Source organism: Toxotes jaculatrix, chromosome 2 (genome assembly GCF_017976425.1).
Source record: "Toxotes jaculatrix isolate fToxJac2 chromosome 2, fToxJac2.pri, whole genome shotgun sequence".
In the NCBI taxonomy this organism is placed as follows: Eukaryota; Metazoa; Chordata; class Actinopteri; family Toxotidae; genus Toxotes; species Toxotes jaculatrix.
Genome location: NC_054395.1, coordinates 15575012 through 15815556, shown reverse-complemented (window position 1 = coordinate 15815556; position 240545 = coordinate 15575012). Strand labels below are relative to the sequence as shown.

At 43.1% G+C, this 240545-nt stretch overlaps 6 protein-coding genes across 14 annotated transcripts; 4 read left to right on the top strand and 2 right to left on the bottom strand.

Annotated features, from left to right (window-relative positions):
- Positions 1 to 2342: 2342 nt before the first annotated feature.
- spsb1 (splA/ryanodine receptor domain and SOCS box containing 1) lies at positions 2343 to 10787 on the bottom strand. Of its 3 annotated transcripts, none has more exons than XM_041060837.1 (3): positions 10612 to 10787; positions 5775 to 6677; positions 2343 to 3967 (listed from the first exon to the last, which is right to left on the bottom strand). In XM_041060837.1, exons 2-3 carry the CDS (start codon positions 6466 to 6468, stop codon positions 3840 to 3842), a joined length of 822 nt encoding a protein of 273 aa, XP_040916771.1. In that variant the 5' UTR covers positions 6469 to 6677; positions 10612 to 10787; the 3' UTR covers positions 2343 to 3839. The 3 variants fall into 3 exon arrangements, with proteins under 3 accessions (XP_040916771.1, XP_040916779.1, XP_040916789.1); XM_041060845.1 differs by having other exon boundaries at positions 5775 to 6673; XM_041060855.1 differs by having other exon boundaries at positions 10676 to 10776.
- Positions 10788 to 30067: 19280 nt separating this feature from the next.
- LOC121190569 (solute carrier family 2, facilitated glucose transporter member 5-like) lies at positions 30068 to 51553 on the top strand. Of its 2 annotated transcripts, XM_041051407.1 has the most exons (13): positions 30068 to 30302; positions 45198 to 45324; positions 45454 to 45552; positions 45660 to 45820; positions 45940 to 46064; positions 46151 to 46303; positions 46449 to 46574; positions 46662 to 46849; positions 47099 to 47209; positions 47347 to 47448; positions 49270 to 49345; positions 49564 to 49691; positions 51080 to 51553. In XM_041051407.1, the coding sequence occupies exons 2-13, from the start codon at positions 45280 to 45282 to the stop codon at positions 51302 to 51304; spliced, it is 1539 nt and encodes a 512-aa protein (XP_040907341.1). In that variant the 5' UTR covers positions 30068 to 30302; positions 45198 to 45279; the 3' UTR covers positions 51305 to 51553. The 2 variants fall into 2 exon arrangements, with proteins under 2 accessions (XP_040907341.1, XP_040907350.1); XM_041051416.1 differs by lacking the exons at positions 30068 to 30302; positions 45198 to 45324; positions 45454 to 45552 and having other exon boundaries at positions 45708 to 45832.
- Positions 32962 to 38405, top strand: gpr157 (G protein-coupled receptor 157). Its single transcript, XM_041051430.1, has 4 exons — positions 32962 to 33555; positions 36240 to 36453; positions 36743 to 36937; positions 37364 to 38405. Exons 1-4 carry the CDS (start codon positions 33185 to 33187, stop codon positions 37580 to 37582), a joined length of 999 nt encoding a protein of 332 aa, XP_040907364.1. The 5' UTR covers positions 32962 to 33184; the 3' UTR covers positions 37583 to 38405.
- A 13-nt stretch (positions 51554 to 51566) lies between the features above and the next one.
- On the bottom strand, positions 51567 to 56617 carry ca6 (carbonic anhydrase VI). Its single transcript, XM_041051395.1, has 10 exons — positions 56464 to 56617; positions 55612 to 55791; positions 54900 to 55048; positions 54237 to 54332; positions 53404 to 53470; positions 53121 to 53278; positions 52858 to 52984; positions 52637 to 52720; positions 52497 to 52529; positions 51567 to 52408 (listed from the first exon to the last, which is right to left on the bottom strand). The coding sequence occupies exons 1-10, from the start codon at positions 56552 to 56554 to the stop codon at positions 51774 to 51776; spliced, it is 1620 nt and encodes a 539-aa protein (XP_040907329.1). The 5' UTR covers positions 56555 to 56617; the 3' UTR covers positions 51567 to 51773.
- A 7306-nt stretch (positions 56618 to 63923) lies between these two features.
- Positions 63924 to 73174, top strand: eno1a (enolase 1a, (alpha)). Of its 2 annotated transcripts, none has more exons than XM_041053798.1 (12): positions 63924 to 64040; positions 66571 to 66665; positions 68702 to 68797; positions 69339 to 69397; positions 69734 to 69803; positions 70293 to 70426; positions 70599 to 70821; positions 71244 to 71441; positions 71856 to 72057; positions 72155 to 72263; positions 72409 to 72467; positions 72658 to 73174. In XM_041053798.1, the coding sequence occupies exons 2-12, from the start codon at positions 66581 to 66583 to the stop codon at positions 72719 to 72721; spliced, it is 1299 nt and encodes a 432-aa protein (XP_040909732.1). In that variant the 5' UTR covers positions 63924 to 64040; positions 66571 to 66580; the 3' UTR covers positions 72722 to 73174. The 2 variants fall into 2 exon arrangements, with proteins under 2 accessions (XP_040909732.1, XP_040909741.1); XM_041053807.1 differs by lacking the exon at positions 69339 to 69397 and adding an exon at positions 68955 to 69013.
- A 2738-nt stretch (positions 73175 to 75912) lies between these two features.
- Positions 75913 to 197794, top strand: rerea (arginine-glutamic acid dipeptide (RE) repeats a). 5 transcript variants are annotated; one of them, XM_041048748.1, is made up of 23 exons: positions 75913 to 76061; positions 101048 to 101128; positions 125553 to 126063; positions 134212 to 134282; positions 158639 to 158744; positions 160311 to 160407; positions 162276 to 162380; positions 167403 to 167451; positions 168188 to 168312; positions 169262 to 169361; positions 170047 to 170145; positions 178082 to 178162; positions 188614 to 188776; positions 188892 to 188984; positions 189447 to 189646; positions 189947 to 190108; positions 190202 to 190315; positions 190418 to 191796; positions 192498 to 192720; positions 192805 to 193525; positions 194962 to 195135; positions 195240 to 195420; positions 195527 to 197794. In XM_041048748.1, exons 3-23 carry the CDS (start codon positions 125697 to 125699, stop codon positions 195558 to 195560), a joined length of 4644 nt encoding a protein of 1547 aa, XP_040904682.1. In that variant the 5' UTR covers positions 75913 to 76061; positions 101048 to 101128; positions 125553 to 125696; the 3' UTR covers positions 195561 to 197794. The 5 variants fall into 5 exon arrangements, with proteins under 5 accessions (XP_040904682.1, XP_040904673.1, XP_040904690.1 ...); XM_041048739.1 differs by lacking the exons at positions 75913 to 76061; positions 101048 to 101128 and adding an exon at positions 108458 to 108979; XM_041048756.1 differs by lacking the exons at positions 75913 to 76061; positions 101048 to 101128 and adding an exon at positions 108465 to 108979 and having other exon boundaries at positions 194992 to 195135.
- Positions 197795 to 240545: the final 42751 nt, after the last annotated feature.

Sequence of the window (240545 nt, the reverse complement as noted above, 5' to 3'; positions counted from 1 at the left end):
TTACTGGCCTTGTTAAGTTGCAGGTGCAGTTTAGATCTCGTAGTTTGTGTGCGTGTGTGTGTGTGTGTGTGTGTGTGTGGGCGCACATATAAACTTAACTGAACCCATTCTTGTGACTTAGAGGTTAAACCATTACACGGACTAAATTGTTTCAGTCTCTGTATCAGTGAAACTGTCCGTAGAACAGTTGGAGACTGATGCAGCAGTGGCAGAAGCTCAAATCCCCCACATGCCCATCCCATGTTTCACTGCCCCCTTTTAATACTAAAACTTGTTTTCCTTATTGTCAGTAGGATGTCAGCGTAAACCCTCTTGAATATTCACTCTGTGCCCATATGTAATGTATGCTAGTTTAAAGTGTGACTCAAGTATAATTTTATTTCAGTGCAATTTGGCATAACTCAATGTTCATTAAATACTTTGCAAGTTAGTAACAGCCTTTAAATAGCTCATAATCCAGACATTGATTATTGAACTCTGTGGCTGCTTGAGACAACTACAATCATTGTTCTTCATCTTTAGTTTTGTAACATTTTCACCGTATGTTGAATACATGTATAGAAATCTACAAATGAATCACATGATGTGGCACAGAGCTGTACATTCAACAAATTAGAATGTGGATGTGAGTGCTGTGTGTGAGTCCAGTGGCGGCCTTTGGCACCGGCGAACCGGACAGCCGGAAAAAAAAAATCATCTGCGCCGCTAAGCGGTTTTCTATTATCTATCATATTACTGTGTGGGGATTTGGCAAATTGGCGCCCCCTGCAGGTGCTCTTGTTTGCTGAGAAGGTGCCGTGCTCAGAAGCTGTGTGAGGAGGGGAAAGGAAGGGGGGGGGGGGCGGCAGTTCACCTCTGGGTCTCTCCCAAACGGAACAGACAAGGGGGTGGGGGGTCCACTACTCTAATGGAATTAGTGGGCTAAAGTCACCTCGACTTTCTTCCAAATAATGCACATTTCATTCATATTATAAATACAGGCCTATAATTCCTGCACGGTTTTGTTTTTCTGATAATCCTGCTCTCAGGATTGCACTTGCTCTGCCAGTCACTGTGGCTCAAGCAGAGAGGAGCTTTTCAAAGCTAAAGTTGATCAAATCTTACCTGAGATCAACCATGTGTCAGGAATGGCTCACTGGCCTTGCTGTCATCAGTATCAATCACTCAATAGGGGAGAAAGTTTCATATGATGACATTATTGATGATTTTGCATCAAGGAAGACCAGAAAGGTCAGGTTTTAGTCTTAGTTTTTGTTAGTTAGTTAGTTAGTTTGTTAGAGAGTAATTCAATGCAGAACCGCCACTGTGTGAGTTACTGCTCTCACTTATATGTTCCAAGCTTTATTTCTTACCATTTTTGGGAGCATGACATTTCCCAGCACCCTGAAAGTGTACCCCCCACCATCTCACTGACTTTCAGAAGGGGAAACATTAAAAGGGGGGCCCAGTACTATTTATGGACAGTAAGTTCAGGATCAAACGATTCAGTTTCTGGAAACTATTGTTCCCCATAGTCTCCTTATGTTGTAGCTAACATTGAACTTTGGTGGTAAACACTTTGTGTTTAGCCAATGTGTCTACATATGTGCAAATCCACTGCCACACAGTTTCTGTAGGCACGGAAACTGATACAACAGTTGGACACAGATGCAACACCCTCACCCTGACTCTCTGGTACATTCCTGTTTCACCACTTAGGTGATAAAGGCCCTGCACATCCATGGTGTTTTCAACTATTCTGGCTGATTAGACCTCTGATCAGGTTGAGTGATGTCAGCAAACTCCATGTACTGATTTATCCTAAAGGCATTTTTCTTCAATGTCTGCTACATTTTGTCATTGGGAGAAAAGCACAGGTGTTACTAAAGACACCAACAGTGGCTCTGCACTATTTAAGTTTCCCAAAAAGTCATGACAGTGTGACAGTGAGCTGGCACGCACAGCAGCTGCTTCACTTTGAGGGTCCAGTTAAACGAAATTCAGCCATAATTAATTTTTATTATTTACACCTGTGATCATCCTACTGTGTCCAAAATGTCTTCTGTGAAAAAGGCTTATGGGTGGTTTAAAACTAACAGGAGAGTGAGAGGACACCCAGGATGGATTTAGAGTCATCAAATACCATTGCATTAACAACATCTAAAGTGATTTCTCTTCAAGTTATACACAGCCAATAATTAGTTTATGGGCTTCAGGTGTTGATTCTACTCTATAGCAGCTTTTGAGGCCACAGTTTGCAGCATTTCAAATTTTGTCCATCCCCCACAGCCTGAGGTTTGGTGTTTGTTTTTTTACTTTTTACAATAAACGATGTAATGCACAATACACAGCAGATAATTCGAAATAATCTTTAATAGATACTTACAAACAAATCTACAACAAAGAATACAAATAAAATGGATGCTGCAAGCAAGGAAAAGTAAGGTGTGGCACAGCGTGTCCACATCCAGCTGTGTGCTGAATGCAAACCACATCTGCACATTAAAAAAAAAATACTAGAGTCAACAGGTCTATGATATGGCATTTGACAATATGTTGGCAGTCTGACCTTCTTTTATTACATTTGTGCAGCACTTGGTGGATTGTCTTTTTCTGTCATTACATTGCCTTAAATCTGAAGTTTGCTGATGCAGGCACAATGCCATTCACCTACATAGTCTGTTTCCACCCCACCCCCCTCCCCTCCCCTCCCCAAACACCCTTGCATCTCATAAAACACAAACACTACATCAATGGTTCTCAGCTAGGTGGCAGTGACACCCAAGAGTAACAGGTTTTTACTACAACCGTTACACTACCGAAGCTGTTTTGCTGGCTGATTCCCATCCCCTGGTTTAAAATGTGCAAACCAGTGAATTCAGCCGATGAGAGCGGTTGAATTAATAAAAACGGCACTCTTGGGCCTCATCAACATGTGGTTGAAAACTAGTGAACTACAAAAAGCAGGAGTGAGAAAAGATTAAAAAAAAAAAAAGACACTGATTGTATTGAGGAAAAATTCCTGCAGATGCATGCTACAAGTAATCACAGTGACATTATCCTCCTGTTAAAACTTCTGCTGATGATGTTCCTGTCAGATGCCTGATGTTACGCAATGGGGCACATCCATATCGCAGCAGAAAGCTGATGCAGTGCAGTGAGTGGTCGGAGCTGCTCTTCAGCTGCTTCACAGTGCATTCATCCACATTGCCCGACTAACTCACAACGGAATGGTCAGCTTTTCCTTTCTGTGTTGTTTGAACAGCAATTTTTATTTGTTGTCCATTTAAAAACCAAGTTTTTCTAAAAGCAATTAGGATTTCATGTTGCGTTTCTCAATTTGAGAGGATGTACAAGTTGACGTGTATGTGGTGCCACCTTGTGGTCAGATACTGACAGCACACCTCTGCACCAAATTCCAATTTCCACCACACAATTTTGTTTTTAGCACAACAGCATTTAAATTTTAAAGTCTACGACATAGAAATAATCATTAAGTTTGGAGGTCACAGCAGAGGTACTGACTACATATGCCACATCAACTTACACACTGGAGGAGGTACACCAATATGGTGACTGTCATGGCATCGTCTGGATCAGCATGTGCATAGTGCTCAGTGATTCCTGATTTTATAAAGTTAGAGAATACATTTGCAAAGAGTCATAAAAACAGGATAAGAAAACTCAAAAACGAGTCCAGCCACTGACACAGAAGCATACTTGTTAAATCATTCATGAGGCTTAGTCAGTCCTGGAGGTTTGAGCAATGCTGTCAAACGGGTTCAACCCAAGACGGATCCCAGAGAAACATGAGAGAGAGAGACGAAGGTGCGCTGTGTGTGTGGTGACTGTCAGCGCCGTCATTGGTAGAGCAGGTAGTTCTTGAGAGAGGCCGGCAGGGGCAATCTATGGATTTCACTCAGACGGTCTCTTCCTAATGCCACCCTCACCGAACGCCTACACAGGTCCATCAGAGAGAGGGGTTCAGCTGGAGGGAGACAACAGGAAGAGGATTTATGTATTTGCAATGGCAGAATGTCATTTCAGGAGTGTGTAGGCTTGTGGTCTTTACTGAAATCGGACAGGCTGTGTGTATAATGTGTCATGTCCATTAAATGGACAGGTACTCACATTAAATAACTGTGCACAGGGGAGTGACCTGCTCTATAACCCTTATCTTTTGTTACCATAGAGAGAACAATTCAAGAGTTTTTGTAGAATATAAAATTAATGCCATCAGTTGATATGACACACAAAATTTGAGCTGTTTTGTACTTTTAAAAACAGAAAATACAAAGATGTTAGCCCCAGTCTATGCAGACTCCATCACGTGGAGGATATTCAAGGAGGAGGTTCACAAATTTTTCTGACCACTTGTCAGAAAGCAGCCAAAAAACCTACCAAGTCTTTACTGATACCATACTTTTTGAAAGCTTTCTTAAAAGGAAAGGAATGTTAGCATTTTTCTACAAACCCCATTTAATTTAACAAGAAGCCAAAAACTTCAAATACAAGTCTTAACTTTAAACAGCCATACAACAATTTAAAATGTCTGAAATAAAATGTTGTGATTTAAATAAGGAAATAGCTGATCAAAGAATAAACAAATGAGAATGAGAATGTGACCAAATATTCAGTGCGAAATTTTGATATTTGAGAGTTTAATATGTGCTACAGAAAGATTTTCTTCTGCCTTCCAAAAGTATTGACGTTCAATATACGTCCCTTAGTTTTGACTTTTTGTAAAAAAAAAAAAAAAGTATAAATTTAAATTATAAAATATACATTTTTCTATTTTTTTAGCTGCAGTACCAACACTGTGTACTGGACCCAAACAGCCACAACATACTGTGAGATTAACTGATTTTTAGTATCAGTGTATAAAATCAGGGACTTCCCTGCTCCACATCCAACAGTAAGAGCAGTGTCATATCAAACTGAAACTGGCTTTTATGCATATCACTGCATCTGTAGTGCCTCTTTTTCAAAGATCTAAACTAGGTCGAGGATCTGAGCTGAACATAAAAATCTAATGAGCACAGAGCACTTGGGACATGTGGGTAGTACAACATGTTTTGATAAGCACCTAGGCTTCCTCATTGAAAGCTCATGACCCTTTTGCCATGGAATAATTGGGATTAATCTAATTGGAATAATTTGTCTGGGGGGGAAAAAAACAAGCAGCTTGTTTTGTTGACCATTAAGTAACATTGGATGTTTCAAAGTGATAAGCACTAAGCTCTATGAAGGAGACGCCACAGCCTAATTTAAAAATAAAGGCAAGGTACAGTTAAGGAGGAATGCTATGGCAGGTTACAGTGAGATCATATCTTTACTGTGCTCACCCCGTACTAAGAGCAGGACACAGTGACATCATTCTCACATGAGAAATAGTGAGTCAGGGATGTGCCCATCATTTTTCCAGTTTACATGAAACCATGCCCTCCATCCATACGACAAAAGTCTTGACAGAACGACTGAAGCCTCCACTCTCACCCCAAAAGGGGAATGGGCAGCGTGTCACCTAAACTGCTTTACATAACAGCTGAGAGGCAGCTGTGATGATTCAAGTCAGACACGATAACGCTGCTCTACAGTAACCCCGTCTGCAGTAATGTCCTGTTTAATATGACAGACTCTTAACTGTCACACCTTTGTTTATTGCATCAATAAATACTGTCTCCGGTTATGCAAGAGCTGTATACAAGACATCATCACAGATCAAAAAACACTGTTGCTCATGAGAGAAGACATCAACCAAGAAAGATTCTAAGTGCTTATAAGTCTGTACTTACGATCGAGACCATTTATGTACCGGATTCGTATTTCACAGTGTCCCCACACGGCGCTCACCACCGGGTACAGCTTCCTGCCCTTAAGTCCTCTAAATGCCACCCCTAGATAATGTCCATCCACTATGTAACCCAGAGTCCCTTCGTCCATGTCCAAGACTACTAAGAGGGAGTCTGGTATTATGAAGGTGTCATCTGGCTCGAGGAAGGCTGGGTAGGTTTTTCCTGGGTGGTTCTTGCCATCGTGGTAGAGTTTACTCCTGCACAGGTCCCAGCCCCAGGACTCAGCGTTGCTTCCTACCAAAGCCGTGTAGCCCACTGAGTGTAGTGGGGCGTCACTTGTAGCCACTCCAACCACAGCGTGCGTGCCCCTTTGACGCATGGCCCAGCTGATCTCCCACACATGCAATCCCCTTGTGTAGCCAACACGGCCCCGGATGGCGTCCGTGCTCTGCGCCACAGGGTGCCTGTGAAACACCAGCTTGTTGTCGTCCTTAACGAAGATGTTGAGGGAGCGGTCATCGTTGTTCCACGAGTGCTGGACCTGGACATCCAGGCTGGCAGGTGGCATGTCCAGCAGCAGATCCAGTCGAGACGGCTTAGTGTGACTCAGGGCCTGTAGCTCCAGCTTCAGGGGGCTGAACGCCGGATCCCGCATATCAATGGTTTTGATGCCACCTGGGACTTTTTGCCCCATGCTCGGGGTCTTTATAGCAGCTCCTTCTTCTTCCTCCTCCTCCTCCTCCACCTCCTCCTCCTCCCCCCCTCCTCAAAGACTATTGGGGGGAGTAATCAGCCTCAGACCTTCACCTCCACTGTGCTCCTAGAACCCAAGGAACAAGTTTGTGCCCCTCTGCCACTAGATGCACACAGCCAAGGTCAGACCAGGTGTAGTTTGAAGCCTACCTGGAGAGATGAAAGGAGATGAAAGATAAAAAAGACAAACAAGTCCATTATTTACTAATCTAATTAGCCATCTTTCTGTTTGTATCAGGAAACGTTAGCATCAGATCCACCGAAACAACAACAGGCTAAACATGAGGCACATTTGAAGTCGAACCTTATCATGCCACCATGCCCTCTGATGACAACAAAATGGTGCATTTTCTGTAATTACATCAAAGAGCATTTGTTGTAAATGTTACAGTGCATATTTACATTTAACACGAAATTCACTCATTTGGTAATCAGTGCACAACAACTGATTTAGGCTGCAGGGCTGTTAAGTGGCCTCAAAAGTGACTCATGTGATGCTTTGTGCATAAAAACATATAGAAAACAGTGTCCCATGACACTGAGGTGTAAAGTTAAATACCGACTTACTCTGATAACATTATCATTACACAACAGCAGGAAGCCTGTATCTACTGACCATGGCCTCATTTCCTACAGCCTTAGTAAAGATGTACTATCATTGTGATGCATTTATCAACAATCATCTCAACTTAATCTAAGCCTAGAGCAGTGAGCTTCGTTTTTCCTCCCTACCAGTTCACCATGATGTCACGTCAACCAAGACAGACAAGACAAACAAGTTTCTGCCACTCAAAAGTTAGTAACATATTTTCTAGATTGAAAAGATTATGTGTAATGGATTTGACTTTTAACTGTGAATAGACTGGCTTAGTTACAATGTCAGTATATACAATGAGACAATATAAATTTGTCAGCTGTCATAGATTTTACCATACCATTAACACCATGGTAACTATCACTTTAATACGCCTGGTCATACTGGTCAATTCTAGGCAATGCTGGAAATCAATGAGCAGGACTGACTGATTTTTTACCTACAGCAAAAACAATATACATTATGCAACAGAGGACATTTTTTTTTAAATAAAGCTTTTAGGTTGTGCTTCAAGGCATTATGTTTGGTTTAATTTTGTTTTTGATCAATTCGCATGATTAGAATTTCACAGAGACACCATATTATCAAGAAACCGATACATTTTGATATTAATCCTAATGTACCTGATCCACAGAAGATCAACATTCAATCTTGATCCTCAGCAGTTTATAAAAATTGAGATCCATACAGTGTACAGAAATATAATCGTTTAACTGGCAAATACCAATGTTATTATGTGCTCCTTTCGCTAAGTGACTGATTTAGGATTATGCTGCACAAACAACATGGAAAAAAAAAAAATTGAAACCTTATTTGATTAGCTGACCTCAATTTTATGCATTACCTCTCCAGCTTTTCTTGATAAAGCTGAGTCAATCCGAGAATCTGTGATGCCATGATGTTGCCAAGTTTGACCACTTCACTAATACATATACCAGAAAGCACTTGATATCCTGACAGAGAGGACATTTCTGGGCTTCTCAGAAAATCCAAACCACAGCTTCAAAAATCATGCAATTTTACTGATGTGTAACCACATAATCAGAATTAATCTCATTTGGTCATGTGATAAAACCTAAGGTGAAAAATATTATGGAGAACACAAAAAAAACAGGATATTTAGTATTTTGATATTTTATGTAGGGAAAAGCTAACCAACATGAAAAGCAGCAAAAAAGTAGATCCCTTACCCTCAATGAGCTGAAACGTTACTCAGCTATTCTGAAAGTGAAATATTCCCACAAACTCTAAAAATAGGGGAAAAAAATGAGGGGAAAAACTCCAGCCATTTCCTATTATATGGCTGTCTAGTCAAAGGGCAACAGGAAAAGCAGTAATAAAATGTCTGGCTCAAAAAAATAAAAAGACGTTCTGTTGTGTTTGAGGGACACACATCTCTTTTGGGGCAGAAACAGTATCAGGAACACAGAAACTTGACAGTAAAAGCCTGACGACTACCTGCTGTGCTTCGCTTCACCAACTAAATTACAACAGGCCACAGCTGTGATGGGGTACTTACACAGTTTATTAATGAGAGGCCTGAATATGTTTAACAACAGCTTATACCTAATTTTTATATTCTTCACTTCATTTGAACTTAAAAGGCAACTGAACGCCAACTGGACTACTTTAGGTCAACAGTCAGGCCATTATTTTATAGTGAAAACTCTATTTGGCCTGATACTCCACATTCCACATTAAGGAGCAATATCTCAAAGACATGATGTGACTTTTGTGGGTGCAGGTGTGACTACTGCTGCTCTTTGGTCTCTGTATTTTGGCTTGTGTTGCTGTGAGGCTGTAGAGAGCATTGTGTAATGTGGAAAACTGTGCTGCTGGGAAGGCCACTCTAATTGAATTGTAGACAAGAGTTCATTGAGAAGTGCTTTGGCTCTTCTTCTAATGCAAGTAAACAACCATTTAAATGGGTCATGTCTCTTCAGTCATTGGAAAACAGGAGGGAAGAAAAAGCAAGCAGCGGGTGGCCAGCATCTGAATGTAAACAATCTCTTTTTCAATGCCTGTCCAGCATTCAGGGAGAGTGAAACATGTTAATTTGCACACTCTTTGAGCCAGGAGTTTACCATTAGCTCTCCCTGTGGCAAAGCGCCACTTTACAACACGCTCAAGTAAATCAAAACTAACAGAACAATAAAAGGTCTTCCCACATTTACCTTGGACTTCAAAACAAACTTAGCCATTAGTGGCATAAAAGAAGGCTTGTGGAGGTATATATTTGAGCTGGGATCCTGGCCTGGGCTATTTGGGGTTCCTGGGCCCCTGGGTTGGTTTGGTGCTGATTAAAATGCAAGAGGAAGGGCTCACTGGATTTGCTGGGCCAAGGAAACACTTGTCTGTATTGAGGCCCAATTTAGACTGGGCCCACCTGAACTTAAGTCCTAGCCTGTTTGTTGACCTACTGAGTACATAAAGCTCAAGATTTACCAAAGACAAAGTCATCCATTGTATGGATACAATGCTTGCATGTGTTATGTATTCTAGGGTTGCTGAGCATAATGCAGCCTGTCACTTCTCTATGACTTTTCCTATGATTGAATTTAAACTGAACAGTGTTTTAGTTTTGGAACATGTTATGTGTTTTTCCCTTTACTTTGTTCTGTGCTTTTCTTTGGTAGAATTCTGTTTCAGATCATGATCAGTTTTTGTTGACTCAATTGTCATTTTGGAGGTTGTAGGTTGTGATGCTGTTTAACTACAATGTGTAAGACAGAAGTGTTTCTGATATTTGGCCTACACTCACCAGCATACATATCAATTAGGATAGACCAAATATTCATAGCACCTCTCAGTATAGGTAGTGGTCCACTAACTACAGATTGACCATAGAGCTGAATCAACTCCTCTCTTCAGCAATTTTAAGAAAAGTGGACCTTATTGTTACCTTTATTAAAGTAAAATGTATTGGCTGATCCTTTAGAGTACATTAATTTAGAGTAAATATCCCTAATAAAGTGGTATGCAGGCCTTCTGGACAGTTAAACCACAATAGCTTGTCATGCTAGCTAATGTAAAAGCTGCCTAATCTTCAAATAAGCTCTCGTGGGCTAGGCAGCCGTGTGCTCCTGGCTCGAGGAACGTCCACGCGCGACCACAGACCCTAGCAGCGCGTAAATCGAACGTTACGAACCGTTGATTGGCAACATTGTTTCTGTTTACCTGAAGCTCGACCGCGTTCGAAACGTTTGTTACACAACAAGCAGCACAAACCGTCGGTGTTAGCATAAACAGCAACAAGACACGGCTCATGTTAACGAGGGGCGAAGACAAAAACAAAAACAACTCAATGCTCCTTTTTTTAAACTGGACGTTCCGGAGGGTGACAGCCCTTTACGGGTGTCGTTTTCGATATCAAACATGTAAATGTGATGTAAAGAGGAACACTGAAACCGAAACAAGCGCTTCGGCAGCCACCATATGAGCAGAAAACAGGGGCAGAAGGGAAGGAAAAGCACACAGCAAACAACAGACCTTTGAGAGGCAGTGAGACAGCAGAGTGGATGACACCGGGTAAGGCTTCAGAGTCTTCACTTACTCCATCGCAGTGTTCTGTTTCCTTGTCGTCTAAGGTTTTACCATTTCAGGCTGGACATGAATTAGGTGAAATGATGATGGCTGCTCTCTAACATCTCTCGCATCACGTGGTAAAATGCTCCCAGCTGCTATGCTAGATTAGGACCTCCCCGTACTGACGGCCAGCAGTTACAGCAAAGCGAGTTTCATATTGGTATTGCAGTTTATGCGGCTGTTTGTGGTCTTAAATTTATTCATGAAACATGCACCGTGTGCATGTGTGCAACGATGCACACGTTTGAGATTAACTGAAGATGAAAAACACTGATGACACGAGTTCTACTACAGCAATAATTAGTTTATTATTATATATATTATATAATAATATTTGATTTTTTTTTACGTTTCCCATTTTGCTACTTTTATTTGTCACACATGACAGTGAATTGAACATCTTTTGGACTGTTGGTCAGAAAAAATAAGACATTTGAAGACCTTAGTCTCTGAGAGACTCTAATGGACACTTTTCACTGTTTAATGTTCTATAGACCAAACAATTAATGTGTTCATTTAAAAAAAATCTAGAGATTAATGAAAATTAAAGATAATGAAAATAGTTAGTTGTAGCCCACCTGCTTGTATTCTGTAACTCTTTAACAAATCTTCAATTTTCATTGTCACATTCGTATACATTCATTCACACGTTCTTACACTATAATTAATATATTGTACATTCTAGTACATCTGATTTGTCAAATGTTCTTGTAGGATGGTTGTAGCAGCTAAGTTGTATTATTAATAACACTAACAATAATAACAGTAAGAATGTTAGAAAATGCAGTCAGAATGTAAAAAGTGTTTGTTGTGATACAATAATACAAAAACTACTGAATTTTTAAATTGACAATGTACATTTATGTTACGCAAGTGTGCACAGACAAATTAGAGGGAGGAACATGAAAAATTTGGTTCCACAGTTGTAATTCATAGGGAAAACTAGTTATAACATTTTAAATAAGTGGTTGTAGATACATAAAAATATCCAGTCACACACTGAAATATCAAAATTATTACACAGATAAACTGATTAATTTAACAAAACTGTAGGTTAATACAATATTGCATAAACACACAGTCTTGACATTTTCAAAATTTAAAAAAATGAAAAAAAAAAAAAAAAACTGGCTCAAATTAAACATGCTCACAGAAGATGGAAAATATCCAATCAGCAACCACTCTCCAATAGAAAACTAACTTCAGCCGATCACCTCCACAGGACATATCACTGTGTAACCTGAACTGCAGACACCGCACTACACTACATTACACTGGGCGCACATGCTGTAAAGGACAGGTAGGACATCACACAGCCCCTGTCCATTCACATCTTTGTCATTTTTACATTAAGGCAGGAAGTTTTACATTAATTAATAGTGAAACTTTTAAAAGCTGCTTTGGGATTAAATTCATCGTGAGTTCTCGGGATCTTCATCACAGCTGTGCTGAAAAACAGTTAAATATTTCTGTTTTGCTGTGCACGTATATTCTCCTATTATGTATTCTTGTATTCTTATCTTCAGGATTATGCTTTTTTGGTTTGCCCTGGGGGGTAAGGGAACCATAATTGATAATTCACACTCCAGTCTGTCAAACACACACACACACACACACACACACACACACACACACACACATACATACATACACACCGCACACTCCATATGACCAACCACAGTAGGAGCATGACATTATCGACAGCACCAGTGAACCATGATTGCTCACACATGGAAACACTGGTGCACTTTGTTGTGAACATGACCTTCAGCCCTTCACCACAGACGCGGTTTAAAAAAGCAAAAAAGTAGAGAGTGAAGTTAAGGAGAATGGAGATCCTCGACATCAGTGACTGCTGCTCAGTAAGTCAGAATCATACTCACTGAGTGACACACTGACCCTTGGGGTATTAGATTAGACTACATTAGATTCAACTTTATTGTTGTCACGGAATCTATCTATCTGTCTGTCTGTCTGTCTGTCTGTATCTGTCTATCTGTCTATACACACACACACATTTGGCAATATATCATTGACTGACATGGATGATGATGATGCACATGACCTTCATGCGCCGGACAACTGATGCAGTCACTTCTAATCTTTCAAACACATATCTTCAGGAACAGGAACAGGAGCTCATTTACAACAAAAAGGTCCATTCATAAAGAGAATGGAAACAAGCACAGTCACTTGTTCTATAGTATAAACCCCTATTTTGTTTCATTTACTGTACCTGGCACTCTGGCACTGTGAAAGCTTCCTCAGAATTTCCTCCAAATCTGCAGCCTTTTGTGAGTCAGAGTGTACACATGCACCTGAGTGTTTTAAATTACCAGGACACTGTTGCCATCTAGTGGTTTCTCTGGAACAGACACCTCCTAGTTGAGGTTGAGAGCCTTGCACTCAGTCTGCACAAAACTCACACACTTCATTAATTTATCACTTATTCAGAATTGCATTTAGAGTCACACAATACAAGTTGCACATGGTGGAACATTCTGAACGAGTGCTAAAGGCTGCAAAGCTGAGTGGTTGAATGCTCAGTGAACATCCTCCTTCTCTTCACTTCCTTCAGCACTTGTGCATACATTCACATTTGGCATATGATTTCTCTGTGACAAGGACCGGAATTAATAGAACATTAAAAATGACCTTATTTGTCCACTGTGTGAGGCGTCTGAAGGTAATGTGGCTCATTTTACATCCTTGGTGGGGAACATAGCTTGGCGACTTGAATTACCTTCCCCTCAGCTCATCTCCGAGTGAAAATCCCATTTTCCCATGCCGTGATGGCGCAATGTGCTGAGCTTGGTGATATCTCAGGGCCCCTCCACAGTGGAGGAGGGGAGTGCAGACATGCTTACTGCCTCCCTTTTAGAAACCATCATTTCAGCAGGATCGATAGTACGTCCCACTCCATGGCTGGCAGAGTGCACTGCCTTTATGGGGGTGGGTGGTGGTGGTACGTGTGGACGGCTGCACCAAGGCAAGCAAGCAAGTCCGAGCAGCACACGCAGCCAAGGTGAATGATTGCATGCTGCGTCAGGCACTCGGCTCCTCACTTGTACTGAGATGCAGTTTCTGAGGAGGACCAGTGGGTGGATGCTGTCCTCATGTGGTGGTTGCAGCAGGCTACATAACGCTTGTGATAACGCTTGTGAACTAGTTCAGCCGTCAGGTGCTTCATGTTCTGAGTTTTTCATCTCTTTGCTGACTCACAAACGTGCCTTGAGATGAGTAAAGATCTGCACCTGATGCAGCTTGCACAAAACCCTACTGATGCCTTTTTTTTTTTAACCGCCCTACACCTCTTTGATTGTATTGGAGGTTGAGCACTCAAATAGATGCAGGCTGTAGGTGAGAAGACATCTCATGTTTCAGTGGATGGCTTGCAATATAAGACCTGTACACTCTAGCTTTGTAAAGCAGAAATCCTTAGACAGCAGTAAAAATAATCTTTACCAGTTATCAGAGTTGTGTGCATGGACAGTGAGGTTTAGAAAATCATGCACCCTGGGAATACTGACCTCTGCTTAGTTATTTATAAGAACATAGTGCTGTATATTGTGCAAGAGGCTCAGTGAGAAAACATTTCACACCGTTCTTTTAATTTACTGTTGCAGCCCTGTTTCATTTTTGTAATATTTAACTCTTTAACTCAGGTGGAGAATTCTACCTGACAGTTACGTTACAAAAAAAGTAATCACAATATTTTTGATAGACATTAACACACTAAATTCACAAATAGGGCTGCAACTAGTGATTGTTTTGATCAATTAATTGATTAAATCGATTAAATTATCATCAATATTATTGATTAAACTAATTTCTCCATTTATCAATTAATTGTTTAGTCTATAAAATGTCTCAGTTTCTCAGAACCGAGGGTGAATAATTACAGATTCTTTATTTGTCAAATCAGAATCCTAAAACTAGAAGATATTCAATTTACAAAACCAGCAAATCCTCATATTGAAAAAGCTAAAACAAACAGACTAATCAATCAACTAACTGATTAATTTAAGTTTATTGACATGCACTTAAAATCATTTAGGATATTCCCAAATAAAACCTGAAACACTCCCAATAATTACTGATTATTTTACACATTAAAACAATATAGTATAGTAATTTGAGAAACTTTGTATAAATGTACACTAAAGATCAATATTTCTATAAAGATTCAGGACCAGAAATGTACACTCATTCCCTCCTTTAGGTGTGTCAGCAAGCATGTATTTAGCGTGTACTGTACTTGTGTGACTTTGAGAAGAGTGCCTGCTGGTCTAGAGTGAGGAAAGGGCGTCAGTTAAGAGAGGTGCACCACTGCGGGACAGGGGGATGTGGATGGGACAGGGTGTGTGGTGCAGTACGAGCATCCCCTCTGCTCAGATCGCTGCTCATTTGTCAAGTTGCCTGCAGACTTGAATGGTGCATTGCTGCTAAAACACAGAGAGGTAATCAGCAGTGGAACAGCACACCTCCAGGGAGGGGTCCCAGGTGGGTGAGAGCCTCCTTGGATGATCTGCAGATTAAGGGGCCTTTTCCTCCAGAAAAGCTGCTCAGCATACGGCAGAGGAATAAAGTGAAAACAGATTTGGATTGTCCTCATAGAATTATTTCATATCGTTTTTCTTACAAAGAACAGAAAGGAGGAACATGGTTGCCAAATTCATCAAATCCACCCAAAAACTACAGAGAATGTTATTTTGAGTTTCTTCTACTTTAAGTTTGCTGTCACAAATTGACTAAACTGTCTAAAGAGCAGCGTCCCTTGTGTACTGTAGGGAAACAGAAATCATGGAACAAGGAGAGAAAATACATTTTCCACTCTTACAATAAAACATCAGTTTTCCAGTGTGGTTTCAGTCATCTGACAGACTTTATTGTCATTAGTTTGGCTGACTCAAACTCAGACTCTGTCCTTGCATATGAGCAGCACTGAGATCTTCTCCATACTGGGACATGCAGAGAAGCCGAGTGAGGTCACAGCGTTAATGGCGGCCTGGTTGTGCTGGCTGACGTGGCAGTAGACGGGCAGACCCACAGAGCTCATCCTGCGGATCAGAGACAGAGCCAGGAGGTGACCGGCTCGTCTGTACTCTGGTAGGGTGAAGGCCATCCTCAGCTCACACAGCTCATCAGAGAGCATCCAGGACACGGGCCGGCCCTTCTCATCTGTCACACAGTGGTTTGGCAGATGGCGGATACAGGCTTTCATGTAGTTGAGGCTCTCCTGGTTGCCTCCATAAGGCAAGTGTGCGTCCACAAGCTCAGCGTGGGACTCATCCAGAAGTGAAATTGGTAGCGGCAATGCCTTCCTGGTCTGCAGAGAAGAATGTGAACAGAAATTATGAACATAAATCAGTGAAATGTACATCATATTTTCTAATCTCACTCAATGACTTCAAAAAGTAATGGAGCTGTCTTGAATTGAGGTCATGAATTAATTTCAAAAACTCACTCTTGCCAGTCCATATTCTCTGGGCTGTGGTGGATGAAGGCGTTATAACCCACACAGTGATTACTGTGGCATTAAAGGCTGAGTCGGTGGCCCTCCATGGCTGACAGAATGTATCTGATCACAGACACACAAATTTGTTATAAAGGCACTGACATAGATGTTGTATTTATGTTTAGATCAGTCATGTTGTGCCCACAATCTGCTTCATATGGTCAGTATCAGAGCTGATATCGTTCCAGCAAATCCAGTTGGTGCATTCCTAATCTTGGCATAGGCAAACAAAATTATATGTTAAGGAACCAAATGATTGGGGGAAAAATGACAGTTGTTTAAAACTATAGACAATAATTGCTTTGGAAATATATCAATGTATTGGCACATTAACTAACACATTTACTACTTTGAAGCACAACACGACACTGTCAAACACAAATATGTTTGAAAAAAAAATCGGCCAAATAGGATGACATATTAATGTGTTCTTCATTTAAATTTACAGAATGGGTCTAATGATGTTTTCTACTGTCAACAAATTCCTCGAAAAGACAAAAATGTACATTGCATTGATCGTACTAACAAGTACCATCTGTGTGTCTTAGTAAAATCCAGTGGCTTATTCCTCTGTGCTATAGACCTCCATTGTTATCTAAAGACCATTAAAACACATCACTGAACCACATTGTTGCACTGGGTGATATGTTCCTTCATTAAAATGAACACACACACTGTAGTTTATTTTGAGTTGATCCCTCACACACTGTCTTGCTGCCAGAAATACTCACTATATCACACCAAATGTGTTTTAATCTGCAGGTGAAAATACTTCCAAACAAATCCAGTGCACTATTTACTCCAGTTTAAGTAACGTGACAGTGTCCAGCTGTTTAAAAACAATGGGTTATATATTATTGGCATCTCAAAATTATTTTAATACATTAAAGAAATGATATGCCTTCATTTTTTCACACTACCTCTGAATATGAGTCCGCTCCTCCAGTTTATGACCCTCTCATTAAGCAGCAGACATCTCAGAGTTTCTGGGTTTTTGGTGAAGAAGGTGCATATGTCAGGAATCACCCCAGAGCTGCTGCTGCTGCTGCTGAAATGCTTCACAGGTGGGTACAGACATCAACAAGCCGCTCCGGAGGAGCCTATAGGTTATCTATCTTTGTCCCTGTGTGCTATACCTGTTTTCGACGGTAACAAATAGCAGTAGTGAATGTAGGCCAGCAGTCAACACACAACTCCAGATGACACGAGTTGTTGTGGAGGATATGCAATACTCCTCCAAGAACCTGGAATGCAGAACACAATGCAGCTGGGAAAAAAAGACCAAAATAACAAGTGGCTTGCCATCTCTGCAGATGACAAAGGCACAGAAATAACACAGGAGACTATATTCAGTCGAGTGGAGTTTGTTTTAGAATCATATCAACTGATATTCACTTTTTCTATTACACACACGGTTGTTTTCTGCCATATTACCATACAAATATTAATATTTCATTTAAAAAAAACAGCAGCATTACAGTGATAGACTGTGGCAGTTCCCTGTAAAGGATATTTTTCACCAAAGTGAGGTCTCTGACTGCTTTCAAGATGATCATTTTTTGTAGTTTTTTTTTTCCAGTAAACTGGCCACTGTCTTGAAATTGTTCAGAATAAAGGCATGCAATTTGGCTGTGAAACTTAATATTTACAGGTGTAATTTAGCTGGTTTACAGCTTAATGGGCGTCTACACACTACTGCCACCAGATAAGATAAACACACAGTCCAAAGTCTTTATTCTTGGTTGAAGAAATATTTACCTGCCCATGAAAGTACACATTTAACTGCAGTCATCTTAACTGCACAAAATACCTGAAAAGGAATCCAGAAAAAACATTACTTTACAGGTCTATTTTATTCTGTTTATCTTAGAATATTACATTCAGGTCTGCTAAAGCCTAATCAAGACTTCCCTGCTGCAGTCTCCCTCAGTTAAGGCTGATCTGTGTGTTACGCTTTGCTACAACACCACTGTAGAGAGCAGACCGGCTGCTGCTGACACTGACAGCTGACAGAGCCGCAGCTCATTCACCACAACAGAGCAGCCAGCTGTCAGAAGTTCAGCCACTCACCATAATGTTAATCCATCATAGACCTCTTAGTAGTATCTCTCTCTCATATTGAGGGAGAAACTGATGACTCCTCGCTCTTCATATGTTTCGCGTATCCAGCTCTGCCTTTCAGAAAAGGATCTTTAATGTCACGGTGAGTAATGTCGTAAGTGCCTCTTTGACAAAATAGAAAATAGAATTTTTTTGGAATAAAAGATATCTGGACGACCTCATCCGTTGTGAATTCACAGTGTTGAACTGTTTGTACTTCTGTGTGCTTACAGTCATTCCTGCACAACCACATTTGACCTGTTTTGTAGTTGACAGTGTGTCTTTTTCACTCCACTTGGCCTTGGGAGGAATCTGCTCAGCTTTACAAAACGAGGTCAGCAAAGAAGCCTTGGCGCAGTGAAACACACCACGCACCTTCTTCTACAAAGTCAGGAGCCCGCCATTCAGTCTACCTCCATGCCAGACTGATTGAACTGAGCAGAGAGAGGAAGGATTTTTATTTTAAGTTAATTCATTGCTTGCTAGCCTCAATTACCTCCTTTTTGACTCTATTTTTTATTGGCAATGTTAGGTTTCCCTTGAGATTATACCTTATAACCACCTAATCACTTATGCTCAATGAAATCTTTTATTTAATTTTTTTTTTTTTGTCTTGTCAGATGTTCAGGAATAAAGTCTGCAATGCTGCATGCCCAAAAGACACAGCTTTTTAAAGCTACAGCTTCAAAGACCAAGGAGTCAGTCACCAGTCAAGGCAATTCTTCTCCTCGACTAAGGACTACTGAGAATTAGTCTGAATTGATGTGTAAACCAAGCAAGCTGCTGAGCTTGTGAATCAATGTGTCTATTATCTTTTCCGGACAGATCAATGGAGTTGAGGAATGGGCTGTGAATGGCAAAAAAAAACAAAAAACCCAAAAAACATGCAAACTCACCTGTCAATGGTTAGACTCGACTCCATTATCTGCGTGTGTCAAGACTGTCCATACTTGACAGATAACCTTTTTTACCCTCAGATGAGCATTACCTCAGTTTTGTTTCAGCTCATGCCTGATAAGACGTAAGTCAGAGACGGTGCCCTGTTCTGACACCAGGCACAAAAATAAAACACCTATTTAGTTAAACATTTCAACAGCAAAATCACTAACAGTGATGCCGTTTGCCCAGACCTTGGTGCAGATCATAAACACGAGTGAGAGCCGCGTATGTACGCACTCATCTGAACTGCACAGACGACTCAACTCCGAATCTCTACGCTCATATGATCTATGAGCTTCAACATACGTTTACACATTCTGCCCTTGGCTGGGCTAACAAGAGAGAATATTAATAAGAATGGAGAGCCACAGGCGATGAGGTGACAGTAGCCAGGTAAAGCATAGGGAGGTAATCTAATAGGACATGTAAAAGGGCCCCTACTCATGGCTTATTCATCACAGGGGATGCCATTACTGAGAATGGTGTGGGCTATGTGAGGGATATGCTGGCGGGGGCATTTTCCCCGGTGTCACCGAGTACAGAGGAGAGGACAGATGCTGCGAGGCTGATGCAGTAGCAGCGCTGCATGCAGATCTTTCATGCAGGGAGTGATGCGTCACTCTCAGCTGATTCCACTTTTTGCATGATACATAACTATGATTCATACTGACACTGACTGATATGGACAGCCTCATGTGGCTGGTCCTCAATAGCCAGAGGTGCTGATTCAGTAATTTGTACCAGCAGTATCTTATAAGAGCAGAGACACAAGCTAATTACGGAAAAGCCTTCATATAATACACAAACTCCAATTTGCCTGGAACAGGTAAACATAAACCTTGACTGGATGCATTCGGGGTTAATGTGAGATGCATGCAGCTCTGAATTTTGTAGCAGAGGACGAAGGATCACAGGGTTCAACTGGGGGCTCAGGCAGAATAAAGTCATGTAAAAAAAAAAAAAAAAAAATCCTCGCTCCTGCAGAGAGAAGCAGAGAGCGCTGCACTGCTGCAGAGAGCAGCCAAGACGCTGATACCTCAAACGCACAGAATTTATAATGGAGAAACCATTATCCCCACACAGCCCATGCAGGGCACTGCAAACGTCATCACTGGAAGCTGGGAATCGTAGCTCCAAGTGCATTTTTGAGAAGTAAAGCCATTGCAGAAAGAGAAGTTCAAGCTCATTGGCTGACTAAATGATGGATGATCTCACTCTTGCAGAGTTGTGCAGCCCGCAAAAGACAAATTTGGTTGGTCAAGATATTTCTATATTTTAGCGCACTGCAGAATAGCACCAGAAAAGCAGTGCATCTTGGGTAGTGAAAGGTAGGCAGATTAAGGACATTTTACTTTAGGAATGAGTTTTAAGATGACAGCTTTTAGACAGTGACATTCGCTTACTGATTGCATGATTATTGCTCATTTGTCACAATGTGTGGTGACACTGTGCAATAATCCGGTGTGTTGTCTTGTATTTTGTGCTCTGTTGATGCACTTGGTTGAAATATGGTTCCTAACAACAGCTTAACAGTATCATAAATCAACCAGAATTGTTTTTTTTCAACATCACCTGATGACAAAGAATTATTTAGAAGTGGTGATCATGTCTTGACACAGTGTCACATTTTCAAATTAAATGGGCTCAAACGCATGTTTTTGTAACTCATTCCTGGAAAAATCCATCCAGGCATTTTCAGAGGAAATTAGATTTCAGAGATATTGTGACAAGTTTCAAAGCACACCGGAGGAGATGGCCTCTCAGAGGAGCAAACTATTCCTCATTGAGGTTTGAGCACCCTCATTCCTCAAAGCAGCTTTTGCTGTAGTGTGAAAATGAATAAAAGGGGGATGGAGAGTTATTTGTGCATGGAGGGGGTCTCTCTTGTGAGGAGTCCTTTACACTGATGATTCTCGGGGGTGTTAGGAGAGCGAGGGAGGGGGAGGTGGGGTGGATGGGGGTGGGGGTTTGCTGAGGAGGACAGGAGGGAGAGGAAGGCGGACTGAGGATGTGCACACACACTGACCCTGGAGGTTGCGTTCCCCTTTAAAAGTCCCATCCCACTCAGATACGCAGAGCTCATGCAGGATCTGCTGCGGCAGTGGGGGAACACTGCTGAGCTGTGCAGTTTATGCTGCCAGCAAGCGTGCAAAGAAGAGGAGGGGGAACGAGAGCGCACAGGAGGAGGAGGAGTAAGGGAGAGAGAGGGAGAGAGAGAGTGCAAACAATGTCATTCTGTTCAGGAGGCAATGCTGCAGTCAACTTTGCCGCGCCATGAAAGCACATCACCAGCAACCAAGAGGCTCAGAGTGAGCGCAGAGAAGTTTTCCTCCTCTCCTCCCGGTGTGCGATGCAGTCCGAGACTCATCTGTAGGTATACATTTTTTTTCCCTCTCTAATCTTATTTACCTTGAATGTTGTCTCCTTACATGTCTACCTCTTTGCAAAGGACAGTGTACTTCTTAAATTAGCCTTACAGGAGTTGATATACGTATGTCGGTGTGCATGCCTGCAGTGTTGAAGCTCCCGGCTCCTTCCGTCTCATCAGTTTCAGCCTCCTCTGCACCAGCAATAACCAGGCAGCAGCCAGCCAGACAGCCAGTCAGTCAGTTAGCAGTCAGGCTCCACTGCTCCCTCATCCATGTTTAACACATGGTACAGGCTGGAAATAGCAGCCGGCGTGTCAGATAGCGGCTGGTTGAGAGGACTCGCCATTTGACACAAGGACAAAAAAAAAACACTAACCAGGATGCAAAGAGTTCCCTCCACTAGAGGAGACTTTTATCTGCTGACTTTGCTTTTAGGAGAGTACAGATAGTCCCAGCTCTCTACTTTTTATCTATTGTATCAGTGGACCTGTGCTGTCAGTGTCTGAGTGCTGAAATGGGGGAAATGAGAATGAGGCTACAGTGGCCTGCACGGGACAGGGGAGCTGTGGTGCAGTCATGAAGTTATGCTCTAGCTACTGGGACTTTTCTGCTGTCCTATAAGTGGATACCAGGGCAGAGTGCAGCTCTGTAAGATCCTTTTTGGGGGATTTGGCACAAACAGTGTGAGAGAAAGAATATTGTTGGTGTATGCATTTGAAGATTTATTTTTCTCTTGGATAAAAGCAGAAAGGAAAAGGTCTCCCAGAGCACAGCCACTCTTACACTGTGTAATATCTCTGCAGCAGCGGTGGCAGTATGTCAGAAGCTGTCTGCTCTAAAAGTCAATGTTTCTACTTTTGTCTTTTTATGCTATATTGCACTGTCTATGCTCAACTCTGAGCCTTTTCAAAGGCCATGCAACATTAGTTTCACAAAGCTTCATTTAAAAGTGAGCGAGTATTCAAAATGTGCTCCGAAACCAGTCTGGGAGGTTTGGATGTTAAATCCAGCCAGGTCAATTCGCCTCTGTGTGCAGGCTCGGTCAGCTCTGAGTTCACCTCAGGTAACTGTGCTAAGACCTTGAAAAAGCCGGCTCTGCGTCGTCAGCTGGCTCTTTGTGAGGCACAAGTCCAGAGCATCTCTCTGGCCTTTGCAATTCCTCCCCACTGCAGGCAGGCGAGTGCGAGGGAACAGAGTGATAGCAAACTGCACTAAAGGTCCGCACCACATCCGGAGCCTGACATCATCTCCGAACATCTGCAGTTCTCCTGCTTACACTCTCACTGAGGGTGGGTGCTGCACTGGCAGCAAAGGAAATTGCCGCACTCACCTGATGTTCCTTGCACCTCACTTCTGCCCTCCCCCACCTCCTACCTTCTCTCCTCTTCTTCCCTCCTCCTCCTTCCTCGTCTCCAATTTCTCTACTGTAGTCTCTCTCAGAGGTACAGTTGCCCAGCACAGCGCCTCACCGGCATGCTTTGCACCTCTGTGAACCCCCCCCCCCCCCACACTCCCCTTTCTCCTCCACTCACCCCTCCTCTCCCCTGCTGAAAAAGTATGCAGCACATGCTCTCACCATCCTCCTTGAGCAATTTGCCTGAGTGAACAGAGAGAGGGGAGAGAGAAAGAAAAAAAAAAGGAAAGAGCCAGTGAGCCAGCAGCAGAGCAGCAATCCTGCAGTGTCCTGCAGCAGCTGAGCTCCTGCAGTGCTGGCCTGCAATAGCACACATGCACAAGTACACACACACACACACTGGTGCGTGCAGACACACACACACAGATACATGGGGATGCACGTCGAGACTATCATTCTCTCTCAGACACAGACAGTCCTTCAGTCACGTGACACAGTCGTGGTAAATGTGAGGGAGAGCAGGCTGTCTCACTCTGGACAGGACTAAGCTGAGTTTAGAGACAGTGAAAGAGAAAGAGAAAGACACACACACTCACACACACTTACTGTGCTCATGGAGCTCCACAGGGAGGCAATGGTGAGATTAGCCGTTTGCCCCCCCCCCCCCCCCACCCCGATGGTGCATTGTCCCATTCCAGCACTCCAGTTCCGATGATGTAATCAATGCAGCAAGCTTTGAACTTGCTGGGCTCGGGGTTCCTTCCCCCCTAATTCCCCGCCCCCCTCAACTGACACAGATGCAAGTGTGAGGCCTCAGATGCAGTTTGTGTCTCAGGTAGGAAGACAAATAAATTACAGTTTTATGGGACGATTTAGCCATTAAAGTGCAGAAAATAATTTCCTCTGAGTGGGCTAAGCTCACCGGCTGTCCATATTTCACTCTTGTGCAAACAGATAGTTCATGCTTCCATAAATTAAGAACCAACTCAGTTGGCGAAACTACTGTTGGCTCTTCGTCAAAACGCTGCTGTGCTGTGCAGTGCAGTGCAGTGCAGTGCCGCATCACCACTTCCAATAAATTAAAGCAACTATCTGCGGGCAAATACGCCTCTTCTGCTCTTTTACAAAGTTGTTCTGCTTTTCTGCTCACTGTCAGCGGGGAAAAGACGATCCTCCAAACAGAGCCAAAAGTGCTTTGAGTTCTTTCTGGGCGTAACATCATAGTGACTTTGCTCTTTCATTGATAAGGTCATCAGTGTGTTGACAGGCTGCAGTGGAGAGCAGCACCAGTGATGTACAGTACGGTGCTTCAGAGATGCTCAGGGAGCCAGACTCAGACCATATTGTAGCAGGTGAGTTTTGCTGAGCTGGTTCCTGCTGCTGCACCTAGAATCTGCCTAGTGATCAACTTCCACTACAGCAGTGATGAACTGGCATCAACCCCTCCTCTAGTAAGAAAAAAAAACCAGCAAGCATCAGAACAGCTCTGCATAATTAGCTCTCATGGATGGTGATGATTCTGCACATTTGATGCAGTTTAGTGTGTCTAGCTAAACGGTAAGCAGTGCACATTTACACATACATGTCTGATCCGTCAGATAGAGGATTCTTTCTCTGCTGTATTGATAAACTGCTTTTGAATTCAGATTTCATATTAAATGTCATTGCTCCAGGAATTTTTTAAATATTTCACAAGTTTTCCTTATCTTTGACCATGCAATCCTTAAGATGTGCATAGCTGTATAATTCATACTGAAGGGCTTCATTTGTAATTGATGTGACCTACTGTTGGTAATGTGCAGGACAATTTGATGAATCAGCAGCTTGCATTAGTATGATGTGCTGGTGCCCGGTTACAGCTTCTATAAACTATTCATTCTGCTGTGTTAAAGATTAAGTGGGACTACTTCCTAATAAGCGTATGAATGAATAGCAATGCTGCAGCTGAATTTAAGATTTTAAATTTACTTTAATCCATTCAGCTTCAGAGTTTTTCAGCATTTGCCGAGAAAGGCAGGCAACACAATGAACTGCTTCCACCCGCTGGACAGAGAGGGTGAAAAGGGAAAGAAGTCACTGAGTCAGAGGGATTCAAAAATACTCTTTAACACCATTTCAGTCAGTTGCCATCGGCCCTCACATCATCTCATCAACTCTGCTTTTAAAAAGAAATCCACTTAACCATGTCACGCAGAGAGCCAATCTTAATGTACCTGCTGAACAATAAATCCTTCGTGTGTTAAAGTGTTCAAAGTAAAAGCTGTGCATGCTAACCGACTGAAGCAGGCTGAGTCATGCTGGGTCTTTTCTGGGTTTCCCCCCTCTCTGATCCTCTGCTCCTCCCCCTCTCTTCTAGGAGCAGGCTCATACACCAGGTCCGGCTGTTGGTGGCGTGTTGGAACATGCCTTGACTTGTTGTGCTGCCTGAGTGAAACAGAGAGAGACATCCACACAGAGAGAGAGAGAGAGAGAGAGAGAGAGAGAGAGGGAAGAGACTCTTGATCAACAGTCTGCCAGAGTGAAGTGACCCACAGACATGGGAGAGCCCTGCAGCACCCGTGGACAAACTCCTGTTGATGTCAACACTCGCTGGAGACGAGTGTGGATGGAGGAGCACCACTGCTGCCTTGCTGCTTGGTGAGTCTCAAAACTGTGTGTGTGAATAAAAGCCTCTGACATGTAATACTGCAACCGAGCACATCTGTGAATGTCTAGGTTAATTGTCACAAAGAGGAGCTCAGCACACCTCTGCTTTGGGTAAAACTTGAGAAACACTAATTAGTGTGGGGAAATCAAAAGATGCTAAAACGAGGCCTTCAGATCAGCTTAATAAGGACTTTAAGTTGATTGAAGTATAAATGGGAAAATGTTAATTTGAAGTGTACAGCTCTCAGTGTTGTGAAAGCGTCCAAGCTGAGTCTTGATGCTCGCACGATGCCATGGAGACTATACAAAAGGTTACTGAATGCAGAGAACTCTGATACACTCAAACACACAGTGGCACAGTAACCTCCGCACAGACAGAGCACCACCAGTGACCCTTTCACAAGTCCGCGGGGACTCGACGCTCATTGTCCGCCCCGAGTGTGATCCTCAAAGAGAAGGACAGCTGATTTTTGTTATTGTTTACAGAATGAAAGCTGGTTTCCATCAGGAGACCCTGCAGACCCCCATCTCCTGCCTGAAAAGCTGAGACCAGAGAGATAAAGAGTTCAGAGTTTCTCATTTCTTATAACTGATTTGCATCTGGTTAAATACAGGCAAGAGGTGGAGCTGATTTGAGCTCCCGCTTATAAAGCCACAAGCAGTCACGACTGATGGTGTGACAGAAGATTCAAATGGGTCTCAATCTCCAAAGAGAAGCGTCACCAGTGTTTGAGACAGGAAGCCTCATTAGATTGCACACACTGTGCATAGAAAAGCAGATAAAGACAACCTGAACTGTACCAGACTGTCCACGTTGTGACACATGATCGCAGCATGTTACTGATTAGCTCTACCGCTGAAAACTCATGCGGGTCTGTCAAAACTCAAATACATTAATCACTCAAGTGAGTCAAATGATAATCAATTAGTGTCCTGTGTACTATGATCTGTGTGTTTTACCTGTGTGTGGCCAAGCAAGCAGATAGTTACTGGGGCAACTCTGTTTTCTGGTAACCAGGGGTAGTGCACAGTGTGTGTAAAACTCAAAACCGCTGAATTATTAACACACAGCAGTTTGACACACAATACTGATCACTGTTCACACTCCAAAAAATGTTTTAAAAAGTAAAAAAAAAAAAAAAAAAAAGGTGGAGGATAAATGTCATGACCTAATTTTTACAACTTGTAATCATTTTATATTAAGTTAAAATGCTTCCAGTGTTTGTTTTAAAAGGCTGATTTGAAATGAAAACATCTAAAAAACAAAATCATTGTACATAATTGTGGTACACAAACCTCTCAAAGGGCTGAACTCCAGCGCCAGGCATGCCATCAGTGTGCGTGTCGTGTGTAGTGTTGTTCAGAAACATGGCTCTACGGTAAATACTAATGTGATTGTTGGCCATAAGATGATTAGGTCTGTGGATTGGGACGGGAGCAGGAAAGCATGACTTGTTTGAGCGTTGTTAGCTGACACCAGAACAACCAAGAAATGCACAGCGGAGAGGAGCGAGGAGGGGGCGAGGATGTAAAGTGTGCAGGGTTGGAGATGTTGGGGAGCAGGGTGAGTTTGTTTTTTATCATCTGAGGCCTGACAGCAGAGGGATCCAGCATATTCAGGAAGTGTATACATATATATATATATATATATGTGTGTGTGTGTGTGTGTGTGTGTGTGTGTGTGCGTGTGCGTGAGAGATTGATAGGTTGAGCATGTCGTGAACTGTAGACATATGAAGGAGGAAGCGTTGTTGTAACCCCTGATAGCTTAAACAAATCACACTACATGCATTATATGAATCCCATTTCACACTGCAAATGTTTAACCTCTAATACAGTAATAAATTTAAAATTATGTAGAGCTGAAACAATTAGTTGATTAACCCATTAGTCGACCTGCACAAATAATCAACAACTATTTTGATGATTGATTAATTGTTTCCATTATTTTTTAAGCAAAAGAAGTGGAGGGAAAAACAAGCCAACCACTCTCTGATTCCTTTCCCACGTCTCTTTTTTTATAAATCACTGTAAACTACATATTTGTGGGTATTTGAACTTTTGAATGAACAAAGCAAAACGCATGACATCACATTTGGTTATGACATTTTTTGACCATTTTCACAGACTAAACTATTAAACAAAGAAATAATCTGTGGATTACTGAATAGTTAAAATAATTGTTAGTTACATTCCTACAAAGTAAACAAATTTTTTTTGTCTTATTAATTCAGAATCTGTAAAGTATAACTTAAAATATTAAAAAAATACTGTCACTTTGATCACGGTTAGAGTGGAAATGGTTGATTATTTAATTTGCTGATCAACAGAAATTTAATTTTTAATTGCTTTTAAAAGTTAATTTTCAAACCAGGATACAAAGCATTTCCTTGATCCAGCTTCATAATCGTGAGAACTGTCCTTTGTATTATGTGACGGTAAATTAAATTATTTTTTGTTTTGGACTTTCTGGACACCATAGACCACTGAAGACCATGTTTCACCATTTTCTTAAGATATCTTAAGCCAAAAAAAATTGGCAGATCAGTCAGTAATTAAAATAATTGTTAGTTACGGCCATAATTATGTTGTTTCCTCTAGATATCTCTCTAGCTCTTAACCATTTGTGTCAGTAATCCAATGCAAGATACTTTCATAGTAATATCTATGATTTTATCCTATATTTATGTCATATTAGTAAACCTAAAAAGAACTGTATAAATGAAGGTGTATTTAACATGCAAACCTTAGATATATTCTTCTGGGGCTCCCACTAAAATTAATGGTGTAATATTCATCCACACCTTACACTAATATTTATAAACTAATTTCCCACATCTTTTTTTTTTTTTTGCCAATTGTACATAAATAGGAAGACAAAAATCAGTCCATGAAGCGGAACCCAGCATGAGGCCTGAGACATATTTGTGTAGAGGTTTGTGAGTCGAGGCTCGTTGCTGCTCCGCTGCTGCTGTTTGCCGTGTGAAGCAGGGAGGCAGCCGCTCATTCATTTAGCAAACTGGGTGTTGTTTTCACTGGCATTCCTCAATCCTGTATTAGGGATTACATCAAGCCCTGAGCAGGAAGGAATTCCTGTCATCATGTGCTCGGTGAAGGCAGTGTCTGGCTCGCCACACAGACACGAAGAGACACGGACACAGCTGTTTGGCAACTCAAAGAAGGTCAAGAGGCGTCTCTTTGTTTGTGTGTGGACATCACTTGTATTTGTGTGTGTGTGCGCGCGCGTAAGACAGGGGCAGACAAATAAACATCTAGTGTTAGTATCAGCGGGGCGTGTTGTGTGAAAACTTGCATCAGAGTATCACAAACATATTTCTTAGAAATATTTCAGGTTTTTTTTTTTCTGTGACATCAGATAAGGTCAAAATGCTCCAACCACCAATCAAGCGAAGATTTTCCAGTTATACAACCAAAGAATGCGTCATAAAATACAGCAAAAGCAGACATGGAGGGCCACAAATAACCTCGCTGCGGATTTCGGCAGTAAAGCTACACCAGACAGAGGACGTTCAGCCAACTCTGTGTTCCCCAAACATCCCTCCTGACACCTCTCTCTATCTCCTTCATAATTCCTACTCTTCCCTCATTTGCCAGTGACTGCAGATCGTTCTTTAGTATCCATGTTGTCTTGTCAGCAAAGCAGAGTCCACAGGGAGAGGACAGTATGGAATGGTCAGCCGGCTCAAAATAGCACTGCAGCGAGCGAACGCGAAGTGATGGCAAGGGGATTTTAGTTGTCGTCCCTTAGGAACATAAACACACACAGGGACCTGCATTATATGGCGGTCATGAGAAGAGAGGGACACACACACACACAAATAGATGAGAGCTAAATCAATCTGAGCTTTTTGTTGCAAAATCATGAGTCACGGCAAGTCTATTCTTAGTTTGGGGGTGTTTGTGTTTGCCCAAGTTGTGTGCACTTAAAGTGATGCTGCACAAAAGGCTAGAAGAGTATCAAGGATCTGTATGGGAACAAGCTTTGGGTCACTCTGGGCAGCGGAGCGTACAGTCATCAATGCATCACAGTTATATAAAGCTGAGAAAGGCGGGGCAGAGTGCCTCCTGAAATCTTAATTTAAGATTTCTAAGATTTCTTTTTAAGTTTACAGAGAAATATATCTGGCCAGATGAGGTTTCTGATTCCATGAACCAGCTGCTACTTAATCATTATTTCCTGCTTCTCTTATAGAGCTTCTGGCTGTTGGCATGGGACCACACCACCCCTGGGGGGGGCTTTCAGTGCGAGGCCATTGCCTTTCAACAACCACCACCACCACCACCACCACAGAGCTGGGCATGAAAAGCGTGAGCGTCTGTAACGCCAGACTCACAGGTGGAAGTGCACGTCAAAGACCAGTCCAGTCAGGATCCTGCCGGGGGGGGGGTTGCAGGGGGTGGAGAGAGAGAGAGAGGCAGATGGAGCGACGGATCTGTCCAATGCGGGTGCTGTGGGTGTTTCTCTGGCAGTGTCTTAGCTGGTTGTTGTGAGGAGTGAGAACGAAGCAATCAGCAAGTATACTGCCGCAGAAATTCTTCGCAATAAGAGGCCCTGGGATCACAGCTGTTACAGGGAGAGAAAAAAAAAACGAGAGCGGAGGAAAAAACGCAAATCAGCATTGTGGCAAACGAGGATCCTGCTGCTACTGTAAGTTTTTACATGTGTGCTGGCACTGTAGAAATTAACAAGAGCTGAGGAGCCGATGCATAGATCGACTGAGAGCATGGCCTTTTTGTTTACAGCCTCTTCAATATTTGCATTTGGATCAAAACATCAAACTTCTACACTTTGTTTATGTACTTTTATGATCCTCTGCTGCCATCTTGTGACTGAAAGCAACCTCCCAGCATGCTTTTGTTCATCAAACACTGCAGCGATTTGTAAAACCTACATTGTACCCCCCCCCCCCCCCATTGAGACGACCTAAAATCCCTTTCATTCACAAAATATGGCTTGGCTTACTATGATTTTAGATTTCTTATTTTTCAGTTGCAAATGCATGTTTTTTTGTGTACAAATTTATTTTTGCTTTAAGCCTCTTCCCTGGTAAATAGTGAATATGGTCAATTTCTAATTTATCAGTTATTTCTTCATGTAATAAATTAAAACTAAGAAAAAAAGGAAGGGGGTAAATAACAGTTACATAAGGACTGATTTATTAATTTGCCTTGTTTGTTTTCACAGTACATGTGCATTTTGTAATTATGGAAAACTTGTGTTGTATAAACCACTTTGCACTGTGTAAAAGCTCTTTGAGACCCTCGAAAAAATGATGTTGCCATGTGAACACATTAGACCTAATGAGTGCAGATGAGCCAGAAGGGCCTGAATGCCAGGTGCACACTAATTTAGGTTTTTCACACATACACATACACACACACACACACACACACACTCACACACACACACACACACACACACACACACACACACACAAACGTATTGCAAACACAGATGCAGCTAAATGTATGGTGTGTTTCTGATGTAACATATTTTTGACTACAGAATCACCAAATCTTTTGTTGATTTATTGTAATGACACTTCTGGTGCAAGCTTTGTGTATTGTAAAACTGATTGTCGGTCATGGGCTGATTCTGGTGATAAACACAGACGTGTCTGCAGCAGACTGCAGGAAAAAGACCAGTGTGCCACTGCATTGCTGTAAACACAAAAAGGGGGTTTGCCGTTTTTCTGGGCTGCAGCAATGCAGAAGCAGTAAAGTCCTGCTCTCACACAAGGTCACGGCTTTATGGCTTGAAATCTTTCTACACTTCGGCTCATCGGCGAACCACAATTACAAGGCCACAGAGGAATTAACAGCCGCTCGACACAAAGAGCTCTGCAGACATTCCTCATTACTCAAAAATGTCACAAATGTTTACTTTGCTATGGGGGGGGGGGGGGGGCTGTGAGCCCAGTGAAGTGTTTGATAACAAGGAAATTTAGTTTGAAGCAAAATGTAACCATCAGCTGAAAATTTTAATTAAACGTGTGTTTTTCCATTTAAAAATTCCTTTACCATCCCAGAACGCTGAGACATGGCCCCCGTTCAAGGAAAGTGACTGTCTCAGTCCTGCAATGCAAAACTAACACAATGGACAGGAAACGCAGTGTGTTACTGTGAGCTGCCTTTTAAATCAAAATCTGTGCTTTTGTTTTCCACTTGGTTAAATCTGATGCTTCAGTATGTTCGAATACAGCACAGGGCTGGGGAACATATGTTCAGCTGAAGACCTTAACACTGATAATACAGTCAATTAGTTGGTGCAGTTAATTGATACTTGATTAATCGTTCCCATCACTCACTGCTTTCAGAACTGGGAAAGATCTGCCGCTTTCTCTGTTTTTATATAATTGTGAATTTTATATATTGGTTGGACAAAACAAGCAGATCTCACCTTGGGCTCTTAGAAATGTTTAAAGGCTGCCTTTCACTGATTTTGAGCAAGCAATTATTCCATTAATCAAAAAGAATGACATTACATTTTAAAAAAAAATAATAATGAAAATATTTGTTTGCTGCAGTCCTGAGGTGATAATGATAATATTTTGGCAATGACTACTCTATAGCTTACAGTATAAGCAAACAAAAAATCTTTCCAGTCCACAACTCAGATTTCTACTGTTAGGATTTTGGACCCTTGTGTCTCTACGCTGGTTTACAATTACCTTTAGATATCACTTTAAATTTTTATTGATAAGGTCAAGCTCTAATGGGCCTTGTGCAAATGTAATTGTGATTACTTTTATCATATTGCTATATTTAATTTTTTTTGCACTCTCTGATTCTCTTAGTCATGTGATTATTTCTTTTACCTCACTATTTGATAAATTTGCATTTTGTAAAGCACTTTGTGACCCTGTGCTGAAAACTACAACATAAATAAAATGTATTATTACGCAGCTTATATATTGCCAAGCTTTAAGATGGAGTGGGCCTTTTTTTTAATATAAAAGCTGCAATATTTTTACCTGAAGTAATCAAATAAAAAAAAAATATATATATATACATTATAATATATATAGAATTTTATACTACACTGCTGAATGACTTGATTGATGCCTGAAATGACAGGTAGCATAACAGGATCATTTCTTGTATATACATCATGTCTGGAATGGGGAAAATGCTGTCATGTGTTCTTATGTGACAAACCCTGATGCAATAGCTTTACCAGGGTCACATCAGTAAAGATCATTAGAGCCAAAAATAGACCTGCCCCCATTACCAGCTGACTCCGACTTCTGCTTTGGGTTCCGGGTTGGTGCAGAGAGGGAGAAGTGAAGGCGGGAGGGGAGGGGTTAAATCCTGAGAGAAAAGTTTTGCTCAGCTGCCTTAAAGGCTGTGGAGTGAGTTTGTTTAGTCATATGGCTCGACTCAGTGTTTCACATGTCACCAACCGTGCGGACAGACTGTGGTGATATGTCCAAAACGCACACCACTCTGCTCGTCGAGGAGGAGTGTTTGCAAACATCGTCTGACAGGAGATGAGGTGACAGTGGCTCAAATCTAATCAACGCGCAAACGATGGCAAACCAGACTGATGTTTACTTATCCGAGCAGGTCGTCGTGTTGTTTACCTGCGCGCTGTCCTTCCTGGGCTCGTCTCTCATCATCCTCACCTACATTATCTGGTCAGATTTGAGGACGACTCCGAGAAAACTCCTGGTTTTCCTCTCGGTGTCGGACTGGCTGTCCGCCGTCTCCTACGCCTTCGGAGTCTGGAGAGTTTTTCGCACCGACTCGCTGGAGTGCGTCGTTCAAGGGGCCATATCCACTTTCGCGAACACCAGCTCTTTTTTCTGGACCGTGGCCATCGCCATTTACCTGTATTTTCTCATCGTGAGGTCCAGCCAGAGGTTCGCCGACAGCCTGGTGCTGTTTTTCCACCTTGTCAGGTGAGTTGCGTGCGTTGGTCGTACTTTCCCTTATGGCTGCACCATCCAGACGGGTTGAGAAGTTAAGTGTCAGTAACTTTTGAATGAGATCAATAATCCCCGCAAGATTAGTTCTGCATTACATAATAAAAGTGTATTGAAGCTGCACAGGTGATTTTTTTGTCTCTCCAATCGGTGTTGAAGCGTAGTGATTTGAAAACATTGGAGCCGACAGGTCATTTGGGAAAATGAGAAACTGAAGTTAGGGACCGTCTCTAAAGTAAATGCAGCACCTCTCTCATGTTTTTTTTTTTTTTTTTTACATTTTTCACACCATGTTCGTCTTAGAGTCCACCCCGTTCATAAACATTGCCTGTATTTAAATCAAAATGATGCAATATGGACTAATAAGCTGTTACAGCTTTTGTTTTGTTTTGTTTTGTTTTGTTTTGTTTTGTTTTGCTTTTGTTTTTCCCATTAGCTTCCTCATATTTTGTCTGAGCCACTTCAAGGCAGTTTTGTTTTCATCTGTGCCTCCTACCGATACTTGCTCAACTTCCAGTTTTCTCCAGGGCTCACCAGACACTGTAGTACTTGAAGTTTTGTTTCATCAGAACACACAATGTGTTTCCTCAGGCGCTCAGAGTAATTTAAAGGACCAGTGCGTAAGATTTAGGGGCTCTATTTGCAACATTGGAATATAATATTCAGAATTATGTTTTCATCAGTGTGCAATAATCCAAAACTAAGAATCATTGTGTTTTTGATAGAAGAAAAATACTTATCCAACAGTGGAGAGATCAGCTAGAGATTGAGTGGAGCTTATGTCTTTAGCTAAAGTTATTTTGTTGATCTGGCATCAGTAAACACAAAAGCGTGGTAGGGTAATGACAAAAATGTCCCATGAGCCCTGACTGATTATAAAATAATTATATAGATCCATTTCCCCTTTTCAGCTGTTGACATTCACAATTATTGAAAAAGTGATATCAACAAGCTCACATTATCTGGGTAGAATGTGTGTGTGTGTGTGTACAAAGGCCTATTCATGCTTACTTTTAATGCATGACCTTATGTTATAAGAGCATTTTTATGCCAACATTTGCATCCAGGACATTAGGATATATGAGAGAGATACTTATTGGAAATTGAACGAGGATGGTAGTTATTACTGGTACTTTTTATTACTGATCAGATTTGGTTTGACTTCTCCTTTCCTGAACATCAGAAAACACCCACCCTCCTGTGAAAATAATACAGACATTGAAAGTGATGTTACAACAGAGACCAGAACAATCAAAATGTAAACAAAAAGGTGTTTCTCTAATGTTTTCAGACGCTTAAAATGACTGAGTGAATCTGAGCCTGTCAGTGGCAAAAAAAAGCATGTTTAGTGGACCTACTTTGATGCGAACAAATGCCCCCTTTTTTTTTTTTACAGTACAGCCATTCTGGTTGCTGGCTGTAGGGTTCACGCTCAATATTAGACCAATTCCAAACATTTTTGTCCCTGTTAATCATTTCGCCGCCCCAGAAATATGAGAAAATATGGCCCAAGTTTAAAAATCCTGGAATTTTCCTTTAACATCACATTAGCATTTTCATCGTGTTTGCTCTGGTATTTGTTCCACAGCAGGTGGATTCTGGAGAACATCCCATTAAGATGCTGTTACACTCATTGCCTCAAGGGAAAAAAGGTGATGATATACGCTCATCTTTAGTTTTAATTTGTCACATTTAAGGAGATTGGGTGGTCAGAATAATTTGTTTTCCATCACTGAAATTATGCCTGATGTGCCACACAGTATTAGGCAGAATGTTACTGGTCCCAAAGTGATGACATATATCATTATTTTTAAAATTTTTAAGTAATTTTCACCTAACACTGATGAGTACTCTAACTACAAAAACAATTACACAACTCAAAACTTCATCAAACACGGTTCAAACACGGTTCAAAAATATATATGAGGTTATTAAAAGGTGTAGCAAGCCACTTGTTTTGTTGTTTGCTAGACTTTACTTCACTTTGCTCTGAATCGGCACATACGTTTCATCCTTTGTGTCAGTTTCCCTCCTGCACATTTAATGAGCCGTCTGTGTTGATTGTGAAGATGTAAGGAGGGAGTCGATTCACTGTGGTGTGGCACCGTATAATTGATCTATTTTTGGACACAGGAACATTTTCACCCCTGGGTATGCCTCACCGCAGTGTCTGTTGTTGTCATTCTAATTTTGTTTCTGTGAATTCTCGAGCGCTCCACTGAATTGAAGATCACACAGCAGAGCCATTCATTGAGGCTTGTATACAAAACACACACACACACACAACCAGGCATAAAGCATATGGGTATTTATAGTGATGTCGTGTATATCATGTGTTCCATTGAAAATATTGTATTATTTTAAACTGGTGTTTTAAGAAGAGAGGTGCTGCTTCAGGGGGGAAACACAGTGAACGCTGCTTCTTAAAGCACTGAGATCACTTTGTTGTGTTTATAACAGACTCCATGGTGCACACTATGTAACACACAAAAGCCTTAAGCGCAAGATAATCTATCACATGGTGTCATGTGTTTTTGTGATATTTGTGGGTGTTGAACTCGCCAAATGTTTATATGCATGGTGTGTGGAGATGTTTAAAGATAGGAAGTTGAACTATGGGGAAGTTATGTTTAATCCTCTAAACCCTTTGTTTTGTCTAGCTGGGGTGTTCCTCTGATCATCACTGTTGCAGCCGTGTGCTTACACAAGATTGGCTACGATGCATCAGAGGTGTCTGTGGGCTGGTGCTGGGTCAGGATCAGCGCCCCTGACCATGTCCTGTGGATGCTGCTGACGGGAAAGATCTGGGAGTTCCTGGCTTACCTCACCCTCCCTGTCCTCTACATCCTGATCAAGAGACACATCCACATAGCGGTGAGGGACCAAACCGGGTTTTGGCCTACATGTTGGTTTTCATGTTTCCATTCACAGTGAGCTTTTATGACACAAGTTACATTCTACAGCCACAGCAGAATCATGTACAAATTTTATTTTCCTCCCTCCACGTTTATTTTTTTTCTCATGTACATAATTTGTTTCTCCACCAACAAAACACCTCTCCAGGATTTAATATATTCATATTTAATTCTCTATATGTATGTTTCTGCCTCATGTTCTTATCTTTTAAAATATCATGTATATTTTTTGTGTACTTTCTGTGCAGCATGCTGCCCTGTCCGAGTACCGTCCCATTTTGCCCAACAGGCCTCAGTCCCAATCCTTCTCCTCCATGGCTGATAGGAAGCTCACACTTATTCCTGTTATCTTCATCGTCCTGCGCATTTGGAGCACAGTGCGTTTCATACTGCTGCTAGCCAAGTCTCCGGTCAGACAGAGCCCAGTGCTGGTCACTCTACATGTGAGTGTACACAAAGGGTTTTTTAAAGCAATGATGTACAGTTTTGAGGACATTTGCTATTTCGTAGTAGTTGTTCTACAGTTCACTTTTCCTCAATTCTGATTCTTCCTTTAGATTTTGCTTGTTTGTGAGTCATTTTGTGTGTATAACCACACATTTGTGTGGGTGTGCATGTGTGCTATCATGGATTGCTAAAATACTAATATAATGTGTGACTACATGCTGTCGAGCCTGTGAATCATCACACATTCATCATGGAAAGTTCCTTTGTTTACTGATCTTTCTGAACATCTGAGAAGTATCACTACTACTTTTTAAGATGGATAAACCGTCCCTCTAAATGGGTTAAAAATATAATTAAGGGACATTTTATTCCAGTGTATTCATCCATCACTGCTCACAAGTACTTATGTTTGGACCCAACAGGGTATTGGCAACACCTCGCAGGGAGCAGCCAACTGCATTATGTTCGTATTGTTTACTCAGCCCATCCGCACTCGCCTGTGCACCGCTCTCTTCTGCTGCTCCAAATGTCGAACAGAGGTGCAGCACTCAGATGACGCCCCTCACAGGGTGCCGCCAGGACGGGACACCTCCGCACAGAGAGAAGAAGACAACACCGACCAAGCTGGAACTGATAGATGATACTTGATTCTGTGCATGAGAAGATGGTTGACATAAAGGGAGCAGCGTATGGCCTTCACACTGAACCTCATTACAGCAAGTGCCTGCAGAAAGGGTTTTAGATTATTCAGGTTCATACACTTAGGGTGATGATGACAATTAATGCTGCCTGTCTATACACTGGCATTTGGTGAAGCTTTTTGAATATGACATAAATTTTGCACATGCAGATTTTTTTTTTTTTTACTTTAGTTTCATAAATGTGCTGTACATCAAACTTTAAAGTGCTGTTTCACTTTAAGTTGCTCTCTATACATGTTTTCTGGTTGTTGTTTTTTTTTAATGGTACACTCCACAGAAGACAGCTCTGTAGCTTTATTCTTGATGCACTGTGTGGACTCACTTACATTCTGAGTTTATCACTGTGAAATGAATGTTCAGTTTTCATCTTGCTCCACTGAGTATTCAAGTACTGTATTTATGGGGAAAACTACCTGTATTTTAGTGTTAAGTAAAAAAAAAAAAAAAAAAAAACTCTTTTTCCTCGCTGATTGAATTTTTGCTGAAACATGGCTAAATACACTGATATTGGCAGAGCTTCTGAGCTTTGAAGAGGGTGATAGCACAACATGAAAGCAGTGCATTTAGGCGTATTTTTGCCAAAACAATGAGTGTTTGAAAGATTCAATTTTGAGATGGACAGTATTTTCCAAAGTGAAAATCTGAATCCATTATGACTGACTGACATTAAGCCGAACACAGCTGCAGTTCTGTTAGTTTTTACAGTCATCTTTCAAGCAAGATATTCAAAATATGTTACATGCATTTTGGGATAGATTATCACTTTGATATATTCTGTGATGTAACTTGCTTACATCTGACCATCTCTTTACAAGGTAGTAAACGAAATGGCGATGAAAATACATACACAGGAGTTACATTAAAACATAACATATTCTCTATAATGCACATATGTAAGTATGAATTAACTTGAGACTTTTGTCTTATTTTTCTCCAGACCTATTCATTCTTGCCTAACCTGGTAGTTGCCACATTTTTCAGTAGTTGCAAAAATCCATCAGCATTTGACGAGTCACCAAAATTAACTCCACGTCATCACTGTCATTGTGGTCAGGAGGTTGCATGAACTATCATCACATGCCATCCTTCCTCCTTGAAACCCGAGCCTTTCTCATGAGCTTCACTTCTCCTTTGACCCCTGCTGTTGTTGACTCCTGTTTGCCAGACTTAGCTACAGGCCGAATGCGTACCAACAAGGAGCGTAAGAACCCGCTGAACTCTACGGGGCTCGTGGGTGGCCTTAAAACCACAGCTCCGCTTCCTATAGTTTCCTCACCTCTTTTTAGTTTTGTCTCAGGATCCATTGAGTTTTAATGAGCCTGTCCCTGAGATGATGAGCAACACTCAAATAAGATTCATTACTGTGGTGAGTGTAGGCAAAGGTGAAGAAGGAGAAATTCCACCATGTTGACAGTCAATTTTCTCTTATCCTCAAGTGATTATTGTTTGTTTGACTCACAGAGGGCAAATGCTTATTTAGGAAGCTGTGTGTAGGTGGAATTATGGTAAGTGGATTTATGGATATTGTATGCTTTTTCTGTGGCTCTGATGAATTAGTCAATGCGAAAGTGGATGATGTAACAGTCCTTTGTATCAGGTCAGCCAGACTTTTCATTAGACTGCAACAAAACTGCGGAAGGATTACTAAACGTGTCTACAGGGCCCAGTGGCCCAAGCGGTCAAGGAGCCCCTGGACTGGACTAGAGCCTGTGTTTGAAGTGATTGTTATTACTTGCAGGAATTTCAGTCAAACAACTAAAAACCTATAAAGTTAAGAAAAATGACTACAAAGTGATGCGAAACAACTATAAAGAGATGCAGTATAACCATAAGGAGAGACAAAACAGCCACAGACAGATGCAGGGCAACTCCAAAGAGGAACAAAGCAAGTAGAAAGAGACAGAAAACGACTGTCATTGTGTGTCTCTTTGAGTCTGGGTGGCTTACCTTTATGTAAGAGGGATGGAGGGACATTTTATATTTCTGTGACCAGAGGCCCATTAACTCACAGTCTGTCCATGAATAACACTGTACTCTTATGGGGGCAGTTAGTTCCCTTATAGGCTATCTTTCCCAGAACATGGGGATTTTATACTGTTTATACTGAAAATATTAAAACCATAAGTACACAGTTTTCTTTGAGATAAAGAGTTTTCCTTTAGTCTAAATTTACTTCTGCTCTAAAGTAATGGGACACAGTGCAGAGTTCATTCTCTCAGAACCATCAGTAGCAGTGACAGAACACCAGATGCTGTGTCTGGGAAAGTGGAGTTAGTGTGTGGTGTTTGTGCTGATGCTGATAAAACAGCCTGTGAACGTTTTTTTTTTTTTTGTCCTTGAGGACGACAGAGGTCTCACATAGGAATGACACTTACTGTATTTCCTGGAGGAATTAATCCACTGTGTGGGTTCTGAGATTTGGCTGACATTGAAGTAACCGGAGCCCATAGAAACTCCTAAGGAAGGGATTTCTGTTCTTTCCTCTGCTGGCTCTCTGCCCACTTAATTCATTAAGTTAGAAGAGAACCACAGAGCTGAGGCACGCGGTGACCATGCACCAGATCAGTCAATGGTTATCTTTTTTTTTTATATAGCACTTTACAGCATTACAGCACTTAATTCATTAAGTTAGAAGAGAACTACAGAACTCCGGCACGCGGTGACCATGCACCAGTTCAGTCAATGGTCATCTTTTTTTCTTTTTTTTTTTTTTTTTTTTTTTTTACTGCACCGGCTGTTCATTTGGCTGCGTCTTTGGTTCTAGAAGCCAATTCTCAAACACATTAACCACCAAGGCTAATGGGCAATAGGTCAGAGCAGCAACAGGACATTTAGATGTTAGATTTAGAAGTGACAGAGCATTTTTTATACGTGTAACAGAAAACGTCACCAACACTGCAAGCAATAGTAAGGGAGTGGTTCTGGTTGGTTTGCAGAGTTTGTGAGAAAGTAGGCATTTACATTCAGAGTGAAACTGCACTTTACACTTTAAATGTTTTTTGGAGTTCTTCTCCTTCTTTGAATGGTGATATGCTGCCAACCACAACAATTAACACCAGTTACTTCCTTAGATTATATTTAAAGATACTATCACACAAACTAATAACAGGGAGAAATGTGTTCTGTTGAGATAAATGGAGATCACCAGGCAAAAAAACAAGCCAGAATTTAAATTGCTGTGCCCCAGTTCACACTGTAATAATATCTGTCTCTGAATGAGTATCATCTTTTGAATGGTGAGATCCTACCAACCACAACATTAGCACCACCGGCTGTTTGCTGGCAATATTGCTACCGCTGCACTACGTCAGCTAAGGAAATGAAAATACATATATTTTTTAAACTGAATCACCTGAGTGACATTTCCATATCCTTCTTGTGATGGCAAAAGTCACACATTTACTTTCCAATTAGATGCAACAAAAAAATCAGTTTTGCTTAAATCAGCTTCATTTTATGAATCTGCTTCTTTTTAACCATGCTAGTAGCATGGTGGTAATGTTGGTCTGCTGCTCACTCTGTCAGCCTGTTCACCACTTTGATCCAGACTGAAATTTCTATTTCCAATTTCTATTGGATAGATGTCCTTGAAATTTTGTACTCCCATGAAAGGGCGCTTCACAGGTTTTACTCATCAAGGTCTGTGTAAAGGCCTTGGGCAATTCCACTGTATGTGTGAAAAAAAGTTGCCTGTTGGCAGTTAAGTGGCATTGTTGGAAGATAAAGGCACCAGATTTGGCCAAGGAACAAGTATGTGGGCAATAAAAAAAAGACAGTATCTAAGATAAGATAGTCGTTGAGCAATGCTAAATTGGTGGAGAACTCTTTTGATGTCCCTCTCAGGATGGGTGTGGTGATGCGTTCAGTTTTCCTTTAGCGCCACCATCAAGTCAAGTTTTTTTAATTTTTGCAATCCTGTTGTTTATGACCAAATATCTTCACAACTAATGAAATTTCCATCAGCCTCAGTTGTACTTTGTGTTTAGTGTCAATTAACAAAGGTTAGCATGCTAAAATGCTAAACTATGACTGTAAAGATGGTAAACGTTAGCATGTTGATGTTAGCATTTAGCTTAAAGCTTTGCTGTGTCTAAGCACAGCCTGATAAAGACTTTGAGTCTTTACATAATTAAAGTCACACTGAAACGGCATTTGTACACTTTAAATGTGAGATGCTTTTCTCCATGTTTGAATGGTGACTCGCTACCAACCACAACATTAACACCCCCAGCTATATCCCTAGATTTTATTTAAAGATGCCATCACATGAAGGGATTCTGTAGAGATAATGGAGAAGGTTACCAGGTGAAAACAAGTCAGAATTTAAATTCCTGTGCCCCAGTTCACACTGTAATAATATCTGTCTCTGAATGAATATCATCCGTTGATGGCAGAAGTCCCAGCTCCTTTTTTTGGATGCTTTCCCATGAGATGCAACACTGAATTCAATTTAGTATAACCCCATCTCAGTCTTGGTTTACTAATCAATTTCTTTTCTCAAAGGTACTGTGGGTGTATGGTGTGACCAAGTGTGCAAAAAAGGAAATAATGTGATAATCTCAATGTGACTTGCATTATCCAAATGAAGGATTCTGCAAATTGGCTCCGTCATTTGGATCAAAATTCACTTTATATGGTTTCACTCCTGAGAATAGCTGACATTAATTCTAGTGAAAACAGCCCCTGCAAATTATTCAACAGAACACTGCCAGACTGAATTTCACTGTCTTTCAACTGCATTAAAGACACTATTTTGCCTCTTTAAATCTAAAACTACACTTCTACGGTTCAGGTTTAATCATGGACAATGTTAGCAGTGGCGGTTTTTGGCAGGGGTGAACCTGACATCCGCCCGGGGCGGCATCACACGGGGGGCGGCACAACCACGTGAAAAGAAAATCATCTGCGCCGCTAAGCTGTTTTCTATTATCTATCATATTACTGTGTGGGAAATTGGCCAATTGGTGCCGTCCCCATCTCCCAGCATGCACCACCAGCATATGCATGTAGAAACGGCACCCTGAGTCAGGGTGGTGGCTAGGTTGGAAGAGTGTGGGAGTCGTCCCTAGTGATGGTCCTCTAACACTCGAGGCTCCGACACATGCACGGTAGCTCATGAGGCAGTTGTATTGAACCACTGTGCCGAGGTGTGGTTTGGTCACTGACGTTTGAAGAACTTGAGTGACGTTCGAAGCAGGTGAGTGCTTCAAACGTCATACGAATCACTTGACTGGTTCGGTTTGTCATGTGAATCACGTGGTGGGATCGAGTTCAGAGATAGAATAGCTCTGTATAGTGGCGGTCATTTGAATTTTTCTTTGCAGAGTACGTTGGTTTGTTGCGTTTGTTAGGTGTTTTGAGAGTTAGTAGTGTTGATAGTGTATTTTTGGAGAATCTGTGTATATAGAGCAATAGATATATAATATATAAATTAGATAGATATAGATAAAGAGTTATATAGATAGGTATATAGATATATAATCCTAAAAAACATTAGATATAGATAAGACATATTGATTCATTACATATAAATATATACACACACACACACACACACACACACACACACACACACACACACACACACACACACACACACACACACACAAACACACCCCAGCCTCATCTGTGCCATCTGAACGGGTTTTTTCCAAGGCTGGGGAAATAGTTTGTAAAAGAAGAAACCAACTGAGTCCAAAAACTGTTATTTATTAATAAAAACTCATAAACAGTTACACAAGCACACCCACTGCCTTGTTCTTCAAGCACACTCTCTTTACCCACGTACACATAAACCTCTTTACCAACGAAGCCCAAAACATACCATGATTTGCACCAGTACCATGTGAAAATGACATCAGTCTGTATTTGTAGAGCACATCTCATGAATGTACCAGCACCATTTCAATGTTTCACAACACAAAATATAAGTGAAGATTATGTAGGGTTACAATCAACCAAGCAAAATAACAAACATGGTCTTCTATTATTATTATTATTATTATTATTATTATTATTATTATTATTATTATTATTCCACTTGAAACCACATTATCATCTGGTGCAGTCAAACAGAAAAGTACTATTCTACTATAGTACTATCTAGCTCCATGACAGTCAGTCTCCCCATCTCCCAGCATATGCATGTATAGACGGCACCCTAACTCAGGGTGGTGGCTGTCTTTATGGAGAGTGTGGGAGCCATCCCCATCTCCCAGCATGCCCCAGCCGCATATGCATGTATAGACAGCACCCTGAGAGATGAGAGTGCACAGGCTCTCAGGTCTGCTCAGGGGGCGTCGCACGAGAGAGGAGCATGAGAGCGCCCGGAGGATATGTGTTGTCAACCAGAGTACTCATTGTTGCATCACCTATTAACCTGTCCATAATTGTTGGCTGTGTGCATTGTTCTGTTTGAGAGTCAACCACCATGGGGAAGTCCTTTCCAAAAACTCCATCGATGGTTGGAGTAGGCTACTGTTATATTTGCAGTTTTTCCTGACAGTAATAAATGCCTCCCCCCAAAAGTGGCCAAGCCCCCCCCCCGTTTCCAAATCCTAGTGATGTCCCTGGGTTTAATGACAACACTCCAGTATATTTTAAAATGCCACATATCAGATAAGTCTTTGACTTTATAGGGGTTGACCAATAAAGTCAGAGGCTTATTTCCATTGTTGTGTTTTCATTCCAACAACCTTTGTACCAGATGGACACAGGAGTTCACTGTCTCTCATGAACAAATATATTACAAAATAAGACCCAAATGCTGACAACTGAATCAAGAACAAGTCAACTAAATATATAACATCCGATCATGTATATAATTAAGATAAATAATTTTATAAAAAATAACATTGATGGAAAGAAAGTGGCCTCCCAAAAACTTAACACTGCATGTTTTGTGATATTTTGCGCTGAGCATACACAATATGCGTCTGAATTCTAATCATTTCATTTTACCACCAGCATTATCGACTCACAGACATATGTGTTAGCCTTGTGTTTGCAGTGAGTTGACCCCAAAGCCAATAACATTCAGTTTTAAAAGCAAACAGCTTGAGACCTCTTTAGAGATAAGAGGCAATGCAGCACATGACAAATTGAGGTCAAAGAAAACATAAGAAGACTTTAACAGTTGTTTCTCCAGAAAATGTATCTTTTCTCTAATCAGTGTGAGATGACTTCAGTGTGAAGTGTCCTGCGAAGTGTACAAGGATCAACACTGAAGGTGTTGCCAGCTGTTTATGATTTCAGCATTGTGTTGTTGTCTCTTAATAAAGCCTCTTCTGTAATCCAGCTCTGCCAGCAGGTAAGCAATAAAGATGCTCACCTGACCTTATCATACAGATCTCATCAATTGAACCAATTGAGCTGAAGGTGCAATCCAATAAAAGCACCACATATCAATATTCAGCCCTGGGGTAGCATTTTATAACTAGAGTGTATTACACACAAAACTTCCTCAACCTTAGAGCAGCACAGTCAGCAACATGTAAACGATAACTACAGCCAAGCTGTAAAATCACGGCCACGCTTTGTGATCTCTTGTTCAAAGGGCAGGCAGAATGCAGTGGAGCGGGTAAAAACAGAGTGCGCTGTTATTATTTCTGAAAGTGACAACAAGCCCAATCGCAGCCATGGCAGAGAATGAGGAATGGGGAAAGCCCGTGGAGAGGAGAGGGGTGAGTTACGGTTCGGGCGTGCTTGTCACCGCCATCACATTTCAAGTCTTGTTTTTGTCTGTTCTGTGACAGTGTGCAAACAGCTGAGAAGAGGTTTCACAGAATGTGCTGATTTCTCCCCCCCGACAGAGATTAACTGCAGTCCTGGCACTGGCAACACTCATATCTGCATTTGGTTCATCCTTCCAGTATGGATATAATGTTGCTGCGGTCAACTCTCCGTCACTGGTAACTTCAGCAAAGATATAAAAACTTTACTGTAACATGCAGTGACTAACTATTAAGGCTGGTGTCAGTGATGTGATGTTCTATCAGTATTTTTCTGCTCTCTTTAGTTCATGCAGCAGTTCTATAACACCACCTACATGGAGCGTAATGGTAGGCCGATGGAGGAAAACGTCCTGACTCTGCTCTGGTCACTGTCTGTGTCCATGTACCCGCTAGGAGGCTTCTTTGGGTCTCTCATGGTGGCTCCTCTGGTCAACAAACTAGGGAGGTAATACAGCAGGTTATTGCCCCCATCTAAGAGCAGATATGTCACATTTACCATGCACAATAAAAAAAACATAATCTTGTTTGTCTAACATAACTTTAAAAGCTCTGATCCTGCAACAGGAAGGGCACCCTCCTCTTCAACAACATCTTCTCCATTGTCCCTGCTGTGATGATGGGAGTCAGTGAGATTGCCAAGTCCTACGAGATCATCATTGTGGCTAGGTTTATAGTGGGCATCTGTGCAGGTCTGATACTGTTTTTTCAGCTATGCAAGTCTGTTATAAATGGGTTAGTTGTTTGATTTCATTCATCCTTCTTTTCTTGTCTTCAGGTCTGTCATCCAACGTGGTGCCCATGTATCTGGGCGAACTCTCTCCCAAAAACCTGAGGGGAGCCATTGGCATCGTACCACAGCTCTTCATCACCGTTGGCATCCTCAGTGCACAAGTGCTGGGCATCAGAAACATACTGGGCAACAGCACAGGTACTGACTGCCTTAGCAGTAAATGTTACTCATCCCTCATTGGTTAGACCTTGCAGAAGTGCATCCTTAAAAGCTAATTTAGGAGACTCAGCTTTTGGTTTGGTCCACTGGGTTAAATAAGTGTCTCTGTTCCCTCTGACTCCAGGTTGGCCTATAATGCTGGGTTTGACTGGCGTTCCTGCCCTGATAGAGCTCCTGCTGCTGCCCTTCTTCCCAGAGAGCCCCAGGTACCTGCTCATCCAGAGGGGTGATGAGAAGACAGCAAGGAAAGGTGAGAAACTGAAAATGTTGCCTTACATGTTTAAGAATAAGCTGAAACTGTATGTTATGGTGTTCAGCGTGTCTTGTCGGGCCTTAGCACTAAAGCGTCTGCGTGGCTGGGACGACGTGGATGAAGAGGTGATGGAGATGCATCTGGAGGACCAGTCGGAGAAGGCAGAGGGCCGCATGTCTGTGCTGTCCCTGCTGTCACAGCGCTCTCTTCGCTGGCAGCTGGTGTCCATCATCATCATGAACATGGGCCAGCAGCTGTCAGGGGTCAATGCGGTGAGATGTGCCTGTCCTTGTCCTTGTCCCTTACCCACTGATGTCCATGCTGCCTGTGTTACAGATTTAAGACCAGATCAGTGTGTTGTTTAAATAACCTGTTCTGTTCCAGACGCAGATCAAATGATCTTTCAGTGCTTTGAATTCAATCCTTTTCAGCCACAGTATTCTTGCATCCTCCTCCCCATGTTTTCATTCAGCTCTACAACTCTTGGCTAATTCTTAATACATTTCTCTCTCCCTCCTCAGATTTACTACTATGCAGACAGCATATATGCCAGTGCAGGAGTCAACGAGAATCACATCCAATATGTCACTGTGGGAACAGGAGCAGTGAATGTCTTCATGACCGTATCTGCTGTAGGTACCTGGTTCATTAAAAGTTTGAAAAGCTTTAAAAGTGAAACATCAGACGGGGGGGAGGTGACCTGTAAAGTCTGTTGTTTGATCATATAAGCCGGAGCCAGTAGTTATTAACAGGGAATGTGTTACTCCAGGTCTTCATTGTGGAGGCCTCAGGACGACGGCTGCTCCTCCTCTGTGGTTTTGCGATCTGCTGTGGGGCCTGCGTGCTGCTCACTGTCGCTCTCAGCCTTCAGGTACCACTACAGTGTCAGCTTCAATGTCACTCACTCTCTCAACATGTTACTCTGCTGCCCTCTAGTGGTTCAGCACGCAAAAAATTAATCTGTTGAATGTCAGAGTCTCTCAACCTTGAGGACAGGTGATTTGTTGTGTTGTGGAGACTGAGGACAGTGCTTGGTACTCTGGCACGTTGTATTTTAAATGAAACAATGCCTGTGAGGTTAAAGCAGTGACTCTGAATTGAATTTCTTTACATCCACAATAGATGAAAAGTGGACAATATGTTTTTCATGCATGATCACACAATTTTAGGGGACCAAAATGTAGGCCAAATGACAAACACACTTCAAACAATTATTATTCAATATAAGGTCTGCAGCCCGTCTGTATTTTCCCTGGTGATGTTCTTTCAGGCCTTTACAGTAGCCATCCTCACTTTTGCTTGTCTTAAGGTGGTTCTATCTTCAGTCCTCAGTCTTCAAAGCACCCATCAACATGATTAGCTGTATTGAGTTATAAGACTCAAGACTGATTTGGAGAGTCCAGGCCCCAGAACTCCTTAGTTGTCATGTTTGTATTTTTAGGATCATTGTTCTGCTGCATTCAGGGTGAGGCTCTATAAAGACCTCCATTAGTCCTGTAGTGTTCACTCAATATGGATGAAACACCCTCAAACACATTGAAAAGGTTTTTTTCTTTGTATTTTTTAAACTTTTTCTATCCTCTGATTACTTTTTGTAATTTGGGTGTGTAACAGTTTGGGCGTGGACTCAAAAGCATGATTCACAGGAAAAACAGGTAAAGTTAAACATCAAAAGGCAAAGTCAAGAAACATTTGTCAAAAAACAAGGAAGAAGAAGTCCAAAAAGACACAAGCAAAGAGGCAATGCTCCAAGGCAGGCGGCGGAACAGGACAAGGAGGGTGTGATATTATGACATTGATGGTGCAATAGACAATACAGAGCACTACTATGACTAATGCTGCATTCACACAGTGGATGGTAGAGATTGGAAACCTATGTTTCGGTTTGATTACATTTAAGGACGGTCTTTGGCTGATTTTCAGGCACAAGCATTTTATTAAGTTAAGTTATTAAGTAATTAGATCTTCCAGATCATAATTACACCAATATTTGCAAAATAACATGAATGCAGCATAAAGGGTAGGTATATATACTGGGGAGCTGGAGAGGGAATTGGGGAAGCAGGTCCACATGTATGTGGAGATCAGGTGATGGTGAAAGGCGAGAGCACACTGAGGACTGTGCAGTACCAGTAAAAGCAAGATCTGAAATAAGGAGATCAGGAAATGGCAAAAAAAAGGGGTCATGAGCTGGCTGTCACCATGACAGAGAGAACCCACCCTTTCAAACTGAAAGTCAGCACTTTAACTTTTCAGGGAACCGGAGCACAAAGCCAAAACAACAGAAGACGTGTCACTGCGCTACAACTTACTTCTCTATCATTTTTATATATTATACACTTTGAGCTTCGTCTGGAAAATAAAATGATGACTTGACATGTCATGAGAACTGTGAGCGAATGAGGTGTGAGCGACACTGACCATTAGACAGAACCACAACCACCCTTCTGAAACCCTGTAATCTCACCTGCATCCAACATTTTCAGTCAGGCATCGCTCTCAACAGCAGTAAAGGCACAATTTAAAGAAAAGGATTGAGAGCAGGCCCTTCAACCGTTCACTCACTGAAGCCTGTAACATGGACTCCCACACAGGGCAGCTATTAAGGAGATTTTGTCACACATTTGTTCCTGTTTGAAAGCATCAACAAGACTGGCTGATGATAACCGCAGCTGCTGGTTTGTGTTGACAGGAGAGCATAACGTGGATGCCGTATCTCAGCATCGCCTGTGTCATCATCTACGTCACGGGACATGCCATAGGACCCAGTGAGTCTGACCCCGCCAGTGGTTATTTACACCCACACTGATTACAGCAGGGACCTCCATTAGTTGAAGTGTTGTTTGGATGTGACCAGACATGTAATGACACATGATGTAAATCTGCACTCAGTTGTTTGAGACATGAGCATCCTCGCAGTGACCCTGAGGAGCGGTGGCGTGTCTCCAGTGTTTTGGTTGTGGTTGACCACATCTGTGCTCTGCAGGTCCCATTCCCAATGTGATGACCACTGAGATGTTCAGGCAGTCTGCCAGGCCGGCTGCCTTCATGGTCGGAGGATCTGTCCACTGGCTGTCCAATTTCACTGTGGGCCTCATCTTCCCCTTCCTAGAGGTCAGTTACACAACTTCTGAGAACTCTTAAATTGCGGAAACAAAGGTTTATTGTTTCAAAATGTCATTAGCCACAGATGTTTTATGCATAACAAGTAAGGCAATTTGCTAAAGTACTCCACATCCTTACTGCAGTGTGATCATTTATACTTTATTATGAATTGCTTCACTTCAGTATGAGCTTTATGTCTGTCTTTGGCTTTGCATACAAACTCTTAAATTAGCCCAACAAAAGTAAGTCTGAATTCCATAACACTGTTGGCACTAAGCTGGTTGAAAGTGCAACATTTTTGGTCACAGACCTTTGTCAGGCATCAAACTCGCAACATGAAACAACATATTATGACATACAGGCTGCAACAACCAATGAAAAAGGACAAATACATCATCAATGATTGATGATTAATGAGAAAAAAATAATGTAGCTTAAAGCAAGACTTCAACATTTCATCAGCAAGACACTCATTTGGTGGTTTTTTAAATTTTTTTTACCAAGACTTAGGCTGTTTACCACCACCAGCGATGCTTCTTGTTTCGTCTTGTCTTGTTGTCACTGCTTCCATCCAAGACCCCGTAAAACCACACGCTGTTGTTTTTACATGATACACAAAACAACACGTGTATGTAAAGAAAAATGAAACTACACATATTAATTAGGTGCCATTTTTGCTAACACATTAGAAAGGTTGTAAAGATGTACTTTACAGTTCAAGTTCAAGTCTCAGTACACTCAGAAATGTGTTTCAGTTATTGTCACTGTGATGAATGATGTCTGTCTGACACTAGAGGACTGTTTTAACATAGAGGGAAAGTTTCTCTGAGCTCACCTTAAACCTTTCTTCAAGCAGGAATCAATCCCTGTTTGCTTGGAGCAGTTCTGTCATTGTGTCTTCTCCAATGGACTAAGTGACGTCACCTTAGAGATAAACATAAACACAATGCTTGTCTCTTGTTTACTTCCTCTGAAGTCTTCATCTTCAGACCCAAATGCAAACAAGGGAGGAATGTGTCTGAAGAACAGAAACCAAAACAGAGCATTCCAGTAAAAGTAGCCTGAAAATCACCCCACCTCTCCTCACGTCTCCTCACCTCTCCTCACCTCACCTCACCTCACCTCACCTCTGCTGTTCATGTCCAACCTGCTGTTTCTGGTCAACCTACAGTCAGTTGCAGTTTATTATGTACACGTAGATAAAACAACACCTCTCTGAACCTATTTCAGTAAAAACTGATCATTATAACCTTCATGAAGGTAGGATTTGATGCAGGACTTTTGTATTAGACTGCATTAGGTTTAGCTTGGTGTACTTAATAAACTGCTAAGTGTATTTCCAATGTCTCATCTTTATGACACACACAGAGATGACATTTTCCTCCTTCTCCCTCCAGAGAGGCCTGGGCCCTTACAGCTTTATCATTTTTTCCGTCATCTGCTTGGTTACTCTAATCTACATCTGGCTGGTGGTCCCAGAAACCAAGAAGAAGACCTTCCTGGAAGTCTGCCAGATGTTCGCCAAGAGGAACAAAGTAGAGATTAAACTGGGTGACGGGGATCTGCCACTGAAAGAGAGCAAAGAAAGCCCGGAGGATGCGGTGAGGGTCACAACCTTTTGAAGAAAAATGAGAGCATTCAGAGAAGAGGAAGTCTTTGCTCCGGGGGGGATGGTAATACACTGGAAATGTTTTAATTTTAGCCTGTTTTTTTTTCTTACAAAGAATCTTTACACAGTCTCTTTTTGTATTGTTTGTCTGTGCCTGCTGTGAAAAGAAAACAGATCTTTGTATGTTCCAGTGCAGGATGTTAATTAATGCTTGCACTATACGCAGCCTTATAGACCTGTGAATGGGTGTTTGAGTGATTAAACAAACCAACGAGTCACTTGTAAGCCTTTATTTATGACACAGAGATATGAATACAATACAAGGGCTGAAGCTATGAAATACAGTTTGCATTAAAAATGGACTTACAGGTGCCTGAAAAACATTTTATCCCTCATCACATTTGTCGTGTTAAATCCCACCATCAGCAATGATATTTTGGTTTATTGCAAAATCTCATACAAACAAAAGCAGCTGAGACTTTTCAGGAGCATCTGTACTGACTGTCCAGCTGCACCCCCCCATACAGACTGAGTGAGGTGGTTCCCCAGCTGAACACATTTCCCACCATGGTGCCGTTCCTCTCACATAACATCTGGTTCCGGATATCTGCTGTGGTCAGCACATAGTCCCACACGTTGACATCAGTCATCTTACCCACAAAGGCATCTGCGTTAGAGATGCCCAGATATCCGTCCTGGTCTTTGCCCAGGATGAACACGCCACCAGGGCTGACTGTGTAACCACTTTTCAAGTATCGCTGCTCTCCCACCATGCCGTTGATCCACAGCTCTGCGCCACCGGTGTGGGAGGACCAGGTCATGCAGTAGTTGGACCATTCGTGGGACCTGAAGTTGTGCGGCAGGTTGACGAACTCGTTGCCAATCCAGAGGCCCACTTCTGTCGCATCTCTGTCTTGACCGATGGAGATCATGAGCTCGTTGTCATTGCCATTACTGGAGTAGGAGAGGACAGTGTGGATGCCCTCGCCCTGAGGCTGGACGTGCATGCAGACAGTGAAGGAGTCCAGGTCCATAGGATGGCTGAGGCGAGCCAGAGCATAACTACCAGCATTTTTCTCCTGGAAGTTGAGCACCAGAGGAAACAGAGCGCGAGATTCTGAGGAAGACAGAAGAGACACAAATCAGACTGGAAACAAACAACAGTTAAATCTCAAATTCAGTCAGAATGAAAACAAAGCACTCACCATATCGGGAAGGTCTTGAGATGTGGTGTCCACCTATGGGGAATAAGTAAGAAAAAGACAAACGCTGGAAAATAAATATGAGATCTTTCATTTCACATTTGGCCATCTCTAGCAGTCTTTATGACCGACCGCTCACTTACCTGAATGCACGTGCTTTCCAAGAGAAGTTATCAGACCCTCGATCTTCTGGAGCTTGGATTCAATTTCATCTTGCCGACAGAATGCTAAACAACAACAACAAAAAAATCTGGTTGAAAGTGACAAGGATTGGACTCAGGCCTTGGTAATGCCTCACATAATTTTCAAGGAATCAATGATATATCCCTTTTGTGTAATCACTCCGTTAAAAACAGCTACATACTTCCTTTCCCAAGGCGTGGGAAGAAAGAAGACTCCACCACACGGTGGTTGAGAGGCTGGGCGATGCGGTAGTCATTCCACAGGGTCTTGTTGTCCATGTCCATCAGAGTGCTCTCCAGTTTCCTGATCTGAGGACAACAGAGAAGAAGAGACACTTATGACATAGCAAGACATAATTTTGTAAATGTGCCTGTTTCTTTCTTTTTTCTTTTTTTTTTTTTTAATTTCTCATTTCTAAAGCAAAGCACCTTCTGTCTGCCGTACCTGGTTATGTGAGAGAGTGATAGGTGTATCAAACACAGTCCAGAGGATGCTCTCGTAGCAGGGTGGAGTAGTGAGGGAGCCCTGATATCTGAAGAAATGGTTGAGGTTCTCGGGGAGCATGGAGCGCACGTCGAGGCTCGATATGTTCATGGACTGACCTGTCAGTGTCACACGAGAGTCACATTTGGTGAGTAGCACTGACTATAAATATAACTTTTCTTTTTTATTATAAGAGAACTCCACAGGGCCCTTTAAATTCCTGTGTGGTGCAGCAGTAACTCACCTGCATACTTGATTTTGGCCAGGTTGGAGATGAAATCACTGTAGTAAGTGTTCTCAAAATGGCCGTCCTGGAAAGAAACAAAAAAATGAGTCAAACTTGAAACTTAAAGGTTCGTCGAAAACAAATTTTTTTTTAACTTGAACCCTGAACTCAGTTTTTTGCTTTAAAAGATGACGCTGTATTCACCACCGTAATTTGTAAGATCTGAGAACACTGAGACGCTGCTACAACAAGGTCAGACGGGCAGAAACATGAGTAGCCAGATGATCAGACAGGTTTTAAACAGTCAAAAGTTCAGCCTGATTATCTGAACCACTTCAGTTGGAAGCAACAATGGGAGCAATATATGGCATCCACCCAAAGAATTTCCCTTCAAAGTTCCACGTCAGTGAATCTGAATCATTTGCTATTAAATGAGTTTGCCCAGATGGCTCTAATTCTGTGTCACAGTCACAGCAGCTGCCAGCAGTGGCATTGCTGCAGCGATGACCTCTCACAGCTGAGAGCCCCTGACTGCCTGAGATCCAGAGCATTCCTCTGGAAACAAGCACTCACTCAATATGTTGGCACGCATCTGAATGCTCGATAGAGCCTTTAACCCAGCAGGATGACCGAAACAAAGTGTCACACACACTTCAAAGGGCACTGGGCCGTTTGGCAGATGTTCATTTTTCATTACACAGACTTTTTCCTCTTTGTAAAGTTCCTATAGAGGAACTGATGGTCATTTACTTGAAATAATGTTGCCATCCTGTGTAGATGTTGATCAACTTGGCGGTCAGACAAAGAAGAACATAGAGGAAGGGGAACAAAAGTTTTTGTGGCTTACGTACATCATAGATAAAGGCAAGTACTGCCAGCCCGTCTGGCTTATCTCTGGCTTCAGTAAAGCTCTTGTACTTGTCAGAATTGTAATGGACAACATGGAGCTGGAAGACAATGCATAACAGGTTAGACGCCAAAATATACCCAATGACCTACTAAATGTAAAACTCTTTTCAATGAAGCATCTAACAACAATACAAATGCTGATCAACTTTATATTATGTCAAAGCATTAGTAGAAAAATATTTCATTGAAAACAAAATAAAATGCTCAGAAATGGAATCACAGGAGAGGGTCAGGATTGATTTCCAAATTAAAAGATGTATAAAAGGCAGATCTGGTTTCCTTATTAACAAAATACAGTCCATGCAACATATACTTATGAATTACACTGTGGGAGTGAACTGAGGCAGTGTAATCATTTCTTTACAAATGCAGTTTTCCTGATAAGTTCTAAATTATGTTTACTGTAACATTTAATAGCTGCAGGCTTTAATGTAAGAAGGATGTTTGCATTGTGCATTAAAGGCCTGTCATCAGTGCAGTGATGCACCAGCTTGTGTTGCAAAGCCGGTTTAGACACTGTCGTTGTTTATTAAGGAGAACCTTCACTAAAACACTAACTAAACTAAACTAAAACACCAAAACTCCAAATCTTTTCTAAAGCCAACCTCTGCCATGTAACGGATGCCGTCTATGGTGTGCTCTGATCCGCTGGCCTCCAGGTCCCAGCCGCCCCAGTGCAAGTGCATCTGGACAGCTGTGTATGTTCCTGGGAGCCCTTTGGTGATCATCATAGTTGGAGGCAGGTCGATTTGAACTGATGGAAACATAAAGATGTTGAGATTTTTAAGTGGTTTAATCAAAGAAAACACAAATCAGGCACCACAAAAGTCACTAATAGTTTACTTAAATATATTTTACCGCATTCCAGGCAGCCCTTGATTTCCGTTTGTTTCCATATAACATGAACATCAAGTGGCAGACTCCTTGAACTTGTTTGATTTGTGTGATCCACCACAGTGAACAAGCATATTCATCGTGGTGGATTGTGTAATCAGCCACAATGAACATGGTATCTTTTAGTTATCTTTTATCTTAAAAGTTCTTTTTGATGTGAAGTAGTGCAGTGTTGACCTATCAAATCAGATCAGCAGCATGCAACAATGATGAAAAGCGAAAATTGTGCAAATTTGATGTTCACTGAGATGCATTACTTCAGAAACTTTTAAGAATGTACTAATTGTGGCTCCTTGATGGGCAGGAAAGAAACCTTGAAAAATATAGTTCAACGGCTTGCATTAAAAACTCCTGGTCCTTTTAAACAAAGTTAATACTAAGGTCGAGAAATTTGTGCATTTTCATTCTGCTGGCTTCTCTTACCCGTGTGCCCGTTGTTGGACATGAGGAAGTTCCCTTTCTGGGCATCATATCCGCTGAGCTCCAGCTGTAACATGTCTGGGTTGTGTCTCACGTTGCGCCGCTGGATATCAATCGGTGACTGCTTCTTACCACCACATGCAGGGTACTTGGTTGGCCAGTGCATCTGGTCCAAAGCTCCCTCTGTGGCGAGAAAATTAGAAAACGAAAACTATTATCACATTGTAACAAAAAAAAAAAAAAAAAAATCACCTGCTTAGTAAAAATGGCACTGGACTGTGATAAATTTACGCAGGGGATGACCCTGTTCCGACCATTGCTACTGTATATATTGGCCCTTGTTTGTGGAGGATTAAAAACTGCTCACAGGTTGTTGGTTATACTGGCACGCACAGGACTTGCTCAACTGGATACTGATGCAGCTGCTGTGTATTTTCCTGTAGTATTAAATCCCAAATATTAAATCTAGCCGCGCTGTAAACACCTTATAATTTGCTGCGCTGACTGTCTTCACAAGCTCTCGCTGTAACCATAGTCTGACAGCGGTTATCCCAAGTATTTGGCAAATATCTGTGCCAGAAGACTCAGCAACCAAATGGCTCTGTTGAATGTCGACAAACAATAATGATAATATCCTCAAATAAATCTTTAAACAACTTGGGAAAATGCATTTCAATTGCTACGTCTTTGTCTGTTATATACCAAAAGAAATGCTCATTGGACAGGTCGTCACGCAAGTTTTACGCATCCAACACCTTGAAAATCAGTCCAGTTTTCTCACTTTTCGCGTTTCTTTGGATGAAACTAAATTTATGTAAGAGAAAATATGTGATATTACGAACTCAAATAGCCTACCCGTGTATGTCCAGTGTATCCCATCATGAGGAATCCCAGCACTGACAGCACAGACCAAAACGGCGGAGACGAACGCAGAGAAAAACTCCATCGCTGCGCCTCTGTTCCCTCGCACAGGGCACTGACACCTCTCAGAGGGTTTCTTTCTGAATTTAAACTGCGAGAGAAGGGAGGTGTTGAAACCTCGCCTGAAAACGCCCAGAGCTCTTCTCAGAAGCCCCAAAGTGACAGGAACACAGCTCTTACTGATCGATGTGACACTCTAATCTGAAATTTATTTTTAAAATAAGGCTTGAGTTTAAAATTTATCTCAGCTTAAAAAAAAAAAAAAAAAAAAAAAAAAAACATTCTCAGGCTGTAGGTAATGTCAGGTAAATACGCAAAGGAAATCCTTTATTTTCCACCTGGAGGACAAAAGTTGCAGTCTCTTATTTGACTTTGGAATATCTTAAAGGACAGTGTGTGTGTGTAGACATGAATACAACCTGTCTTGTTGCCTTTCTGTGGTAGAGCAAGCCTGTCCCTCTGCATCTAACATCTGGTAACATTGTTGTTTCTGCCCAGCACTTTCTTACAGCTTTTACAGACAATTGCTGACTAACTTAGGAAGTTTAAGAGAATTTAGCAGTTTCCTTCACAGGAAACCGTGATACATCATCACTTTGCTGGTGAAGCTGTGAGTCATTCTGATAAAATCCGGATGCCTGCTGATGAAAAAAGCAAAAACAAAAAACAAACAAACATGAGAGCCAATGATAGTAAATAATAGGATAATATGATATGTATCACCTGCTCGGGCTCACTAGTTGTAACATGCCCAACACCTCAACTCCAAATGCCAGAGCTGTCAAACTCAGGAGTGCGTGAGTGTGTGATTAACCTGTTTGCCTAAAAGAGCACATGTCTTCCTATGAACATAAAAATTAGAGAAAGTGAAAAAAGGTTCGCTGGTCTTTAAGTGAGTATATATTTAGGACGAAATGATGGTCAGCTGATTTTGATTTTGTCACCTTTGGACAGAGCTTGGTTAGCTATTTCCCCCCTGTTCCTAGTCTACATGCCAAGCTAAGCTAACTAGCTTCCTGGCTGTAGACTTATCTTAGTGGGACAGACACAAGAGTGAATAAGCATATTTCCCAAAATGTTGAATTACTCTTTTAATGTAGGGTTAAATTTGGAATTAAGGTTAAGTTTGAGTGGAATTGAGGAGTGGAATTTGACTTGTTCACTATTGTTAAAATCAAAGTCTAAGGTGAGTTGAGTTTGCAATGAAGACACAAATCTAGTCAGAGAGAGTCTTTGTAAATATAGTGATACAAACCTGTGTGTGTGCTTGAGTGTGTGCGCAGACCTGATTAAATTACAGAGAGATCAAAGGACTCATCTTGATTTAAGACTCTCATTGTTCCTTCCTCTCTGGACTGGAGTTTATGGCCTCATTATGACCCACACTTGATGGATACCAGTTGTTTTTGTGTTTGGGTATCAATGCCTAGAGGCTGATATATCCTGTGTTAAACAAATCCAGGTGGAGAAAACAGAGCTGCTCTCAATGGGTGAAGTGATGGGACAGCGTTTTCTATAGCCACAAAATCTGAGATCATCGAGGGGCCTCAGGTTTGATAACCTGCATACACCAGCACTTAGAAATTACCCAAAGCCCTCTTTTTCTTTCGTAAATCACCAGGTTCATCTTTGCCTTGAGGACAATAATAGTTTTTAAGGTCTTGGGAACTTAAGCAATGTAATTGTACCAGCTAAGAACAAGCCTAGTAATTTAAAGGCCACATATGATGAGCTTGACATGTACAGTTCAGCTACAGTTTGTATGTACACTCCTGTGATGCCCTCCGAAAAGAGGAAACAAGGGAGTATAGCAAATTAAAAAACAAAAAGCTGGATTCTGTCATCATAGCGCAAAGAAACTTAGCTTTATCTTGGTTACAACAGCTCAAATATAGGACAATATTAACAACAGGTGACTGCCCAAGTTCCCCAGATAGGACACTATCATCACAGAGATCCTAAATTTGACCTTTACAGTGGCCTCTTGTATTTTCAAGAGTCAGATGAGAATTTATCAACAAAGTTCTCTTCTTGCAATTTTTTGAAGTGTGTCGTCAGAATAAAAGCCCCAAGAACCTACTGGTTAAGCTAGTTTTGATTATGTGTGTTGACAGCGCAGTTAAAAAGTCATTTCAAACCATATGGTTGCTGGTACTTTGACTTTTCATCCAGTATATACAGTAGCCTCTACCACCCATGAGAATAAGTGATTTGATCTTCTATATAGGGATTGTGAAGGTCTGTTGGACGTGAAAATAAAAGCAGTGAGGAAATCAAATCAAAAGCGCACAAAACAACTATATCACTTAAATTAAAGTGTCAATTAAAAAAAAAAATCTAGAAAACTGTGAAAGTGTGAACAGTCATACCTGTTTATGTGCCTTTATACGCACAATCATTTTCATACACGACATGTAGTGTGTACACTGAATAAACACATGCATAAATACACATAAACAAATACTGGCAATGGTGAAGAGGTTCATACAGTGTGTAGTTTCTAAGTGTTCACACTTAGTAGAGCAAATAATAAACTGCTGAGTGTGTGTGTTGCTTTACATCCTTTCAAAGGCAACACATCTTCCACTATCAGCTGAGAATGTTTTCGAGACTGTTTCCAACGGTCTTGACACCCACAATCTGCCCTTATTCAGTGCAATATTTGTTTGTTTGCTTTTTTTTTTTGTTAACATTGAAGCATGTTTATATATTTTTTTTTTTTTTGTTTCAAAAATTGGTGGTGGGATGGGCCAGTTTAATTTTGGGGCAGATCTGGATCATTTCCTATGAATTTAAATTTTTTTCCCTGAAGTCTGGTGTCTGTTATTTGACATTGGCCTTTGTGGAGGTCTGCGCTCCCTGGATGCCCTTCTGGTGATCAGGTGGTGGTACGTTTAAACATAAATGGACTGACAGAGTTGGGGTACTTATTAATCTTTTAAACTACTTTCAGTATGTGCATGCATGTCAGTGTAGCTTCTTTTTCTGCACCTGCATGAAAAAGGTCCTGGAGTGAACAGGATGCAAAAACCACATGTTTTTTTCTCTTTGTGACAGTCAAATGGCTTTCATGGTGCCATTGAACTGTTTGTATAGACTGGTTTAATGTGTTGTGCAAGTAAGTCAAAGTGATAAATGATTAACATTGTCATCTTTCATCTGTCTGTGATGATAATACAAATTTCCAGGTATTAACACATTACACAAAGCATGCAGACTCAGACAACTGAGGAAGTTGTGTTATTCAGAAGCAAGTTGATGTGTTGAAAAATTGTTATCTGTTTGTTCACACTGACCCAAATTATTTTGCATGTGTGGGGACATAGAGGTTGTTGGTTTAGTCCTCTGGATAAAGGGAAAGCCACTGTACAGAAAAAACTGTTGGATTTTAAGTCCTCATTTACCTTTTTGACCACGGTCCATTGAGCATGAAGGATCTTTCCAGGAACACCCTGCTCACACAGTTGCACACGTTCACACCTGGAAGCTGCCCATTAAAACCACAGTCTGAGTCACTGAAGCAGCTCCACTGGAGCAAATAGGTCTTATGTTTAGAGCAGCTCAGCAGAGGCAACAAGACGGGGATATTTTTTTAATGGACATAGTGCATTAAAAGGCTGTCTAAACTGTGCATGGTCTGAATACTGAACATTTACGTTTGTCGTCATCATCATAGCAATGAAAATGATTATTTAAATCAGTTATTTTCTCCTTAACAGGCGATAGATTTTCAGTGCCAAAGGGCTTAGAGGGAGGAGCTCATATTTTGCCAGTTCCTCAAAAATTTGCAGCGAGGTGAGACCAATAAATCAGCAAACAAGATTTCATTCACTCTGACTCACACCAACGGCACCCAGGCTGCCTCATGTTATAAAGTAACGTCAGCAAGGGCTCTTTTTTTTTTTTTTATTGAGGGAAGTTTCTCTGAGAGGAAGCCTCTCTTTAGCAGGAACGCTGCACAGTTAAACTCTTTCACATGTGGATGCTGCCCAGTGCAACCACGGTCTGATCTGCTGGCCACTGAGCAGCTTCACTGGAACAGTTTAGGTAGGAGAACCTCAGTGATGGTAATGACGGAGGGTCAAGCTCTGGTTTTCCACTTTCCACACCCACATTTCTCCATCCACTGGCCTCCTCTCTAACCTTTAGGCCACCTCTACCCTTGGTTATGGGGAAAATATTTCAAACTGGCTGACAGCAGCATGCTATAGATCACCAACTCTCTCAGCTCTCCAATGGATACAGCTGCCTCCAACTATTTCACCTGTATGGTTGATGGCAGGTGTAGGACCAGAAAGAGCCTGTCACACAGGGTGGTACTCTCTGGTTTCCAGAAGGTGACAGACTTGGGGATAATTCAGTAAACGTTTAGACATTTAGGGAAATACTCTTATACGCTTGGGAAATACTCATCTTGGGAAATATATTTGCCACTTTGTAGTAACTAGGCAACCACCAGAGACCAGAGGAAGTTACTGTCCCCGGTCAAGAAAAAGTCCTTCACATAACCCCACCCACCCCATTGAACAGAGGGTTGTTAGTTTTATGCTACAGGTTTTATATGGATTAAGCAAACAAGATATAAGTGTTAATTGATGGCCTTTAGAGGTGCTGCTAGTCTGATTTTGTTTTCTCTGGACACATCCAGTCTTTGTGTTAAGGTAAGCTAACTGGCAGCTGGCTCCAGCTTCATCTTTACCTTACAGACAATAGAGTGGTATCAGCCTTCTCATCTAACACAACAAAGTGGGCCGTGTTTTCCCCAAAATGTCAGCCTTTTCCTTTTCTTCCTTTTCCTTTGTTGTGGCTTACTGGGATATTTGAATAGCACAGTCCCATCATTGACATCCTATGAATCCTGTGCATTTCCCACAATGACAATTCAAAATATCTGCTGTGCAAAAAAAACATAGCTTAAAGTCATATTCTAGTCTGACAGATACTGAAAAGACCCAAGTATTTAATGCAGACTTTTCTCAAGGCCATTCATTAGTGACTCAAACATTGTTTATTAAATTTCAGGCCACTGTTTTATTCCTAAACTAGTGGCAAAAAGTACCTAAGTACATTTACTCAAGTACTATACTTAGGTACAATTTGAGCTCTTCTACTTTACTTTCAATTTTATGCCTCTTTATACTTCAACTCCACTACATTTCAGAGTAAAATGTTGTACTCTTTGGAACATTATATTACATTTCATTTATATGAAAGCTGGAGTTTCTAGTTACTTTTCACATTGGACATTTATATGAAAAACAAGCGACTGGTTTATAAAATACAGTGTATTGCTCTTAAATCCTAGTTTCTTCGAGAATCATCTGAGCACAGAGTAGACAATTTAATGTTTTGCTTACTTAATGTTTGTGGCATTCATCCATTGTTGCCAGTGTACCCATGCTTTAATCATAGACTGTGTGGCTCAGTCAGGGGATGCATTTACTGCTGACGTTTACATGTTTAATCATGGGAACATACTCACTGCAAAAACATTAGAGTTTTTTTTTTAAAAACACATAAACCCATAGTGGCGATGATGAAGAAATTCAGTATACAGTGTGTTTGCTCCTAAGTGTTCACACTTAGTAGAGCTTATAAACTGTTAAGTGCTTGTGTTGCTTTACATCCTTCCAAATGCAACACATCTTTCACATCTTTCACTGTCAGCTGTGAATTTTTTTTTGTGTCACTCTCTTGACACCCATGACAGCAGTGCAATATTTGTATTTTTTATACACAGAATCATGTTTATATTATTATTGTTCTTTCAGTTTCTTACAGTTTGTATTTACTGCACGTACATTTTACATTGTGCCTGTTTTCTGCCTCAGATTGTCTATATAATTTAACCGTGTTATTTTATTTATTGACTTTGCCAAAGAGGTTGTGTTTTCACCCTGCTGTATTTATTGGTTTGCATTTGCTGTTGAAATTTACAGGGTTAATCATGGGAGTATGCTTATTGCAAAACATATTATTCCATATTCCTCTGTCCTCATGTTGATAATGAACTCCGTCCTTACTTGGAAATATCAGCTGCAGGCACTTCTTGTTGTGACTTTTTTACTGAGAGCATCTGGGCAGCAGATGGCGCCGTCCGGCGTAACACTGACAGAGTCTCAAGGTCACTGCAGCAGGCTTTCATCACACTGTAGCTCCAGCAGCTCTGATCTCTCATGGATGCTTAACTTCACTGCGCAGCTGCGTGAAACCCATGTCCCGTACTGACAGAGCTGTCAGACGTCTGGGGGAAACCCACTTCTCACTAATGCGTTGATTCACTGCAGTCTCCAAATGAATTACTGGTGCAGCCCCTCTTTTTAATACGTAACTGTTGCACCTACTCATGCAAATTCAAGTAGTGATTTTTAGAGTGTAAAGAATATTGGGGAATAATGAAACACTTCCATACTTCATGTATGTATACTCCTACACAAACAATGGCTTAAGGAAAAATAATGTGTTGATATTATAGATGTCTAGGTTACATATATACAGCATTTAGAAGACTGTATAAAGCTACAACTACTAATTCCAGCTACTTAGTTTAGTAAAAGTATTAATATCACAGTTTAAAAATAACCCATAACATGTAAAAGTAAGCAAATAAGTAAATATGTAAGCTGTACTTTAGTGTTGTAGTTGGTGGTGGGTCCAGTTTTAACTGCTTCTTATACTGTTGTGTACTTTAACTTATAATGATGCATATAATCTTAAGTTTTGCATTTCAGTATGAAAAGTGACAAACTGTTTTCTGTTGCAGAGGCGCAGGTAAAGCACAAGTTACTCAGTTCATAAGTAGATGCACTCAGTTACTGTCCGTCAGTGATGTTCATATGTCATTTCGGAAATCTGTTGAAAGAGCGTTTCTTTTCATTCACCTTTTTTTTTTAAACTCCAGACGACTAGTCATCTTCTGGTCTGCAAACCACGCTGCGGGTTTGATCTAATGAGAAAAACGCACACGTCTTCCTCTGCTCATTCATTTTGTGAAATCCGCGATGGGAAAATAAAAGTCAGGACCAAATAAAAAAACAAAAACGTGACCAACCAAGTGACATGTGACCAACCACGAAACACTGCATCAGAGATCCCTGCCTGCCTCTCTGCACGTCCTCATCTCTGCGTCATCTTTCCGCATTCTGCCTCTCTCATCCTCTCACCAAGAGAAAAAATACATTTACCAAAATCCACTTAAAATAATAAAAAATGAAACACCATTGTTCTCTGCACATTTTAAATGCTGTCTTTATTAGCGGTGATGCTCAAAACCTTCCTGCTCTTCGTCCGAACGTGGGATGTCTGACTCCTCACGATGGTGAACGTGCTTCCCTCCTCGCACTCGTCTTCCTCGTGAGTCAGCCCCCGGCCAATGAAATTGCTCCGTTGCCCTGGTCCTTCCTGATTACGTTCACTTAACATCGACACCGGAGCGTCACGAGCGCCTTCTCTGCCTGCCCGCACGAGAGAGACACAGCAGCACCGTCCTTGCACACAGTTAGGCCGGAAAGGTAACTCTAACTCCCTTATTTCTGCTTTTTATCGCAAAAGTTTGGCAAGGACAAGAACAGTTAAGATTTAAAGCGTCTATTCTAAGACATTTCATGTTAATATAAACTATTTTTGCTCTTGTATAAATATGTACATGGTGTACTTCATGCTCGACGGTAACCTCAAAGTCTTGTCCTTGTGTTAGCTGATGATACTTTGTTCATTTCCATTTTTCTCGAGCGTCTGTTTAAATGGATTGATTTTAAATTGATGGTTGTGTGGCTTGCAGGATGGAGTAGTTTGTAGCCCACCGTCTATTTTTAAACCAGGCCGTCAGCTGGCGAGATGTCACTCCATTTAGAGCTGCAGTGTGTGTGTGTGGGAAAAGGGCGTCAAGTTGCAACTTCCAACTTCCAGCAGACCGCCTTTTCCATTTGTTGAAGAACCACTATTAGGCCTAAAAGGATGTAATGGGATGTCAGATACTGTCAGAGGCTACACATGCTGGGTCCGGCAGTGATTCAGCTACCAGTTGCTTGCACCAGACATGGGGGGTGTGTCCATAGGAAAGGAAAGGAAAATTACTGCATATAGCGAGATTACACAACGTTCAGGGTTTTTTTTCTTTCCCCCCAGTGATGGTTAGTCATTTCTCTACCTAACAGACCACAAGAAGATACATGTGCTTTAACCAAGTCACTCAGTTAGTAGATTGTAAGTTTATTACTGGAGTTTTAAAGGTGTGAATGTTCTTATGAATAAGTATTAAACTGGTTATTAATATACAGTAATGACTTGCTGGTATACTTTAACGCAGCCCAACATGGGATTAATCCTAATTTACATGTTTTCTGCGTACAAAACATATCAGGTGTCAATCTTTAATTATTTATTTATCTGTGGGTGCCATTTTGTGCTGCCAGGTTACCTCCTTGGATTCCTGTGTTTGCAATAATCTGGCAGCAAAAACCTTTAAATGGAACAGAAATTTACTGTAGTGTGGGTGCGAGACATCCACGGCAGAAATATAATGTGTAGTATATTCAAGGACTACATGTAATAATTATTTTTTATCATCGATTAGTCTTCTCCATGACTCATGAGTCGTTTCTATAAAATGTCAGAAAATAGTGAGAAACACACACAACAGTTTCCCAAAGTCTTCTTCAAATATCTCTGTGTCTCTAGATATTAGATATATTATAAATAGTTGCCAGGTAATGGGTTAATTAAGAAATCTGTCTGTTTACCTAAGTTCAGTAGAGGTGGTTATCAGTTTTAATTTTGGAGTTATGGTTCCAATACCAGAATGGTACCATTTCGTTGACAAATACTAACATGTTTTTCTATAAAACACTCCATGTTATTTTAACCAAAGAAGCCGAAATTCTTAAATATCTCATAAACTCAAACAGCCTTACAAAATATTAGATAAAACAGCCTTAACATGGAAACATTTTTCATTTAGTTTAAGACGTTTCTGATCATAGAATAACTGAATGAGACTGGGATTCTTGCCACACATTCAGTACAAACTTTGCCAGCTTGGCAGTTTTACATTCTCTGTGCCAGAGACACATTTCGGTCGGTATCAGAAATGTATTGATGTTCGATACCCAGCCCCCAACTGTAAAATATTTCCATTTAGCTAAAGAAGAACAGGGTTTGTTTGTGTTTTACTGATTTTGCCTCGTGGCTGCAGCCAGTGGCAAGTTTCCACAGAGACCTTTAAAGACATTTTCCATTGGTTCTGCTGTATTTGCACTCTAGCTTAGCTGTGGAAGAGGTACTCAGAGTTCACTCATGCTTTCAGAGTGGGTAGATGAGCAAGTTAGTCCATGGATTCAGGGAAAGTTAGATACAAACAATGAAAATCAATAGCACAGTAGGCGTCATGACCAGACAGTCTGGCTTAAGACCTTCTCTGACCTCCACTATTGAAATTTGGAGAGATAACGGAGGCTTCGTGAGATTAGACCACTGCTGAGTCCTGTAACTCTTAACAGTTCAGTGATACTTGGACAAAAAGAAGCCAAACATGCACTGTGCTGAAACACTCACTTATTGTTTCTTATGCTGACTTTTCACTGTTGTTATCAAGAGTTCTTACTTAACTGTTTGACAGTAGTGCTCTCAACACGGTTTTGCAAGCATGTAGCAATGATGTGTGTAATCTGATAAGTAAACTGAAGGGGACCTGCAGAGATTTTTTTTTTTTTTTGCTGCATAAGCCACGCCTTTCTGTGACTAATATCTCTGCAATCCTGGCCAGCCCACATCAGTTGGTTCAGGTGGTGTGCATGGCCAGTATATATAAGTTTAATTAGACAATCCATGAGATGGTTTATTGCTCTGTCTCCAAACTCCGGCTATAAATTAGATTACACTTTGTCCCGAGTTTGTCATTGAGCATTTGAATTTTTTGCCCACTCACTGTTTTGACTGGAAGCTTTAATTCAGTAAGTCACAGCACAAGGTAACCGGCGTCTGTCTGCTTGTCCTGTGAAACAGCACTATACCGATGTCTCTTTCCTGTCGTTTCATCTGCAGATCCAGAACCATGTCGATCCTGAAGATCCACGCTCGTGAGATTTTTGACTCCCGTGGCAACCCCACCGTGGAAGTTGATCTGTACACCAAGAAAGGTACGGCATGGCTTATATATGTTATTATGTACCATGTAAGTTTCTAAATTGTGGTGAAGGATGTCACAACTAACTAGCCGACAACAGAAGACCTTACAAATCACACTTTACTGTATGCACAATCTTTACACATTGTTTAAAAGGTCATTTGAAGTCATCTGTAACTTAGTATTAAGGCATAAACCTTGCAATTATTTCCCAGTGTATGCAATTCTGCAGTAAGAACATACCTGACCCAAAGTTTCATGGTATTATAATTATTTTTTAAGTGTCTTGCCAAATTATATAGCTATTGAAAACTACTTAAGTTGTAAATCAGGATGGTCAAGCCAGTGTGGCCACTCTGTTGCCAGCTCCAGACCCAGAGTAGATCAGATCAGATGGTGAAAGTGTGAAAATAGCTCCTGTAATATCACACTGCCTCTACAGCATTCTGCTACTGTAATGGTTCCTGTTTGGCAGCACATACGGCTTATACAGTAGGAACTTCTAGCAAACCTGTGAGTTGAGGTGTTGCATGCAAGGTGCAGGTGTCAGGTAGATTAAATCTGTGTGCTTCCATCACTAAAGTGTAAGCTAGATTACATAATGAAGCTGCAGGGCCTAAAACATCTAAACCCTACACTGTTTGACACGTATTCCTAAGGCTGAGATCAGTTTATTCAATTTACTAATGGCCAGACTGTGAAGTTTTTCCTTAAGCTCTTCTGTTCTGAGAGCTGAAACAAAGGAACAGTTCAACCCAATGAAATGTCCTGAGAATGTTAATGAAGTAACCTGAATGACCATTGACATGGAAGTGAGTGGGACAGGCCACACTGCCGTTAATACACTGGCTGGAAATCGACTGCTCTGTTCTGCAGCCCTGGTTTGGGATGGTGACTGAGTGCTCCAGTTTACTGTAAATAGCACCTTTATTCCTTTTTTTTTCGACAAGATTCCATTTTAAGTCCGCCAGGCATGTTTTGGCATCATTAACAGCACAGACCAAAGCGAGTGTGCTGCACCCGGAGACTGTCTGTCATAGTAACTGTAATGTGTTTAGCGGTGTTATGTAACCAGCCTGCCTCACGATCACAGACATACTAGAAAACCCTCCTGTGCTTGTGGCTAGAACGATGTAATTAGAAGTAACTCTAGTAATCTAGAGATACATTTATTCTCATTGCTATTGTGATATCCTCTGCATGGTGGGGTTATTAGCACAAAAGAGAAATGTATTAAACTATGTGTTTGTAAATTTGCTGATGCATTATGTCTATGCAAGGACCATCTTAGTAAAGTCAGTAAATTCATGCTACTGATGACTCTTTTGATTGTATTTGGCCAGGTAAAATATAAAGCAGATATAATGCGATAACTCTACATGCCAGTTTATAGCCTGAGGGATTGTTGCCAGCGTCCCCCCCAGCTGCATTTCTTGATGCAGATGATTTATTAAGCCAGAGCTCATGGCCTAGACAGAAGCTCTGTCCTCCTGTCCTAAGCCCTAAATCCCTCCAGACTTATACCATCCCCTGCCGGTCCACTGAGCAAACTGAACAGATTTGTGCTCATCCCCAATTTCTCTTCACTTGGGTGAATTCAAAATGGTTGTACTCTCTTATGAATGGGCGTGGCTTGGCATCCTTCCGCAGATGCACTGCACATGCTCAGTTGGCAGCCTGTCTTCCCCTGTTACATCACAGTCTTCTGCAGCACAGCCACTTCCTCCACACATGCTTTATTTCTACTCTGGACAGCGAAAGAACGGACAACATTACAGGGAAGGCCTTTAGCTGAGCCTCTAGGTCTGTGTTAGTGCTCCTTGAATACCAAGCAACCCTCCTGCACTCAGTGTCCTAACAAACATGTTCTTGTATGCAGAGTCTGTGCTGTATGAATACCACATAGTAATCACAATCATGGTAATGGCTCATGTAGTAAAATTACAATGAAACATTTATCAAACTGCACTCAGTCCTTTGCTTACTCTCTCGGACATGACACAGCACTTTGGCAAATGACATTTGCAAAATGTCCTCTGTGTCTTCAAGGTCTTTTCAGAGCTGCAGTGCCCAGTGGTGCTTCCACAGGCATCTATGAGGCTCTGGAGCTCCGTGACAATGACAAAACACGCTACATGGGCAAGGGTAAGGCATCTTCCCTGATTCCCCCTCTGAACTACCTGGTTGCTGCTCTTCTGCTCGTATCTTTAATGTCATTTCAACACAATTCTACATTCTTTTGTCTGTCCTCATCTCTTTACTTCTTCATTTCCGGTTCCTCCATCTCTCTTCCTCTTGTTAGGAGTCAAAAGAGCAGTTAAATATATAAATGAATTCTTGGCCCCTGCATTGTGTAACCAGGTAAATAAAGTGTGGAATAACAGGATGGCTCGTTTACATATCCCTGTGCACAGCAGCATGAAGAATGGGTTTGCCTTTGGAAACTAACCTTAGCAGGCGTTAACAGATGTTCACAGGCCCAAAAAGAAAAAAAAAAAAACAAAACAAAAAACGAATAAATAGCACAATCACAGTCCTCAGTCCTCGTGATTCCAAAATAATATATTATTTTTCGAAAACAACATCCTCGTAAGATTGGATGGGGCGCTCTGTGGTCATCTGTCCCACCTGTGATGCATGGTCTTTTTCTGTCTGGGTCAGTCATGGTCTGCTTGTCCCCTTGCAGGTGTCTCAAAAGCTGTTGAGCATATCAATAAAACAATTGCACCTGCACTGGTTAGCAAGGTAGGACCATTTATTGTTTGACTAATATTACTGTTAAATTTCTAACTGTACAGTTTTGGAACAAGTGGCAAAACATTGCATAAAACGGACATGTTGAGCAGCTGTTTGTTGTTCCTTTTTCTGAGTATTTTACATGTCTTAATCTTTGCACTTTTAAACATGATATACCATAGGTGTCTATAAACGTTTGTATTAACAGATGATATCAATTCTGAGATGCTGCTGTGATTAACACTGTTGGAGTGTGTTCTTCTAAACTAATGAGTTAGAATTAAACCTAGTTAGTCTTTTGTTTCCACATATGTGGTATAACTTGTCGTATTATGTCTAATCCAGGATGTGAGTGTTGTGGAGCAGGAGAAGATCGACAAGCTGATGCTGGACATGGATGGCACAGAAAACAAGTGTAAGATGCATCTCTATGTTCCGTAACTTGCTTGACAATTTGGTCTACTGACAACATACAATAAATTATGGGACAATATCAATTTGTTAACCTTAAAGAGTTTTGTCCTACATTTATTCATAGACACTAGTGTTAGCGTTAGTTTGAAACATTTGCCCAATGTTTGCTCTCTACCATTTCATTTAATCATCTGAATGAAGTGTGAAATTTATCGAATATGAAGTGCCCTAAAATAATTGTGTCCACTTTATGTACACTACACCTTCTACTAACAATCGCACAATGTAGTACTCCAGAAACTTTAAATCTTACAACTCAACAAATGTTGTTACAAAATGCAATGATCAGCAAGAGTCAGAAATCTGAGAAAATACTCTCTTCAGAAAATAATGAATAATATAAACATCAGAAGACAGTAATATTTCATAAATGTAGTCTTGAAAGAACTACAGACAGTATATTGAAATATTTGTGTGTGTCCTCCTTCAGCTAAGTTTGGTGCTAATGCCATCCTGGGCGTCTCCCTGGCTGTGTGCAAGGCTGGTGCAGCAGAGAAAGGCGTTCCCCTTTACCGCCACATTGCTGACCTGGCTGGCAACCCTGAAGTCATCCTCCCAGTCCCTGTGAGCATAATAATGCAATTACTCAAGTCATGTACCACAGGCTTTTTGAAAGACTCTTAATACTAATAGGCCTAACAGACATGTACCATTAACGTTTGATCTCTCAAACCAATCATTAACTTCAGTTGTGATTCCATTGAGCTGAAAGAGGATCCTCTCTGCTTCCCTCCAGGCTTTCAACGTCATCAACGGCGGCTCCCACGCTGGCAACAAGCTGGCAATGCAGGAGTTCATGATCCTGCCTGTGGGAGCCAGCAGCTTCAAGGAGGCCATGCGCGTCGGTGCTGAGGTGTACCACAACCTGAAGAATGTCATCAAGGAGAAATATGGCAAGGACGCCACCAATGTGGGAGACGAGGGAGGCTTCGCCCCCAACATCCTGGAGAACAAGGAAGGTGAGAGGAAACTGTCAGAAAGCCATAAAAACTATTTAATAGTGAGAGTTTCATTACAGGTCGATCCAGCTGAACAAATTACTTGTTATTTTATGAAACATTTAGGGGGTGAACATTGAAGGTCGTTACTGTGTGCTTTGACTAGTCCAAAGGGAGTGTTGGAAGCAGTGCATTCTTAGACCTTCCCAGGGAAGTACTTTACTTATCATCTCAGTCTTGGGCTGACATATGGTTTCTAAATTAAGGCCTCAGCACTGACTGCCAGGCTCAGACTCCAGTGTCAGGTCAAGGTGCTGATATGGCAAATGCCCCAGTGGAGCAGAGTCTTCAGTGGTGACTCATTTGTATAAACAGAATGTTTTGATTTTTAGCAGCAAGATCTCTGGTCACATTTTTACAGTAGTGTGTTGTTTTTGTTTCAGCTCTGGAGCTGCTGAAGAATGCCATCGCCAAGGCCGGCTACACTGACAAGATTGTCATTGGCATGGACGTTGCTGCCTCAGAATTCTACAAGGGTGGGAAGTACGACCTGGACTTCAAGTCACCTGACGACCCTAACCGCTACATTTCCTCTGACAAGCTGGCTGATCTCTACAGGAGCTTTGTCAAAGATTACCCCGGTGGGTTGTTTAACATGTAGTCTCTGATGTACGGCCTGAAAACTCTCTGTCAGTCCAGTAGTTGCTGCTCTGCAAGATGCAAAGATTTCAAGACATCATATACATCTGTTAAGTATAGTAGGAAAAAGGCTGAGCAAATGTAATGCACCCACACTAAGCTCATAAGTATTATTGCTGCTGTAGTAAGAAGCTTTAGCAAAAAAAAAAACCCTCTAAAAATCCACAGTTAGCAGCTAACTGGTGAACATAGTTGAGCACTTAGCAGCTTGTTTCTGCTGCCCCCAAGTGGCCAGAAAAGTCAGTTATTAGAGATTTAAGGTTCCTGTAAATAATGAATGTAATATGACCATAATGACTAATTTAGATACATAATTATATAATGACATCGCTCTTTTCTTCTGTCTATACCAACAGTTGTGTCCATTGAGGACCCCTTTGACCAGGATGACTGGGAGGCGTGGTCCAAATTCACAGCCAGCACTGACATCCAGGTGGTGGGCGATGACCTCACTGTCACCAACCCCAAACGCATTGCCAAGGGTGTGGCCGAAAAGGCCTGCAACTGCCTGCTGCTCAAAGTCAACCAGATCGGCTCCGTCACTGAGTCCCTGCAGGCGTGAGTGTCCACAACAGAGCGGTGTGATCACACTTGTTGCCAAAATCTAAAAACGTAAATAAAGTGTCAGCTGGCTTACACACGTCTTTTCTTTTAGTTGCAAGATGGCGCAGAGCAACGGCTGGGGTGTGATGGTCAGCCATCGCTCTGGAGAGACAGAGGATACCTTCATTGCTGACCTGGTGGTCGGTCTCTGCACTGGACAGGTAAAACCTTAACGGACAAGTCATTTTAAAAAGCTCATTGGCTTGGTGTCAGTAATGTTGAGATTTTTAAAGCTGACGACACAAACTGTATCCCAGCTTTTACATGACAGGTTTGGTCTCATGTGTCATTTATTGTCTTCTCCAGATCAAGACAGGTGCACCTTGCCGATCTGAGCGCTTGGCCAAGTACAACCAGCTGCTCAGGTAAGTTCAGTCCGAAAACATACGTATACTTACAATAGCTAAATAAAAGCTTGGTCAAATCTTCATAGTCACACAGAAGTTTATTAATGCTATGAGTTGTGTGTTCATTACACCTTAAAAGCACATTATGGCAGATTTTCTTAGGCTGCAGATCCATCCACATTGACAAACTGTTATCACTCTCACTCAGGATTGAAGAGGAGCTTGGTGACAAGGCCCGTTTTGCTGGCCAGAAGTTCAGGCACCCCATCTGAGCAGGTCTTCCTCTGTGGGCCTGTGTGTGTTCATTGCTGATAAATAACCCCCCCACACATAAACGCCACGCTAGGTCGCCCGCCCTGTCTGGAGAGAAGATGGAGAGAACACCGCTGAAATCCAAGGTCCAAGTCTGTGGTCTGTGGCGTAGAGAAGCTACAGTACGTCCTAGTACAACCACAGTTCAGCTCATCCTCAAACTATGCTTTAGCTCCTGATTAGTGTTGGTCTCTGTTTGTGTCTCTGTAACTGTGTGAGAGATTTTCGTTTAGCTTACTGTGAGTTGTCGTGATTCTTGGTCCTCTACTGAGTATTTGAGCTACTGTAACTTTTAGTATGGCTCTGCCTCGAGCAGTGGTAAGAGTACTATATGTGCAATGTGTCACATCTGACAAGGTCTCGTGTTGCTGTAAGCGTTGGCAGAAATATATAATAAACAATATAGTTTGAAATGTTTCGTGATTTCTTTTTATCCTCATGAAGCTTCAGTTGTGTGTCTTATATTATTCTTATGATGTTTCAATTCCCATATCAAGTGAAAGGTTTTTAATTTCAGCAGTAACAAGACCCAAGGGGCAAAACAAAGAAACAATAAAGTTTTAAAATCTCTAATTTAATGCTATTATTTTCTTACTGCAGCTCATAAATATTACTATTAAATTTAACAAGGTTATATTCACAAATCATTAAAAGCTTTCATTCAGTGCTTGCTTGCAGATAAAGTGAGACTATCTGCAGTAAACGGTGTCCTCCTCAGTAACTGCTCCTGTCTGTTTGAAGTGTGTGATGTAATCTGAGTGCCACCGAGAGGCAGAAACATGAGATCTGTGCTCTGGGACGCCATTTCTGTCCCCCCACCCAGGGTAAAAGAATGCAGAAGCTCTATTCGAGCTCTTTTTGTACCAAGCCTTGCCAAAATAAATGAGGGTCTATTCACCAGTGGTATGGTACCACAGGGAATTGCCAGCTGGATCCGTGCCACACCAATTCACTTTGTGTGAGCCATGTCTGAACCTGCCCCCATTGTTTAGCCATCACCAAGGAGATGTATTACAAATCACTGGTACAAAGGCACTACCTATTGCATATTACAGAATCTGTAAAGGCCTCTATCAGTTGTTGCAGACTTCAGTGCACAACAGTTGGGTAAGCTGCATCTCTCTTACACTTAAATGACTTCAAATTGTTTGCACATAAAGTTCATTCACTCAGAGAGTAAATCTGTGAGACTTGTATCAGCATGGATTATAATACATGGATTTCTCTTAGACTGCAACGATAAATTTCTTTCCTTAGAGTTCTGCGCCATCTAGTGGTCAGATGTATGCAGCAAACTTCTATGTCGTGCTCCTCGTAGACAGGAAAATAGCAGCATGAGGAGGTTTTGCCCCCCAACCAAGGACATGACATCTGAAAGTTTACCTAACTAGGCTTCATCAAAACATTTGGGCAACTTTATTGTAGTAACAGTAAAAATATATAGTCCGTGAAAGTGACACGACCTTGCAACTTTAAATCAGCAGCAAACTGATAATTATTTGACTATTGAACAGGCTATAACAAGGACAGGACTCCTGCTGAGACAAGGCCTAAACGTACCCGATGAACAAAAGGTGAAAAATTAAGTATTTTAAATGTAATTAAACAATACATTTTGGTGTATTTTACCATGTCAGAAGCGCCGCTGTCTTTAATTACAGATTAGTTTAACGGAAGAACCCGGTCATCGATCATACAGATAATGCGCAATCCCATGTGCGCCTCTCATTACAGAGGCTCAAGGTCTAAGTCGACTTACTACGCCGGGCGTGACTTACTCTGCATGACAAGAATTATTTAAACATGAACAGTTATATATATATTTATATAATGAAAAACACATTAATAACATACAGGCCAGTGGTTTCACAGCACCTGTGCGTCCCTTCCCAGTCAACAGCGCTGAAAGAAAAGGTGAGACTCAACCACCTCATGCGCCATTAAGCAAACAGCACTCAAATGTCAGTAACGGCGATAAATGTTTCTGCTGCTGTAAAACATCTGTTTATATGTCTCCAAAGTAGGCTGCCGCTGCTTTCTCATAAAACGTCTATTCTATTCTGAACTGAAATAACGTTTTGTCATATTGGGTTTTTCTAATTCTGTTGTTCTTTTACATTATAACTTTACTTTCTATTTCATTCAGTTCTGCATTCTGTTCTGTTCGGTGTTCAGGTGTATGCAATTCTGTAGGAAGGAATTCTGTCGTATTCTGTGATGACGTTCAGATTTGCAATAATTACTATCCTCTCATTCTATTAAATTGCATCGATGGTTGAGGTGTGTTTGGATCTCCAGGAAGGAATTCTGTTCTCCTCTATCCAATCCTCTATCTGAGCTGTAAACAAACATTCTCCAGTTGTGTCATTTATTTTACGGTATGTTTATTGTGTAAGATATATATGTATTACGTTTTCAAGGTTTGTGCAGCTACACCAGACTTGCTCTAGTGTACAATGTATTGTAAAATATTACATTGCCACCAGTTTCTTAATATTTCCTTTTTTGTACGTTATTTAAATGTATTTATTTATTTAGCCTTTAACTGCATTGTTTGTTTCCTATTTGACATGTATTTTACACACACACACACACACACACACACACACACACACACACACACACACACACACACACACACACACACACACACATATGCGTGTATATATACATACTGTATATATATATGTATAGAGAGAGAGAGAGAGCGAGAGAGATATTATGTAGAGTTGTTCACTCAGTAGATAATAGAGTTGTTCACTCAGTAGTCCCATAAGGAATTCTTTTCTAATTCAGTTTTTTTTCTGGGCTCACTGACAGTCCAAATATAGTCTTGCAGTGTCACAGGTTTTTAAGGATGAAGATAGACCAAGTGTTGCTACAGAGCAGACACCCTGAGGACTCTCTTGGTGGATGTTCCCAGGTTTGACCAGTGGGTGACGATATTTTACCGGTTGAACTTTGAGAACCCCCCAACTGTTCTCACCCCAAGATGAAGAAGGATGCTGTCATGCTGAGTGCCTCTCACACACACTAGTCTGAGCATCCCGGCAGCGATTACTCCCTCTTTATTCTCAAGTCCATCATTTATGACAGCATTATATCAAACGTGGTCCGATCCGTTATAGCTACATAAGAAAAGATATACAGGTGGCATTGCAGCTGCTGTGCTACTCTCTGTAGTGGCGACACTTGGCTAACTAACGTTGGCTAATTGCCCCTTCTGCTGCTGCTGCTATTGTTTGTTGTTGCAGTCTCTCATCAAACAAATCACAGATGTTGTAGATCAAGCTCTTTAAGGTAAGTGTTGTGAGCTTCAACCATCCGTCTTCTTTGCTTTTGACGTTCATCAGCAAACGAGGGAGAATTGTCAAATATATGAGGGTATACTTTGTAAACGCTGGAATGTTAACGTACACTTTTGCTTGCTAGCTATTTGGCTAATTCGCCTATTAGCATCAGCTAGGTCGTTAGCTGATGGACTTTTTTCCCCCTTGCTGTTGCTGGTTACCATGGACTAACGTTAGCGGCTAGCGGCCAGTGACTAGCACTGATTGGGAATGCCAGCTAGGAGCAGTGTAATGTCTGGATACACACAGTTCGTTGACACCGGTTAGCGCAGAGCACATGCAGCACACACGGCATGACTTCATTTTATTAAACGCTTTGTGGTTTTAATGTGCACGTAACCTTGCAGTGCCTCATAGCAATCGGTTTCCCATTTTGAATCACCCAGTGTGGTGCCTCTGTTGCAGGGAGTAGCCTGAGCCTATTCAGCTATTGTCATTAGCTCGAGGAAACGTTAGCTGTCGAAGCTAACCTGCTGTCTTTGTGTGCTTGACTTGTGCTCAATTATTGTTATCTAGCTCATAGTTTGCGACTATTTACCAGTTTGAGCTGGGCTGTTTTTAAAGAAGGTGAACATTGGTTAAGGGCACACTCGTGTTGACTTTTGAAAACAAAGATGCAAGCCTTGTAAAACCCTCTCAAGAGAAATTTGTCAACAAACAGAACCAGCAGAATTGGCATTTACACTTTTCACCTCTGGCAGGCTGAGCAGTTCAAAACATTTGAGAACCAGTGAAGTAGTGACTGTTGAAGGTACTGTTATGGCAGTATTTGCTGGGTTTGTGCTTTTAGCAGTGAAGTGGCATTTTGGCATGAGCTTGGTCAAAGTTATCATTAATTGTAAGTTTGAAAATAGTAAACAAAAGAGGATTCACTGACTTTCTTTGGCCCCAAATCAAATGCATTAAAGAATGAGCTTCCAACGATGGTCCATGTCCATTTTTATATCTATAACTTAAAAAAGGCAAAGCCATTACAGGCTAGTGATTTATTTTTTATTCAGGGCTTATGAGTCATTCCTGACTTGTTCGTTTTCTTGTGCCTTACAGACTACATATGCCTGCACAGTTGTGGAATTCACCTTGACTTAAGAATATACACTATACTCAGTGAGCAGATGAGTGAGAAACATTTGTTTCCATAAATGCCAAGTTATTTACAGTCCACTGAAAGAATGTAAACACTGACAACAGAAAGCCTGTATTTCCTTACTCATAAAAGTGCGGCAATATTAAGTTGAGTGTAAGGAAATATTTGATAAATTGTTTTGTAAAACGGGGGTATGCTCAGCACCACATGATGTTTAATTTGTCTAAAAAGCACAACCTGGACAGGTTTTGGTACTTTGTTTGTCTTATCATTACCACCTGTACAAGCTTCCTGATGATGACGTGACAAAGTAGAGAGCAGTCATTGAACTGAAAAACAAAGTTCATATACGCATTATCCACGTCTGTAATGTCTGTTACACTCCAGGGTTTAGTAACAGAAGGTTAGGTAAGAACACACACACACACACACATATACTCACACACATATACTGCCATATGGTTAGCAATATTTTGTGTGGAATACTGTGGCATTGTTTTTGCCTCTTTAAACTGTGGGAAAAATACAAACTGTTAAACCACAACCTGTACAATCAGACTTTAGATTTCACTGGACATATCATGTATCAATTCGATGTGCTTCTGACTGAAACAGCACCTTGATAAAACTTTTGAGCTCCATACATCTTACATATAGCACATCTGATGTTTTAGTGGCTTTTATGTCTGCCAGCAGCTTTGTGGTTGCAATTCAGAATTTCTTTAATTGCCGCTTAGACTGTAAACTTGCTAGGTTAGGTTACAGAGGTCTGCCATTACAGGCTATATGTTGATTACTACTTTAGCACAGCTCTGACAGAAAAGCACCTTATTGTTTGGTTTATGGTTTTTGTAGAAGGAGAATTCTTTAGGTTTAGCCAAGAGGATAATTTAAAATAGCTTGAAACAGAACATTGTGGTGTTCATCTTTTTTCATTTGTTTCTTTCATGCTATTCTGAGTTCCTTTATGTGGCTTTTTTTGTATAAATGTGCAAAGTCCTTTTTAATCCACATTAACTGGTTAGTTCAGAGGAGGTCAGGATGTTTTATAGTGCTTCAATTTGAATCTCAAGAGCAGCAGTGGGTAAAATTACTTTGAGTCACATATCCAATGACACACCCCCATCTATCAAATGTTAATCTAGCTCAGTGGCTGTAGTAACAGCAGAGTAATGATAAGAGAAGTGTAATAACCCGGCTATTTTCCTTTAATGACTAATGTGTATTTGAGCAATGGCAGCTCCCTGTGAGTAATATGTGGCAAATGGAAGACTAGACAAAATCCCTTTTCACCATGCCCTGACACCTCTTTGTTGGAGGATTTGTCAATACACATGCTCAGGAATTCAATGTTTACATGCTGCGCTTGAATGGCATCTCGCTGTTTTTCACCTAGATGCCGTCACTACATTTTTTCTTTCACCATGAATTGTCATGAAAGATGATTCCCCATTATAGTGCCTGGGTCTAGTCCCAGAGCTACTTCTCATGCTGTATTCTAAGGCACTGTGTTGCCACAGTGTACGAGATGGTGCTTTACTCTGTCATCGGTGAGGTTAGCCTGTGTTTTTTAAAAAAGACACTTTACCTTCAGCAAGGCTATTGTTTTTCAAAGACAGGTGATTAGGCTGATTTATTGTTTTGTCTGAGACCGTTTTGCTCAGGGATTTCATATACAGTATGAAATTATGTTGGCAGGAGAGGTGGGTAAGCAGTTAAAGTCAGGTTTCCAGGACCTGCACAGGAAATGATGTGAAATCAGGTACGTTTAGACATCAGGTTTGTAATCAAGAAATCGTGTTGCCTTGTATTTATACTGTAGTGACCATGCTTAGTTGCTGCAAAGAGGAGGCAGAGGACAACAAGGCAGCAAGTGGATAAACTGATTTAGCTTTCTCCTTCACAGTGCTAGATATCAATTTCATTGCAAGATATCTGGGTGTTACATAGAAAATTAATGCTCTGAACAAAGGAGCAATGTTCGCTCAAAGACCTCTTGATGGGCCATTCAAGTGCTGTATATTCATTAAAAATAACAATCTGTCAGCACTTACTGACAGCACGCACAGTGAGCCAAGCCCTCTTTATTGTTCTCCAAAGATGTTTTTCAGTTCCTGTGCCAAGAGCTGGGTAATTGGCTGTAGCAAAGCCTTGCATGTGTTGTTTTAAGATATTGGACTGACACGCACAGGGCACACTGGCAGAAATGAGGCAAGCAACCCCCCCCCCCCCCCCCCCCCCCCCCCCCTCCTTCCTCTTCCTGGCTTATCCCAGCAAGGCAGAGGAGGCAAGATGCTGGATGTGTTTTGTGTTGTTCTGTGACAGCTTCCCTTCACCTCTCATAAGAGGAGATCCAAGCATGCTGCATCATATCTCATCTTTGTTTGATTCGGGCCTAGCTCCGCAGCTCCACAATTGTGCCAAGGAGATAGTATCGGCAAATGCTATCCGCGTTAACAATTGTGAGCTGTCTTGCTACATATTGCTGGTGGTATTTGATGTACTAGATGTGATCAAATCTGCTCTCTCTGTGATCTCAGCCATGGTGAAGCCAGTCTCACTTCATCCTGCATATGTCGTCAGTGTCTTGTTGGGCTGGCTTGGCATAGATTCACATCTTCACTAATCAGACACATTGCGTATTGTGTTGTTGCCAGCCTCTCGGCAGGTCCTCAGCAGGTACAGCAAAAAAGCAAAACAAAAAAAGTTCTTTCCATATTTTCCATATTTGCCTTCTTCAATTCTGTATGTGGGTTTGAGGCTATGAGACTGCAAAGTGTTGCAACTCACCACATTTCAGCGTCCTCTGTGATTTATGTACGTGAGAGATTGTACAATGGAGTGTGGAAACTGGAAATGGATGCTTGGCTAACATTTCTGAGAGTTGTGAAGCAACAACAAATACATTAAGTAGCTGTGATGATAGCAATTGCACGGCTGATTCCTATCCTTTTTTTTTTTTTATCATTTTTTATCACCTATATTTTTTCTGTAACCAGCATCTTTCACATTCTTAGATTGATCATGCATCTCATTAATTATTAGTTAAAACACACCTTAGTGTGGAGACAATTCGTGAAAGATTTTTTTCCAGTATTTGGGCATGATGGGCTAATAATAGCGCTTAGTCAGTTACAGTGCCAAAAAGCATGAATTGAAAGTGTTCAAAAATAACAGTCAGCCATTTGCCATCTCAGTAAAAGAGGAAAATGAAATGGTGTAGGATCAACTGGCTGGCCCCTGAGGAGAGGGAGAGAAAAGGGGGAGAGAGATGAGGAGGAGGAGTGCTTTGCTGCTGTGTGTGTCAGTGCTGATTAGGTAAGAGATTGCCTCATGTAATGACACGGCATGGCGCTAGTGGTGCAGAAACACAAACAATGCATGCCAGTGTTTTACTGCGCGCACCCCCTGCAGCTGCCTGCCTGAAGATGTTTATATAGACATATACAATCTCCCTAGAACATTTCAGCATCTTTAGATGGTGCCCTTTTTTTTTTTTCAACGACACACAAATTTACTTCATCCGGAAGCCAATAGCCCCTGTCTCCGTGCGCTCTTTTTCTTCTGTAGCACAGATGAAAGATGGAGGTGATTAAAGGAGAGGAGCACAATAGAGTCTGTGCAGTTTTCTTTCAGCACTCATTGTTGCTATTGACAGCAGTGTTTTTCAGCACAAATATATATTGTTAAATAGGCTGTGTAACCTGCCAATCCCTCTGCTCTGTTTGCTGAACCTTAAGCGTAAGTGAACATGTCATATTCTGCTCCTGCTTGTGCCAGTTAAGGTTTCCATCGATGTATTGGACCCATTATGCACAGCAATGGTGACTGAGTTTTCACTCATTAGCTTGGCTAATAATAGACCTGTTTCAGCCTAAGCTCCATAGTGTTGGGTCTTAGGGAAGTGTAAAGATCTACTGTGTTTCCTGACGCAGTGATTAAGGTATATAGTCAGTGTGTTATAATTATCAGGAAGCCACCTTGATTAGCAAGTCTAAATCAGTTGCAGTTGATTTAATTGATTGTTTTATAGAGAGATGTGTCAATAACAGATGTCTATTATCCAGACAAACATGTCTTTGTCATTAATGAAAGTGGCTGTAATGGCTTGTTATGTTGTGTTTTTTTTTCCCTGTACAATATTGGGTATGCAGGGCATTGATTTTTAACACTGTGGATGAGACAAATCATTCATACATCTTTTTACAATGTGCTGGTTGTGCTCTGTGGCCTCTGTGACTAATACCAGTATTGCACTGACGTTGTGACTCTGCACATGAGGCACAGTTTGTGTGCAGAGCCCAGACCTGTGACTGATGTTTTAATGGAGACGGCACGCAAGCCAGTGGCGAGCTCAGGGTTCATGCAGCCGTAAGGAAGTGACCCCAGTGACACTGTGGCTCTTTCCACTCTCCTGTTTGCGAGGTGCCTCCGGTAAACTGTGTCCTTGCTCGCCCTTGCAGGTTAGGCGCACCTATTGAGCCTGCTGAGCCTTCAGTTTAGGCGCTGGGACTTAGAGCTGGATCGACTAGGTTTAAGGATGGACATCTTGTCTCTGTACCCCTGTTCCAGCAGCCAGCACAGAGAAAATGAGTTCTGAGGATTGGGTTTAGATTTGCCACTGTAGCACTTCCACTCTGATACACTGTAGCTACCATCAGGGGAAGGCTGTCAGAGAGAGGGAGAGAGGGAGAGAGGGAGAGAGAGAGAGAGAGGGAGAGAGGGTGGGGGGGGGGGGGGGGGGGGGGGAGAGAGAAAACAGCGAAGCACAGCAGTGCTATCTAATAGATCAATTTGTAATAAATCTGTTGCCTCAAGCTGTTGTTGTTCGCTTCTACTCAGTAAAAGGTGTCTGCGTTTCTCAGGCAAGAAAATGCTTGTCAGGCCGGGCATACAGGGCTATCAGTGAATGAGACGCGTCTAAAGCACAGTAAATCATTTTCTCTGTGCTCACTTTACATAGGTCGAACACGTTGCTCTCTTATCAGCACATTCCATTGGTCAAAAAGGGAGGTTATAACCAATCGATAGGGCTCAGCGCTGAAATGAGGAAGTAACGCTCCCCTCACATTAAATTTCCCCATTATCCAATATGAGCCATTAATCACGATGAAGGAGCTATTGATTAGGCTATCAGCCAAGGCTGGTCAATTTATTTGCCAAGAGCCTTTCCACAATGTGAGGATCTGTTGAAGTAGCGCTGCTTTACGAAAACCGAGCGGCGAGAATTGAAATGGCCCCATTATTATGACAACAGTTTGATCTTTAAGGTAACAAAAGAGCGGGCCTCTATAAAGACCACATGGGACCTCTCCTGCTCCTCCTCCACTAGCAGCCATATGGACCGTACTAATTGTGTTTTACGCCAACCATTTTCACCGATCCATTGGGGACTTGTGGAAGTGCTGTAGCTATAATGTCACCAGCAGTGGGCTGGCTCATGAAAGAAACATTAGCAAGCGAGATGAGAAGACAGGAAGGCAATACACTGCAAGTCAACACAATTATTGATTTTATTCAAACGAAATCTGTGGTTCTCTGTTCTGAATCTGATGTTGGTTGCCTTTAAAGAATGATTTCTTTTATTTCCCAGTTGTAGCTGGTTGTCTGAGACCAGCATTCAGTTCAGTCTCATGCATGTAACTTGTCAACCCGTAAAATCTAATTCCAGGCATGATGCCAGTGTTTAAAGATATAGCTAATAAGAGGACTTATTCTTATAATCCTGTATATCTCCAAAGATGTTTTATCCTATTGATTCATGCAAGGATTTTTTTTTCAGGGAAATACTGTTTATTCTGATTCTGACTGACGCCGCGGTTAGCCAGCCGTAAATCGTCTTTCATCCGTTTTGTTTTGTGACAACACAAATTCTGAGGTTTGAATGTTGAATGTAAATGTGACATTCACAGCATTTGCTTTGCCCTTCAGGCCAGGGATTAGTCGTAAAGTGTTTGAAGTGCTAAGTGTGACTGAGGCAAATCAATGCATGTTTTAATGTGTTTATAATATACAATCATGAAAAGGGCACATCTATGGAAATTAGATCCTGTGAAGGAGGGGAGGGATATTGGAGTGGTGACGATGGAGAGAGGAGAAGAAAAAAAAGTGTCTGTGTGTATTTCATTGTGTCCCCGCTAACAGTTTTCTTGTAATTATTGAAACTGATGTTTGCTGCGGAGCTGTAAATCTGCACGATCTCCTGTTAATAAAGCGGCAGAGGCAGCCGAGCCGCTAGACTGGGAAATAAAAGGCAATCAAGCCTCCAACATCCTGTCCCTCGCCCCAAAATGAAGCAGCAGAAATCCTAATTAACTGAGAGGATGAGCAGCTCTTACTACAGTGCTTGGGCTAGTCGGCTCCAGAACTAGCTGCTATACTCTAATGAAGACGCTCTGCTAGCTGCCTTCAACCCCTCTCTCTCTCTTTCTCTCTCTTCCTCCCTTCCTTCCAGCCCTCTCTATCTGGCTCGGGCTTGCCTGAGGTATTTTCTCCCCCTCAGCTACCCTCCTTTTCTACCTCCTCCTCCTCATTCCATGTGTGTGAAGTTGTGCATGTGGCCGTTGCACTGATGGAGTGAGAGAAGCTTTGTTGCCTTGAGGTGTCTGGGAGTCCTGCACAGGAAATCGGTGAGCTACATGATGGCCTGTGTGATGGTTATTGCCGCTTATGTAAAGTGCTATGAGAGAGAGAGAGGGAGAGAGGGAGAGACAGCATTGATCTCTTTCCATTGATTTCATAGATCCTCTTTAAGATGACAATAAAGTTTTCTTTCTGTGTCATCTTCAAGTGCTCCTTTTCAAATCAGCGACGTGGCAAATTACTCCTGTCATCAGCTGCCCATGTACACAGAGCATTGTGTGATCATTTGTGGAGTTGAAAGTCAGGTTAAATCTTGCTTTGCACACTTGATATTTATTTGTGTGGGTGTCTGTGCAGCAACAGCGCCAGTCTTTGAACATGGCATTCAGTAATACATTGGTTGTGTATCTAAAAGCCGTATAGGCCTGCAAAATAATATATGCTCCGTGAAGCGAATGCTGTGCTATAAGTCGCATCTTTGTTGATGTGCAGGAGTCAGCGAGCGTCAGTCATGATTGATTTTTTTTTGGAAACACGAGCTCGCCTCAGCTCCCAGCCAGCTGCTTCTCACTATTTACCTGTAAACTTGTCCTATCTGCTTTTGCTTTGTCTGTGGATGGCCGCAGAACTCTTTCTCTGTCGCCACCCCCCCCCCTTTTGTTGTACCATGCAGCCCAGAAGCCTCCAGGGATGAACAGACAAATAGAAGACAGCGAGAGGTGAGGCTCGGTCCCCACATTCTCCCATCTATCTTCCTCCCTTGCGAGCACTCTGCCAGACAGGTTTCCGGGCACTCAAAAGCAGCAAATCGACTCACTGTAGGATTCACTGTCACTTAGCCGAGCTGGGGCATAGCAGCGCACTAGGAGGCCAAATCCTCCTCACCCCCCCCCCATCTCCTCCTCCTCTCCCCGTTTCACCGCCTTCTCATATGAGGAAAATGCTATTTGGCATGGCATCGCTGAGGCCTGCTTCTCTGTAAAGATGAGCTTATTCCAGTCTAACCCCCAAAAGCTCTTTCTCTGCCTCTTCAGTTATAAATTAAGACTTGATTAAGTGCTTGTCACATTTTAAACCATTCCAACCGGATGGGTCCAGCGAACAGTGTTCCATGTTGATTTTGCTCTGGTTAATTTTAACCAACGCGATTGGCAGGCGAGATTGTGCGGCGCTATCGCATGAATCTCTCATCAAGGTTGGGGATGTTTTTGTTTGTGCACAGATTTCATGATTGTGATTGAGCGCGTGGAGAACGCTGTCAGACTTTTCAGTCTCTTCTTTTATTCTTGGCACAAAGCAAACGATCCGCTCGGCACAAAGCCAGCACTCGCTCACAAACACCGAATGTAGTAAGCAGAAGAAGGTGGTGCCTGGCTTCACATCACACTCGTGCACATGCACAAGTGCATAGACAACATGCGCTCGGTGTAATGAAAGCCAAAAAATTCTCCTGACAGCGGGAGTTTAAATTTCACTCCTCAGTGCGACAGCTCTGTCACAGGGAAGAGATTCACCACCACCTCTGGCAGCCCTCAGAGACCCTTCTTTGGAGAACCAGCAGTCCTCCCTGTCTTCTCCCTGTTTCCCTCTGTATTTAGCACTCAGTCTTTTCCTCTAATCAACGACAGGCTTGTGTAAATCTCTACATAAAACAATGCACAATGCTGCTTTATTTCTTTTTTTTCTCTTTCCCTCTGCCTGACTCTTCCCCAGAGTTTTTTGTCTTGCCTGTGCAGCTGCTGCTGTGAAGAGGATGACAACAGGCAGAGAAAACTAAAAGGACACGTCGTCTTTACCCCCAACCCACACTCGTTCTTCTCTTCCTTCTCTATCACTCTACCTTCCTAATGTAGCTGCTTACATTACACAGGGCTTGTCCACCTTGTATTTGCTGCCGCGGAGAGATAAAGACGATGAAAGTGAGAAATATGTGTGACATTCTCTGGGAATTTTAGTTTGGGATTGTGGGTGTACACGTGGGTGTATGGGGGGAGGATGGAGGTCGCATGAGAGGATTTTTTTTTTTTTTTTAGATTTGTGTACATTTTGTTTGTGAGCAGACAGAGAATAAGGGAGCTCACGGGGCGCAGAAATCGACTGCCGTGTTTTAATTGTTTGTGTCACGTGAAATGAGAAACAATAATGTGTGACTAGTGGGCCCAGGAGATTACAATCTGGTCGGCCGCTTAAAGGAGCGTCAGAGAGATGCATTACCACATCTCTGTCTCCCTCTCTGCCCCTCTGAGCCATAAACCACTCACGAGCATTTAGCCAGCAGTGATTTCTCCTCTGTTCACCTCCTCGCCCTGTGCGTGATCCTGTGGAGCCATTGGTGGAAAACCTCCCAGGCTTCTTGAAAGAATCCTCTAATGTGTGTGTGTGTGTGTGTGTGTCTGTGTCTCCACTTGCAGCTCTGGTTCTCGGCAAATCTCTGCAGCACCACCTGATTTGACTTGGTAATGGGGCATTGATGAGTCTTGGGGGAAATCGGCAAAGAAGCACAAAACTGTACAGCAAAAACCCACTACTGTGAGGCGGCAGTAATGACAACACATCAGGCTTCTCAATAGCAATTGACAAAAGAGGGAAAAAAGACAGAGTGAATTAAAAATGGAGGACTGTAGAGATATAGCTGTCAACTGTTGATGCCTTACAGCCTCCTGGTTTTCCTACTTGGGGGGGGGGGGCTAAGAGGTTGAGATAGGCTTCAGTACCCATGCTTCAACTCGGCTTGTAATTTTTTTTTTTTTTTTACTCCACTGTACTGAGAAAGCAAGGTCTTTCCCCAGGACAGCAGATTATTTACATCTTCAGCAAAGCTCATTGCTCACAGAATATTGAGTTCAGTGTGGAGGACATAAAAGGTAGCCAAGCCAGGAGTAGTAGGAGAGATAAAAGCAGGATCGCTTAAGCACTCTGTGTTATTTGGAGCACATTTCTACTGCTGTTGATGTAGCCACTACCCTAATAATTCATCTTGCCTAGTTTTTATCACTCGGTACACACACACACACACACACACACACAGTTACTGCTCACAAACACAAATTCCCCACGCCAGCAAGGGTAGACCCCTTCGAATATAAAACAAGCGATTCAAAGATGAAATGCTCATCATTCTGCCGTCTCACCATGGCCATCCAACAGATGAGTAGTGCTGCTAACACAAAACAGGGGCTGCCTGCTCCCGGCTCCCTCACAGGGGCATCTTGTCTGTGTTATCACTCCAGCTAGTGCAATTAATATTAATGGGCTTTAAAGCACGCTCCAGCAGCCCTGCTTTCCTCTCTCTCTCTCTCTCTCTCTCTCTCTCTCTCTCTCTCTCTCTCTCTCTCTCTCTCTCTCTCTCTCTCTCTCACTCTCTCTCGCTCGCTCGCTCTTTGTGTATATATGTGTGTGTGTGTGCTTGTGACTCAGGAGGAAGAGAGCAATAAAGCCAGCGGGGGATAAGAATCTAGGCAGGATATGACAGCCCTCATGTCAGCTGTCTTAGAGCTGGAGGGACATGTGGATAAAGACAAGGGATGAAGCTGAATCCCAACCAGCCAGACAGACAGGTAGTACGGCGTGTAGGTAGGGACTTCCAGCATCCACAGCAGCTTGGCTAGGGGCTGCGTGCAGCCTGTTTATTTAGTCATGTTGTAATAATGCTTGACCTTTTCTTTCAAGTCCACGGCCTGACCTTTAGCACCTTACTCCTGTGCAAATCAATGTGTGTGTGTGCATGTAGGCACACATGCAGAGAGAGAAAGGAGCACCTCCTTTGCAGGGAGCTTCATGGTCTGCCAACTCCAGGAGTGGATTGTTCCAAATTAGTATGCATTAGGTGGTTAGTGCAAAGCATTTAATTATGCGAGATGGCACTAAACTGTCTATGTTATGATTAGCCCAACACGTTACAACCTTAATCTCTTCATTTTTTTCCTCACTCTCTTTCCATGGGTGAGGAGAAGGTGCAGGGTGGGGTGGGGGTGATAGGATGGTGAAGGAGGCTTTAGAATGCTACCATATTCCCATTAGATGTTACAAGTATCGCCAGTATCTCTTCAGGCAGTGTTTTCTCCTTAGAAGGATTTTGATATTTTCTTGTCTTCCATCCTTCACTCTCCCTCTGCATGTCCCTAGATACTTTGTCAGACGATATTGAATCAAGTCGCTTCCTTTCATGTGTGTATGTGCACATCCCCGCTCTCTGTTTTCACTGAGCTGCTTTTTGTGGTAGGCAAGGCTTTCTTTTTTTTTTTTTTTTTAATCTTGGGCAGCAGGCAGCGGTGGCAAAAGCAGCCTGGGCAGAGTCAGAGTGAGCCAGGCAGCCATCCAGCCATCCAGGCAGGCAGTCAGTCGCTGCAGTGGAGCCCCAGCAACTCCCTGGAGGAGCCCATTATACAGGAGAGATATCAAACCATGAATCATTTACGGCAGTCCTCCCCTCCCCTCCCTTCACCTACCCTCGCACGCACCCCTGACGCCCGGCCGGCCGCCTGCTTGCCGCTGTCTGCATCTTTAATGAATGATTATTGCATTTCATAAACATGGGCTACAGTAATTAAAGTATTATTGATCCTTTCCATATTGGTGGAACAAAATTTTTTTTTTTTGCCCTCCTCCTCACACAACATCTTTTTTTGTCACTACACTGGTTAGAAAAACTCCCTCTAGGAACAGCAGAAGGTGATTTATTTGGCCTGACGTTGTGAGGTTTTTTTTTTTTTTTTCCTCCTGTTTAGGCATTTCAAGAATAGGCTTCATTCAGGGAGGGCGGTGATAATACAGTAGGGTGGGGTTTGTGGGTCGTTCTAATTGTGCAGTGTGTCCATTGTGTTGGATCGTTTCCCTATGTTGGTGTTTTGTGTTTTGCGTTAAAGGTGCAGGGGCACGGGGGTTAATGTGCTGGAAAAGAGTGATTTAGGTCAGTGGTCGTGTCTACATCTGTCACTCTTGACAAGCCGGCGCTCTAGGAGGCTGTGCAGCGTTGAATAAAGGAGAGAGTGAGAGACAAGTGAGGAGAGAGCTGGCTCTTTCAAATGGAAAAAAAGGAAAACCTGACTTGACTGTGATTTGTGCTCTCAGCGACAGGCACCGTGTTACAAGCAGCCGTTTGATATAAACCTAATCAGTTTCACCTCTTTATTGAGGATCAAGACAGTTAAAGCCTCTGCAAATAAGTGCATGTCTCCCTGCCTTCTTCCATCTGTTTTTCCTTCTCCCCCACACCCTCCTCCTCAGCTCTCCCTGCTGTCATTTCTCCTGGTCATTTTTCCTTCTCTTCTCACTTTCACCACGCTTGTCTTTCTTTCTCTCTCTCGACATCTTTCCCTGTGTTTCCTCATCCGCCCTCTACCCGGTTTCAATCAGGAGCGCACTTCAGTTTCTGTGTAAATATCACAATCGCTGATGAGGATAAAGTGCTGGCATTTCCTCAAGGGGATCAAGGGGAGCCATTTTGTGTATCATTTATTAACGTCTCTCTCTTTTTTGCCTTATCTTCCCAGGAATTGTACGGATTGTTTCCTGTCATACAAGCAAAGTTTAGCTGTAAAAAATTCCCCATAGTTATAAATGTCTACACTGATTCATTTCTACCCTGTAATGATTTTTTTTTTTTTGTTTTGTATTATGTTACAACGTTTGGTCAAAACTAATTATATTTATTCACAGCTGTTGTTTGTCTTCACAAAAACTGCTCAGTAATATCAGCACAAAAACAATGTTGCTCAACACGACATAGAAATGTGACCGTCAGATTGATCCAGCCACTAAAAGTGTGAGACAGCCTGTTTCAACTAGCCTGTGCTGATTACTAGCTTTCTCTCCCTGCCCTATGGCTTGTCCCTTTTGTTAGTGAGCCACATGGCTCTTTACAGGGCTTAGTCTAATCAGTGCTAAATATTCAGCGGTAGCCCATAGCCTAATCAGCCAGAGCATAATCATTGTCAACCAACTGCATTCCTCTTGACCTCCCAGATGGAGGTAAACTGCACAGCCTCTCCATAGCGCCGCCTCAATTACTGCAGCAGTAATGGTGATAAAGAAGACCACAGGCTCAAATGAAAATGGCTGATTGATGTGGACACACATGGCTCATAATTGGATTTAAAGGAAGGATGTTAATGGTGTTAGGAGCGGCGTGGTGGAGCGGGGTTCTAAACACTGACCAGGTATTTAGTGATTTATCCCCTCAGCCTCCTCGTCTAATGCAGTTGTGCGTCAGAACAGTATCCTCAGGGGTCTTGGCACCTAAAGCACAACCCTCTTGTCCCACCCCTGCTGCAATGTCGAAGTGTGTGTGTGTGTGTACTTGTACATCTATGTTTGTGAGGATGAAAAAAGCAGAAGCCTTGTGGAGTGAGGACATTTTGGGAAAGTGAGGACATTTTGGTCAGTCCTCATTTTCTGACACACCTTAAAATGGCTGTTTGAGGGTTAAGACTTGGTTTTAGGATCAGGGTTAGAATTGGGTTTTGGTTAGAGTTAGGTATTCAGTTTGGATGGTTAAGGTTAAGGGAAGGGGCTAGGGATGCATTATATCAGTGAGTGTCCTGACAGAGATATAAGTGCATGTGTTTATGTGTGTGTGTGTGTGTGTGTGTGTGTTTCTGTGTGTCTGTGTAAGTAAAATGCTTATGTGTGCTGCCAGTGACTGGCTCTCTTATGCTAGTGACAGCTGTGGGGTCAGAACAAAAAGCTGTCTATTTCCAAAGCAGCAGCCCTCCTCATCCTCCTATCCAACACACACACACACACACACACACACACACACACACACACACACACACACACACACACACACACACACACACACACACACACACACACACACACACACAGAATGAGTCAGTGGGAGAATCTGGGGAGATGTGATCTGTCTGTCCTAGCTGCTGTGCCGAACAAGGCTGCGACTGAAGCTTATTTTCATTATTGATTAACCTACTGATGTTTCCCAATGAATCAGTTAATCTCTTGTCTCCCCTTCACACAGCTCAAAGTGATACATTTATTTGAAATTTATAAATATTGCAAATCCCCACATTTGAGAAGCTGTGACTGGGAAATGCTCAGTATTTTTATTTGATGCAAATCATATGATTCATCTTTTATAAAACAGTCCGGTCTGTAAATTGACTAATTGATTTATCAGCAGAGGGAGGAGCGGGTCAGTCGTGTTGCTGGGGGGCATTTTAGAGCTCTCCTTGTTGTCAGACCACTCTTCTTCATTTATTTCTGTTTATCCTAATAGAGAGCGTTAAGCGAGGGATGTAATTAATTGACCCTGGCAGCTCAAAGGGGCCGTGGATGAGTCCGGGAGCAGGTGCTGACTGGGCTGCCCACCGTCTCTTACTCTAGTCCTCATGTCGGTGTGCATATCTCTGCCGAGTGCCCAGCACTCCCCGCTGACCGATTGGCTCAGACGTCTCTTGGTAAGTGCAATGATGCTGGATGCCTGAGCCTGTGTGAGCAGCATAATACAGACTAATGCCTGAAGGAGCGCTCTCTCCCCCCATTTCTGTCTCTCCTCTCCCCTCAGCTGCTGCTTAGCGAAGCCTGGCCAGCGCAGAGCAGAGCTGAGTGCCTCCTTTTCTACTCTCACTCTGCTCTGCCTGGCAGTTTATTAAAGGGAATACTAGCTTTTTCCTCACGCCTGGGCGTTTGATTTCGACAGCAGCAGAGGCTGTCATGGCAGATAAAAGGCAGCGGGCCCCAGAATTACGGTGCACACAGCATCTGTATTTACTGCGTCATTCTCCCTGCCTCTGACAAGGGAGGAGGAGGAGAGGAGGAGAAAATGGAGGACAGGCTGCTGCATTCATGTGTCTTTACATTGACATGTCTCATCAGGGAGAGAGGTGGACAGACAGTCTACAGTGAAGCCATCAATCAGCCCTTTTCAGTACGCCGGTCCAGTACACTCTAATACTCACACATAAAGACAGACAAAAGAAGGCATTATTGCCACTGTTGACATATTGTTTATAAACCCTCTTTTCGTTTGGCTTTGTCAGATGGATTAAAATAGTAGGGTGATTGTGGTGTGCTGGCTAAAATATGTCAAAAAAATGCAGATCTTGTTTTTGAACTGAGACAAAATAGATTGATGTGATTTTTTTGTCTTGCAACTTATCAAGCAAGAAACAAGTGATACAGTCGTCATGTGATATAATATGATTCTAAAAATATATTTGTTTTCTTCGTCAGTGTAATTGATTTCTCAGATGTTGGCCACTTTTAGCTAATCAGATAATTGGTTAAAATGATTTATTTTGATTCCAATTTTCTAAAAAGTGTTTTCTCTCTGAGCCTCGTCTTGAAAACGACTTAACAGAGAGACCCATTTTCCTGGCAGTATCCCTCACTGAGGCTGTGGGTCATGCTAATTTTTCATCGGCATCATTTCATTGAGCTTTAATTAACACAACAAGGATTCGGTGTCCTCCAGTGTCATCCGCTCAGACAGCTAATACAAACTCATTAGCCTAACTCCGAGCAACTCTAAAACAAAATGATATTACACTGTTTACTCTTCTGGTATATATTAGAATTGATTATATTGATGTATTCATCCGCATGAAGGTTTTCAGATCATATTCTGTAGGCCATTTCATCTGCTTGGTATCAAAGGTGGAACAAGCCTTTGTTTAATACAGTGCAATCGTGGTGCTAGTTTGTTTAACGTGCTCCACTTGCGTTTGAGGCGACCAGCTGTCTGTCTCCTTTGTGCATCTCCATACTCTAGCCCGTGGTGACAGCAAGACTAATGTATTCATGGCGCTGCCACGGTGAGAAGCATTACTTTACCTTTGCTTAATTGAGGGGAAACTCCCCCGACGCCTGCTTAGCACAGCACTCGGCTAGCAGAGCGGCCAAACTCAACCCTAGGAGCTGAGGCCACTGAACCCTGACTGAGAAATAACACAGCCCGAGACCACCCAGGGACTGCCGAGGGGAGAAATGATTTAATAATGTTGATGAGATATTACACCAACCCTTCCTCCACTGTCTCCCTCTTTCTCTCTCGTTACTTCTTACCTGGGGAGGTAGACAGCTCTGACTCAGTGCCTGAAGGCGTATTTAGATGGGGCTGCTAAATATTTCATACCCTAAAGACAGAGACTCTGAGTAAAAGAAGGAGAAGCAAGAAGGGGAGCAAGAGGGGCAGAAAAATCAGTGCATAGGGGTTTTGACATGGATTGCGGAGGGAGGTTAGGGAGTGTAGTCAAGGGCAGTCAGGGCAGGCTTGTAATTGGCTGACACCAGGATGTGGCAGTGGGATTGTGTGTGTGTGTGTAAGCGTGCATGCAGTAAGGCAGTGTCTGAATACTGTAAGGCCAAATATATTGCTCCATCCAGGCTGCATTGCTTTCAGGGTGTTGATATGCTGCCATCCCCTTGCACTAGAGTGAATGTTGATCTCAATTACAGCAGACGTAGTATATTATTTTCCTTGGGTTCCAATCCTAAACTCCCCCCTCTACCTTTGCTGTGGTGCAGGTAGGGTCCCACCTGAGACTCGGCGTGACAGCTCGACTGAGCTCCTACCTCGCTTTTAATTGTCCCGTGCCCCAGAGGCTGCTGGGAGCTAGCGGGGCGGGGCTTAATATTTTCTCCAGGGGGATGAGGAGAGGTGGGTGACAGAACACTCGCAATGTCAGGTGCAGGTGTGGAGAAAAGAGATGGAGAGGGGGCTGACAAGCTAACCACGGGGAGCTGAGTAGTGGGAATCCATTCACTCAGATGGGAGAGGAGAGAGCTTTATGTAAGAGGAGAGCACACAGGAGGCATCCATCTACCCCCTCCAGCACCACTGCACTCACTGATAGATATTATGCATCTGTTATCAGCCAGTCTATTAACAGACGCCACAGCTATAAGTGTATGCAAAGAGCAAAATGTGGCATGAGTGGTACAACAGCGATAGATTATTGCACTGTGACTGATAGTAGTCTCTGTCTTTTAATCAGAGGAAGTTTTGTCATTGAAGAGTCTGTTGTTTTCCCTTTGTCTAGTTAATTCATGGCCCAACACATCCTCTAATGATATGTCTGCTGGATAAAAAAAAAAAAGCCTTGTCACATTTTAAATCTGCTCCCCACTTGGTCTTAAGTTATTTAATTTTTCAAGTTTCCATCAAGTGATCTAAACATATATATTATAAACTGAATATCTTTGGGTTTTTGAGTGGGGGGGCAATTTGAACAGTGATTATTATTTTTTCACAGATAACTGATTGAGAAAGCAATCAGCACCTAAATCAATAATGAAAATAATCGGTAGTTGCAGTCCTAGATGTGATTGTGTTATGATTGTGTTTGCGTGGACTGCAGCACTCTCACAACTGACCTTATTCTGCATATGTGTTTTTATTAGCTGTTTATGCGGGTTACCACATCCCATTTTTAAGCTACACAGCATAGCCCAGTTAATATCTTTAGCCGCCTACTCCATATTATGTTACAGTGTCAGTTTCCTTCCAGTATTCAGCCTCATACCGTATCTCTCTCTGTCATGTTGCTCCTGTGTTCTAACCTTTGTACAGATTCTACAGTAACACTGTGCTTTGTACTATACATCTTGCAGCTACATGAAAACTGAGTCAGATGGTTGAGCCTGCAAAAGCTTATCAAAGCTCTGACTGTGATTCATCATTCCACTAAGGTGTACACGTACCTAAAATGCTGTTGAATCAGTCAATTGGAATACATGTCTAATATAATTACACTGTTTCTGTCTATGACCGGATTCAGGTTAGGATAACTGGAGATAGAAATAGAAAGTATTTTTATATGGCAATCTATTATTCAGAATATTGTCTCAGTTGGATAAATTATTGAGAAATTGCTGTCCTTGTAAACATAGTCATTGAACCATCGAGTCCTTTTTTTTTTTCAGTAAAACATTGAACAATAGCAGAGCAGCTCTGGGCTGCTGGAATGAAACCTCGTGCAGCCGAGGGGAAGCAGCAGTGTGGTTTTGGGTCTTGCTCTTCCAGTGTTGCTGGCACAGAGACGCCATCCAGCTAGTCATGCAGGGGTCAGAGGCTCTGAAAATAGCCCTAAGGGGATTGGGGCGGCACTGATACCATACCTGCTGTTACCCTGAGATGTTATCCAACAGCAAGCCAGCCCAGGCTCCCTCCCAGCTGCTGTGCTCTGCTTTGGATTGTTCTGCAATACCTCACACAAAGATGGAGTGGGGCCATTATACCTCTGGCTCTGTAACACTCCCTGCAGACACACAAGCATGCTCACTTGTGCTTACTTACACCTGCACAAACATGCATGCACCTACCTGCAGCCGTGCACATCGTCCCTGCATCTAGGTCTGTATATGTTTATCTTTGCACGTGCAGATCATCACACACATACCCATGTGAGACCACACACACACACGCGCATACACACACATCAAACCAGATTGCGCTGTCACCACAAAAAGCTTGTAAGTAGCGGCAGCACAGCCTGGCTGGCTTTTCGTAAAGGGTCAGAGTTGACTGCAAATTACAGCTGGTGGCCGACTGAGGCCAGTGATGGATCTCAATGCACTCAGTGTTTACCCACACACCTGCACCGCCACGGATGGGAGAGACGGCAGCACAGCCGAGAGCACACAGCCATTTTGTAACACCTCAAGGAACTCTCCCTCTTCTCTCCCTCCTCGCCTGGTATGAGGAATAGATGAGGTGGTGCCATTAAGTGAATTTGCTGTTATTTCCCCAGGCTCTTAGCTGAAGATGTCAAACCTCAGCCAGTGAGGCAGCCAAGGATGACTGCCGACTCAGTCAGAGTCAAACACACATGCACCGCACTCTCTGCTACGCACATGATCAGCTTTCATGCTCCTGTGTAATTTATCAAATTGCTTGGGCATGTGATGAATGGGCCCAGATCTCAAAAGGAACAAAGACATTAGGTTTGCATTAGGTCGCTGTTATGCCCATGGAACAGCTTAGAATTTAATTAGAGTAAATGGTAAACATCGCATTCACATTTTCTGAAACAATAATTCAGTAGGCCTAATTGCTTTGTAGTTTCACAGACTACACTTGAGCAATTACACAAGTGGAATCGGCTTGTTAAACAGAAACTGTTCAATCCCATTACTTACACTGCAGACTACCATATTCTCTTAGTGTGTGAAATGAGGAAGTACGCTTAATATTCTCTACAGTTTCTCACAAATGCCCCGCACTCGCACATCCTTACTGTAGAAGAGGCTGGCTCTCTCCTGGTGGTTTGTCACAGTTCCCCATTGTATTACACACTGCCTCTCCTTCACACTCCAAATCCCCCCCCCCCCCCCCCCCTTTTCTTTCTCTCCCTCCCTCCCCTCACGGGCTTCCTAAATCATTTCTTTACATGTGTGTGGGTGCCCCCTCTCGCTGTGATTCTGATACTTCATAACGGCAGGAGGAAATTGAGCTGACCTTGAGGCTGCCGAGCTCCTTTATAATGCTGATGTATGGGGCTGTGGGCGCAGGCAGCCAGTAAGTGAGAGGCATGTTTTTATTTGCAGGGGAGCAGGGCCCAGTGTCAGGACACATAACAAGGTTCATTTCTCGCCCACTCATGGTAGCTAGTATGCCTGGGAAGCTTAGTGTCAAGCATTCAAGCCCACTAGGTGTGATTTACCTGCATTAGCCTTTGTACACTGGAGTAAGTTGCATCATTGTGCCTAAAGGATGATGACGGGGCAAAGCCACAGACAGGGTTAACCCTGTGGGTAGAGTGGGCTCACTAAAATGTGATTTAGACAGTGGCACTGCATTTCGAAAGTGTTATTTTTTTTTGCAAGGCCCTTAGCTCAAGGTTGTACCAGAGATGAATTCATACAGGATTGTTTCTGGCCAGTTTGCATTTTGCAGAGCATGGGTGACAGGGCTGTCATTTTAAAAACGATACAGTCTCTTTGACAGGCTTATATCACCCTGGCTGTTATTGGTGTCATTATTTGTTCAGTGTAGATGGCCCACTTTCTTCTCCTCAGCAGCTCTCTGCTCATCAGAGCAATCAGCTACCTCCTAACACAATCAGGATGCTCTCAAATTACAGTCATGATTGAGACCAAGTCGGTGGCAGGAAAAGACGAGAGGGCTCGTGATTCGAGCATGAAACGCGGTTCAGGACGTTGACACGATGAATTAATATCTGTAAGATATAACGCAATCGAACACAATAACCCTGAAATAAATGGCACCTTTGTGACGCTTTCTGTAAGAGATGTGTAGATTCAACTCTGTGACACTTTTGTGTCTCTGTTCTCTATGTTTTGTCATATTGATTTGCAGGACATTGCCTTGTGTTTTTGTTATTTTGTCCACTAACAGTAACAACAATGGAGTTTAACATCTGTACCACAGCCAAAATTAAACTAAGGAAGAAAGATTGTTTTCATTATCTATTATGGAAGTGCTTGGTGCGCTGTAGTTGCGTTGCGGATTCATCTTCTGCCCGTAACCTTTGTCAGATACCTCAAGATTCAGACTGTTGATTTAAATGTCACAGTTAATAAGCATTTACTCAAAATTTTAGATCATACAGTGTCCCACAATACTAATGCAGGATTAATGCAATACTACTGGAGTCCAGCTTACTATGATTATGCTTTTCTATCTTCCACATGAGGAAGTTCTGTCTTCAAATGTTTAATCGTGCATGTAGAACAAAACCAATCTGCCTTTGGACAGAATTGAACTTAGAACACATTCTCTCAAATGGACACTTGCAGGCTCACTGCTGGTTGCAATGGAGTGACTGTTCCCAATGACAAAGGGACAATGAAAATCATTATACAAGTATTCATTTGTTTTGACTTTGTCAGGAATGTTAAATAGCAATTTAAGCCCTAATTTGGAGCTTTGTTTGTAATGGTTGCGCCGTGGTTGACATTAAGATGAGCCGAGGAAGCTCATCAGCCCTGCCAATTCGGCTCACTTTTCATATGGCACAGATCCACTTGCCTATCCCCATGTCTGGATGCTGCACTCTGAAAAACAGGCAAGGGCCCAATTCATTCACAGCCCATCCAACAACACATTGACTGTGTGCAAAATATGGTTTAACAGCTTAACAGCAGCAGACTAATCAATTGATCCAAATTTTTGCTGTCCATTGATCTTGGCGCACCCTGGGTCCAGACAATCACAATGCATGTATGATAATAATACCATTAGCAGCCTGTGGCAGATCTATTAGAGCAGGGGACATGCTATTAAAAACCACCCGAGCCATGCTCGGAAATATTTGCACCTCCAAATGCTGCGGAGAGTGATCCAAATCTGCTTTGCAAATGCCGATCACTCCCCACCTCCCCACCTCACCACGGTAACAGTAGCGTGTTAGAAAGGGAGGTGAGCCTGCTGGTGCTGCTGACTGGCATTCTGTGTGTTGATGAATGTGCCGGCCTGACGGCTCAATGTGCTTACCTAATAGGAGCTGCTCTGCTGTCACGCTGAGTTTCTCTGTCTCTCTTTCTCTCTCACTCACCTCACTCATGTCTTTTTCAGAGGTAGTAAGGAGAGTGTTCCACTTGGCTAGACACTGCAGCCTCCACACTCTGTTTCTCAAAGGTTAATGGAGCTGCCTCGCAATGCACACTAATCACCAGGTAATCGCTTTTGTTTGGCTTGATAGGTGGCTAAGGTCAAGCCGTGATGACCAGTGCAGCCATTTTGGATGAGGGAGTCAGGTTGTCGCTGGTTTCCGAATATGGTTGCCAAGCTGACTTGAGATGAAAACTGTGCTTTGTACAGGTGTCATTATTTATATTGGACTAAACCTCTTGTAGCAGTGTGTTGTCTTCTCTTTGGAAACACCTTTTAGATCATTGCTCATATCCTAACACACTTGACACCCGCCTCTGTGAGTGTGGAAATTGTGAAGAGGCTATCTTTGGTTTCTTCGTGTTGTGCTGTGGAGGTGTTTGAAGTGGTTAGCGTGAGCCTGGTGTTTAAAAGAGTGGGCCGTCAGAGACACTGACAGACTGAGAGATGGGCTAAAGTCATGAAAGCAAAGCGCTTGTCTAGAGTGAATTTTAGCGTGCGTGCGTGCTTTTGCTCGAGTGCATGCATATTCAGAGAGTAAAGACTCCGACCAGGCAGCTAAAGTAGTAAAGGCCAGTTTGTCTTTGTCATCACCCGCATCACCCCTTGGTGCTCACATATAATAACCCTCAACTCTAAGGGAGCGGACGTGATCTTGCTCTCACATGAGCACGCACACCAGGATATAGGAATGGACATTTCTAGGCCTGTTGAGCTCATTTTAGTTGCTCTGTTGAGACTAGTGTGAGAGACTGAATGGACGGGGAGTTTGTTAAAGGAATGATGCTGCATGCTTTGTGCTATTTGGATACACCCTCTAGGCCTGAGATATGAGCAGATTAAAATGGAGATAGGTTAGTCACAGACTGATTTCAGAGGGTTTAAAAAAAAAACAAAAAACACTGGGAGACAGATGAGTCCCTGTGTGTGTGTTTGCGCGCTTGATGGCCACATTGTCTGTCACCGTGGAAATCCCAGAGTTACCGAAGGGATTGCAAAATCAATGTGAGCTATTCATACATGGATCTAATCCTCAGATTTACTGCCATTTAATCTGTGGTTATGGCAGGACTCTGATGGCTCTAATGCTGTCAAACAGATGTCCCGGCTCAGCCACCTAGGTCAGGCCACACCTGGTGACACCATTGAGCCCTGGCGTTAGGTGGCCCATCCCACATTTCATCTTGTCCACAGGTGGCTAACTATTGTATAAAAACATGCATTATTGTGTCATGGTGCATCTGAAGTAAAAATCCAGCCACATGTTTAAATCAAACCTCTATGACCTCAAAATCTTTGATCACGGAGTGAATATAAATATCACATGCTTATCTGGATGGTTGCGGTGTGTTATTTGTGCTACTTCTTTTTCCCCCCTTAAAGTATCAGACGACAGTATACCCTGCTCGCTGTGCCGTTGAACAGTGCTGAGACTGCATGGATAGAAATACTTTGATATAATTCACTGCACACCTGGTGTTATTTTCAAATTCAAAACCAAACAGACCATTTCACTTCAAAATGCAAGCTGAATTCAGGAGGTGTACTGCATCAGAAGCAGGGAATGAATAATAACAAATGGTATCATTTTGTACATCTGGTAAATATCTCAGGACGTTGCCTTGTTTTGTGCAAGCTTTGCGGCTAATAGATAATTGGTTAAGAAAGCAGCCACGCCCTCCTTTAAAGAATAATAGCACAGACAAATCCTTACACATATTCATCCTTCGGTGCCTTACATTTACAGTTTTTCTGATCTCGTCTGTAAGATGTCTGTAATTTTCAAACACACAAGCTACACAAATGTATACGGACATATTTGCCAAAATTATCCTCATCATTTCTTATGTTTTGCAAAAGCTTTAGCTACCAAAAAAAAGTGGCTAACCACTGAATCACATGAATAGATTTGAGTAATACAAGTGATGGAGAGATGATTATTGACTATGTGCAAAGAATGAGACGATTGTGCAAGAATCACTAATTAAATGAGAGAGATTTGTTAAAATCAAGATATGTATCTAACAATTAATTTGATTGTGACACATCATACATGATTGCCGGCATGCATGCGAAATAGAAGTGCACACACATGCACATTCACAGTCCGCGCTGTATTAAAATGCTTACATTGTGAAATGTAGCAGATTGATAGTGTGTGTGTTGCGTTTCTGGGTGTTAAAGAGAGTAAATGCAGGGAATCTCTCCGTGTGCGGATGCTGAATGTGAAATGTCAATGTTATTGAACAGGTGCTGCGAGGCAGAGCTGTGATGTTTTTATTTCCAAGCTCTTGTCGAGCGAGGCAGAGAAGAGAGGGCTCATGGGATAATGGGGGAGGTTCGGGGGTGGGGGACTGTGTGTCAGTGTGTTTCTTTGTGCGTGTGTGTATGTGTTTTACAGTGTGCAGAGCAGGTATGAGTGGCAAGATCTGTGTGTATTCAGAGAGGTTTATTGAGAAGAGGGAAATGAATACTGGCTTAGAATAAATGCTCACAATCTCCTCATTGAAAATGTTAACTGCACAGTGAATGGTATTATTTTTTTGTGCACCCTCATGTCTTTCAGCGGCTACATTCACCAAGTGTTCTACATGATGCCAAATATGGCAGCCGTCTTCACCCATGCATACACCTCTACTGTCAAGCTGTTATCACCTCGTTTGTTCCATTTACACATCATTCATGTTTTTTTCCCCCTCTCCTCTGTGTGTGTCTGTTTTTTTTCCCCCTCCAGTTTTTCTCTTGCAGACTGTCGTTGTGTCAATACTTGTTGAGAAGCAGTGTGGCAGTGAACTAGGAGGTGAATGCAGTCAAGGTTAGTCAACAATGTTTCACGACACTGGAGCGCTGACTAACGCAGCATTTTCCCTTTGCCCTAACCCCCCCCCCCCCCCCCCCCCCAAAATGTTTCTATTCCTGCACCACCTAGTGGACTGCAATCTTGTTCTCTGCCTGCCCTTTTTGCTCTCAACCTTATTCCTGTCCATCATCATCCTCACCCCTCGTTGTGCTTCGTCTTCTCTACGGTACTCCTTCCCCTCCCAGCCATCACTCCTGCTTCTTACTGCGCCGCTGGAGAGAGCAGCTCAAGCCTGTCAGCGCTCATTCCTCTCTCTCAACTGCTAACTCATGCTAACCCATTCTTGTGTTTGTGCTGTGATGCGTTGTTTCCTTTTTTGTTGTTGTTTTTAGCATCACCTGCTGTATGTGCAGGCCTTTCTCCTTCCTTTGCAGCCAGTGTATTCCTTTCTTTCGGCAATGTCACGACTTCAAGCAGCCAATCTACCGATCTTTATTTATTTATTTTTTAATTGCAGTTTCACTTGTCATTCTGCGTTGCACTTTTAATTCCAGTGAACGCATGCGGAAATGAGATTACCACCTTGCCATTTCCGCTCCCCTCTCCAGCCATTTAAAAAAAGAAAAAGAAAAAGGTGCAAGAGGAGGAAGAGAAGCACCTATCTGAATGTCCACAACAGCGGTGGAGAATCCAGTCACGATATGGAGGGGGCTGCAGTTCAAAGCTGACTAGCAGGTTACTTAATGAGTTTGGTAATTGGCTTGCTTTGGCCTCCGTGCATCCCTGCCCTCCTGCTGCTGATGTGTGCAGGAACAGAGAGAGCTACGGCTTGCACTCTCTCCCTCGCTCCATCTTTCCTTCCCTCGCTCAACCCATCCATCTTTCCCTCCACCCATCCCTCCTCCACGAGCTGACTTAAGGAGCTAATGCTGCATCAAGCCTCCTCTGTCTATCCCCTCCTGTTTCTATAATGAAGACAGTTAGCATGCTGCATGTTAGGTTTCCACTTTGCTCAATATCGAATATCACCATTGTTACTCTATCTCTCATTCCCTCGGTCTCTCCCACTTGCTCGCTATCTCTTACGCGCAAACTCACTTTCTACCGCACGCACACACGCTCACACATCTATTATATGTTAGATGCTTCATGCATTATGCAGAATATGTGCATCCAAACAAGCAATTTGCAGAATTTCCAGTTCACCACTTCTGAGCAGTAATTCTCTGTGTCCACAACAGCATAATGAGAAACACAGTTCCATGCTCAGTTGATTCATAAGTCCAAACAATAAAGACAAAGAGTAGCAGGCTTGCCATGTAATCATAAATGACACTTAATATATTATTCTCAGATTTCAGCACATTATCTCCTCACCAGAGACATCAAAGGGACAGCTGTTCTTCGTGTCTCATTGCTGTTGTAATAATGTGTAGTGGGGGAAAAAAAAAGGCAGTATCACATCTGGTGTAAATCTCGTTAACTCACATATTAAATTATAGTGATAATAGTTGGGGGAAAAAATCAGAAAAGACCTTCATGTTTTTGTTGTAATTGAGATAGGTATGATTTTAGTCTGGGTTTTTATTGCTTTGTTTGTTTATAAAGAAAAAAAAAAGGTTTAGTGCCTTCGGGAATATGCAGTGAGGCTAACCTAATATATATTCTGGCTAATGAGTGAGCTTCCCACCTTCTTGGCTATTCCCATTAATTTCCATTTTGTATGTTTAAAAAGCCATAAATAAAGCCTGCGTGCATTAGTAAATGTAGCTGTCTCCAGTTGCAAGACTGCTGCCAAGCTTTTTATCTACTCCCACTGTGGAACGGTTGATTTTGAACGCTGTAGGGGTTGGAAGGCCAAAGCACAGCTAAGTGGCTCCTCTTGACCTCAGCACTGATCTCCAAACTGTCTGCTCCGACTGCACACTGACTGATTTTACCCATTCGCTCCCACAAAAACAGTCTAATCTCATAGCACAGCCTCAACACCTTGTCTGTGTGCTGTCTCCTTGAATAACACGTCCTTTTCTCACCACACCCAGTGCTGACATGCTGACCGTCCGTTTGCCTTTGAGATTACCTCTCTCTGCTTTTATTCATGCCAAATGATTAAAAAAAAAAGGAATGTGATGGAATGAGAGTGAGGTGGAAAAATCCAAGATGTGAAAAATGAGCTTGAATGGCTTGAGAATCTTGTTCCTCTGACCTACAGTGGATGTGCTTATTCTAGTTATCGCTATCTATCTGTAAAATTAGATGGCTGAATCATTAGCTTACATACTGAGAGCAGCCATGCGTGACCAGAGGAGAATAATTGATTTCTGAATATGCAATGGTACTGGTGGGAAAAAAAAAATGCTTTGTTGGCCATTGCGCCATATTGAGCATCTTAATACGCATGTCATGAATTATCATGTGTGGAGTTAATTTTTTTTTTTGTTTTACACGTTATAAGCTTCAGTTCAGCCCCCCCCCCCCCCCCCCCCCCAGCACAGCAACAGCATGAAGCTGCACCTCCGCTCACTGTCCATAGGGTGGCAGTGTATGGAGGTGAGACAGCCATGTGCTCTGTGTGAAATGGAGCAGTCACTGGGGCTATCTGAACAGATCAGCTTGGAGACAGTCACCACACAGGAATCACACACCCCAACCGCCAGGCTCTTTTGCTTTCATGATCATGGACCCCATTTGCTTTGCAGACCGCTGCTCACTTTTAAACACAGTTTCACTTTACTTGAAAAGGATTTTCCTAACTGGATCCAGAGCTAAGCATCAGACACATGTTCTGTTTGTTTATCTTGCTGCTTCTTTGTTCACAAAAGGATTTGCCTGAAATGTAAACTTCCTCTTTTGCACCACAGCCTGCTCTCTCTTTCTCTCTGTGGCCCTCTTGGAAGTACAGTCTCATTCCTCAGAGCCTGTTTTCAGTGCAGCCACGGCAGGATGAACTACTCTTTTATTCAGATGAATGAGGCCCTGTTTTGCCTGGAGAATCAGACAGACATAGACAGTCCATGTAAGAGCTTGAAGAATGTCTGCGAATAAATCAGGGGTTTAGTGAAATAGCATTTAAGTTAGTTACACGTGTGCATTTCTTTGTGAATTTATGGCCGTGCAGAGTTGGCTGATTAGTTCATAAGCCTTATTTTCTTTTACCTTAGCCTCTGCCTTTGTTTCAGCAACCTGTGTAAATTCAGACACAGTGTGGGATTTTATTAAAAGCTGTGTGTTGCTTTTGCTCATATATATACATCAACGTTTGCAAATGAGTAATTAGATTTTGCTTTATTTTATAAAGAGAAAATGCTGTGCTTCCTCTCTCTAATGTTTGATCAGTTTGTTTGCCAGGTGGCAGCTATCTCCATCTGGAATAAGGTTTACTTACATTCATTTTTTTTTTTTTTTTTTATATGCAATAGTTTTACCAAATGGCTGCTGCAAGCAAGTTTCACTCTCTTTTGAGTAGCTTGTGTAGCTTGGCAAAGAGATTAGACATATGTAGCCTACGAGTGTCTTGGTTTTCAGAGTGTTGCGAGGCTGCCAAATGTGACTGTGAATAGCTATGTAAACAAGATAGCTATGTGAGGCTAGACCTTGCACTGATTGCCTAAAGTGAAATACCATTCCTTGGCTTCCCTCACATTTTTACAACTGTGTTAATGATCTCAAATAAAGGCCTTCTAGGTAGCAGCTTAATTACTAGCTGTCTGTTTGGATTGCCTCCAAAGGACATCTTGATTTTCAGTTAGTCTTTTGTCACCTTGATAGGGTTGTTTGTGGTATGGAGAAAAGTGTATCCTATTTTGTTTAAAGGTCCTTTTTTCTTTTATTAGTGAAATTTTACTCTGTTGTGCAGTGCTCTTTCTAGCTAAAGCAGTAGTCCTTGAAAACCTTGAATCTTCATATCCACACGTGCGTAGTTAAACCATATTTAGTTGAGTAATTTCCTTGAGTTACTTTGTTGGGAGATTGGAGAGGATTGTTTTATTGCTTCCCCTTCTCTCAACCCCCTTCAGGCAAAGTCTGTGTTTTAATTAGTCATGTAAGACCCTATTTTCCCTTTGGATTCCCCCAACTTGTAAAGTGCTCTCTTAAGAATCCATGAAGGCTAAAAGGGGCAGTGAATGATTTGAAGTCAGCTTTTTTTTTGCTTGCCTGCCAACAGAGAAGAGGGGGGAATGGGTGATATCAGTACTTGCCGTCAGTATGAGGAACAGTAACTTTAAGCAGCAGTCACACAGAGTCTTTGTTCTTTATGGATATAGTATGTGTGGCGAAAAGAGAGTCACCGCTTTAAAGCCCCATCTGGAATAGAACTGTTCGTGTTTCTAATATGTGGAGAACGGCTCCTGTAGATAATACCTGCCTGAGAATGGGGAAAATGGTCTCAAGGTTCAATCTAGCACATCTGTTCTTCCTCCCCGTATAATGTTTTGGCAGCGGGAAAGTTAGCTTGTTACACTGCAGAGATTTAGTCATGTGTTAAAATCGAGCTTCTGAAGTACACCCCCACCACCGCCACAACCTAACCCTCCCTTGGTTTACAAGTCTGTTTTCTTCTCTCAATCCCCTTTTCCTTCAACTTGTCTGCTCATCCCTGGTGAATGTATTAAATGAAGTTACTAGATATGAGTGCTTAAGAGGCCAGGGCCTCTGAGGCTTGCCAAGTCTCTCACAGGCTTGGCTCAGTCATCCATGTCACTTTTTTCTGTTGTTTCAGCTACTGGCTGACTTATTTGTATTGCAGAGCACTTTCTCTCTTTCTGTCTCTCGCTCGCGCTCTGTGTTTGCTGCCTCTGAGTGGCTTGTTTTTCTCCGGTGTGGAGGAATCAGGCTAAAGCAAACAGTGTGTGTCAGCCACAGCTTTTGTTAAGTATTCATTTTTAATGAGCGTAAGTGGCTACAGAATCCTATAAACCATAAATGGAGTAGTCAGGCTGGGGGTGGGGGGGGTAGTGTCAGCCTTTGATTCAGTGGCCGTCTTGCAGTCCTTTTTGTTTAGTAACACTTGTTCTAATTATGCTTGATGTGGAGGGGGAAGAAACGTATTTCAAAATGATAGTTTGTGTTGCTTTATTGTGCCATTTTTCCCCCCCCCTCATACGCCCCCTCTGGTTTTGTTAGCTCTTACAAAGAATTGTTCTCCTTTAATAATCTTTAGGAAGAAGAGTCGCAGAAAAAGTGTCATTTTTCTCTTTCGAGCAGTGCACAGCTCTCTTAGATTTCATTTCCTCTGAATTCAGAAAGAGGCACCAAGTAACCAGTTTTTGTTCTGTCGGGATCGAAGGCACTGTAGCTGTAGAAGGAGGTGCTCTGGGAAAAGGTATTGTGATGGGCCGTTTGAATGCTGAACAGAATTGAATAGACACAGTCAGCTTCCCAGATACATGCTTAGGCCTGTAGAATGTGGAGTGCTTTGCTTGTAACTGCACCGGTTGTCTCCTTTCATTATCGGTTAATGGTGCCCAACTTGACAGAGCCATGTGATAAACAGAGGAGCTGTGAAATCCTGGAGGTGGAGTTCTCGTCTGCCTGATAATGGGATCTCATCTGCCAGAGAGGGGAGCCTGCCCCACCAGCCAATCCAGCTTTGCATTGCACTGCCTTCAAACGGGATTCATTGCACTCACCCTTTACTGCTGTCTTGGGCCAACTTCAGCCTCACAAAACCTACACTGAAAGGTTGGCATTTGACTTATTTCTGCCCAGGACACATGATAAAATCATTTTTGGAGCCTTTGTTTTCGTTTTAGGCTTTTGATTGTGCATCAGAAACACAGAAGGACATCAATCTTGAACCCTTTGAATGTTTGCTTAACCCAGGAAAGGAAGCAGACAGTGTGTATGTGTGTGTAAATATCATAAATATTGATCTTGTGAAATGTATACATACGGTGATAAGGGAGGAGCTGTGGCTGCTGTGGTGTTAGGTTACTATGTGGAGGGGAGGGAGGGGTGTACGGCTTCTTAGGACAGTTGCCTTAGGAGCTGGAAGAGGTTTTACCAGCACTTTGTTGCACAGCAGAGACCCACCCCACCCCACCACCCACCCCCATTCTGCTTCTGAAGTGAAGACGACCAATGAAGGACCCCCTGCACACCACCCGCAACTCAGATTGCTCACTGACTGTCTCTCCTGCTGCCCGTGTTTGGCTTTAGCGCAAAAAAAAAGCCCAATGCAGAGACTATTTGCAGTAGTTAATTGGATTTTGACAGTGATCCAATATCATGTTTAAGACAATGAAAATGTGTCAAGCTACTTGCTCACTGAAATGGAAATCATCCAATTAATTTATAACTTAATGCCGTCCATCTTTGTTTTCCTTGCTCCTCTTACATGAGAGTCAGATTCTTTTTTTTTTGTAGCATGTACATAAAAAGAAAACAAACTGTGTGTTATGTATTTTCTCCCACAAAAAAAATGACAGAATGAGTACTGAGACCTTGGAAAATAACCAGGATCACATTTGATATGATGTGCAGGCTAACCATTAAAATCAGCCTCCCAAATACTGCTAATGGACTGTTCACATTATCATCCCTGCTTGTTTCTGCCTTTTTAATGGGTGGGGTGACTAATTAATTCATTATCCAAAAATGCAAATGAGCTCCGGGAGCCTGAGCAGCATTCAGTCGCCTCCCTCTTGTGTATTTTCCAGCGGATCCATACACTAATGTTTTTAGATAGAAATCGGCGACCCGTGTGTAAGAACGTCATTTTTATTTATTTAACCATTAAAACGTGTCATTGCTGTGTGGGATCGCGTAGAAGAAAAAAACACATGTAGGCTATTAAGCCATCATTTACAAGGCACTACTAGTACTATTACTAGCTTTCAGGGCTCTCATTGTCTTGCTTTAGTGTTTTAGTCACATTCCCATAAGCGTTACCATTGATCGGTTGGTGATGGTCGGTCACTTTGGCTGCCGTGCATCTCCCTTCCTGATCCAGTTGCAAACACACACACACACGATGCACGCAGCGTGTCCCTACTGGGCTGCCATCAATCATCAGCCCCATTGGCGCGCCCCCCCCCCAGCAACCACCACCACCCACCCCCTTTTGTCCCTGACGATTATTTGAATCCAGTCCATGTTTTTGTTTCGCTCCATTTTTTTCCTCCTTTTTTTTTTTTTTTAGTGTGGTCGGGGTAATTCTCCTTCACTAGTGTCTGGATAAAGAAAGACTAGGTCAGCCATGTGGATGCGTCTGTTGAACAGCTGAAGAGGAGGAGGAGGAGGAGGGGAGGGGGGTTTACAGAGACGGAGGGAGCGATAGGGAGAGCGTTGAGTGTATGTGTGCATAGGAAAGAGAGAGAGAGAGAAGAGGGGGAGAGAGAGAGAGCGTGCGCGTGTGTGTGTGTGTGCGCGCGCGTGTGTGTGTGGAAAAAGGAAGCGGAGCCTGTAAACGGCGAACTCACTGGTTTCCTACCCCTCGAAACAACTAACAGCGCCGTGTTACTTTTCATGTGGACAATATCATCGACAGCAACAACAACACGGCCAAAGGGAATAAGAGCAGTTTCGAGGGGTGGGGGGGGGGGACTAGCAAACGTTATAGTGCCTTTCCTCGGCGATTTCGGACGTGAAGAGTCTATCAGTAAAGTGAAACCGTCTTTTGTTGAAGCAAGTGCTCGCCTGAGCCCCTCCGTGCGGGCAGCGGGTTTAAAAAAAAAAAAAGCCGAGGGGATAAAAAGTGTCCGTGTTCGCCTCGCTTTGTCCGGGGTCTTGGATTTGGCCCAACTCTCTTGCCTTTTTTTTCTTCTTCTTCTTCTTTGAAGTTCGTTGGGTCATCTCGGGCAAGGCTCGCGTTTTCAACTTGTTTGCAGCAGTCTCTGGGACTCCCAAGAATCACCAGACTGGCGGGTGAGTAGTTGAATACAAAAAAAGATTGCAGGATGGTTGTGGTTGGTGGAGGAGGGCGCAGACAGGGGGAGCAATGTGTGGGTGATAAAGAAACGGAATTTGGGCAATGGTGATGACTAAAGCCGGGTGGCACTTTAGAGTTTGCGTTGAAAGTGTCCTAATTTTGTTTATATCCGGAGTAGGAAGCGCGTGTGACCTCGAGTCAAATGTTTCTGAGTGCTCTGGCGAGCTGAAAGTTTGGCTGCATTGTTGTAAAACTTGGCTCTCTCTGGACTGTGGAGCAGACCCTCGAGCAACCTCCATGACCTGGCCAGCCTGTAACAGGGTTTCAGCAAGCTAATGGTTTTAAAGTGAGAATAATGAAGTAAACAAAAGCTTAAATGGCAACATTCCTGCCCAGGAAGTATACATCAAAGCTGAAAAAGGAAAAAAAAAAACTACTTGTGCATGTGTATTTGAGCAATCAGTCAATTTTGAGGAAACAAAATAAGAGTTGCATTTTTCACAGAGAGAAATGTTGAAATAATCTTGATGAGTCAGTGGCACATAAATTTGATGGGTGGGATTTCCCCATGCTTCATTTAAAGGATTGGCTGTTTTTTTTTTTTGGCTGGATTTACAGCCCTGCTCATGTCATAAATTGATTATTGGACTGCATTAATGGAAAGTAGCTGGGTGTTTTTGAAAGAAGTGGTAGGGGACCGTGTGTGAACCAGTTGCAAACTGTTGAAGGACCACCAAATTAACTTGACTTCCCCCTCTTTCGCACCCCAGAGGCTATGAACTCTGGCCCAAGCACATGCAGCCCTCACTGTGGGGGGGGGGGGGGTGAGGGCAGGGGGGGGGGTCTGCGCCTGTTGTTGAAAAGAGCAAGGGGGGCTGGCTCGTGGGTTGTGTGTGTATAGGAGGGGGCAGCTTAGAATCTGAAAGCAGACTACAGTTATTTGTCTGAAAGGCAGCTTATCTAATGTTTTCCAGTTATAGTAAAAGAGGGAGGAGAGCTTGTTTACTTAAATCACTGTAACATTGGACATAGTAAGTCTTCATGTGACTCCAGTCAGAAGTTGAATCCACAGGGTATGTGGCCACATAAGTACAAAGAAAGCTTAAGCCCTGAAACAAGATTCAAATCAAGAATGGGGGGGTTGCAGTGATTGCCTTCAATCTCTGCCATATAAAAACAATCCCTTCCTGAAATCCTTCCCCTGCTGCTGTGTTTTTCACTGAGCTATTACATGGACTCAGATGTTGCATCGCTAATTGTGAGGAGCTAATCTCCACCGTGCCCAGCTTCCTGTGGCATTTTTTTTGTCCCCCTTCTAGCTGAGAAGTGACCTCTAGCTTAATGATTCAGATGTGATTAATCCACTTGAGTGGGACGACACCGCATGGGCTAATGTATGACACAAGCACTGCAGATAATGGATGATTGTTAAGAGCATTTACTCCACCTAAAAATTGTTTGAACGTTTGAGGCTTAGTCAGTTTTAAAAACCACGTGAATGTGAATGTATGACATTTGTATAAGTCACGGTTAAAAATGTAACAATGGTTGTCTTTCTTGGAGCGCCTGTAACTCCGAACAAAGCTGAGTTGTCAGTCAGTGCTCTTTAATCTTAAATGGGAGTGATCTTTGATTTCAGCGTCATTAACAGATGGAATGCAAAGATTTTACAGACAGCAAGCCTTGCTTCCTTTTTGCTGATGATTTTCAGGCCGTGCCACTTGCTGTACAAGTTTACTTCTACCACCATATTTGCCAAATATGTGGCAGCGTAAACAAGGCAGGGTTTGAGTTGTCCAGTCACATGTAGTTGACGCTGAGGCTTTTACAGAAACTCTGAACATGCCACTCACAAAAGGTGTCTTTTGTTTTAGACCACTGATTTTTTTTTTTCTTTTCTCTTTGTTGGTCACTGAACTTGGCTAAGGTTTACTTCTTTTATTAGAGTGATAGGCCCGTTTCTCAAATGGTAAGCAGTAGTGTGACAGAAATGATTATAGTTTGGCAACTATATACAGGGATCTTGCAATCACAGTCCAAGCCTACACTGTCATGTGGGAAAACTTGCATAGCTTGTATTTCTGAACACATTTTGAAACGGCATCTCCCTCACTTCCCCAGAGGTTAGGATATCCATTTAGTTTCACTACTTGTGGATTGAATGAAAGAGGAAGTGGTGGTCAGCCCTCTTAATGGAGTTGTACACAAGAGCCAGAGTTGGTCTGCAGTGTGGGATTTGTATGGGAATAGAGCACAGAGCGTTTCACAATAAGGCTGCTATCAGATGAGAATATAGCAGCCTAAATCTTAATTATGTGCACACTGCCACACTGCTGTCGGTATCATTTCGCATCATCTCTATTTGCAGTGCTCATACTAGTGTTTGCGGGAAATTAAATCTGATGTGCAATTTGATCTGGGTCTGTGTCCGCAGACTGTTGTTGATTCATGTAAACCAAAGGAAGCATAGTAGCAGTGTGAGTCAACCCCCTCCACAAACACCAGTCTCACCGCTGACAAGGTACAGAGAGCTAGTAAACATTCAGCTCACATACAGGCGCGTGTATGAGTGTCACCTCTGAGGAATCTGAGGGGCGATATCCGGATCAAAGAGGCTGTTTCTGACCATACAGAGAGGGAGACGCTTCATAGAGTGAGGCTGTAACGGCTGTCTAGCTGCTCAGAGGCGGCAGAATGTTTGACAGGGCATTGGAAAAACGTTATTTAATCTGCTCGCATGATGGCCCTCGCAGGGATTGCACCATGCTGCGTCTCTGCCCCCTTTTTTTTTTTCCTTCCTGTGTCAGGATGATGGCAGTTGCTGGCTGGTAGAAAAACACTCTGAGGTTGTCTGTGTGTTGGTTTTCAGTGGTATGATGTAATGCATAAAGATTCAGAGAGAGGTGAGTTGTAACTGATGCAGTGTTGGCGGGCCTCTCATTTTCTTTCTAATGAGTGAGTCTGCTGGGGTCTTGCTATCATTTCCATTTGGGTAATAGTCCGAATGACTCAACCGTATTCCATTGTAATTACAAAGGAACGACCCTGTTGTTATTATAATAAGCCATATGAATGAAAACAGATGTGATGTTTGACTCATTAAAAGCAAACAGTTTGTAAGATGCTGATCAGGTAAATGTAGGTAAATTACAACTCTGGCTTTTTGGCTGTCTGAACGTGGCTTAGCTGCACATATCTCAACCACATAAAAGGTATCGCTTGCAGTTACCCTCCCACTTTTGACCCCAGCAATACAGAAATGCGAGAGCCGCCTTGTCATAAAGCCAGGCGGAAAATCAATGAGAAGTCATGGCTTCCATACCATCGTTGGTACCGTTTCCATCCCTCGACACAGAAGCAGACTCATGGTTTTTTTAGGAGCGATGATGAATCTCTTCAGGTCTTGTTGATTCTTTAGATGGGATTCATTTCTAAATGGAATGAGCTAGCTCGGCATTCTCTGACCTATTGTCCTTGCAGATAGTGGTGTACCAGTGACTCATTTAGAATATATTAGCCACAGATTGACATAGTACACATGAAACAGTGGTAGCACTGCTAAGGAGGCAGTACCCTCTGGTGGGTGACTACTGAAATAGAGATGAAAGACTGGAGAGGTGCTTTGATTGTTCATAGAAAATTCCATCTAATTTGTTGTGTGCACAGAGGAAGGGCCGATATCTTTAATTAACATAAACCTCAGGAGCCGACGATGAGTGAGAAATTGGTATAATTGAAAATAGGCCCTATCTCCCCCCCCCCCCCCCCCCCCTCTCTGTCTGTACATCCTTAAAGCAGCTGAGCCCATCGGAGGGCACTTTCACACATGTTAAGTGGGGGGACATCTGGCCTCGTTAATTCAGTGCATGGTCATAAAGTGGAATGGCGATCCCCACAGGGCCGCCCGCTCTGAACACCGTCAGATGGAGCCTGCGTGTCCTCGTCTCTTCCTCGTCCTCCCTGTTGACTGTCCCTCTGACACCAGCTCTGACACTTCAACAGGAACATCCGTGCAATCTCGGCTCGACGTTTAAACACAGGTGCAGATGTCCAGGGTAGACGGCAGTGACAGTACATAAATCTTCCATGTGCCAGAAAATAAAATCGTGCCACTGTAAAGCTGTAATGTGTGGTCCTATTGACCAGTCCTAATTTTCCTTTCACTTCGTACAACAAAAGAAATAAGATTCTCTTTGGGATTTTAGCAATCTGCTGCACCTAAACAGCCAGCCAGCCCCCCCGCCCCCCCACCCACGCCATAAATTTGATATCAGTAGCCAGTGTCCCTTATGTGCATGTGATATGATGAGTGGGCTGTCAGAGTCCATATTCCAGTATCCACCTTACGTCCCTGCATCCTCTGGAATGGTGGCAAATAATCGAGTGACAGCAGCGGGGAAGCATTCATGCAGCACATTCATATCCTATTTTAGCGAGTAAACATTTAATGTGTTTAAATGTATCAGAGCTTTATTTATGCATAGAATCTGCTGTTAAGTCTGAATTATACATTAGCCAATGAATAATTCATCAGTGCCATTCCTTAATGATTACTTGCCAGGCAGCGAATGTTGATATTTGCTGATAAATTTACCCATTGATCTTGCTTGTGTTTAACCAGGCTTGTAGAGATGATGTCTGCTGCTGCTGAATTTGTGTTTAGGGAGGGTTGTTTTTTTGTCAAGGATGTAATCAAAAGCAAGCTAATTGTCTAGAGATTTTTTTTTTTTAGTTAGATGTCTTTTAAAAATGACATTTGAACCCTAAGGAATTAAAGAAAAATTTATGAAATCAGAATTCTCTGTACACACTACTCCGTAGTTGTAGATCTCAGTTCTGCCATTTTCTTTAATATCTCAGTGAGGACGGTGTGTTTACATATTGTTCCCTTCATGGCAGCTCTTAGGATGAGTGGTTTATCCTCAGACCTCAACAGATCAATGTCCAATTACAGTTTTGTCTTTGTTGGCTTGTAGCCATTACACGGCAGAGTATGTTTGTTTGAAGTACAGCGTCTAGACGGTGTCTGTTGAGTTGGTAATTCAGCCCATACTTGGTGAAGGTTGTCTTTTGATACTGCGTCTTTATTGGCACTGCTCTTAACAGCCGCACCGAGCCAGATTATTGACACATTATCCGTATAATGCTCTGAGTCTAGCATTGCCTAAGCCTTGAAGCACAGCCCGTTACTGTGCAGATATATTGCTTGTCCACACAATGAGAAAATATTGACTTGTTGTCACTCACTCATTTGATTAGTTGTGCGGCTGATTCTGCTTTTCATTTGTCACCCTGGCAACGTAAATGGGGAAAACACAGCAACAGCCTCTTTCTATCCAGTAATGAAGCACTGGAGCATTGCAGACTATCACATCTGGAAAACCTCTTTCTAAGCAGGAATGAATGTCTTTATCACTCACAATGTATCATTGGCACTTGTCAGCTCAGCTAGTATCCACCAAAAGCCAACATTTGACAGCTTTTCTCGCTGCAGAATGTGCAGCTGCGTGGGAGTGATGTACTCCAACAATTCCACTTTGATTTTACAGCTCAGTTGAGTGAGATTCATCCGTATATTTACAGTGCTGGCGAGTTACTCCATTTTCTTTTGTCTGCAAGAAGAGCAGCTTAAAGCAGTCTGCTGCTGTGTGTAAGCCAGGTCATAACGAGAGCACCTTACATTTAATCCAACAGGATTCATCAGTGGCCTTGTTCTCCCAAAAATAATGAGGTAGACAGTAAGGGCTGCCCCAGGCTGCATGTAGGGAGATGATCTCTCTGAACCGGCAAATCATTCCTGTTTTTTATGCTAAAAAGACAGGCTAATGACTATACTTGATGTGTGTCAGTGCTTTAAGTTAACTAGCGTTAATTCACAGAAAGATCTAATGGGCTTGATTGTCAAGCTGAGTCGAGGCAGTCAGCGAGAGGCTTGTGCTGGGGGGTGGGGGCTGTAATTGTTTTTGCTGGCGGTGATTCTCTCTGGAAGGGATGACTGCACAATCCAGATATGTAAACAAGAAGAAACTGAAAGGCAATATGCTGATACCTTGTCTGTTTCCTCTTGATCAACCTAGCTTTTGAACTGAAATTTCTAAGCGTTGCCCAAACACTCTTTGGATTCAGCTTGGCAGTAATGGTTGCTTTACAAACCTGTGTCTGCTCAACTAAGCATTTCAAACATGTAAATCATATGTGGAAAATAGAGATCTTGAGGAAATCATTAACTGTGACGGCGCACCATGGAACAAAGAGCGGGAGAGTTAAAGACAACAGATGCTCAAAGGGTTTGATTCTGCTTATTGGAGCATGACACTTATTTAGTGCAGCGGAGATTCTCAGTGCTTTCATAGCAGACAATGATGCTGTGTCTTGCCAATGCCCTGCCACTCATCTGTTCTCCAGAGGCATTTGCGACGTTCATTTCATGTTTATGCATTTATCCAAACCTCACATGTCCTTGCTTGTTCATGCCTAGCGTAATTTTTTTTGCGCACTTGGAATCAGGTTGCTGGTTTGTCTTCACAAGACATCTTGTAATGTTTATCGCGCTGTAGCGGAGTAGACTTCCTCCTCTTATGTTTCATAAATAACAAAGCTGCTCAGCCCTGCACCAGTAAAAGAGGAAGGTTGCTATGCTATGCTACAGTGAGCTGACTCTATTGGTCTGATAAAGATCAACTTAAGACCCACCAGGAAGCAGTCCAGTTTGCAAACACACGGTTTTTGGGGTTATAGTTTGAGTCGGTGTCGGGGCAAGACTGGACATCTGTCTCCTAGTGATCTATAATGCCCACAATCCCTCCCACAGACTGTCGGCTTTGGCACTCAAGCGGTACACCGGTTGCTGTAGTACACCCAGCCACCCACAACAGTGACTTATCTCACTAGCATAACAAACAGTGGGCTAACAAAGAGGATAGAAAGCAATAGGACACACAGCAACAGAGGACCTTAAGAGCCCTGTGCCATCATAACTCCACTTCAAAATGGAGGCCTTTGTTCTGAGATTGTTGGAGAGGACATCATAGAAAGGTAGCAGCACATCTTTTCATCCTCAAACACACTCACTCCCACTCACTCAGTCTGCTGTCGGTGAAGGAGATCCTCTGCCTGATAGAGACAGAAGCTTCAGAGAAAGGTATTCCTCTGGGACGGTTGTTGAGGGATTTCTACAGTTCTGCCATGCGCTGATTAAAGGGACACTTGTAGATAATCCTTTTAAAAATAGACCTTTGTTGTGGCAGTGGTGGAGTGAGGTGGGGTGTGAGGGGCAGAAAAAGCCCCAGATTGGGATTTTTTAAAATGGTTATCACCTTGGTATGATCCGCCACTCTGCTAACATAAATATTTAATTACAGGGTGGCTGAAATAGAGCTGTTACAGACTGCTGGTGAGAAATGGAGCTTCTATTTAGAGCCCATACTGTTCCATAAAGTCATGGCATTGGTAGGCAGCCCAAGGTTATTAGTGTGGTATGAGTGTTGTGTGTGTGTCTGTGGGCTGCTGAAGAGTTCTCACTCTTTTCTTGCTGCAGTGATCCGAAGGAGAGAAATGCACTCAGTCTGTTATTGAGCATTCACTCATGAATCCTTGATGGATTACGAGTGTGTGTATATGTGTGCGTGCGTGTGAGGAAGCGCGATGTTGTGGCACTATAGTTAATGCACGACAGCGATGTTCAGGCGCACTTCACTTGAACTATTTCTACAAGCGAAACAGCTGTATGTTTTACCCTTTGCTACCTTAGTTTTGCTCTGTTTCATTTCACATGCTCCCTGCCCTCTGGGTTCTTGTTCGATGTCATTCATTTCATGCAAAATTGATTGCGAAAGCTTGCATCAATGCTTGCTGCAATGGGGTTATCACAGTGTTAGGACAGATTTGCCGACACTGATTCTCCTAACCTTACTTTCACACTCGAGTGAATAGAACCTTTAAATTTATATCAGCTTCGCTTTTAGGTTTTTGGCTGGGATTATAAAGTGAAGCCCGAATTAGGACTTGAAAGTTACTGCACAGCTCATTTAAACACTGATCTAGGCTTTGCTTGATTCATCCTGTTTACTCATTACATGATAGCTGTGGTGAAAGCAATTACTTTCAGCTTTCAAGTACCTTGCTTTTGGTCACAGTGCGGCTCTTATTCATTTCACTGGAGCTCCCAAGGCCCCGTGGCTTCCAATCAGTCCGGTGAGTGGCATGCGCTAACATTTTGCCTCTCTGTGCAGGAGATAGGTGGGTAAACACAGCAGAGTCCTTGAAGCACTTCCCATCCCTGCTATTGGATTACCAGCTGCCTTTCCGGGCCTCATCTGCACAGATGAGTGCCAAGATCAATGGAGCTCTTAGTGCAAAGCTAATTCGATCAGGACTGGCTTTGCTACCGCTGATCAGAGATTATTTTTTAAATTTTTTTTTTGACGTGAAACAAAAACTTAATCAAGTCAAGCCCATGTCCAATAGCCCATATTTTCAGCCGCTCCAACTCCTATAGACATCAATTAGGAGGCATTTCATATTCATTATTGAATTGTTGGGTTGGCCTGCTGAGAAGAGGTGTGGAGATGGAGGTAGTGAACTGCTGTGTAAAGTGATCTGGCCAGTTTTGCTGAGTGAAGCAGGAATTCTGTCTTTTCTCCAGCAGAGCAACTGGCATCATAAATAAGCTAAGAGCATGTTTTTAGAGGGATGAGGTGTCTCCTGCTTTGACGTTGAGCAGAGAGAAAGGGTTGAAGGGCATATTGACCCACTTGTTCTGGAAAGCGAAAAGCAGACTCTTCAGTGCCCCTTGTTCCCCATTAATTATTGTTTGATGCTAATAAAGGAAGGGGGGTGGGGGGGGGGGGTGTGTGGAAGGGGGAATGGGCCATGTTATGAAACATAATTATTCATTGCAGCATTTCCCCTCGACGAGCCTTGTTCCCCCTCCCCTTGTGCTTGGTGAGGAAGCTGCCGGGGCTGTCAATTGAGTACAGCAGGCAAAGATGTCCCCTCAGCCTTTTAAGGAGGGGACAGGGGGGAACAGGGTGAAGGGCGCCATTTGCCCGAGTGATATATGAGGAGAGACAGCAATATATGTAAGGAGCTGCTGAAAGAAAGATAGAAGGTCAAGGCACATTACACTCCAGCCATTTATTGGCTGAACACATAGTCTGACCTGGACTGCAAATACAGTTGCGCAGCAGCAGCATTTTTTGTTTATATATGTATGTATGTGTGTGTGTGCGTGCGTGTGTGTGTGTCAATGGCCTACACATTTTAGATTGACACGTGTGTATACACATAGATGAATGCAGTACTGTTGTGAATATGGTCTCAGTGACTTTTTATAAGCTTGCAGATGCAGTGGGAAGCTATTTTAACAAGACTGTAGCTCCATTAACCTGCCCTCCTAGATTTCCAGCGAGCGACTGCAACGGCAGAAGCACTAGAGGCTGATTTCCTATGCATGAGCGCAGCATATGGTGTGCTTAAACACAATGCAAGCATGGGATTAGTTAAGAATTGTGTTTTGTAACATTGTGATAATTGAGTGCACTTTAAGTGGTTACTCTAGCACTATATATATTTTTGCTTCTGCAGTTGCTTTGCTAAATATTAAGAAAACAAACCGCTTAGGTAATCTTGTCTACGTTTTAAAGAGTTGTGTTATTGGCATAGGCAGGGCTAAGTACTATTTCCATTGTCATTAATGGCCCAGTGACGAGAGGAGACGTTGGTGAGACTGCCATGGTCAAAGCCTAACATTAACATTCCAAGAATATCTGAGGTTTATTCACAGCAACTCAGCTGCGCAGCCAGCTCAGTTCACCTTTGGTTTAAAAAAGACAGCAGCAGGCATGTAGTCAGCCTGAGCAGTGTTGTTTGGGCAGTATTAATGTGCCATTGTTGTTGCACAGTGAAGGATGCAATGTGTAATCCAATAAATTGCAGTTGTTAGGTGTTTGGAAAGATGAAAAATATGCAGCTTGTGTTTGCTGGAGGCGTAACACGCTATCAGTTAGGGATCAAGTCTCCATTTCACACATGAACAGGCAGAGTTAATCTGTGGATCACTACTGTACACTGTGTAATATCCAGCCTCTCTTCTCATATTTTCCCAAAAGCCCATTGTTCTAGTCTCCTGCTGCTAATGTTTTGGAAAATAGTTGTCTTTTCTACCTGATGTGTATTTTTAGGTAAAGACCTAAGCATTTGCTTGTGGTCCAGCTAGTAAACCATACAAGTCTGACTCCTTCAGGCTCTTTAAAATTAATTGTGTGCATTTGTGTGTGTGTGTGTGTGTGTGTGGCCTGTGTGTTTGTGGCAGGGCGCACTGAAATGCCACTGCCGTAAGAGGCCCAGTCCCAGCCACTACATGTTTTATGAGCTGTCCTCAGAGGATATGGGAGCTCTGAGCTCAGATCTTGCTTGTCATAGCAGTGTTTTCATCACTCCTGGCCACTTTCCCCAAGCTGTTTTTTTTCCCTTTTGATGAGGGAGAGGAAATGCATCCAGAATCAGACAATATTTACAACACAGCTCTGTCTGGGGCTATAGTTTAAGAAGCGTGGCTAGCTGCATGGAGGCCTCACAGACTCATGATTCATATTATTCTCCTCATGCGCACTGCAGAGGGTGCTTTCCCCTCTGCCTAGGATCACTGGCCTGCACGACTGAGATGGTGGATGACAAGGCTGAACGCTACACTGAATATTCCACTCCCCTCGTCACCTCCCCTGTTGACTGCTTTCTAAAGCTGTCCTTTTCCACATTTCCAACTGGAGAACGTTCACCGACAGTGTCTATTTGCAGTGCTCACACATTGACTTGTGAGTTATAGCTCTGGTTGCGAGAATGCTGAAATTAGCATGGAGGATAACAAACAAAAGGGGATGCTATGCTTAGAAGAGGAATTCTTTGTTTGTTTTTTTTCTAATTTTATTTTGTAGATGGCAATTAGTTGTGATGGTTGGTTGGGTGGCGGTTGGCGGTTAAAGGAGAGGCATTTGCATATGATATAATAGCCCCTCCTAATTAGAGTTAATACCATCCTGTGGTATATAGAGGTGGAGGTGTGTTTTTGGCTGGTATCATTATAAGACTTTGAATGGAGGGATTGTCCTCCCCCCCAACCCCCGATCCCCGACCATCTGCTTGAGGACTGAGCAGAGTTCGCCACCACGTAGCTAAATAATTTAGACAGAAAAATGTTTTTCTGTAGTGACCTAATGGCTTTGTTTTTGGGAGCGGCTCTTGAAGGCATTCTCCAGTGCCCCTGCTGGCCCGCGCTGTCAGTCTTGAAACCTCAGAGCTGTCTTATCTATCACTCTAATCTATTTATGTTAGTTTTTCCTCTGTGTTGGCACGTCACTCTGTGTGGCATAGTGATTAGAGTAGCTGGAGGATGTAGGGCAGCCACATGAATACATTTCCTCCTCTCTCGCACTCATTTAGACTACCAGTTGAAGTTGAACTGACGGATAGGATCGTTAAGCTGATAGGCAGATCTGGGAGGAAGAGTGGGGATATTTGATTGCGGAATATCAGTGGAAGTGGTACATGATTGAGTGCTCAAATATTAAAATCTCAAGAGTCTTTTATATTTATCAGAAGACAGAATCACATTTTTTTTCCTTTCTAAAAAAAATCTTTTCACCATATACATCTGATTGAGAAAATGTCATGTAACTCATTTCCTCCTCTCCCTGCTAAAGCTCTCTTCCATTTTTATAGAGATAAATGTTTGAAGATGCACACATGATACAGATTTTTTTAGTACAAGTCAGCCTTGAATGTGTCCCTAGTGTGTATTTGTACCTCTCCTGACCTCAGCTTTACCTCTGGGTAAATTTCCATTACAACAGCATAATTCACCAAAAAATTGAATTGTCAGTACCTCTCCAGAGGTGAAAGACACTAGAAATCCTTTCGAATCAGGCACTTTATTCACACTGCAAAAAAAAAAAAAAGCAGCCTACAGATCTACAGGGAAACTCAATTAAGGGCCACATTCATGATAGCGCTGTCTGCCACCACATACCTCACATTCTCCCGCTTCTCTTATCAATGACACATTGGGAGAGGTCCTTTACTGTAACCGTGAGCGGGCTCACGACTACATTTCTCAAGAGTTCCTCATTTAGAGGAGAGGCGAAGGGTGACAATGGACAACCCTGGCATTTCCCTCGGGAGCCGTGTCAAAACATGATGCCTCGTGAAGCAGTCAGAGCCGCTGAAATGGCCTTCAGCTTTGCTCCAGCCAGACAAACGTGGCAGACTGAGAGAGGTAGAGGTGTCTTGAAGTAGCTGGTATTAGGCTGCGAAATGAAGTCCTTCTCACAGGCCCCTGTAGATAATGGACATCTTGGGTTGTGGAGCGGCCCCCTCCGGGCCATTTGGAGCTCTCACAGAGAGCACACAAACAGGGACTAGAGGAGGATTTAGCCATCTTTTAGAGATGGAGTAGAGGCTTAGACCCTGTGGAGCTCACAGTCTGATCCCTGTGTCTGTGGCTGGAAGTACCTGTGGACCGTTGGACAGAAAACATTATTGACTTTGTGGGTATCAGTTTATATTATAAAAAGAAAGTATTGGAGCCTGTTCTTAGCCCAGGGACATGCACATTTTCTTGGTTTATGTTTTTAGACAGTGACAGTTTATTGTTGCCCACAGTGTCATTGTACATGAGAATCTGTTCTTGTGCAGCAGTGCTTTTTACCATGGGACTCTCTAGGCAGGTTTAAATGTTGATGTTGGAAAGCCCCAAGCTATCTTTTCGCGAGCATGGCTTCTACCTACTAAACTAACCCCGGATGCCAGCTAAAAATAGAGCCTTTGTGAGCACAGCTTTAGCAGAGGGAAAAAAAAGATGTGGTTACTCATCAGTGAATTGAAAAACAAGTGGAGCAGACAAGTGCCTTTGCCCTGCCAATGTGAACTAAAACAGAGAGGGCCTCAGAGAATAAAGTAAGCCATGATTGCACCAGGTAAGACAAAGCAGGCCGGGTGCAGAGACCGCAGAGAATCCCTTATGAAGTGGCCTACCCCTTGCCTCCAGCTGAGCCTTTCATTGTGCTGTTGTTTCTAGGGGGCTTGGATGGCAGCTTAGATTAGATCGCACTGAGTAATGGATTGGAGCTGACGAAAACCTGCTGCATCTTAACATCACCACAGCTAGGATCCGCGCACTGCTGAGGATCTCGCTGGTTTATTCAGATCAATTTGAGTTGCCCTCATTGTTAATAACCCTGTGTATATTCATGCTAACATTGTTCTCCTCTAATCTGTATTCATGCGAGTATTTCATTCAATCCCTTTGGAAAGCCGGCCCTAAATCCTTGCCAATCACATTTTGCTACTTCATAATTCTCCAATTGAATATGCCATGAATTACTTTTCAGTCTTTCTCCCCAAAACTGAGTGGATCGCTGTGGTGGTTATATTGTTGATAGATTCTATTTTGCATTTAAATGTAGAAATTTTTAGTGCTTCCATTATTTGTTCTACAAAATGTTTTATGAATAAATGTCCAGCTTTTGCAAATTTATAATCCACGATAATCAATTACTAAAATTCGGCGGGATGAGAAAAAGAAATCCTACAGCTTTACCATGCTGTATAGGTACTCAAGCAAAGCGTGATAATTTGGATGTTTATCCTTAGACAGGTTTTGATTAAAACTACAGAGATGAGCATGGATTTGGGTAAATGTGGGAGTGATTGGAATGAATAAAACATGGCTTTTTAAAAGGCTGTTCAGTGGAGAGAGAGAGAGAAAAAAAAACACTGTTTAGTAACAGAAACGTGCTGTGTGGCCATTGTGGGGGATGATGTGTTAATCGAGCCACAAACTGTGTGGTTTTTCAGGCCAGAGGTCTCATTTAAACAGGCACGGAAAAGAGAAATGTATTTGAGCGAGGCCCCGCTGGCTGCTAGCCCTTGACTCCATTGCAGTAATGTAAATGGTGGATTAGGTGCTGTTGGCTGGGACCCCCTCAACCCCTCTCCAGCCACTGCCCCCTCCTTCTGTTTTCCATTAAGACAGCTGGTATCTTTCAAAGGGTCCTGGCCCAGTGATTGATGTGTAATAGCTCCAAGCCTCACCTGCCCCCTCACAGCGTTATTCATCGGCCAGGCAGCCAGCGCTGCTTTCTGCTAAGCACTTTGTTTCCCGGGTTGTGGGTGGAGAGCCTTCTCCCTCGCTTTCTCTCTCCGTCTCCACTTTCTCATTCGCTTCCCTCTCAGCCATCAATACATTATGACTTTTCAGTGCTAGTGTTACTACTTCACACTGACTCACTCAATTTGTTCAACTTGAAATTGCTCTTTTATCTGAATCAAACTATGACTTCTGAGGTATTGGCTATATATATATATATATATATATATATATATATATATATATATATATATATATATATATATATATATATATATATATATATATAATATATGAGACATATTGTTAATTGAATACTAAAAGCAATTAAGCATTGGCAAGGCTGTACCTGTATGCAGAATTTTTTCTTGCTTTGAGGGTTAACAAATGCAATAATGTGAACGTCAGCGAGGTAATTGGAGATGCAAAATTTGGATTTCGGCAGTTAAGTAAAGTGTATCCAGATGCAAACTAATAGCACCTAGATTGTAAGGATACTTATAGAGGCTTGTAGCTGCCCACAACATCAAAGGAGAGTGGGCCTGCCCTCCATTTGCAGCAGTTCATATTGGTTTCAGTGGAAGGGGCTTATGTTACTGATTAGAGGAGAGGAGAAGTGCTTAGCTCGTGCACAGATCCTGGCAGCCCCCAGGATTAGAGCTGTGCTATCAAATGGTACCTTCATCAATGTTTTTATGTTCCTCACACCTCCAAGACATGCTGCTGGATATGGATACAAGAGGGGGCGCAGTATGTATTTTGGCACACCGGCGGAGGTGTGTGTATCCACGGTGGGCGTGCGTCCTTGTGCGCACATGCGTGCTGGAGCTCTCTCGAGCCCTTGCGTCCTCTGTGTGCGCTAATGTGTTCTTGTGTGTATATGCTGGCAGCCCAGTGGTCGCCGTGGTAACTCATCATTAGGTGATTAATGGGGCTGTGACGAGGCTGCGGTTTAATCAGGCCCGGTGTTTGTGTTGAAGCCGACGACAAGAGCAGCTGCCCTGTCAGTTGGTGTCTGCTCACGAGATGACAGCACCCGCTGCTGAGGAGCGCCGTTGTCAAACGTGCTTCATTGTGTGTGTGTGTGAGCGTGTGTGTATGTGCGTATGTGCCTGCCAAAAGCCTTTCTTCCACCTTCCCCTTTCGTTCTTTTCCTCACCTCACATTCTTTCTAGCTCTCTCAATAAGTGCACGTCTGCTTGCAGACTGCTGCTGTATAATTTTCTCTCGATACTGGTTTTGTTTTACCTGGCCCAATCTCTATCCCCTCCTCCTTTTTAACTCTCCCTTTCCCACCCTGCTATCAGGACCATGGCAACGTGGGTGCTGATTGCCTGGTCTGATCTCTCTGGGGGCTGAAATAACTGTTTCTACTTAATTTGTTGCAGTGGGGGTGGAGGGGGCAAACACTGGCAGTAAATGAGAAGCCTCCTTTGTAGGCGCAGTGTGTAGGGGCAGTGTAGTGCAGACAGCGTGCTGCTTCAGCTTTGCCCACTTAACTGTTTATGGAGGATTTCATTATGGCATGAGAAAGTGGTAGCTGAGCTCTTTTGAGTGAACAGCGATAGCTGAAAATGGCAGCGGACTGGGCAAGGCAAATGACTGGTTCAGCCACTCTCCTCTCTCCCTTTCCTTACCCAGTGGATTGCTGTGTTCTCCCCTCCAGAGCTGTCACTTCACATTAACACAGTGGTGACTGTCAGCCAGGGCAGAGGGCTGGGGTTGGGTGCAGTCCAGTAAGCCAGAACACACACACACACACACACGCACAACCGCACACAGACACACACAGATGAGTAAAATTGAGCCTGGTGTCATCACAGATGGTCTCCAGAGAAGCTAGCCAGTTAACTCTGTCACTGAGCTTTATGCGGTGTCTCTCACGTGGTATTGCAAACGGCAAGCAGCGTCTTGTGCTGAAAAACCCCCTGACACATTATCTCTGAGGAATTCTATAGGCTGCAAGCCTCCTCCTCAGGGCAGCACTGCTTTTTTTATGCTTACACAGATACGACTTCCTTTCAGCTTATTGTGTTTCAAACACTGTTCGTGTAGCACTTGTCTTTTTACTTTTCTCGCTCCCTTTTTCTTTCTATTCTTTTACCCTTTAATAACTCTGTTTTACTGCCTCTCTGAAATAATGGAAATGTCTGAGCAGGAAGCTAGAAGGTTCTGTTCTTTGATAAAGCTGCTCAGCACTCTCCAGAGTATACATGGTTGTGGAGGGGAGTGCCAGCAATTGCTGTGATGTTGAGAAGAGTCAGCACAGCTGCCTGATATCTAGGAACTAATCTTGTGTTTCTCAACCACAAAAGATCTCCTCCAGCACAAAACAATCCTTTTTACTTAATGTAGCTTCTGTACAGTAAGGATAATGGTTGTTGACACAGGCTTTCTCTAATTATCCTTCTTCTTTTTTTCTACAGCTTTTCTGAAACACTGGGGTTGTTGGTGTGGCCAAATTTTCCCTGGATTTGACTGGTAAATTCAGAAGACTGAAGCCCAGGCTCACAGTCTACCTTTCACGGAGGCCCAGCCGTGAGAGGACTGAGGAAGGCACGTGGCGGATCATGACGGCCGACAAAGAGAAGGAGAGGGAGAAAGAGCGGGACAGGGACAGAGACAGGGATAGAGACAAGAGAGAGGCCGGTAAGTCCCGCCGGCAGGACGGGGACCGGGGCGACCGTGAGAGTGAGAGCTCCAGGCCCCGACGCAGCTGTACGCTGGAGGGCGGGGCCAAGAACTATGCAGAGAGCGAACACAGCGAGGACGAGGACAACGACAATGGCAGCACAGGTGGAGGCAGCGGCACGGCCGAGGAGGCCGGCAAGAAAGGCAAGAAGAAGACGCCTAAAAAGAAGTCACGCTACGAGCGTACAGAGAACGGAGAAATAACATCCTTCATCACAGAAGATGATGTTGTTTACAGACCTGGAGGTAAGTCCTTGTTCACTACAGTGAACCAGTCAGTCTCCATATAGGTACTTACTCAGTTTACTGATAATCGTAGGCCCAATATCAGGTTTACTCATTTACTCATTCTTTTACTTCTTCTCACTTACACTTTGTCACTCAGTGAGCTTGTTTTAGAAATTAGGAGGCAATTTTTTTTTTAATTGATCAGTGATTGATTTCTGAGCTCTTAAAGAAAGTCATCTCTGTTGCAATAAGCTGCTGAGGGACTGCGCATTCTCCAAAGTAGTAACTCTGGAACAGCAGTACACTCTCAGGCTAGAGGCCAATGCATCATACAATCAATTCCAAGTTGACCCATTCTGTGCTTTGTCTTGGGCTGAGTCAATAAAGCAAAGTGGTGCTTCACGAGATGATGTGATAGTGACGACAGCCATGATAATGATTTCATCCCAACACCATTTGACTCACTGAAAGTATGCTATCTCCTCTGGGGCCAAAAGGTACTCTAGTTTTCCTGGAGGGATGTTTGAGCTGCAGCACAGTGTCTTTATTACTGAATGAGGCCACAAATAGAAAAATCCTTTTCTGCAGCTGTAAAGATGGCCAGTCTTTCACCTACTGTTTATAAATTGGCTTTATTAGAGGGGGAGATGTCAAAACTCACGGTCGGTAGGAAGCGAGGCTAGCTGATCCTGTGTGTGTGTGTGTGTGTGTGTAGACCTTCTCTCTCTCTCTCTCTCTCTCTCTCTCTCTCTCTCTCTCTCTCTCTCTCTCTCTCTCTCTCTCTCTCTCTCTCTCTCCTGCTGCTCAGTTCTATCCTCCGTGCAACTAAATCATTGCCGCCATGTCTTTTCATTTGTGTAGCAACTAGCAAAAGGTCAGTTAGAGAAGGGGGGCGGGGGGTATTTAATGGGAAGATGTAGGAAATAACAGCCAGTGTGTTACGTTTCTTCTTCTCCAACTAACTAACCATACACATCCACACAAACACTCAGCTCTCCTTTTTCCCTCAGCTACTAAACAGACGACTTCAAGTAGGTGCAGAGAAACAGCCAGACCTCACCACCCTACACTTGGCTAAATTATCTCTGTGCTGGGATCAGTGGAGGTCCTCAAGCAAGCAGTCACACTGAACCAAAGCCTTGTTGTTGTTCATTCTATTTCTGTCTGTCTAACGCTCTGCAGCGGAGTCCATTGAAGCCTTTTTTGCTCCGCATTTCATCTTTAATAGAGAGAGCACCGGCGCTTTGTCTCATAGTCAGCCATGCAGAGAGGGGGGAGTAGAGAGGGAGGGAAGTGGGTAAAAAAAAAACAGAAGCAGTCAGTCACGTCAATGAAACATTCAAAAGGCATATAAACAAAGTCGACGGTCTCAGTGGATTAGCCCCGTCGAATATTTATATTTTCACATCCGAGCGAACAGCATAGCCAGTGTCTGGTTGATGGGGAATATTTATGTTTCCTGTCTTCTCCTTCAATTAGTTTGACAGGTCTAGAGTGGCCCAAGCATCACAGCCTGCTCCCACCATGTAGACTGGAGATGTTAGATTGGTTTAGGTTAGGGATGAGCCAGGATTGGCCAGCGGCAGCCCCAGCACTGGTACACTAGTTTGTAATTTACCTCCTATTGTTAAAATGGAAGATCCTCCACCTCAGCAACTAACTTCCTGCTGTCTCCTCTGCTTATTGTTCAAGTGATAAGCCCTGTGTTTGTGTGTGTGTGTGTGCTCTGCATGTTTTCCTCCTCCTGCCTGGTCATTGGTAGCAACCTTCTTGCAATCAGATTTGATGTGTGCAGCTTAGGCAGGCACAAAGCCTGCAATGGATTATGCTTTACTAAATGTTAAATCCCTTTATAGCCGTCTAGTGACACACAATATGTAAAACTGACCACCCTCGGAGAGGGATTTACACCGCCCCAGACATGGGGAGAGGGAAGAAGTTGTCACTGAAAGCAATACGGAAACCAAAAGAAATTGTGAAGCAACGTACTGTTTTGATTGCTTTTGTCACAGGGGGCTTTAGGAACATACAGGCCCATGTCATCACATAACAAATAACAGGTGAGCTACTATTGAAAGTGTCTGCACACTCCCATTCTCCAGCCACCCACCAGTCTCTCTGCTTAGCATTTATATCCCTTGAAGAGGGGCCCAGGCAGCTTAGTGCACATCGATTGGATGGGGAAAGGTGGAAGGAGAAGTGCAATTGGCCAAGAGGCGGGCCTGCAGCTAACTCTACCTTTGCTGCTCTTTAAAAAGGATGGAGGAGTGTGTCTGTGGTGGTGGCCAGGGGACTGCGTCCCGGGCCATTTGTATGGTCGGCTGCTAGGGTGAACAGCCCGATGCAGACATGCCAAATCGATCTGTACCCCGTGGCTGAGCTCTCACCACTTCCCCAGGCCTGGCCAGACAACACCAGACTCTGTTCTCTACATTCGTCCACCCCCTCACCCCAGATTATAGATCCTCCCTCTGGGGATTATACACACTGCCATGGGGGGTCATTAAGAGACACCCTAGAAGCACGGAGACACACAACAGACTTGTCAGTACGCACATACACAGTGCGCTGATAAGCAGTATTTGTGCACTCACAAGTGTACTCTAACGCATATACATGCACACACTAACACCATATGCAAGGCATGCTTTTAACAGTTACAGGCACTGCCCCTATCTATGACAAGCACACTCCTGCGCCACACACAGGCTCAGGATAATACACACAAACAGCACTCTCCACATCGCTCATCCCTCCTCTCCGCTGCAGCAGGGCTCTGCTTGGCGCTGCGGGTGGCTGGCTGCCATAGCATGTCTCCTTCCTTCCTAACTGACTGGCTGGCTGGTCTGTTTAAAATGGAGAGAGCTAATGGAAACCACCTGCCCCCCGCCCCACCACCCACCCCAACTCCCTCTGCCCTTCTACCTTGGTGTATGTCACACAACATGGCTGCCATAGCCAACCCACTGGGCAATAAGACTTGAATTCAGTAATTTCTTATTAGCAAGTGGTAGGTTTGTGTAGGGTGCGCAGTGTATAATACAGACAGATTGCAGGCTAGTCTGAGAAAAGCACCTTGTGTGTGTATAAGTGTTGGGGGAGTTGTTGATGTGGACAGCTGGTGCTTCTTGCCGCATCCACCGCAGAACCCTGGGGAGCGTGTGCGTATTTGTGTGTGTCACTGTATGTGTCATGTGCACACACAGTGCACTGTGCAGCAGGAGTATGTCTGACACACACATGTAGCTGGATAACCCGGCCCTCCCTGACTCCCTGCCTCCCTCCTCCCTCCCCCCTCAAACTCAGGACCAACTGTTGTCATTCGCAAAACCTGCTATGTTCTGTTTGCAAGGGCTTCAGTTTTTCTTTCTCAAATATATATAAATTGTAATTATCTGCATGTTACATATATATATTTAATGTATGTTGTCATTATTGCTAATGATGCACAATATCTGCATCGTGCAAATGCCATTTATTAACCACCTTAGGTATCAAATAGATGCAACAGATGCACATTAAAAATGTCTTTTTCAGCCCAGTTTCAGATTTTAACAGGGCAGTTTTATAAACAATACAACTGAATGTTGGATAAGCATAAAATATAATTCCACAAAGGCTTTCCTACCAACAGCAAGTGTAGAGGCTGAGCTGACAAGCTGGCTTACTTACTTACTGCTCCTTTGCAGTTAATCTCATACACTAAAGTTAAAAATGACCTGAACTTCATTCATTACCTTTTAAAGTGACCTGTACCAAAGAATTGCTTTATCTATTTAAATTTGCACTGCCAGTCATGTTTATGCAACTTATTATTTTTTCTTTTAACACAGAGATAGATATTGAATTAAGAGCATAGTAAATTACACTTCATAGGAACACAACACATTTGTATTCTGTTTTTAGTATGGATCCTCTTGAGAAGCCAGTATAATGCGATTCAGAAAGTGTTGGATTGGTTATTCCAGAGCCAAGATACCGTAGGCTAGAGCTCGATTAGCATAGCACATCCCCTCCGCTACAAAGGCTAGCTGTCGATCGGTTTGCTGTTTCCAGTCAAGCTAACATGAGGGACAAGCCCTTGGAGTCATCTCATATTGAAACATAGCAGTGTGAATCTGTAGCCTGTCGCTAACCGAACAGATCTATTTTTAAAAAGCCCTCTCCGCTCTCCCATCTCTCCCCACACTAGAGACTCTGGGAAAAGGGCTTTTTAGTGAAATCCAACCACCTGCCGACTGCTAAATGAGAAAGCGTGGGCTAGCCGAGAGGGAAAGGAGAGGAGGAGGGGGTGGTGTTGTCAAAGAGCCTCTGTTCTCCCCTAGGAGCTCAGTCAGCTGTAGGCCTGCCCTATTGTAGAGAGCTGATGGTATCGCTTGCCAGGTATTTCCCTCTGCTTTTCCAGTGAGAAGAAGGAAGATTTGTCGGGCTGGTGGTTGAGGAGAGAGGAAGGAAAGTTGGGGAAGAATCAAGTGTCTGTGTGCCTCCAGGCCTTGACTGCCTGTTACGCCACCCCACTGGGATCGACCCAGCAGGAAATGGCACAAGGCAGCCTTGGTCATCAGCAGGTCTCCCTCACAGAGCCGCTGCGGTCGATGGTGGATCAGTAATAACACCAGTCTCCCTCTGTCTCCCAAGCTTTCTGTCTTTCCTGGCCCTCTAGTCCCCTCACACCCCTGTGGTTCCATTATTGCATTCCTTGTGCTATTTAATTTTAGGATCAGTGCACTCAAGGGGGAGGGGAGGGGAGGGGAGGGGAGGGGGGAGGGGGGGGGGGGTAGCACTCCTAAAGCCGCGCACTGCTCTGCTGTGTGTGCTCTGCCAGTTTGAGCCAACACCACTTTTAACAATGCAGGTGCGTCCTGCCTCACGTCCAACGCTCACCACCTGCAAGCACGGCTTAAACAAACGTTCCTCTTGATTTAATAAGCCTGTCTTGTATCCTAAAATATGCTCATATTCTCGCTGTGTTTAACTGATCTCATTCCATAGCACCAACCACCCCCCATCACTGTTTACAAAACACTGGCATATATTACTGTGTTCACAATGTGACTTTTCCATTGTTGCTGGCTCGTAAAAGAAAGCCAAGCTGATATTACCTAAGAGCCTCCCCCCCTCCCTCCTGCTGGAATGCTGCAGCAAATTAAACAGCATCTTATTTGCTTGATACAGAGAGAGTAGGACATGCTCTTTTGCTTAGGCTAGGTGTGTTTTAGATTAGACATGCTTGGCAGTCATAAGAGAATAGCTGGCTGAACAATGAGCTACAGCTGAGAAAATTACTGTGTGTGTCGCGAGGTTATAACAATGAATATTCCGTTGCTTGAACTCGGCAGCGACAATGTAATTGGAGAAACAACGACCGCCAGGATCAGGTTTCAGTGAAGTGCTCGGGTCTGAGGAAGTGCGCTCGGTAGCTTCATGATTATCTCCCTGTGTTGAAGTATTGAACCTTCTTTCGCTCTCTGTCTGCCTGGGTGGCGTGGCAGTCGGCAGTAGATTGTAGGGTGGAGGCGGGTAGGAGTTAAACTTGTGGGCTGCTGAGGGAGAACTCATTTACAAAGGCCCTGCTACACCGAAGGCTACATCCATCCGGCTAACACACACTTCAACCCTAAAAAAAAAAAAAAAAAAAAGACGACCCATCCCCCCACATAGACCCCTACCACAGCCAAAACCCTAGTCCCTCCCCTTTCCACTTCTCCACTTGAGCAAGGAGACCCACTCCCTAATGCACAAAATGGCAGGAGTGTTTAACAAGCCAGGCAGACCCTGGAGGAACCGCGTGGCCCTGCTTCGACAAACTACCCTCCCACCCATCCACCCAACCTCCCTGAGCTCCACTGACTCCTGAACAGCTGAGTCTGAGGCATTAACTCGGTTTTAACTTTCACATTCACTGAGATTCGTGTTATAGTCGCTCTCAGAGAAATGCCCTTGAGGTAGTAGACTTTTAGTGCCCAGGATGAATTCAAAATGTGCTTTTGACGTTCGAAGAATAGACTCGCTTGCTGTCTGTGAATGATTAAACTAGATCCCTGTCTCTTTTTTCCCACCGCCTATCTTTTTCACTCTCCCTGTGTGTTCTTTATGCCTGTTGATGTACTCTAGGGTGTAGACATGGAGATCTGGCCTCTCTAAATGAATGTGCCGACGAGGTGAAGGGACACTAAACCCTAATTCCCCCGATTTGACTCCTCCGAAACATGTCATCTCATTCAGATTAGTCTCTTTTGTTCTCTGCCCTCCCCCCACTCCCTCCCTTCTGCTCCCTCCTCCGCCTCTGCCTGCTTCTCTCTGTCTCTCTCAACACACACACACACACACTGTGTCGCTCACAGATCACACAATAGCACTGATGGATATTTTCATTCATGTTATCTTGTAAATGACTTCCAGGGATGGTGTAGAGGAGGGAGAAAAGGAGAGAGAGGGGAAAAGCGAGAAGAGGGCAGTAGTGAGAGATATAATGCGTCACTCAGAACCAGCTAGGGTGATAAACCCCCCTCCCCCCCTCCCACTTGCCGCCACCCCCCCCAACCCCCTCTTAGAACAGCTCATTCAACCCATAGCAGATAACAAGCCCACCTTGGGGTTATACACACACACACAGAGCCTCTCAAAAAACAAAGCCCATGATGTCACAGGCGCACTCATACACACCAGCCCCTCTACAAATGGTATCTTCGGTGTCAGAGCCATTTAATATCTTTGCCACCCCTCTTTTCCTCTGCAAGCGGTAAGATAAACCACAGCCAGATCGATAACTCTGTTGACACAAACAAATAAATAACAGATGATGGCACTGTCAGTCACTGGAAAAAAGCTAGCCTCACATCTTTTGTTAGGGAAAGTGTGCCTTAGTCCTTCTGTACAGAACAGCTCAGCATGTGTTTTGGTGAAATGAGCACCAGCAGTTTGTGTTGTCAGTGTAAATCTTACCTATGGTGGCTTCTCTTTTCTTTTCTTTTCTTTTTTTGGTATTCAAACCTTGCAGAGCTGTGAGATAGTGGATCAGAGTAGTTCCTATCTTTATGGCCTTGTGTTTGTGTGAACATTAGCAAGAGCGCTATGCTCTGTTGCACCAAACGGTAAGCACAACCAGCCCTGGGAGCAATCAAATAGCTTGTTGCACTGTTTCCATCTGATAGGTCAGTTTTCAGTGTGTGTGATCTATTTTTTCAAACAGTCAAGTGTCAGTGGCTTTTCATTGTTTTGCCTGTTGAGCAAGCAAGAACTCTGTTTTGCAGCTTATTATATAAAAAACAAAATAAATCAATTTTGTGCTCAGTTTGATCACACTTGTGGTTTTTTGTTTCAGCTAAGAGCCAAGGTGAATGGGGGACTATTATGCTAATTTGACTTTTGTGAATTCAGATCTCTTTTTCTGTATTAATTCTAACCCTTGGCTGTTTCTGGAAAGTGCTGCACCAGGCTTAGCAGTTACCATTAACCACGTCCCACACCACCACCACCACCTCCTCCTCCTCCTCCTCCTCTTCTTCTTAACAGAAGTGGCTGTGTGTTTTTTGTCCTCTGCAGCGTGAATGTTTTTGTTAAGGAGATGAGGGTTCACGACCTGGCCATACCACCAGTCACATTCAATTTAACAGCACAGCCGGCCAAGGCCACCTCCTCACACACATTACAAGAGGGTTACTTTCAACACTTGTGAGGGTTATGTAATTTCGCAACATTTTAAGATGTGAATGAAGGGACACATGGTGGGTTGTTTTTTTTTTTTGTTTCCTGCTAAGCCAACCCAAAGCTAACTGGACATATGTACTGTAGGTGCAATGACAGAAGTTGTCATTTTATAAAAACGGGTTACAGTGAGGACTGCAGGCTGGGTTGGGGTTAAAGCTAGTATTGCTCACTGGTGTATAAAAGGAGTGGAACAATAACATAATTCCCCTTGGGCGTAATGTTTGCTTTGGAAAGGCAACCTTGTAGCGTTCCAAAAGTCCTTAATCCTATTACTCGCATTCCAATTGAATTTGACTCAAGGAGAAAAAATGTCTTTTCAGCAGAGGTAACAGCACACAAAATAATATATTATTATATTAGAGTCTGGCTGCAGAAAAACATGAACGCTTTGGGAAGTGTGAACATCTTCTTTCAAACTCAAGCTGTTTTCTTTTTTCCCTCTTTTCTCACTTGCAGATTGTGTGTACATTGAGAGTCGGCGGCCCAACACTCCCTACTTCATTTGTAGCATTCAGGATTTCAAGCTGGTGAGTAAATTTTCATGTCTGACCTGTTTCGTGTCCCCTTGTCCCCACACTGGGCTGAGGTTCAGCACCGGCCCACCCACTTACCCATCCCATGTCCCACGCTGGAAAACAACCACTGCGTCTCTAGTGAGAAGAGATTTCAGAGGAAATCAGGGCTACGATGGCGTGTGCACCGTAATTAGGCGAAACAGGTGCAGAGTTGCACATTTTTGTTACACACCGTGGGAGTCTGATGAGAACTGAACACAAAGGGTTTTAAAGGGTTATGCTGAAAAATAAAAATCCGTCTGAGAATCAGGCTTGCATATTAACCACCTTTGTGATCCACTGGCAGTGTAATAATGCTCGTAATGGAAATAAAGATGTTTGTCGATGCACTTAATTGATTTAATTAAGGAGACCTTCACCAGTTTTCAATTGATTTTTTTTCTTACTGCCAAATTGCCTGTTTTGCTGAAAAAAGAAAGAAATTGGTTTTTAATTTGCTACTGAGGATGGCTGATTCATCTGGTTCGGTCAGTCTGAGGTGAGGTGGTGCTTGTTTAGGACGCCTAAAATGTATCACAGGTACACACATAGACACACATACGCAATAACTGATTTTCCCACACTGCATTTTCTTTGTTTACTTAAGTGGAAATCGCACAACTGAGTTTTCTTTGTTCGTGCTGATGATAAAAAGATATGTGGTTAGTTTACACACTGTGGTCGACTCTAATGACACGCAGCATGATTTTAGGAATAATGAATGTATCACAGCTACCTGCAGATCATGTAGAATACCTTTTTCAAGCAATATATAATCTGGAAATTTGCCGGTGTAAGTCAAATATGAAGTGTGAAATTGATTAGTTGATTAGAAAGTGATTGTTTGAATTTGTATGGTTTCCACCTGCCACAAAAGGAGCGAAGCACAAATTTAGGTGCACGTTTGTGGTAATGTGACTACCATTTAACGGGTAAAGACTCCTGGAATATATAATCGATGGATCTATGGTGCCAAATGAAGCAGCATTTAAGCCTGCTGGAGCGAGCGTTGCTCGTCTTTTAACAGATTGGTTGTCTAAGCATAGGGCAGAGGGCTTGGTGTGGGGCGGCCAGGACCCAGGGGGCCAAAGTAATGGCTGCCAAAACCCAGGGTGATGATGGGAGGTCAGCTCAGAGGCCACGCGCACCACATTTAGAAAAGGTGGAACAGGGTGTGTATGTATATATGTCTGCGTGTGTATGCATGCGAGTTAAGGATGTTATCACTTTTGCTTTCACATGTGAATACTTTTGTGCGTGTGAAGGGCAGTTGTTGCGTGAAGAAGGGGTTTTAAGGTGAGCCTTGCAGAGGGGAGAACAGCCTGGCCCCACAGCAGCAGGGCTTTAATCGGATTGCTACTAGAGAGTGCTGAGGATGGCAGGAACCCCTCCCTGAGCTCACACATGCGCACACACACACGCACACACACTCGCACAAAACCCACGCACCTGCACCTTGATTAAGAGCGCCAGAAGAGGTCTGGGGCAGACAGAGGTAATTGTCCAGGGAGAGGGAGAGAATACTAGCTCCATTAGCTGACCTCTCTCTCTCTCTCTTTTCTCTCTTTCTCTCTCTGTGCCTCTCGCTCTCTGTTACTCCCTCCCCCCATCCATCTGTAATTAATGAACAGCCATCTGCATGCCTGTATGTGTTTGAGCAGACTGTACCCTTGTCGTCCTATGTTAAAACAACAAGCCCCGCTGGCTCTCTAAACAAGTACAGTGCCTTTCAATGAGCTCACTTCGTCACTGGGCTACAAATCAATGCTGGCTGTATTGAAAACTTGTAATCTCTATTTACTAGACCAGCTCAAAATCCTCTTTTAGGATGATAGCTGAATTAGGTTGTAATTGCACACATGTTGGTATAAACTACCATCTAGCTGGCCAGGCTCGAAACCACTCCGTCACCCTGCACTCAAAACTGGGACACAGACTTGTGCCACTGGGAGAGAAAAAAATGTTCATCCACTCATTCTGCTCTTTTGTTGAACATAATGGTCGGTGTAATCGCATTTTCTTCTCTTGCCACAATATATTGAAAAGGAGAGGCAGCAGGCAACATGAGATCCATGTAAGTGAACCACACATTAGACGTCAACTCATTCTCTTTATTTTTTATTTTTTTTTATCCTCTCCTCCCTCCCCGCGTCTGTCTCCAACCCCCACTTTTTCTTGCCGCGCAAATTATCGATCAACCCCCCTCTGTGTGGGGTGGAACAGGGGCTTTGGAGGCGCTGCAGAGGGAGAGGAAATTTCATTGGTCCTGAACCAAACAACCTCATCAATATTGCCCCTCTCGCACCCTTCTCCTTTTCCCTGTCTCTCTCTCTCTCCTCCCTCAGTCTTTAGGCTGTAACAGTCTCACTCTGTACTTTATCTAATGACCTGTGAATCCAATTAGTGGTGTGTAGAAATCCTGAATGCAGCCATCAATCTCTCCTGCGTGGGGAAGAACAAGGACTGAAGCCCGCCTCTCTGTCTTTTTTATATCTTTCTCTAACCGTGTGTCTTCTCTGTCGTGTGATGATTTTGAGCCTAGAGTTGCTGCATGTTTGTGTGCTTCCTTGTTGCTTCTGCTTCACAGCCATTCAGCAATAACACGTGCAAAAAAAAAAATCCATCCTGCAGTATTATTGGGGTCATTCTGGGCTTGGAGGACAATCATTTTCCCTAGTTTGTTTACTCAACAGTGGCAGCTGTGGTGCCCACTGTAACCTCTGTGACATATTGATCCAGCCATATAGATTTAGATAGTCTCCTGCCTTCCTCCTAAAATGTCTGCCCAGATGCATGGGTGACCAGTAGGAGGCCATTTTAACCATTAACAAAATCAGGAGTGTAAGGAACACAATGTTCATTTTCTGAAAAATGATTTACAAAATTCACAAGACGAGATAAGTGTTTGAAACAGTCAAACAATGGCACCACAAAATAAATGCGGTAGTACAACAAATGTGACTTTTAAGTGAATTAAGCATTTAATTAAATATATTAAGAGGACTAAAATTGCATCTGAAAAAATCCGTCATCAGTTCCGTCTGATGTGAGTGGTTAGGTCAGTTAAGGACCAGCCTTGTAATGTGTTTTCAATCTATATTTGATGAGAGTAATGCAGTGATCCTGCCGTATACGTGTGTGAGTACATGTGTATGTTTGCAGTGTTTTAAATTCTGGTCATGTGACCAGACAATAAGCCACCTGACAGCGACTGAGCACTGAACAATCTGCAGCCATATCTGCCCATTGACCCTGACTTCACCAATCCATCGTGCTTTTCTTAACCGATTGTCTCCTCTGTCTCCATTTCTCTCCTTCTCACTCTCTCATCTGTCTGTTTCTACACTTCATTCCTCCCTCATCCCCACTCCTCTTTATCTGCTGTCACTCACCTCCCTCCCTCCTCCCATTCCATGTTCTGGTCATTGTGTCCATGTCCTCGACGCTCATTGACCCCCCTCCACCTCCCTCTTTGCTTGTATCTAACCTCATTTGCTGTTATTGGCCAAGTCAGCTGTGTTTTGTCCTCCCTCCCCTCCTTCATCCACATCCCTCTCTTGCTCTCTCTGCTTTCCCCCAGCATCCCTGTCTCCCTCCTTCTTTCGCTAATGGAGCGATTGCAGCGTTTCTCCCTCCGGGAACGAGGGATTGAGGAGCCCAGTACACCAACACACACCCACACACAGTGTCTCTCCTGCTATTAGTCTTACACACACACACACACACACCTCCAGTCCTGGATCTCCCTGCTTATGGACATTTAATTAGATGCCATGTACAATGCAATTATCTTGCCAGGAGTCCAGCTCATATGTTGCAGAATGAGGGATTTTCTTTGCCATATAACCAATATTCTGTGTGAACTCTGTTCACTGAGTTTTCATTTTGTGCCCCTCAACTTGGTATCAGTTTAACAGCACAGTGTAAGGTTATAGCCATCTCAAGGTTGAGCGTGCTCTATTTGCACTGTGAGATATGTGCAAGCAAATCTGTGATACATTGTGCATTCACACATGTCCAGTGAAAACACGCTGTGATGGAGTGTTTGTTCAGGCTTCTAACACTGTCAAATCATGTGTCAACACATGCACAATGCAAGTGTCCGCGTGTGATGTTGGAGGTAATTGATGGGTGCCAATCTAACTGATAAGATATTTTTGAAACGAAAGCTGCATCTGGAAATGAAAATGACCCGCCTGTAACCCTTAGCTCCTGTCGATCAGTGTTTGGCCTTGCATCTAACATGCAAGACTTACAGCGGTTTGCATGACCCCAGGATGCCTAATCAGTAAATCGTTTTAACCAATGCAAAGAAACACAGTCAAGGAGCATCCTGATTATTCATATCACTAGTGTATGCCTGCTAAGTGTGTTTTTTTTTTATTTGTTTAGTCTCTTTTACCCATATTTCCTCTCTCTCAACTGGGACCTGTCAAATGAAGCAGAAATATTATTAAATATCTTTTCAGAATTAGTGTCAGCTCTACACTTATCTGTCAAAAAAAAAAAAAAAACAATTTTGGCTTCCGTTAAAGTTTGTAATATGTTATACTATTCCGATAACTAAATTAATAGCATTTGTGATTCCCAGATGCTCACTGAGATATGTATACTCAGCCAAAGTTAGGAACTATTTGAGATGTTGTTTTCCTTGTGATGAGTGAACTTCTCTGGTGTTTATAAGATGAAATTACCACACCAAATTTTTTTTTTTTATGCTAAATACAATTTTCAGTGGTTTGCTGGGATTTATGTAGTTGCTAGAAGCAAAGTGACATGACTGCTGAATAAAAATTTAAGCATTGATTATTTATGAATGTCCTTAGTGCTGTGTGTGTAATCAGGACATATGCACTGTCCATGTGTGGTTACATGTGTATTCAAATGCATGTTTGTGTTGGACGGGTAAGACAGCATAGCTCTCCCAGTTGTCATGTAAACAATGTGTGTACACCTCCCCTTCACCCACGCACATACACACACACACACACACCGAATAATAATTGTATCTCGCACGACTGTTTCCTGATGGTTTTAACTGGTTCTTATCATACAGCCTTGGAAAATGCCACCTATTCAAAGCCCATAATTAAAAATGTTTGATAAAGATGCAAATATATGTGCATAAATACGCATGCTTAACATGAGCAGTTATTAGGTTTTCTCTGGATCCTGAGTATAGCCCTAATGGAATCCAAAGTGCTCAGAATTAGCTTAACAATGAGATCCGCTGGCTAATCAGCTTGCGGCTAGCTTGTCTGCGCATATTCAGACCCATGCAAAAATATCACTTAATGTGGCATCAGCAAGTGGAGTTCTCTTCCATCGCTCTGATCCTTCCCTGGATTTCTCCCTTTATGTAAAACTGCAGTGTCAAAGTGCCCTGTGATGCATGCAGCCGCGAGTCAATGAAAGCAAGAACGTCAGTCTGTAATGAACAACCTGTGCGTTTCTTTCGCCAGAGACTCTCTCAGTGGTGTTGTGCCACTGAGATGATGGTAGGAGGTTGACTAGACAGGCATCACATGTCTCTTGTCACTGCCTAGAAGGCTGAGTTCCCTCTTTTTATCTTCCCATTTCTCCCTTTGCGACCACCCTCCACCCCACCCCCATCGAACATTTTGAAATCCAATTATGGATCAGTGAGCACTGCCATCAGTCGCACTTCTTGTTAATATTTATCGAGTGGAGCAGCAGCCGCTGCCATCTCTTGAGAGAGGGGCGCTACAGTCATTAGGGGCAATTTTGTGTGTGTGCGTCTGTGTGCGTGCGTGCCTGCGTGTGCGCGATCTTCCTTTCATTCCAGGGTCCGCTCAGCTGCTGTAAGCGAGCTGGTACATTTCACAGGCATGAACATGTGGAGGTGCAGCCCTTTCACTATTGTGTGTGGGGCTGTCTTAAGTGTCTGCTTGTCTCTGTGCTCTCTGTGAGGAAGCAGCTTTGACAAGGGCATCTAGGCGTCTATAGACACGACCGGCCAGCCGAGCCTGCAGCAAGCTGTTTGATTGAAGCATTCTGCCTGTAATGTTCCCCATTGAGTCACCGCCTTAAAGCAATAGAACCACAGTACAACAGCCACTAAGCAGTGAATGGCCGTTCATTGTCACTTACCTCCAAAAGAAAAAACAGACCAGAAATGGTTGCTGACATTATACTTCTTAACTGTGGTAGGCTGGAGCTGGTTAACACATGAAGTGGAACAATTTTTTTGATTTGAACAAATTAATTCTGCTCAGATTACTTGCCTTTATTTGACAAATAGCCCCCCTCCCTTTCCTTCTCTCACAGTTGGCTGTGACTAAACCCTGTGAGCAAAGGATTTTTTACTGCTGCTTTGGCAGTATCAGGTGACTTTCCCCATTATGACCGTTTTGATTAATGCTCCTCTATGAGGTATTCACCCCACCAATCCTGCCTTCCCCTCCCATTCCCTCCCTCCTCCTCTGTCTCTACACACTTGAAATTTCATTGAGGTGAAGCCATTAATGCCTTTCTTTGTAATAACATTAGGTCATTTAGCCGAGGCTTTGGGGTCACAAGCTGCGGCAGCCGGTGTTTCTATGCAAGCATGGTCTTAATCTGCAAGACTGACAAGTGCTAGTCCTACTCTGGCGTTAGTTTGCGAGCTCGGTGCATTTCTCAAATCAGATGCAGACAGGCATGCATCTCTCAGATGGCTACAGAGCTCTGTCTCTCTTTAGGGAGGCAGGTTAGATTGATTGTCCACATGAGCGCAGCGATGAATAAATAAAGCAATACAAATGGCAAGGTTGAGATAACACAGTTCAGACCCAGCGAGTGAAGGAGGATGTATTCAGCTCTTCTTGTGGGTATAAAACCGAGCCAACCGTCTCCTTGGCTCCTTGCTTCTACTCTCCCTCACATTCCCCTCTTTTCATCTTTTTGGACAGATAACACTTTTTTCTCTCACCCTCACTGCCCTCCCTGTGCATTAGCTAAATGCTGCTATGGAAACTAGTTGTTCAGCCAATAGGATTATCTCTTTCTCCAGGATAGAAGACAGGAGGGGAGGGAAGTAGAAACAGACTGAAATCAAAATGGGGTTTTGTGTGTGTGTTTTTAGATGGAGAGGGTGCAGCCTCCAGACAGTGGGGGTTGGTCGGGCTGAAGGGCCAGGCAAGCGGCCATAGCATTTTCATAAGGCTCTTTAAAAGCTCAATCAATAGCCTCCTCTTTGACCCACCACTGCTAAATTATTCAGCAGAGAGGCCCTTTTGCTCATTCTTCCCCCTTAGAGTTTCATTAGTTGAGTTTACTTTCACCAGCTTGGCCACATCTTGGCTCACACACACATGCATGCAAATTTGTCATGTCATTTTTCAGTGACAGATGACATTTGGGCATTGCATATATATCCAAGTGCTAATTCCACCCCTTGTTGCTGAGTTGTTGAAATATTCAGTGGTGCCTCAGACACTTTTCTCTCTCTTTTTTTTTTTTTTTTTTCCTGGCACATCACAAGTGAAAACGTCTCCTCTGATGTCTTCACTAACATCTGAAGCAAATTCACTGTTCTCCGGCATGGAGCACTACATTTTTATCTTTAAAGCAGAAGAGCAAACAGACAGCGCTATCCTCTTTGGCATTGGCTTTGATGAGAGAGTGGGAAAACAAATGTAGCAAACGCACTGAGAAAGGCAGGTATATTTGAAGCTGTCAAAACCTACAGGACTCCCAACCCAGTCGTTGTATATGAAAAATAATGACAGGGTCTGTTTAATTACCTGACCAGGTCTTCCTGTTGAAATGAAAACAGTCGACTCCTCCGTAGGGGGCTGTACTCTAAATTAGAGGGTGAAGGGTCCTTTGAAGTCGGTTAATGTTCATAGTGTCTCACAACTATTGGGGCTAGATGGTTTTCACACTAGATGCCACAGAACTTTGTTTTTCTTTCGCATCATTTTCAGCTGTTTGTATCTCTGGTATTATCTGTGAGTAACCCTGTGTAGTATTGTTTTTAGAGGAGGATCTCTTGTCTTTTCCTGGCCCACCCATTGCCGAGTGTAGTTTCCAGACACAGTTTTGCGTGGATTGGTCAAGCTTTAATTGGATTGGCCTCTGTTCTGAAAACGGACGGCTAATTTTACCCCACCTCCTCGTCCTCTCCCACTTTACATTTTCACTTCTCCCTCCTGTCCCCTATTTTTCTCCTTTCCAACCCTCCGCTTTTCCCTTCCCTCTCTCAGCTTAAGTGGGTATCTGGCGTGCTTCACCGCTGGTTCTCAGCTCAGCTCAGTGTAATTTCCAGCTTGTCCAATGTGTGACATGCCAATAAAAAAAGAATGAGAGAGAACAGGAGAGGAGGGGGAGGAGGAGGAGGAGGAGGAGAGGGTAACGCTGTGGAAGTGCAGATTTACAGTGGTATCGGGTTCACACGCTTCCACTAGGGCCCTGTTTTTTTTTTCCCACTCTTTCTCTCTTTGTCCATTAAAGAACACATGGTGCAAATTAACTCTCGCTGGTAGAGAGAGCAAAGGGAGGAAGGAAAGAGGGAAGAAGGGCAAGGACATCGGTCAGAGAGAGGAGCAGACACGAGAGGAGGAAATTTCGGGGATTGCTGTGAGGTCTTTGGAATGTCTACATTTTGTACCTTGGAGCCCGCTGCTTCACGCAGCCCTTAAAACAACAGCAACATCACCACAGTCTGCCATCTCAAGCAGCTCCCCTGCAGCAGCACTGCAGTCTCACAGAGACCCTATGACTTTCTGTACATGTGTTGGAGCTTGACTCACTGCTAACTTTATCTATCCTCCGTCTCTGAATACTTGTTGATCTAATGCAAAACAACTGGCTCACACATGCTCTTGCTTTGATCGCAAAAAGGGGAACATCACTCTGTTTAAGAGTTCTCAAATGCCATTTCTCTACAACAACACAATCCAGTCAGTGTATGTGAACAAGAAAACTCTCTTCTAAACCAAAGAACCAAGAGCCTTATCAGTCATGTCATCAAGATTTAGACACTGGAGCTGCTCCATAACCAACGAATAAAAGCCTTGAAGGGCTCACAACTCAAGCTTCTGCACTCAAATGAGGATTTTTAGTAGATTTTGTAAAATCCTCTGGACCATAAAATGCACCAATATCCCCACAGATTGGCTGAACACAGTCTCACATTCTCTAACACAAAATTGTCTTTGTGGTGTGTATACAGTAAAAAAAAAAAAAAAAAAAAAAAAACAAATACAAAAATAGAACGCTTGGAAAAAGAGTTGCAGGGCATGACAAACAGGTTTTCCTGGATTTTAGTTAATGACAAATTTAAACGGGTCTTTCCTTGGACACAGAAGGCGGATTGTGTGTTTTCCATTCAGTGCGTCACATTTCCGCCCGCAGTGGCTGTGACTGGTGTTGCATGTGCTTTGATGGGCGAGTCTAAATTGTGTTTGCCTGTCTGTCACCGCCAATGGATCACATGGACGTAGGGAACCACAGCTGCGAGGGCTTGGAGACGCTTCATCACACTTGCACACACACACACACACACCCCCCCCCCCCCCCCCCCCCCTTCATTTATTCTGCACATAGGTGTTTGTGCATTTTTGTGACTTGCATCCACACACAAAACTGCACGCTTTATTATTCTGCGTTGTGAAAGCCTAAATCCTCTGTTGTGCTTACCAAAAAACCCTCCAGTCCAAACCTCTAAATTCTCTGCCATGCCCTCTACTCGTCTGCTGTTTTGCAGTACATACCTCAGCCCCCACCTCCCTCCTTCTCAGCCCCATTCTCTCCCAGACATCATCTCCGCTGAGATTTCACACTACTACCAGTTGATTTTATTGTTGCCTCGATCTTAAACAGCGCGCTATGAAGAAGTATAAACACTATCCACGATGGTAAAGACATTTCCTGGCATCAAAGGGCCGAGCTGTGCTATCCCCTCAGTAGCTGTATTCATTTCTGTTCCCTCCACGCTCAAATGCTCTTTGTTCTTCTCTTTATAGGAATGTACTTAACAGTTTGGCAGTGTTGTATTTGTGAACAGAGCCGTCTTTGTTCGAGCAGACAGTTAACACTTGTGTACAGAGCAGAGGGAGGAAAGTCTGCGTTATTAAGCCTACTGTTAAATTAGCCTAAGCACTATCTTAATGAAATGATTAAGAAAATATAGACCTCCCCTAAGTCTCTTTTTTTGTACAGTTGTCAAATCCCCATGTCTTTTATCCAGAGGTTTTTCCTCTGCCCCTATGCAGTTGTTAAAGCAAGCTGCTGCCCTGTGTGGCAATCTGTGTTGTGAGCTTTATCTGACATGCTGTTTAAATCCTCCTTCCTTGCTTTGGAGCTAATTGAAATAATCAGAGCATTTAAAATGCATTTTTTCCAGATGGGACTGGCTGTGTGTTTATGGTAGGACTAACACAGTCAGCTGTATAGACTTTCACTGCAGCATCAAGACAAGCTAACCTTGGGCTATTGAGCTTAACAGCCCATTTATAGATCGCCATAATGCCCTCCCCATTTGAGGGTGAATAACTCTTTATAGGCTCTCATCATTTGCGCTTCTCATATCTTATGGCATTCCTTACCTTATTCCACATTATTTCCCGTCGACTTCTCCTGTCTTGCTCTCCTCTACTGTCTGGTCCTTGTGATAAATCTTGTGCCTCAAGGCATTGTGGGGGTGGGGGGGTAGGGACTGATTTTGGCCCATTACTGATGGTGGCCCAGCACGTGGGCATGTCCGAATCAGTTCACACACCAGCAAGAGAGGACATAGTAAAAAAAAAAGAAAGAAAAAGAAAAAACAGAAAAGCCTGTCTTCCTCCCACCTCTCCGTCTCCTACCTTTCACCCTCCTCTCCAGGTGAAATGCAATGATTTAATGTGCAGCCCTGTCGGAGTGGGTAATGGAGTTGGCGGATGAGTGCAAGGGGCTGCCTCCATCAGCAAGTGGAGGGTGTGGAGGGGTGTTGGAGGTGATTGAGACACCTGTCTGTCTAGGTGTGCTTCTTGTATAGACAGTGACCTCTCGTTCTCTCCTCCCTGCAGATCCAAGATACACACTTTTACACAAAACACACACCTCATTTCTTCAGCGTGTGCACCACAATACACAGCACTTCAGCGTGTGGAACTTGTTCTTTACACTCTTCTAACTGTAGTCTGGTGACAGGACCTGTAGGGGACTGATGGAGCTTGCTGTTAACAGATGGCTCACTGTCTCTTGGAGTACTTTTTGGCCCAAAACATCATATCTAAAGATGCCTCACTGGGCCATTAGAGGGGTTTTTAGATGGGCCTACTTTGAGTGATAAAGAGACATGATATTTATTCATCAAAGCACTGCTCTACCTTTTTTGAAGCTGCTAACCGTGTGTTTCATGTAAGTTAATTTAAGACTTCTTGTTTATCAGATCACACAACTGAAATAAAGTCACTTTGAGCCTGTCTCAGAGGTTATTTTGCAGTGCAGTACAAGTACAGATTCAAACACTGACAGGTACAGAGGGAGAGTATTGATTACCGCTATTGATCACGCTCACACTGTCCTTGTTCTCCCCACTTGTCTTTGTCTTTGTTTGCACTGTGCCTACCTGTTAACATTTTACATGTTATAGAGCTCCATTCTCAACACTCACATCCAGTATTATAAGCTGAAGTTGGTTATTCTTAAGAGAGTAGCTTTAACAGCTGTATGCTTGTGTGCATTGCTGAGACTCCCGCTTAACTTGGGGCACAGCAGCAACTGGCCATAATTAGGTGCAAACTGTTTGCTGCCCCGCCAAAATGCCATTTAAATGCCAAATGGCAGCGAGGGTGTGCATAATATGTGGGATCTCTGGCCTGTTGCTGTAGTCTCTCTGCTGGATTGTTACTGCTGCCAGAAAGAGGTTACACAGAGATAAGTGGTTGTTCTTGTGGCATCAGCCTACACTGCCCTTGTTAGCTCATCAGCCAGGACTCCCCATCCAAAACCTTTTGCACTCTGCCATCTATTGTTAGCAAAGATGCTATCTTGCAACCAGGAGTAGATTAGTATTTAACTGGGATTTACTTGGTATTTAATTAATATGCGCTTGTGTGCACAGATGAGCCGACAGCTCATGCTACTTGCGCACTTTTGGCAAGCTCATCTTTTGGTGTAAAAATTCACTTAGGTAGTGTAGCTTTGCACACAACTAAGTGAGCTTTTTTTTTAAATTCCAAACCTCAAATCTCTTACAACTGTACACAGCTGACTTAAGCTCTTGAGAAAGTCTTTTGTCTATGTAGGTCTGACACCCACTCTCTGCTGTTTCATTTAACTGCTTTGACTTCAGGAGGCTAGCCGCTAGTCTGTAGATGGTGAGTGCAGCGCTGCAGGCCCATATAAGGAGCGTGCATCAGCTCTGTGAAGGTTCTGCACAGAATCACAAGGTGTCCAGGGCCCACCTGTCAAGCCCCACCACCACCATCTTTAACACCACCCTGACAAAAACCACCAGAGCACAGCCAGCTTAATGCCAGCCTGCTGATCTGCTATGCTAACATGCTATAACAACGACATTTATTATGGTCATATGTCATGCTAAGCATGTAGCCATTGGTTGCCTTAAATGAAAAGAAGCAGTGTTTTCTCTGGGCTGGTGCAGCAGCCGCTGTGCTTTGTAGCCTTTAAAGTAAAGCAAGGCTACACATCCCCACATCCCTACCAAAGACTCTAATGTCTGTGTGTGTGCTTGCATCACTGTGTGTGAGCAGCCTGTGTAATCACTCCTAGCTGGCGGGCTCAGAGGGAGAGGTGGAATCAATGCAGTGGGCTATGAAGAGAGGAGAGAGCAAGGAAGAGAGGGAGGGAGGAGGCTGATCAATATCATACCAGCAGGGTGGGGTAATACCCACTTCATGCAGCGCCGCCACAAACAGACAGGATTGTGGGAGTGAAGCAGGGGAGAAGAACAGAAATAAGAGAGACGAAGAGAGGGAGGTGCAACGGTAAAAAGATGCAAATCTCAGTGGCGCCGGTAAACAAGAGGCTTTGTGTCAATCACCCGATGAAGTGGCACATTTAGCATTCTCCTCTCTCCTTCAACCACTCCAACACTGCTGGGGATTGTTTGCTTGGTAGCTGCCTGCCCATTGGTCCGGGCCAGTGACGGGGTGTGGCTGCACGGTGATAATGTATGGGCTGTCATGGCAATGATATCCACTGTTTAAGAGAGTCATCAATAACCCCGCCCTGTTGTATTCCACAGACTGTTAGTCAGTGTCTGCTGGATCATCCCATCATCAGCCTATCATATCACTCTACACACACAATCTATTACGAGCATCCACTCTGTTAACAAAGAGCAAGAACACCTAATCACCGTCCTTCCAAGGACAGGTGGATGTCAATCACGACACCACAGTAGAGGGGGAAAAAAGGCGAGAATCTGCCAACAAAACAGGCTGAAAGCGGACTAGCTTCACACAGAACCTATAGTACACAGAGCTCTCTCTTAATGTTGCCAGGGCTTTGTCGCTTGAGGTTGCGCGCACGCTACCAGATCTCATGCTGATGCTGATTGCATGGTATGGTGAACTGTGTCTCCTTTCTGCTTGATTTAACTTCAAAGCCGTGACTGGGCTGAGCCGAGCGGGCTTCACATGGCCGTTTAGAGCTGGGAGACAGGATGTGATGGCGGACAACTGAACTGTACACTGTAAACGGACACTTCCTCTGCGGTGGGTAGGAAGTCCCCGCCAAACCATATGGTCACACTGGGATGCACAGATCTTCTGCGTGTGTGTGTATGTATGTGTGTGTGTGTGTGTGTGTGTGGGTGGGTGCATTCCTTGCTTTTCCTCTCTGTGGGTTTCTGAATGTGTTTGTGCATTTATGCCTCTTCTGTTCCTGTGTATAGTATCTTGCCCTGAACATGCTGTTACAACTAATTACATTGACCTGGCCTTATCTAACACACCTTACAGCCATTTTTAAAGACAGAGGCAGAAGTGTGCTTGCTTGAGTCACCTTTCAATGATGGTGGCAGGGGCAAGTGAGGGGTGAAAGTGAGGCGATAGGTGACTTGCAGAGAAACAAGCACGGTCTCAGACACAGCACTGACCTCTCTGTCTTTTTGTTCTATCTCTCTTTTTATTTTTCTTCCTCTCCTTCTTTCACTCACTGCGGGCGAACAGTCATCCCCCCCCTCTCCTCCCTGACAGAGAGAGTCGAGGCGAGTAATTCCCCCGTCTACAGCAAAATCCTTTGCCTCCCCTACCCAGCCCTGGACGCTGCTGCACAAAGCAAATGCAGTCTGAGCCTGTGTGTGTGTGTGTGTGTGCGTGTGTGTGCATGTTCAAAGTACGCCTTTTGATTTACAGGCACACACACGGATAAATGGGCGGAGAAGGCTTTGATGTGCCTGGGTTGCAGAGAGTAGAGATGTTGGTGTGTTGTTCAACCTCTTTGTCTTCCCGCTCTCTCTCGGTGGGTGCTCTGTTTGTGCGTGTGTATGTGTGAACGATAACCAATGCGTTTGACACACTGTGCTCATCGTGACTTTGTGTGTTATTCCCCCCCCCCCCCATGTTAGTGAGCAATTGTTGACTTAACCACGTGTGTTTTATTGTGTTAGCGTTAGTCTGGCTTAGTTTGGCTAGTCAGCAGCAGCAGCAGAGACATTGAAAGGGGCTACAGTTTTAATTTGCAGGGCTTAAAATATGTTTCTGATTCTGTCATTCTTGCAAAATAGTCATTCATCCCATATTTTCTCAGCTGAATGTTCTCTTAAAATAAAAAAATAAAATACACCATCTTCCATTATAGAGGTTATTAGCAGGTGCTTGAAGTCTCAACAGAATGTGTTTAATGTGTACAAAAGTATATAAAGGCAGTTATAAGATAAGATAATTCTTCATTAGTTCCACAGTGGGTGAATTTGCAGTGTTACAGAAACCAAGTGGATAATAATAATAAGTAAACAGATTCAACAGTTGAATTCACACTATTGCACATAGGAAATATTGATTTTGCAGCGTTTAGTCTGCATTGATGTTGCACATCAGTGATTTTCTCAGTTTCGATGTGAGTAGTCTGTCGGGAGCATTGTTGATTGTGAAGCCTGACAGCAGCAGCAAGGAAGGACCCGCAGTATCTCTCCTTCACACACCGCAGGAAGCAACCTGTCACAGAGGGAGAAGCCCAGTGCTGTCTGAGTGTCCTGCATGGGGTGAGACAAGTTCTCCATCAGGGATGATAGCTTAGCCGTCGCACTCCGTTCTCCCACCACTTCCACAGGGCGTTGAGGGGGCTTCCCAGAACACAACTGGTTTTAATCAGTTGAGATGTTCCTGCCCCAGCAGACCACTCCACAGAGGATGGCTGATGCCACCATGGAGTCAAAAAAAGAAGGGTCCTCAGGAGTGCCCCCTGCACTCCACGAGACCTGAGTCTCCTCCGCAGATAGAGTCTGCTCTGGCCTTCACAGTATGTCTGCTCAGTTATTGCTAGAACAGTGTGTGCATGGATTTCCATTGTTCCTGTCTCACTAAATTCAATAACTTGTGCCTTCCTACACATTGTATCTTGCTCTTACACAGACCATTTTTATTTTCAAGACATTAGCCTGTTTGATCTAATTAAAAACACACTGATCTTGCTATTGTTCGTTTGTAAAAATGTACATTTTTGCCTCATTAACTCATTCTACCGTTAATACTATATACCCATTTCACAGTTTAAGATAAACAAAAGGCAGAGCATCCCTGTATTTTATTAATTAATTAATTAATTTTTTTTTTTTGCCTCACTGTAAAATGTGAAATCTCTAATGGTGAGTTAATTGCGTAGGAGGAATGCATAAAAATTTCAATCAATAATACTACCGCAGAGTCGTGAACAGTTCAACCTTTCCCATCAATTTAAAAATGCCTTAGGATTTTCTAACTGATACCGGATTTGGCTGATACTTTGTAATGATTGAATAAAGGAAGCAAAGCAGAAAATGCTTTTCCGCTGTGACTTCCACTCATTTTCAGGTGGAATTAAACATGTTTCAAATACACAGAAATGCGGCTCGCTGACACTCACCACAAGTCCATCTATATTCGTATTAGAATATGGCGGCTGTTATTGCCAGTCTAGACTGAGAGCCATGCAGTACAGCTCCTTCTAGCACTGGGCTATCCTTGTTATTGCAGCTGTGTTGTCTACAATACATCTCTTGTTGCAGCACAGCAGGGGGCTGCTCAGAGCTTCTGGCCTGTGTGTGTCTGTGTGTGTGTGTGTGTGTGTGTGTGTGTGTCTGTGTGTGTCTGTGTGCACATGTGTTATAGTCACATTCTTCCACAGCTTTCAGGGTACAGTTGCTGCGAGTAGCCTTTTGATTTTGTGAGCAGGAACTGTATTTGGTGCGAAGCCTGTCACTTCTTTAAATCTTTAACACCCATTCTCCATCTGATAGCCTACTGCATTTGCATCCACACTGATATATCGTCACACACACACACACGGGTAGGTAATTTGCATGTGATTATTTGCATATTGTACAAAGCAAGCATGCCTGACAGACCACCCACTGCTTGGCTAGTGCGGCATCTGGCTGATACACAGCTTACATGATGTATTACTGATAGGGCCAGTGTCATCGCTAGAGACTGAAAGACAGGCAAGGTCACCTTCAGACACAGAGATAGAGGCTGGAGAGAGACAGGGAGATGGATATCTTCAGAAGCAGTGGCCAGATAAAACAATACAATCAAAACTGGTTGAGCTCATGGTGATATAAGATCTTCAAGGCCGTCTGTCCGGTTTCACACGCAGCGTTAAGATCTGTTTTTGCATGCTTGTGTTCTTATTCTCTGCTTGTTTGCCTCCATCTCTGGCTGTGCACCGCCACTCCTCTCTCTCTCTCTCTCTCTCTCTCTCTCTCTCTCTCTCTCTCTCTCTCTCTCTCTCTCTCTCTCTCTCTCTCTCTCTCTGTTGTGTGTGTTTTGTGTTCTTACACAGAAGCTGGTGTAAGTTTGTGTGTGTATGCGGAAATGAGCTTTGGTGTGTGTGTGTTCAGGATCATAAATATTGCTATTAGCTGTATTGATGCAAGCTCACCATACAGAGCAACACACACAAAAAGCCTTTCAATTTCTCGCAGTCTCACACACACACACACACACACACACACACACACACACACACTTTCACACTCCCTATAGAGGCTCCTCTGATGGCCTGACAGCTGCTCTTACATAGAGAAGACCTCCGAAGCATTCACACACAGTCTTCGAAGTGGAACACATGCATACACACACCTTTCTGACTCCCCTGTGATTTGTCGTGGAGTTGTGCTACACACATGCCACCTTCACACACACACGCACACACTCATACTACCCATGGCCAAATCTTATTTGCGTTTCACATTTATTACTCCTGCATTAACCTACATGTTAGCTTGAAAGTTTAAATGTTTGTATGTGTGTGTGTGTCTGTGTCTGTGTGTGAATTATACCCAGGCGGGAGATCGATTAGCATTGGCTCAAGCAAGCCTTCTCATTTCCTGTCTTCCATTACAGCGCTCAATCAGCCCACAACTCCTTTTCTGCCATACCGTGCTCAGGAGGCTGCCACTAGTAGTCGCGCACACACACACACATACACAGGGTCCGGATTAGCTGGCTGGGCAGACATCCAGTGCGACAAGTCAACACATACACACACACACACACACACAGAGCTTGATATTCATATCCTTTCTGCACATCCCTCTCTGTGAGCAGCCCCCCTCTCTTCTTCCACAGCAGTAGGCCAGCCAGTTTTAGTAAGATGTCTTATTAGCTCACCAGGCTATGCTAACAAGGCAAAGCTAACGTAATGGATCACAGGCAAACAGGCTTCCAAACAAAACACCAGACCATTTAAACACTCCCCACAACACAAAGGAAAGCCTGTGCCATCCAAAAAACGTCAGCATTCCTCAGCCTTTGTGTGTGTGTCTGTGTCTAACTCTAAATCCTGACTCATGGGTATTACCTTGAGACCAGGCAAGTCTCTGCTCTCAAGAGAACATCCAGGGCTGTACACAAACAGACACACACACTGGCAAACACACCAACACACACAGGAAGTCAGGTATCAAAGCGAGGTGGCTTTGAAGCGGCTAAATGAAAGACTGAAGGCAGAAATGACAATGTTTTCTGGCAGGCTATAACTGTATGTCTGGCTGAGAGGGAGAGCTTGGAAAATAAAGTTAGTATTATGATCTGAACACCCAGATATGAGCTCTCCTAACCGCCTCCATCTGTCCTCGCACAGCCTGCGTTTGAAGTCTCACTTGGATCTGCATTCTAGTCTATAGCCTGCTAGTGCTGCAAGGATTTCTGACTGTGTTCTCAATAAAAAAAAGAATGCCTGTGTATTTGTGTGTTGCCTAAATCACTGAACACAAGTTGTCAGTTTCTTGGTGCTCCATGCCTGTGTTGTGCAGCTAATGATCATCATTGTTCTTTATATCTTTTTATTCGTTCCTTAAATATATTCCTTTACTCTTTACGTGCTTTTTCCTTTTGCCTTTCACAGTGCTGCTCTCTGTACCATCACTTAACTTGTATTAGATTTCTTGGCTAAACCCGCCGTGCAGCAGAAGTGTGTTGGAGGCAAAGACAAATATTTAAGTTGGACACGGCCCGGCTATTTTATGGAGCGAGCTAGTGTTCTCGATTCTCTCCGCCCCCCCCCCCCCCCCCCCCACCCCCCCTGTCTGGAAGGAGGGCAATGTGGTCAACATCATGCATTTTTCTTATTATTTCTGCCATTAATTTACCTCTCTCCCACTGGGATCCATTTGAAATAGAGGAGAGATGAAACAAAGACTGGTGCAATTAGCCCTGTTTGTTATCAGTATGGAGTGAAGCGAAGTGTTAGAAGAGCCAGATCTCAGATGTGGCAGTCATGTGTGGTGCTTGTGACTCTCCAGTGTATAAAGTCCGCCTGTGGTTGGCAGTATGATCCACCAGTAGTGGCCCTCAGCCCTCAAGTCTTAATTAGTATCATCTGTGAGCTCCACGTGACTCGAGCCCTCTCCTCTTTTACTTTCTTCTCTATGTCTCTGCCACCATCACCTTATTTTGCCTGAATGACAAGAGGACCTGTTAACCTGCAGATGTGTTGGTGTATGTCAACAAATCGTACAGTGACACCCGTCTGTCATAAAGTGAAGGGGGTTTTAAATTTAAGGCAGGCATGGGCGCCCATGTTCAAAGGCTCACACACCACACACATACATACACACGAACACACACAGAGCAAGAGGAGCAAATCTGCCCACTTTGAAACGGCTAATGCTCATCCAATCCAATATGGAGCCGAGCTGACAGATGGGCCCAGTGTGTTCAAAGCAGAGGGCGCCGATTTAATATCCAAACAGGTCAAGCCAAAGAGAGAGACACCCCTGTGTAGGCACGGCGCAAAGGTCCTGCCAGCACCGCCACCACAGCTGGGACCCACCTCACCTCCTCCCTCTACCCCCTCCCTCCCCCTGCCTCCCACACTCTCTCCATTTGCTCTTGTTGCCAGGCGGGGAAGCAGGCTGTGCACAGTTCCTCCTCACAAACATTGTAATCCACATTTGTTTAGTGTTATTATATGTGCCTAAGAGAAGGAGTATGGAGGGGCAGGTTATTCTTCCTTCCTCCCTCCAAGTAGCCAAGTGCTCACTGTGAAGCCCATAAGGAGAGGAGGATTGCAGAGTGGAATCCTGCTGCTCTGGCTCTGACAGCCTGATTTAGAGGTGCTTTCTCTTACCTCTGACACAGAGTCCCAGCCTGCCCTGCTCTGCTGCAGGGTTGGGAGAAGAATAGTGGTGCTTATCCTGAAAGCCTGCTATTTGTTTGTGTGTGTGTGTGTGAGAGAGAGAGAGAGAGAGAGCATTTTCTTGTATGTGTGTTTGCTCACACAGCATGCTGGCATTTCTTTTTAACAACCTCCTTTGTCAGTCACTGAGATGTCGAAGATTGCGTGAGCACAGCAGATCTCTTGTACCTCACCAGTGTACGTTCACGCACACATACAGTTTTTGAATATGTGTGTGTGCTCTGTCGTCCAGATGGAAGTGTTTATTGAGTGCTGGTGTGCTGGCAGATCTCTCTGTCTCAGAGAGGGCGGGAGAAAATAAGTGAGAGAAAGAAGGAAAATGAGGAAGAGAGAAAGCTAAGTGGAAAACCCTTTCAATCAGATCCATCATCATTGTGTGTGTGTGTGTGTGTGTGTGTGTTTGTGTGTTTATGTGAGTGTATGTGTGATCTTCCCAGCCAGCTCTTCCCGCCTGCCTCCCCTCTCTAATCTTATCATGTCGGAGCAGCAGATTAGTCCTTCCAGATCCCATCTCTGCCTCCAAATGCCACAATCAGCCTTTTGTTCTTTGGTTGTGCTTACTCTCCCCTGGCGGCAGGCGAGGTGAACACTCACACAATCCGCCCTACGTGCCATTTCGAGCTTCCGCCTGTCAATGTCACACGGCTACCAGCCCTGATCCACCATACCTGAGCCTCCCCTGCTCCTGGGGCGTTAGCTAACTAAGCTGTTAGCTCAGCAGCCTGCTAGCCTAGCTGAACTGCTTGACATTCCTGGCTAACACTGAGCTGCTGCTGCTGCTCTTGTCTGTTTGACCTCCCCCTCTTCCCTCCCTCCCTCCCTCTCGCTGTCTCCTTTGTCTCTGTGTTTGGGATCTGTCTTTCCTTTCTTACTTCTGGCTGCCACCTTCTGAAGGAAGTCATAGATCCTGGCTGCTGATGTCACCGGGGAGGGGAGGGGGGGGGTCGCTAACAGGGTTAGCAGAGGAAGAAGAGAGTGTTTGAAAAGCAGAGAAAATAAACAGAGGTTTCCTGTTAACGAGGTGCACTGGGGGCCTGTCGTGTGGGAGCGAGATGGTCTGGTTTTGTTTAAAGCAAAGCTCTAGTGTTACAGTGCGGGGAGGAGGAGGAATAGGGCATTAGGTTTGAGGGTTACAGGTTGTAACAACGTTCTCTTAGTTTTGTCACAGCTCGGCTTGGCTGCAAGGCAATGACCATATTGTAAAGGCCACTGTGAACAGATGTGTTAGAAAGTAGGGGCTCGCTGCTGCCGCTGAGCACTCTCACACGTGTTGGAAGACTTACAGGAATAGGTGTTAGTGTTAGCATTGGTTTTTCCAATGAAAAGCGCCGAATTAATCCCACACTCAGTCTATCTTTTTAAGTGTATACCCCTCTACAGATTTCCTCCCTGGTTTCTTTTCAAATTTAAAGCCTTTCCTTGTAAAAGGGATAGTCTGCCCTCTGTATTTCCCTCTCTCCCCCCAGTCTTTGTAGTGGTGTGGTCATACACAGAGGCCCCGGCTCCAGAGTTGACTGCACACATGCAGCCACACAAAGAAAACTGCACAGCCATTATGGATCCAAGGGGCCAGCCACCTTTAGCAGTCAGAGGGAGAATTAACCGACTCACACAATGCCTGGTTTGTCTTGGCTGCTTTTAGAAAAGCATTGATTTACTTTTTATGAACACAGATACATTTTGGAGTCATTGTAAAAGAAATACACCTTAAAACCTTGTAATATTTTCCAACATAGAGCTGTTTAAAGTAGTGGCTGTCCTCTAATCAAACCCCTGCGTGACGCGTGTGCCCAAGAATGCCACAGGCCACGTTGAGCCACTGGAGGGGAGGGGAGGTGCCATTGTGTTCAGCCCCAAAGCATGACTCTCAGATTTATATCTCCTCAGTGGATAAAGGGGTTGCCTTGTACCCTGGGGGTTTCAGTAAAGCAGGAGGAGGATAGTTGTAATTTTAAGTCAGAGGAAATGAGAAGGTCTTGCTCCTCCTACCTTAATCCAACCGATTTTACTCTCCTCATTTTGCGCGCCCCCCCCCCCCCCCAATCTCCTTTGCTGTGCTTCCTTGCACTTTCTCTTTTTTTTTCTTCTTGTTTCATTTCTTTCACCCGGTAGTGGGTTAGTAAGTCTTTTGGCCTCTCCTCAGTGAGCAACATTCCCAGGGTTTAGGGCCCAGGAGGAGGGAGGGCAGGGCCATGTTTAGCCTCTGGCAGGACAGGCAAAGATGGCTGACATTGTGCGGGGCTCAGCTCTCTACAGGCAGCGTGGAATGTCTCTAATCAATTCAGCATTGTGGTTCCTTCTTATATGTTCTCTCTGTCATTTTCTATGGCAGGCTTAGCAAAACCCAGACAATACAACTAGTACTTCGTGTGGCGAGTCTGAGCTGTCTATCATCCCCCTTCATTTTCTCCTTGCGTTATCTACTCATTTTTCCACCCCGCATGTTTATAGAATTGTGATAATTGAAAGCTATGCTTCACTCCCACTACGTGCTCCATATGTTGCACTCTCAGTCTTTCTCTCCATCTCCCTCCCTCTTTTGCCTGAGAGGGCTTAACGCCGCTGTGAGCTTCTAAACAGCAATCTGCTCTGGAGAGCGGCAACTACTCTGTAGTGACGAGGATACTGATGATAACTCAAGCAACATTCGCTCGCTGCTTTGGTTCGTTTGGCTGCTTTAAAATAATGCAGCCTCATGAATAAGGTGTAAAACCCGTGTGTGCATCTTTCTGCCTGCTTGTGCTTTTTCTGTTTGCGTTAGGCTCGATGTTCCAGTCCCCTGAAATCCCTTTGATTTTGTGGTTTTACAAGCAGAAAATGAAATGTTCACGTGGCACACTAGTAGCATTTACAGTCTCCTTAAAGTATTAATAATGTATAAGCACCAGATAACTACTCATACTGCTGTGGCAGGCAGCCTGTTAATCTAGAAGGCAACAGTGTCTTTACACTGGAAAGACAAGAGGTTGGGATGGGTGGGCTAACTGCTGGGAGGGGGAGGGACATGACGTCATTGCACACATTTCTTCACACATACACACAGTATGTCTACGTGCTCAGGGGTCTGTGTCTCAGTCCATCGGTGTGGCTCTCTGTTCAATCACAGCCAAAGTGTGTGTGGTTGTGTGATGTTGCATGCATACTCACGCAGTCATCCACAGCACTAAATGCAGCTGACTGACTGCGTGCCAGCTGCCGTTTAACACGTCCAGGCTCACTTACTCACTCATTCCTCCTCCCTGCTCAAGGTTGGAGAAGAGGGAGGAACGAGGGGAAGAAAATGGTGGAGAGGTGGTGGAGTGGAGGGTTGGAATGAGAAAGGTGGAGGAGGGAGAGAGGAAGAGGAGGAAGGAATGGAGAGAATTGGAAAACCAGAGGTGGGCTTGAGGGTTTAGGGAGGTGATGATTTGCTTGGCTGCGTGTGCTCAGCCTCCTCCCCAGTGACATAACAGAACAATGTACTGTAAAGGCTTTAAATATCTTTACTCTGACCTCATGTTCCTACACACAGATATATACACACACACACAGATACAGTTAAGAGCCTGGAAAGAACAGATGTAAAACTGTCTTAGATTACCGTAGACTTTTCCCCTTCTTCCATTTTTTCCATATGCTCATTTCTTCTCTACTCCACGGGTGGTGTCAGTGGTGGTGCAGGTGTCTCAGCTGGTTAGCTGTGTGCAGTGCAGTGCAGTAGAGTCCCTAATAAAGATGGCTGGGGCCAATAGGATTGTGTCGCAGTCCAGCACCCAGCCCGGCAGTCTCTCTAATGTTCTTTTCAAAGAACTGTGACGGTCAGTTGGGCTTATGTGTAGGCACAATAAATATTTTATAACATGAAATGAAAACAGTATTTTGCCCTTTTCATCTCTCACCTCGGTGCCGGCCTCAGTTTCTACCATTTTCTTCCCACTCCCCCCTTTTTTCTTCCCTCATTATTTTTTCATGACTGGTCCCAGAAAAGCGCTCTTCTTACCTCAGTGCTGCCACTTGCTGGTCATCTAGAGAGTTACAGGCTTTTGCTCACTTGCACTTTATTGAAAGGCCAGTAGGTGGCAGCACTTAAGGAGCAGAAAAGTCCAAAGTATGGTAAAAAAGATACTGTCCCTGTGCATTAGTAACCTAATAGTATGTTAAATCATTTAATAACTCATTTGTCATTAAGTGAAGAGAACCCAAGGCACAGGATTGATTTGTAGGTGGCAAAGATTGAACACTGATCCATCCCCCTCATGGTTATTCTCTCCCCCATAATTCCTCCGGCAACGACCATCCCACTGTTTACTTTATTAAGGCTCTAAATGCTCTGCAATCCCTTTTTAATTGACTTGGTCTCTCCGCATGCTTTTTGGCATCAGCCAGTGTGAGTCATAAACAGTGCGTCTGCACAGAATCACTGCACAGCCAGCAGGCCAGTTTGTGACGTCGTAATCAAACAAAATGATGTCTGTTTATCTTAGCATGGGATCCTCTTTTTTTTTTTTTTTTTGGTCTCCTGCTCACTTGCTCTGTGTCTCTCTGTGTTGCAGAGTAAACGGGACCATCTGCTGATGAATGTGAAATGGTACTACCGCCAGTCAGAGGTGCCCGACTCTGTCTACCAGCACCTGGTGCAGGATCGCAACAATGAGAACGGTGAGACATGCCTCCTTGTATGCACAGAAACATATGCCGTACACACACTCACATACAAAAGTAAATACATTCACTTGCTCTGTAACACAACACTCCGTTTATCTCCTTCACAAACACACACACACACACACACACACACACACACACACACACACACACACACACACACACCTGCCTCTGCTCTCCAGACTGTTACAGGATGTAAGAGCTAGCTGTGAATTGCATTTCAAACAGAAACCCAAAGATGGTGTTCCAGGCAGCCGAGCCAATCCCAAGGCTCTGTGCTGTTCCCCGGGTAACACTCCTTCAAGCCAGACAGCACCACTGTCAAGTGTTAATAACCCACAGTGTCATGTGGCCCTTGAGCACACACACTCTCACTCTCAACACCATCAGTGCCAGTGGACTCATCACACTCTAACACATACACGTCTACAGGAACATAAGCACTGTCACTGTTTTAGCGAAGGAACATCAAATCCTGGTGACAAAATGTCATGTAAGAAAGTCAGATTTCATATTGATTTGTAATAGTTTGAATAATCAGTTCATATCCTTCATTAATATTGTCCCAGAAATGTTGACTTGAACATCTTTGATGTTGTACTTTCCTGATGTGATGGTCAGCACTCAGTGTTAAACAGTTATGGACTGTTTGTAAACATACAGTTTGATTTTAATATTTTTATTTAGTTTTTTTTTTTTTTTTTTAAAGGTACAGATTCGTAGGTGTTTTTCTCTTAAGAATGTTTCTATTCAGGCTCAGTTTGGAGAAAAAGCAGCAGTGTGCACTCATTTTCACAACACACGCTCACCTGTTGACACATCCTGTTAACAGTTGGCAGTTCTCATAAGCCAATATGGACCTAATGGTTGATCTTTTCTCAGTTTGCCAAACATAGTATAGTCAACTCTAAATATATACTGAGTGAAAACAGCCTTGTAACCAGAGAACATAAGGATATGCTGTCACAGTTACGACCTAACAGGGTTTTCCCATTCTACAATAATCCCAGTATCTCTCGTGTCAGAGGAAAGACTTTAATTCACGCTTGCCATTGAGGTTATCAGACAAACACCACGTACACTGCTCTCTCCAGAAACTGTTTCAGTGCAACTCGACTCTCTGCTATCTGCTGTCTGTCCTTGCAGCAGGGACTTGGGATTATTAGAATTGATGTCACGAGGCCACAGCACAGTGGCCACAGCACGCAGCAACTCAGGTCATTTGTCAGTGACGAGTCCTGGTTCATTCTTGGTGCTGCTGATGCGTCTTAACCCCCGCAAGGGTCATTTCACTAGAGAGCTGAACATTATGTCCTCTCCTCAGGGAACCGCACTTTATTGGCTTTATTGAATTATGTGGCATAATATTGACCTCCACAGAGGTACTTGTTACTTTGGGTGTACGCAGAACTGTGCTCATGATTTTATTAGTGAGTTCGAATACCCAAGCTACTTTTTCTCTGTTGCCTCTTTGTCATAGATGAATGAGTTTGGTGGCCTTCAGTATTATATATATAATATAGGCATATATTCAGTGCACCTGTGTTTCCCTTCTTCCAGACTCTGGCCGGGAGCTGGTTATCACCGACCCGGTGGTCAGGAGTCGAGAACTCTTCATCTCTGACTACGTGGACACTTATCATGCTGCTGCTCTCAGGTAAACAAACAGAAGTACAAACATATCTATATTCACAAACACACACATACACATACTGACAACTTCATATTCTTAGCTGTTTCTTTGAAAATAGAAGCTGCACTTTGAAAGAACACTGAAAGGTTCCTACAGGTTTCTCTTAAACCCAGTGTTCAGTCCTAAAGGTCCATCAACATCACAGATGCTGCACTTCCAGTGCTAGTATTTATAGTACAGTACCCCCTTTACACCACTCAGTTTTTATTTGTGGTGTTGTGTTGCGCTGGTCCGTGGAGTTCGCAGTTGTCGTCTATTTTTAAACTGAAAACAATCCCAGTTCTGTGGTTAAGAATATCCTTTATTTAACTTTAGTTTTATTTTTATTGTAGTATTAGAGTATTTTATTGTCACTAATCTAGTGCTCTTATGCCAACAATTCATCCTTGTTGCAAATACTGTTGTTAGATACTAGTGACTAACACCATGTGTATTTTAAAGGACACACTGCTCGGCTGCTGTGAACCTGATTCGGGAGACGGAACAATAACTCTTTTATACTATGTACTATATTTATCCTGATGTATTTTTCTGAACAGTGTCAAGATAGTAATCATACTACGTCTTTGCTGTCTTTCAATAAGCTCTCTGTGAACCAGCTCTGAAAGACATCACGGCAATATTTGTATTGTTGTAATAGTAAATTGCTTTGTAGTGCTAATAACGAAAAACTCTTATACAGTTGCTGAAAGATTCAAACAGTGCATTTCAACTTGCAGCTTCGTCAGGCTGTTTGTTCTTATGCAGTTGTTTGTAATGTGTACAACACTATTGCATTTATTACATTTATATAGCATTCAAACATTGTATATATATCGTACTTTTACTGAACAGTACAAGTACTAGAACAGATGTGTAAAGATACAAAGCAGGGAATGAGTCACATGCTTCATGCTGCCTTACAATAAAACACGGATTAAAATGGTTTAAGCGTGAGCTCCCTCACACACACACACACCTGTCAGAACGTTAGCCTCTATAGACAATAGCGCTCGCTCACTCGATGCTTACTGTCAGGAGGAAGCCACACAGGCTTGATTATTTTCTCACTCTTAAATCACATGCTCTGTTTTTCCTGCCTCTGTCTCTTCATCCATTCCTGGCTGACCACCCTTCCCTCCTCTCCCACTTCCCCTTTTCTTTAACTAAAACCATCTGTGAGCAGCACAGCGGCGGGCAGTCAAAGCCAAGCCATGTCTTACAGAAACCACTGATTTCAGGGCAAATTAGCTGCAACTTCTCCTACACAGGGCACCCTTTGATTTGACTTATTCTCCAGGCTTTAGATAAACGGGAGGGAATTCCAGTGGGATGCTGTAATGCCGCAGCGCTCTGAAGACGGCCCTCCTTAACACCCGTTAATCTTTCCAGGGAGAGGAAGATACTGTTTCTCTGCAAAGCTGCTCAACTCCATATGCCTAAGATGTCTGTTATTTCAATAGAGCCAGATACCAGGGTGCTGGAAACAGGAAATGGCATCAAGATGTGGTCAGAGCTTTGGTCCTCTCAGCCCGCTGGGGGGTAATTGTGTCAGGAGGGAGACAAACAGGTCGAATGCCTTTCCAGATCTCTGCGGTGTCTGTCTCCCACACTTCAGCCACAGCAGACGAGGCAGAGCTGACATGTTCAGCTGGTGTTTACGGGTTCAGTAGCCAGAGTCTGATGTCTCTCAGAAAAGACAGCGGCCTACGTGAGGCACTAGATGCCTGCTGCTGTATTTGTCACCTCCAGTCGATGAGCATCCCAAGAGTTTCTAATTAGGGATATGTCTTCTCCTGAAAGATTATCATATAGTTGTTTCTGTCTAATAAAACCTGTCGTTTCTCTCACAGGGGGAAATGCAACATTTCCCATTTCTCCGACATTTTTGCTGCCAGGGAGTTCAAAGCCCGCATCGACTCCTTTTTCTATATCCTCGGATATAACCCAGAGACCAGGTGAGAATCATTCTGTCCGATCACTTTCGCTGATACAGTACCTTTCCCAGCAGATTTTTTCCAAAAAATGGTAAAAAAAAAAATGCCCCAGACAATTATTTTCACTATTTCTTATGCCCAGGGTGATGTCTTCAAAAAAATGTTTTTTTCCTTAACCATCATAAAAAAAAATTATAGCCTTTTGTTATGGCTTGACAGCATACTGACGTAATACAGCCAACATGATTAGAAAAGATGTTGGTGTTTTTGATTAAGTACTATTACAATAATTACCATATAAAACATCCATAATGAGACTAAATATTGTTTGACGGCACCAATAAGCACACTCAGAATTCCATCTGAAATGTTGTGATATTTGCTTTTCACAGTATCGCTCATCAAATGCAAAATGCTATTAAAATTAATGGAATGGGTTTTTTTTAAGCACAGGAGAGGGATATAGAAGTCCTTTTTAGCTACACATGGGCTTTTTGGCTTTGGTTACTCTGTGGTACGTCTAATGACGCTGTCTGCTCATTATTGCTGACAATGTTATCAGAGCACAAAGAATGGTCCTAATGCAGTGTAATTATGGGGAATGAGCCGGGGAAACCCCCATGGCTTTATAATTGTTTGGGTGTGTGTTGATATTACATGTCAACTTTCAATTGCTGGTCTTTTACGTTAAAATCAGTGTAATGGAAAATCTACTAGGAGCTCATCAGTTGTATTTGAACTCATTTGTTTGATCAAGATGAAAGGCCTTTCTCTCAGAAGACATTTTGACATGTCGCAGTAGGAAAAGTAGAGGTGTTAAAGTACAGGTATTAAAATTAATGATGACTGGATTCCATGTAGCTGCTTCAGTTTCAGGTTCCTGGTATTGTGAATGCTGGCTCATTGTCAAGGCTCACTGGGAATGCAGCCATCTTTAATGTTCTGAGGAACACCTGCGCTTTTCCTGCTATGACAAGTCAAAATGTCTGCTGTGGAAAAACACATCCTTTCATACAAATAATAATGTACTGCATTTGTTTCATCATGTTTAGCGGCATCATTAGTTTTTGGTCCTTTTTGTAAACTATTATCATTATAATTATTGCTATTGTATGACTACTGTTATGAATAATAATACATTAGTTTGGTGTTATTGGTTCAATTTAATATGACTAGTGCTATAATTTAAGATTTTGGTTTGATAGTGTATGCTTGCCTGTGCATTTTCAGACTTTGTATTAGACATAAAGTGACCATCATTCACTGGTCTTCTCCCTGCGGTTTTTCTTGCTGTTGTGCATAAAAAATGGATTTAAAAAAGACTTTGCATAAATCTTCCTTGTTATACCTGCTCAGGTATTACAGATAGCCTTTGTATTTAGTGTGGTGGACTTGGTAGATCTGAGCAACCCCCACTGGTTGACAGACAGAACATGCCAGTAGATATTTTTGCTTAAATGCACAATTACAGCAGATAACATTTTACTGTGTTTTTGTTGCACCTGCAGCTTTATTCAAAAATTTAAACTTTTTATATAATTTATTTATTTATTTATATTTATTATTATTATTTACTAATTTTGATCATGTAGCATTTGTGTAAGTTGTCCCTACACTTTGACCCCAAAATACACACAAATAGCTAAATTTGTCTAAAGAACTTGTGAGACGTTCGTGCACATGATGAGCTGCGGCTTTAATATAGGTGCTCAAGGAAAGTAGGTGAGCCTGCATTGCTTTTATCCACTGGTGTTGCTGGGAAAGTCTCATGTGTTGCAGTGACAGCTGTCCTTGTTGTTGGCACCGAGGGTTGCCAGTTGGGAACCCCCTCCTTCAGGGCCCCGTTAGGTCTCAGTCTCAGTCTTCCGCTCCCTCCTTCCCTCCTTCCCTCCCTCCCTCCTCTGATCGTTTGGTATTCTGAGCGGGGTGTCTGCAGCCTTGCAATTTCACTCTTGTTTATTATGGCGCAGACATACGAGGAGAGATGAATTCCGTATCCTGCATGCGTGTCTGTCTGCCTCTGTGTGTGTCTGTGCGTGCGTGTGCCTGTGTGAGGTCGCAGCACATGCTCAGTAGTGTCTATAGAAAAGCCGAGCCGAGCTTGCGACGCTGTACGTGCAGGCTGAGGTCACAGCACAAGCTCAGTGAATACCTCTCCGGAGCGAATGCGTGGTTCTCCATTTTGAGCACCTAGAAATAGGTGGGAGAGGGGAGTTAATTCCAACGAGCATTATACACACAGTGTCACCACCCAACCTTAGGGCTCGATGTCAGAAATGGACGATTTGTTCAGTCCCCGGAGGTAGGTTTGCGATCCTATTCTCGTGCTTTCTCGTGCCGTTATTAGTTGCTGCGCGAGTGCTGGCTCGTCTTATTTTCAACAGTCGCTTTCCTGCTGTCTTGACAAGACTGTGTGATGTTTGCCGGCTGTCCGCATCACTGTCATCATGTTCACCCACTGTGTTTGTGTCGGGGAGCACGAAGGGCGAGTGTGCACATTGTGTCGGTGGACGGGAGAATTGAATGCTGTCACTGCAGATCACATACCGTTACGCGTTGGCGCTACCTGAGAGGCAAAACCGTTGCATCACTCCTTTTATTGATATGCTGCCATTAAAGTCCCGATAAGTGCGTAGTGTTTGCGATACATCCGCCTGTGTAATGTTGTTAAATGTGCACCCAGCATGGTTATATGACGGTAATAAGACCCGGAGAGGCTACCCCCCCTGGCTCCATTTTGCAGCTCCTGTTTACAGTCGGGATGACATGGCGCATGGAGCGTTACTGGGCTGCACACAAAGCTCTGCCGCCGGCTGCAGCGTGTACACGCGGCTTGTTATGGTACTTAAATACCATGAAGTTGGGTCTGTTTTTGCTGTGCAGCAATTATGTCAGTGTGCCACAGACTCGCGCTGTGATTGGCTGAAATTGATGGAAGGGGCGGGGTTATCCTTGATTGCACGCTCACTCTCACACACGAACTTGACCAGACTGTCGTGTTGTTGTTTGGGTTTAATAAGTAATACTTGTTGTGTGAATCAAATTGGCACGATCTACTTTTTTATTGTGTGAAGCAACAGACTTTGAGCATCTTATTAGAGAAGAAGAAATGAATCATTAGTACAAGGCAGAGTATTATAACTAATACTTTGAATGTAACAGCAAAGATGATGCTTGATTTATGCCTTTCTTATCAATATAAATAGTCTGCTAATTAAAATGCAAGCTTCTGAGTCATTTTAATTTTTCCAGATTTGTCTCTAATTAAAAATGGCAATAAAAAGAAGTATTTTGCAGGTTGTGTCACTATGGTTAACAAAGGCCTCATTTAATCACATGCTTCGATGTACTTTGCTTGTTCAGTAGGCTGTTTCTGTTCAAGTATGCCTGCAGTCTTCATGGAAACTCCTGAGAGCCTCTTGCCACGACACATCTGTATTCTGCCTCCTGTCTCGGTTTTCCGTCTGAATGTCGGCCGTCTGCTCTAAGGATTTGCCCGAATAAACCATGGCTGTCTTCAGACACGCTGTTCTTATTCTGGTGCACAGGTCCTCATTTGTCATCCTTACAGCCTCCTGCCAAACGTACCGTGGACCTGGCCGACTGCACATTGTCAGGAACACGTTTGTAGAACTTTCTTTCAGTAGGAACACAGACCAGACTTGTACTCGTGGGCATTCATTTGTTCTGTGTGTTTGGAAAAAGCAGGATAATGTATTTCATTGTTTCAAACTTCGTTTGTAATAAACCCAAGGAAGGAAATAAGAACTATTTCCACAGTTTCATTCAAATAATAGCTGAAGAAACCGAACTTAAATAAGGACCAAAGTGTTATGAAATCATTATGAAACCTTTCAGATCTAATCTGAAGTGCTGATGATGCAGGAAACTTCCATATTTTATCTTTATCAGGACTATTCATCGCTTTGGGTTGTCGCAGTCTGCCAAATACTGATTGCTTTACATTCAGTTTGTCTTATCTGCTGAGAATGTTTGTAATAAAGTCAAATTAAGTATTTCGACATGTCCTGGAGCAGCAGACTGTCCTGGCAGGCCCCCGGGTCATTCACTGCAGCTGAAAGTCAGTTCTTGGCCTGTGCTGATGTCGTCTGTGCCAGTGTCTCTGTCAGCCATAGTTCATAACAGTATGGATTACCCCCTCTAATCACTCTCTCCTGTCTGAGAGGAGCAGGAGGTGGAGGAGGTCTGTTAAGAGTAAGGGGAGTCGGGTCAAATCTGTACCCGTCATAGGGTTTTGTGGTTTGAGGACTGTAAAGAGACTAGAGGGCTGTGGCCTCTTAGGTTTCCACCAGGTCTGCATGATGGAGTGCAAGCTTCTCTGGGTGCAAATCACGCTGACAGATTCTGGGCCGCCCCACGCTCGGCTGTATGAAAATCGGCGCTGTTACCTAGGCAACAGAGGGAAAGGCTTTTCAAAAGGAACATCTTGTCATTTTCTTTAATCCACTGCAGCTGGAGATTCGGAACACTATTATTAAATTGCAGTTGCTATGGCTACCAACGTTTGTACCAGCAGCCGTTTCAGAGGCTCTCGTCCTGCATATCCAGAGCCAGCTCCCCCCTCCTCTTTCCCCCTCATCCTCCTCCTTTTAGGGGATTCTGTTTTATTGCTGCATCCGCAATATCAGGCCTGCAAATGTGCCCCGCTCAGCTCGCTGTGCAGGAGCAGTCGACAAGGAATATTCTCCTGAAATCTTTATTTGCTTTTCAGAATAAAACACGAATTTCTTGGCTCACGGGTGACTTTACCATAATGATTTCCACAATATGAAGTACAGCCCTTTTCCCCCACTGAGTGTTGTGTGATCCTGTCTTGGTCATGAATATGTTCTGTTTGTGACATTTTCTTTTCTTCCCTGCTTTGAAGCTTCAGTCAGCTATGATGCCCAGTTGTGACTTTGTAGTTTGTGCAGTTGTTGAGCTGATTCAACAGGCACAATGCAGGCAGATTTCTTTCAGCTCGCTTTGAAATGCTGCCAAGTAAATATTTTGTTTCAATCTCCTCTCTTTGTCTCTTCTCAGGCGACTAAACAGCACACAAGGGGAAATCCGAGTGGGACCTAGTCATCAAGTAAGTCACTGTACGACACGCACACACATCATCCAGCAGCTGACTTGAGTGAGTGCTTCAGTGTTGGTGGAAGTTTTTTTTTTTGCCATATTGGCAGCAGCACACAACCTCTTTGTTACAAAACTGTCTCGGCTGTGTGGTTTTCATTATCACACAATCAGCTGAAATTTGACAACTGTTCTCTTACCTCGTAGATGCCATTTAGTCCTGTTGTCGCTTGTATTTTAACAGAATAAAATCCAAGCAAGATGTGTAGTGTTTTTGCTGCAATGCTGGTTTCACAAAGCAGATAATTGCTTAAAATGCCATACATCTAAAATGTTGTACCTAATTGGAAAAAAAAACAAAAACAATTCTGCAGCAGAAATTTGTTTATTTGGTGATGCTAGTACGGAATATGACACATTCTTTTATTTGCATTAAGTTTGCATTGATTCAAACTTAAAGCAGTAATGCAAACTTAAATGCAATGTATTCAAATGTTTGCAGTAATGTTTCTTGTCAGTCAGTCAGACCTGCAGCAAAGACAGAAAGTCATCTGAGTAGTGTACTCCTGTTCTGTGTGAAGCTACTGAATCATTGTGACTGTAACTTGTCCCCATTCCCCGCTGCCACCACTCTGCCACACAGTGAAAAGTTGATGACAGGGGGTTGAAAGCTGACATTTTCTTCAAGCTTACATGCTATTTGTAGTGTGACACCATCTGTTCCTCTCTTTCTCCCCGGACCTAATTAGGCCAAGCTCCCAGAGCTGCAGCCTTTCCCCTCTCCTGGTGGCCAGGCCGTGACCGAGAATGAGGAGCTGGTCTGGATGCCAGGGGTCAATGACTGTGACCTTCTCATGTACCTCAGAGCCGCAAGGTGAGCCCGGAAAAACACAGGAATTCAAACTTTTTTTCTGACACAGCAAGGTCTAAACTGGTAGAAAGCTATCATATATCTGAGTGCAGCTGCATGCATGCAGACCTTGAAAAACACAAAGATATCAAAGTCTCACCATCAGTGAGAGTAATAACCTGTATTCACATTTATGGTTAAAGATCTTCGCAACAGCAGCGGCTTTGGTTTGCCGCCATTACCCTGTTTTTGCACCCAGTGTCAGTCAGATCACACTTCTTTCATTTCTTTTGATCCTTGTATAATCTTACATTTCATCAGGTGTGGTTTCATGAGATGAAATCATTCATCAGAGCCCCCTGAAATGTTGTTGCAGTGAAAGTGATATGTGTTAACGGGTTTCAGTGCTATGTTGTAGTTAGGGGCTACTCTGTAATTAATCACGATCTGTCACCACGACAGACAGTGTTGTAGAAGTTCTACTGAAGTCTGTTTCTATCCATCATATTTGTTTTCATTCTCACCAGTAATATATAGACTTACATTGCGCTGCACTTGTATTGTGTGGGTTATAACATAGGCACAATGCTTAATGTTAAAACCCTGCATGGTCAAAGTGTGAATGGTGAATACAGTGTGAAAGAATTTCTTCTTGTTGTTCAAGTGTGCTTACAAGGCCAGTGGTCAATTCCCCAAAATTATTCAGTTTACCTCAATATAAGACCTAGCAAAGCAGGTTAAGCCTCCCATTTACAAGTATAGAACCATCAGATGTTCTGCATTGTTACTTTAACAAACTTAAACAAATAATTTCCTGTTGAACAACTGAGTAGTGTTCCATTTTACACACAATCAAAAGAGACATGGTTTTAAAGAAATGCGCCTACAAGGACGTCAGTGTCTGTGAAGTGATATAACAGCTCTGTAGCTAGTGTCCTTTTTAATGTTGATTTCATCTGCTTTGTGTTCACAGGAGCATGGCTGCCTTTGCAGGGATGTGTGACGGAGGCTCAACAGAAGACGGGTGTCTGGCAGCCTCCCGAGATGACACTACATTAAACGCACTTAACACTGTAAGTAGCCATGCAGCAACTCTAGTGTTCGTAAGAGAAGAGCAGGAATCGGTTTTCAGTTTTACCGTGTTTTGAGTTTCAGGTATTTTACTTAAAGCTTAGCTAAGATTTAGATGTGCGGTGATGGGCAATGATAAGGCCCCTGAGCCAATAGGGTAGCCCCCCTGTAGTAAACCCAGCCTCAGGAGCTTACAAGGCGTAATGAGAGATTTGTCCATCGCATTGACAATGAATGCCAAGGAATCAAGCACAAGAAAAGAGATTAGAATCATCATAAACAGGGCATTTATATTCCGACTCTATAAACTGGAAAATTAACATAGCGGGCAGGTCATTGTCTCTCGACCTTCCTCTCTATTTGCAATTCCAATGAGCAATGCTTGTTTATTCTCAGAGGAAGAGCTCCAGCGCTGCCTGTTTCACCCAATTGAATGTGACACAGGGCTTAAAGCTGCACAGCAATTGCCTTTGTCACTGTGATGTTTATTTCCAGGCTGGTTCTTGGATCTTTGCACAGCATTTCCTCTGATGCTCTAACTGATGCTGAGATCTCTAGTCAAAATAAAATCAGTTTGTATCACATATCAGCTCAATTAAATGTATTACCGTGAACATGTTTTAAGATATCCATGAATTGTTTTGTAATCACAATGATTTTTTTTTTTTTTTTTTTGTTTGTCCACAGCTTCATGAGAGCAGCTATGATGCAGGCAAGGCTCTCCAGCGCCTGGTGAAGAAGCCAGTACCCAAGCTGATAGAGAAGTGCTGGTCTGAAGATGAAGTGGTAAGAGAACAGTACTTTTATTTTGGAAATGCATTAACAAAGATATAGTGCTTGAAAATGAGCATTTAAATGACATAAATTATGAATAATTTCAGGCCATTCCGTAGTTTTCTTTGACATTTCTTGGTTATTTCTTGTACGGACTCCGTCTGTCTGTCAGAGCTGGGTTTGTGTCTTTAGAGGGAGCTGTTGAGAGAGAGTTGAAACAAGGCTCTTGGCCCAGACTCACAAGACATCAGTAAAAACTCGTCAGTTTCCAGCTCCTCCAAGGCTCAAGAGCAGCTGCATCCTGTTTATCACCCACAGAATAAATCTTAAGCGTGGAAGACTGGAAAGGGAAAAGATTGAGGGCTGGTAATGTTAGCCTCCATTTGAATTTAGATGTGAATTTCACTGCAGCTGTTGGGCTGGAATCAGAAAATGGCAGCCCTTCTCCCTGATCAAACAGGGAGGGTAGGAGGGGAATGGAAGCGGCGGATAACAACCGTGTCAAAACGACTGAGGGCTGCAGCTTTGGCCTTGATGCTTTATGACACACTGCACTACATGTTTGTAGACCCACTCCCTTTTTTTTTAAAGATAACATCACTGACTGATCTGACGGTAGATCTTCGAAAAAACACAAGGCTCCACTGCTGAAAATTATTTGGTTAGTTTTTCCTCCTCCTGGGTGAAACATCCTTTTCCCACTTTGATATTGTTTTGTGGTGCTGAAAGGTTGGCAGCCTGTTCTTGAGCTTTGAATCCAGCAGCTCAGATCCAGTGGAAGCGAATGGGTGTATTTGCCTTGTAATTGAACATGATGGGCACATTTGAATACAGCCAGAGCCCACGGCAGGACCACAGCGAATCACAACAAATTAAGTCAGCCATCCTTTTGTGGACTAGTTATGAGTTTGCCTTTATTTATGCATGCTTGCTGGCGCCAGGCTAAACTGCTGTGCGAAGATGATCAGAGCGGGGGGGGGGCAAGCATGTTAAAGGGAAGCTTAATTGCCGCACTCCACCACAGCAGGTCTACCACAGACCACTTGTCAAAGACACGCAGTAGGAGCTCGACAGTACGATCTGTAAATAACTTGATTCAAACAATAAAGTGATCACTTCAGCGATTCACTCTTGGCTTTTTTGAATCAGAGAAAATTTTGCATTTCAGTGTTATTTATCTGTAATGATAGACCCTAATATATTCTTGGAATCTTAAAGCATTACTGAACTCGGTGACACAGGCAAGGAAGAAAACAGGAACATCTGTCTTCTCTTGCAGAAAGGCTGAAATTGGTTCAGGAAGTTTAAAACATTCTACAGCAAAAATAAATACTGTTTTCTAAATTCTTTGCAGATAGATACTAATAATGGATGATATGTTGGCCTGGCTAGTGTGTCAGATTAGCTCTGTACCACAATATAGCAAAATTGCAAAATACATAAACTAAAATCATCAAATTGATTGATTGGATCCAGTTGACAACTGGACCCATTTTCCACTGTTTTACTACATCAAACAAACCTTAATTAGCAGTTTTAAAAACAATGATTTTTGCTAGGAGAGATCATGTTATTATAGTGACACTGAAAAATGATTTACAGCAATATTGGAATAGTTGCCCAGCCCTGTATTCTTAGTCCATTTAATTTATTCTTTAACCTGGGTCAAGACAACTTCATTCACACTTGTTATTTCATCATGTTCAAACAGCATTATGTCACTGAAGGGGAGGAGCTGTCAGGGAGTCCTGTACACAGCGTTAGCCATGTTCAGTGCCAGGTGTGTTTTGTGTCTGCGGGTGGAGGCAGTCAGTCTGTGCTCCACCTGCCCCACAGCGTCTACAGCCCGGAGAATAGCATCTTGACTCTAGCCAACCAAGGACACAGCTCCCGGTGATCTGATCACCAGTTGTGCCTTTTCAGCAGTGCAGCCTTGAGGGACAGGTGTAAATGTAGCACCAACCTTGACACACTCACAGAAACCAGCGCTGCTGCTCTTCATTTATTTATCACCGCTCGCTCGGCTTCTCCTCTCCCTCTTCCATCTCGTCCCCTCCAGGACTAGTTTCATTATTCCTGCCTGCTCTTTTTTTTTTTCCAACCCACCCCTCCGTTCTTTTGGAGATGTGAATAAAAGTGACAGCGGGGGCCACTGAAATGACAGAATCAGCCTGTCTGCAGGGTCACTTGTCACCTTCCCCTCCCCTCTTTGACTTCCCTCACCCCCCCCCCCACCTCCATCCCACCCCACCTCTCTTCTCTCTGCCTGCAGCTGAAGCCACATAGCACATAATCCTGGACCTCCTCTCAACTCTCTAACTCTAGAAAAATACTTATAATAAACCCCCCCCCCCCCCCCTCCCCTCGCGCCACCACCACCACACTCACACCCCAAAGAAAGATAAGACCGCTGCCATGATCATTTGTGAGCCATTTCATTACAGCTGTGGAGGAACTGACAATGATGCAAAGCAGAGTGTTTGTTTCATTTTTATTGTCCTCTGGCAGGCACAGAAAATTATTTCACTCCAGAAAGATTTCTGAGAGTCAGCCATGGAACAATCTTTCACTGTGAGATTATTAGTGCTACTCTGAGAAATTGAAAATCCATCACCTTGATGTGAGCGTCACTCAAACTGTTTCATTCATCACTTAGGTGATGACTACAGATTATACCAAAGAAAAATACATGAAATATAAAATTATAATACATATTTCACCAGAAACCTCTACAGCGCAGTCTGACCTCCATGTTGTTGTGCAGTCAACGGGCTGTTGAGGGTTGAGGAGCGGTTGATTTAACCACCATGAAAAGGGAAAATGTGATCTGTTATTATGGGTGTGTGAAACCGTTTCAGACAGTCAGACATTAAGTCTTAACTTAGAGAGGCCGTTTCACTGCACCACTTCTTTATGTGTGTGTTTTATCAGAAGCCAAATCAATGCTTACTGCCCACACAGAACTCCTCACATCCTTTTGAATGTGCGGTAGTCTTGATGGCAAAAAAGAAACTTGTTTAAACCAGGAACAGAAAGCACTTACACTATAAAAGCACACAGTTATTTCTTTCTGTTGCTATTAAATGTCTCTCCACTGATGCCATATTGTGAAATAGCAGTAATGTTGCAACACTGAATAGTGTCTCCTGTCTAAATGGCCGCTTGCAATAAAGCACAAGACCACAATTAGCGGACAGGATATGACTGTGAATGTTGATGAACTTCTGCTTTTCAGATTGGAAAAAAAAAAATGCTGTTACAGCTTGTGACTAAATGAACAGGTTTGGTTACTGAATCTTGTAGCTGGCCACCGCTGACACTTTCTGGGCAAGTACAGGTAGATGTTTTTCATTAAAATGCTTGCAGGTGTTTGACGCTATAAAATAACATTGTGGCTCAGAGACTGTAAAATCCTTAAGTGGGCAAATCCAGGTTTGTTAATATTTATGATGCAGTACAACAACTAGAAACTACGCAGGCAATGCTTTTGCTCCAGTAAGTATCGTCAGTCAAAGACTTTTTACAGCAGCTATGCTACCGTTGTTTATGTTTCCACTTTTAGTTCAAAAATGTGTTCTGTTGTTATATTGTTTACAGATATAAACAGGCATGAATCTCATCATGTTCGTATTCCTCTATTGATGTGATGAGTATCAAAGTATTTGATTTTATTCTAAAAGTTTTTTCGTTTAGATACATCGTTTATCAGTATATTCCAAAGCAAGGCAAGTGTGATGAGATCGATTCCTGTGCACCTGCCCCACCTGCAGCCCTGGTGAAGGTCATCAAAGGATTCTTGCACAGGCAAACTTGATGCAATGAAATTGTCTCTGCACACGAAGCTGCTGCCACTCCTGACTGTAAATAAGCTGTGCTAATAATGCACTGGCCAACAGGAGGTGCCATATAAACAATCAGAAGCAGCAGCAGCAGCAGTCGTGCTGCGTGTCGCCATGTCAGAGACGGAGAGGCTGATCTATGACTGCTGTGGAGCGGGAGGTCTATTCCTCAGCCAGCTGCACCGTGCCTCAGCTTATCTCCGGCTGTGTCTTCAGCTGATGGATGACTGGAGCAGGCAGCCGACAGCACTGCGAGGGGAGGGGAGGGAGGAAGAGGGGTTTAAGGAGAGAGGAGCGGCCCCCCAGTGGCAGAACACAAGCCTACAAACGGGGGCCACTCTGCCCAAGCAAAAAAACACCACAGGCAGATAAAACACAACATATCGCCCTGCATCCCCTGCTGCAGGCTGTTCATTATTTTAAAGTTAGATGAGATGCTTTGGTTAGGTGGTTCTCATCTGCAGAGGGAGCTTGGTTTGCTACACCAAAGTTTTTGTGTCAACAGTACAGTTTATCACCATTATGGTACATTGCCAGCAATGCTTTTTAGGGTTGTTAACTAAATAGCAGGCAGGATGGGTGTGTGCAGGAATTTCCTGTCACCTTTTGTGTCCGTACAAGCCAAAGGAAGCAGAGGATGTGACTTTGCTTGCCAAAGGTTGGCAGAATATCTTTAAGTTTATTATTGGGTTAATATAAAAACAGGACTTTTGAGGTTAAGTTGTAACTACAGAAAATCTTTTCTGCCTTTTAGACTTTTTAAGAAGGGTTTGTAATGGAGGAACATGTCTCTACTTAAACAGCTGCCCAATTTTTTATCATATCTAAATATAGATCTCTTTATCTATAGTGTCAGTGAAAAGAGGATATGGTAAGCCTAGCATCTGTCAGCGTGGTCTCCCCCTCTCCTTTTTAAGCATGTTGATTTCCTCTCTGCACACCGTGGCCAAACTTATTATGAGCTGATATTTCATAACAGACAGCAGTGTTTTTTTTTTCCCTTTGGTTTTGGTTAGCTGACTGATTGTCCTCAGCCCTCCGGGTTTATACACAGCAGGCTTGGAAAGGTCAGCTTTAAACAACGAGTCAAGTATAATGACTCCATATTGAGTGAAAGTGGCTTTGTTTGCTGTTGGACGGCCTTGCGTCAGTGTTGTCATGGAATGACATTTAGCAGGAATTATGTTCAGTACGTGAGCCTGCGCTCTGTTTGTCATCATGATACCATCTTTGTGCATATGTCCGCATTATCTTAACCAGTTTTACAACTTCCAACAATCAGCTCTCAAGCAGGAAGTGCGCACACACAACAATGGCCTATTGAATTATTTTTTTCTCGTTCTCCTCCTCCTTTTATATGTCTCCTCTCCAGCCTCACAATAGTGCACTGTTAGGCTGTGAGGGGAAACTTGGGGCGGGTGAAAAGCGCCAGCTCTCAACTCTGAGAGAGAAGCCTGTTGTTTCTGCACAGCGGATGGCCATTTGGTAGAGCTTCTGGCTCTCTCAGCCCCTCCTCCGTCGCTGTGTTGCCTAGCAACGGAGGGCTGGAGCAATCGGAGCAGGGGCAGAGCGATTCAGGGAGCAGATTGGCGGATGATTTATTAGCTGGGCTGGAGAGCAGGGAGCCCAGGCAGCTGAAATGGAGCCTTAAACTGGAGCCGACATGTAGAGAAGGGAGGAGGGAGCCAGCGAGAGAAAGAAAACAGGAGGGGGGGGGGAGAGGGAGCATGCACACAGCTCCGCTGTGGAGACGGACGGACAGTCTGAGTAAATAGTACAGTGGGGAACATAATTAAGGTGACATAATTAGGACAGACACACAGGCTGCATGGGCAGGTCTAATTGATTTTTGTCAAAGCAGGTCTGCAACGTAAGGTAAAGACGCAGCACTTTCACCTTACAGCTGCTAAAGAGACGTTAAACACATCTTGGATATTTAATCCAAGTCATTCTCAGGACTAACTCTACTACAGGTTAATTCAAATATTTGTGCATCCACACGAACATCTTTGACGTTAATATTTTACCTGAAAATTTGCCTATTTTCGTCCTCGCCTGTCAAACAACCGTCGTAATGTTGATCCCCTGAATCTCTGGAGTGATGTTCCACCTGTTATATGCAGCTCTGTGGAAGTTTGACAGTCCAAATGGTAATCTGCTCTTAACCCCTCGAGTGGCTGGGAGATGTGTGGGAGCGCTTGTGTTGGAGACGGCTCCATCTACTGGTTAATCAACCGCTACACCTTCAGTCTGATTAATGCAAATTAACTGCTGTCTCATGACACTGATGGGACAGGCCTGAGCTGTCAGCTCTTTTACATCTAGCTTTAAATCAGGCCTCTAATGTTTGATTATTTAGTCTAGTTTAACTTAGACTTATACTTGTCTACTTTGCTCCTTACAATTACACTCTGAAACTCTAAAACTTGAGACTACTGAGTTTGTTTGCATAATTGAGATAAATATAGTCCTTCATTCCTGTTGCTAAGCTAGACCTCTCTTTCTTGCCTGTAATTCTTCCTCTTGAAAGACTGTTGTGTTTTGCAGCTGGCTGTGTTACTTCTGTAAATTTGGCCTTTGTTCCCCACCAAAACTCGGTATGTAAACATCTGTGGTTGCATAATATACTGTACATGGTGTGGAAAATGAAGTGCTGACACACAGGGAGAGGCTCCATGTCTGGTTTTCCTTCTCGCTTGTCTCTTTCCACCATGTCCAAGACCTTTCTCCACACAAACTGTATCAGCCTGCCTCCCCTCGCAGGCTGGCAGCTAGTTGAGTTTGTGCCTCTGTGTGCATGCTCACCCCAAGCTCTGAATGCATTTAAAGGACCACTGTAGTGTCCTCTTAGGGAAATAGACAGCTTTGGTGTAGTTTTAATAACAGGCAGTGGCTTGGGTTTTTCCTGTGTGGGGGTAGAGACTTGAAGCCTGCTTGAGCAGTGCTAAAGGATCGAGAACAGGCTGAAATGAGTGGTGTGCCCGACTCTAACATGAAGCACAGGACTCCACTCCGGGTTTTCCAGCCTGCTGCGAACCAGAGGCTCTCTTGCAGAAAGATCACATGTAAAGCCTTCCCCTTTGTAGTGGAAGAGCAGAGAGTGACAAGCTATTTCTTGCTTGTAAGAAAAAAAAGGATTTAAAAAAAAAAAAAAAGCAATGTACCGTCGGACACATTGTGGATTTGCTCCCTAATTTTTCCTTTACCTGTGGCTTGGTGTAGAGAATTGTGCGGTGCTCCCTGAGGACTTTTCCCTGCTTTTTGCTGGAGTTACTTGGTGGAAACGGTTGGCTGAGATCACTGAGGAACGGGGCTCGCCTCTGGAACAAGAAAGTAAATCTGTTGGTTGTCTGCTTCGCTGGTTATGAATGTTTTCAGTCTCCGCTTTTTATGGCTCGCAGCCTGTGGCTCTTAAAGGAGAAGAAATATATTTAGGTTGTTCAGCTTGTTGGTATTTATTCATTCCTGATGTTGTTTTCGTGCTTATTGAGGTGAGGTGGTATGTTCACATTCAGTTTTCTTGTCAGATTTTATCCGGTGTTACGAAGTTCCAATTTCTTTCATCGTACTGTTCATCTCCTTTCCTTCTTGTCAGGCTCTATTTGTCAATTTTACATTTTGACATGTTTTCCATTTTTTTTTAAATTGCCAAGATAGAAACAGAAACTGTCCACCGTGCACGGTGAGGCATTCGCTTGCTTTTAAACTCTCAAGTTTAGGTTTTGACTTTGAACTTTTCACTTGTGAGGTTAACAACATGTTCATCCCTGGGTCTACTGTTTATGTTTTCATATCAGATTTTATTTGTCTAATTGTATTTTGTCTCCACATGAAAAGACAAGCTTAATCTCAGCGTCTCTCCCTGCCTTACTTGTCATTTCCTCTCTCGTTTTGCCCTGACATGGCTGTGTTTGCTCCGGAGTTTAAACGGCAACAGAGGTTTCTAGATACACATCAAACCTCACCAACCACAGACTAGTGAAATGAAAACAATGTTTCTTGTCGTGGTGTTAGCCAGTAACTTTAAGCGGTAGCAGTTTAGCTGACTTCACGAATACTAACTGGTCGTTTTTTTTCCTCTCTCTTTCTTCCTCTGTGAAAAATTGCAGAAGCGCTTCATTAAAGGGTTGAGACAGTTCGGCAAAAACTTCTTCAGGATCCGGAAAGAGCTGCTGCCCAACAAAGAAACGGTAAGATGATTTATTTCTCTTTACACTGCAAACTTTTTCTGTGTGCACGCGCGCGTGTGTGAGTGTGTGTTTGTGTATGACATTTGTTTTGTCGCACTGAAACACATTAAAGAAGGTTTGTGTGGTTTGCTTGTAAATAACGGAACATCTGAGCAGGTTTCAGCAACATTTTTAGTGTGGTGTTTTGAGCATGGCTGGTTTTTAACCAGAGGCCTTATTGATAAGAAGTAAGTGCAGCCTGCCAACAACTTTGCTGCAGTATTATCAGATCTCTCTTCAGGCTGTCTGAGAAAAAAAAAACGTGTTATACCTGAGAAAAGAGAAGGCTAAATGTATTTTGCAGACAGCTACTGAAACTTAACAAGTGGCACACTGAACATTAATTAGCACTCTGCGTTAGCAAGTAGTAAACAAGTTGTGCAGATTTGATGTGAGCCACTGTGTTTATAGTACATTCCAGGTCTGAAGAGCAACCTGTTTTATCTCCTGTTAATGCTGAAGTGTTATGGTAACACTTGAGATTTTTTTTTATTATTATTATTATTTTTTTTTTAGTTTTGTGTTTTATATTTTCTCCAACTTTCAGAGTAGTTAGCTCCAAAGTGCAGTATAAAGGCTTCCATGAAGATTAAAAGGCAGGTTATAAATGGAGCCTTAACCATAAACGCAAAGGCTTGAAGAGAAAACAAAATTATGTTTAGTATGTGGTAGTGTCAGATTAAAGTTGACAGACAGCATAACTGAGATTACAGCACTTTCCTTTAAAGGCCCAGTTGATAATTTTTGATTGTGTAAATTCACAGATATAAATAAAGAGTGAGTTAAAGAAGTTATAGGCTCCATTGTTTGCTAACAGCATTTGACAGCATCAGAATTTATTAATAACTTATATTTGGTTGCTGCCAAGTGTGAGCCCTTGTATTAAAATCAGTTGGTTTAAGAGTGAAAGTAGGTTACAAACCTGATTTGTGAATTTTGGTGGAGGGTTTTGTTTACATTTGGAACACAGATTATTGTGCCTGTAGCAATTTTAAGGATTCACTATTTGTTGTTCCTGCGTTGTAATTGTTGTTTCTTGGTGGATTTAAGGTTTTTCTGTCACTGACAAAGCTTTTCATTGAGGGTGACAGAGTGATTTAATATCTGTCACGCTTTAAGGAACTGTTGTAATTGTGTTACTTGTGTACACGAGCTGAGGGATGTTCCTCAGAGTTTCCCTCCTCTGAGTGTGAGCGTGATTGTGCGTGCGCGTTGATGTGTTAATCATCACTGACCAACTGTGTGACCTGTTTTATAGTACAAATGGGTCAAGCCCAGGCCTAGAAATGATTAACAACAGTTAACCTTATTAAATTCAATCATGTAGGAAACAAAATGTAGCCAACACATACAAGCTGACATGCAGCATTTTACATCTTTGCATCTTTGTATCATATAACTACACAGGAAAAACTCTCAGTAGAAATACTTCTTTCTTTTTCTTCTTTTTTTTTTATCTTGACTGTAATTGGCAGTAAAGGGAACATGTTGTACGTGTACATGTTGCTTCAAAGTCCTCCACACCTTTGACTTAGCTATTAATTTATTCTTAGATATGCATTTTGATTCATAAAACAGTGCAGATCTTGCTGTTTCTGTGAGGCTGCTCCTGCTGGAAGTGTGCCGATACAGTGCTGACACAGACATCAAAGGAAAATCAAAGGTGTTTGTCATACTTCTCGCCCGCTTCATTTCCTTGTCTGCTGTGAGCTGAGGATATGTCAGCCCTGCTTCTCAAACGCCCCTACATATCTTGTAATATTTTTTTTTTTACTCCACAAGTCTTTAGTGTCACCTCCTTTGTGCTACATTTTTTTATTCCTCAAAACCAATCTCAGCCTCTTGAATAAGAGATTAAAGTGTGTGAATACAGTTTCCTCACAGAGGTTTCTTCAATTATTTTTACTGGTTTTTGAAATATATGACTAGTCCAGTTGATTGGCTATAAAGGAGGTATTAATGCAATTCAACCTGGAGGGGGAGTCGACTTGGCAGGAGAGGTAATAGACCTCCTCCAGGATCTCGGCCTGCCACCACCACAGAGCAGAGAAAGATTAATTTTCCCCCTGCAAATGGAAAATAAACTGCCCTTTAAACATATAAAAAGAGGAGAAAATGACTGGAAGAGCAAGGGGAGGGCAGCGGCGACCGGAGGAGAAGGGGTAAGGTGGGGCGTTAGTTGAGTATAGACACTGTCACTGTCGCACAAGGAGGAAAAAAAAAACTCTGCTTATGATTGAAGTTTTCCTTCTTTGAATCTTTGCAAGTGATTGTCAATACCCTGAGAAGGCTCCATTTATTTTCTAACTACTCGTTCCCAAATCCTGTCTCCGGAACACGAGCACAACAATATTTCAAGATATTTTAAAGTCTGGGAAATTACACAGATTTTCCCATTATTTCCAGTCACAGACACATATTTCTGTTACACCACTTGCTGCATGCCAAGCCATCAAAAAAGACACGTTACAGAAATGGAGGTGTTCCTTCCCTGACTCCTTGCTGGACCACTGTTGTCAAGCCAGAGTGCAGAGAATAAAGCCTTTGGGCTAATATCCAGAGGTCCAGTACAGTGTGTCTGCTCCTTTCTGTTCCTCCCACTAGCCTCTATTAGCTGTGCTGCCCCTGAAGCGCCAGCGCGGCTCAAACAGCCAATGCCAACGGTAAGCACCCAGCGCTGTGTAAACACACCGGGCCTGACTAGCACTCAGGAATGCTTTATATAAAGTCACATAAAGGCCCAGAGGGGGAAGTGGGTGTGTCGCCTGACCGTCTGCAGCTGGCTTTGCTGCCACCATTTCCTTCACTCCAGAGAGGACGTCATGGAATATGAGCTTGCTGCTCCCAGTGTTTAAACAGCTAAATATGCTGAAATGGCAGATCACAGATAACTCTGCACCTGATATTTTCCACTGGAGAGGTTTTCATAAAAATGTGGTTTGAGTGGATATCAACAGACAGTGTTTGCTGAGCTGATTTGTATCGGCTACAGTTCTGTTTGCTGTGCAGCTGAACAGGGAAATTGACAGTTGAAAATTAAATAAAATTTAGACTGCTTAAGTTTTGGCTTATTTCCACACAGGACAAACTGTTTTATTTGGGGGAGAAAAAGTACAGTGGCTGACTTGCAAATGAAATGCTGTTAAGTTATTAATGTGCAAATACAAACATATTAACATACCTGGAAGTTAACTATGTTGGGGACAAGGCTATTTTCAGTGTTCAGTTACCCTTTTTTTTCTCCACTGTGCTGAAAGGCACTAAGTAAAACATGCATCACTAAGTAAAAACATTACTGCAAAATAAACTCGTGCCTAAAACTGTATTCAGCACAGCTTCTGTCATTGTGTCTTATGAGGGAGATTATAAATTGCATGAAAATACAAGTAATGTATTTATACCCCCGTATCATTGTATTATGTATTTATAGATCATAAAAATGTTTCACAATAGACCTCAGAGCAAACCATAATCCAATAAACTCAGTGTAGCAATGTAAAACTATACAAGCATAGAACAAAAGCTTGGATTATGTGTGTATGTTTATCAGTTCAGTTTTCCCTTGAGGCTCCATTTCTGCATCCTGTTTTTTTTTTTTCCTTTTGTGACCACTCTGCTTTACTTTACTTTAAAATATTAAAGCACACATATATTAGCACAAAAATACCACTGGCATAGCTGTCTAATTCTATTGTAGTGACATTTTGTAAAAATCATGGGGGGAAAAAATGAATTTAAAAAAATAAGTTTATTCATATTTTAATATTACAGTCAGCTGGTGCTCACGTGGCAAAACATCAGCCAAGCCGTGTAAACTTGCAGGGCACGGGGGAAAAAAAAGAGAATAAAACATCAAACTGATGCATAGAGATGTTTTTTTATGCTGCTGGTTCCTGCTTTGTTCTGGCATGGAGGTGGAAAAGACAGAAAGGTGCAGTGACAGTGTGTTAGAAAGGCTAGCACAGATGAAGCCACAGTCTGTATTTGGTTCGTGTTAACATCACGAGTCAAACAAATGTCCTCAGATGGCTGTTTGAGTCCAACAGCTGGGCAAGTAGCAGCAATCATTTGACAAATTTAACTGTAATTATTAGACACACTTGTCTTGATTTAGGAGTGTCTTATGCTTTGTACTGTTGTAAGCTTTAGATTGTGTTTGGTGACCGTACAGGATATAAAAGTCACAGTGGCATATCAGGACATATGGCCATGTGGGCGGCCTGAGCTGGATGTCTAGTTTTCAAAATGATGCCTTGTTTGTGTCGGTGCTCAGATCAACCAGAAAGTGATGTGTTGAGCGCTTCTTGCAGCATCTTGTTCTCTCTGAGAAAAGAGAGCACTCGGCACCCCCCCCCCCCCCCCCAACCCCCAGGCCCTGTCATTTACAGGATGGCCAACAGGAGAACAGCGTTCTCAACACAACCTCACAGCAGATGCTTGCCCTGGTACAATCTGTACAAACGTCAAGTTGAATTCATTGCCATGTCCTTAGCTTAGCAGCCAGAACCTTGGGGATGAGTGTAATTATAAATACTTTGGTTCAAACACTAATTAAACCAGCTACAGGGGCCTGGTCCAGTTGGCAACAGCTGTCAGTGGTGTGACAGAACAGCTTCCGTGTTTGGTAAATGAAATAACTTGTTTAGGCAGTGAAATCGCTGTCGGCTGATGGAAGCTCAACCAGCATGTATTGATGTTCTTTTAGCAGACCACAGGCAATTTAGCGCAGGCTGAGTGTAGGCAAAATCTTTTTTCAGCCTAATAGATGGAGCTCAGAGAGCCCGAGCTCCCCGCGTAATTGAGTTCTTTGGTAGGCTTCATGTTGTGGTTTTTGGGGACTAGCTTATCAGCAGAACACGCAGGATCGACCCTCCAGCGAAAAAAGGCACTGTTGCCATCCAATCTGCTTTCATCGGCAAAAGCGCTTACAGCAGGGAAAACACAAGTGCTGATTCTTCAGCATGTGCATCCCTGACCTGTGAAAGCAGAGCTTATTCAGTCATTCTCCAGCAGAAAGGCTCCGCGCAGCAGGGAATGGCTGTCTATTTAACCGCCTTTCACATTCACTCTGCTCCACCAGCCAAGGTCCTTTCACTGTTCGGTTGCCATCGTCTGCCGCTGGGCTTAAAGGCATCGCTGTGCTGCAGGTTTATTTTTGAATATTACTTCATACATGGTGCCTGATACCTTGAATATTTGACCTGTGGATTTAATTTCACAAAAACTCTCAGATGAATCGTGCAGCTTCCAAAATAGGATTAAAACAGAAACTACCAATTCAGAAAATTGTGAAGGAAAAAAAAGAAAACTTGAATTAGTTTCATAAAGCTCAGAGTTTAAAAGGACACCACTACTATTGTAGTTTAAAATGTAGTTTAAATTTTCACCTGTTATACTCCCGGTATCTTGTCAGGTTGCAGGGGTGTTTTTATACATATTTAACTAAATATTTTGTTAAAGTTTAGTTAATTTATTTGGAATTTGTTTATAAACCCAAAACCAGCTTTTAGCATCAAGCTAACCTGCAGCGTATTATGTAACCAGTTCTTTGGGAACTGAAGATTTAGAGCATAATTTTGACGTTATCTGTATCCTTACAAGATTATAGATACTTTAGTAAGAGTGCTGTTAAAAGACTTAAGGAAAATAAGCATACTGTTTTTCACTCCACAACCTGTTAAATGGCCCTGTAGGCAACACAAGTACGCTTCTGACCCGCTTAACCACGTAAGCGCTTGCAAAGTTACCTCCTACAGTTACAGTCAGCATGGGGATGATAGAAAAGTCAAGCACCACTCACTGAGACGATACACTGCACAACCTGTCATGGGCGATGAAGAATACCAAGTCCAAGGGTCGAGCACATACATAATTAAACCCTGGTTTGATTTAGCTCTGAGAAATACATTCCCCTTCACCTCACTGAAATGAATCAGGAAGCAATCCTCCCTCCTCCGGCTGCAGACTGTGGAGGAAGCAGGAGGAGCACAGGTTCATGCTGCACTAATGGATGTTTACACAACTCACTATCAGCCACCAGAGCCCAGAAATCACATGCTCCCTGCGCTCTCTGCTCCCCCCGGCTGCGGCTAAACTGCCTTACATTTTTAGCTGAGATTTTTTTTATTTGTCGAGAGATTTTTAGGAAGGGTTGTGGTTGGATTCGAGGTTGATTGTCCATTGTTATCCTCTGCTAGCTCTTTATTCCTCCCTCTCGGCTCTCCTCCACACTCGGCCCTCCCTCTCTCCCCCCCACCTCAGCTCTCCCCTGTTCTCTCCTCCTTCCCCTGCTCTTGCCAGTAACGGCCTTAACCGTTTGGCTTCATGTCAAAGCAGGGGCCTTTTGTGGCTCTGTCACAAATCTGCCAGGAAAAACAGAAACCATCTGTTCAGGCCTGGGCCTGAGAGGGGATGAGGGTGTAAATACATGAGTTTAGCCCTCGCCCTCAGCCCTGCCCGCGCACACAGGACCACCGAGCCCAGAAGTGGATCCTGCACTCCCACCCGCAACTATACTTTACTCTGCAGGGGTTTCATGGTTAACCTTATTAAGTCTCAGGAAGATAAGACGCTTAAAACACAGAAACTGAGTGTAACACTGAATATGATCACATCAGAAATTATTTTTATGAATTGTAACGCTTGTAAAAATCCTAGTAACCAGAAACTGTGGATATATTTTCCTCTATTACCTGTTGACGCCTCTTTTTAATGGTACTTCCCCTCCTGGAGGTATCAGTTTATTTGGATAAGGTTAAAATACTATGAAATATATATTTTTTAAAAATCTATGTATCTATTTAAATATATCTATACACCATAAGTAGGCTTTTGTATGCTTGGCCCTAAATACAGACAAATTCTTGAATATAATTACAGTTATTCAGCAGTGTTTCAGCTATTACTCTAAATAGTGCAGATTATTTTTAAAATAATTTATCAGTAACAATAAATAAGGTAAAAAGTAAAGGTAAAGTAAAAATAGCTGCATGATGGATGGAACTCTTGCCTTGTTTCTCAGACATGGCTGAATGCAGAGGAAACATTGCTGTATGTAATTTTTGAACTCTGCATCCATTTCACACTTACATACTTGTATGTAGACAACCATTTTAAGTGGCAATAACTGGAATGGAGGCCCTGAGTGTTGTGATAGGAGGGTAAGCCCTTTCCTTGTCGGATAATCCACCGGCCAGAAAGCTCCTGCAGATGGAAGCAGTCTAAAACGCCTTATAATACCGAGCTTATGTTGTCACTATCTCATGTTCTGCGGAGCGGCAGCACACTCTGTACCGCTCTGCAGTGATTTAGTGAACTGGGGGAAAATTATTGTGCGGAGGCCAGGGCCAGTCTAGGTTTCTGTTTCCAGCATTTCCATGAATTTTTACCCAGTGCAGGTGAACTGTTTTTAGATGCAGGCTGAAGGAATTGTTTCTGGTACTGTCGTCTTCATTTCATGAAGAAATGGCAACTTAACTTGGAAACCTCAGTAGGTGCACGCATACTCGCTGGCTAAACACGCTGTCAGGGAGATGAAACAGAAGGTAATGAAAGTTAAAGTGTTGCTGCGGGCATATGGTGACTATGAAAGAGAAAAGTACGCAGTCAGTGAGAGGGATCGGGCACGTATGTGGCTTCAGAGGAACCAAATTTGACATGCAGGCAGGCTCAGAGAGGTAATCTGTCAATCTCCCTTTGACACTAATTTACAGCACAAAGCCTCTCTCAACCAAAGGAATGCCATGTTCATCTTCGACTGCACTTCACTCTCAGACATCATTCATAACTCGTCTCCACATTTAAAGTCCTTGCCTGTGATGTCTCACATTCGTCTTTGCTTTGCCGACGTGACTCCTGTCGGAATTTATGTTGAACTATAAAGGCAAAATATATAACAAACATGGTAATAAGTTTTTTTTTGTTAGCAGTATTCAGGTTTGGATGGAGGCTTAGAGAAGCTTTTCTTTTTCCTTGTGTTATCACCAGAAATAACTTTTCAACTCAACATATTTAGTCTTAATTTGTTAAGCTGCTTCTTTTGTTTTCCTCTTTCCATTGACATCCGCCCGTACCAGCTCATCAGTGCACCTGTTAATTCCCATTCAAAAGCCCAAGCTAATGTTTTCATTGGCCCCTGCCTAATGTAATGGTACTTGACACAGTGTAAGTGATGGAGAGGCAGGGTGACCTTTCCCTGTGTCTGCCAAGCTGTTGTTGAGGCCGTGTAGTTGTCAGCCTGCAGCGAGGAGGCAGAGAGGCACTGCTGAGAACAGTCATTAAGCACAGAGCAAAGCCAGCGCTCGGCACCACTCAACACTTTTGATCTGCACATTTCAATTAGATTTCACATCAGGATGCCTGCCTTCCCTCAGTTAGCACCTGCGCCCTGCCTTCCCAACTGGCCGGCCAGGCTGAAGAGGGAGGCACACGGGAAATGACTAGAAAGTTCTGTTACTGCCTAAAATAGATGCACAAACACATGGCAACATATTAGAGCTTTTAGCAGGCATAATAATCATTAGCTGCTCTGTTCTTGCTGTGAGCATGAACAAAAAAAATGTTCTTAGGGTTATTTGAAGGTCTGCAAATGCTCCATAAGTAAAAAGGAAATCTGTCCTTCTTCATTTAAAAGAGTCCTACTGATTTGTCTCCGCCGAGCTCCTGAATGTGGATTTCATCCCACCGCTCCACGTGCCCATCTGCAGAAGTCTCGAGGTCCAAAAAGAAAACCCTAGCACACGCTGTGGGGCGTCGAACAGTTTAACACTGGAGCAATGGCTTTGCTATAACACAGTGCAGCACCTCAATTTACCCTGAAATTTGAGAAGGTTTCATTGAGCTCAGGCACCCTCAGTAAATGTTCCCAGCACTGCTTTGCCTGATATGATGGAGTCCTACAGGCACTGGTAGATATGAATTTCCCCTAAGAGCCATTTGAAGGGAGATCTTAATAAACTGGCCTGAGCCCACTGAGTGGGGCATTTTCTGCCAATCAAAGCAGCGATTGAGAAAGATTTAACTAGTTCCTTAATGTCAGATACTCACACAACTTAGCGATAAAGGAACAACCCCTGGACAATCACTGACCTGTGTTTTCTCACAACAAACATCAAGAAGCCAACTAGCCTCAAGTAGTTTTGTGACTCATGAGATAAGGAATAAGAAATTAAAGCTGCAATTACCTTTATGTTTGAAGTAATACCAGCCTATTATACTTTGAAATTGCTGCCTTTGTTACTATGTTATTTTCCGTTGTTGTTGTTAAAATAGAGTTGAGCACAAAAGCTTCTTTTTATAGCCATTTAAAAATGTCCACCGTTTAATCAAACCCTTTCCTGCCATTGTTTGTTTTGGTACATTTTGATAGAAGATTTTAAGCTGTTGCTGAAAAGCCGTTAATGCATTTTAGAGAGCAATGCACTGACTAATTTATGTCAAGTTTCTCAGCTGAAGCGCAGTAGGCAAACAATCAATAGCCATTAAACCCTGGGAGCTTTGTTGAACAGCAGTTTAACAGACTTCAGACAGTAGATGGTTGCCCTCTGGGCTTTAAAGATTACAGGTGACTTACTGCTCAGCCAACAGTCACAGCACACCTTCATGAATTTGTTATAGGGCTAGTGGAGGACCACTAACAAGTGAGAGTTCATGGTGGGGGGGGGCTGGCAAGGCCCCACAGGAAACTACATAATTGTCCCTGACTCCTGTCGCCAATTTTCAAGACTTGTGTATTATGAGGGTGGCCGGAAAGCAGCAGTTAATATGCACGGGCTGCCTCAGCAAAGTGCTTTCTGATCCATGATTGCATGTGTTAATGTTTCAGTTGGGTATTGATTTCCTGGCGGCCTTTTGTACGCTGGATTTATCCGCTTCGCTCACTGGCAAGCGCGCCCCTCCGAATGTTTGATTAAAGTTCAATTGACTCTTCCAGTGAAGGGGCGAGGAGCCATTTCACTCCCTATTTGTAGCGCCAAAGCTCTGCCTGACATGTTCTTTTGTTCCCTTTCAAGCTCCTGCCACCCAGGCAGCCACCAATGCACTGATCCTAATATCCCTGCATTCAGTGAGCCTCCTCGCCTAATCCTGGGACAGACAGGGCCGCAGCACAAACATGCCCGGCCAACTACAAATCCTGGCATGGACTGACCCAGTCCACGGCCTTTCACTGTGTTAAATACTCTGCTGACTGCTAGTGTGTATATTCCACATATTTTATTCTACCTAGCTGCAGAGATTTCACAGTGACAGTTTTCCGATTTTTCAACAACTTTGACAAATAGACCTTAAACCCTTTTAATTCAGTTACTTCTTTAAAGTCAAGTGACGCCTTCGCCTCATTACAAATACACGTGTTTGTGTTCTTGTTATACATTTCCCCTTGTTAACGGCGTTCTTTTCGGGTTTCATTACAGGGAGAGCTAATCACCTTCTACTACTATTGGAAGAAGACCCCAGAGGCAGCCAGTTGTCGAGCCCACCGCAGGCACCGTCGCCAGCCCGTCTTCCGCCGCATCAAGACGCGAACTGCTTCGACTCCTGTCAACACTCCCTCACGTCCCCCCTCCAGCGAGTTTTGTACGTATATTTGACCCCTTGATTGGCAGCTGAGGGGAAAAAGGCAAACGTTATCTTATATCGTCTGCTGTTGGCGCGATGGATGTGAAGTGTTTTTTCTTTGCCTCTTTTCCAGTGGACCTCAGTTCAGCCAGTGAAGATGACTTTGACAGTGAAGACAGCGAACAGGAGCTGAAGGGCTACGCTTGCCGCCACTGTTTCACTACCAGTAAGGCACCACGTTCCTTGTACAGACACTCACACTCTTCGTATGGACTCGTTTAGTTATTCCTGTCCTGATTGGGATCAGTGTGAGCCTTCACAACGCAGTGCTGTGTGACAGATGGGCATCAGAAGATGTCAGGACTAATTTGATCAAATCAGACATGAGCCCACAGCTCGTACACTCTCTCCACCTCATTATCCTTCCCCTCTTTCCACACAGCTGGCTCCCAGTGCCAGGCCCACATCTGATCACACTTAGCTTACTGCCATCACAACAAGACTGGCTCATAACTTTAGCCTTATAGTGTTAACCTATACAGACCTTATTACTAGTTAGTTAGTTACTTAATCACATTCTCTACATTAGGCAGTGTTATTGTACTGTCAGATCATTTTTGTGTGTTGCTTGTACTCCTCACCACCTCAGAGAGTGTGTTGTTTCACAACTGTAAATGGCTTTCCTCAGCCTCCAAGGACTGGCACCACGGGGGCCGGGAGAACATCTTGCTGTGCACAGACTGCCGCATTCACTTCAAGAAGTACGGTGAGCTGCCCCCCATCGAGAAGCCTGTGGACCCGCCACCATTTATGTTCAAACCTGTCAAAGAGGAAGAGGATGGACTCAGCGGGAAGCATAGCATGAGGACCCGACGGAACCGAGGCTCGGTGCGCACACACACTCCTGCTCCCCATCTCTTTCTCTCTATTTTCACCTTCAGGAACTATAGCCTCAGAGTTATCCCTGGAGTAATGCAGAGCCAGACTACAAAGCAATAAGCTTATCATCTTTAGATCAGTAGTACAGGGACAGTGTAGACAAGGATTGTTTCATATATTTTGTTTTATAAAACTATTCCAAAAAGTTTAGATTTGCTTGTTTTATGTCCATCTCCACTTCCTCTATCCAAATAATATGGAACCCTAAAACTGGTCATGATTTATACTGACTCTGTTTGTTGTCAATAGATGTCAACGCTACGAAGTGGTCGTAAGAAGCAGACAGCCAGTCCCGATGGCCGAGCCTCGCCTACCAACGAGGATTTGCGCTCCAGCGGGCGTACTTCACCCAGCGCGGCAAGTACTGACAGCACTGACAGCAAGACAGACTCCATGAAGAAGCCAAGCAAGGTAAACACAGCAAAGACTCGCCCAAACCTTGTTTTTCTACGCACATATCTCTGTGAAATGTAGCCTAATGGGTCTGCTGCTTTGGCTCCGCAGAAGATTAAAGAAGAGGCTCCTTCACCTATGAAGAGTGCCAAACGGCAACGAGAGAAGGGAGCTTCAGACACAGAGGAGCCCGAGAGGGCCAGTGCCAAAAAGTCCAAGACACAAGTGAGTCTGTGGTCTTTGTTTTGCCTATCCTCTTGTGTTTCAGTGGAATGCATAGACATGGTGTCATGATCCTCATCCTTCACTCACTCCTCTGTCCCTCAGGAGCTGAGTCGGCCAGACTCACCCTCAGAGTGCGAGGGGGAAGGGGAGGGAGAGGGCGAGAGCTCTGATGGGCGCAGCATCAATGAGGAGCTTAGTAGCGATCCCAAGGACATTGACCAGGACAACCGGAGCTCCTCCCCGAGCATCCCCAGCCCCCGTGACAATGAGAGCGATTCAGACTCCTCTGCCCAGCAGCAGCAGCTCCAGCAGAGCCAGCACCCTCCAGTCATCCAGTGTCAGCCAGGCACCTCAGCAGCCTCCTCGGCGCCTCCTCCACCTACGACCTCAGCCCCTTCACTGCCCCCACAGGTCTCCCCCACAGCGGCCTCCGCCTCTCTACCTCCCCAGCCTCTGCCCCAGGCTAGCCCAATGTCTCTTATCCAGTCAGGAGCGTCCCTCCACCCTCAAAGGCTTCCCTCTCCACATTCACCTCTGACTCAGGCTCCGCCTCCTGGCCCCTCAGTCCCACCTCAGTCATTACCCAGCTCGCATCACGGGCCCATGCCTCCCTTGCCACATCCACTGCAGTCTGGCCCCTCACACATGCCTCACCCTCACTCCATGCCCCCTCAGGGCTTCCCTGTAGGTCAGTCTCAGGTCCCGCCCCTGCCAATCTCTGGCCAGTCACAGCAGAGGCCGCACACACCTCCTTCCCAGTCCCAGTCATCTGCTCAGAGTGGAGGCCAGCCTCCCAGAGAGCAGCCCTTACCCCCTGCCCCATTGTCCATGCCTCACATCAAGCCCCCACCAACCACACCCATCCCTCAGATATCCAACCCACAGTCCCACAAACACCCATCCCACGTGTCTGCACCTCCATTTCCACAGATGCCTTCAAACCTGCCTCCACCTCCTGCCCTCAAGCCCCTCAGCTCTTTATCCACCCACCATCCTCCATCAGCACACCCACCTCCCCTTCAGCTCATGCCACAGGGGCAGCAGCTTCAGCCTCCCCCAGCCCAGCCTCCAGTTCTCACCCAGTCTCAGAGCCTCCCACCATCAGCCAGCCACCAGCCTCCCCCAGCCCCACCTCTGCCACCCTCCGCAGCAGCCTCACATCCCAGCGGGCCACCGCAGCCGCCGTTCTCGACCCATCCTTTCAGTACAGTTCTACCTCCAACCGGCCCTCCCTCATCGTCATCCAACTCTATGCCTGGCTTACAGCCTCCATCTTCCTCTGCTCCATCCTCCTCCATTTCCATGCCACTCCCTGCCTCAGTCACTTGTGCCGGCCCCGGCCCAGCACTCCCACCAGTACACATCAAAGAGGAGCCTTTGGATGAGTCAGAAGAGCCAGAGAGCCCCCCGCCCCCACAGAGAAGCCCCTCTCCAGAGCCTACTGTCGTCAATACACCCAGCCATGCCAGCCAGTCTGCGCGGTATGTCTACAAACACCTATTTTGACCTGAACACTATCTTAAAAGAGAAAAATATACACCTGCTCGAGCTTTTATTCATCAGAAGTCTGTTGAGCTGCTTACTGTCTTGTCTGGGGAGTCTGATTAGCTCTCAAACACATCCAACAACAAAGAGTCTCTGCCTTTAGGTTTTCAGGCTTTGATGTAGGCAACAAATCAAATGTCCTCAGCAAAACAGGCATCCAAGGCCACAATTAGCCTTGAGCTCAGAGTGGCTGATGGCTAGGAATTATCAGGGATGGAGAGCAGGGAGATTAATTACAGTGAGATGTGAGTGAACTGAGGCATCTGAATATGAGTATCTGTAGTTGCCTTGCGCTTAAGTGGCTCTCAGACTGCCAATGAATAGCAATGAGGATTTTAATACATACTCAGCGTAGCAGCAAAAGTGAATGCCGAGGGAGTTTGTTTCCTTTTGAATAATGGACCAGTGTAAGCTAATACAAGCCGTCTTTTCATCTAATGGGACATTATCCTGCCATTCAACATGCAGAGTTAAAGATGAATGCAACATATTTATTTAATATATTATTATATATAACTTTAGCCTTTTTTGTCTGTTTGTAACAAGTATTTATGAACTGGAACATAATTCAGTTTTTCTGAGTGAATGTTGAATGTGCTAAATTTTTTTTTTTTTCTTTCCTGTACCGTGACCACAGGTTCTACAAGCACCTGGACCGGGGTTACAACTCGTGTGCTAGGACAGATTTCTACTTCACTCCCCTGGCTTCATCCAAACTGGCCAAGAAACGAGAGGAAGCCTTGGAGAAAGCCAAGAGAGAAGCAGAGCAGAAAGCAAGGGAGGAGAAGGAGAGAGAGAGGGAGAGGGAAAAAGAGCGAGAAAGAGAGCGGGAACGAGAAAAGGAAGCAGAGAGAGCTGCGGTGAGTGATTTGGTCTGTCTCCATTTTGTTTGGCAGTGGTTGGATTTTTAAATCATACTAAACATGGTGTTTCTCCCCTCACAGAAAGCCTCCAGTTCCTCTCATGAAGGCAGAATGGGTGAACCTCAGATGGCCGGCCCCGCGCACATGCGTCCACCCTTCGACGGCCCCCCCACTACGATTGCAGCTGTGCCTCCGTACATTGGCCCCGATACCCCTGCCCTGCGCACCCTCAGCGAGTACGCCCGACCCCACGTCATGTCCCCCACCAACAGAAACCACCCCTTCTTTGTGTCCCTCAATCCCGCAGACCCGCTGCTGGCCTATCACATGCCCAGCTTGTACAACGCTGACCCGGCCATGCGGGAGCGCGAGCTGCGAGAGCGGGAGATGCGTGAGAGGGAGATTCGCGAGAGGGAGCTGAGGGAAAGGATGAAACCTGGTTTTGAGGTTAAGCCTCCAGAGATGGACACACTCCACCCTTCTACAAACCCCATGGAGCACTATGCCCGGCACGGGGCTATCGCGTTGCCTCCCATGGCCGGCCCTCACCCTTTCGCCTCCTTCCATCCGGGCCTGAACCCATTAGAGCGTGAGCGACTGGCCCTCGCTGGGCCCCAGCTGCGGCCAGAAATGAGCTACCCAGAGAGGTTGGCTGCAGAGAGACTCCACGCAGAGAGGATGGCCACAGTGGCCAATGACCCCATCGCCCGTCTACAGATGTTCAATGTTACGCCACACCACCACCAGCACTCACATATTCACTCCCATCTCCACCTCCACCAGCAAGATCCCCTTCACCAAGGTAAGAGAAAGCCCTGCTTGTATAAATAAATGCCTCTTCACCACTGTTAAAATTAACACAGTACAACCAAAGAAACTCTAATAAATTTGAACAGTGACGTTCAAAATATTTTACCCATTTTTGGGAAACTAAATCCTGTTACTGCTCATCATTTGGCAAAGTTAGATTGTTTTTTTTTTTCCCTTAAATTTCCAAGAATGGACATCGTCTTCTCTTTATTTGTGCAACACAATCGTTGCTGTAATTTCTTTTATAAATGGGAAGACTGATAAATCAATCTGACACTTGTCAGTAATACAACTTATTTCCTTATTTCCTTTGCAGACATATTCATCATGTTTGTACATTGAATTTTGTAAATGGAAATATGAATGTTTTAGCTTCATTTTCTTAATGTTTTATTGTGATATTTGTGTTCATATGAATTATTATAGAATTATACGTTTTGAAAGGGAAAGGGACATTTTTATTATCAGCACAAAGATAAGAGATATATACCAACCACTGGTCAGTTGTTTTGAAATATATTTCAAAAACAGTTAAAACCAACATTAGAACCTTTGGGTGCTTGACTGATTCATTATAACCTTTTTACTGTTAACACTGGATTATGCAGCAATTTTAGGAAACAAATTCCTATGTTATTTAAACTTTTAGCAAGAAATATGTTCCAGACCTGATATATTTTTTATTTAAAAAATATTATGAATGACTGCATCATGTTGTTTTAATCAGAGGCAGTAGAAATATTGGTAACTAGTTGAAACGGTGCCTGATCTTTGGCACAGATAAGAAGTATCTGCACTTAACAGGATGTTGTTTTCACTTGTGTAGTGAAAGGTTAGAAGACGTTTATTTAAAACGTGTTTTGCTTGAATAAACAGGGTACAGGGAAATAAATGGTAGATGATGTTGTAAAGCAAGCGTTAAAGTCACCTGATTATTTCTGAGCAGGTTAAATAATGTAAAACAAGGAATCTAAGAAGATGAAAATTGATTTTTGAGGAGGTTAATATTAGCTATCTTTTCTTATATATGGTAAAGAGCATCAGCTTGTTATTTGAATCAAGTGGATTGTTCATAAATCCAGTTATAATACTTCCCTCAACACATTAAAGAGTGAAGAAAAGGGACTATGAATTAATGACAATTCCACTTCCATCTTTTCTAGTTTAAACTTTTTGCCACATGATCTGAAACGCCAGGAATGTTCTGCACTGACATATGAGATTGGATTAAAGCATGTTTCTGATAGAGCCAGCAGATGCTGTACAGTGGATAAATATAGTAAAGGTGTCCCTGCACTCTTTTGGTCAACCTTGAGAGGAGTAACATAATATTAAGCTGCGTATCACTAATGTCTGTAGCATGCACTGTCTGTGATACAATATCTTGAAATGAGTGTACCCTGAACCTAAGACTCTGACACCCAGAAGGTGGTGGTGAATGTCTTGTGTGTCCGTCAGGTTCTGGGGCCCATCCACTGGCAGTAGATCCCCTGGCAGCCGGACCTCACCTGGCCCGCTTCCCCTACCCGCCCGGTGCCATCCCCAACCCTCTCCTCGGCCAGCCGCCGCATGAACACGAGATGCTGCGCCACCCAGTCTTCGGTAGGGTCTCGGCCAATATCAGCTCTCATTAACGACAATATCGCATCCAGTCCATCAATTCTGCCAGATTCCCTCATCAAATGTTTTGCTTGTGCCTCCTCCAGGTACTCCATACCCACGGGACCTACCAGGAGGTCTGCCACCGCCCATGTCCGCAGCCCACCAGCTGCAGGCCATGCATGCCCAGTCAGCTGAGCTCCAGAGGCTGGCCATGGAGCAGCAGTGGCTCCACGGACACCATCACATGCACGGAGGACCACTGCCTGGCCAGGAGGACTACTACAGGTCTGAATAGCAACAGGAATTAGACAGAAAAAAAACATTTAGATAAACTGAGTTTGTGTGGCTCCGATTTTCTAAATATTAATACTTGATTGCGTTTGTTTTCCAGCCGGCTGAAGAAAGAAAGCGACAAGCAGCTGTAACTGGCCGAGGGAGGCAGCCACTGACAGGTGCAGGACACAGGAAGTTGTTACAGAGCGGTCTTGCAGAGGCTCCCCGGGGTCCTCTGGACACATTCAGTTTCGAAGAACAGAAAAAGGCCAAGTGGATCGTCTGAGAATTCTTCTGATATTCGGTTTTTTTGTTCTTGTCAAGGACTTTTTTTTAATTATTATTTTTCAAGACATTGACTTTCTTTGGTATATAGCCAGTAGTGACAACGTCCTCAAGACTCCTGCATGACAAGCTTCCCTGACGTTTTTTTGTAGGTGCTAGAACAAGACACTGTGCTTATCAACAACAACAACAACAAAAAAAAAATGACAAGACCGGTCAGGCCGTTTATTGAAAAATAACAAGTGCTATCTTAAATTCAACATTTATTTTAATACATTGTTGGAGGTTTTTCATAATTTTAAGAAAAGCTACAGCATGGCGTTTTTGAGTCTGTAAATAGTATATATAAACATATAATTATTATTATAATTATTATTATTACTAGGTGTGGACTCCAAACCAAGTCGTTTCAACCTCCAATATAATTGTTTTGAAGCATTATCCCTTGTTTCAGAGGGGAGCACCATGGCATTATATGAGCAGTTTCCGAGAGATTTGCGGTTCAGTTGTGACGTTCCTCTGACATCACTGTGTTAGATTTAGTCCCACATACACTATGTAAACCATAAACCTGTCACGCCCACCACGTCCGTTCACCACACACCTTCGACGCGCAGCGGGTTGTCAGAATGTGTAAACTCAACGTGTTGAGTTGATGATTTGAAACACTTGAAGAGGTGACACGGTCGTCACCGAGGCTTCTGTGGAGTGCACGCCGAAGCCGCAGATTAAAAACAGAAAAACAAAAGTTTGCACTGAAAGAAGATCCTTGAGCTCCACTCGATTGGTTTTATCGATGTTTTAAATCAATATCTAAGTCAAAATGGAATACACCTTCTACTTCTTTCTTGTTTTTACAGACGATTTTAATTACAGTTTTTAAGAAATGTGGACTCCAGAAACATATTTGGCTGAACTGAAGAAATTCAAAATTGCTTCCAGTTCTTTTTTTAAATTATCGGGGGCTTTTGATGTTATTGAATTCTAATATTGACACTCACTATAACGGGAGCCTAACAGGACTTTAGGATTGTTTTAAATGTGTGAATGGTTGTGAGTCGGTGCTAGTTTGTGTTGTGGTGTCCCCCTTTCTTCACCCGGTCCAGTCATCCATGTTTGTTGCAGGGCTCATATCTGACTGAGTCGTCCTCCAGCTAGCCTGTAATAATGTTCACTGTGACACTAGAGGGGGCCTGCCGACACGTGACCACCAGTACGCAGAGGGTTGATGATTGTGTGTGTGTGTGTATGTGTGTGTGTGTGTGTGTGTGCGTGTGCGTGTGCGTGTGTGCGTGTATTGTCCTCACAATGTTTTCATATGCCTTGGTTCCTTAGGGATATACACGGCCTTCTGGGCCTCAAGGAGTGGTGTGTTTGTGTGCCACTGACTGTTACAAGTAGTGTTGACCTGTCATACCAGTGCACATGAACCCAAGTTTTACTTCTTTTTTTTTTTTTTTTTTTTAAATTCATGACATAAGTTCTGCATTTGTTCCATGCACTAAGACTGTTTAACTGTCATGAGAAATTCAGAAAACTGTGGCTATCTTTTTTTTTTTTTTTTAATCCAAATGAAGAAACTACTTGCATTTAAAAGTCATATATTCTGTTGGAGCACTATAATTTACATTTAAATGGTTGCAAACATCATTAAACTCACGCCCTCTTTTTAAAAATCCCAAAAAGTCTTTTAAGCCCTGACAACAACCTGTCACTCTGTCTTCCCATCTCCCACCGATTACTGTCTCTCTTCTGATGAAGTACTCCTCATCACCATCACCATCCTTTGCCTCGTTTCCTGATGGTTCCCTTGCCTTTTACTCCCTCTTTTTGTGTCTCCAAAACCTTTGATGTTAAGTGTTGTCAATGGTTTAGCTTCTTGTTTCAAAGCGGCAATAGCAGAATGTAAATTCTGACTGCTAAGATTTATATATATACTGGTATCTTGAAGCTTATTGTATATATGAGTAGTCGCCATGGGATGACACAATGTAAACAAAAAGTAGAAATAATAAGAAAAATTGTGAGTCCTGTGTTCTCTCCATTTGAGTATTTTGTAATTTTTTTGAAAAATTTGTGGAATTAAAATAAACGACTAAGTTACACCACAACGCACGCCTTCATCTTTTCTTCTTCCTCCTGATACGTCAGTGAATCCCGTGTCTCTTTGTGAAGGCAGTTGTTTTGTGTGCTGAGGCAGAGCAGACTGCTAAATCCCAGCAGCCGTGAGACACAATAATCCTGTTTTAAGGGTAAAAAGTTTTGATTGCTCAGTGCTCATTGGCTGAACGGAAAAGAAAAGAAAAGAGAAACACTCCTAATTCCCTCTGTTTTTTTTGCATTTTGTGAAATGTAATTCTCCAGCTGAGCAGAGCGACTGTTGCCGGGGTGTGTTTTGATAATACTCATGTCCTACATTTGCTCTTGAATAATAGAATTTTTGCTTGACGAGAGAAATGTGTTACAGAATACATCAAGCATTCCTGTTTCACGTTTTTTCAGCATCCCATTTTCTCAGCTTCACAAACACTGAGCTTTAAGAGATCACCCCAGCAGCAGGTAGTGAATCTCCGAGCTGAATATTGCACTGCTGTAGTATAATAACATCAAAGCCAGGCTAAGCCAGAAGGAACACCTACTCAGGCTGAGATGCCTTGCTATCAGCGGGGCTGGGCTGTCATTTCATCCTGTGTGTGGGGAGTGATAGACCAGCAATCTGTGATGGTGTGCCGCAGCGATGGCTGTCATTTTGAGAGGGAGCTATTATTCTGCTGCTGCTCTCTGAAATGATGTCCTGTCCTCGGGAAAATCGAGGTTCCTTGGATGCTCTATCCTGGGGCTGTCATGTGACGGCCGCCTTGTGAGGAGGTGCTGCTTGTTGTTGCCGGCTCTCCTCACCTCCCCATAAGACACAACAAGACGTCAGAGCCGAGCCGAGCCGCGCTGGCTGGTTGAATAATTCATCTCCCCTCCTCCTCCTCCTCCACACCGGCAATGAAGCGACTGTGACTTGTGTCAACTCAAATCCTTCTCATAGTGCTGTGTGTACCCCTCAGGCAGGCACACAGGGATACATGGTCTCAAAAAAAATCTGCTCTCTCTGTCTGAATAGCAATATGTCTTGTGCTGTTCCCGCAGTGTTATTGTGTTTGTTGCAGCAGGTCTCGGACACAGAGCCTCCTCATCTCCTCCATCCTCCTGTCTTTTCTTTCGCTCCACTGTTCCTGCCTGCAGAGTGTGATGCTCAGCGGCAGAGAGGAGCCTACATGCTATTAGTGCATTCAGTCGGAAGGTAGCTGTGTTCTTTCAGCGGGTAGCTCTGTGGCTGCCCTGTAGCCGAGCGGGGCCCGTGTTTATCTAAAAAAGAGATGTGTTGACACAGAAAGCAAATCTGCAGGGGGGACTCATTCCTCATCCACTGTCTGAATTAGATACAAGGCACATGATACTAGATATTTTACGCCTGGTATTCTCCCTAAAAAAAAAACATCACCCTGTTTGTTAGAGTAATGTTTTTTTTTTCCTCTTGATAATATTTTTGGGGATTGCTTCCTCATTCAGATCTGGAACGAGAATTAGCCATTTACAGAACAAGCAACCTGTGGTTATGTAAAAAGGAAAAAAAAAAAATTCCCATTTAATAGATTGAGCACAGCTGTAGGAAGTTGATGCATGCAAATAAAGGTAATTAAATACATTTAAAATGCAAATGAGCCAGCTTCAAATATGCATACATGCATTTTATTTAAAACAAGATTCGTCCCTGCATTTCAGCAATCTGAATATTTATATCAATGAGACAGCCTTCATATTCCAAGGAAAGGTTAAAGCAAGGTTTTCCTGTAAAACACTGGAATGTCAACGACACCTGGGAGAGTTAACTTTTAAAGTCTGCCTAATGGTAAAATACTTAAATTGTCGTGTTGCAGTCTGCTTTCAGGCATTTTTCTCTTTGTGAAGTCAGAAACAAGGTCCAACAGAAAACATCACCTCAGCATCTGTCACAAAGGAGCCGTGGAAACAAACCTGCTGCTTCATGAAAGACAGTTACATCCTTCAGATCTCCAGATAATCGATCCCAGAGTTTGACCAGTGTTTCCGAATCCCCCATTGTCTCCCTCAGCCACTTTCTCCTCACCAAACATGGCCCCTGGCTTTTCCTGTGGCCATGTCTTCCCTTCAGGTTAGTGTAGTAAAAAGTGTGTTACCGGTGTGTCTGTGTGTGTGTGTGTGTGTGTGTGTGGTCTGGGAGCTGAGAAGTTTGAAGCTCTGATTTTTTAAAGAAAAGCAAACAGGAGAGGATGCTTGGTCCTTTTCTTTGGCATGTTGAAATAGATGCAGAGATCTGGCAGGAAACTCGAGGCTCCGCAACAAACAGCTTTTCATTTCTGAGATATTAATTTCATTTGTGACTTACTGACTTCTACTCTGCTGCTTTTCAGAGGGAAATATTGTAGCTTTTTGCTCTACTACATTAATTTATCCTCTACAGGTATTTTAGATGTAATCCATTTACAAATTATGATGAGTTGTTATAGATTAAACTGAAGTAGTTCAAGCTATCACCGAGACCAACTACAACATCGACATTAAAGTGCCTCTGACATATTACTGGATAAATAATAATAATAATAATAATAATGATACAGTGATACAATCGTTTTTTGTATTAACCTTTCTATACGTTTATTAAAGTCAGATGTGAATGCAAAACCTTTAATTCTCATGTTTACATTGTGGTGTTGCTACTTTTACTTTGGTAAATGATGAACACTGAACACTTCCTCCACCACCGCTTTATACTTCTATTACATTTCAGAGTGAAATATTTTGTTTTTTGCATGTATGCTATAGTACCTAGCTACTTTTCATCTGAAATACAAAACATTCATACAAAACATGTCATCATCTCCTAACAAGCATATAAAGCACAATGTCCATGCAAAACAGCTACAATATCATATTATTAATTGCTATAATCTATAATAATATTGGACTGAAAAGAACCAATCTACATGAAACATTATGACAGATACTGCAAGTGCATTTTGCAACTAGTCCTTTTTTACTCGTATTACAGTAAAGTTTTACTTTGTGGTGTTGCTACTTTTACTGAAGTAAAAGATCTGAATACTGCTTCCACCACTGCCTGTTGGTTTGGGTGGGATTTGAGGGCTAAGGTGGAGTTCTCAATATGTTTCCAAGAAACTGTACAATCATCATAAGAACACTGGAGTCCCACATTACATCTTAGTTGGACCCTAATAAAAGGACTTCTGAAAAACAAAATAGATGGAGAAGGGCAGTTTACTGTAGAGCTGCATACCACGGTATAATATTTCATCTCCGAGATTCGGCTGCCATTTTGACCAGACTTAATGTTCAATCCCCGCATTTGTGTGCTGTAATGACTTTCCCAGTGTGTGTGTGTGTGTGCGTGCGTGTGTGTGTGTGTGTGTGTATCAGTTTATCTCAGTGTATCTGTTTGCGTTGTTGCCTGCTGTGTGTTTGAGGCCTGGGCTGCAGCTCCCATGCGTCTAATGATATCCTGCTCTAACATTCCTATCATAGCCGATCTGGATTCCCCCTTGTCTGCAGCAACGGATCAACCCAGTGCGGCCACAGGCCCGACCCGAGCATTCCTCACACACTCCCAACACACACGCACACACACACACACACCCTCAGGAGGCCTCTGCTGACGCCTACAGCAAACCTCACACATACTGCGTCTCATTCTCCCACACTCCTTCTCCCTTCTGTTTCTATTGTTTTGAGTTAGATTTCAAGGGAACGGCCTGTAGCCAGAGTCGTAGGAGCTCTTTGTTCAGTAAAGCGTGCCAGGTTTGGTTCCTCGCTGGCAGAGGATAGACAATGCTAGGCTCGCACACTAGACTTCCAGGCTCCTCTTTAATGTGTTGTCATAAAACATGCAGCTGGCAGAGACTTAACGTTCAGTGGGACTCTGTGCTGCTGCAGCACGCTGAGCCCTGGGTATTGCCCTTCCAACTGTCCTCGTACATGTTTCTTACTGCAGCGTCTGTGCTATGTCAGAGTCACACAGACCTGACATTTCAGCGCCTTCACAGCACAGCACAGCATTTCAATTCACCATTCACCCAGTGGAAAATGTGAAAAAATAAGGAGCCTGCAAAGATGTCCTACACTGTCATCTCAAAATACTGGGACAGTTTGGGGGGGATATTGGTTCTGTTGCCAGTACACTCCTTCAAATTTATTTTTCAGATGAAACTAAGACTTCAGGCTGCCGCCTGATTTACCTCTCGTCTGCTTAAAGGGAAAACAAACCCAGAATGAATTTAAGAAACAGTGTGCACACTGCCATGCGGCTAACCCCTAACCCCTTTAATGTGAAGTCATGTGGGTTTCATGATCTATTGTAGCTGAGAAGCAGGTTTGTTTTAGCCTTGCATTCACAAACACACTCTGTTAGTCCTTAAACCAGAGAGTATATAATAAATCCCAAAACAACTGGTGCAGAGTTAATGCTACACAAGGTCTGTTTGACCTGAACTTCATTACAAAAAAAAATGAAAGCATGTAAATGCACAATCCAGCACTTATTCACTCCTGAAGCTCTTCAGTTTGCTCTTATTCTTCATGCAGGTGGTGGCATTTCATCATTGTCTCTGAATCAACATCGTGTCATTACAATGTTCTCTTTGACTTTTAGCTCAGTATTGTCCAGACCTGCTCTTCATGACAATGATGTTAAGCTGTCTATTTTTTTCAGTAAACTAAACAGGGGGCCATGAAAAAAAGTGCACACTGGGCCAAAAGAAAGAAAAGTACATGGCTCGAGTATGAGCCCGATTTATTTATTTATTTTGAAAGCATTCAGTCTCTGTAAGGGCTAATTTTTCAAATTTCTGTATTTATGTTAGGTATTGCCAAACAGAACCGTGCATACAGCCAAGTTAATGTCATAACTTTTCCTCCAAAGTTGTGCACTGGGCAAGGTTATAAGATGTATGAAGTAAGTAAGAGATTTATTGTATAACTTCTTCATCTAATCCTGCTTTACCACTCAGGTCTTTCTTATTTAAAACTAATCAGAGGAATCTCAGTTAAAACCAGGATAAATGTTATTTTCAGGGATAGGAAGTTCACAGCATTGTCAGACACGGCTCACAAAGAACGCTATCTATCAGGTTTATTGACTTAATTCAGCTTCCTGCCATCTGAGGTAGATGTAGCCCAGAGAATTAAAGTTTGTTTAACCGGGTAGAGAGCTGATTTGTGACCCATTTTTTATGAGCTGAACACATATTTGACCGTCCTGTGAGCTTCCTGTTTGTGGAAATCACATTTATGGAGCATTTATGCCTGACAGCTAGTTCAAGCAGACCAGTGGAAGTTCCCTGCTACATTAACACAGGTCATACACTACTTGCTGTAACATACATCCAACGCATCTTTTACAGTAAGGCAGGTTATCGAACCTATTAAAGCCCTACCCACTCCTCTGCTCTGCCCTGCTGGTTAGCTATAGCACTTCATAGGCAAGCTCATCTGCTTTCAGTCCAGCTTCAGTATGGAGGAAATAATCATGCTGACGCCACCCAGCACTGTGTTTTCATCCATCTGGCACAATACCCGCCAGCTTTAAATTCTACTTCCAACTGGAAGTGTTGATTTCCCTGCTCTCCATCAAGCTAAGTATTTTCTGCTTGAACTAATGAAATATTAGTAGTAACAATAATAATAATAATTATTATTGTTGTTACAGCGCTTTTTGAAACACATTTTCACACAGTGCTTCACATATAGAAAAAAATACACGTTCCAAAAACACACACCTACAAAGGTACAAACATACACACACCTACACACATGATACCACAGGAGGATTTAAGCAGCTGGCCCAGAGGAGGCATATATGGTGTAAACAGAATAGGTCCAAGGATTGACCTTTAATCCACATAGGAGAGGAGCTGAGGAAGATGCATCATTGTTAACATGAACATTGAACTTGAAATCTGTCAGTATATACGTAGATATATGTGAAAACCATCTGAGCGCATTACCAGAGATACCAGACCAGTTCAACAGTCTGTCAGTTAAAATGGCATGATCAGTGGATAAAAATTAAGACTGAATATTAAAGAAAGTGGTTAATTTCTTTTATTGGGCTTGGGCAGTCATTGTCTTGGCTCTGTTCACTTAGACTTCATGTGTTTGACTCTGTGGCTGCAGACAGGCTTGATTGTATTTTCCTCTTGTGATCTGAGGTGCCCACGAGGGGAACAGAAACATGGTGACAGGTCACCTGTGACTAACTTCCTTTGGGGGAAAAGTTATTATTGTCATTGTTGTGTATCATCATCTCTGTTGTGCTGAGCTTGGTGTAAGGATGATTTCAGAGTATAGTTGCCAAATACTCCTAATGATTATTTTCATTATTGATTAACGGCCATTTCAACAGTCCAACCTACCAACCAGTGCAAAAATCCAAAGATTTTTGGAAAAAAAAACAAATCAGCAGTCCTCCCAACTGAGGAGCTGGAACTAGCAAATTCAACATTATTTTTTTTCTTGATAAATGATTTAGACAGCTGATTGATTCACAAAATTGCAGTGAATTAATTTTCTGTCTATTGATCAATCAACCCATTTCATCACTAATCCACATAGCCCATCCTACAGTCAGCTGACTGACTGAAATCTTGTTTTTCAAACCCTTAAAGCCAGTGAGACGCTGCAGCAGGCTAGTTGGCTTTTTCAAAATGACCTTGGTTCTTTTATGCACAATTATTATTAATAGGAAAGAATATTTTATTTAATACTCTAGTCAATTTATCCTTTAATAACCCAACCAATTGCAATAACTCATAATTTTTGCAAGTGACTGTGCTGGCTGTTTTCTTCTCATTCAGTTAATGTTGCAGCTTTATTTCAGTGAAGAGCACAACAGATGTGATTTGCCATTATCATTAACTGACTGACCTTAGGTCAGCAGCTTCACACTGTCTCCCATCATGCAGATAACCCAGGTTCGACCCTGGCCTGTCATACTTGCTGTGGTGGCTTTATAAACCCTGCCAGTCTCAGGGTAGCAAAGGCACCAAAGCTAAATAAATCACAGCCAATAAATGGCCTCTACTCCTCAGCAATTTCCTTAGCTATCATCAGTCTGTGGGCCAGGACTGATAGCATGCTGTCAGTTGCCTGCTACCTTGGTGTAACCCAGTATTGGCTTTCCCCTGCAGTGTGGCGACGGGTTAGCCTCCTGTTGTTCTAAGGACTAGGACAACAAAAGAAAAGGTGGACTAAGGGGCAACCAGGGGCTTAGATGTGCAACTGGGTCTGCCAAGCTGTGGCTTGGGGGCCAGCAGAGACCAGGAGCACCCTGACCTTGTGTTTATGTAATGGCCGTCCTTGTGATAGATGGCGTTGCCGCAGCATTCACCCGCTGCGCCACGGGGCTGTCCACTTGCCTTGACGCAGATGGATTGGCCTTTGTTTTTTCCCTCACCTCCACTGTGAAATTAATCTTCAGCACGAGTCCATAGAAGAGAATGCTCTGCCACTATGGGCTGCTGGCCGATAGACTCACCAGCGGGCGGGTGGGTGGAGGCAGCTTTCAAGGCCCTGAGGACAAGCACCACCTAGGAGATGGCAAAAGAAGATGTTTAAATGCATGCCGCTCCAGGTCTCCTCGCTCACCTTGGTTATCAAAGGAAGAGGAGGCGAGCACAATATTTGTCCCTGCTCCGGAGTACAATTTATCTTGGATGGAAATAGCATCTCTGGGAAGATGCAGCAGTAATAGACCCTCTCCAGCACCACAGCTATCACATATTTTACAGTGAAGCCTGGTCTCTCTCCACCTATTGCCTCACCCATACCACATGTTTTCTGCTCCATTTCACAGGATAATAAGGCACTGGGCTAAAATGGCTTAAAGCAAATGAACATATCGGCGCTGCTACTTTTCATATTCTGTTTGAATGTATCAGTATAAAGACTGCAAACTGGCCATTCTAAATCAATAAGGATTGGTTCAGCAAAGACAGCAAAAGTAGAGCTGTATTTTACGTCTGCAAAGGAAAACATTATGACACACAATCCAAATATTACATTGTGTCCATAAAATTAGAATATTATGCTTTTAGAAGGCAAGCTTTAAATTCCTTTCTGACGATTGTACTCAATGTGAACAGTGTTTCATGTCCAATTGATTTTTAATGTCTAAAATGTGGACTGTGGTGAAATTCCGGCATTTAATAGTTGCTCATGTTAAGTAAAATTTTTATGACTTATTTATGACCAATTGTGATAAAAGCTTGCATGAATGTGGAATTCATCCCTTTGCAGATGCATATCTGTTTGTTATGACCACGGGATACAAGAGCGCTGTATAGATTTATAGAGATCATGTGGTTTTTACACTGAAAAATCCAGAGATTAATATTTGACCTCGTAACACTGTAGTTTAAGCTCTAGGGGAGTGAGCCCGCCACACTTACTGTACACTATAGCTGCCAGGCGAGCTGCATTTTAAAATTGCATGTAAACATTTATTATAAAATGTAATGACAGGAAAGGGTTGATGTCTTTATAAGGAAACAAATGGCATATTTTTGAGCCTCATGATGCAGGTTTGTAGGCAGCGGTTGCGATCTGAGTATAAAATCCTCCTTCGGTTGAGGTGGTGGGCTGCTAATCAGGGGCTGCAGTTAATCCCTTGGCTGTGGAGCTTTTCACCATCTGAGAGCGGTGAGGTTATGGACAAACTGAAGCCCCCACGAGATGGAGGTGTGAAGCAAATCCAGGCAAATCACTGAGCCTCGAAATGGGCCAAACGGAGACGAAATAGAAGAAGCATATACTATTTTTTTCTTTTTTTTTTTTTTTTAAGAAAGGGGAGTCTTCATAAAGCTGTGCTTCAATGTTGTGCAGGGGGGCAGGTCAGTTTAATGAGGTGATGTGAAGCCTGGAAATAAATAGAGTTGTGATATTCTGCAGCACAGCAGCAAATAGAAGCACTGGGAGCCATTGAGCTTCAGAGCCTTAGGCGCAGGACTGCAGAGCAAACAGCAGAGTGTTACTTCACTAAATGATGCAGAATGGATGCTGGATAATCACCACACTGCTCATAAACTCTCCTTTAAAGGCACCTTGTGGAATAGACTGACTGCGTTTTCTTTTGCCTTGGTTAAATCACTTTACTTTACAGATAATCATCTCATCATAGCATCCAAACAGAAATTATTTCATAATAATCCGATTTAAATAGAATTTGATGAATAGACATGGCTGTAATAAATGCTTGTTTACTGTAGCAAACAGAACAGACACATCAAGCAGGACGTGCGCTGCTCATCACCATTATCTAGGTTCATGTTGAACATTTCTCTGGAGCAGCCCCTGGGGTTATGGTGAAACAGTGCATGATTTAGTCGAGCCCTCCTCCCTCTCTCCTTCCCTCTCTCCCTCCCTCCCTCCCCGTAAACCCTCCACTCTGGTGGCTGGCTGCAGATTTAATGGGCTTAGCAGCTGTTGAGGAAAAGCAGTGAGGGCTTGTGGCATATGCTCTGGTTAGAACAAAGAGCAGCGAGCACACCACATGAGCTACAACTGCCTGAGCCGAACGCAGTGCTACCACATGGGCTGCAGGCAACCATTAAACAGTTTTACAGCTTGTGTTCATTCAGTTTATTTGATTGACTTTTTGTTAATACCATGTTCTGGGTTTTGTGCACTATTAGGAACATTTTTGATCATTTCCCCCAGTTTAAAAAAAGCTTCAAAGAGTACTTGTTTTCAGGCGCTTGGGCGAATGTTTGCAAGGCAGCATTTGCTTTCTCTTTACTGTGAGAGGCTGTACAGTAGGTGTGTAAGCTGTTAATTCATGAAATGAGAGCAGAGGATGGTGAATTTCAAAGGTTCTTCAAAGGCACTTGACAAGGCCGCCCTCTTCAGGGAACGCTGTAACCCTTCCAACACATCTGCTTTTAATGTGCTATATGCTAAGAGAAAGTGGTGCAGAGAGTCCTCTAGTGGAAACAGTCAAAATAGCCTTAAATGGCTCTGTGAGGAAAAGTTGATCCATTATTTAATACAACACACAAACAGACACAGTTTTGCCCTCCCCGACACGTACTTCAAATTAATGGCACCACAAAGTTTTACTCAGATTTTCTTCTTTTTTTTTTTTTTTTCAAAAGTAACAGAAAGCTGAGTTTCTTTTCTCCTATTTTCCACACAGATGAACAATGAACTGATTTAAATTTTATGCCCAAAGCGTTTTTATTTGATTTGGCGAAGTGCTCTACTGCTGCCTGCAAATATGATCAGATAATTAGCTGGGAACTAATTAACTCTGGCAAATATGTGATCCTCAGCTCTCACACAGGTTTTGTTGAACAGAATTAGGAGTAAAGGTTCCTTCCCATTATTACCCTCCTTTAAATACACTATTTCCTGTACATATAACAATTTGACAGATTGCACAGATAGTTTTGCTACACATACATCTGTCCCACACAGTCTGGTTACTCCTACAATTACCAGCTGTTATGGACACACACAGGCTGATGTAAGTTTTATTGCAGTTTGCACAGTTGCTCTGTGCATATATGAGCTCCAACAGGCAGTATGTGTAAACAGTGATAAGGTTGTGTTTGTGCAGTGTGTGTGTGTGTGTGTGTGTGTGTGTGTGTGTGTGTGTGTGTGTGTGTGTGTGTGTGTGTGTGTGTGTGTGTGTGTGTGTGTGTGTGTGTGTAAGTGTGTGTGTTTTGCTGGGTTTCCTAACTGTTAGCAAACACGATGTGGTGCCATGTTCTCCCACTCACTGCTGACAGAAACAGCTCAGCGCCTGTGTGGGAGTGAAGTGTGGCAGGTTTGCTAACTGTCTGTGCTCGTAACAGTACAGTATAAGCTCTCTAAATCAAGAAGCTGCTCCTGGCGTGTTTGTGTGTGTTTGCAGGTGTGTATGAATAAAAGTAGGTAGTAAAAGCTGTCTCTTGCTTTGCCTGCTTGTCCTCATTAAACCAAAAAAAAAAAAATGTCCTTGCCCTAGCTACACTCCAGCAGAGAAACAGAAATGTTTAAAAGAAGCAAATGGCTTTCAGTGGAACAAACTGAAATGGTAAACACTTGACATTGTGAAAGAGAGATCTGAGGAGGCAGGCTGCGAGAAGGGGGGGGCAGGGAGAGGAAGGGAAAATGAGAGCAAGCGAGAGGCCTCTGGGTGAACAAAGGCTTATCAAGTGTAATCTCCACCAGTGTTGCTTGTCAGTCTCATCATGGCTGACCTTGTCCCGAGCACTGCTATAAGCGTGACCCTCTGTCCTGACTTGGCTGACCGGACCCGTCACACTGTGTTTGTCTGTGAGCCTCTCACCCTCACGCCAACCAGCCAGCTACACTGCCTCTGTGTTCGCCTCACTTACTTCACAATGTGAAGCGCAGCTGAAGAGGAGTTGGTTAAAACTGACTCAAAAAGACGATCACATTTATTGTATTGTACACATGTGTTGTATTGTTCTTTTGTATTGTTCTTTTATTGTCCTACAATATTGCAAAACAAAATCAAAACTGCCAAAAGGGCCATTTATGGTTTTAGGGCTTGTCACTGTGTGAACGCATTGTCTGGGACTTTGCACTGTGTGTGTGTGGGCGGGTGAAATGACAAGGCTGAACAACAGGAAAAAAAACTTTGACATGCCAGTATTTTATACCCCAGAATAGACAGTTGTTTTATAAATCTATACCCTATAAGATACACATCTTTAAAATGTGTCACTAATATACACTTTCACAAAAAAGGCTGAATAATTTATTATTTCTTAAACTGACCACAGTAGGGTTTTTTTTTTTTTTTTTTTTTTTGTGTTGGGGACTGGTTTCTTTGGTAGTTTTGGGATGGACCCTAAATAAACCACACTGTTTCCATCATTATGAGGGAACACGTCACCCTGTGTAACAGTGTGGCTCACTGATGCGTTGGAGCTCTATGGCAGAGAGGAACAAGCTAAATCAGGCTTTGACTACACAGGCAGTAATTGTTAGTAGGATTAGGTCATTGACAATTTTGGTCTTTTCGGGGGATTCGCTGACAGTGAGAATTACACAGAGAGTCGCCAGACCTGTCCTAAAATTGCACTGCATTACTCAAGGATGTGAAAAGGATGTGAAAAGAGAGGAGATTTTAAAAGATCAGTACATTATTGGATCAAAATAATGATCCAATAATAATATTTACATTGTCGTAATGATGACTGTAAAGGTCCAGTCCACTTTGACAAATTGCGAGAAAGATTGTAATACTTAATTCTAAGAATAAAATTAAGAGTAAAACTATGATTGTTTAACCATCTGCACGATCACTTAGTGTGTGTTTTCAGGAGGTAAACTGTACAGTGTGTGTGTGTGTTCTTAAGTCTACATCGTAGCCCTCTGACAAAACTCTGATTTAAACTGCTGATCGACTGACGACCAGGATACTGACACCAGAGGAATTAATAAAGTTTAGGAAAGAAATCTATGCAGCTGAAGATCACAGGCTCTTATACCTGTGACACTTTGTTATGTTAACATCTTATCTGCATGCTTAAATGCAATTACAGGGCTCTGAAGAAGATAAAGACGTGGAGGCTGACCTGTGATCAGTGTACTGTATGTGGTGATATTTTTTATTAACTGATTATTTTTTGGTGTCAAATACCACTTTGCAGAATATCATTTAGCAGCAAGTCAGCAGATGATGTTCCTGTGCACAGCTGTGAGCTTGTTCATCTACCAGGCGAGCGCAGAGCTGGAGCAGGAATAATGTAAGAACATACTCATGCAATAGGAATTCCAGTGCACACAGGGGACATCTAGATCATCTACATTTACTCATGTTCGGACATGATTACAAATCTGTGAGTGAACAATGTGCTCCACACTGCAGCTTCCTCAGGCTCGCTCATCATTTTGCAGCCAACTGTGATCTCAGGGGTTTGTTCTGATGTTGTTGTTGTTGTTGCCTGTTGTCAGTGGCGATGGGTCAGCAGAGGGTGCCAGAGTACTGTCTCACCTGACCGGGTGTAGTGTGTTCAAAACTGATTCAGGATTTCAGAGTGACACCTAGAGAGAGAGAGAGAGAGAGGTGGGGGAGGTGGGGGGGGGGGGGGGGGGGCTGTAAATAAAGTTGTTATTTTTGACAAGCTCTTCTGCTGACTCCTGCTGCTTTAGTGTTTGCTCATTAGTTGACTATCAACAGGATCATTTTAGTGGGGAGCTCCTGCTTTCGTAGGGAAGCACTGGGCAGCTCCACACTTCCGTGTAACCAGCTAGGCTGAGTGACATTCAACATTCAGCTCTGTAGGGAAACCTGTCAGTCTGTCAGACAATTTATTATTTCTCTAGTATAAAGTTTTGAGTCTTATTTATGCAGTTTGGGCAATATCTTATGTGTATAACTATATACTGTATAAATTCTGTGAAAATATTTTTTTCAGTAGGGGGGTTCAGTACAGACTTATACTGACTGAATGTAGACAAACACCCCAGACTCTGAACTGTATCACTGAAACATTTTTTGGCGAGAAAATATTAATCCTGATAGAAAACTTTAATAATTTAAAAAATAATACACATGATTTGGAGAGATTTGCAAAAATGCAGTGCTGGGCTTCAGAGGATAAATTCATCAGCTGCACCATCTATGGCAATACACAGTGTATATGTACAGTGTATATATGTATACACAGGCTCTGAAGTTAAGATTAAGCATTCCTGTATATACAAGGGTTAACAGACAATATATATAGGTATTGTGCAGGAATGTGCTGCATTACCTTTTTACATTTCAGAATGCCAGAATGACAAAGAGAGGGAGAGTGCACTGAGTTCAGGATGTGTTGGATGCCATTGTTAATGGAGGTACAAGTGCTCTTGAGATTGAGACAGAGAGCAGTGACAGTGATGAAGAAAACACAGCACAGGATGACCGGGATCAGGATTTTTTTAACTGACAATGAAAGTGAGAGTGGGAGTGAAGGCCTCTGTGAGAACCAGACAGAAAGGGTGAGCAGTGACAGTGAGGATACGCTTGGGTCAACACAGCTCAAGCAGAAGGCAGAAGGCAGAGAGCTTGGCTGGATGAAGAAAGAGTTCGTAAACCCTAAAACAACCTTCACAGGGGCTGATTTGGCAGGTATCTCCAACGGTATAATACAAACCCCACTGCAGCACTTCCATGGATTTGTGTCCTCAGAGATGCTTCACAATGTGATGGTCAAGCACTATGAGCGCAGTCTCCAGAAACATGGGACAGTTGCAGACATATCTGTTAAAGAGCTAGAACAAATGATTGGCAGGTACTTGAGGATGGACATAGTACAAATACCTAGTGTCAGGATTTACTGGAAAGCCGACACACGCTATGGCTCCGTAGCTGATGTAATGCCTCGTAACCGTTTCCAGGACTTGCTTTCATTCATCCACTTTGTCAACAACCTCACGGCTTCAGATGAACAAAGGAAGGACAGACTTTGGAAGATGAGGCCATGGTTGGATGCATTCAGAGAGAAATGCCAGAGGAGCATAACCCTGTGGATGAAATGAAGATTCCTTTTAAGGGGAAGTTCAGTGGAATCAGACAACACATGAGCTGGAAACTCAATCCCTGGGGCTTCAAGGTTTGGACAAGAACAGGGGTCTCAAGCATACTCTGTGACTTTGGCGTGTACCAAAGGAGGGAGCAAGGTAAACGTGCTAAGTCTGAGGATCTTGGATTATCAGGAACTGTTGTCATGAAGCTTGTATCAACACTTCCTGCAGGACAAAAGTACAAGGTATTTGCAGATAGTTTCTTCACTTCTCTGCCTCTTTGAATCAAACTCCTTGAGCGTGATATCCACTTTGTTGGAACAGTGCGTCCTGTGCATGTGCCAAACCTCAGGTTACCAGAAGAGAAGGAGCTGAGAAAACAAGGCAGAGGGAGATTTGACTTCAGAGTTCCTGTTGAAAAGGTTTTCCAGTGGGGACAAATCCACAAAGTCCTCCACTGAAGCAAGCAGACCATCCACTGTGAAGACCTACAACCAGTACATGGATGGGATAGGTTTGCTTGATACCTTTACAGCCAAGTACAAGTTCCACATTAGATCAGCACGCTGATATTTGTTCATTTTTGGCACACCATATACTCTGTATATATAAAAGTGGCAATAATATACACAATCACACATAACAACAGCAGAGAATAACAATAATATAAAATTTTATTATTTTAGAATAATAAAGAGGGCGGCACGGTGGTACAGTGGTTAGCACTGTTGCCTCACAGCAAGAGGGTTCCAGGTCCGAACCCCGGCCTGGGCTCTTGTGTGTGGAGTTTGCATGTTCTCCCGGATCTCTCCATGTTCTCTCCGGGTACTCCGGCTTCCTCCCACAATCCCAAAAACATGCATGGGATAGGTTAATTGTTAATAATTACTCTAAGCAGATGTGAGTGTGTGGTAATTCTGACTTTCAGAATTCTGAGATTAAAGTCAGAATTCTTACACCCCCGAAAAAAAACTTTTATATTTAAAAAATATTTTTTTAGTGGCCCTAATCCTCTTCCGTATGAAAAAGTGTGGCGCGGATGATTTTTTTTTTTCACGTGGTTGTGCCGCCCCCCGTGTGATGCCGCCCGGGCGGCTGTCCGGTTCGCCCGTGCCAAAAACCGTCACTGGAAGCCATGAATACAAGACTCTTACAGGCACAGCTGGCAACCTATCTCATCCAAAAATCAATCTGTTCTCTCAGCAAAAAACAATACAAAACAAAAAACGTTCTTTTTCTTTCAGTTTAACGCATGAGGAACCCCAAAAAGAAGATGGCAGCTGTAAAATAAGTCATCAGACATCAAAAGTCATCATGATGAGCATTTACAAAATGTAAATTTTCTAATAATAGAGGACTGAAATTACAGTTTTGCAAAGTCAGTTCCAACAAGAAGTCATAGCATGGATTACAATTACAGTTTTAACCTGTCAAATTCATTTGCTTTTTATTGTGCTGTATCAAACAGTTGTAGGCCCATAAAATTCATTTTTAAGATATTCATTTGATATTATTGAATCGTGCCAAAATCTATGGACTTTGTTAGAATTAAACTGGTGATGTTTGTATATTTTAACCGGATGTGTGAAAGCGAACCGGACGTGTTCTTCTTTAATTCAAAACTTTACAAGTTGGCGGAGAAGAAGAAGAAGAAGAAAGAGAAGAAGGAGACCGTCACCTGCCGCAGAACCAACCAATCAGAGCAGGGGAAAAACACAGTTTTAAACAGGTGAAAGAAACAAGGAGTTGCGGTTTGACAGCAGTCGGTAAGTAACGACAGCTGAGACCATTTACTGTCCAACATGAAGGAGAGAAGAAACAACTTAAACCCTGACACTAACGCTACTCGTCGGACGTTAAAATCACCGATAAACATCATTATTGTCGGATAGCTTTGTTGTTACTTTACTCTCTCTGTCGCCGTAAAACACAGCCGTGTTTACTGGGAATAAATTGACAGTGGGAAAAGCGTAACATACTAAACAAATAATATCCCACAACATTTTAGAAAACCTTGGTGAACGACATATTTCACCGCTGATGAACCTTCACCTGTGTTACTTACTTTAACACTGAGTTTCACCCTCTTACAAACAAATACCTGAAAATGCGTTTAATTAACATAAACCTGTTTGAAATAAAGGCGCCTGTGACTGTGAGTTGGAAGCATTAAACTATTATAACTGGCCGGATTAAAAAAAAAAAATCTATATCCTTATACACTACATGTTGTGGGCCTACATAGTATTTGAATACATATATACAAATCTAATAATATTACTATTTATTACTAGAAATTATTTATTCAAATGTTTTGATTAAAAATTTCACAACATGCAGTACTGTGCAAACATCATCAATGTCATCAGGGTGATCTGTCTTAAATTCACTCTGCAGCAGAGACAAGAAGAACAAGGAGTCCTGCACCAGATAGTCTGGACCCCACAGAGCCCTGATGTCAACATCATGGAGTCAGTCTGGGATTACATGAAGAAACAGAAGACACTGAGACAGACTAAATCCACAGGAGGACTGAGGCAAGTTCTCCAAGATGCTTGGAACAACCTACCTGTCAAATACCCTGGAAAAACTGTGCTCAAGTGTTCTAAGGAGAATTTGGGCGGTTTTAAAGGCGAAGGGTGGTCACAGCAAATACTGATGTGATTTAGGTTTTTTCTGTGGCTTTATTTTTGAAAGCATCCTCTGTTTACTTTTAGGGCCTATAACTTTGACATTACCTCAGCTGATAGCCATCCCATATAAACATGCATAACATCAGTTATCTAACCATCTGGCTGAGCCTTGAGAAGTATGCTCCAGCTGTCTGAGTTTGTGGTGTGCCAATACAATACGTCCGGTCAAATCTTATGAGATGGGATCTTATTCCATTTGAGGAGAATCAGTTGTTGAGTCAGCAGTGCAGAGAAAGCTGCAGCTATATTAGTGGTGATGTTTAAGTCCGCTGGGACCACCCTAAGCAAGGCCATCAGAGGGCTGGGATCAATAACGAGGCCGTGTACGTTTAAAAGGATATGAAAAACCCTGAAAATCCTTCAGCGGCAGACAGGACCAAAACACATGGTTCTGTGGGCTCAGCTCACGCTCACATCTTAAACAATTCTCATCCACTCTTGAAAAAACTTTTGCCAGTTTGCTGCTGCTCAGGTGGAGCCTGTTAGTACTGTAGTAGCCCAATCCTGATGCATATTGTCCTCTCCCCTCTGCAGCCTAATGTGATGTAAGGAAGGACATGCAGCTGCATGGATGGTCCTGTATATAATACATACTTGTCACTTTTACAGTGCTTCAGTTTCCAAGCATTCTTCTGTCCAGTTGCTGTCTTTTTCCAGAAGGTGGAGCTGTAACCTAATGTTTTTGTTCCTGGTGTGCTGGAGCTTGTTGCACTCCAAAGTAGATGAAAACCACGAAAACACTGAATCCAGTTGTATAGTAGACAGTAGGTGGTGCTAGTGATTTATCATCTTAGACCAAATCTTATAAACAGCATAATTTGAGTTTTCAGCTATGAATAAGCAAAAAAAAAAAAAATCTGAAATACTTTAAACATTCGTGTTAGTTTGTTGGTGTGATTTATTTTCACCACCACCTCCATTATCAGTGTGCTTCATGATTTTTTTTTTTTTTTGTGTGTGTTAACACAATAATAAGTTAGATTGTTATTAAGGAACAAAGCGTGCTGCAACTCTGCTGAGCTCTTGACATTTTCAGTTTTCCTATCCACTTGTTGTAGTTTAAACATGATTTGAATTAGTGGGTTTTTCTTTAAATTCAGTTTTATCAATAATGAAAGTGAATAAATTATTTTCATGCATTAAACTGGGTTCATAACCAAATAAATATCATACATGTGTCTTAAACAAATTGGACGAGGCTTTCATTGGCTCACAGAGATGAATTTCAGTATAGCCACCTCACAGTCTCTTTGGCTCTTTGCCAAATCAGAAAATGTCACCACTACACCCAACATAGGATTATAGTAATTTCCACCAAGATTGGACTGTAGGAGGATAGTTGGATGGAGCGTGCAAGTGTGTATTTGTATGTTCGTTTGGGATGTGTGTTTGGGATTGGTTCTTCATTGACATTCGTAATATTGAAGTCTTTGGCCTTTCACCTCTCTCACAGTTCCTGTTGCACCCAATCTGCGCTGCATTTCAGTGGGAGTAAAGGCCAAGCAGCTCTACATCACACATGACCTGAAACCTCAAACCCTGAATACATCAGAACCTAGATGGCTGTCACAAGGTACAGTATATTAGATTTTATTATACATGTATATAGATGTTATCACTAATAATGATCAGCCTGACTATTCAAATATAAAAGACCACAACAAAGCGATGTTTGGCCTCTATATAGAATTTTACAGTGACTGCCACTGAGGGTTTTACAAGAAAGTTAACAGGATGATCCAGGCTCATTATCAGTTCACATGACTGTGAACACACATGACTTAATTCATCTGATTTGGTTCTATGAAGCAGGCTTACAATCATCCAGGTGAGGCTGCTTAAATAACAAGTCTTTGATAATGTGGCTGATGCTTAGAAGGCTTTACTTTGAGATTAACACCATGTTTACATTTTGTTTTATTAAATCTCAACTTTAAAGCTCAATTTTGAACACATATAGATATATATGTATATGTATCTGACAATCATAAATTGCTTTGCCAGTCATTAATTAAGACTAAACTGTAAATATTAAACCGCACTCTCCAAGCACGTTGATGCATTTACGTTAGGCTTACATGAGGTAAATTCCACATCTGATTGTTTGACTGTAAATGCTAGGTTTCATTTTTCTTCAGTCATGCTAGTCTAATAATGAAAAACACTACTGAGTCCAAAAGCCATGCCGGCGCCCCTACAGGCAGTGAGGATAATCACACTCCACACAACCAGAGGGTTTTTAAATAATCTCACACACCTACTGTAGATTTATCAAGGAGTGACTGGGCTTGATTTTGTGTAGCTAACTCTTTGGAAAGCTTGAGGTGGTCATTTGTTTTTGCATCTGAAAATGTGTTTTGTTTTACTTTTCTGTTTGAGTAAAAACAAGTTTCCTCCTTTGATAATGTCTAACACCAGCACTGGGCCCTCATCTCTCCTGAGTGTGGTTTTATTGGATTGAGGTATGACAACAGGCCTCTGCATTTCTGCCCTTTGTCCATGAATTTCTTAAGACTCGAATGACCTCCATGCCTCCCAATACAAGAGTAGAACCAAATGACTGGCCAACCATCAATGTTTACAGAGCCCTGTGGCCTCACTATCAGCTAAAAAGTTTAAGCAATAGTGGTAACTACACAAAAAGTAAAGCATAAGACAGCAGTATACTCAAGTGATTTAGCTCCAGCTACTTGCTTTCCTATCCTGATAATGAATACTAAAATGCAGGTGCAGTGTTTTTGCAGTTTATTGTATACATTGCTGTTGATGGGGCCCTGTGGTACCTTTAAACCACAGCTAACGAGAGGCCTTTAGCTGCCCAATATCTGAAATAACCCCAGAAGTATAAAATATTGATCTTTTGTATGATATCTATGTTATTGTTACAGACAGCTTTTTTTCTTTCACCGCGGGTTACCTTATAACTATTATTGTTTTGTAGTATTACCCCAATTAGCTGTGTTGGGTAGATGGGATGTGTGGATGTGGATGTTTTTGTTTTTTTTTTTTGCTAACAAGCGTCTTTGTTTTTGTTGATACTTGTGTGTGTGTGTGTGTGTGTGTGTGTGTGTAATTTTGGCTCTTTATATGTCAGTGTGTATGCATGAAGCCATACATTATAGTGTGCTCTTGTGTGTGAACAAGTGTGTACTTGCGTGTTGTGGGTGATGTTGGCTTCCTGAGGCTGATCACCACCCTCTTCCCAGTGTCTTGTTTTTGCCCATCTCTCTGCCTGTGTGGAAGTTGTGTGGGCACCCTCTGGATTGCCTCACCGCCGAAGCATGCCGGACCCTGTTATCCAGCTATCCATCTGTGTTATTGATTTTTTTCCCTCTTTGTAGAGTTTCATCTTTCCTCCACTTTTCTGTAGAGCGATGGAGAGGGAGGGAGTGCAAGAGAGAAAGGAGGGGCGAGCAAGGGGGCAGAGCAGAGATCTGAGAGCTGGTAGAAGAGGGGGGATGGAGGGATGGAGCGTTGGAGGAGCGGAGCAGCAGTGGGGCTTCTGAGGGTAGGGGTGTAAGAGGTTGGGGGGGGCTCTCAGCCTGGGCTATGGATGAGCTGAGAGAGAGAGGCTCTCTTGAAGTGTTGGAGCTTTTTTCTCTCTCTCTCTTCGTTTTTCTCTATTCTCAAGGGATCGCCCTCCCCCTCCTCCTTCTCTCCTTCCTCCTCCATGCTGCTCCGAGGCGCCTCTGGTACACACGCTCCACTCGCCACCCCCTCCTCGTTGTCCTCCTCCTCCTCCTCCTCCTCTGCCTCTCGCTCCGTCCGCCTGCCTGCCGTCTCTCCTTCCCGGGGGGCTTGGGCAGTGCTGGCGGCGCAGCCGTGATTTGCAGGAGATTTGTCTAAGTGAGAAGCAATTAGTGCGCCTAAGCACCGCTAATGTATGCATGCCGGGGCCGCCGCTGCCGCCCTCCCGCTTGGCGGTGCCAGGGCCAGGCCAGGCCGAAGCGTTCTCTGTCCCTGTCTCCCCTTTTCTCTTTTCCTGTGGAGGCGTCATGTTGCTCTCACTCCCCTTCAGATGACCCAGTCCTCTCTGATTCTATTAGCACAATAATTAGCCGACCAATTCTGCTGAAGTTTGTGTTGTTGTTTACCATGTCACTTTATTTCAAGTTTTCAGATGCATTCAGCTGTATATATTACTCTCTCCATTCTGGAACCTTCTCCAGAAGGAGCCAGGTTGGACTGAGGTTGTGAACCTTCTACCTTCTAAACTTCATTAAAGCTCATGGAGGTGACTTCTGTCCCTCATCTTCACCCACTTAAGTTTCCACTGTTGATTTGACGGAGGCTTCAGTAAGCCTGGAAATTTAAATCTGTGAGTGATGGTGAGTGGTAGCATAATTTGAGTGCAGTAATCCATCCACACACTAGAGCATACACTCGAATGAACATACAGCACAAACACACCAGCACAACAAAATGGAACAGTGGTGGGTGGTAGGATTCCCTTTGAAACCTGCGGTGTAGAAAGGCCTGTTTGCAGGCGTGCATGCAAGAGGGACGTTCTGCATGGTGCGACTCCCCAGCTACTTGAAGATGAACTTTGCCCTTTTCTACACATTCACTCTCTTTTACTCAGACAAAAACAAGATTAAGTCTGCTCATCTTTACGCCGCGCTTTGCTGCCTTCCAAGTGGAGGCCTACATGGACCGTGGGTGGTTTTGGAGCGAGGTGCTCGTTAATTAAAGATAGGCTAATTACTGGTGCTTCTTAGCATGGCTTTTGCGGCGCTGATAAGAGGATAATCCTGGAGAGAAAAGCGGAGATCGAAGTGGTCCCCAGTAGACCAGGCCTCCTGCTCGACTGGGCCCGGAAGAAAATGCATCCCCGACTCTCCCACCTCCCCCCGTCCTGTCTCTCCTTCTTTAAAGAGCAGGACTCACAACCAGAGAGTATAGAATATTCAAGGAGGCTGCACTCCAGCAGGAAGAAGCCTACATAAAAGGCTCAAAGACACTAGCCATCGCTTGTTAGGCTCAGGGTTTCTGAGGCTTTTTTTTTTTCAAAGCTACAATCACCGGTTTGGTTGAATTTGGTGAAGAAAAAAAAGAATGACGCTGTGTTGTAATGTAACAGTGCCTCTGTTTTTTATCCTTGTATGGAAATTCTCATCACTTTTTCCCTCTGTGGAGAAAGTCAGGCAGGGCTGTATTCCTGAGACGTGTTGGGATTTAGTGCCTTGCTCACACACACTTCAGCAGGGTGGATGTCTGCCACTTTGGATCCTTGTTTATAGTCATATCATCAAAATCCTACTAGTTTATTCATTGGAGCCTCCCCTCATTCCAGATGCACAAACACACGCTAACATGTAAATGATCACATTTACAATCCACGTCACACTCGCTAGACTGTAAGGTTGCATGACCGGACTATCACTCACGTGTCTCTAACCCATATTTTGTCATGGGGAGTTAGCCATTAGCACTTGCTGGGCTGTTCCCATATGCTGGGCCTCCACAGATCTATAATTCAAGGGTGGCAGATGTCCCCACGCATTATTCATGAGTGCTGTCCCATGCCGAGCTAGCAAGCGAGCCAGCGGCAGAACCGTCACAAAGTCCTTGCGTAGGGTCTCTTCCATGTTGACCTGCGATTGCACCTTCCCCACAACTGCTTCCTGCAAATGAGCCACAGCAAGCTTTTCAGAGATGGAGAGTTGCAAGTTGCTCTCTCAGAGGACAGACAGCATCATGGAAGCCACAAAGATGATGATTTTCTGCTTAGTACATATAATAGACATGAAACATAAGAATTATTTCTTAAAGAGGCACTCCATTGATTTTACATGTCATTTTACTTGTTACAGGCCTTTGCATCAGTCCCTTGCACGCCCCCCAGCTATATGGAAATATCATACGAGATCACTTTTAAAGGGTCAGGTCACCAAAATGACACAAAACAAAACACATTTTTCATTGATCTCTTATGGTATCTAACCAAGCAGATAGTTTGGGGGTTTTTTTGCCCTGGTTTTGAGGTATCTTTCACTTTCTGTCACCATTTAATAGATTAGAGTTGAATGGAATTTGTGTTGCTCACAACACTTAAAAATTGAAGTTACAAAATTCAGTGGCAACACGTTTTTTTCAGTTGAAAGTAGTTCTACTGACAACTGTTGACAATGAGCTCTGTAAATTATCTAAAGTCACTGGGACATTGGACATCATGCAAGAAAATGTTCATATTGTTGTCCTAAGATTGTCTTACTTTTTTCCTGTAGTTTGCTCGTATGAATGGTCCAAGTTTAGATTCAGCAAACTCTTTTAACTGCACAAACTTGTCATGAATTCTTTGTTTCAGATTGATGAATACTCCCTGATTGTGAGAAGGAGTGTGTCCGTGACATTTGATCATTACCAGAATCAATGCCCCAAAACCTGGTATATAAGGCTGTTTGGCTTCATTTGTGGGAAAGTTTTATTCATAAAAATGTAACTCTGTAGAGAGTAAAACGAAGAATTTCACACTGTGACAGAAATAAAGAGGAAGTGGTTTGGTCTACTTGAAGTTGGTTGCTAGAAAAACGTCTTTCTAAAGCAAAGAGGTCCATGACTGAGATATTAGATTGGAGAATATTTCAGCCTGTAGTAGGTGATGCTACACTGTCTGGTGTTAGAATAACAACTACTGAAATGTAAATGTAAAAGCTGCTGTGATGAAATGTGCCAGTAAAAATACCCAAAAAACAAAAACCTTGATAAGAGTAAATGGCATGGCAAGCCATGATGGTGATATAGTGAACAGAATATTAATTTTGCATTAAGTTTGTTGCCAATCATATTTAAACAAATGTATTCAGATTAAGCCACAGTACATTCAGCTGTCAGTTTGTTGGGTACATCTTGCTAAAACTAATACAGTCTATAATACAACAGTACTGCAAAAAAAAAAAGTCTCCTTTCATAAAGGTTATTAGCTTTAGTATAATGTTTAGTTTTTGTTGAGAGGTGTTGATTCACCTGCATGCTTATTTTGGAGGCTGTAATTTGCGGCTGAACTGTATTGCAAGTAAAGGCAGTTTATCTGTTCATGACTCATACAACAGGTCTGGACCACTGGTGAATTTTGTCTGTACCTGACAGAAAGTCAGAAGTATGAGAAAACTGTTGAAAGCCACAAATTCTCTAAAATCGCTCATACGTGCCACTTACTTAAGAAGAAATCTGCTTTTTGAATCTGTATTACTGGTTCTTTCATGAGGTCCATTGTCTCAGGAAGCAGCGATATTTCATTAACCTCAGTTGTGCTCAGGTGGCAGCAAAAATCTCAGGGATTGATATCTCAAAATAAAAATAAAACCCAAACTATCTGCATGGCTAGGCACATTTAGAGGTAAGTGAAAACGTGTGTTTGTTTGTAATTTGGATTAAAACCCTTTTATTACACTTGAGACTGTGTAATGCGGTATAAAGTATTCCTGGTGCTTTGGAACTGAGGGAGAGGTCAGATTTTGCGTGTGTGCACGCATGAGTGTGAAGCGTCTACACTGTAAATCACACCTACATACCTGGAGGAGACAGCAGCGTTGTGTGCCGATACCCTCAAAGAGTGGGAGATAAAAAGCACGCACACACACACACAGGCATCCAAGATCACAAGCCGCCGCCAGCGCCAAGCCTGGCCGGCGCTGAACCGGCAACCCGATACCTCCTCCGGAGCCCTGCGGAGGGGGAGAGTGGGTGTGGGAGAGAAGCTTCCATAAAGTCTGTCCCGCCGGTCAGCCGTAACCTGAGCTCCCAGCAGACAGCCGCGGTGCCTCGCAGTCAGGCATGGAAGAGTGTGTGTGTGGGTGTGTGCGTGTGTGTGTTTTGAGACTGGATGTGTGACATGCTGCCACATGCTTGTTGCCACGCTTGGGACCAGGCCTGTGTGATTGTGTAGATTACAAACACACACACGCCAACACTAAGACCTCCCCTTGATTTTGTGTCTTTCTCACAACTTCCCACATACATGCCCTAAACCACTCTAGAATTCCTTCCCGCAACGTGTTAATACATCGATCCTTTTTTACTGTGACCCTGAAACTGATACAGATGACGAGATGACGGGACCTTTGTCACTGAGTCACTGAGCTTTTCTCTCCTTCAGGCTTTAGACTTTTCTCCAATTTCTCTTTCCTCTTTACCGCCTGTGAGCTTCCAACGTGACCATCATCCAAAACATCTAAGACGTCAGCGAGCAGAAAACTGCCGTCAGCTGCCATATTGCTTGCTGTTGCTGCCAGGGTGCTGCCCTTTACGGATGTGAGAGCTGTGTGTGTGGCTGGGGAGCGGGATTGGAGGAGGAGGATGAGTTGGGGGGAGGGTTGATGGTGCTTGTCTCTGGGCTGGCAGAGGGACAGGAGCCCCTTGTGTGGTTGCACTGGGTAAGGAGGTTAACTGAGTCACAGCAGAGCCTAGACGCTTTCTGGGATATTGACAGGTTGGAACCTGAGGGCTCCTGCAGGATAGGAACACACTGCCAGAGGTTGGTTACCACCACCGCCTGTCTGCCTCAGAGGGAGGGAGGGATTGGGAGGAGAGAGAGGAAAGAGGGATGAAGGGATGAAGAGGGAAAGACGGAGAAATTGGGTGAAGGCAGAAATCTGAGATTTCCTACATTCATTATCACAATATTAATAAGAATATTTTTGAGTTGCTATACACACTAACTGAACACTTTATTAGGAACACTCGTGCACCTGCCTCCTCATTCCCTGCTGTCAATCATGGGGCCGCAGTGTAAGGTACACATCAAACATCAGAATGAGGAGAAATGCGATTTTGGTGACTTTGGCCGTGACATGATTGTTGGTGCCAGATGGGCTAGTTTGAGTGTTTCTGCAACTACTAATCTCCTGGGATTTTCATGCACAGCAGTCTCTAGAGTTTAACTCAGAATGGTGTCAAAAATATAAAAAAAACCCATCTTGTGACCGTCAGTTCTGCGGACGGAGACGTGGTATTGATTAGAGAGGTCAGAGGAGACTGGTTGGAGCTGACAGAAAGGCTAAGGTAACTCAGATAACAAGTCTTTACAACTGTGGTGAGGCAGAAGACCATGGACAAGTGGACACACACTCACCAAAACTGGACAGCTGTAAGCTGGAAAAATATGGCCTGGTCTGATTTCTGGATTTCTGTTGAGGCACGGAGATAGTAGGGTTAGAGTTTTGGCATCGACAGCATTAATCCATGGTTCCAACCTGCTTTGTGTCAAGAGTCCAGGCAGCTGGTGGTGGTGATGGTGTGAAGAGTGTTTTCTCAGCACACTTTGGGCCAGTCAATCATGGTTTGAATGCCACAGGCTATCTGAATATTGTTGCTGACCATGTTCATCCCTTTATGGTCACAGTTTACCATCTTCTCATGGTAACTTCCAGCGTTATAAAGCTCCATGCCACAAAGCAAAAATCGTCTCAGTCTGGTTTCATGAACATGACAATGAGTTCAGTGACCTTCAGTGGCCTCTCCAGTCTCCAGATCTGAATCAGCAGAACACCAGGGGATTGGCAGCATGAATGTGCAGCTGACAAAGCTGCAGAAATTATGAGATGCAATCATGTCAACATGAACCCGAATCTCAAAGGAGTGTTTCCAACATCTTGTGGAATCAATGCCACGAAGAACTGAGGCTGAGGTTTTCAGAGCACAGGGAGGCCCTACCCAGTATTAGTATGGTGTTTCAGCTGAGTACAGTACAATTGAATCATGAATTTGTAACACAGAATTTTGTGAAGCAATAACACAGTTGTATCATATGGCCACTGAAGTTGATAACTATAATTTTGAATTACCACTAAAATAGAGAGCGATGCAAAAGGAACCATAGCCTCTGCCAAGCTTAACAAAGCTCTAAGTTAACTTAGTTGTAGTTCCACCATGTTTGCGGAGCTCCACTTTGCTGCTTTCACTTAGTAAGGAGCCGAGTATATGGTCTGTGTGGTTCAGGGTCATTTGCCATGGTAACGGTGAACGAGGTCAGAAGGTGATTGGCTTTGCTGAGGAGGGTGCTGGCGGCTGTTTGTTGATTCTCTGATAGGGGTGACCTACCCCTGACCTCCACACAAATCAATACTGCCTCCTTCAACTTTCATTTGTCCTCGTTTGCTCGCGCTCACCCCGGATTGGGAGCAATTAAGGTGTTTTTTTTTTTTTGAGTCTACAAAAAAAATGTTTTAATTTGGATAGAGATCTGTTTATGGTTTATTAGTGCATATTACTTTTAAAGAAATGCATTATTACATTATTTGTGTACATTATTTTATAGATTTTTGTGTTATAAAACTGTAAGCAGTGATTGAATTGTATAGATTTACTGAGTATCAATATTTCAGCTCTACAGCACACCACAGATACATTCAGATGTGAACGAGAATGGCTTTTGATTTGAAGTAGGTGAATACGACGTTGGTAAATTTCCAGTCACATATGATTTCAGAGAATACTCCTTTGTACTGTGTTTATAGAGAATCTGCGTGGTGTAGGGAGTCCCTCCAACGCAGGAAAGCCTTTGAGAAGCTCCTTCCTGTCTCTTCACCTCCTCCTCATTGCACTTTTGTTTCTCTCTCTCCTCTCACCCCCTCATTCTCACTTTCACTCCCCGTAATCCCCGGTGTGGCCTACGAGGTTACTGTGTTCTTCTGTAGAACAGCAGGGTTGTGTGGGCTCGTGTTTTTTTTTGTTTTTGTTTTTTTTTTTTTCTTGGTTACCTCTCATATGTATGTCTCCATTCTGGGGTCACCCTTTTTCCACTCCCCCACACAGGGAATCACCTCACTGAGAAACACTGTGGTTGATTTAGTGGGTGGTTGCACTGAAACGTTGCAGTCTTCCACAGTATGAGTGACATTAGATGCTGTGCCGTTAGTTCCTAAAACTGACAGGTCAAAATGCAGCGTATGCCTCGGAGCCTCCTTATTACTTTGTATCAGACTCAAGCTTCAGTGCTTTATTGCCCTATCAACAGGAATTTGCCCCAGTGCAGCTCAGGTATGAAATGTAAACAGCAGCAGACATTTGCCACACAGTGCCATACTCAGCTATTGACATAATTCAACAGATTCTCACAGTGGATTATATAATGTCTTATGATAACCACACATTTGTGTCTGTTGCTTCACAAGAAATTATGATTTAAAAAAATGAATAAAGCAAAAATATCATCTTATGATAAGTTTTTCGTTGATCATTGCAAAGAAGACACTGAGCCTTAGTCTGATCTCCTCAGGCAAGGCATTTTAGAGAAATTACAAAAAGTGGCATGACACCTGTTCACTTCCATCCATAAATAAACTTTATTTATAAAGCACAGTTCAAAAACAGAGAGCTTTTCAGTGTAGTAAAAATACAAGACCTAATCCATTATAAACACAAATGTAGGAGTAGTAAAAGTAGATAAAGATAAAAGCAGAGTATTTTATCACAAAATGGAATGGAAAATATAAAAATGCTGCCAAACTGATGTGGCATAAAAGATCAGTATCTGAATTTCAGACCAGGGGTCTGCCATGTTACAATGGTAACCTGATAGATTGAGCTTTTCTTTCGTTTCTCTCTTTTTAAATGTTTATACTGGACTGACAGGACCTTCCACACCCACAAACAAACAAGCAGAAGGCTCTTAAGTTTACGGCAGAATTTAGAATTTAAAAGGCGCTTGAGAAAATGCTACAATGTCTACAGAAACTAATAACTATAAATACATTAAACACATTTTTAAATGTTTAGTTTCTGCTTTCACCTTCTGAATTGCAATTTAGGTACTGGCCCACAGTGACAGAATATTCAAAAGAGCTAGAGCACACGTTTTAACATGTCATAGCAAGAAAAGCACAGGTGTAATTAATAACATCAATAACAACTTCATTCCACTGAGATGACGCAGTTTCAGGGTTCTGGGGTTGTGCCCGTTGGCTCACTGTCATGGCTTTCTGGTTCACTTAATGGACCAGAGCCATTGTTAAAGTTGTTAGTAACACCTGTGCTTTTCTTGCCATGACAAGTCAAAATGTCTGCTGCGAAAATGGTCGGTGTAATCGAATGACTGATAACAAAATTTATCAGAGTGAAAGCGCTTCTCAGTCACATCTCATCTTTGAGGGATTTCCATCTACTTCTGTTAAATCTGTGTTTGGTTTTCACTTTCCCTCTGCACTTGCCTTCCTGTGAATGATCAGTCTGTTTCTCTTTCCTTGGATTTTCTGTTGATTCAGTTTTGGAACGTACTGAGATTTACTTGGTGTGTTCAGTCATTGTGGCTTACTTGCTAAAGTAAAACACATCACTTCCTCTTTGCTAGAACACTTGTACGTGGAAATGGTGGCTATTCTGTATAGAAATTGTAACAGCTTTCATGAACTGAGTATCTTTTACAAAAATATGCGATTGCATCAAAACAGACATTGATTTGGAAATGTCACAGATTATTAGTGTAACTCTTGTTATGAGATCGCTACACCCAGGTTTTGTTCTTTCTCTGAAATCGGTAACCTACTGACTGAAGACTCTCAGAAGCTTTTTGGCAACACTGAGCTACATTATGGTATGAATAAATATCAGTACACAGCCTCAACCTCCTCTGGCCTGTTTCAGCATTCAGTAGACGTGAGTATGACTGTGTATTTGTGTGTGAGTTATAGTATATTATCTCCAGAGAGTTTGGCTGTCGTGGCGTTGGGAGGGCTGCGTCGTGGCCGTGGCTGCGTGGAGCAGCAGCACAGGAAACGCGTCAAAGCCCTAAGAGCTAACTGGAACCAGATGTCTGAGGCTACCGGCCGGGGGATTCTCACCGTGGAACAAGAGCGTCAGCGGGGGAAGTTCACTTCCCCCTGACTGTCTTGCTGTCTTCTCTGTCTGTTTGTACCTCTGAATCTTTTGTCTTTTGGTTATTTCCTTCTTTCTCGCTGTCAAAACTACCTGAGGTACCAGTAGTTTGAGATTAAGGCAGCTGAAAATAACCGCAGCAGGGAATGAATAAAACAGCCGGTCAATAAAAAAAACAATTTTTTATTATTTTTTCTCTTTTGGCACAACCTGCATAGTCAAAAAAGAAATGGCACACCTTCCATTCTTACGTGGAAACCAAATGCATCAAAAGATTCAAAGATGATAGAAACTATGATGTGATGTGATCATGTCCCTTGTAAGAGTCACTGTGTGTTGCAGTTGTTGGTTTGGTTTAAATACAACAACATAACTCATAGCTCATCTCACACAACCTCACTGATACAACCCAGCGTACTCCACCATCTCTCGTTTTTACTACCCCATCTCTTTGAAGCTCTCCAGAGTGGGAGATGGAGCTGGCCTGCTTTCTGTGCCTGGGAGCATTGCCTGCCCTCCTCCGCTTCACTGCCCCCCTGACTTTCTCTCACATATACAGTACAGACACACATGCGCGTTTAAGCACACGTGCACAAATACAGAGACATACTTTTAACTTATTCACTCATGCACAGAAATCATACATGGCACGTGCACACACATGACGACCCATGCACTGCTGACGCTATATGTGCATGACTCCAGCTGAGCCCCCGGTCTACCCGTAGCTGCTGAAGCCTTGCCTCAGTCTTACCACAGTCTCTTTGCCATTTGTGGAACCCCTAACACAGGCCAGTGGGCAACAGCAACAACACGCAGCCACACACCCTCCTGTGGTGACAAGTGTTCTGTAATGTCAACTTGCAACTGATAGACGGACGAAAAATGACAACTTGTGTGTGACTCTGAAACAGGACAGTGATTACAGACGCTCATAAACATTGGCTAGAGTGTGCTTGTGTGTGTGGATGCATGTCCATCAATGGCAGTAAGATAAATACTCCATCGATGTTTTTTTTTTTCTTTCCTGCTTGGAGGTGAATCAGCACAGCCTGAAGGTCCTGGATAGCTCCGCGTTAGAGCGGCTTTCAGCAGGCTGTTAGTCTTATCATCACACACACACACACATGCACGCACGCACACACACACACACACACACACACACACTATCCCCTCTGACCCAGACCGTTTCCTGCCCCTGGCTGATCTATTGGCTGATGCCTGCCCTGTGACTGCAGAGAAGGAGAGAGAAAGAGGAGGGGAAAGAAAGTGTGTATTCGTGCATGTGTGCTTGCGGCCTGTCCCAGCAAATCGATATCCGTCTCGTATCCGTGAGCTGTGCCTGACCCCTGGTCGACCTTGCTCAGCATTGGTGGTTGTGGTCTTTTTTTTGGGGGGGGGGGGGGGGGGGGCTCTGAAAACGTGAGAGGCACATCGAATTTTACCCCCTCGCTAATAGAGGTCTGGGGCCACGGAAAAGTGTGAAAAGTCCTGACTTGATTGTGCCAGTCTGAAGAGGCAGCAACAACCGATCTGAGAAATGGTGAAATAACAGGAAATGCTTGGCGCAGTTGCCAGTGATTTTACAGTTGGTCAAAGTGTAGTTCAAAGTATTACTGTAGAGATTAGTCCGACATGATTATAAACTGCAACAATGGAGATGCTGTGGTTTTAAAGCGAGCGGTGGAATCACCCTGAGCGTCTGTCTTGTGGTTTCAAGAAAATGCAGAAAAAAAAGTTTACCTCAGCTTTGACTTTAAAATTTATATGGATGAACTTGTTGTGCTCATGGCTGAGTTAGTAAAACCATCTCAGACTGTGTGTGTGTGTGCATACGTGCATGTGCCTGTGCCAGTATGTGTGAGACCAACGCAGAACTTGCCTTGACGTTAGTTTGCTAGTTGGACTCAGCCTTGCGTGTTGTTGGTGTGTGCTGATAGAGGCTCCAGCTCCCGGGCTGAGCAGGGCTGCGGGTGCTAGCCGCCGCTGGCACTAATTGAACCCTGCCGCTAAGGTAAGGGGGGGGAGGGGGAGGCTGTCAGCGAGGGAGAGAAAAGGAAAAAAAAAAAAAAAGAGGAAAAAAAAATAGCGTGGTGAGGGCGAAGTGCCCCTGGGGGGTTGGGTCCCTGCCTGCCTGCCTGCCTGCCTTTCGTTCTCCAGCTCCTTCCCCCCTCCCCGTCTAAATAGCCGTGCCGGCGCTCCAGGGCTTCCTGCGCCTTATCTGCTGATAATTGGGCACTGGAGCTCCACAGCTCGCTTATGAAATATAGATTCCTGACGGAGGGGAAGGATGGGAGGGGGGGAGGAGGTAAAGTGGTGGAGGGAGTGCGCAGGCAGAGAAAAGCCCCCGGTCGTATCAGAGAGCGTGGAGCCTTGTGGGCTCTGCCGTGTTGCTCTGGCTCGTTTAGCAAACACAGCCCCAATAGTTAGGGCGAAGGCCTCTGCGCTGAGCAGCCCACACTGTCACAGACAATTGAAAAACAATGCTTTGTTCCTATTGTTCATTGCACCCATAGTGTTCAAATAACTATAAATTGCGGGGTGAATGCTTGTTGTGTAGTTTGTCACAGAGCATGTGAAATCGTCTGAGCAATTTCACATAAGTGGTGGAGAATCTCCCCGTATGTAGTGCAATGTTCACTCCTCTACAGTGCCTGTTCACAGAGCTTTACTGAGTTTGTTAGCATATTCATTATTGGAAATGGTGAATGAGTAGCGTGCATAGTTACGGTGTCATTTAAGCGTGTCCTGGTGAGGGTTATGTTATGAAACTCAGTATTCCTCTGTGTATGAATGGATGAGGATGTTATTTTCCTGCAGCGAGGTTGGGATCCTATCTGCGGTCTCATGAGGGAACATTATTGGATCACAACATGGAGACCAAATTCCCAGAGAGCGAAGAGCAGGAAATACTCTGCTGGGTGCTCTTCACAACATGGATCCCTCTTATCCATGGGTACTTTGGCTTATAGCTTTGAGCAGAGGTTGTTCGTTTAGAGCTTTATTTCATAATCTAATCTATTTAAAAAGATTTAATTACCTCAACTGCAAGACAAATCACTCTGTCTGGAAAAAATGAACAGTTTCATAAGCAAATGTCCCATAATATGCTTAGCCGTCATTCCTGAAGTCAGTCCTGAAGAGTAAAGATCTCTGAATGTCTCATTCTGGAATGAATCTCTGTACTTGTGGACTTGAAAGTGCAGAGACTTGCTTCAATCCAGGCCAGTTTTTCTTCCAACTTACAGTAATCATCTAAAAGGTTATTTAGATTAAACAGCACAGAATGTATCGCATCAAAACATTGTTCTTCCTTGTGTGTTTTCTTCAGGTCGATAAGACTCTGTCCTCAAATTCACACACACTCAGACAGGTTTCTGCATGTCCCAGTTAGCTGAGCGCTTGGGTTAATGAATGGGAAGCTACCTGCTTGACTGTGAGAGGTGGAAAGAAGGTTGGGGTTAGTCTGGAAGGCAGACTTCTCCACATGCATAAGTTTATGCATGAGTCTCTGTTGCTCTGTAGTCTTAGAATATAATAGGCTACATACAGGCTATATTGCAACCAGCACATGAAGTTTTCTTACACTCACAGGGCAATGTTCCCCTTTTTTTGTGTGTTTTGAGGCAGTCAGGGGAAAAAACAAAAAAACAAATGGGCCAGGCTATAGCAGTCTCAGGAGTGATTCCCCTCTGTAGCCTTACCTCTGTATTTCACATTATTTTTTAAACAATTCCAGCTCACATCTAAATTGTGGCCAAAAGTCAGAGAACTCTATACCCTGAGTAATGGCTCCATCATCACGTTGACCAAAGCTACCACAGGAGCCAACACAATAACTCACCTGTTCCGTTTTCCCCCTAAACCACCTTTATTTACGGGACACGAGTACCAGCGCGGGGTTATGCATTGATCTTGGCACGGACACGCTGCGCTCCCCGTTTCATTTTCCTTGGACCACCCGGGCCCTGTTGGTCAATAGCAATTGTAATTCCCCGCACTATTTCAATTACAATTAGCATGGAGGCCCAGTGGCTGATTTATGGCCTTGTTTTCCTTCCCGTGCGTTCCCCCGTGAATTAATCACCCCCGCGCCAACCCGTGTGATCCTCACTTTATCTACCTGCCACGGCAGCCGCCCTGCCGTGCATTCTTGGATCCCTTCCCCTCCTCCTTTCCTCCCTAAATCCTTGTCTGCATCATCTCTGACCACAGAGAACAGTGGGTGTCATTAACTCGCACTGTATACACGTAACTCAGAGCTCCGGGGCATCTGATTGGCACTCCTTTATTATGTGTAATGAGCAGATGTTCCGGTGGAAAAAGTCATCGAAAAGTTGTGGTTTCCTTCAGATTTTTTACCATCTAAATGCCAAAATGAGCTCATAATTTGATTTCATGAATGTGATCCTGAGGAATGTAGAATTTAAAAATGATCCCAGTCTGTGCAACACGCACATGCAGGACACACATAAATACATATATCAAACCCCATGCTATCATCTGACTTATGGTCACCGTAAATCACTACAGGATGAACATGTCCATTACATATTTATGGCCACTGTTCATGTGCTGCAGCCTCGAACGCAGTTTTGGAAGTTTTCTGTCTTGACTGGGAAATTACGTTACAACCGACAAAGACTCTCATCTGTCAGTTGACATTTGGTTACCATCAGGCTGCGATTAAAAGGCCTATTTTGGATAGTCTGGAAACTGTTTGGGATAGAGCAGTGTCTCTCCACTCCTCCTGTGCTGTGTCGGAGGCTGAGTCATCCCGGGCCAGACGTTTCCACTGGGACAATGTACCATTCCCTGGTGGCCACACTCAGTCTTGTTTATACGGCCTCGTCCGCGGCCCCATGGATCTGGCAGCAGCTCGCTTGCTTCCAACCTCTGTCCCCTTCCTTGTTCCTTCACCCTTTTGACGTTGCACCTCAAACACTTGGCGAGTGTTTGTGTGGGTTGGGTCCGACTGGAGGAGGAGGGGTTGGGGGCTTTAGTGACCAAGGCAGCGGTGCCTCTGTGGATTCAGAGGGCCAGTAAAAACACAAGGCAGTGCGCTGCTCTGGGCAGACTAAACATCTGTGCAGACAACATCCTGACTGGAGCTTCTCTGATGGGTGAGCGGTGTGCAAGCGTGTGCATCTGCATGTACCTGTATAAAAGTCGATCCCATGTTTTCCAGTGAAATGGAAGGCCATTTTTCTGAAAAACGGTTAGGTTTGATTCCAGACCCAGACACTTACTCTGTTGACTGTAGGATTGTAGGGGCTTTTCTCACTTTATTTATTGCATTCCTGCCATGTCAGCGGATTGGAAAAATCTACCATTATTTGGACTTGGGAACTTTCATGCATGGCTGATACATTCTGTTTTTGTATTACTTCATTAACAAGTGAAACAAGAATTAAAATTAACTTGTATATCTCCCATTTAACTTGTTTTGGTGATTGTAATTGTTGTTTTTTGTGTTTTTAGAATTAAATGAATTCTGTTTGGATGTGAATTCCAATGATTGCCGCATAGAAGATATTTTAGCTGTCAGGCCCTGTTCACACCAGGTATTAACATGCGTCTTGGGTACAGGCACACCTGTACTTAGAGCTGTCCGCTTGTGATTGGATCACCCAAGATGCATGTTAATGCAAAGTCTGAACAGGGCCTCAGACAACCTAAAATTACAACTAAAACAAAGGCTTCAGACAAAGATTATTATTAATTTTTAAAGAAACTGTTAACCCACAAAGGTTTTATATTTGCAAAGTAAAGAAAAACAAATTTTAATTTTTATAACTTTATCCCACGTTACATGAACAAGCAGAGTGGGACCAAGTGCAGGGGCAGCACAGTGTGGAAACTAGAGCACACCAGGATGATAGAAAGGTTTTTGGGCTTATTCTCTGCTTTCTGTGGAAGGTTTGTGTGTCGTGTGGCCATCAAGCCTACAGTTATAAATGTTACTAAGTCATTAATAAATGACTGTTGACCCAGATGCTCTGTAGCTTCTTCTAGAGGGGAGGAGGCCAAAGAGTCAGTGGCAGGGTCCTTAAAGGCCTTAAAGACGGAGCCGGTTCTCCTCAGTACACTTGCACACAGTTTTTCAGGATACTTGGCAGGTAGCTTGTTCCAAGCATCTTGGAGAACTGCCCATGGTTCTTCTGTGGATTTAGGCTGTCTCAGTGTCTTCTATCTTTTCATGTAATCCCAGACTGACTCCATGATTGACTTCATGATGTTGAGATCAGGGCTCTGTGGGGGCCAGACCATCTGTTGCAGGACTCCTTGTTCTTGTTGCTGAAGATAGTTTTTTTTTATGACTACTGGCTGTATGTTTGGGGTCATTGTCATGCTGCAGAAAAAATTTGGGACCCATCAGAAGCCTCCCTGATGAGATTGCGTAATGGATAAGAAACTACAGATCTGAAGTGTCTGAAACCTGGGTTTGTTTATTAATTTCAGGGATTTTATTTTCTGCATTTTGCCCTGAATGCTGAAAACTGTATCCATGTTAAAAAAACAAAAAACGAATAGGCAAACTTGAAAAGCTTGAAACTCGAGAAACAAACTCGAGTTTGTCACAGTTTGTTGCTGAATTTGTTGTTACTCCCTTGTAATAACTGATTTATTAAGAGTTATTACCAAACCAGTCTTCGGTGACAGCCAATTAATTTATGTTAGTTATTTTTGTATAAATTGCTCTCACATTTATGTTTGCTAGAAATACTTTTACTTATGTAACTATAACCTATAAAGTACAACTTATAGACATAGTCTAGTAAGTTATTTTGGTCTGTAGTTTTCTGACATAGAAGTGCATATTACTGATTTGCATACTAGTGATGCGAGCCATTCCCAGTGTACTGTACTTTATAATCATGCATATTCTAAAGTCTTTGACATGTGCCACAAAAGCATATAAACGCTAGTGTTCAAAGGCAAAATGTCTTGCAACTCTTGAAATACTGAAATAAACTAAGCTCGGGAAAATTATGAATGTTACTGGTTACGAGACAAGTGTATTTATTTTTATGCAGGGATTGTTCCAGCAACTGTTTGGAGTGGAATATGAAGAAAATAACAGACACAAGGGCTATAACACATTGGAGGCAGTGCAGCAATGAGTGGTGAGTGTTTATTCTCTCCTCCTTGGACCCGTGACCTGACTAAAGCAAAAATCCTGTTAAACACAAGTTCTTTCGGATTTGGTTCCTGGTCGCATCAGGTTGTTTGAGTTTAAATGTATGTATCAGATTCCATTTTAGGTCAAGTTTAGTTTGTATACAACTATCTGGATCCGTAAAGAGCTCTATTATTGACCCTATAAGTATATCTTTTTATAAAATAGTACCAGCCTTTCTAAACAATTTTCCAGATGTGATATGCTTTCATCCGGGGAGGTGGTGTTTTCACCTGACCTCTACATGACCTGAGCAGCCTCTCTTGTTTAACACCTGGACGCTGAGTGAGGAGGTTCAGCCAGTGTCTCCCTTTTCCACACAGGAAGTTAGGATTCCCTGTCTACAAACAACATAGGAATCTGTAGGATAAGCAGTGAAGGGAGGGAGGCAGAGTTAAAACCCAGTCCTCAAACAACACAGGAAGCTGTCGGATAAGTAGAGGAGAAATTGAGAGAGAGAAATGGATGTTGTCTGTTTATAGGCGTTGTGAAAGTATTCAGACCTCTTCACTTTTTTCACATTTTGTTATGTTGAAGCCTTGTGCTAAAATTGTTTAAATTCATTTTTCCCTTATCGGTCTACACTTGATGCCCCATAATGATAAAACCAGAACAGAAATTTTTGAAAACAGGGACGACTGAAATATTACGTTTGCCGTGTTTCCATCAAAATATTTTTATATGCTTTTTGAAGTATCACCTTAGAACAAGTTGATGGAAACAACAAAATTCGAAAAAGTTTTTACTACTCTGTTTATTAATAAATTCAAAATTCAATTGATTGAACATGATTGGGATTTTTTTGGGCTGATGAAACCAAGATTGAACGGTTAGGCTTCTATTCTAATCATCATGTCTTGAGGAAACCTGGCACTGCTCATCACTTGCCTAATATCATCTCAGTGGTGAAGCATGGTATTAGCAGCATTAGGCTGTGGGGGTGTTTTTAGCGGCAGCGACAGGTAGACTGGTTAGGTTTGTGGGGAAGCTGAACAGAACAAGTATAAAGATAGCTTTAATGAAAACCTGGTCCAGAGCACTCGGGACCTCAGACTGGGCCAAAGGCGACCATGACCCTAAATACAGCCAAGATAACGCAGGAGTCCCTTAGGAACAACTCGAGTCAACCTTGACTTGAACCCAATCAAAAAAATTCAGTTTTTCCTTTTTAATAAGTTTGCAAAAATATCTAAAATTCTGTTTTCACTTTGTCAGTGTGGGATATCGAGTGTAGATTGATGAGGGGAAAAAAATAATTTAAATGAATTTAGCATTTGGCTGCAACATGCAAGACTGCACTTTGAAAAAGTGAAGGGGTCTGAATACTTTCTGAATGCACTGAATGACGATCTTCTTCTCACAAACTTCAGCCTGCCTACATAGAACTTACCCGCTGAAGCTGTAATATTTTGATAACATTAGGGGCAGCAAAAAATTGACCCGTGAAACGAGCATGGAGGTTTTTCTCAGATTAAGGGCATCCCGGTGAAAATGGGCAAAGCAGCTGTCATATTGCACTGATCAAACAATACTACTCCTCCCAGTATAGCATCGCTTCATACTATATATATTTTTGTCATACGTCTTTCATACAAATACCCATCCAATCAAATAAACCCTGTATCCATCTTTCTTTTTTTAAATTGATTTAGCATTTGGCAATTCACACAAAACCTTTCCTTCTCTGGCCTCTCAAACCTTCACATTCTCATTCACAAATGTGTAGACAAGCATCAGAGGATACACGTGCATGTGCACACACTCACACACATGCACATTTACACACACACAGAAAAAGCTACCCTGAGAGGGAGTGCTGTATTGGGTTTTCTTCAGGAAGTGTGGCTCCTCCAAAGCTCTGGTCAGATGAAAGGCGAAGAGCTGCATCGATCGGCCCAGAGCGGGGGGTGGTGGAGTGAGCGTTGTGTGTGTGTGCTTGTAGGGGTTGGCGGGGGGGCAGAGCCTGTGGTGTGTCTGCCTGATGCAGGGCTGCCAGCCAGGCGAGGAGCAAAAGGCCAGAGGAGTACGGAGGGCAGAGGGAGGGGGGCAGCGAGTTGTCGCTGTGGCCCTGTGGCTCCACTGTAACCCCCTGGCCCCTCAGTACAGCATACACACATACGCATTTGTGCACACACACCAGCACCAGTCTGCTGTTGTTGATGAGAGCTGTCAGAGAATGAAACAACATGGCTGCGAATAAGAGACAAAATATTTTTCATCCTGTTATCTTGTGTTACTTTTCGGCCTGAGTATCATTTGAAATTTTTCAATACTAGTGAAGATATAATACTTTGTCTGACACTTCCTTATGTTGAGAAATCTAAATGTTTGTATTCAAAACCCTTTCTTTCATTTAACAAAAGAAGCTTAAGTTCTCTGATTTTCTCTTAACCCAAGCTTCTGTACAAGAACTTTACTTAAATAAAATACCCTAACATTACCAAAGTTATCATTTAAATCAGGAGCTAAATGCTTAAAGGAAGTAAACAAGATTATGAATCTCAACACAGTTTCCATGCCAGCTTTTGCTGCTTGACAGTTTTCAAAACTGTGCTGTGGACACATTTCTGTCTGTACCAACAAAGCATTGAGATTAAACACCCCAGTCCTAGTTACTTTAAAATGGTCAGAGAATTAGCTTTAATGTGATGCTATGTTTTCATACTGCTAATTTTCTGGCAGCTGAACACTAACTAAACCTTTCATAATAATAATGTGCTAACTTATTGATGTCAGAAGCTTAATCAGAATTATTTCATCACAAAAAATGAACTAAAATGGCAGCTTGACTTGTGAGATATGGACTCAGTAAAATAGTTTCTTAAAAAAAATCACCTCCCTTTAGTTATTTTTACCTTTTCAGGAAAAAAAATCATTAAGCTTGTTTACATTTTCCAAGTCCCCAACCTTTAATTTCAAAACAACTGGTAATTTGATGGGACACCATCCATTTTATCTTATAAACAAAGCTAAACTAAGCTCTGCAAATGTGAGATGACCCTGTACTCAGTCCTCTAAAGTCAAAGAATAAACAAGAAGTTCCTCATAAAAATACTTGAAGCAAAAATACAGTTTTATGAAAGTAGCTGACGCTGAAAGTCTGCACAAATACAGAACATTAAGTTGTGAATAATCACTCTTCCTCTAGGCATTAGATAGTATTGCCATGGGCACACTATAAATGAAAACCATTTTCTGGATGGGCTGTTCAAATAAATAAAAGTTAAACAGTTGACAGACCATTATTTTACATCTCAAAAACATGTAATGTGAGCAGCTACTGCCTCATATTGCAGCAGTGCCTTCTCCCACTCTACATCTTTCTACCGGAAACAACCCATGTCAAGCAAACCACACTCTTCGGAAGCCTTTGGAGTGTGAGGTTGGTTTGACCTGTGAATACAGAAGTTTGTGTTTTGCCCTTAATGGAAAGATCTAGAAATAGACAAATAGTTGGCTGTGGCATGTATAAATTCTCCCTCAGTGTCTTATCAGATTCATTTGAGCCAACACAGGACCATATGTGGACTTGGGCTGGGTGCGCCCGACCCTCTGTGCTTTGTGCCCCGGGGGAGAGATCGGCCAGGGCGGCTCGCTAATTGAAATGTGTTGGCGACTCATCGACGTCTTGGCTCCAGTTTCAGGGCTATTTCGAACCGCAGTGCTGATTGCTGGTTTCACATCACACAGGGAAAAAAAATCAATAGTAGCTGGGAGAGCTAGGGTTTATTCTTTGCGAGCAGACATTAATGCTTTGCAGAGGAGGGTTTGATATTTATCATTTGTCATTTTGTCTCTGCAGATCAGCCTGAACTGTAGAATATATCCAAATTGCTGAGAGTGATCACTGACACCGCTTGTGAAGAGTTTCCAAAAAAATAATGCGGTTTGAATGTCCTGATCCACAACAATATTCACAGGGCTGGCCAGGCCAAGTAATTATTTGACTCTTTCAATTTCCCTCAAAACTTCTCTTGTGTCTCTTTTTTCTGTGTTCTCAACACACAGAAGAAAAACTCTTGACCTCTGCTAAGCGCCAAAGCAGCCTTGTTATGAAAAGTGGCTCATGTGATTTAGAAGGACTTTGTTTGTGCTTTCAGCACTGTACAATGCAGAGGACTGACTGTATCGCTATCTTCCAAGTTCATCAGTTTGCCTATAGAGTGTTTGTTTATTTTTTCTTTCTTTTTTTTAATTATTATTTTGGGTGGCATTTTATATGCCTTTATTAGATAGGGAACATATACAGGATATACATGAAACAGGGGTGAAGCGAGTAAGAGAGTGACACGCAGTAAATGGTCCGACCAGCCGGGAGTTGAACTGGGGACTCGGTGCTCAGGGCGTTGGCTCCCATGTGCTACTCATTCTGGCAATCAGGTTGCCGCTATGGACTGTTCTACAGTGCACATTTGTTGCTTTTAACACTTTGTAATACTTTGAAATGCTCTGTTTGGTACACAGTGTGTCCTTTTTGGTCTTTGGTGTCCGCTAAAGTTCGTAGATCTTCTATTGAACTGCCATGCATTTAACTGAATAACCTCACAAGAATGCCTGTCTTTGTAGTGGTGGTAATGCTGGCCATTGTTTTGATCTGTTGTCGGATTCCAGGCGCCTAATTTGGTATTAAATTATACTCATATATGGCACTGCACATATCAATGAATTCTATTCTTATTGCATTGTTTGAAATCACTAAGTCGAATCTCTTGAAGGCTAATGTAGCCTACTATCTGGGCTTCGGCTGTTGGCGCTGCTACCCTTCAAACACAGAGTGAGCCCTTTGAAAAATGGATTGCGGAAGAGATAAGAAATAATTTATGTCCCTATCACTGCCTCGCACAAATATGGTGGGGAATACTGTGCCAATAACTCCCACAAACTCAGAGAGGCACGCTATCTTTTACTGCACAAATTATTAACGGCGCTGGGGAGGAAGGGGAGACGCTGTGCATTTTTTGCTAGATAGACCTGGCTCATTGCTTGTTGAAGCTTTGAGTTCACTGCAGAGCTTTATAATCAAAGATAAGGATCCCTAAAATGCAAAATATGTGTTTAAACACAAAAACGGAAAACAAATATCATGTAGAATTTTTAATTTTATAATTTCCAGCCTCATCATAACGAGTTAAAGTTTTATTTAGAAAGAACGAGCGGCTGTGAAACCTTCATTTTCTGTGCGCGTGTATGTGTGTGTGCTGTCCATGTGCTGTGTGTTTGTGTGTGAACAGGGAATAGAAGGAGGAGGGGAGGGAGTCCAAAGGGGAGTGTTGAGGGAGGATACTCGGGGTCGGGTGTCCGCTCGCCTCTGTCGGCTGGCGTTGACAGCTACAGACGCTGGTCTAAAATGAGAATCCTCTTGGGCCGCCTGCCTGCCCATCCAGCAAGAAAATAAATCCCATGTGGAAGAGCTGCTGTGTGGGATCACAGACAGCCGCCTGACCCCCCAGATCCGCCGGGGGAGGCCAAGGGCGCCGGCACGACAGCATAACCCCCCTCAGCCCCCCCCCCCCCCCCAGGGTCTAATGTTACTCTGCCTGCTTGCCAACTCTGAAATTCTGGAGTTGCAGCACTGTGTTCCCATAGTTGTTCAGTTTTAAAAC

Coding starts and splice junctions, on each gene's coding strand:
- LOC121190569 (XM_041051407.1), top strand. CDS start 45,280: ATGGCAGAGAATGAGGAATGGGGAAAGCCCGTGGAGAGGAGAGGG. Junction 45,821..45,939: donor CTGGTCAACAAACTAGGGAG/GTAATACAGCAG, acceptor ATCCTGCAACAG/GAAGGGCACCCTCCTCTTCA. Junction 49,692..51,079: donor TCATCTTCCCCTTCCTAGAG/GTCAGTTACACA, acceptor TTCTCCCTCCAG/AGAGGCCTGGGCCCTTACAG.
- gpr157 (XM_041051430.1), top strand. CDS start 33,185: ATGGCAAACCAGACTGATGTTTACTTATCCGAGCAGGTCGTCGTGTTG. Junction 36,454..36,742: donor AGAGACACATCCACATAGCG/GTGAGGGACCAA, acceptor CTTTCTGTGCAG/CATGCTGCCCTGTCCGAGTA. Junction 36,938..37,363: donor CAGTGCTGGTCACTCTACAT/GTGAGTGTACAC, acceptor TGGACCCAACAG/GGTATTGGCAACACCTCGCA.
- ca6 (XM_041051395.1), bottom strand. CDS start 56,554: ATGGAGTTTTTCTCTGCGTTCGTCTCCGCCGTTTTGGTCTGTGCTGTC. Junction 53,471..54,236: donor TACTTGCCTTTATCTATGAT/GTACGTAAGCCA, acceptor GTTTCTTTCCAG/GACGGCCATTTTGAGAACAC. Junction 52,985..53,120: donor TCACTCTCTCACATAACCAG/GTACGGCAGACA, acceptor TGTTGTCCTCAG/ATCAGGAAACTGGAGAGCAC.
- rerea (XM_041048748.1), top strand. CDS start 125,697: ATGACGGCCGACAAAGAGAAGGAGAGGGAGAAAGAGCGGGACAGGGAC. Junction 169,362..170,046: donor CATTAAACGCACTTAACACT/GTAAGTAGCCAT, acceptor GTTTGTCCACAG/CTTCATGAGAGCAGCTATGA. Junction 188,777..188,891: donor TCCCCCCTCCAGCGAGTTTT/GTACGTATATTT, acceptor CCTCTTTTCCAG/TGGACCTCAGTTCAGCCAGT.
- spsb1 (XM_041060837.1), bottom strand. CDS start 6,468: ATGGGGCAAAAAGTCCCAGGTGGCATCAAAACCATTGATATGCGGGAT. Junction 3,968..5,774: donor GTACATAAATGGTCTCGATC/GTAAGTACAGAC, acceptor GTCTCCCTCCAG/CTGAACCCCTCTCTCTGATG.
- eno1a (XM_041053798.1), top strand. CDS start 66,581: ATGTCGATCCTGAAGATCCACGCTCGTGAGATTTTTGACTCCCGTGGC. Junction 69,804..70,292: donor GGATGGCACAGAAAACAAGT/GTAAGATGCATC, acceptor GTCCTCCTTCAG/CTAAGTTTGGTGCTAATGCC. Junction 72,264..72,408: donor TCGGTCTCTGCACTGGACAG/GTAAAACCTTAA, acceptor TGTCTTCTCCAG/ATCAAGACAGGTGCACCTTG.